Genomic DNA, 250,263 nt, shown 5'->3' on the forward strand with positions numbered 1-250,263 from the left:
TAGAACAAAATCTGTATAATGTTATAATAGTGCTTCTTATCTACATTATTTAAAACTGTTGAATGTGTTTATTTGTTACGATCAAATGTCTAAATTTAACTAGGTATCTAGAACAAAATCTGTATAATGTTATAATAGTGCTTCTTATCTACATTATTTAAAACTGTTGAATGTGTTTATTTGTTACGATCAAATGTCTAAATTTAACTAGGTATCTAGAACAAAATCTGTATAATGTTATAATAGTGCTTCTTATCTACATTATTTAAAACTGTTGAATGTGTTTATTTGTTACGATCAAATGTCTAAATTTAACTAGGTATCTAGAACAAAATCTGTATAATGTTATAATAGTGCTTCTTATCTACATTATTTAAAACTGTTGAATGTGTTTATTTGTTACGATCAAATGTCTAAATTTAACTAGGTATCTAGAACAAAATCTGTATAATGTTATAATAGTGCTTCTTATCTACATTATTTAAAACTGTTGAATGTGTTTATTTGTTACGATCAAATGTCTAAATTTAACTAGGTATCTAGAACAAAATCTGTATAATGTTATAATAGTGCTTCTTATCTACATTATTTAAAACTGTTGAATGTGTTTATTTGTTACGATCAAATGTCTAAATTTAACTAGGTATCTAGAACAAAATCTGTATAATGTTATAATAGTGCTTCTTATCTACATTATTTAAAACTGTTGAATGTGTTTATTTGTTACGATCAAATGTCTAAATTTAACTAGGTATCTAGAACAAAATCTGTATAATGTTATAATAGTGCTTCTTATCTACATTATTTAAAACTGTTGAATGTGTTTATTTGTTACGATCAAATGTCTAAATTTAACTAGGTATCTAGAACAAAATCTGTATAATGTTATAATAGTGCTTCTTATCTACATTATTTAAAACTGTTGAATGTGTTTATTTGTTACGATCAAATGTCTAAATTTAACTAGGTATCTAGAACAAAATCTGTATAATGTTATAATAGTGCTTCTTATCTACATTATTTAAAACTGTTGAATGTGTTTATTTGTTACGATCAAATGTCTAAATTTAACTAGGTATCTAGAACAAAATCTGTATAATGTTATAATAGTGCTTCTTATCTACATTATTTAAAACTGTTGAATGTGTTTATTTGTTACGATCAAATGTCTAAATTTAACTAGGTATCTAGAACAAAATCTTTAATGTTATAATAGTGCTTCTTATCTACATTAATTTAAAACTGTTGAATGTGTTTATTTGTTACGATCAAATGTCTAATTAACTAGGTATAGATACACTAGATCGCGTGTTAATGTTATAATAGTGCTTCTTATCTACATTATTTAAAACTGTTGAATGTGTTTATTTGTTACGATCAAATGTCTAAATTTAACTAGGTATCTAGAACAAAATCTGTATAATGTTATAATAGTGCTTCTTATCTACATTATTTAAAACTGTTGAATGTGTTTATTTGTTACGATCAAATGTCTAAATTTAACTAGGTATCTAGAACAAAATCTGTATAATGTTATAATAGTGCTTCTTATCTACATTATTTAAAACTGTTGAATGTGTTTATTTGTTACGATCAAATGTCTAAATTTAACTAGGTATCTAGAACAAAATCTGTATAATGTTATAATAGTGCTTCTTATCTACATTATTTAAAACTGTTGAATGTGTTTATTTGTTACGATCAAATGTCTAAATTTAACTAGGTATCTAGAACAAAATCTGTATAATGTTATAATAGTGCTTCTTATCTACATTATTTAAAACTGTTGAATGTGTTTATTTGTTACGATCAAATGTCTAAATTTAACTAGGTATCTAGAACAAAATCTGTATAATGTTATAATAGTGCTTCTTATCTACATTATTTAAAACTGTTGAATGTGTTTATTTGTTACGATCAAATGTCTAAATTTAACTAGGTATCTAGAACAAAATCTGTATAATGTTATAATAGTGCTTCTTATCTACATTATTTAAAACTGTTGAATGTGTTTATTTGTTACGATCAAATGTCTAAATTTAACTAGGTATCTAGAACAAAATCTGTATAATGTTATAATAGTGCTTCTTATCTACATTATTTAAAACTGTTGAATGTGTTTATTTGTTACGATCAAATGTCTAAATTTAACTAGGTATCTAGAACAAAATCTGTATAATGTTATAATAGTGCTTCTTATCTACATTATTTAAAACTGTTGAATGTGTTTATTTGTTACGATCAAATGTCTAAATTTAACTAGGTATCTAGAACAAAATCTGTATAATGTTATAATAGTGCTTCTTATCTACATTATTTAAAACTGTTGAATGTGTTTATTTGTTACGATCAAATGTCTAAATTTAACTAGGTATCTAGAACAAAATCTGTATAATGTTATAATAGTGCTTCTTATCTACATTATTTAAAACTGTTGAATGTGTTTATTTGTTACGATCAAATGTCTAAATTTAACTAGGTATCTAGAACAAAATCTGTATAATGTTATAATAGTGCTTCTTATCTACATTATTTAAAACTGTTGAATGTGTTTATTTGTTACGATCAAATGTCTAAATTTAACTAGGTATCTAGAACAAAATCTGTATAATGTTATAATAGTGCTTCTTATCTACATTATTTAAAACTGTTGAATGTGTTTATTTGTTACGATCAAATGTCTAAATTTAACTAGGTATCTAGAACAAAATCTGTATAATGTTATAATAGTGCTTCTTATCTACATTATTTAAAACTGTTGAATGTGTTTATTTGTTACGATCAAATGTCTAAATTTAACTAGGTATCTAGAACAAAATCTGTATAATGTTATAATAGTGCTTCTTATCTACATTATTTAAAACTGTTGAATGTGTTTATTTGTTACGATCAAATGTCTAAATTTAACTAGGTATCTAGAACAAAATCTGTATAATGTTATAATAGTGCTTCTTATCTACATTATTTAAAACTGTTGAATGTGTTTATTTGTTACGATCAAATGTCTAAATTTAACTAGGTATCTAGAACAAAATCTGTATAATGTTATAATAGTGCTTCTTATCTACATTATTTAAAACTGTTGAATGTGTTTATTTGTTACGATCAAATGTCTAAATTTAACTAGGTATCTAGAACAAAATCTGTATAATGTTATAATAGTGCTTCTTATCTACATTATTTAAAACTGTTGAATGTGTTTATTTGTTACGATCAAATGTCTAAATTTAACTAGGTATCTAGAACAAAATCTGTATAATGTTATAATAGTGCTTCTTATCTACATTATTTAAAACTGTTGAATGTGTTTATTTGTTACGATCAAATGTCTAAATTTAACTAGGTATCTAGAACAAAATCTGTATAATGTTATAATAGTGCTTCTTATCTACATTATTTAAAACTGTTGAATGTGTTTATTTGTTACGATCAAATGTCTAAATTTAACTAGGTATCTAGAACAAAATCTGTATAATGTTATAATAGTGCTTCTTATCTACATTATTTAAAACTGTTGAATGTGTTTATTTGTTACGATCAAATGTCTAAATTTAACTAGGTATCTAGAACAAAATCTGTATAATGTTATAATAGTGCTTCTTATCTACATTATTTAAAACTGTTGAATGTGTTTATTTGTTACGATCAAATGTCTAAATTTAACTAGGTATCTAGAACAAAATCTGTATAATGTTATAATAGTGCTTCTTATCTACATTATTTAAAACTGTTGAATGTGTTTATTTGTTACGATCAAATGTCTAAATTTAACTAGGTATCTAGAACAAAATCTGTATAATGTTATAATAGTGCTTCTTATCTACATTATTTAAAACTGTTGAATGTGTTTATTTGTTACGATCAAATGTCTAAATTTAACTAGGTATCTAGAACAAAATCTGTATAATGTTATAATAGTGCTTCTTATCTACATTATTTAAAACTGTTGAATGTGTTTATTTGTTACGATCAAATGTCTAAATTTAACTAGGTATCTAGAACAAAATCTGTATAATGTTATAATAGTGCTTCTTATCTACATTATTTAAAAAAACAAATATTTCACATCAAACGTAATATGTTCATCTAAAATCTAAATCGGAGTAAAATAATTGTAATCAGAAATTTTGAGCGGGAAATAAGCGTCTTATAATAAAAAACAAAGAGGAACAAGCATCATCCTTTACTACCTACACGATGATATGTGCGTCTACCATCTCCCAAGACGCGAGCAGCCGTGAGCCAAATGTTTTACAATAATTACCAAACAGGCAGACAACAATGGATGGTGAAGACTTACAATACATACCCTTCGGTTATTGACCATTGCTAACCATAATGTGTGAAGGAATGTCATTAATTTAGTTTTTTACAGTTTTATTTTTGTGCTGTTGTATCATGTACACTTGTACTTTTTTTTTCAAACCTTTTAAAATATTTTTTAAGTTGCTAGAATTCCACTCGCCCATGTGCTTCCTAGCTGCAAGACTTTTGGTGATATCAACTCGCATTCATATTATGTAAATTAAATGAACATCGTCATTATCATCATTCCATGTCCGCTCCCTAGTTGGACCATATGGTGTCCACGAAGATCCTCCAGGCATCTCTGTCGGCTGCAAGCTCCTGTGCATCCTCTCAAGTCAGGTTCGCGTCTCGTAGTTCTGACATGAACTGCCGACGAACAGTCGGCAGTGGACGTCCAGGACGTCAAGAACCAGATGCCTTGTAAAGTAGGCAAGCGTGTTTAAGGTCCTCAGGAGGCATCCGGAGTACATGGCCAAGCCAACTGTATCGCCTCCGCTTGATGACAGTTGTCACCGGAGTTTGCTGCGTCTGTTCTCTTATTACTTCATTCTGCACAAAGTCAAACCACCGCACACTTAAGATTCTTCTCAGACACTTGTTCTTAAAACTCAGAATTCTGCTGTTTTGAGCCCTAGTGAGGGGCCACGATTCGCATCCATAGAGGAGAATAGGTGTTATGCATTAAATGAACATAAACTTATTTCTAACATAAACTTCAACTGCAAACAGCATCTAGTTTTTGAACCGCCCACAAGTCTTTTTTTGTACGGTGTTAATGGGGGCTAGATTTTTAAACGTCCGTGCACTCAGTAGCTGCAAGACGTGTTGTAATCTAGCTCCTATAAAATTATAAAAAATTCAAACAATTGAAAATGAGGAACTAGGATCCCAACCACCTATGCACTCTGTAGCTGCAAGACGTGTTGGGGTGTTTGTAGTACAGCGCCCTTGAGGTAGATTTTCACAAAAATGGCGCCATATAAATTATCCTGAACTACTACTACTACTACTACCATCACGCCATTTCTCCGTAGGGGTAGGCAGAGAGAATGGACCGCCACACGCGTCTATCCTGGCATACAATCCTAGCCTCTTCCACATTCATACATCTTGTCATACATGCCCTTCGGTTCTGTCTGCTTTTGACATGACCAGACTTAAGATTTTGGTTTATCTGATCATGCCACGTCTTCCTTGGTCGTCCTCGTCTAACGTTGCCGTTCATTTTTGCCATATATACTTGTTTTACCATTCTCTCGTCGTCCATTCGTCCTACGTGACCAAACCATCTCAGAGACCCTTTCTTAATCTTATCAATTATACTTGTCTCAGATTTATCCTGAATACTTATATTATTTTTTTAATATCTTATTGATTTTTCGCAGTAAAAAAATCGGCATCGCCGCTTCGGATTCGAGTTGTGAAGTATACTCCCATAATGGATCAAGTTTAACGAAAATGAATAAATTCAGTGTTGAAAACAGAACCTTCAGTGATGTGAAATTTTCACCTGTAAATGATAATCTGTTATATGCATCCTCCACAGACGGTACCATCACACTCTGGGACCAGAGAGCCGGTGATAAACCTACAGTTGTATTTGAAGGTAGGGTCTGTCAAAAATAACAAACAAAAGAAAAATAATAAAAATCACAACTATGATTGATTTAATTTATGAGTGAATAATTCAAAAGCATTAAAAAATTTGAATTTAAGTCTCTACTCATAATTACTGTCTCTTATTATCAAGATTAAATAAATTAATATATTATTAAGTAAAATGGAATATGGATAAACCATTAGGAATCCGCATTATAATAAATATATATCATTATTGAATCTGTATAAAAAAATCTTAAGGCTGTTATACAAATGTCATTAGAATTAGTTCTTGAGACTAACTACTTACGAAAAAGACTTCAGCACTTTCATTTCAAAACATTGGAGACTAGAAGAAAATGAAAAGACCTTTTATATTTCTATAAGATTATTAACTGTATTGTGCAATGCCCATAATTTTAGGAACCCAAAAACGTTTCACATAGTTTGTAAATGATTATTAAAAAAAAAAAACTAAAATCTATAGTCAATATTGAAAACTATGTGATTTCTTACCATCCATTTGCTTTGTAGCTGCCAAACGTGCTGTAATTCAGCTCCTACCCGTTATTAAAATCTTCCTTAATTGGAAATGAGGAACTAGAATCCCAACCGTCTTTTCACTCTGTAACTGCAAGACGTTATGGGATATTTATTGTCGGTGCCCTTGAGACTTTCACAAAAAATGGCATTATACAAATTATCAATACCTAATACTACACCCGTTGATGGAAAGACCTATGCCTTTCCGTTTCTGAAACTGTACAGCAGTGCTTGAAATAAATTTAAGGGGTCGCATAATAAACTGTTATTTGTTAAAATTTAATATTTTTAAAATATGTTATAGAGAAGCCAGAAGATAAATTATTCACAAAGCCGCTACTGTCATTTGACGTGTCTTGTAATGACCGAGTATTATGCGGTGGAAGTGAATCTATCCAGGGAGACGCCTTTATGTTATTCTGGGATGTGAGAAACATCAATTTACTCGGAGCTTATTGGAACTCGCACCTGGATGACATTATTCAGGTTTGCCTTGCATATTTATTTTACTGATACCTAAATATAACTGACCTAAATAATATCTAAACATCATTTAATTCTGCAGTATTTTATAAGTCTGTTGTATATTGTATTTAAAAATATAAAAAAACCGCTTATGTTTAAGCACTTAATAGCAAACTGTTTAATTAGAATTTTAATAATATTAATATTATTTAAATAATTACTTTACCGTAATTTGAAACTATTGTTGAAGTGTGGGCTCTATGTTTTGAACTGCTAGAATAAAAACGCGGCCTTTCTGTTTGGAAATCTCAATATTTATTGCATGACTTGTAACTTTATAACTCTTTTTTTATTTATAACTTGGTATAAATATAACACATGGCGGCTAAATTTCGCTGGAGCCAATATTAAAATTAAGGATATTTAGTCTGAATAAATTGTCGAGAAAGAGACCTATGTATAATGCCATCTGCGTTGGCTTTTATAACCTATCAATATGCTCTGAACATAGGAGCGTATTCGGAGCTACCAAAACAAGAAAACCAAATTTAATAATAACTCAAGTTCACAATACAAGAAAACTAATATAATAATAAATCGGTTCTTAATTAAACTTTAAAAAAATCCAACCAACTTTTATAAGTTATTATTCATACTATTAAGGGAAAATTGGGTCTAGATTTTCAACCGCCCGTGTGCTTTGTAGCTGCAGGTCATGTTATCTAGATCCCCAGAAATTAAAAACACTTCTCGGACATTTTTTTTGTAATGTGTGAATAAAGGCTAGATTTCTAACAGTCCGTGTGCTCTGTAGCTGCAAGACGTGTTGGGTTGTTTAGTGCACAGCCCCCATGAGATGAATTTCATAAAAATGGAACTATATAAACTATCTATAATAAATAAATAAATATTATTAGAGTTATAAAATTTTTATCTCAAGAGTATTTTCTTTGTTTTAGGTCCAATTTGACAAGTCTAAATCAGACCAACTAGTGACGGCGAGTGTAGACGGATTAATCAACATATTTGACATAACAGAACTCAGCGAGGATGACGCATTACAATACTCTCTCAACACAGAATGTCCAGTGGACAAAATAAGTATTATATCAGAGAACACAGTGGCTTGTGTGACAGACAATGTGGAGGTTCAACTGTGGAATTTTGAAACTGCCGATCAAATATGCAAATTCACCAGAGAAGAAATATCTAAAGCAATAAAGGTAATAATTAATCAAATTATGATCGTCAAATATTTATTCATTTTGTTTATTTCAGAATGTACCGATTATTTTTTTTATTTGGATATTACTATCATCTAAAATTCGGGGGCTTAGGGTCATAAGGGCGAAACTACAAAAAATGCTGTTTTGTGTTAAGTACTAATCTGATATCCAAACAAAATATCCTGTTAGTGACAAAAAGATGAAACTCATCCGATAAGTAGTTACCTAGATAAATTTGTGTGAAACTACAAATGAAGCGTTTTGTTTAAAGTCAGAAGAATAAAACGCCTTTTACATCATTTTGTTAATTTACTAATGTAAGCGCAAGTTAGGGTCATATAGACGAAAGCGTAGTTTCATATTTTTGTCTCTAAAACATTTTATGATCTATTAACTGTATTTTTTATTTTCTTTATTTGTTACCCTTAAAAGACAGTATTATTTTTTGAAAACTGTTTTATCATTTATCTCAAAACTGTGTTTTTGTAGTTTCGCCCTTATGACCCTCAACCCCCGAATTGTAGATAGGTTTTACCGTATAAATCTCAGAATTTTTTTAATGGCGATGTATTGTAAATATTTTGTATTTGTTTTTTTCACTAATACTAAATTAAAATTCTGTTAATCAGACTTTTTTGGAACAGCCCGCTTAGCCCGATATTAGAGGCTTGTCGGCAGATGGGAAAGAGAGGATATGGAAGGAAGTTTAAAAAATACACTACAACACTTAGACCAATCGAGGAAAAAACTTTTCTTGCAACTGGCGAAAAACCGAACCCGGGACGCCAGTTTCACAGCTGGCCATCGAACAAACTACACTACGATGCGTGTCTCTGCTATGTTTTGTTAAGCTCACATGCACATTCCGCAGTGTCAGATCCATATCTTCTTGAAACTATCTTAGAATTATAATTTGATGGAATGTATAAAGATATTCTAGTTTTATACATTCCATCAAATTGAATGTTAAGATTTTTTTTTATAAATCATAATATGGTATAATCTGTCTCTTTTGATACTCTGGCTTGCAAAGGGAAAAAGACAAGTAGGAAAATAGGTGTAATGTAATTAGTTCAGATTTAATAATTAAGAAGAGCAATCTATTTAATATATCACAAGGTAATGAATACAACTAGGTAAATTCAAAATCAGCATTTGAGAGTAACCAACTAAAAACATTTTTTTTATCCTCCATGAATGCCACAGACAGACCAGTTGTAGTGACCCACGATATCCAAAGTAAATGGCAAATTGTGTAAAATTTAAAAACAACATAAAAAGTTTTATTAGTTTTAGGCGCCGTGACGCAGTTGGTTAGACGACCAACTGTGAAACTAGCTTTGCGGGTTCGATTCCCGCCAGTTGCAAGAAAGAAAAATCCAAGAAAGATTTTTTTCTCAATCGGTCTGGGTGTTGTGGTGTATTTTTCATGATCTCCTTCCATATCCCCTCTATCCCACCTGCTGACAAGCCCCAAAATATAGGCTTAGCAGGTTATTCCTATTTAAAATATATATATGTACATGATGTATATGTCTTCTAAATTTCAGGAAGACAATATCGAAGATTGTTACATAATAGATGTCCATAAATCTTCCAATGGTAATCCAATAGTTGTTGCTGGCTCATTTTCAGATCAAGGGTAATAACAATTAAACTAATTACTATTTTTAAATAAATAAAATAAAGTAACATGCAGTGCGTTTGAATGTTTAATAACCCTATGTTAATGTGTTAGTGCCTGTCGGTGAACCAAGTAAACATAACAATTTTGTTTGTGTTAGTAGGCACACTAGAATGTTATATATGAAAACTAAAGTTGAGGTTATTAAAGAGTTGAATGGGACTGTACATAACTTTAAGCAATATTTTAAACTTTTTATTAATTTTAATTCAAATCTAATTTTAAGTTTAACGTGTTGAAAACCATTTAATTTCATAAAAGTGTTTTTTTTTAGAAAATGTTTGAGAACTCTACAAATCAATAAGAACAAACTTAACCCACTTTCAAATTACAACGGGAATAAACAAATAGTTAGATGCAGTTGGTTTGATTACGAGGTCTGTATATGCTTCCACAACTATTTTTAAGTATCTCATACTGTTAACGAAAAGGCGGACTGTAAATGAAAAACGAATTTCATTCAGTTTTGTGATAGGGAAATATTTTAAGAAAGGATAGGTACATGGAATGGAAACCTACCTTTAATATGATCAGAATTTTCTTCAATTTCGGGCAATGGATGACAAAATGAACTATAAAATGTAACAATGTTTTCAACGGCGCGCGACGAATCCAACCACTTTTATGCTATTTTATGTGAAGTGAGAAATGTTGTTTAGTTTTTGTTCTAAATCTGAATCTTCTAATTTTGAATTTGGGTCAAGGGAAGGATGGTAAAGGAAGGTAATCGGCCAGGAGTAGTATCGATAAATGCTGTTATTTACTTAACACATACTTTTGTCTTAACCCTTAAGTTCATATAAGTGGGCCCCTGATTGCAAAGGGAAGGAAAAAGATGTAACGATATTTGTCGCTGTAGTCAACACGAATTTTCTATCTCAAAATTTTAATACTTGTATAAAAAAATATTTTTCGGCCTTAGTAACATAGTACCAATCATGTTAAAGCTATATCAGAAAACTGATCACATTTTGGCTCAGTAAAAATTGTATTGTATAATGCACAAATTAGTCGCAGCTCGTTAACTTCACAAACATCAACAGAAGGATTGAAGCAATACAGATGTTCAAATATAGGCAGAATGGTGTATGTTACACAGTGTGTAAAGTGGCCACTTAAACCAGCCAATGACTGATCATAAGCCTTGTAGATGCCTGGACTTCTATATCCCTCTCTAAAAGGTTCTTCATCTTGTTGTAGTATGTGAATATACATAAGCCTTGCTGGACAGTATTCAAATTTCATGAAATAGCTCTAAGATATACATACATATATGTAATTAGGGAAAATACATGTTAAAGAAAATCTACTCCTTAGGTCAGCATTTGATTCAGGCAGAGGAAAACTTGTCAAACTCCAAATCACTAGGTTCGAAGATTGTACTTTTGCCGTAGCTGCCCCTCTGGCTGGAACCGATTGCCTTCACACTTGCAAACCATCGACAGTACCGTCGTCAGTCAGTCCAGATCTCAAATAAAATCCTACCTCTTTTGTTTATCATACCCTCAATTTTCAAATCAAAATTATTGAAATGTAGAGTTAGCTTAGAATGCAAGTTTAGATTTTAAAAATGTAGAGCACCCTTGAAGGGATTTTTCACAAAAAGTGGCCCTGAAGCCAAATATTATTATTAAAACTTTGTGTAATTTTTCAGAACGATCTTTTGTTTACTGGAGGAGAGTCAGGATTATTAACTCTATGGAAAAGTGAACCTAGTAAACATAATGAACTTTCACACGGAAAAAATAAACTACTAACCGGAATGAATAAAATGAAAATTCATAAAGAAAAACCATATTAATATATTTTACAGCATGTCTTTATAATAAATATTTGAAATTTTTATTTGTGTAGTGTTTATTTCTGACGTAGTTGTGAGAGCAATGCTTATTAGTTATCCATATTTTTTTCAAATAAATTACATATTGGTGTAATTCATAGGCAGGTCATAAGTCCCATAAATGCCTAGACTTCTATATTCTCTTCTCAAAAATGTTTTCCATCTCTGTTGCACCAAAATGTCGAGAAAAGAAAATAATTACAAGTAGAAAAAAAACAAATAATAATCCTCATACTTTCTCTATCCGTACCCAGGGTGCATGGGGCACTCCATTGGTACTTCAATTGCAGCGCATCTGGATTATTTTAGTAATATGGAAGGTAACCTCGTGGTGTAGTGGTCAGCGCATTTGCCTACCATGCGAGAGGACTTGGGTATGATTCCGGACATGGTTGACATGAAATATTTATTTAAAAAGGTGTTTTTATTTCATAGTCTCTGGATTGGCACCTGAAACGTAAGACTGATCATCTTGCCTTCATATAACAAAAATGATCAAGATTCGCTGCGATTTGTATACCAATGCAGTGTCCTATGCACCATTAGGTGTGGAAAGGGAATAATGATGAAGTTGCCAGTTGCCAGTCAAAGAACAATGAAATATTGCAGTGCAAACCAGAAGAAGGAAACAGAAATTATATGAAAATAAATATCGAGGCCATACTGACAGAATGCAGTCAAGTCTTTATATATTTCAAATATTTTTTTAATATAGATGCAAGATGTTTATTTCAAATTTTATGCTATGTCAAGAATAAAGACTATTCTTCCAAAGCTTTAAAAAAAACTTTAACATGTTCACTGCGTTCAATATATCACGAACAATGATGTAATACTGACAGCAATTTTCAAAACGCGAAAACTATATTAAAAATATGAAATTTCTTTTTGTAGATAGAAGTACAGGTTTTTCAGAAAAACAGCAATTGTAGACATGCTGTAGAATATTTAGTTGGGAACCCAGAAAGCACCAACATGACACGGCTCCAGTGACCAACGCGGGGGTACAATTTTGCAGACACGGGAGTCGTGTCCGATGAGAAGCTACAATCTTTGCATGGACACGGGAGTCATGTCCAACGCACCGAACGTGTGAAATGCTGTTATCTCGGAACTCCTTTTAATGACTTAATGCATTCTGTCAGTAAAGCCTCAATATATAATTAATGAAACAAAGTGTTTTACTAATTATATATTTAATCATGTTAATCATATTACACAAAGTTAATGCCGATTTAATCAATAATATAACTTGAGGCACTTGAACTAAGCATAAATTAATAAATCGGAGGTCATAAGCCTATATATCAACCTATATATTTTTTTTCATATCTCTGTCTGTTGGAATATCTGTAAATCTAGGAAAAGGATCGAAATAAAAGATTGATTCGGGGTGAGCTTTTATTGAACTTTGTAAATAAAATTCATGGCACTTGCAAGTGTTGCGTTCAAGGCGTATAATAATTTCATGAAAATGTTCACTTTTCACCATAGAAATAAAACACATACATATTTCAATTAGTCTTAAACAAATCACAATGCAACCAAAATAGATTGAGCTCAAAAATAGACAAAGTGCAACCATCACACAGTCACATTTGAAAATACATTGTTTTTGACTTAACCTTAAATTTACAATTATAGTATAAAAATAAGTATCTTTAATTTCGTAAATATAAATTTAAAACCGCCGTACATTAAAAGAATTCATTTAAAAATAAAATTGACTAAAGGTAACGTGTTTAATATAACCTAAAATATATCATTTTTAAATTTTACATGTAAAATAGATTCGTACATTAATACATAATTATTATGTAGATTTTTTTTATTAGCTGTCAAATTGATAGAAGCATGTCATTAGCAGAAATTTGAATATGGGACCAAGTGCAAATTGTACAAAAAAACGGAAAGAAAGTTGAAAATAAATCACGTTTCTTGTTTTTGTTAATAAATATTACAACACATATTGTACAATAAAAATTGTATTTATACATAGGCAAAAACTAGAAATACCGCACCTGAGCAATAATAGTGGCGCAAGTCCAAAATCGTCATTTTTAAGCTAAGTTCAGAGCCGGGCTAAAAATGGAACAAGACTTCGCTGATAATAACACCAGAGAGGCATATAAGGAAGTAAATTTCTTTAAGAAGGGTTTCAAACCGAACAATTGTATCTGATAAGGAACAGATTAAGTCAGTGTAGAAAAACTACTCCCGCAGACTTCTTAACCCTAATAGTGATCTGAGAAGCCATCCTACTAACATTTCCATAGAATTAAATGATGAAGAACCGGCGAACCTGCCAACAATGTCCTTATATAGTTTTCCATCCATAGTTTTGTCCATCATATAGTTTTGCTGATATAGCAGACGTGTGTTTAACTGCTCTCATGTAAAATTGAGTTTTTTTGAGTTATGCCACTATTATTCCCGGGGCGCAATATGTTTTTTCCACCCTCTTAAAACAATTTACACTTTGTCCCTCGCTGAATCTCAAATTTCCACCGAAAATATACATCATTTTAAAATGTTTAATAATCACACAAAATATTTTTTTAAATATGTATAAATTAAGCACAATGTGATAAACATTCTCAAATGTTAATTGTCTTTTATTCGTTTTCATTTTTAAAAACAACTGTATGAGTTCCAAATTCTTTCTTTATTTCACTTATTATATAGTAAAAATAAATATCAGTCGGTAATGAAAATACAATAACATGATACTTCATGTAGAGTTATAATGAACATAGAAATTTGATCAAAATCAGCAATAAGTTATTATAATGTAAGAATTAATGAGATAATGTGAGTGAGAATTATTAAGTGTGATCACCATTAAGTGTGAGCGACTCGGACTACACAAATCAAAATTTCCATTCCTTCAGAAGTTTTCTTTAATAACAAAAAAAAGATACTCTGAACTGGAGAGCTTCTAACCACATGTTACTGGTTTGTGTTCTATTTTAAAACGATCATCTGAAGTTGGTATAAAAACCTATACTGACGCAACCGTACCAGCGGCAAAATCACTATGAGTTTTTGTTTATATGATTTTTGTATAAACCGTTTTAGTTAAACATGGGCCGGATTTGAGGTTACTACTTCAATTTGGGACTTGGTTGTATTATAAAAATATTGAGAGAAAAGAAAAAAATATAATGTTTATCTGGAGTACCCAGAGCCGGTATCATAGGGTCAGTTGGCGCAAAGATCCACACACTTGCTTGCTTGGGAGGGGAGAATTTACAAATGTGTATATTCCCAAATCCTTTCAGTAAGTGAAGAGGCGCTAGATCCCGTTAGATCCGGCGCTGAGAATTCCTCAGGAACCATTCTGGGTCCAAAACTATAATAATTTATGCAACATTCATTTTGTTTCAAGAAGGTCAAAAATGTATATTTGCTGACGATGCAATTTAAAAGCTAGTAGAATTTAAATTAAATAAACAATGTAATGATGTTTTTAGAAAGAGATCTCCCAAACAAAATGGCTTAAAGATCTTGTAAATAATATCTCTGTAATTTTTTGTGTATGTTGTAATTTAAATATGTTAATTTTCCAGAAAAATTGGAAAGTAAAATTTCTATTTGAAGCACTTTGCGGTTATTCATTATAAAAAATAAATAAAAACAACTTTGTTTTTAATCACTTATTTTTTTCTAGCGACCGGTTTCAAATCTATACAAGCTCCTTTATCAAGGTATACTTAACTGATGAATTCTATCCTATTTTATTTTATGATAGGAAAAATTGATAGAAAAATATAAGTGGTTAAAAACTTTTTTATTTTTTATTTATTTGATTTCTATGGAAAGTGTTTGGTTAATAGCTTATTTTTAATCATTTAAAATTATCCAAACGAAGACCACTTTATTAATATGTAAATATTTTCGCTCCTTTCTTTATAATTGTGGTTATCGGATTAGCAAATTCTTATTATGAATTATATTATGTTCTGTATCTCTCGATTTACTCTCAATATTTTCTAATAATGACGCTTGCAATTTTGAGTTCGAATAAGTTTTGACAATAAGGAGAACTGAAAGAAACCGAAAACAGAAACCGGTTGACGTAAACCACGAAACCAAAATGTTTTAGAAATATGTCGCTCTGTGATGTTTATAAAAAATATTTAAAAATAAAATGTTAATACAAAACCCTAATATTATTATAAAAAGGTGTCTTCTAGATTTAAAGATTTGTTTCATTAAAACCTTTATGGAATAAACTTAAACTGAATTGATTGGTTTGGAAATGGTTAACATGGGAATATATAATATGGAGCTTACCGAAGGTGTAATTTTATCACTTTTACTGCATTTGTAAATTTATTTTGAGATCAGGAACATTATCAACCTGGAAAAGAAATTAATTTTGTTAACTTCATTGATTTGCTAGATTCAGCACTTGAAAAGATATCTATATATTTTTTAATGAACCTATATAAATCAACAAATCGAGACAGTTGGACAGACAAAGTAAAAATAAAAATATTCTGAGAAATGCGTCATCTTTTAAAATAAAATAGAACAATATTTTGAGCATGTTCGGGCGTTTGTAGACGTACCGGATTTTACCCCCTAGGGAGTTTTTATGATAAGTTAATAAGTTAAGCTCAATAATCTTATTTAACTATCTATCTCTTTCAATAATTTTTGTTTGATAGAACACATCGCACTGCGAGAATTTAAAGGCCGCATCTATAAAAAATGACTTATAAATGCAGTCGTGTAGAGGAAAAAAAAACCTTTTTAATGCTATATAGTACTAATTGCTACTTGGAACTAATAGTCTCCTATAGAGTTGTGTCCATGTGGTAATTTCATATCTGAAAAAAAAATTAGAACAACATGGCATTATCTGTCATTTTGTCTGTAAAACAAAATTTTCTGTGCTAGACTGCCGCATTTGCAATTGTGGCTATGTGGTTTCAAATTTGGCATCATTTTACACACACATACAGTGTTTTTCAGTTGCGATTGCGTTGTTAGTTACTTTTATTGAGGAATTTTATTAAGTTTTTTTGCAATGTATGAATTCTTTATATTCAAAATGCTAATAATGCTTCACAAAAATCACACTTTTCCCTCTTTTCAATTGTTCCAAGAAGCAAACTTTTGGAAATAAAACAAATATATTGTTTTCAATGTTTAAAATATGTATTTAAGAACCAAAATGTATTAGCAAGTAATTCAAATAGATCAAGTCAAAAAAGGAATCGTGTGCTAGAAATACCACATTGTAAAACGAGGCTAGCACAGAGACATGCATATTTTATAGGTCTAAAATTTTTTGATTCTTTTTTAATGATAATATTTCATTGACCCAAAACTTTCATTCTTTTACAAAACACGGACTATCCTGGATTCAAACTAAAGATATTAACTCTTTTTTTTTATGATATATTTTGTTGCCCTTTAATAACAATAAGGGATATTTTTATGTTTTTTTATTTTTTATTTCCTTTTTTACTGGTACATTCTAATAATTTACGGAATATATTTTTTTCTCTTTCCTATATTACACAAAAATATTATACCTGTCTATTTATTATAGGAGCAAACAATTCATGAACATTTCTTGTATACCCACGAACAGGCCATGCCCTTGTGGGATTTTTTGTTTACTATTTTTGTTGTTAATATGTATTTCATTGCTATGTAATTATCCTTTATTTTTTGAATACTCTGTTTTACCTTTTAAGTATATTGTAAGAAAAAACGAAAAAATTATAACAATAAAAAAAGAAATAAAAATACATCAAATAATTTCTGGAATTATTTACAATATTTAAGGAGAATTCTGATTACCAAAATACATACTTTGAATATTCCTAAAAATTATACCACCATCTAATTTTTTTTTGTTATTCAATAAAAATAAAATATTTCTATGTAATACCATACTTTCAATTTAAAAAAAGTATGATCGAAAGGTGCATTTTCATTTACTTTTATTAAAACTATGATGAGATTTATCAATTAGTTTAAAAAATATAAGAGAAAGGCCTCATTGGTGCGTTGCGTTCTGTCGTCGCAGCGTTGACGCTGTTGTTGTCGTTTTACATATATTTTTTAGTGACAGGCCACATTATGCGTTGCGTCGTCGCAGGCGACGTTTCAACGGATCGACGGATAAGAGACGAAGCGGGGGAGGGGTGATGCGCTGCGCTCCATAAAAAACTGACCATTAATAGTGAACGCAGGTGTGGCATACAGTGCGTTGATCCGTTGCGATGACGCAACGCAAAGCACTGATGGGGCTTTTCTCTGCACTACAAGGACACAACTGTAAAAACACATGTTTCTGGATAAAAGAGAATATATTTACTATGGTTAGGCAAAGAACTCTTAAATTATCCTAGAAATATACAAATACATCAATTTCAAATATCTACAGCAAATATTTTGATTGCGGTGAATTGTCAAATATTCAACCTCTAAAAATAATATTATTTCCAGTTACGGGGCCCTGTAGTTCTAGCAGTGCGATATGTATTATACATGTAAATTTATGAAATTTTATTCATTATAGTTTCCCTATTCACATGATGGTGCATAGGGCACTGCATCGGTACAACAAATGAAGCCTATATGGATCATTTTGTTGATCAAAGCAGGTTGTGGTGCCGTGGTAGGTATTGTGGACTCAGGTTCAAATCGCACTCTACCACAACTCGATTCCCATTTTTCCAGCACAAGTTATTTATGACTTTTAGGAAATGGTCTGAAAATTTAAATATTTTAGTAAATAATAAGAACTCCAGTACTTCTCTTTTTACTAAGAAAAGAAAGAAGATAATGTTTTCATTTTACCAATTTCTTTTTAAACAAGGACTGGATTTCACCCACCAACTTGGGAGTTATTAAGTTTAATATTTTATAACAGATGGAGAACATTTTAGAAAAGGAAATATGGAGGTCTAGACATTGACAGAGCTAATGACCTGTCATTGTGGCCACTCAAACCAACCAATCACAGGTTATAAGCCCTGTAAATGCCTAGACTTCCATATTCACTCTAAAATATTCTTCGTTTCAGTTGTAATGTGTTGATCATCTGCTACATGAAAGTAATGTGATCAGGCTCAGGACTCGGGTGCTAGTCCAAGGACAATGAAATATAACATTGAAAAAAAACACTTTTTAACCAATATTTCACATCCTTGCCCGGAATCCTTCCCAGGACCTCAAGGCGGACTCTTTTTCAGAATTTTTACCTGAGAGTAGCCAAAAAGCTGAAAATGCTCATCCAGGATTCTGGTTTCATTTCACACACAGAACTGAATTCTTTACCCACCTGGACATGTAATAATATAGAACAAAAGATACCTGAAATTAATAGTTTTGTTAGCGAGGAGACGGTTACACTCGCTCGTGTCGGGAAGGGGAAGGATCGTCGGCGTCGACTCGGAGTCTCGCTCGTTGAACTCGAACTGGTAAATGCGCGGGGAGGCACGCATGTCGCCAAATGGGCCGCGAAGGATGACGTAGTGGAGGGGGAGAGGGCACTGTGGCTTGCTTTTGAGAATTATCTGCAAATTTAAACATTTCATATCATTAAAGTTTGTTAGTGAAGTCTTTGACATTGAAATCACCACGTTTAAATTGTCGAAAGCATGTCTCACATATTCTAATCTATAGAGCGTGTTTACCATATGTTTCTACCAGCAAACGATGACTTTGCACGGCCTTTTTTTTTATTAAATATGAAAAGCAATGCGTGCCGCAAATATTATTTTTCAGGCACAAACGTCGACATGATCACTGAACGATACAACACAGACGCTATTGTTTGGTGGACTCAACTTGTGTGTGTTTATAGGTTAATGTCAGACGAACTGACGTAGTGTTAGATTCATACGCTGCATACAGTTTGGTGGCGCCATCTCTTATAGTACTTACTTATCGGGTCCGGACTTCAGACCTTGCGACAGCGACAAATATCGCCTTGTCAGTGGCCATCCTCAAATTATTCTCATCACAAGTTACTGCATTTGTGGACACCGCAGCAGATGAGGATCATCCTGCACCTTTTCACAGTCGCAGTTCATGTCATCTCCCTCTAGAAAACCCTACCTCCATTGATTGTATTTGCACCTAGACACCCCTACCCTTAGTCTATTGAGAACTTTCCACATAGGGAAGTCCAAACTGTGAGCTGTGTTTGTGCTTTCAGATGGCATTATCCAGAGCCTATCGCCGAGTTTCAAAACCAGACAGTCACCCACAAAATCCGAAAAAAAAGCCCTCTTCAGGGCTATTCACGACGATCTCAATCAATATTGAGGGACTAAGCCAGGATCTCTTAGTGAAACCGGTATGGACTTATGCATACACCCGGTACACCTCCATACAGTCAGTTCCTAGTTTATGACTGTTCGGACTTACAACTATACGGACCTACAACAAATTATAAATGAGAAAAAAGCACTTCTTCCTAACCATGTACCAAGAAGTAGGTGCCGGGAAAAATTCACATGTTTTTAGTACACATCATACAAATACTGTATACTGCCTGCCAGATAGGAATGTCTACACTCACATGGTGAACGCAGTGTAAGAGATATGTTTACGTAGGCATTCTTATCTGGCAACGACTCTACAACAAAGAAAAACATGAGGGAAATTGCTGAAAAATTTACATGCTTATAGAATAGATGCTGGGACTCTGGTCGCTACAGCTTGCTCGCCACATACCGCACACCGCATCAGCGGACTTAAGTCCCAATGGCGGTTCTAAAGAAAAATTGCTTGTGATGAATAAGAAAATTTATTTATTTTAATAATTAGTGTATGTTTTAATAATAATTAGATATAAGTTAATATTAGGACATTCATTTATTATGTTTGTATTTAAGGTAAAATAAAAAATATTTTTTTTTAAAAAAAGCTGCCCGAAGGAGCTCTCTGTAATCCGTTGGCCTTGACTTCCTTGCGTAGAGAAAAGGTAATCCAGAAGTACATAGCACATACATTAGTCAAATAATAGCCTTTCCACCATTGGCCAATATGTACTTTATTGGATTGAGGAAAGGAATAAGTAAATTCTTAACTGATTGGGATTAAATTGATTGGAAATTATCAATTCGCCGAAATGAAAACAAAATGTTTTTAAAGTCTTGAAATTTCTTCTGGAAGTCACCAGATCTGTATATCCGACAGCACCTATAAAAGGGCCACGGATAGAAGCGAGAAGCTCCATTCGGTATTCATAGAGAGGGGGAAAGGGAAAAGACCATGGGATATGTTCAGAAGATTGAATGGAATATCTGCAGCAGCACCGAGGGGAATCAACAATACTAAAAACATAAATTTACCATTAGGTGGCAACAGTAGAAACACCTGGAATGTGTAGTGATGCAGTTGGTTGAATGTCTTTGTGGACTACAGGTTAAAGTACATTGATATACACTTTGTCCTTTACAGCATTTAAAAATGTTTAAATCTGCACAATTGACTAGTTAATGACAGGCAGTTCAAGTTGTCTGTCATGGCTGTGTAATACAAATGTACTTAAAAGAGCAAAGAAGAGAAATTATTCATACCTGATATGCAATATCCCGTTCGGAGCTTTGTGTCGGATCACGTTGGCTCTTGTTAATATTAGCTTTCACTACCCACTGGTTGTTAAAGGCAGAGAAGCGAGACGTTTCGTAAAACAGTCGATTCACATACTCCTCTGTTCTGTATGGCTTGAACTGCAGATCTGAAAACACATTACACACCAATGACAACACAAACATGGATTTGAGGGCATTTCAATTCGTGAGTGAGCCTTTTTTGTCTTCGTTCTGTAATGGCCTTTCATCGTGATCAATAAATTGAAAAAATATGAAATGGAGGCTTTTAAATATTTTTATATTATTTAAAGATAAAAAAATTGAAAAGCCTTTATCAAACAGTCTGACGATGTCGATCATGACAAAACCCGGTCATTGGAAAAAAATTATAAATAAAAGTGGAAAAAAACTATATACGTATTTTTATTATTATAATTAAAATGCACTTCCACCAAGAAGTGTCAGTAGAAAAACCCAAACTATCAAACTAATTTTATTTTGTTATATTTATATAAGAGGAAATAATACAATTTTGCGATTTTAAAACGCTGTTCTTTCAAAACCGCGCCATTAAAAAAATAAAGTAAATAAACATTCCATGAAAACAATCATTTTGTCAAATATAAATCAGTGTTAGATTGATCCCCATTTAATATTTTTTAATTGCAGTTCCTTAGAATTAGATAGGATATGATTATTGAATGACACATTTGTATTATTAAATGTATCTGATTAGGATAACTTACGTAAGATATATTTTCACTGAATTTGCAAATGGCAAGTATTTTACAATCAAATGGCAAGTATTTTATAGATTAAACATCACACGCATGGAAAAGTGAATGATCTCTCTTGCATTCTTCTTTTATAATATTTTTACAGCGTCCTCTGTTTTCAGCCTTGCATGCATGGCACAATTTGGAACAAGGTATTTCTGATAAAAAAAATAAACTCAAAAGTTTTATACAACTTAAATATAACATCCTTTAGCAACAACACCGCATAATTTTAAGGTTAATTTTTTTTTATAAATCATGTATAATTTTTAGGTTTAATTTTTTTCTATAAATTTTGGGTAAAAGGAAATTTATATTTTTAAAAAAGTATATATATTAAGCCAAATATGTTAGTATTATAAATTTTTGTAAAAGGCAGATTTGCCGTTTATGTTAATAAAATAAAATAAAATAAGTAATTTTTTTTATATTTACAGGGCGAAAAAAAAAACCCTTATTTTATTGAAAGCTCAACTTAATTACGCCTCATTAAAATGATAAATTTATCAATGAAATGTTGCCTATTACAGACTCTAAGTCTAATTCCTCTTCAATTCAATAAAATAAGCAGTTTTTTCGCTGTCCAGTAAAAAAAGTAAAATGACATTCACGGTGTTGGGACAAAGTTGTTTTGTGAACCGACGATATTTACCTAGAATTTAAGAAAAGAAAAAACAAATCGGTTTGTATGTGTATACAAAGGTACTTCTCTTATACCACAAGAACATCTCTCTTAGTTGGAGGCAGTTGGCCTACTCACCATTGAAGGTGATCTTCTCGAAAGACAGCAGCTGGAACAGGGTGTCCAGCATCTGCTTGTCCTGCAGGTGAGTGCGGTCGGTAGCCTGAAGGGCGAGCATGACCTCGGCCCCCGACTTCCGCGGGTGGAGGCAACTGGCCTCGTGCGCCGCTCGCTCATGCTGAGGACCACGCCAGGGACACCCGATGCAGGAGTATTCGCATGTCATCAGCCTGAGGAGAAATGGTGAACCAAATTAATTCATTGTTATAACTGTTGATTTTCGGAAGTAATGTGTTAAACTGTCAGCATAAATAAACTAATTTTATTGAAAGAATTGTTAACAAACTGTGATATTTGATCTATATATATTTTTTAAAAACGTTCGACTAGTTATGTTCATCCAAACACTAGCAAAATATTGTGTACCCATAAGGACCACCAGACTCCAACACATGCTCCAGTGTGAATACAATAGGACAAACTTCACCCACCATTCTCCCCTCCCCCAGTGAGCATCCACAGAACTGCTAATAATTATGCTGAGCTGTTAGACTTGCTCCACACCACTCCTGCTGCAGTCAAATCACCTATCCTATCCATCGAATGGCCATCCCCTCAATTTTCCTCTTTTCAATGTGTTTCTCCACTCATCTTCAAATTATTTCCTATTTTTTTCTTATCTTTTTTTAGAATTAATTACATGTTTAGTGTAATAGTTATGATTTAACTTTATATTATTTTCTATAATGCTTTATGTACTTTTAAGTGTATATTGGAAGAGCCATCTGGGCGTTTTTTAAATAAATAAATAAAATGGGTTTTATGTCCTTGTACAATCTTCTCTTTTTTATGGAATAATTGGATGGGGGAGCCATGTTAAGCCTTTAGAAACCGCAAGAATCTAATTATTATTACTTTTCCCTTCAATGGATGCTTCCAGGATCTAACTAAATAATGAATTGTGTACTAGAAATTCCATACTGTAAATCAAGACTCGCGAAAAGATGCTCATTTTTCATAGCTCCAAAAATGTTCGATGGATTCTTTAAGGATAATAATAAATATGACAGATATGAATTTGTTTAGATGAATTATTTTTTTAGAATAATGAATTTTAGAATAATTAACTAATTAGAAAAGACCTTTAATAACGTTTAAGGTGCTCTCCATTGGAGCTAATGTATATATCTATTCCATTGCTGGAAACCTTTTTTTTTTATTTGTCTTCTGTGATGCTTGACATCCGCAGTTTTTTGCAAAGTCGGCAAAATGAAATATTTTCACGTCTTTTTTCATTCGGTGGCATAAAAAGAAGTCGCAGGGGGCTAGATCGGGTGAATGGGGTGGAACACAGCAGTCATAGCATTTTTGGTCAAAAATTGGCACACAGAGAGGGCTGTGTTAAAGCAAATTTGGCAGTCGCCCTTCTCATCCCCAAATCTTCACTTAAAATTATCTGCATTCAGCTCCGAGTCACCTCAGATAGCTCCACAACTTCTTTGATGGTCTGTCGTTAGTTTTCCAGGAGGATTTGGCAACAACCAAACCGATCACAAGTTGACAGTATTGCAGTAAGGGGTACAATGAAAGCTTTTAAAGTTTCTATGTTTTGTTATTTTTGCGATTTGATTGTAAAGAAATATTACATTTAAAAGACACTAATAGTTAATATACAAATCTGAAGAACATTAGTTCAAGTAGTAGTATAATAAACAATGTATTTATTCATATCTGAACTCTTTTTTTGTGTGATATATTTTGTTGCCATTTAATAATAAGGAATATTTTTGTGTTTTTTTTTATATTTTTTATTACCTTTATTGATTACTATTTTAAAAAAAAAACATATATTCTTTTACAGAATATTTTATTTTTCTTTCTTATGTTACACAAAAATATTATTAACTGTCCATTATTTATTATAGGAGCAAAAATTCATTAACATTTTCTTGTATACCCACGAACAGGCCATGCCTTTGTGGGATTTTTTTATTTACTATTTTTACTATTAATATGTCTTTCATTGCTATGTAATTATGCTTTATTTTTTTAATACTCTGTTTTACCTCTTATTGTAAAAAAACAAAAAAATTTAAATAAAAAAAAAAAAAAAAATTTTAAAAAGTCAAATTAAGTTACATTTTTACATAATATTAACATATTGCAACAGAGATTAAGAGCTTTTTAGAGAAGATAATATAGAAGTCTAGGCATCCACGGGGCTTATGACCTGTCATTGGCTAGTTTAAGTGACCTCTTTACACACTGTGTAACATTCACCATTCTGCCTATATTTGAACATCTACATTCCTTCGATTTTTCCATCTGTTGACGTTTGTGAAGTTAAAGAGCTGAAACCTTTATTGTTGCGGGTGAGATTCATATGATTGAATTATTTCACCTACTATGAAAATAATAAATATTTTTATACTTCTTCTTGGACCAGGTGGATTTATCAAAAATGTTTTGAGTTTGTACTAATTTTTGGAGACAAGGACTGGATTCAACCCCCTAGGGAGCTGTTAATATTAACATATTACAACAGAGATTACAGCCAAGATTAGCCAATGACAGGTCATAAGCCCTGTGGATGCCTAGATTTCTATATTACCTTTTCTAAAAAGTTCATAATCTCTGTTGTAATATGTTAATATTAACAGCTCCCTAGGGGGTTAAATCCAGTCCTTGTCTGCAAAAATTTGGACTAACTCAAAACATTTTTGATAAATCCACCTGGTCCAAGAAGAAGTATAAAAATTTAAAAATATTTATTATTACCATAGTAGGTGAAATAATTCAATGCAAATAATTTTTAAAAATTAACAATAGTTGATTATTTTTATTTTTAGTTGACGAAGCTAATTATTTTATGCGTAAAAGTACAATTTAAACAAAACTAGTTACAAAAAAATCCTTCCAGATATTAAAAAAAATAAATTAAAAACCGATTCGGTTGAAAATTTTCAAAAACTCGTAAAAATATCGTAACTCGAAAACTACGCAAAATCACGGAACAAACATGGGGTGATTCGGATACCCCTCAATATGAGGCACCTACATTTTACCTTTGGACGTCACTTTGTATTTTTAATTAATTATAAAATTCATTCATAAAAAAAATGTGTTTTTTTCCATTTTATAATTTTGAAATTATTACTGAAACGGTTAAACCAAAAAATAATGCAAATGCTTTCACCAAATTCCAATCTCGAAATTGTTCTGCTGAAATATCTATCATCATCATTCCCCTTTCCACACCCAGTGGTTCGTAGGGCACTGCATTTCAATAATCTGTTACAAGAAGGGGCGGGGCGATCAGTCTTACGTTTCAGGTACCAATCCATAAACAATTAAATATTGCAGTTTGAACCACTTAAAAATGAATATTTGTGCACCAAAGGAACAAGGGAATGAATCGATAATTTTTTTTGATAAATTATCCAGGGTTGTGTTTTAGGTACATAACAAGCAAGGGAAAATGAGCTCAAAAAATAACTGTGAATATTTTTTGAAAAAGGACAAATGACATGATCCATTATTTATGTTCCTTTGGTCCACGGATATTTCACGTCCACCCTGCTAGGAATTGAACCCAGGACCTCGAGAATGGTAGATGAACGCGCCAACCACTACACAACTATGCGGACATATCTGCATTCGATTTTTTTCTCCGGGATTCTTACCCGAAAGCGACCATCAAGTCGCAAACATTCATCCAGGGTTCGGTTCTATTACACACAAAGAACTGCGTTCTTCTTCCGCCTGGACAGAGAGAATCTGTGGGATATATTTACAGCAAGAAGCAGGCTCAATAGTTGAAAGTTACGGAAAAAAATGTTAGTAAGTTCCCCTCCATACAGACGTAATAGACAAAAGGAGAAGAAAGCGTATTTGGATTATGTAATAAATATAAAAACACTTTGTTTCTAACCACTTTTACTTATTTTATTACCGGTTTCGAAGCTACACAAGCTTCCTTATCAAGGTTTAATTTAGCAATTAATATTATCCTGTTATAATTTTTTTAATGTCTACTAAATACTTAATCTGATATGTCATTCATTAATGCGCTTTGTAGCTGCAAGACGTTGGTTAAACTAGCTTCCGATGTCATAAATTTATCAAATTATTTCAAACTTAAAATTCATAAATATAGTCAAGAATACCAACCCTCTATGCGCTCTGTAGCTGCAGGACATGGTGTAATCCAGTTCTTATTTGTAAACGATTTTGAAAAAAATAATCAGGAACACCATAATTCATTTTTTAAATAATTAAATAGGGGCTAGGTTTCATATTGTCCATGCGCTCTGTAGCTGCAAGGCGTGCTGTAATTTAGCTCCTATATGTTGTTTGTTGCTAAATTATATTACAATTGGAAACGAGGAACTAAAATCCCAACCGTCCATGCGCTATGAAGCTGCAAGACATGTTGGGATATTTATTGTACAGCCCGTTGTGGGCCCTGGCCTCCTCCAGAATCTGTCTCCATTCCTCTCTGCACCCTGCGGCTCTTCTCCAGTTCTTCAGGCCAATTGCTCTAATGTCACTTTCCACATTATCCAGCCATCTTAATTTTGGTCTGCCTCTGCATCATCTGCCTTCCGGAGTTGTATAAAGAATCTTTTTTTGGGGTACGGTTATCATTCATTCTGTGCACATGGCCCGACCATTGTAATCTTCTTATTTTAATTGATTCTACAATGTTGGGTTCGCCATACAGTGCCTCTAATTCGTGATTAAACCGTCTTCTCCACAATCCGTTTTGGTTGACAGCACCAAATATCTTCTTTAATATTTTTCTTTCAAATACTAATACCATGTTTTCATCTTTTTGGTCATAGCCCAGCATTCGGCACCATATGCAATGACCGGTCTGAGAAGAGTTTTTTTAATAGTGGTCTTAGTTTTTCTAGTGAGCAATATGGATCCCAGATTTTTTCACAAAAATGGCAATATATAAATTATCCACAATAATAATTATAATAATATGTATTAGGTATTTGATGGACACTTAAAATTATAAAATAGGACAATATTCATTGCTAAATTAAACCTTGATAAGGAAGCTTGTGTAGCTTCGAAACCGGTTGGTAATAAAATAATCATTAAGTGGTTAGAAACGAAGTGTTATTATTTTTATTTGAATTATATAACGAATAACCACAAAGTTAGTGCTTCAGATATACATTTTATTTTATAGTTGCATTATTTTTTGTTACTTTTGCAGAACAAGAACAGCTTTACTCAAGGGAACTATTGAGCCCACCTGACGGGTGCCGCGGCGCTCCCCAAAATGGAAGACAGGGACTTTGGCTTCCGCAGCATGTTAACAAACATTACGCAAAACATGGCTGCCCTACGCACGAATCCAGAGATGGACACGTCGTGACGATTCTCACAACTCACTGTGATCTGGTTAAACCTATCAACAGATAACACCATGAGCCCCTTTCACCAAATAAACTAAACAGTTATAAAAGGGTCCAATTAATATCAGTATTTATTTATTTTAATAAGTACATTATTATATAGTGAAAAAGACAATGATACAAAGTAACATAAAACTAGTAATGAAATAATAATTTAAAAAAAGCAAAGACAATTAAATATAAAGGGATCTGTGGGAATCATTAGCGCCTTTTTGGCAAACATCCAAAAAGTACCTGGTCAGCATCATGCGAAGGAACTAATAAAAGGGTACTCGCAAAGGTTTATCTTCGACCTAATAAAGTTCAGCCGAGATCAAGTGAAGGTTATTACTAGAGCCCGCCCAGGGCACTGCAGATTAAACAAACACCTTGCTAGAGAATAAACCTTTGCGAAAATTCTAGATGTAGGTTCTGCAGTGCAGATGAGGAAACACCTATACATATTCTATGTGAATGTGATGCTTTACATCATAAAAGGAGCCTCATCCTCAGGGGACCACTAGTTAAACCTGAGGATATTAAAGAGCTTGCCCCTTACCCAATAGCTTGATACTTTACGGATCTGGGCTTGGAGGGGAAGATTTTGCAAAATGTTAACTCTCGGCTTCCAAACAGTAGCCAGCCTCTTTATAGACCTGGGCTTGGAGGGCGAGAACTATTCACGGGGACCCGTCAAAATAGATCTTCACAGGTCGCAGTGACGTCAGAAGCTTGAATAGCACTGACCCCTACTTCTAAGAATACGAATAAGAATTGGCAAACAACCGGACCGCATCGACGCCCCAGCCACCGTATCCACCGGACTTGACCCTCTGTGACTTTTTTCTGTTCTTTTTTCTGTTCACAACCATAGAGGAGATAAAGACAGAATCTGTTGATGCTGATGGAATTGAAGGCAATAGTAAAAAGTGAGCTCCAGAAATCAGATGGTGATTACTTTGAAGGGGGCTTTATTAATTTGGAGAAATATAAAAAGATTTTTTACAATGTACACAAATTCCGGGTAATTTTTTTATCGAAGCCCGCATTTGAAATATTTATCAATAAATCTATTCTTTGCCCAAAAAAATGGTAAAATGTATTCCTCGGCATGAGATTTTCAAATGAGGAATGCATATATCGTCTATGTAAGTTTAATACCGCGGATTCATTATTTGTAAAAAATTTCAGGAAGGAAAAAAACCTTGTGATTTCGTAAAAAAAAAGATAAAAATAAATTTAAATGCTGTTTATTTTATGTTGTTGAATTTTATAAGAAAATATATTCTTACTTTAGTATGCGTTTATACAAAGTTAATTGTGGCAGTTACGTATGGCGTATCCGCAGTGTTGCCTTTATTTTTATTAATCGAGTATGTCTCATTCACAGTATTGGATTTGGGGATATACGCGGTATTGCTTTGCTTCAGTAGGGAGGTTTTACTGGCGGTACTGAATTTAATTGAATGCAAGCAGTCTATTGGTCAATTTCGAAATTCAAATATACCAATCAATGCCGCTTATCCAATTCAATTGAAAACGCCAAAAAAACATATTTTGATTTTTTTGGGTCATACGCGGTTTTGAACTTACATAGAGGATATATTAGTTAAACAATGAAATGACTTAATGAATAAAAAACATAATTTTGTATGTAGGTACAAACGACGCAATGTGTTATTTTACATACAAAGTAAAGATTATTATTATAAATAACTGAAGGTAAAAACATAAAACTGCACGTCGCATTTGTACAGAAAATTTCTTCATGGAGTTGATTATTTGGGATAGTTGCAGAATACATCTTGAGTGGTTTGTGCTATGTATATTGTATATGTGCCACATGTAATGTATATGTTAGTGTATGTTTTTTATGTGCGTTTATGTGTGTGTGCGTGGATGGCTCGGGGTGTGCATTCGGTATTTTTATTTATTACCAATGATAACCTCCATGGAAAACGCAAATGTTAACTATCATTCTTTTCTCACTTGAGTTTCTTATTTATTTATTTTTTTGTCCCATTTATTGTTCAAATTTAGTGCATAATTTATGAAAACTTAATTGGTCTTTTTATGTACGAAAATTGTTGTTTTTAATACTTTTTGTGTATGACTGTATGTTTTCTGAATAAAATAAAATAAATAAAAAAAAAAATATTAAAGATGTTTAAACATGGGCAGAATGTGTAAAAGTTTCACGGTGTGTAAAGTGGCCACTTAAAGCAGCCAATACAGCCAACAGGTCATAAGCCCTGTAAATGGCTAGGCTTCCATATACCCTACTCAAAAATGTTTTCCCTCTCTGTTGCAACAAATTTAGAAGAATACAATATCATTGCGCCGGCAATATCTGTTTAGTAACAATTCAAAATTTTTCAGGGGTGGTATTCCAAACGCTCTCGCGGTCCTATTCTCTCTTGTACAGGTAAACGTCGTATTACGCTGGGGATTCGTTCCGAGAGGTACCGGCGTAAAGTGAACACAAATATAATGAAAGATATAAAGTGAGGTTCAGTGTCGAAATGCTAAGAATAATCTAGCATGTTTATTTAATACATATGCTATATTCATATATTCAAAATAAATTATAAATATATTTAATAAATAAGTTTACTAGTATGTTTACTAGGGACGGAAAGGCCGATAAAGATATTGAAAGGAGGGTGAGTGCCGGGAACAGGGTGAACGGTGCACTAAAATCTACTTTGGCAAACAAATGTTTATCACAGGAGGCTAAACTAGCAGTTCACAACGGAGTTCTAGTTCCAACTCTAATGTATGGGAGCGAAGTATGGAATTGGAAAAATAATTATGAAAGTAGGTTGAGTGCTGTCGAAATGCGATCCCTCGGGCGAATGTGTGGTAAAACGATGTATGATAGGTGCACAAATGTCGAGATCCGTGAAGTGTGTAAGGCTGAGACATGCATTATTGACAGAATCAAGAAAGGGGTGCTGCGTTGGTTTGGACATGTAGAGCGAATGAACAGCGGAAGAACGGCTAAAAGGATCTACGATGCAAATGTTGATGGATGCAGAAAACGAGGAAGACCGAGAAAGACATGGCACGATCAAGTCCATCAAATACTTGAAGATGGACATGTCAAAAGTAGGATAATAATCGGCGTGCGTGCATGAGAAGATGTATGAATGTAGAGGAAGCGAGGTCTGTATGCCAAGATAGAGTGTTATGGCCTTCTATCCTCTCTGCCTACCCCTACGGCGAAACGGCGTGATGGTTTGTTGTTGTTGTTGTAATAAATACAGTTTAAGTTTGTTTACAAAATAAATAACAATCTTTTGATATAAATAATTATTTTTTATAATAAATACTAATTCTCCAGTTCATCGGAACTAAATTAAATTCCCACACTTTTAAAAAAAAGCATCCAATATCATTTGTTTTGATTGTTGCTTCCTTTCTTGCAGAATCATTGCATAAACAACAAATATTTGAATATTCTTTTAATTTAAATAATAATAAAATAAAAAATATAATCATATCTTTTTGTTTTTCTTAAAAACAAAATGAAAAGTAACTCGGAAACAATTTCACACACACAATAGGCTGCTCGCGTACACGGTAATAGAATAAAACAATGTGTTTAAAGTATGTCTGCTATTAGAATCGCGGCACCTACCGTCGCTTGGTGTCGGCCGAACCAGGGAATCTCACACCGGCACCAACCAGCGTAATTGTAAATCAGCGTAAATCAAACCTGCATTTACATACAAAATACACGAGAAAAACTGTTTCCCCATGCCGCGAGAGCGGTTCAGAATAGCACCCCAGGTGATTAATAAAACAATGCTTTTGAAGTTGGATTGAAGTAGGAAAATAATGTTATTCTATTTTGAAAAAATATTCAAGCATATTTTGTTGAAAAACAATATCTTCAATCAATCTTAATGAGAAATCAAAAAAATATTTTAAAAATGAAAGTTTACTCTACAGATATTGCTGGAGCAACGACGGTATGATCATTCATATGACATTACGAAAGAGATGTAACAGAATTTGACTAGGTGGAAATGGAAGAGGCGGGGGTCAAAGCGTTAAGCGTAATTTGTCCGTACCTCTCGTCGCACAGGGTGTCCTGGTGGCGTTCCAGAATGTTCCTGGAGAACTCCTTGGAGCAGAACTTGCACTCGGAGGGCAGCTCGGAGATGGCGTTCTCCACGGCGAGGTTGCGCGACGCCGAGTCCTTGGAGATCTCCACGCGGCAGTTGGGGCACGTGGCGGTCTCGTCGCGCAGCCGCGAGTCCGCCAGCAGGTGAGTGAAGCATCCCGCGCACATCAGGTGCCCGTTCGCGCACTGAAAACCATGCACATTAGCCAGCTGACCCCGTAAAAAGGTTGAATCTTAAAGACTGTGTTAAAAAATCTCTCAAGAGACGGTACTGTAACGTCATGTTACATTAAGCAAAATAAGACATAGTTTGAAAAGCAAAATTTGAACACATTTATATTCTCAAGTTTATTGCAACAGAGAGGGAAAACATTTACGAGAAGGGAATATGGAATATCTGGCATTTCCAGTGCTTATGACTGTCATTGGCTAGTCTAAGTAGCCACATTACACACTGTGTAACACCATTCTGCCTATGTAGCATCCACAAGATGAATCTCACCCACATCAATAAAGATTTCCCCTCTTTATTTTCCCAAAAGTTAACATTTGGAAGAGTTGAGGAAATGTGGATGTTTAAACATAAGCAGAATGTTACACAGTGTGTAAAGTGGCCACCAGCTAATGACAAGTCGTAAGCTCTGTAAATGCCTAGACTTCCATATTCCCTTCTCAAAAATGTTTTCCTTCTCTGTTGCAATGAATTTAGATCTTAATAACTTCCTAGGGAGTGAAATCCAGCCTGCCTACAAACAATTGTACATACTCAAAACATTGCATATTTTTACTTTTTAATAATTTATTTACCCCAATTTGTAAATAATGTAATTTAATAAGAGAGATATTATATCAAGTCTTGTAATCTATGAAGAATCATGTAGCGTCAGAGGCCACACAAGGGTTAAATAGAAAATAGTCTTACAGGAGGAGGCTTCATATTAATATTAAAATGCTCTAGTTTTATATAGTTTTTAGAAAGAGTTACACTAGATACAAAATTTAAAATCTTTAAATAAGATATTTGCAAAAAACTTCAAACACGCAAACTGTCACATCATTTCCCTATAGGGGTAAGTACAGACAATAGAACGCCACATCACTATGTCTTTTCAAACAGATTTCACTTCATCCACATTAATACATCTCATGCATGTGCTCGATTATTCGGCCAGCGACTCAAAGAGTCGCCCAACAAGTGCGTGATGTGGTGCCCGTTCCCGTTAACGCACTGCAAAGTCTACATTGGCTAGCAGATCCCGTAAAAAGGTTGAATCTCCATCTTAGAACGGGCTGAGCTTGTTAGATAGAGAATAACCTCACTAGAGGACACAAGTAGTTGTTCGGTGCTTATAATTTAACGCACTCCGTAAAGTTGGGATTATAAATTAACTCGAGAAGTTTAAAAGCCACCATGAGCGAAGCAATGTTCCTTCCGCAATGGATAGACAGGTTATAAAGAAACCTTTTCTGTATTTTCTCCATCATGAGTCAGTAAGTGGCTTCTTCAGACCCCACACCTCGAGAATGCTACGCACTAAAGTAATAAGCAAAATATTGATGGTATTCAATTCAGAAAAGTGCCCTTAAATATGTATAATAAATCCCAACATCTTGGAGGCAGAACGACATAGACAATGTGACTATAAAATGTTAACGAGGTAACTATTAATGATATACGTCAAGAAAGATGGATACGTTTTGATTGAAAAGGGAATGTGGAAGTCAAGGCATTAACAAGTCTTGTATCTGCAATCTTTTTGATTAATCCAGTTTACAAAGATTCATTCAATTTTCCACGAGTTAATTTCCCCCATTTAAAGATTTCTAAACATACTATTGATGTAAATTAATGTAATGTATATGAATATCAATTTTAAAGCTTAATGTTGCGTAGGGTGTATTAAAAATAATTCAAGTTTCCGGAAAGCTTCCGTTTCAAGAAATGAGATAATTCTAGAATGTTTTTTTACAGATATCAAACAAATTTAAATAAAGTTCAAATATTCGTAAATGATTTGAAACATCTCCATAAAATCATACAAAACCGAAAAAAAAAACAGGACCGAAAAAAAATATTTGAAAATTATGAAACAGATTTTTTTTAAATTTTGTCCGAAGGATGGTTTTCTCAACCGAAATTGGTGGACATAAAAAAAATTGAATTGTGATTTATTTTTTTTATGAATGGAAATTAATAGTATTTTCAATATGATACTGAGATTACTTAATATTTATAAATAAATAATGGCTCAAAACTTACCTCTTTTACAAATGACCTGCAACTTAAATTAACATGATATTACTAAAATATTCTACAAGATACACAGCATTTTATGATAGACAATAATAATAAAATGTTTTTTATTAAGTATTCATATTACAAAAATCTAAATAATAAAAAAACATAACATGTTATTCTTCAAAGCCTTTGTTTAGGTTCGCCTCAGTAAAACCTTGAAGCAATTCATATCACATTACATACCTACATAGACACAAAAGAATTGCCAAACCCCATGTATTCGTTGTCTCGATTAAGTCAATGTTGGGCAAAAAAATCCACACTAAGGATTATTTTTTGGCATTTAAAATAATATGTATTCAAGCCTCATTAAAACGTTCGCCATCGATTTAATATGTAAAGTAAAAATACCACATTTAATCGATTTACGCGAATAGGTAAATAAACCTAAATATAAACAATGAAATGATCATTTTGTTATGTCAAAATCAGCTGTCTTATAAATACCTGGTAAACCGCGGCTCTTGGCAGGTCCAAGCAAACTGCGCAACAGAGAATGCCCCCCAACCGATTTTCTAATTTATCACTCGAATTTCTTTCATTTTTACTTAATTTTCTTCGTTTGGCTTCGGGCTCCGCGAGTTCGTCTTTTGACACTTCTTCGACAACTTCGTTACTCGACGAAGCCTCCATTTCAACTTCTACTTCGGACATTTTTTAATGAAATAAAGACACGCGAACCTTCAGAACCTTATAGCCTTTCTTTTGTATTCCTAATATAAACAAAGCGTTTTACACCCCGTGCCAATAGAGCGACCATCAAAAATCGACGCAGTAAACAAAAATACGCGTAAAATAAAGTTAGAGCAAGAAAGAGATAGAGATGAACTGAGGAATAAAGAAAGCAGAAAACAAATGCCAACCCAACATTGCCAACTGCCCACCAAGTGCCTCTCTTTCACATGCGACGCTCTTAAGTTGGTATTGGTACTAAACACGTCAACGTCAGAGAAAAGTCTGTGATATTGTCTACCGTGATTGCTTATGTCATTTATTTATTTATTCATTCAAATTTTTTTAGGCTGTGCCCGTGTCAAGCCATAATAATTGACAATAAAAAATACATAGTAAAATGAATTAGATTAAATAATAATGACATGTGATGCAATAGAATAACAATAAAAAAAAACAAGGTATAAGCAGTACAAGTATAAATAAAAAAATTCCAAAGAATACTATGTAAAAAAGCAGAAAATCAGACATAAATATTAAAATATAAATTATACAAATTTAGATTCATACATAACCAAATGTACAATATAATAGTATCATTAAAATCAATAGAAAAGAATACATATATTTTAACATAATTGAAATGATAATTGAGATGTGGTTTCTAGAAACTTACTCTATACTATAGTAAGAAATAGGAGTACCGTAAAACGCTGCAACTTTGCCGCAATTTTGACTTTTTTTGTAGATATCTCTGAACCTATTTATTATTATGGCTGTTAATGCGTTTTAGATGGAAGACGGACCTAATGCCTAGCCGTATAAGTTCCAAATCCTTTTAAATCTTGCAAGTTTTCCTAATTACATGCATTCAAAGTCGTAGGCAAAGTTGTGTGCAAAAGGCGCAACTTTGCCTCGAAGAATACCTCAGTAAATATAATGTTTCTCTTTATAGTATTTTTTTTCCATATGCAAGAGTCGCTGTGCTTGACCCCGGCAGTCAAATTATTGCCATTAAGGAAATAGATTTTTATTCACAGCTAATGGGGAAAGTTGTAGCAGGTACCACAAACTTCCCATACAAACATGTCGGTAAGTGTAGGGTTGTGCCAAAAAAAGATTTTTTTTTTCCACTTTTATTTCTATTTTTTCCTAAGTTAAACAAATAATCAGAAGTAAATCTAAATAAAGTTGGTAACAGTAGGTATTAATATCAGTCTATTATATCTATAATAATAGGTAGTCTTCTCTCTCAAACCTAAAGTTACTTTTTAGGCAGGTAATTAAAATTTCAGCAACACAAAGTAGGAACAATATTAAAAGCTATGACACTAAACAAACATACGTAAAAAATAAAACGAAAAACAAAAATAGCTAACTGTTTAACCAACATCGTTACTTTTTACTTTTAGAAACCACTAAGAATATATTAAAAAAAACTAGATATGCTTAAAACCAAACAAGCTAATAATAGTCTTATTTTGCTGAAAATACCGTTAAGTATAAAATTAGCATGTTATAACAAAATATCCTATTTGTGAATAGGAACATTATTATATTACTAACTTTAGGTACGGAAACTATAAAATCAAATATTTTGGTACATCTTTAGGTACCCAAAAGAAAAGAAATATTTTCAAAAAATCTCAAACAAAATACAAAATTATTAAAATAATTACTCAAAATACGATAAGGGAAATATTTCGACAGATTGACCAAGACGATTGTGAAAATATTCGTCTGATTTATTAGTTAGGTAAGTAATACCATTTTTACTTATTGGATGTTATACTTATTAAGATTTAAATGAAATATGAAATGTCCTCGTCGGGAAATTTGGGGATCAGGTAATACTGCAATAACATATTTTAAATCTTGTACAGCACATACATCTTCAATACTAGGGTAGATGAAGACTGATCCCTTATCACGCTTAGAATTTTTGACTTTTCGTGTAAATTTCACTGTGGGAATTTTTTCATTTATTGATAAAACCTTCCCTACAAAGTGCTTAGTGCTCTTTTTCGCAGCGAATTTAGCTATTATCCAGCTGTTTTCTTGAAATTCATGACAATCTTTCACGTCAACATTAATGTCACTCAGTTCGAAAGGGGATATTATGCTTTCTTGTTCAAAGTCTTCTTGTTCTTGTAAATATGACGCAATATAAGTATCAAAATTTTCGTAGTCGGAGTCGTCTGCAGCATGAAAAGAAGTTTCCGACACCGGGCTTGAGTCGCTGTTGTACACATGTTTCTTTTGTTTTCTTATTTTGGATGATTGGCCTTGAGAAGTTCTTTTTCGTTTAGTCATTTGTGTATTTATATCTCGTAAAACGTTTTTTTTGGGGGAAGCTTCTTTTAAAACTATATTAGACGTAATTGTTATCTTCGGTTTTTTATTCTTGTTCGGGGAGTCATTTTTAGGTACATTAACTATTTTCAAATCCAGGCATTCTGGTGTGTCAACCCAAAACGGAGTATTCATTTCTGAATTCTTTGTTAAATTCCTCAGCCAATGTACGAATTTATTTGAAACTGTCGCCAAAGGCTGCATGTAAACGTTTATGGCACTTATGGAAAGCTTGCAAAGACTGTCAGGACTTTTAGTTTCAGGACACTTTATTTCCTTCTTCTTGACATATGTTATTTTCAACGGTCCTGGTAAACTTGAGTCTTTTTTCTCTTTTTGTGTATTTATTTTCGTAACCTTCTTTATTTTTTTAGCTTTAGCTAGCTCTTCTGCTTGTTCAGTTGAAATAGATTTACCAGGTATGACTGGAAGCTTGCTGTTTTTGCCTGTTTTTATTGGTTGTGATTGTCTATTTTGCTGTAAAAACTCCAAAAGGCTAGCATCAAATTGACGAAAATTTTCTTCTTGTAGTGTTGGCATTTTTAATGTCACTCTTAAGGGATTGAAAGGAAATATTCCGGATCCTTCAAATCCTTTACATATGTTGATCTCTTTTGTAATGTTTATTTTTGACATTAGCTCCTGCAGTAGCTGCGGGAAATGACATTTGTTGATTGTGCTTGTAGTGATGTGTGCAGCTTTATAATTTGTTAAAATTTCACGCCAATGTCGTTTCATTGGTCCAAAAAATGCCACGTCTAGTGGTTGAGTAAGGTGTGTAGCATTTTTTGGAAGAAAAGTAAATCTAATGTTTTGACTTTGACATATTTGAATTGTCTCGACACTTAGGTGAGATGCCAAGTTATCGCCGATAATAAGTTTTACGCCGTCACGAGAGTCTGCCCATGGCATAACTATAGTCTTGAACCAATCATCAAAACAAATCATATCGAACCATCCAGATTTGGTGCGATTATACCTAGCATCTTTTGGACCATTTTCACACCACTTGGACCACAAATGATCTGCTTTGTAAACCACATAAGGTGGTAGGCAAATTCCGTCAGCAGTTCCGCTGAACATGATTGATACTGAGCTTTTGCTTGCATTAATTACCCTTTCTGGGTGTTTTGTGCCTCTTTTGAAAATACATTTTTTAGATCCGGGGTCGTCACTTAAATTTGTCTCATCAAAATTGAGAATATTACTGGTGGGAACATCTTTAAGAGAAATTTTCGAATTTCTGTAGTATTCGTCCATTTCCTCTACTGTTTTTGCAGCACGGCTTCGTTTTATATTTTGTGTTGCCCTTTGTGAAAAATTGTGTCGTTTTAAGAAAAAACGGGCCCAGCGTTCACCAGGCATTTTTCCTTTAAAAAGAGCAGATTTTCCACTTTTTAAAAGGTAGTTGTAAACTACAATACGCAAATCTAAAAGAGAAAGAGGACAACCAAATTCTGCTGAAATATTCACCACGTCCGCTATGTGAGCTTCTTCCTCAGTTGAAAACTCTGTAGGTCGACCAAATGGTTTATTATGTACGCTTTTGACTTTGTTGCTAATTGTCCGACGTGGGATCCCAAACTGCTTTTCTGCTTCGTATGATGAAATAATTTTTCTTCGAACGAGATCTACAGCAACTTCCAGCATTTCCTTCGAGTAATCAGAATAACTACGAGCTCCTACTCTACGCCTTCTTCGCTGTTGATTGTTTGCCATTTTTCACATAACTGCAATAGAATTAAGATTTCCATAATTTTTAGTATTCAATTTGTCCTCGAAATATCGTTTTATCAATAGATTTGAGATATTTTGTAAACTTATTATAACGATCATCGATAGAGATAAACTTTGAATTAAGTTATGTTTCGAACACTTATATAAGTAGTGTGTCATATTTAAATCATAATTAAAAGTTTATTTGTATTACTAGAAATAAACGAAAAAAACTTTATCCGGGTAAATTATATAAAGTCAAATAAATTCAAATTTCGTTTAATAAAAAAATTAAATTAAATGAAAAAATCAAATTTAAGATAAAGCACGTTGACTACTAGTGATAACCCTAGAACCAGGCAAAAAGTACAAATCGTGTTTTCAAAACACTGCACAACATTGCCTAGCAAGTTTTTTTGATGAAATCGTGTACTTTTGATAAAAGTATCAAACAATACGAAAAATATACAGTATTTTCTTACCCCGGGACGGTTTTACTTTTCAAAAACACTTTTGGTTTTTCTTGAACTTTAAAAGTTTTAGGAGACCAAAATTTCACGACTCCTCCTGCCGACATTCATCGCTCAACTGAGAGCGCAACAATGGAGTTGGCGTTATGAAAAATAAAAAAGGTGTTGCCAGGACAATGAAAAATTACTACCAAATGGTAAAAAGTGAGAAAAAGCCAATCAAATGCGAAATATCGTAATCGTAACGAAACAGGAAAAGTTGTGGCCGGTAGGAAAAGTTGCAGCGTTTTACGGTAATAAATAATATGCCAAATAAGAGTAAGTACTAAATTAAATGATACATAATTAAAAAAACATAAAAATATCAAGACCATAAGACTTAAAAAAAGCAAGTAAAAGTATGATAAGAAAGCAGATTTGTCAAATTATGCTAATTATTATAATCTCGAACTTTTAAAAAATTGACAATACGAAACTAATTATTCATAGATGACACTTTTAAATTTTTTTTTATTAAAAATTTCAATTTTTACCTTTATTTTCAATTGAAATTTTACAAAACTTGGTTTGCGGAAACTTACTGATTGTAACAAATGAGGTCCTTTTCACAAAATGGTGTACAAAACAAAAAATAACTTATCTTTTTTTTTGTTTTGTATGACTATTTTCGACATTTTTTTCCTTAATTTCGCTTTAATTACCTAAAATTATATTTTAGTGGTTAAATAATTACTTTTTCTATTACAATCGACTTTGTTTTTTGTCGGCCTCGTGGGGTCAGCGCGTTTGCCTACTATGAAAGAGGTCTCGTGTTCGATTTTCGACATGGTTGATAAGAAATATTTATACAAAGGTGTTTTTACACTACAATATTTCATAGTCCCTGGAATGGTACCTGAAGCGTAAGACTGATCATCTTAGCTTCATGTAACAAAAATGATCAAGATACGCTGCAATTGGTGTACCAATGCAGTGCCCTATGCACCATTGGGTATGGAAAGGGAATGATGATGATGATGAAAATAAAGTATCGAACACTTTTATCCCGTGTATTTAGTATGTAAACACGCGAGATAAAAGCTTTTTCTACGGTCGCGAGAGCGTTTAGAATAGCAGCCCTGGGTCACAATTTACAATAGGAAGTTAACATTTATCTTCAATTTTATCTACAAAGTAAAATTAAGTTTTCTGTATGAAAAGCAGAATATGCATATATTTTTTTCCATTTAAACATGTTCAATCATAGGTTACCGGTGAAGATACTTTAACTTTTTATGCAAATATACTCATTTTCGTACACTAATATCGATTTTTCTTTATAGACAGCCGAAGATAACTCTGATAACTTCCCATTGTAATCGGGGGCCTGGGCCACTCTGTATGTGTCAATAATATACCGCCCTAGCCCGAATATAAAGCGATATTTCTGTGTTCATTAGGTAAACTTTAAAATAGCATTCATGTTATATTCGGCGTTATATTTGGCGAACGGCTATCTTCATCGGTATATACTGAGACGGTATAAACTAATATCGATATTTATGTACAAAAGTGTGTATATTTGTATGAAAATTCAAAGTATCTTCGCCGGTAACCGGTAATTGAACATGTTTAGAAAAAAAAAGTAAAAATATGTTTTTTTTCATACAAAATCTTAATTTTACTTTGTAGATAAAATTGACGATACATTTTACCTTACCATCAGAATACACAATTATGAACACTATCTTCATTTGTTCATATATCGAGACGGTATACTTAACTTTCTGTACTATCTGTATTATCTTCTTCGGTATGTTCTACCTACTTGCCATATCGACATCATATGATCGAAACGAACCAATGAATGACTTCAAAAATTAGTCCGCGTTCCTTATTACTTCATTAGCATTAAAAATGGTTCTCATTTATATTATAAATAGGCTTCTGTAATAGAAAGTTCCCACTTCAAAGCGATTATAAACTCTAATAAATCCCAATTCAAGCAAAAAATGTTCGCTTGAACATGATTTTTAAAAGCTTTTGACACTTGCCAAAACTATATGCTTTATATCGTCTGTATTTATATACCGAGTGACTACAACTTAAATTTTATCTACAAAGTAAAATTAAATTTTCTGCATGAAAAGCAGAATGTGCATGGATTTTTTTCTTAATTTTAATTTGTACATACAGTTGAAGATAAATGTTAATTTTCCATTGTTTTCGGGGCCCAGGGCCCAGGCACTGTCCTACTTTTTATCAAATTGATCCTCGCAATAAGGCAAAGTGAAAAATAAAAACAATGATCAACTTAATATTAGTAATAGTTCGTCTTCGAATCATATTTGTGCAATTGGGCCTTATTAATAGATTGGTTATACTTAGTCCATAACCGATTCGGTAAAAAAAAAAAAACAATATAAACAGACAAATAAAAACGATCCTTCAACAAACATCAATAAATTGTCAGTTTTTATAGAAAATCCTCGACTAGATTTTTCCAAAACAACGTTTGTTGTTGAATCAATTTGATAAAAACAGTAAGCAGATAGGTAAATAAAAACGAACCTTTAAAAAACATCAATAAAGTTCAGTCAATCAGTTTTTCTAGAAAATTCTCAACTAGAAATATTGTAGAATCGATTGGATAAAAAACGATAAATATTAAAACGAACCTTCGAAAAACATTAATAAACGGTCAGTTTTTCTAGAAAGTTCTAGACTAAATTTTCCCAGCACCGAGATTATTCCAGAACATTTTATGTACGGTAAGAAATTAAAGGTTCACGAGTGACGAGTAGTTCTTTTATTGTGAAAAAATATCCAACAGGTGTTTGGAATATGATAGAAATTTTAAAATTATCAGAAAATTCGAGACTATTCTGTAAGAACAACGAAAATGATAAATTATGGTATTATTTGAAAATATTATGTGAAAATATTCAATAGGTACCTCCGTTCGTTGTGTTTTCTATGTGCGCAACAACATTTAAACCGCTAAATCTACATCGTTGTTTCATATTATAATTTCAGTGTAAATTCACGAAATTTCCAGAAAATTCCTCCGCAAGCCATATTTTCGAAGGAACAAGCCCATTCTAGAATACGTTTTGACAGAAATGGACTATTTTTATTTAAATGGGTGTGTTTATTAAGATTAGAGGTATGTAATAGGACATTATCTGTAATCAATATATTCCTAAAAAATAGTACGAACTTACTTGCAATACAGAACATTCTAGCACCTGGGTACCTAACCCTACTAGAAATATCTGGAAATATGGAGCGCCCCTATAAATACGAGCGTTTTTCCGCCGTACGCCATTAGAGAATTTGCTCTCGCGCATATCGGACTACCGTCAGATCGTGCACTACTGCAAACCGCAAATTGTCTTGAATCAAGGGGTCCTGTGAGAAATATAATCTACGATGTCTCTTCTTCCTCTCTGGTTTGACTACGACGTCCGCCCATCCAGGCTGCTGGACCAGCACTTCGGATTGGGAATAATGCCGGAAGACCTATTGGCCACGGCGTTTTCGAGCAGCATTTATCCTCGCAGCACGCTTCGCTCCAGGGACTACTATCGCCCGTGGAGCGCTCTGAGCCGCGCCGCCGCCCATCAGGATAGCGGCTCCAACATCACCGTGGACAAGGAAAAGTTCCAAGTGTGCCTGGACGTGCAGCAATTCTCCCCGGACGAGATCTCGGTCAAGACCGTCAGCGACCAGATCGTCGTGGAAGGCAAGCACGAGGAGAAGCAGGACGAGCACGGGTATATCTCGAGGCACTTCGTGAGGAAGTACATGCTGCCCAAGGGTCACGATCACGAAGACGTGGTGTCTGCGCTGTCCTCTGACGGCGTGCTGACCATCACGGCTCCCAGGAAGCAGCCCCTAGCCGTGGAAAGCGAGCGCGTGGTGCAAATCCAATCCACCGGCCCTGCCCATCAGTCCATTCAAAAAGAATCTAAGAAACAGGAAAGCCAGAAGATGCAGGAATAAAATCCTGAAATCATCCTAATACCTACCTACTTTATTTTTTCAACCTTTAGACTGAACATTTTTAAGTTCCAAGCTTTTTTTTTCAATTTAAGATTTATTGAAGCTCATGTAATTCCATTTTACGTATTTAATTTCTTTCTCGCACAGAATTTGCGCTTGAGAATTGAATAAATACCTAAACTTAGAATTATTGCGTTTCATTTAATATCTATAACTTGAAACTAAATAATCATTATCATTCCCTTTCCGCACCCAATGGTGCATATGGCACTGCATTGGTACACCAATCGCAGCATATCTTGATTATTTTTGTTACATGAAGGTAAGATGATCAGTCTTACTCTTCAGGTACCAGTCCAGGGACTATGAAATATTCTAGTGTGAAAACACCCTTTTAAATAATTGGATCATAATATTTTTGTCGGCCTCGTGGTGTAATGGTCAGCCCGTTAGCCTACCATGCAAGAGGTCTCGGGTTCGATTCCCGACATTTATATATTTGATATGAAATATTTATTTTTAAAAAAGGTTTTCACACTAAGATATTTCATAGTCCCTAGACTGGTACCTGAAGCGTGACTAATCATCTTACCTTCATGTAAAAAAAAATTCAAGATACGCTGCGATTTGTGTACCAATGCAGTGCCCTATGCACAATTAGGTGCGTAAAAGGAATGACAATGACGACAACGACGAATATTGTTTATACTATCCACAGTAAAAACTGAATATGTCGGTTAGATTGTTGAATGTTTATATTGTGTTAGTGGTAGGTACTCGTAAGTAGGGTCAAATGGGAAACAGTGAAACAAAAAAGTTTAATTTTAGAAAAATCTGTATTAATGAACACCTTTCTCATGGTAAATTAGTAATTTATCCGTTAGCTTAACTTTACTGAAAGGGAACAATAGAAAACATACGTGTAAATTATAAGTGATTTTCTGAAGTCGATTGTTACACTGTACAGTTCTGGGGTACAGTTTAGCAAATGGCACAATGAAAAACATTAAACAAAACGGATTTTTTAAAAACATATTTTGAGAATGAATATAGGTCGGCTTGCCTCTTTATTTTACCTTGAGTATTTAAATGCTGTTATGTCATTTGTTCAAACTGACACGAGCGCCAGATCGGACTGAAATGAATAATAAAAACGGTTTTGTATTTTTGCACGCTTTTTTTAAAGGTATTTGATTAAATTTCTCACCGTTTTGACGAGGAAGTCTAAAAACAATGGAGTAAATCGAATTGGCCCAGTGAAAGAGTGTTACACTGTGCCTCGTTACATTCTGCCTATTATTATAATAATTATTAGGGTATTATAATAATTTGCTTTCAATTTCAAAAAGATAGATTCGAATAACCGGCAAGCTTGTTTGATTTATCAAACAAACAAAAAATAAATAGGAAACACACTTGAAGATCTCGTTCTAAAAAAACATAAAATTTAAAAAAAAAAACAAATTAACATTGAAATACAATCGTTATGTAACGTACGCGTTACCACGTTTTGCGCTGGTTCATCACCCGCGTATGCCACAGTCAGACTTCCCGACGTAAGCCACCCCCCTAAGCAGAGTCAAAAGGTTAAGTCGGAAGGTAGGGGCACGACTGCATCGACTACAAGTCAACCTCAAAAGCTCTGAAAAGGACTTTCCACCTAGTCCAATTGGTCAAGCGAAGCGAAAGTAGTAGGCTGGCAGAGCGGAGAGCGGAAGCACACACAGGGCCATAAGACGAGTAAAATGCGCGTTCAATTTTTAGAGAGTGGATCTGTTGGATGAGTAGATTTATTCCTACAAGTTACACACATTATAAAGCGTCGCGCATCGAGCTCGGCGGAGCTAGCAGCAACGCTGGGCAACTGAGTGGAGGGGGTCGCACTACCCCCACCAATCGAGTTACCCTGCTGGCCGCAGGCCTCGGAAATAGCGGCGCGCTACACCACAACCCCCTCTACTCGAGGTGGTTTTGGCTACACCCGCATGGTACTATTTGACCAAAAGCTACGACGTGCGCAACAGATACAATACACAGTTATATAACATATTTTTAGGACTTTACACATGAGTGAAACATTTGAATAATCTTCTAAACGCTATAGTTGTCCCGGTATCGCTGAGGCTAGGCCCGAAAGCGAACCTTTGTATTTTTTGAGGGCACTTGGCTAACAAATACTAGGTATCTAGCTAATATCTTATATTTCTCTTTATTTGTTTATACGAAATTCTCTTTATTAAAAACAATTAATGAACAGTTATATTTTCACTTGACAATTTAATTGCGCGTCCGGAATATGTTATTTCCAAATATTTCTAAAAATATCGTAGGTACGTCAAATTCGCTTTTAAAAATATGGTGCTTTTATGAAAACAGCAATTGTTTGCAACAATTTGTTTGAAAACAGCAATAATTGTCCAAATCGATTTGATTGAATTAACAGAAAATGTCTCTCAATCAACATTTTTATGTATAGTCGCGCTACATATCATTGATCTGAATAGTTCTGAATAGTCTGATATATATTTTTAGCAATTTTAGTTAATATTTTAACAAATCTAAATATGAAGAGTTCACTACTATACAAGTTTCTGATAAAACATTATTTTTATTTCAAGCATTCATACCATGTTTTTCATAGTTTGCACTAAACATCTCAAAGGTCCAAATATTGAATCAAAAACAGCAAATGTCACACGGATATTTTATTTTATATTTAAATATAAATACAATTTTTACAAAATTTTCTAGTTCTGTACAGTGCACTAAAAGCATATCTAATTTAAATATTTTTTAAAAACCGTGGCATCCAGTTTGTTTAAAGGCTATTTCAGAATAGCAACAAAATGTTTTTTTTAATCATGACTCCTACTACTACCACCATCACGCCATTTTTCCATAGGAGTTGGTAGAGAGGATGGACCGCCTATCCTGGATACATACGTTTATCCTAGCATACATTCCTAGTTTCTTCCACGTTCATACATCTTGTCATACATGCCTTTTCGTTCTGCCTGCAATTGACATGAAAATCGCTACTTTACTCCAACCTTCAATCCTTCCGATGCATGTTTTGTGGGCTCCACACTACTGATTTGGTGCAATGAAGAAAAATATTTGAAAACATATTGACAAGTGAAGCAATAAAAAAAATAAAGGAAATGTTATTACTGTTATAGTGTACCCCGTGTTACACTGTTCCCCATCTGACCCTATACAAGTCGATGTCAGTATAATGTAAGTTCAGCGCTACACACAAAGGCCCATTTCACATGTGCAGCGCGTATCCATGCGACATCGCATAGTCAGTAGAATTGTATTTGTATGTGTGAGAAGGGGATGGGGACTGCGGAACTATTTCATTCCTAAAGTATCGATTCGAATATTCGAATATCGATTCGAAGTTACGGGATCATGTATATATATAAATATACATACAAATTTCATTTGTATTTTCCAAATTATATACCTAACTTCTTTAAAATTTCATAACCTTGATTCATTGACACACAGAAAAGATATCTTCAATCAGATCCTGCTTTACAAAACTGTAAATAATAAATTTGATTCCCCAGAACTAATTAATCTACTTGCATACCATGTCCCCTCTAGACGCACTAGACGGATATTTTCTATCTTCCTAACATTAATTCTGAAGATGTTTTTAAATTAACTTAAACTCACTGTCTTTTTTTTTTTATGTTGCTTTTCATCGGTTTTTTGAATCCCTTGAAATATGTAGGTACGTAAATATATTTTACCTTTAAAAAAAATGGTTTGTGCACTTGATCATGTTTTTTTATTCTTTTTTATTTTAACTCTTACTTTTTAATTACTTTAAGTAAGTTTTTTTATTAATGTTAATATTATTTCCATTTATGTAAATACTAACTAGAAACTTTTAACATAACTTTTTTACTTCGATTTTAATTATTGAATTACTTTCATTTATGTTTTTTTTCCCTTACAATATTGTACTTAAAAAATTCAAATAGTTAATTGATAAACTTAGCATGTAATATAATATGTAAACTTCACCGGTCCATTAGAGTTAACTCTAAATTTATGTACTATAAAACCACATTATTAACACATTATAGAATTTATACAATGGTTTCAATATGTCGGTACAAATATATACATTTATATATAATGTGTACAATTACATTATGAGGATAACTTTTACTGTACAATAATAATATTTATGCTAAGTACCTACTTGTTACAATGTATCAGTATTATTGTACATGTTAGGGAGGGGGACTAAATATATTGTGTGAGGGTGTGTATTTACTAAATATATTGTGTATTTATGTATGGGTGTGCATATATGTGACAATGTGTAGTGAATATAAGTTGACTTATTGAACAATGATTTTCAAAAAATAATTGTTTTTTTCAAACCTTTATGAGGAAAGCGATAGCTTGTTGATAAACCACCTTATCAATCGATTTAAAATTGTTAAGAATGCTCTGGCCTAAAATCCAAGTTCAAAAATATGTAAAAATTTCAACAAAGTAATAAAAAACAAAAATAAAAATATATATGTAAGTACTCATATACACACATACGATTACATCATTAAATTATTATTGAGAATAATATTCCGGCACCCTCCAACATACCCGTCAAAACAGCTGTTCCAATACATGAAGGTGCTGGATATGAGACAACTGTACCTAAAAGAAGCACTTACACGCTTTTGGTCGAACAATGAGGAGAGGTCTCAGCAAAATGTCCGTACGAGGTTTTCCCAAAGCATGAATTATGACATACCCAAAACCCGTACGACTTTTGCTCTTTCTTTTGCTTTTGGAGGATCTTTGTGAACACCATATGCTCCAACTAGGTAGCGGACATAGAATGATGATGATGATGATGACTTTTGATAGGTTGACTATCAAACAATTAGTAAAAAGTTAGTGCAAATACCGCTTTTTCGCTATTTCGATCAACTCTATTTGATGTTCAAACGTGTATCTTGAAAAGAATTGGTCCAAAGAAAAAAAATATATGAACATTTTTAATAAATTTTATTTTCTTAGGCTTTCATATTTTTTATATTAAATCTATAGGGACGTAATTAAGAGCAAAAAAACATATTTTTTTTTAAATTGCGGCATGAGCGGTGGTCGTTCAAGGTCACACACGGTTTTACTAACCTTTGGGAGCCTGAGGGTGAAAAAATTCCGCGAGCGCCTGAGGGGGTACTACGAATACCCCAGCTAAAATGCTATAAATACGTCTTAAAAAAATATTTAAAAAATGTTTTTATAATTGTCATGGTATTGTTTATAAAATTTCCAGTTTTCTGCGAAATTCATACATTTTTTCATAAAATACTGCTGCGATAATATTTTATATGGCAGCGCGCTCCTCCCGCTGCCACGTTTTGGATACCACTGATTGAAATTACGCCACTAGCTAGAGGGGCGGTACGGCGGGCGGTCGGGAGAGGGATGAGCGAGTTCGTAAACCATATACAGCGTGTTTGTTAATTTATTTGAATTAATTTTAAAAACTAATAATATTTTACAAAATAATATAGAAAAAAAATCACACAGCTCAATCTTAATGTGTTTAAAATTGTTGGTATGTTTCCCAAATAAAATACAATAAAGTATAACACGGCACGAATTCCTTTTATCGGATACATAGGTAGATATATTATACAATTTTACAGAATACGACGACTAAAAATAATACAAAATAGTAATTTCTATTACTCCACAGTAACTCCATGGCAAAAAAACTTTGAAAAATCACTAAATCGATTTTAAAAAAATTAAGTACAATAAAAAAAAACTCGAGACCTTAAAAAATCTAAAATATGAAATTAAAAAACTTGAAAATCAAATAATCAAGAAATAAAAACTCAAAAATCGAACAACGCCGTGTAAAAATTTATATAATATGCAAAATTAAAATAAAATCAGTATTATTAATATTTAAAGCATTAACTTTGCTGTGAAACATTTTACTAAATGTTCTTAAATATTTGTATATAACCACTTACCGACTTTTCTGTGTCTACCGTTTTCAAGACGTACCCGTCTCTTCGTCAGGACACCAATTAAACCAACATGCAAAACCCACTATACACCTTCACCATAGTTGTTGCACAAAAAAGAAAAGACGGGTACGTCTTGAAACCGGTGGACGTAGAAAAGTCGGTAAGTGGTTAAATACAAATATGTTATAACATTTAGTAAATTCAGTATTTTTGAAAAGTTAAAAAAAAAACCGTAAAATTTCACATTTTATGAACAGTTTGGACAGAAGTACTTTGTTTCTTCTCGTTTGTGTTTTATACAAATGAATTGTTTACAAATAATACACGTTATTTTCGTTTTTCTGTCAGATATACGAGGACAGAAACTTCATCGACCCCGTTGCTTAGATGGGTTTGCTGCTGAAAAAGTGGATGGTTGGTCTACAAAATATTTTTCTCCCGTTTCCTCTTCAAAGAGCCGAAACGCGCTTTGTTGAAGCTTATGATGAGTGGTTGAAGCAGCTCGTTTTCGCACATTATTTTTAACTAATTCCATTGCCAAACTTTGAATAATTTTTTTTCTTCTACTTCGATCATTTTTTTCCATTCCGGATATTTCTTTGACCAAAGTAAATAAGAATTTAATGCGGCCATGTCGAGTATGTCAAAAAATATCCTGAGAGGCCATCTCCTTGTAACCCTTGAGCATGAATATTCTCTTGTCATTTTGTCACCTAAATCAACCCCACCTTTAGTTTTGTTATAATGCAAAATGATTAAAGGTTTCTTTTTATTTCCACTGTCAACACTTTGGTCATAAAACTCAGTCGTTAAAAGATTTACAGCAGTTTTCATCTTGGGAACATATGATACCAGGGTCATGTTTTTTGAGAATCCAAAAAGTGAAGAATACATTTCCCTCGTGGGAGATTTTTGGAATTCTCTAGGTATTTCCCTTTTGTTGCTACGCATTGTGCCTGTTATTGAAAGTTTCTCCACCATCAATGATTGTGCCAAAGCCACAGACGTGAAAAAATTGTCGACTGTGATTCCCCGTCCACTACCGAAATACGGTGCTGCCATTTCCATCACAACCCTTTGGCCCTGATTTACCTCACGGGCATTATTAATTTTTCCTGTATAAATTTGGGCATTACAAATATATCCATTATCGGCATCTGCTGCTACCCATATTTTAATACCATACTTCCCAGGCTTACTTTTGATGTATACTTTAAAAGAACATCTTCCCCTAAATACAGCTAAGCGTTCGTCTATTGTCAAGTGAGAACCGGGGGAAAAATTTTTCATACAATTTTGTATAAATTGTTCGAACACAGATTTTATTGCTTCATCTTTTCGACCTGATTGTACAATTCTTTCCTCTCTCGTGGCTTTGTCATCAAATCTAATTTTGGTAAAAATAAATTTGAATCTATCACGTGACATCGCACCTGCATAAAAGAATTGTTTAAATAATTTATTCGATGTCCAAATTTCACTCAAATGCTGCTTCCTTCCTCGGTTTTTCCCAGCTGCCAATAAAATACCAATGAAAGCGTGCATTTCGTCTTCGGTTATTTCTTTAGCCGTAATGTCCCTTTCTTCATAATATTTTATAGTAAAACGTATTATTTCACTTATCATTTGAGGAGTAACAAATAAGAAAAATATTTCTTTCATGGTCCCCGCAGTTTCAGATGCTCCAGTTAATTTGGACGTAGGACTAATTATGTTATGGGAACGTGTTGTTGAAGTAGAAGGTAGAATATTGCTCCATTGGTAACCCGATTTAGAAGCGAAGACGTTTTCTCCGTCATTTTGGCTGTTTTCTTCTAAATTAACACTATCCTGGTCGAAATAATCAGATTCATCGTAATCTTCGATTACAAAGTCATCTGTTTCAGAAACATCATCTGAAGATTCTAACTCTAAATCACTGTCATCACTGGAAGACACTTCAATATCCGTATCGTTTAGAAGCTGCTCAATAACATCATCCGTCAATTTTTTTCTACTCATTTTGAGATTGGTAAAGTAAAAAAAGGTTTTATAAATTTTAAAAAATTCACTTATTATTCAAAAAACACCTTTGTATTCAAAATCCAATGCGCAATATCCAGATAGCTAAGTATAAAAATTATGTTTATTTGAAATTATTAGTCATAATAATACTTTTTTCTAAACACCCTTAGCATGCAAAATCTTACTTGCGTAAACTGGAAATTGACCGAAGTATCAAAGATCCCTAAACTGTGGAGCAAATAGCAAATGAATTGTGATGCATGGTGTTTGCGCGGGGGGGAAACAATGACAAATGTGAATTATTATTAAAAGAGTTCCGCGGAAAAATATTTTAATATCTTCGATACATTTGTAACATAATGGAGTAGAGTTATGCATAAAATGAAATCAATATGATGATTAACAAAAAAGGTATTGAACAAATATGCTACTTGGGGGACCCCAGATACCCCCCTTAGGCACGGGAGGGCTAAGGGCATTATGTCCACCGATCCTGTTAAGTTTCAAAATATGATAACTTTTTTTGTCAAAAAAATTAAAAAAGTACACACCGAATGACCTTGAACGTCCCATACTTATAATAAATCTTGAAAACCACCCGATGGATCTAAACCTGGTTTTCACTGTCATGTAACGTGTCCTAAAACAAAGCTACTTGTATTTGTTGCATCTTCGAAAAATAAAAATTAGTACGTCATATTCATTTCTTACCGAAAATTACCGTAAAATACCGCGGAGATTTTACCGCCTTGCATCTCGAATTTATTGCGATACAAGCAAATATCGTTTTTGCTACCATTTATGCTTGCAATATACACATGTATGTTCATAAGGATGAATGACAATATCCGACTAAGACCCTCCATATAATCTTTCAAACTCACAGTGAAAGGGGCAGTGAACGTAATAAAGTTAAATTGAATTGAAATAATATACGAAATTAGAAATTTCAAAAGATCTACTCATTTATTGACCAAAATATTGTTTTTTTGAATGAGTAAAACCGATAGGAAGACCCACAGTCTTTAAAACGGTTTCGGGTATGTGGAGGAATGTACTCCTGCTCCGGGGAATTACGCTTTCGGGAATTTTCCCGCGGTACATCATTACTTGCACCTCCAGTACCTTATGCACCATTGGGTGCGAATAAGTGTTTGATGGTGATGAACATAATGTCATTGTATTATTTTAGATGTTTGTAAATCTAATATTGTGGATCATCGTAATATATAATTTTTAATTGAGAATAAAAAATACTGTTTTGTAATCCACTGTATTTGCTTACACAACCGAATATATAATATATGTATTATGTATGTTTACTTGTTAAATAACCCTAAAGAGGGAAACATTTTGTAGCCAAAACTAGACAGTCAAATTGTACAAAAAAAAAATCTTTTTTTTTTTTATAATTTGATTGTTTTGGTAATTTTGTTGATAGTTAATTTTCTGCTTACTAAAGTTGAAGGTGTAAACAAGGACTTATACACTCGCATACGTTAATGTTTATAGTATGCAATTATTACTTTATTATGTCTATATAATGATTTAAATCATATATACATTCAAATTAACAATGCACTGGCCTATGCACCATTAGGTTCTGATAAGGGTTTGGTGATAATGTATTTCAATATAAATTTTACCGATGTGTATATAAACTTACTTTAATATAAATAAATATTCGTTTTTATAAACGATAAATCGATATTATTATCGAAACTTATTTAAACGAATAATGGCGGTACATTACTTTTTCACTAACACATTCGTAAAAACTCTTTGCGATGTTCTTATGAATATTTTTAAACCTGTTATTATAATCGAATATTTTATATCAGTTTAAAAAAAAAAAGGTATTTATTTAAGAGCAATATTTTCCGAATAATAAATAATTTACATGAAAACTAAAAACTGCACTAATAAGTGTATATTATTTATTTTTACCCTTTCTAATTTATATTATAAATAAGTGGGTTATATTGTTCATTTTGTTTATATATGTATTTTAAGTTTAAGTAAAATATTATTAAAAGTGTTTGCACGTAATTGATGAAAAATAAGTAGTGCATTTTTTTATTTTAATGTTTCTGTATATTATTTTTCATTGTTTGTAAAGCAAATAAATACATTAATGTCAGGCGGGATGGGATCTCTATGAAGACGACAGATATTATTTAATAATACGCTAATTAGCAGCGTGGTTTATTTACATTTCTGTGCGTTTGACTTAACGGTTCCTAATTTATCATTTTATTTGTGAATAAAAACTAGCAGATTTAAGATATATACGAATTAAAACATATAAACAAAATTTAAATAATAATACGTTGTGTATAAAAATACTTATTTAGTCATGTTTCTTACAATAAAAGGAACATTATGCAAATTCATCAAAAATATTTAATACGTTCGGTATTTTTTTACTTGTCTAAATCACTCTATAGCTAACAATATATTGAATACTTAAAAATAATACAGTTTTTTTCTATTAAGCTAACGAAATAGTAAAAAAAATCAATGCCAACCTAGCCAAATAAAAAATATCTATCTTTGCTCTTTTGCCTAAATTTTGGGTTTCTGCCTGATCAATTTCAATATATGAAATTCAATTTTAAAAAACATGTTAGGTTTTTAACACAGAAAAAATAATTTTAGTTTAGTTAAATTAATTTATCAATTTTCGAGACCAAATCTCAACTCCATAGAACCAAATTCCTGTGTATTGAAAGCAAAATACAAAACAATTGTGTTTATAAACAAAATGAACAAAAAATCTTTTGAACATAGGGAACAAGATTTTTTTCTAATCAGTGTGAACTCGGATATGAAACTAGAAATAAAAATGAAGTAAGTCTGCCATTTAGTAAGAAAACAAAGACACAGAACTCGTTGGTTCACCGAGGTGGACTATCAGAAATAAGAGTTTAAGGAAAGACCATTAGAAATAAGAGAACAAAAAAAAATCATTTCATTTGAATGTTAGTTGATAAAACATGTGTGTAGCAGATAAGTTAGCTCTTAAAAAGTGATTGCATTCGAGTTGGTCTTAAAGAATTTTTTTAATTAGTGAAATGTTAATAATTATTATATATTTTAATAACAATTCGTCGTCGTCATTCCCTTTCCGTACCTAATGGTGCTTAGATTACTGCAGTGGTACACAAATCGCAGCGTATCTTGATCATTTTTTGTTACATGAAGGTAAGATGATCAGTCTTACGCTTCAGGTACCAGTCCAGGCACTATGAAATATTCTGGTGGGAAAACACCTTTTAAAATAAATATTTCTTATCAACCATGTCGGGAATCGAACCCGAGACCTCTTGCATGGGAGACAAATGCGCTTATCATTACACCACGAGGCCGACTAATAATTATATATAGGTTAATATATTAGCACATTCATGTATTGTGTTTGTACTATTTAAGGACAAAACAAAAATAAAAAAAAAACAAAAAAATATTAAAACCCATAACTTTATCAGACAAGAAAAGCACGAATATAAAAATGTAAAGTTTTGTAGCATAATGTATTTCTTTATATTAAATCAGAGCTACAGACAGTATTACATATATGAAATAATTACAGTTTTGAAAAAAATGCCTCAAAAGTATCGAATATTTCAATATATATATACATTTATATTTGTTTTTATTTTATTTATGAAATATAAAATACATATCTAAGATATTATACTCCCAGGAATTTAAAAAAACCTCATTTGGGACCGTAAATAAAAATGAGACATTTTTGTGACAATACATAATATCATACATAGTAAATACATCCGAAATTGTAAGAAAACAAAAAGAAACATAAAGCATAGTACTTTACACCATCTATATAAATAACTATCACTATCAAAAAGATTTAAGTAATATTTTTTAATTACGACACTTTTGAATTGGCTATTCGATTTTTCGTGTTTTAATATTTTTTTAAAATTCGGAATGGTCAATACTTTCCAGAAACCTTTTTCCGAACTTCGTTGAGCAAAACTTAGGTACATGAAAATTCCCTGATTTACGCGTTATTATTATTATATTTATTAAATTATTTTATAGAAATACACCATTCTTTCTCAATAGTCCCCTTGATAAAACCTGTGTGAAGGAATATTTCTTTTATTAAAAAAAAGGTAATAATAATAACAAAAAATAGAAAAAATACCTAATTAAAAAACACCTTTTTCTAAACAGAAATGACCGAAAAATATTTTTTTACAATAATAATAATATTACGAGTACAATACATAAGTTTTTATGTATTTTTTTAGTTAGTGTATACAATAAAGCATTATAAGAGTAGGCATATTTATTTTATATATTTTTAATTAATATTTTTTCTTTCATTCTTCATACTTCATAAGTATTTTGAAAAAACAACGCATTATCCATAAATAAAAAGTCGATTACGGGAATAATCTAATTCGGTTATTCGAACTATTAATATTGATAATAATCGTTTGCGATTAAGCACACCCCAACAGATTTATGTCTGACAGACCGGGTCGTATTCATTTTACAACGCGTGTGAAAAGGTAACAGATTTTGTATGCGTTTGCAGGATAAGCGCGGTAAAATATCGGGTAGTATGGCCGTTTTCACACCTACCACGCAAATCCATACTACCCGATATTTTACCGCGCTTATCCTGCAAACGCATACAAAATCTGTTACCTTTTCACACGCGTTGTAAAATGAATACGACCCGGTCTGTCAGACATAAATCTGTTGGGGTGTGCTTAATCGCAAACGATTATTATCAATATTAATAGTTCGAATAACCGAATTAGATTATTCCCGTAATCGACTTTTTATTTATGGATAATGCGTTGTTTTTTCAAAATACTTATGAAGTATGAAGAATGAAAGAAAAAATATTAATTAAAAATATATAAAATAAATATGCCTACTCTTATAATGCTTTATTGTATACACTAACTAAAAAAATACATAAAAACTTATGTATTGTACTCGTAATATTATTATTATTGTAAAAAAATATTTTTCGGTCATTTCTGTTTAGAAAAAGGTGTTTTTTAATTAGGTATTTTTTCTATTTTTTGTTATTATTATTACCTTTTTTTTAATAAAAGAAATATTCCTTCACACAGGTTTTATCAAGGGGACCATTGAGAAAGAATGGTGTATTTCTATAAAATAATTCAATAAATATAATAATAATAACGCGTAAATCAGGGAATTTTCATGTACCTAAGTTTTGCTCAACGAAGTTCGGAAAAAGGTTTCTGGAAAGTATTGACCATTCCGAATTTTAAATAAATATTAAAACACGAAAAATCGAATAGCCAATTCAAAAGTGTCGTAATTAAAAAATATTACTTAAATCTTTTTGATAGTGATAGTTATTAATGTTATTTATATAGATGGTGTAAAGTACTATGCTTTATGTTTCTTTTTGTTTTCTTACAATTTCGGATGTATTCACTATGTATGATATTATGTATTGTCACAAAAATGTCTCATTTTTATTTACGGTCCCAAATGAGGTTTTTTTAAATTCCTAGGAGTATAATATCTTAGATATGTATTATATATTTCATAAATAAAATAAAAACAAATATAAATGTATATATATATTGAAATATTCGATACTTTTGAGGCATTTTTTTCAAAACTGTAATAATTTCATATATGTAATACTGTCTGTAGCTCTGATTTAATATAAAGAAATACATTATGCTACATTGCCTCTGTCACTTCAAAACTTTACATTTTTATATTCGTGCTTTTCTTGTCTGATAAAGTTATAGGTTTTAATATTTTTTTGTTTTTTTTTTATTTTTGTTTTGTCCTTAAATAGTACAAACACAATACATGAATGTGCTAATATATTAACCTATATATAATTATTAGTCGGCCTCGTGGTGTAATGATAAGCGCATTTGTCTCCCATGCAAGAGGTCTCGGGTTCGATTCCCGACATGGTTGATGAGAAATATTTATTTAAAAAGGTGTTTTCCCACCAGAATATTTCATAGTGCCTGGACTGGTACCTGAAGCGTAAGACTGATCATCTTACCTTCATGTAACAAAAAATGATCAAGATACGCTGCGATTTGTGTACCACTGCAGTAATCTAAGCACCATTAGGTACGGAAGGGGAATGACGACGACGAATAGTTATTAAAATATATAATAATTATTAACATTTCACTAATTAAAAAAATTCTTTAAGACCAACTCGAATGCAATAACTTTTTAAGAGCTAACTTATCTGCTACACACATGTTTTATCAACTAACATTCAAATGAAATGATTTTTTTTTGTTCTCTTATTTCTAATGGTCTTTCCTTAAACTCTTATTTCTGATGGTCCACCTCGGTGAACCAACGAGTTCTGTGTCTTTGTTTTCTTACTAAATGGCAGACTTACTTCATTTTTATTTCTAGTTTCATATCCGAGTTCACACTGATTAGAAAAAATCTTGTTCCCTATGTTCAAAAGATTTTTTGTTCATTTTGTTTATAAACACAATTGTTTGGTATTTTGCTTTCAATACACAGGAATTTGGCTCTATGGAGTTGAGATTTGGTCTCAAAAATTGATAAATTAATTTAACTAAACTAAAATTATTTTTCTGTGTTGAAAACCTAACATGTTTTTTAAAATTGAATTTCATATATTGAAATTGATAAGGCAGAAACCCAAAATTTAGGCAAAAGAGCAAAGATAGATATTTTTTATTTGGCTAGGTTGGCATTGATTTTTTTTACTATTTCGTTAGCTTAATAGAAAAAAAACTGTATTATTTTTAAGTATTCAATATATTGTTAGCTATAGAGTGATTTAGACAAGTAAAAAAATACCGAACGTATTAAATATTTTTGATGAATTTTCATAATGTTCCTTTTATTGTAAGAAACATGACTAAATAAGTATTTTTATACACAACGTATTATTATTTAAATTTTGTTTATATGTTTTAATTCGTATATATCTTAAATCTGCTAGTTTTTATTCACAAATGAAATGATAAATTAGGAACCGTTAAGTCAAACGCACAGAAATGTAAATAAACCACGCTGCTAATTAGCGTATTATTAAATATTATCTGTCGTCTTCATAGAGATCCCATCCCGCCTGACATTAATGTATTTATTTGCTTTACAAACAATGAAAAATAATATACAGAAACATTAAAATAAAAAAATGCACTACTTATTTTTCATCAATTACGTGCAAACACTTTTAATAATATTTTACTTAAACTTAAAATACATATATAAACAAAATGAACAATATAACCCACTTATTTATAATATAAATTAGAAAGGGTATAAATAAATAATATGCACTTATTAGTGCAGTTTTTAGTTTTCATGTAAGTTATTTATTATTCGGAAAATATTGCTCTTAAATAAATACCTTTTTTTTTAAAACTGATATAAAATATTCGATTATAATAACAGGTTTAAAAATATTCATAAGAACATCGCAAAGAGTTTTTACGAATGTGTTAGTGAAAAAGTAATGTACCGCCATTATTCGTTTAAATAAGTTTCGATAATAATATCGATTTATCGTTTATAAAAACGAATACTTCTTTATATTAAAGTAAAAATATATATATACATCGTTAAAATTTATATTGAAATACATTATCACCGAACCCTTATCAGAACCTAATGGTGCATAGGCCAGTGCATTGTTAATTTGAATGTATATATGATTTAAATCATTATATAGACATAATAAAGTAATAATTGCATACAATAAACATTAACGTATGCGAGTGTATAAGTTCTTGTTTACACCTTCAACTTTAGTAAGCAGAAAATTAACTATCAACGAAATTACCAAAACAATCAAATTATACAAAAAAAAAAAGATTTTTTTTTTGTACAATTTGACTGTCTAGTTTCGGCTACAAAATGTTTCCCTCTTTAGGGTTATTTAACAAGTAAACATACATAATACATATATTATATATTCGGTTGTGTAAGCAAATACAGTGGATTACAAAACAGTATTTTTTATTCTCAAATAAAAATTATATATTACGATGATCCACAATATTAGATTTACAAACATCTAAAATAATACAATGACATTATGTTCATCACCATCAAACTCTTATTCGCACCCAATGGTGCATAAGGTACTGGAGGTGCAAGTAATGATGTACCGCGGGAAAATTCCCGAAAGCGTAATTCCCCGGAGCAGGAGTACATTCCTCCACATACCCGAAACCGTTTTAAAGACTGTGGGTCTTCCTATCGGTTTTACTCATTCAAAAAAAAACAATATTTTGGTCAATAAATGAGTAGATCTTTTGAAATTTCTAATTTCGTATATTATTTCAATTCAATTTAACTTTATTACGTTCACTGCCCCTTTCACTGTGAGTTTGAAAGATTATATGGAGGGTCTTAGTCGGATATTGTCATTCATCCTTATGAACATACATGTGTATATTGCAAGCATAAATGGTAGCAAAAACGATATTTACTTGTATCGCAATAAATTCGAGATGCAAGGCGGTAAAATCTCCGCGGTATTTTACGGTAATTTTCGGTAAGAAATGAATATGACGTACTAATTTTTATTTTTCGAAGATGCAACAAATACAAGTAGCTTTGTTTTAGGACACGTTACATGACAGTGAAAACCAGGTTTAGATCCATCGGGTGGTTTTCAAGATTTATTATAAGTATGGGACGTTCAAGGTCATTCGGTGTGTACTTTTTTAATTTTTTCGACAAAAAAAGTTATCATATTTTGAAACTTAACAGGATCGGTGGACATAATGCCCTTAGCCCTCCCGTGCCTAAGGGGGGTATCTGGGGTCCCCCAGGTAGCATATTTGTTCAATACCTTTTTTGTTAATCATCATATTGATTTCATTTTATGCATAACTCTACTCCATTATGTTACAAATGTATCGAAGATATTAAAATATTTTTCCGCGGAACTCTTTTAATAATAATTCACATTTGTCTTTTTTTCCCCCCCGCGCAAACAGCATGCATCACAATGGGCTATTATCATGGATTTTTTTTATTAGCTTTTAAATTAATCTAAAAAATCACACGCCGATCGGTATTATTCTTTTTGAAATCTGTTAAGAAATAAGGGAGATATAAAGGATTAAATTCTAGTAATTTGAATGGTGCCAAAAACAAACAGCTCGTGACGTCATCAAGTATGACGTCTTCGAATGTTTTGTGACGTCGTCGGATTTCTTTTTCATCAATGTCTATGGATTTTATAGAGTATTGTAGATAGCTTCTTTTTTCTATGCGTCGTATGTTTACATTTGCGGCGTCTTGTCAATTATTAGACGCTACGAGTTTTGATTTATCATTTTTAAGATGTATTATCGATGCGTTGTGCCTAAATGCAGAAATACATCAGAAGATATGCCGAAAAAACTATTTTTTCGCTTACCCAAGAACCCAGTAATGGCAGAGAAGTGGTGTCGGGCGATTAAAAGCATCAAAATATATTCAGCCAAAACCAATGTTTATTTCTGTGAGGACCATTTTAATGTAAGTATTATAACACGAATTCATCGAGTATACCGTTTTATATGTACAATGAATAGAAATATTAGACTTTCAGTAACAATTTTATAGAAACTATGCGTTCAGAGCATATTAATAATATACAAATTAATGTCAAAACCTGAAATTCAAATTTCACATTTTAATTTTCTCAGTGTGAGGATTAATTTCCAATTTCGTGGCTCACAAATCATGGTACACTATGTGTATGACTTAGATCCATGGGCAATGAATTTTTTTATAAAATATTACATTTATTTTATAGATAAAAGAAGATATACAAAACTATCTTAAATTTACTTTAATGGGAGGCCGTCCATTTTTGAAGAATCACGCGATTCCACATATTTTTAGTGGCGAAAATGAAGAGCCACTTTCATCATTTGTGGGATGTGCACAAGGGTCCGTTGACGCCTCCACACGTGATACCTATTCAACGCAATGGCAGCCACACCCCAGTACTCCTGAGCCTCTTCCTTCCACGTCCTACTCTGTGCCTCGAGTGTTCTCCATGTCGCCCCCGCATCGCACTTTTACTCCCGAGACTTTGCCCTGTACGAGTTCATCGTATTCTGTACAGCACGTATTAGTGTCACCGTTACCGTGTACCGAGGTGCCTCGCGTGTTCTCTGTGTCCCCACCAGCTCGCACCGTTACACCTGCGCCTTTACCCTGTGCGAGTACATCATATTCTATGTCAGTGTCACCACGTACCAATATATCTGTGCCTTTAAGCCAGCATAATAAAGGAATTCAAGTTGGTTTGCAAAAAATGCCTACAGTTAGAAGCAAATCGACTTCAACTCGTCTAGAGTACAAGACAATTGCTTGCTCACCTATAAAAAAAATTACTAAAATTAAATTTTGTAAAGAAGATTCTACATCAGTCTCTGCTGTGTCTGATGAAGAAAATGAGTCTGACAAAGAAAACATTTCAGATATGTCCATGAAATCTAGTTTAGGTTCTGAAGATCAAATTAACTTGACTTCATGTAACATGAGAGAGGGAAATGTTTTAATTTTAAAACAAAATCCTAAATTATGTTTAGGATTACCTAAAAATATGTATCACCTCATAGAATATATAACTTCTAAAGTAAATTGTGACGCTTAAGCTATTATGATTACTCTAAAAAAAATTAAACTTGGCGAGTCTTATGCTATTCTTGCTCTTCAATTTGGGATGTCCATAAGTACAATACGTCGGATATTCACAACAACTGTGAAAATTCTAGCTCCTTGCTTAAAAGAAATGATTTGTTGGCCATCTGCTGAGAAAATTAGGTACAAATTACCTATTTCATTTATATCAAGATATTCGAAAGTGCAATCAATTATTGATTGCTTTGAAATACAAATTCATAAGCCGTCAGATCCTACAAATCAAGCTTTAACTTGGTCCGAGTATAAACATACAAATACTCTTAAATACCTTTTATCTTGCACTCTTGACGGATTAATAAATTTTTTGTCTTGCGGATATGGTGGACGTGCAACGGACACTGACATAGTTGAAAATAGTGGATATATTAGTCATTTGCAACCAGGTACTCACATAATGGGTGACAGAGGATTTAAAAACATATCCAAACTTCTGGAAAGCAAGCAGTGCCAGCTCGTGCGGCCGCCCAGCGTATCTGCAGGAGTTCAGTGTACACCCCAGGAAGTGCAGCGAGCCAAGCAAATAGCTGCATTACGGATCCACGTTGAGCGTGTTATAAGTAGAATCAGAGAATTCGCAATGACACAAATGTACGCAGGTGTCCATTATAATCACATTTTTTTAATGGATGAAATTGTAATAATTGTGTGTGGACTAGTGAATTTGCAAGGAGTTTTAATAAATGAATAAATCTGCAAACATTGTATGTAAACGTAATATTACCTATTTGAAAAATAATACATAAATATAAATATACGTAATTGTATTTTTTTACATTTGAAGCAGTACATTTGTTTTTATTCAAATAGGTGCGAAGGTTTTTACGGTCACTGTTATCAATATGTTTCTTTTAGGGTGATACCGTGTGTGTTGGATTTGTTCCGACGTTTCGGCTACCATTGCAGGAGCCATCTTTAGGGTAAACTGAGTTTCAGGGAAACTGAGCTACAGTTTACCCTGAAGATGGTTCCTGCAATGGTAGCCGAAACGTCGCAACAAATCCAACACACACAGTATCACCCAAAAATGAAACATATTTTTTTTATTCATTCTTATAATTTGTTTCTAACCACTAATATTTATTTTACTACGAACTGGTTTCAAAGCTACACAAGCTTTCTTATCAAGGTTTACTAAATTAAACCCTTATAAGGAGGCTTGTGTGGCTTTGAAACTGATCAGTAATAAAATAAATATTAAGCGGTTATAAACAAAGTGCTTTTATTTTCATTTTCAATATTGTATTTATGAAAAAATATGGGATTTATGCTCTCATGGCTAAATGTTTTTTTATTTGATTAATTTTTTACTGTAACTATAATGTAACTCATAAAATAAAACCTGCGTACTAAATATATGCACATTTTATTTATATTCATACCTTAATGTTGCCTGTCTTATGTACTTTCATCATGACTTACAAGTGGGAAATTTAAAATTGAAGAAGTATAAATTTCAAGGAAATGAATCTGTTGATATGTGATTACTTGTATAATGGATGAAGCAGTAAATAAAAAAAACAAAGAAAGGTTGATTTTAACAAATTAAAAAAAAAAAGGAAATGCTTACAACGAAAAATGTTCCTTCATACAATAATAAAGTAGAAACTTTCGTTATCCATTGTACACCATATTATGTTAGTCACTTGTTAAAATAATATAATTTTACTTAAGGAGAAATGTTTAAGTTGTATTCATAAAAAAAGTTTTTATTCATAAATAAGTTTATAATAATAATTTTTTAAATATAGCTAAACACCAAAACTTTTGAGCTCTATCTATAAAACTTTTGCAGAGTGTTTCATTATAATCTACATACAATTTTGTTATGTTTTTTGTCAATTCGAAATCATGCGCAGCCACACAGAAAAGTGCTTTTTTTTTATTTGCCAAATGCATTTGCAGTTGCATCTGCATCATACATCTTGCATTGGGTTCCTTCCCATGAACAAAATATCGTTTTGCAGATAACTCTGTTGAAGGGCATTTAACTTCCACTACAAAATGATCAGCTATCGCATCCGGAGAGGCTCCAAATATGGGAAGTTCCTTGGAAAGCAGGAGGCCACATTTATTAAATTTTATTTTCAAGTCCTTTTGTAAAATTTCTAAAACTTCCGCTTCGAGAAGTTGACCACGCTTCATTGCTGCAGTTTCAATTATTCTACCACCAAGAATAGTTTCGATAAGTGTCCCATCTACTGTACCGCAATTTGCAACCTCATAGAGTTTGGATGCAGTTATCCTGCCAAATCGTAGGCTATACCATAAAGCACAGTCGGCTTGGTGCAGGGTGGCATTGGCTGCCATTTTACATGATTTTTCATTCATATTTAACCGGCAGTAGTTTATAAAATCATCTGCAGACCAAATATCTCTTGTTTTAATAAATTCATACACAAGGTAATTAATACAATGTTTTTCAATTTCAGTGGCTGGGCTGTAGTATTTAGTTAACTGGCTGTTAAATACTCCCAGCCGAATTGTTTTATTTATAAATTCGGCAAAGAAATTGTTATCTAACGCATGGATAGCAAAATTGGGATGCGGGCCCTTTCCTATTTCTTTGGCTTTAATGAACTTTTTTGAGGTTCCAATCGCAGCCATCTTGGATTTTCTCCAATAACACTCAGTTGACGTCCTCGAGGGTTCCTCAGAACGCCTGTTGAGCCACGCTACAAATGCTAAAGCATGTTTGCATCCTCCTGTAAATTAAAAATAAACAAAATTAACACAACGAACTTTAAACAATATAACTACATTATTTAACATGAAAAATCACAAACTTTATGTTTCAAATATAAATTTTACAATGATTTTTAGTTAATAAAAATAATAATTTAGATACTGGGTTGAAAAACTGGTGTCGAGTACAATTATTAAAATCCATGTTCAAATCCAATGAATCGGGTTGTGGTCCCGTGGCTAGTGTTGCAGACTCACGGATCAGAGGTCCGAGGTTCGAGCCCCACTCTACTCCAACTTGGTTTCCATTTTCTAATAGTGAGTTATTTACAACTCGTTGAAAATGGCCATCAAAATTTAAGTATTTGGGTAAATTATAAAAACGCCAATATTTCTTTTTTATTAATAAAAAATGTTGAGAATAAATTTTACAACAGAAAATAATGAAAAATATTATCTGTGTGCATTCTTCTCTTCATGGACTTTCCTAAATATAATATGAATTACCCGCGACCTGTGTCAATAAATAGGAAATTAACCTTTTTTTGGCCTTGACTAATACAATATGTGTTGGCAAATATATACGTCGAGTCTTAGTTTGACAGTCAAGATATAGGAGTGTTTCATTTTGTAATATAATACCTTGAGAAGCTGGACAATCATGACACTGGCATGATTCAATTGTTTCTTGCACTTCATTACATATTAATGTGACTGCATAGGCTTTGGCTCGTACTTTGTGTTCCGGAGTTACACGAGCCTTTACGGTACAAATGTCGCCAGTATGTTTTACTTGGACATATCCTATCGAATTGTCACCGTAGTTTTCTCTTGTCGATCTAAAATTTTAACAAACATGTTACTACTAACTGTAAATTTAAGTAATCAATTTTAGTATTTTTAAAAGAACCCAGAGATTATAAAATATTTTTTGACATCCATATCGCGTTCACCTCGAGTAGAGAAAAACGACTTCCGGCTACCCTTCCAGGGAAATTTTTATACAAAAGTAGGTCAGTTTACTTCGTAAAACCGAAAAGAATCTTAAAAATCATTAAAAAATTCCAAACAGTTCTACAAAACAAAAAAAAAACAGATTGTTGGATGACCAAAATAACAATATTCACACATTGAGGTTATGTATTCAGTCGACAAAGCTGAATTCGAAAGAATGTTTATAAAGTAATATATAAGAGCAATTTTTAACAACAAACCATACTATACAACACTATATATATAATTATATGATAAATTATAGTATTAATTTCTTACCTGAAAGCTTTAACACCTCGAATTTCGGCGCTTATAAAACTCGCGTTACTTGTAAAGTAATTAGTCATCATAAACACATCAATATGCGGTAAATTGTCAGATTGTCCTTGTACAAAGCCACTGTCCGTCATGATAAATTTAATTAATTTAGAAAAGATTGAAAAACATAAAATAATCAAATTAATTCGATATGAAATCCGTTTTCACTTTCATCTGTCAACGTCTGGAACTGGAGAGTGGAGTGGGTAAGGGGGGGGGCTTAAGATAATATGCATAGACAACTCTCCTTATTTTTCTATCTGAGGCCTGTGGCATTACCAACATTAAAATGAATGCATTACTCGTGAAGTTCTGTGACGAAATTTATAACCAACTTACGAAAGAATCGTTTTCGATGGACCTTATTTTCCAAACGAAAATAATGAATGAAAATATTCATTTTAAGAGCTTATATAAACACTAGGAGAATCTTTAAAAAATCTTTTATTTGTAGAGTAGGTTAAATCCGATATTCCTCCCGAGTGATAATACCCTATTCATTTGCTATTTGCTCCACAGTTTAGTGATCTTTGATACTTCGGTCAATTTGCACGTCTCATCTGTTTCCGGAATAACCAGAAAAATCCAGTTTACGCGAGTAAGATTTTGCATGCTAAGGGTGTTTAGAAAAAAGTATTATTATGACTAATAATTTCAAATAAACAAAATTTTTATATTTAGCTATCTGGATATTGCGCATTGGATTTTGCATACAAAGGTGTTTTTTGAATAATAAGTGAATTTTTTAAAATTTCTAAAACCTTTTTTTACTTCACCAATCTCAAAATGAGTAGAAAAAAATTGACGGATGATGTTATTGAGCAGCTTCTAAACGATACGGATATTGAAGTGTCTTCCAGTGATGACAGTGATTTAGAGTTAGAATCTTCAGATGATGTTTCTGAAACAGATGACTTTGTAATCGAAGATTACGATGAATCTGATTATTTCGACCAGGATAGTGTTAATTTAGAAGAAAACAGCCAAAATGACGGAGAAAACGTCTTCGCTTCTAAATCGGGTTACCAATGGAGCAATATTCTACCTTCTACTTCAACAACACGTTCCCTTAACATAATTAGTCCTACGTCCAAATTAACTTTTTTTATTTTAATTTTGCATATTATATAAATTTTTACACGGCGTTGTTCGATTTTTGAGTTTTTATTTCTTGGTTATTTGATTTTCAAGTTTTTTAATTTCGTATTTTAGATTTTCTAAGGTCTCGAGTTTTTTTTTATTGTACTTATTTTTTTAAAAATCGATTTAGTGATTTTTCAAAGTTTTTTTGCCATGGAGTTACTGTGGAGTAATAGAAATTACTATTTTGTATTATTTTTAGTCGTCGTATTCTGTAAAATTGTATAATATATCTACCTATGTAACCGATAAAAGGAATTCGTGCCGTGTTATACTTTATTGTATTTTATTTGGGAAACATACCAACAATTTTAAACACATTAAGATTGAGCTGTGTGATTTTTTTTCTATATTATTTTGTAAAATATTATTAGTTTTTAAAATTAATTCAAATAAATTAACAAACACGCTGTATATGGTTTACGAACTCGCTCATCCCTCTCCCGACCGCCCGCCGTACCGCCCCGCTAGCTAGTGGCGTAATTTCAATCAGTGGTATCCAAAACGTGGCAGCGGGAGGAGCGCGCTAAGAAAATAAAATTTATTAAAAATGTTCATATATTTTTTTTTCTTTGGACCAATTCTTTTCAAGATACACGTTTGGACATCAAATAGAGTTGATCGAAATAGCGAAAAAGCGGTATTTGCACTAACTTTTTACTAATTGTTTGATAGTCAACCTATCAAAAGTCATCATCATCATCATCATTCTATGTCCGCTACCTAGTTGGAGCATATGGTGTTCACAAAGATCCTCCAAAAGCAAAAGAAAGAGCAAAAGTCGTACGGGTTTTGGGTATGTCATAATTCATGCTTTGGGAAAACCTCGTACGGACATTTTGCTGAGACCTCTCCTCATTGTTCGACCAAAAGCGTGTAAGTGCTTCTTTTAGGTACAGTTGTCTCATATCCAGCACCTTCATGTATTGGAACAGCTGTTTTGACGGGTATGTTGGAGGGTGCCGGAATATTATTCTCAATAATAATTTAATGATGTAATCGTATGTGTGTATATGAGTACTTACATATATATTTATATTTTTGTTTTTTATTACTTTGTTGAAACTTTTACATATTTTTGAATTTGGATTTTAGGCCAGAGCATTCTTAACAATTTTAAATCGATTGATAAGGTGGTTGATAGCTTTCCTCATAAAGGTTTGAAAAAAACAATTATTTTTTGAAAATCATTGTTCAATAAGTCAACTTATATTCACTACACATTGTCACATATATGCACACCCATACATGAATACACAATATATTTAGTAAATACACACCCTCACACAATATATTTAGTCCCCCTCCCTAACATGTACAATAATACTGATACATTGTAACAAGTAGGTACTTAGCATAAATATTATTATTGTACAGTAAAAGTTAATTGTACACATTATATATAAATGTATATATTTGTACCGACATATTGAAACCATTGTATAAATTCTATAATGTGTTAATAATGTGGTTTTATAGTACATAAATTTAGAGTTAACTCTAATGGACCGGTGAAGTTTACATATTATATTACATGCTAAGTTTATCAATAAACTATTTGAATTTTTTAAGAACAATATTGTAAGGGAAAAAAAACATAAATGAAAGTAATTAAATAATTAAAATCGAATTAAAAAAGTTATGTTAAAAGTTTCTAGTTAGTATTTACATAAATGGAAATAATATTAACATTAATAAAAAAACTTACTTAAAGTAATTAAAAAGTAAGAGTTAAAATAAAAAAAGAATAAAAAAACATGATCAAGTGCACAAACCATTTTTTTTAAAGGTAAAATATATTTACGTACCTACATATTTCAAGGGATTCAAAAAACCAATGAAAAGCAACTTAAAAAAAAAGACAGTAAGTTTAAGTTAATTTAAAAAACATCTTCAGAATTAATGTTAGGAAGATAGAAAATATCAGTCTAGTGCGTCTAGAGGGGACATGGTATGCAAGTAGATTAATTAGTTCTGGGGAATCAAATTTATTATTTACAGTTTTGTAAAGCAGGATCTGATTGAAGATATCTTTTCTGTGTTTCAATGAATCAAGGTTATGAAATTTTAAAGAAGTTAGGTATATAATTTGGAAAATACAAATGAAATTTGTATGTATATTTATATATATACACATACAAATGAAATTTGTATGTATATTTATATATATACATGATCCCGTAACTTCGAATCGATATTCGAATATTCGAATCGATACTTTAGGAATGAAATAGTTCCGCAGTCCCCATCCCCTTCTCACACACACAAATACAATTCTACTGACTATGCGATGTCGCATGGATACGCGCTGCACATGTGAAATGGGCCTATGGATTTGCGTGGTAGGTGTGAAAACGGCCAAAGGTAAAAATAAATAAGGGAAATGTCATTTTCCTCATATCAATATATTTACTGATTTTACACAAAGTAAATACTAAGTTATATATTATTATTATTTGAAAGTTGAATGCTGTGGCGCACATTGGTATATATGTAATGCGCAATATTTTTCCTCTAAATAAAAACATTACAAACACGCCCTCCGCACAGCGATAAAATAACTTTGGGTGAAAGAGAAATACGAGTACAGAGTACAATCGTTTTATTTTGTCAAACGGTATCACGCAACGCGATATTTAAGCCCACTTTCATGGCAAAAAAAAATATTTATCTATTATGATCGACGTCCTAAACGTCATCAATTTAAAGACGGCTCTACACGTTCGCCAATACGTTTGCCAGTACGCTGGCAAATACGTATTGGCAAACGCCTAGAGGGGGGTATCTGTGATGGGCATATATTCGGATACGCGCCAGCGTAGCCGAATATTTACGGTTTTTTATTTACGGCGCTGAACAAAAGTCTGATTGGAATATGAGCTGGCCAAATATATGGTTTTGACCTATCATATATTTTATTTTCATATTAAAAAATTGATTAAGTAATTGTTAAATACCTATTCTGCATACTTTAAAAAAATGCAGTCCTATCAGATTTGCGAACGTTCTGAACTCAAGTGTTTTGTTTTACAATGCGCCATTTGTGATTTTGAGTGATTAGTGTTTCGTTAATGAATACACGTATTTTTCTCTCGCCAATAATTTTGAAATAAATTTACAATTACACTTATTCATAAGATTAACACTTTCATATATTTATTTTTTTGTAGTTTCAAATACGTTGATCAATGGTTTTATTATAGGGCAATATTGTTTTTTGGAAAAAAAAACTTTATCAGGCTCGGAAAAAAGTTGAGCAGTGTGTGGTCATAAAACTTTTTACTCATACTGCTAAACTATTTTATAAAATGAAAATGGAAATTTATCTACGTTTCGGTTGCACCCTCTGATATTTTTTTTTCTTCAGATTTCTCTGGAGCAGGGGTCTCCAAACTACTGCCTGCGGGCCAAATCCGACCCGTCAGTGTCATCGATCCGGCCCGCGACACCCAATGTCCAGTGTCATCAATCAGGCTCGCGACAGCTTATAGTTTATTTGGATAAATAACATAGAATGATTGTAACTCGGTTTTATTTATTTGCAAGGTAAAGCATAATGACAACTATAATGCGCAGAAAATTTAACTTAAGCATCGTAACTAACAAACAATTTAAAGGAATCCAACTAACATTATAAAGATACATAACAACATTATAATTTATTAACACATAAACATATTTATTTATTTATTAATATACACGGCACGTAGTACCTTTTACTTTACAAAAAAATATATAATGTCCAGATATAAACGCTTCAATACAGTAGATAAAAGAGGAGAAAAAAAAGCATAAAAAGTTTATATGTACATATTATATCACAATGGTTTCATTTAATGAACTCGATAACATATTGTGTAAAAATATAAAAAGTCATCATAAGGAATTTTTTTTTTAACATTAAAAGGAATATAAATATTAAAAAGTACAAAAAATGTTTTATAATTTATTTTTCAAAATTTATTTAAAAAAGAAAAAAGACAGGTAGGTATATCTTAATTCATAATTACATTTGACAAAAAAATACAAAATTACAAAATCTAAGTTAAGGAGAAAAAATGTTTTTTTTTTAAAGTTAAAAATAAGAATCCAATAAACAAATAATATGTGTTTACTAAAATATACAAAAACTAGAAAAAAAGTAAAGAGAAAGCAATTCAAATTAAAAATATATAATATTGGTACATAACTATAGCATATAAACATTATAACATTTAAAATACTAATAAGATTTATGTGATTGTGATTTTCCACTGACAATCGTTTTTAGTTGTGGACCAATTTTACTTGTGTCAATTATTAAAAGAGATTTAAGATGCTCATCGGCTACCGTCAAACATGACAGTTTCGCCCAGCCATGACAATTTTACCTACTGCCGAAATCCTTAACAAAATCAAGTTTTAAAGTAAGAAAAGTTACTGGTATCATAACAATTATATTTGGTAAGTATATTTTAATAGTTCCAAGACAAAACTTAATATTTAGTTTACCGCCAGCTTCAGTTGATCACTTGAAATTTGAAATTAAACTTGAAGGTCTGTTTGTGTATGTCTACAAAAATTGACAAAACTTTTGTTGTTGCGGAGTTTGTGTTGAAAGGAGGCAAGTAAGTTTTATATATTTCATTGCATACATAATAAAGACGCTATAGAACGTATTTCTGTATATCTATTTGAACAAACACAATAGATATTTAAGTGGGCAAAATTGTCTTAGATTTCTTAGCTAGTGTTTTGACAATTTTGCCCACGTCTAGGGTTGTTGATACATACTACATTGAAAAAACATCATCCAAGAAAGTAGAAAAAAACTAAGTAGAAAATATAAAAGAAAATGAAGTAAATGGCAAAAACATGATTTTAAACGAGGTAACGGGATGTTTTGTTCAAACTGGCCCATAAATCAGATTTTTTGCCAAAGATTTTACATATATTATTATGTCATTTGTAAGACGCAAACATAATGGAGCTTTGTGTGATCTCAAGTTGAGGATATTGCTGATGTATTTAATTGGAACATAGTGAAATCTTTACCTGAACCTGTAATCTTGCATCAAGGTTTTCATAAATTCAATGTTAATCTTAAAAACTGCAAGATTGAGACGTTTTCTGTGAGTAAATTAAAAATTGTTATACAAAAACCAATTTTAATTTTTACCATTCAAAATAATTTAAGAATATCCGACCACATTTTAGAAAGTTTTATTTATTCAATTTGCCAGCTTTTTGTGAAATCATGAAGATTTATTTTTTATTTGAAATGTTTTTTGTATAAATATTTTTCACAGTCTAAAGAAGAAAATAAAACATACAAAATATTATGAATTCTGTGCATAAATACAATTTCAAAGTATAGGTAATCTAGCAAATAATTGCACTGCTGTACAAAAAAAATAAAGATCGTTTTTTTTCTACATACACATTTAAAGAAAAATCGTTTTGGGGGCAAGCTCCCTTAATTACGAAAATCGCATCAGAACTGAAATGGTTTGTAAAAAAAAAATGGCTTATGCATAGTCAAACACGAACAAATAAAAAGGATTAGAGATAAACTCCTTTGGTTTTGTTAAAAATCCAATTATGTGCCAACCCTGGCCCACAAATTCACATTGTATGGAAAAATTGAAGAAATAGTTGACAATTTTGCCCACCGGTTTTTTTCATTGTTTTTATAATGGTGGTGCCTCGATGATGCTATTGTTTAAACACAAACAGTTTTTTTCGCCCAAAAAGTAGTAATAAACCGTATGATAAGGATGATAACACCAAAAATAATAGTTAATTACCAAGTGGGCAAAATTGTCAACAAGTGGAGATAATTTTGCCCAGCATGTTTTGTCTTCTAAAATTGCATAAATAAAAGAAAAGCAAACGTTTTGTACTTGTAAAAATGCTCAGAATAATAAGTATCACTATTCAACAAAATGGATAAGAGCAGTCCTATACAAAAAATGATATTGTAAAAGTTTGTTAAAACTGGGAAAAATTGCCACGTTTGACGGTACCTTAGATCTAAAAACATTATTTGTGTACTTTATTTTGGAGAATGTTTTCTCGCACAATTAAGTAGTGGGTACCAAAAACAGAAAACAGCTCACAAGAAAATTTAAGCAACTTATCAAATTGTGCCAGCGGAAGATTCTTATGAAATTCCAATAAAGATGAGTTTTGATATATATATATATATATATTTAAAAAAATATATTTGGACCCATGTATTTACTGGAGTAATCAGTATGGCCCTAAGGCGGGAAAGTTTGGAACCCCTGCTCTAGAGCAAGTTTTAAGATGAATACTCTTTATAATTTTGAATAACAACTGAAAAAATACATAATGAGTACTTAAGACATCTTGTCTTCAAAAACATATTTAAGATTTATTCTGTTTTTTTATTCGACATTTAGTGCTCAAAAGTTGTTTGATTCAACATCAAATACGTTGCCAAAAAAGTGGTAGACTGTTATTCAGATTTCATTTGTGTAATGAAAAATGGTTCAATATAGATTTAGGTTTTGATGCTATCGAAGAGGTTCTTAAAAACAATCAATCTGTGATACTTAAACCTCATAGTCGTCCAAAAATTGTTTCTAGAGTCTTTACAAAAAGTAAAAAAATATTCTTAGTGCTGTGCTTAGCTTCTTCGAGCAAAGAAAAACCATGTCAGACAGCTTAATCGATCTAGTTTGTAAAACAGGGAAACAGCTGGCCAAAGCTAAGGTTTCCTAGGACAGCGGTGCCCGTATCTTTACGGCCGTAGTGAACGGTGATGCGGTGAACAGCCGTCGAAGAGGTGGCTAGACATTGGTTTTATTTTTTAACGGTGTTATCAACACCGTTTTCCTAGGAAACAACTCTCTAGTCACCGTTACGACGGCTGCCCACCGCATCACCGTTCACTACGGCCGTTAAGATACGGGCATCGCTGTCCTAGGAAACCCTAGCTTTAGAAAGATATGTCAACTCCCGCATTGAGCATCAAGGGGAAAAGAGCATTTCGGGAATCACTTACCAAAAAAATAAATTAAAACTTTACAATGGTGGACGGAAAAATTTGTCATACTGCCACAAACTTCTTTGCAACGAGAAAGTTCAGTTGAAAAAAAAAATTAATAGACTATTAAACTAAACCAATGGTTTTTTCTTTTTTTTTATATATTGTATTATCAGCGCTATGATTTTAAGTTTTGTGTCTCTGAAATAACTCCGCGGATGACGTTAGAAGTTCTTCTCTGTCAGTTCTCCCGATTGGTTCGTTTACGGTAAGCAAACCAGTAGCTCAATCTCAATTAACTGTTGACGTGCTAATAAGTGACGTGATAATAATTTCTCACCATGGTTGCTTATCGTATTCGCGATCACAATGGAACATCCGTGAACACCTAATATTAAATGTCAAAATATTTACGTTTCGTGACGTATAATCCTGCTGCGCAATCACATATTTGAATTGCACCGGTGTATTTACACATGGAAAATATCCAAAACAACTATTTTTATTTAGTTATTTATTATGCTAAAGAAAAGCAGTCGCCATGGTAATTGTAATTGAATTTTTACTTTTTTGTATTCTTCTTCTTCTTCGTTTTCTCATGGTCTTTTCACCTTTTAACTCGGGTGTTCTGGCCAGTGACAATTTTTTTATTTTTTTTTACAATTTTACATGTGTTTGATTGTAATATAATAGATTATTCAAGTTAGTAAGTTAGTATTTAATATAATATAGATACTCCTTACTATTTTGTAAATGCAATATATTGAATTATTTTTTATAGTAAACGCCGATTTTTCGTCAGTGAACATTGTTTATTTACTAGGAAAACAAAAAACAAACTGACACGAGCGTTGACTTAGTGATTACGCACGCGTTGAGTTATGACTGCGATAACTTCAGCATGTTCATTTCATTATGATCGCTCAAATGCTTAGCATGTTTTTAAGCACGTCGATAGATATTTTTGATTGAGCTACAGATATCCTTCACAGCTCTTGTACCATTGGTTGGTTCATATGAACCAGCGACGTCGTTCAAAGTAGTGCATTTTTGTTAAAATATATTTTATTTATTTTTTGTACATTTTCAAAAAACTTTGCAGCACAATTTAATGCTCTATTTTTTTACCGCGCCCAAGAAAACATTATTTTTATCCGATTTCCCGTAGAGATAAAGTTCCTCACATATGTAAAGCGTCTCCGAAGGATATAAACAATTTACAAGAAGCAACAAAGAAAATAACAGATTTATTATTATTATTTATTTTTAAAAAAAAGAAATATTTGCGTTCTTCTGATTTACCCAAATATTTAATTTTGAGGGCCATTTTCAACGAGTTGTAAATAACTCACTATTAGAAAATGGAATCAAGTTGGGGTAAAGTGGGATTCGAACCACAGACCTTTGGTCCGTGAGTCCGAGACACTAGCCACAGGACCACAACCCAATCGATTTATATGTAGTTGTATTATAAATATTTTTTTGTCTTCTAACGATGATTTTATTAACTAAACGTCTAGAAGTAAATATTTTTGGCCAGCTAATATTCCAATTCCGACTTATGAACCCGTCCACACGTTGGACCAGCTTTTAGTACTACTGAACCACTGGAGAGTTCGCACGTGATTTTTGTGCGCTTTTGACGTCCGCACATTGGATCGCAACTCGCACGGACAGATACTGAACGACTCGCCAACGTGTGGGCAGTTAAGCGATTTCGCTGCCAATACGCGCGCCAGCGTACTGGCTGATGTATTGGCCAGCGTGTAAATCCGCCTGCATAACCAATGTTTTGCTTCTGCGTAGAGTGCGCTTGCGTCGCTGATATAGTTTATTGTTTGTGGTTTATTTTTGTTTGTGATTTTTTATTATTTGTGATAATCTGTGATTATAGTCCTTAAAATATAGCTTGATTAGAATGACAGTTGTCAGCAAAAGTGACGACAAAACTTTGTAGTAACAATATTTTGAGTTTGTCCAAATTTTTGTAGACAAGGACTGGATTCAACTCCGTGGGGAGCTGTTCATATTAACATATTACAACAGAGATGAAGAACATTTAAGAAAAGGTAATATAGAAGTCTAGGCATCTACAGGGCTTATGACCTGTCAATGGCTGGTTTAAGTATAAGTTTAAGCTGGTTTGTAGTAACGTCTAAAAAGTCATTTATGTTGACACATGATAAATCATTCGTATCTGATGTGATAATTTATTTTTTTAATACAGTGCTTGGCACATAAATCAGCTTTAAAACAAATATAAACCTAATTATTAACGACGTTCTTGCAAGGTTACATCATTTTGCAAAAAAGTTAGAGATAGCAAATTGATCGAATAAAAAAATAATTCATTTGATGTTCATGAAAAAAGTATAAATGTCTTATTTTTTGGTGAATAATTGTCTTAAACACACTATAATAGGCTTATTTTTGCGTTTTTATATCAATTTTCAGAAACAGAGTTTCATGTTTGCATGAAAAAACTGATAAAATCGATTTGATCGGTACATGATCAGTGAACAGTAAGTTCCCATAACTATTGACATTAGTTTGGCAGCTGTTATTTTAATCAAGCTATTTTTTGAGTACTATAGTTCAATAGTTGTCAACTGTCATATCAGTCAAACACGCTAAACCAATTTTATTTATAATTCAAAATAATAATCTTTACAAATGGATATTAATCCTTACTTCAAATCTCATCCTTACGATGTAATGGCACCATGGGTACCCGCATCCATGTATCATAATCAAAGATATCCTTCATTAACCCATTCTATAGTTCCTCGAGTAGATTCGAAAGAATCCACCATAACTCTCGAAAAGGATAAGTTTCAAATTTGCTTGGATGTCCACCAGTTCGCTCCTCAAGAAATCTCCGTGAAGACTGCAGACCGGCATGTCGTCGTGGAGGGAAAGCACGAAGAGAAAGAGGATGAACATGGATCGGTTTCGAGACATTTTGTGAGGAAGTATCTGCTGCCAGAGGGACATAAATCTGAGGATGTGGTCTCCAGTTTGTCATCTGATGGAGTGTTGACCATCACGGCTCCAAAGAATAAACCGTCACTAGTTAAAGGTGAACGGGTTGTGCATATATCAGTTACGGGACCAGTACGTGGTATTATCAAACTTTCATCTCCAGATCCAAAATGATTCGACAGCATCACAAGCTTCATTCCACAATAATCGTTTCACCTTATTTAAACGTACTTGAACTTGGAGTTAAAAGTTATATAAGACTGATTTTAATATTTTCTATGAATAATTCAATTATATTTTCAAACACACAATAAAATTTTATATTTTTAACCATTTTTTTATTATGTTCATAGTAAAATGATGTTTGTGAATTTGTTTTATTATTGGGTACAAACAAATAACACAATTGAAGAAATATCGATTTTCCAAGATACGCAGAGTGGTAAATGTTACACAAGGGGTCAAGTGGTCTCTTAAGTCAGCTGATGACAGGACATAGGCTCTGTAAATGACTAGGCTCATTATGATCTCAAAAAGTGTTCCCATCTCTGTTGAGATTTGAAATATCTGATAATGTTTTATTGTTGTAATTTTTTATGTACTACCTCCAAAATTTATTTCCACGGAATATAATTTTGGACAAAAACAATTTTGTTCTTTTAAAACAAAGTTTATCTGTTTCAGCCCATCTTCGGTGGGACAACCAAACTCCAGATGTGAATTGAAATTGCATCATTGCATTAATAATGTAAATTGTAAATGTGCAAAATATTGGAAAATGTAAAAAGTGGAAAAATGTGGAAAGAGTAAAATATTTGGGTTTAAAAATAGGTAAGTTCATGAGATGGAACCTACAAACTGAAGGAATTTCTAATAAAATAAAACCTTTGATTCATTTTTTATACCTTTAAGAAATAAACTAAGGATAAAAGAATTAACTCGCTCAATCAATATTTCTTTTACATTCGCACTTATATTATCCCATATGTATACAACTGCTCTGGTATTTTGATTAATTCAGTAATATTCTCTGTAGCCTAAAATTTGTTTAGATATATAGTTTTTATGTAATCTACATTCTGAGAAGATAATGATTTTGAAAATAACATTTCCTTTTATTTGCTGGAAGAAAATTTAAAAGTCATCTAAATTTTCCATCGTATTCGGTTTTACGTTTCAGTTCGATAATCCTATTTTTGTTTCCCTTGTTATTGTTCCGGATGCTCTGGAGACTATCAGGAAATCCTTCAATCAGCTGTATACTACTTTTTATCTTATCCACCTACGGCTTAAATTTTTAAATATTGTTAACAGACTTGAGTTGATTGATCTCATTTTGCAAACCAGTGGACAATGTTTTTCTTCAGTACACATAAAATATCATTTTTAAATTCAGCAAATTGTTGATCAATGATTTCATTGAAAGAGGCATCTTTTTCACACTCAGTGCACTTTAAAGTGTTGTACCGCTCCTAGTCCAGCATTTTGTAAGAAATAGAAAACACCTAAAAAAATGAAAAAAACTATTTTTGTTTCTAATCGAATTTTGTGATCCTCTAACAAAATTTCAATCATAAATATCAGTTCGGTTCAGTTGAGTGCTGAAAATCGGCGTTTATTATAGAAAGGGCCCTATAATTATAAACTTGGCATAAAGTTAAGGATGGGAATACCATCCTTATTCTACCACTATGCCTGTGCGTAACTTTATACCAGGTTTATAAAAGTAAGGCCTTAAATAATATAATATGTTACTTTTTTAAAACCAATCTTTTGCATGAATTTTTTATTTGTTTCCAGCTAAACACAATGTCCAATATTTATAAATATAAAAGAATATATATAATAATATATAAGTGAATATGGAATTGTATTTTGATAATAAGTGTGAATAAATAAATAAATAAATAAATAAATAAATAAATAAAAGCTCTCATTTATTAATGGAATTAGGGGATGAGTTTTAAAAATCACTGTTATTAAAAATACATGTAGAATAAATAAAAAAAAGCTTAATATACATAATAGGTAGGCATAATAATATTGTGGAAAAAAATATTTGAACTATTGTATAAGTATTTGCACTATTATTTCCGCTTTTAAATTGAGTATTGCCATAAGAAAAAAATGAAACACATAAAACGTGTGACGATTCAAATAAAAAATCACACGACCTTCAATTTTTAATCGAGCGCATTGAAAAGTATTTACAAGATTTTGCATTCTATTTCAAACATTTAGATAAAATAATACATATAATTTTCTCTAATATCAAAGTAATTTGTCATTAGTTATAGTATTGTCAATTGTTTATGTCTCTATTAGAATATTGAATATATTGAGTGTCCGCAAAAAATCATTAGAGGTCTTGCGCTGTTATTCTGTATGTTAACGCGCGAGATAAAAGCATTTTCTTCGGCCGCGAGAGCGTTTAGAATAGCAGCCCTGGGCTCCATAGTTTGTAAACCGCAATACTTCATATTTCAAACTTCATTGACCATAAAATGACTAAAGCATACGAGTGATTATCTTAACTTCATGTAACGATTATAATTGAGTTACTCAGTATTTAAAATGCTAATGCCCTTGCATTGCCGCATGGACAATTATGTGCGAATAAGGGAATTATGAATACAAATGCATGTATATACATTTTCTTGTTAAATTTACGTAAATTCCTAAATACAGAATTTTTAAATGATTTGTTTTTTATATTTCTTTGGTAGGTACCAAATGCGTATTTTAATGTTGGAGAAATTACATATTTTATACACTGGTATTAATTTTATTTTTTTGTATATTGCAACATGCGGCCGCGTTTTTAGTCTTATTATTGCCGTTTTCGGTTTTCTCGTCGTTAACCGTTGTTATTTTATGTCAAAATAATTTTTAAATACGTAAATGATTAGATGCCGATTTGTGTTGTGATATTCTTACCAGAATGTGGGAAAACGTGTTGAACCTTCTTTTCGACTTGATTGACTTGTGTTTATGTTATACCAAACAAAACCGTGAACATATTTTGAATAAATTCTTTTGCTAATGTTCGAGCTTTTATTTAACAATAATAAGTGAAAAGCTGCAAGCGCGTTTGTGGAGAGTTGAGTTAATACTTCGATGATCAAAATAAGACAGCCGGATACATTTGAAAGTGAAATTAACCATGTATTCTCATTCCCTTCAGGGAATATTTCCTGTTCCCAGTAAGTTTCGCATATATTCCATTGTCCTAATCCTCAATGTTTTGGCGCTTTGTTTCTTCTTAGTTTTTTGGCCTTTTTACCCCTAACTGGGGTGTTCTTGCCAGTGTCGAGTTTCAGATTTGACTTATTTGAATAATTACACATGTGTTAGTATTATATACAAGTTAGTGTGTTAGTCTTTAATATTACATACACTTTACAAAATATATAACTTATTTACAACAATACCATTTATAACTACATATTTACATTAAAAATATATATATTGGGTGGGTACAAGAAAGTTAGAATATGAGTAGAGAATGGGACGTTGATATCGAAGAGGTCGGATAGGATAAAGATCATTTATGGGGCATCCAAAAAAAACATAATTCAGATCTTCCTCCTTGTACGAGACGCGTTTTTGCCTCGGATAAAGAATGAGGAAGTTCATTGTCTTTTTTTATTTTTTTTCATATGTTAATAGAATATTAAACTATAGTCCTCAAAATATAGCTTGATTAAAATGACAGCTGCCAAACTAATGTCAATGGTGATGGAAATTACTGATCACTGATCATGTATCGATCAAATCGATTTTATCAGTTTTTTCATGCAAACATGAAACTCTGTTTCCGAAAATTGATATAAAAACGCAAAAACAAGCCTATTATAGTGTGTTTAAGACAATTATTCGCCAAAAAATAAGGCATTTATACTTTTTTCATGAACAAAATCAAATTAATTATTTTTTTATTCGATCAATTTACATTGATCAATTTGTCCCATCTCTAAAGTTTTAACAAAATGATGTAACCTTGTAAGAACGTTGTTAATAATTAGGTTTATTTTAGTTTTAAGGCTGATTTTAAATAATAATATTGATTTATATGTCAAGCATTGTATTAAAAAATAAATAAACATGCCAGATACTAATGATTTTTCGTGTGTCAATATAAATCACTCCTTAGGCGTTACTACAAAGTTATGTCGTCACTTTTGCTGGAAACTGTCATTCTAATCAAGCTATATTTTAGGGACTATAGGCCAAAATTGTTTTATTTTTATGTATCGTATTATCAGCGCTATGATTTTTGAAAGTTTTGTATTTCTGAAATAACTCAGCATGTGACATCAGAGGTTGTTCTCTGATAGTTCTTCACGGTGTTTGTTTACGGTGACCAAATTGGATATCCTTCAGGGCTCTCATATCATTGGATGGTTCATATGAACCAGTGATGTCATTGAAAGTAGTGCGTTGTTATTAAAATATTAAGTGTTACTTTTTTTTGTACATTTTTAAGAAATTTTGCTCTACAATTTAATGCTCTAATTATTACCGCGCGCAAGAAAACATTTTTTGTATACAATTTCCTGTAGGGCTGAAGTTCCTCCATTCTCTTGCACGCACCTAATGCAGCGTATCGCGATGATTTATTACATTAATGTAAGATGAATCTTACACTTCAGGTGCCAGTCCAGGGACTATGAAAGATTCTGGTGGAAACTCCTTTTAAATAAATATTTCACCTAAACTTGCCAGGATTTGGACCCGGTTCCTTAGGCATGACAGGCAAAGGCTCCGACCACTTACGGATTTTACCTGAGAATAGCCGTTGAATCGAAAACACCTGTCCTAGTTTTACTTCTTACACAGACATGTATTCTTAACTCTCCCCGAACATGAGATTTTTTTTGTATGTTTTGATGATATTTGTTTCAGAGAAAGAATCGAAGAAGAACTTTATAAAAGAAAATGTCAGACTTTTGCGTCAAATGCAAACAAATAGAGAAAAAAATGGCGGTCCAATTAATATTAAGCCTAAATTGGTAGTTTCATCTGTATCAAATGAAAATATGTTTAAAACTCAAAATTCAAATCAACATGTTGCCAAATCCCAAAATACCAGAAATCATTGCTCAAAATTGGTACCGAAACCATCCAACACATTAGTTTCTAAGCCTGAAATGAATGATTTCCATAGAAAAAACAAACCAAAGGATCCAAAAATAATTCCACAGGGACAGGAATACTTTAAAAAATCCACAGACAAACTTATCAGTTGTAGAGACGTGGGTTGCCAGTATGTTGATCCAGAATTATCAATTTTTTTCAAGGACGGTTCTAACCCACGCGTTATTTACCCCTCACAGAGAATACTGGATTCTATTTCGCCAAAAGAAGATTTACTAGAGGAAAGAGATGTTGAAGATCCTAGACTTATTATTAACAGTAAAGAAATGGAGAGTAGGTATTTATCTCATGAGGATTTAGAAAGAATTACAGAGAACGTCCTTCCTAGTGAAGTGGATTTTTTGTCTCCTGTGAAACTGGATTCGAATATAACCACTGCGAATGAAGGAAAACACAACCCATTCTTGCCACCCCCGAGTAAGATATCATATAATTATTTATATTTATTTGTGGTTTTATCAATTTATTAATCAACAAGAAAAATATATTTTTGGTACAACTTGATTCCCTATTATACTACTAAGTAGTAAAATATAGATTCCATATTTTACTACTGTTTGAAAATGGCTTCAAAATTAAAATATTTTATTAAATCATCTTCTTTTTAAAAAATTTTCTACCACTACATTTTTAACTGATTTCAAACAAACGACCCTAAGTTGTTTAACTGCCTCCAGGTTATCAAAAGGGAGTAGTTCCGAAGTATATAAAAGAAATAAAACAGAGAAATGATCAGAAACGGGAACAGGAGGCGTTGCAGAAAGTAGATCATCAATGTCCACCGGGACACGTTGCACTGCCAGAAACAGAAAGACTTGAAACTCTTCAAATTCTTAGAGGAAGTGAGTATAAAAAAACATGCCTAAAAAAAAAACCATTAAAACCATTAAAAAACATCAGTTTTTATGATTCAAATGGACTCGAGTCAATTTGAATAAAAGTAATTATAGTAGTGCATTGAATGTTAATCGATATTAATGTGTTAGTGTCTGTCGGTGAACCAAGTGAACATACAATTTTTATTTTTGGTACGTGTAAACTTTCTCTTACGGACACCTAAACAAAGGCTGTTAAATATTTTGAACGGACTGTACGTAATAAGTATGTTAAAATTCTCAAATAAATACGCAGATATACTTACTACTTACTATTTTTACTTATTATATTTTTAAAAGTAAAACTACATAAAAATCATTTTTTAATTTATTGGGTGGTCGGTAGAAATTGCCATTTGGCAATAAACCCGCCAATGTGCATATATATTTACGCACATATGTGTATTTTGTACAAATAAAGGTATATAAAGTTTATTTACACCATGTAACATTCTCCATTCTATCCCTATCATTATCGTTCTATTCAATGAATTAAATCGTTTTTATTAAAGACCCGACACAAAACTATAAGGAAAATAAATAAAAGCAGTCAAGAAAACTGGAATAGAGTTACACGATCAACAGCCGGGATAGCAAAATGTCATAACATTACATGCAAACCATAAACACTATAATGAATGAGTGTGTGGTTGGTGCTACATATTGAACATGAATAATATAATTACTTACATAATAAGAGCCAAAAAACATTATATGTGGCGTGTTAGGTTTTACCACATAAAATATCGAACATAATAAAAATTTCACCCTTTCATCCAACACATTGTGTACACAAGCTTCTATACAGCGATAAAATAGAGAAGTAATCTGAAACACTTTCTTTGACTTTTCTGCCTACATTAAAACATCCATGGTTCTATTATTCTTCCATCTATTGATTTTTCTCCGTTGAAATGATCAATTTTGGTAATCTCCCGGGGGGTAAAATCCAGTACTTTTCTACAAACATTTGGAAATAGTCAGAATATTGTCAATAAAACTATTTGTTTTATCGAATTTCAGAGTTTTCGGAATTTGTAAGGGAACTGAACAGAATGCCAGTTCGTTCAGATACACTGAGGATGAGAAATCGCAAAATGCAGCTGGACAAGGAACTTCAAAAACTGGAAGATGGAATTAAAGTATTCTCCCGACCAAAAGTCTATGTCAACATTCAAGTATAAAAAACACAATAAGTTAGATTGTACATATCTGTGCCTTAGTAGTAAGTATTTATTTGATAAAATTAATATTTGAAGCACTAACTTTGTTATTTTCCATGATTTATAATTTAACTGCGTAAAATCACTAAATTGAAATGAATAAGCTGACAAAATACTGTCCTTTTTGCTATAATTATTTCTGTAGTGGTTCAGTATAATACACAATAACTCCAAAATTGACAATGTTTTGTTATGTCCACTTTTATGATGGATTTTAAAAAATATTTTCATTTTATCCATACTTAATGGTATCTCCAGCACTATTACAAGTCACAGTTATAATTTGCTCCTAAAGTGATATGTCTATAGCGATGGCTTAAAACTAAAATATTGTATCTCCACAATTTTGAAATCATTGACATTGAAAGTTTGCAAACCTTGGAAAATTAGATTTTCTTTTTTAAATTTTCTTAGTAAATCGAAAGAGTTTTTTCCCGAATTGCATCTTCTTTATCTACTTTCTCAGCCTGTTTCTGCCCACTCCTGGACAAAGGCCTCCTCCATTTGCCTCCGTGTCGCCCGGTCCTGTGCAGACTGCAGACTCCATTAGTCGTGGTCTCCTAGTCAACAGGCTTTTTGTCCATTTCTCGTTCAAGCTTCTGGGTGCGCGGCCTGCCCATTGCCATTTTAGGGTTTCGCATGTGCATTTTGCCCAAATTGCATAGTGTACAGTAATTAAAAAAAAAAATTGGTCATGGAGTTAAAATATTTTTGCATAGAAATAAATACTAATTGGCAGATACAACTTTTTGATTTGTATTTTTTTTTATATATCTTTGGACCCCTGTATTTAGTAGCCTTACGTGTCATGTTCAAGAACAGTGGCGCGTGATAACTACTTTTTAACTACAGTGTGGATATCTGTTAAGGATATTCCATCTTTCCTGCAGTCTGGTTCAAGATTATGGCGTTGTAAACTGAAAAATGGGCACTGAAATAACAGATGTTCGTTACTCTGTGAAGAAATATCATCGCATGGACATTAGTCATCATTCCTTAATTTAAACCTATATAGATAACTTCTCATAGCTCCGTGTCCGGTAAAAATTTGGGTTGTTTAGAAAGTACTTTGGTGATGATGGCGGAAGTTTGCTGCATCAGCCAGCATTGGGAAAAACATTTTAGTGATTTTACCTGTAGAAGAAGCGCGGTAATGATCCTCCCAACCCTGCTGCGTATTTTGTTTTATACAGCGTTTAGCAAATCTAAGGGGAAATTCTGAGAAGACAGGTGCCGTTCTTTTACAAGTTGCGGCTCTTGCTCGTTCATCCGCTCTCTCATTTCCTATGATACCAGCATATCCTCTTATCCAGCAAATTTAAATGATCTTCCCTCTTATTTTTAGATGCTTACTTTTACTCTACAATATCTACAATTAGTGGATTTACCGACCGAGTATCAGTTATAGCTTGAACGCCCGAACGACAATCTGATAATATTTTTGCAATATTTGAGTTCTTCCATTCGAGAGCTTCTCGTATTGCGAGTAGTTCAGCCTGAAAAACTGAACAGAAATTATTTAATTTAAATGTTCTGCCTAGTAATTCTTTATCACTCTCAAAAGGAACGAATGCCGCTCCCACTTTGCTCGAGCTGGCTACCATCCGTAAATATTCTTATTTCATTGGGAGCATGAGGAGGTATATCTTTGTCAAGTAAAAGTATACGTTCGGGAATTCTTTCGCACGGGTGAGGTAAATCGAAATAGTTTGCAGTTCCTTGATACTTGCGATCATCTGGAATGGAATACAGCTTACCAAATTTCTTGACATTATAAATGTCCTTCCTTTCTTGAATTTTAAGGTCTAACGGTGTAAACCCTGTTAGGGCTTGAGCTGAGATGAGTGAGTTCTGTATCCTCTACAAGATCTTATGGCAAATTGTCTTTGTAAGCTGTCAAGTTTTTCTCATTGCATTTCTTTTTTACTGCTTCACCCCATAAGCTGACCGTATATGTAACAAGAGGGTCAATAGCACCATAATATATTTGCTGCATTACCGCAGGAGAGCACCCCCATGTTGGTTTTGCTGCTCTCAAGCATTCCAGAAAGATTGGCAGCCTTCTTGCAGACGTTATCTACATGAAAGTGACCAGTTGAGATTCTTGTCTACAGTTACACCTATTACCTAGAGACGGGAAAATTTCGCGAATGCGATAAAATGAAAAATAATGCGAAATTTTGCATTTTTACGCAAATAATGCAAAATTTAGTGTTTTTTGAAAATAATGTGAAATTCGGTGTTTTTGTAAATAACAAGCTTAGCAAGCTTTGAACAGCCATAAAATATTTCGAAGAATATTTAAGTTGCTAACTTCACACTCGTTTATCTGCGTCATTCTATGGAATCTTGGCTTGATTCGAATTGGAGGCCATATTTGTTTTCATAACTGTCAAATTTGTTTTGTATGTGGCGTATGTGCCGGTTCTGCTGAATATGACGATATCTTGGGAATGAAAGGATTCTTGTGAAAAACATATTCATGGTGTGAAACATAGGAAAAATGACAAGAAGAATTCAGCTTGCACTTCAAAGCAATCTTATAAATAAAAGATGTAACCAGAAGACAGGACGCTGTTACGGAATTGGCTAAAGACACGACTGAAACCTTTATCAAAGCCAATATACCTTCGGAAAAACTCGATGATCCGCATGTCAGAGCCTGAATTGACTATTGATATGCTAGGTATTTGATTTATTAATTATTTACTTTATTCTGAGCAAACTATATATATAGCAAAAAATTGGGTTTTATAACTTGAGGCTCGATAAAAAGTCTGCTTTTTGGCTTAGCATTGGTTGCTGCAATGTGAGCATAGCTTATGGCCGAGGATGTGATAGCAGGAGATAATGAAGAGCTTTGGGGCATAGTAACCTGTGCTTTAAATGAGGTCAAGGCTTCACTATGCTTAATTTCTTGTACTAGAGCCTGCTCAGTATACAAACATTGGGCTTTAAGAGACTCTGCGTCAAAGTAAATTTTCGTCGCCGAAGCTTCAGCGGCAATAGCAGTATTTGCAAAAAGGATAACTTCGAGGCAGTCGCGAATTTCTGTTTTGATAGACCTTTTAATGTTTCCGCTATTTGTCAGGAGGATCTTTTCGAGTTTTCCGTGGAGGGGTTCTAAGAACCATTCTACAAACCCAAAATTAAAAAGAAAAAAAGGGGGTTTAAGTTAAGCGGGTATGCACAATCCGGCCGACCGACAGTAAGAAAGAAAAAAAGAAAATAAGCAAAAATTTACTGACAGTACCTACTTAAAAAACAAGAAGCTAAATTATTGGTTATTTATTTACTGAATTTAAAATGGACTAAAAATAAAACAGAATAAAAGAAAATGAATTAAGTATTAAGTATTAAAGATAAAGAAATTTACTGCGGTGAATAAAAATAACACGAGTCTCTTATCCTGGCCCTTTTCTCACCTCTCTTCTTTTCTGCAGGTAATTTGTCCTGGCCGTCAAATTTGCTTGGGACAACATTTTTCTTTATCTGCATACGACCTCTCGTCATTTTGAAAAACATGTAATTTTACGTATCCTCTTGCAGCTGTGAAAAACATAACACATTATTTTCATTATAAGTGCTTAATACACAATGGCACTAATTTTGACAGACATTATGTTTTAATATGACAGGAATGTTAGGCAGCTATAACTTGTTAAAAATGATGATTACCACTTTCATGTAGCTACGAGTATTATCAATATAATAATCACCCCATTCTATGGTAGCTATGCGCTCAAAATTAACAAATAGTTTCCTTGTTTCTTACTGTATTTTTTGGAGAAAATAAAATTTTTCGCATATTCTAATCTGACATTATGATTCATGTCTTAGGATATTGAGGCATATTCTGATCTGACATTATGATTCGTGTCTTAGGGTACTGGGATACTCTTTCAATTAGTTGTTTATCATCCCAATGTATTTTTTTGGTATCACCATTTGATTCACACATATTTAGTCAATCAATCGTACATAAAATTATATTGGAATCTGCATATTCAGAATTATTGGCAAAATTTTGTTTATGATATATACTGTATCCACCACATCGATTTCGTATCACAGTCCTTTGAAATGTTCTGTAGTATTAGATCAGCCTGTACTTGTACTAGATATTGTGTAGTATGTACAAGAAAATCCAGCAGTGTTACCACAGCCTTGTTTTCAGTTATCTTAATATTAGCAGGATAACATTTCTTCTTTGCTTCTGCTATCGCATAATATGAGGGATAAAATACTAACCCCTCTTTCTTTGGCTCCAGGTCTAAATATTGCAACCCTTCCAAACTAGTTGATATTTGTCATGTTTACATGTTTCATTCTGTGGTGCAAATACTGTTTCTAGTTAATTATGTTTTTTGCTTGAACAATTTGAAATTTGAAAATAGCTTGACCACAGTAACGTCGCGTGTTTTCCTATAGGTTATCTATTATATTCAATGTTTGGTAAACTCATAACTGGTATTTCATAAAGTGCCTTCCCATTGTGCCTTTCTGAATGGTATTATTAATATTCATTATGTATAAATCAACTAGCGTAGAGATATTCAATAGAATGTGTAATGTATGATATAAGAAAGCAAATGATGAATTGTAGAGAATAACACCAAATTGTACAAAATAAATAAAGACATGTATTAAAAGACTTTTTATTAATTTTTACATAGCTTTTATGTAGATACACAAAATTTAACACTGCAACAGTCCATTAAAAATGTATAATCATTGACCATTGCAAGTAACAGGAGGTTTGTACATGAAATACCCATATCACATCCAATGCTTACGCACCCACTCAAAAGGCAATTAAATTAATTTAATTCAGTCAAACTAGAGTAGCCTCTATAGAGAACACTCCAGTCTCACATCAAAGCATTGAATTTTGCAATAAATCCCTTCTCATCGAATGTTTTACTTTTTAAAAAATTACTTAACATTCAACACATGTAATTATCCTTTTAAATTTTCTAAAAAAACATGTTTTTTTTTTTACAAATATTTAGGATAGCATTGTTTAAAAACAACTGCGGTTGCGAGGGGTACAAAACCTGTTGAAAAAGATCAGTTTGAAGATACGAAACATTTTTCTACCCTTATAAATGTATTTTATTTTTACATGATACATGAACAAAACTGAAATAAACAGTAGCTATTATTATAAATACATTTATATAAACTTACAAAAAATATGTTTTTTTTTTTTTTTAAATGACCGGTGAACTCAGCTGCCACGGATGACAGAACTTTTGATGACGCGAAAATGGCAGATTGTTTATGGTATAAAATTTGCTCGCAGTAAACCCAACAAACCAAAAAAAATTTGTGTTGCCAAAAAAGATTCACTAAATCCATTCTAAAAAAGCTACAAGTAAGTAAGTCAGTATTTACTTTGCAAATAGTTTTCAAAGTTTGTGTTGTTTGAAAACAACTCTGGTTGAAAAGGGGTTTCATTAGTGCATTTTTGTTTATTTTTTACAAAACACGGTCAGGTTTCATTAATTATGATATTACCTATATATACACCTGGGCCCCGATTACAATGGGAAGTTGAAATTTATCTTCAATTTTATCTACAAAGTAAAATTAAGTTTTCTGTATGAAAAATAGAATATGTTTAGATTTTTTTTTTCTAAACATGTTCAGTTACCGACGAAGATTTTGAATTTTTGTACAAATTTACACACTTTCGTACATAAATTTCGATATTAGTTTATACCATCTGAGTATATACCGATGAAAATAATCGCGGCCCTGAGCACATGCTATATTTTGGAAAAAAAATTGATTAAAATAAATGTGATTAACACTTCAAATGTGGTTGCATTTTTCTCTTTCTTTAAGAATTTATTTTATACCTTTTAGAGTTTCTGTGTTTTTTAAGAACACAGTAAAATTCCAATTGAAGACCGTTTTAACAAAGCGAAATATCTACAAAATGTAAATTTTTCGGGAAATGATTTTTTCATGTTAAAAATAAAACTATTACGATTTTAAATAAAATAACAATTACATTTTATAGATATATAAAATCCTTACACATGCACTAAAAATCAACAATGTAGAATCAGTAAAATTATTTATAAAAATGTTCTAAATTCACGAATTTTCACAAAAAATAAATATCTACATATTTTTGTGATAGGAATGTATGGAAAATTGATTTATGTTGGGAATTAAATAAGTTTACTTTTGCATGAAATCATTTTAAACTGATTTTTTGTAAAATTATATGTCTACTGACATATCTAAGTACCTATGTAAATATACACATTTAGGTATTTACCTCCTATATGTTTTTTACATACATATTAGCACAAATAAAGTGATAACAAAATACATTTTAAATAATATTATTTTATTATTATTATACTTCTTTTTTCTTGGCCGAAATCATGTTTTGTTTGTGATTTTTTTCGATTTTAAAAAACTTAACACCCCAAAAAAATATGTAGATATTTTGCTTCGTGAAAACTCTATGTAGTGTAGTTATTTCGTTTTGTTAAAATTCATAATATTTGAACCGCTACAACTTCGCATACATATCGTTTTGTTAAAGTTTTATTTCACCAATCTATAAAGCTCACATAGAAGAACCCATTTCAATAAAAAAACGCGTTTGGTTTTTTTTATAGAAATTTCACTTTGTGAAAACGGTCCTCAATTGTCCGGATTAATGAGTGCCAGATTTTATTGCTTTTGAAATAATACGGCGAATTTGAATTACATAAAAAACTTTAAACATATCCCGCAAAGTTAATTGCACAATTAAAGTAAAATGAATAACATCTTTATTCTTCATCTGATAATGATTTGGATATTTGTCTATCCGGATGACTGGAGTTCGGATAAACGGAGTTCTACTGTAGAATATTCAAATGCAAAGCATTCTGAATTCTGATGCCCAAGTTTGTATGTCTTTTAACTAAGTGTAGTTTTAAATTTTGCTATCTTTAATACCTCCAGTGTTTATGTATACAGGTTTGTGAAATTATAGTTTAATATTAATTTACAATTTAAAAGCTCTATAATCTATAATCAGTTCGTATAAAAAATACTTTTTATATAAGAGGCTGGAAGAATGCATGTCAGGATAGACACATGTGGCATTTCATCCTCTCAGCCTACTCTTACTAGGAAATGGTGTGATGTTTGAAGTAATAGTGTTCTAAAAGGAAATCCTACTTTTGTTGTATGCATTACAAAATTGTCCAAAATCTAGATTCACAAGTTTGGAAAATATCAAATAAATACTCGTGGAAGTCAGTTAGATAGCTTTGTTGGCTAATTTTTTATCAACTCTGATTGCTTCTTTTTCTCTGCGATTATTTCTCTGCTGACAAAAGAGGTTCTGTAAATTACTAAATGGTAGTTCTATCAGTAGACTTAAGATGAATGCCACGAGGTATGAAACTATAATGGATAGTACTGGAAATATTCCCTGGAAATAAATATTAATAATTAGTAAATACGAAGTCAAAAGGCTCTGCAAATATTTGTGAAACAACATAGATCATTGTAAATTTTTAAGTGTTGAAACTTTTGTAGACAATAATTTCTGGATTTAACCCGAGGGATTATATCACAACAAACGGAGGAGGGGAAATGGAAGACTACGCATTTACAGGGCGTATCACTGATTGGTTTATTCGCCGTGAAACCTACACTATTTTGACCATGATTCACTTCTTAAAAAAAACAATAGATGGCGATAGTAATTCTGTCAAACTCGCAAGCAAAAGTTCATTGCCAATGTTTATTATACAGAAGTTCCACGGATATGTAATTACTCTCATAGCTCTACATTATCTCTGATTACTCTTTGTAAAAGTGATTTGAAAGTCAAAATTCTATGGAATTCGATTAAGAAATAAGTCGTTCATATTCGACATTGATACAGTAGCGTTCAGGTGCAAATGAATGAAAAGTTTTAGTATCAGAATGATTTTGCATATAAATATGTAATCAATATGTGATGGAATTATCCTGCTCCAGTGTAAAAAGTTGTACATACCGCTGAAAGATAGGTAAGTTCTGCAGATATATTTAACAATCTGATTAATGATCACACTTGAGGAAGTGTATAATGAAATCGTTTCGCACAAATGAGTCAATAAACACAGTTTAGAGATATGAGCATTCGAAGTTAGAAACTGCATTATCCAATTGATTTTAATATTTTTGTTTTATAAAATTTGGCATAACCTAGGAGTTTGGGTAATCTCTATCTAATACGCCATTCTCATTCTTTAAGGTGAGGGTCAGTGCTATACAAGCTCCTGACATCACTGCGACTTGTGAAGATCTGTTGTGACGGGTCCCCGTGAATAGTTCTCGCCCTTCAAGTCCAGGTCTTTGAAGAGCCTGGCTACTGCGTGGAAAGCGAGAGTTATCATTTTGCTAAGCCCAGAACCGTAAAGTATCGGGCTATTATGTAGGGGTTTAGCTCTTTAACATCCTCGGGATGAACCAGTGGTCCCCAGAAGATGTGGCTTCTTTTATGAAGTAAAGCATCACATTCACATAGAATGTGTATAGGTGTTTCCTCATCTGCACTGCAGAACCTACATCTAGAAGTTTCGGAAAGGTTCATTCTAGCAAGGTGTTTGTTCAATCTGCATTACCTTGTAAGGGCTCTAATGATAACCCTCACTTGATCTCGGCTGAACTTTATTAGGTCGAAAGCAAACCTTCGCAAGTTCACTTTTATCAGTTCCTTCATCCATTCATTTTTATTTTTATAAATTGTATTTAATTTCAATGTAAATGTTTTTTTTTTCCTTAAAAAATGCCCCGAGCTCGTGGTATTTACAAAAATAAACCTTTCAAGTGCAAAGAGTTAAGATTGCATTAAATTGAGTACTTACCGTTGTTGTTAATGTAGATGTAATTGGTGATTCTAATATTGATATGAGGAACACGATAACAGCAAAGTGACTGATGTGGACAGTGTACAGAAGTCTTCCGAGAACATCGAATATGGGGGCTTCCAAATACTTGAATATTCCTACTGCAAAGTCAAATAAAATCACAAAATCATTCAAACTGTTTTATCTTTTCATACAAAAATAATATATAAACCACGTCATGTTAGCCAGAAAAATAGGTAAAATGGTAGTTACAATCATATTTGCTATAGTTGCAAATGAGTAAAATTCCAAACAGGGCGGCAATTATTGGCTTATGAAGAGCGGCATACAGGGCGGATATAATCAGGCTGTTAGGTTCATTCAGGGACAAGTATGCCCCCAGAAGGTTTACAATCAGTACTCCTGGCAGAACTCCCAACAGAACAGTCGAGAGCCACTGAAAACAGTTCATATTTTCAACTTAAGGTCATTATGTCATTGCAATATTATTTCAACCGTCCGCAAGAAAAGTATTGTCAGTGTTAATTAGTTATTTTCGCCAATGAATTTTCTAACATTTTGCGACTCATAATTAATTTGAAATACTATAGAGATTTTCTTTTTATTGTTGGAACAATAACAAGTTTGTTACACGGAAGGTGAGGTGATCAGTCTCACGCTTCAGGTGCCAGTAAAACCACCTATGAAACCAATATTTCACATCCATTCTACCAGAAATCAAACCTAGGACCTCAATCATGGTAGGTGAATGAGCCAATAATTCCACTACAAGGTGGACTTCTTTTTTCAGGGTTTTTACCTGACAGTAGTCGAGTGGAAAACTCTTGTCCAGGGTTTTGTATTCTATTTCACGCACAAAACTGTATTCTCGGGTATTGATTATAATGACTAGTGCTAAACAGATGACAGCAGAAATTAAATCATTGTGACTGATTTGTGGTTACAACATTTTTCTTAGGGACCATCGATGATAAGTAGCACTAAGCAGTATTGCAGTATCACCGACGATATACTGACCTTCCTGTGGGCGAGTTTGATATTGTTTTCCGCAATAAATACTTGCAAATATCCAACAAGCAGACCGACCGCAAAACTCCCAGTGTTTCCTAAAAATGCTATATGGATTCTTTGAAATGCGCTTGCTGTTACCATCATTGTTCTTACAGCCCTGAAATGTTATTTTAATTAAATGTTAGGTACAAAATTGTTCACTTTCAAAATGAATGTGGCGTATTCATGTAATATATAAGATACCTACTTATAAATGTCGTACATACAAAAACTTCTTAACACTAAATGCCAAGAAATGCAATATAATACATTTCGAAACACAAAAGAAGAACCATAACATGAACATAAAAATAAACAACGAAACTCTTAAAGAACTAGAACATGTGACTTACCTAGGACTCACAATGGAAAGACAATTAAAATGGACAAAACACATAGACGGACTCACTAAAGTAATGGCATCACTACATAGCCTCTTCTACAAAATTAAAGATTTTATACCGAGAAAGGAAAAAATTATGATGTACGAAGCCTATATCAAAAGTAAATTGAGTTACATGATCGCCTTCTGGGGAACTGGTAACAAGACAGACATAACAAGAATACAAAGACAACAAAATAAAATTCTTAAACTTACATACAACCTACCCTACCTGACCTCTACGACTAAACTGTACAAAAAAACACACCAGTTTGACATAAACTACTTGACTAAAATTGAGACCTTAAAAATTGTGCACAAAATAACACTGGGAAACATACAAGACGACGACATAATATTAGTCAAAAATGCTGACATACACAAATATAACACCAGACAACAACAACACTATCATATTGAAAAAGCAAAGACAAACACAGGACAGTCAAAAATACTACATAATGGACTTAAACACTACAACGAACTACCTTACTACTTGAAAACTTTTACTGGAGACAAATTTAAAATCAATCTGAAAAAGCACATGATGACTGAACTAACTAGACTAGACGAGACATAAAATGACCCGACAATATAAAATTTTAATGTAACCCTAACGGGTTTTTTTAAATTGTAATAAATTTAAAAAAAAAATTGCAATAAGATGGGAGAGTAATTTTTCAGCAATTTTGCGGCAAACTGTTAGACTTGTTTGATAACGAATATTAATAAAAAAACATTACCACATATTGCCGGGTTTCTCGCACAAGTTGACTAACATTTCACTAGTTGTGAGATATTGCACCTTTAAAGTTAAAAGCTCATTTCAAATTACAATTAAAATAAAACCACAAGTAGAATATTATAAAAAAATATTTCTATTGATTTATTTATCATGGAAATCGTATGGTCTTTTTAATAAACACAATATAATAAAGTAAAATTATAAATTTCACTTTCGTATTTATTATGAATACAGAAGGAGAGGAGTCATGGTGGTTTTCTTGGCAAAATAGAAAACCACCATGACGATGTTCTATAAAAATTTAAATAGTTACTAAGTTAAAAATTAACATGAATCGTGACATATTAGGGACGTGGCCAATGCAATGACCGTTTTCTCGGGAATTCAAAGGGTCTGGCCGAGTTGAAGGTAGGAGAAGCCGGGGTAGAATCCCATATAGATGGACTGACCAAATAAAGGTGGCTACGGGGCTAAAATTTGATGAGTCAGTTCGTCGGGCTGAGGACAGACTGGAGTGGAACAGACTAATCAGAAGTATTCGTGGTGATCACGATCCTCAGCATTGAGGGACCGACTTGGAAGAAGAAGAACATCGTCACGAATCTTGACAGCACAATTATCAATGCCAAACATGTTGCGTTTTTCTAGGGAGATGTTTATTTTATAATTTCTTTTTTAATTCATCTATGAAAACATTTCTCCTCAACATCCATATTGATTTTATAAAATACAATTAACTTTCCTAAATCCATTTCATGTATTTTCATCGGTATTTACAGTATGTGATATTTCCCTATTCCCGATGCAATTTTTTTTCCCACTTTTATGAATTGGTACAATATTTCCTTCCTTCCACTTGCTTGGAAATAATCCGAAGATAGTGATTTCGTAAAAACATCATACATCCTCATAGCTAGCATTTCTCCCATCAGTTTTTATTTGCACAGAGAGGTATCCAAAGAGTTCTTCTTGCATGTGCAATACAAAATACATGAGGAATACAAAAAATGGAAAATTTGCAATTCGCTTAGCAAACATTCATTAAGTGAGTTTGGAATTTGAACTTACTCCGGATTGACAGTGTATAAGGGTGGTAATCCATACACGTACGTAACTATCCCTGGTGCCAGTAATGCAGCTATAAATGTTCCTCCAAGAATAAACTTGGCAAACTGAGGAAACTTCCATGTCAGCAAAATAATAAACACCCCAGCTCCGTAAAGTTGCGTCTCCACAGACAGGTACCTGTGGATGAAAATATAAGTTGTCTCAAAAAGAACTTCAATTTTGATTCTCCAATTTTTCGCTATCAATGGCAGTAGGCATACCAAGGTCTGAAATGCTTTTGTTGAGAGTACGTATTCTGATGGGAAGTAGAAATTTATCTTCAATTTTATCTACAAAGTAAAATTAAATTTTCTGAATGAAAAATAGAATATGTTCACAATTTTTTTTCTAAACATGTTCAAATTACCTGTTACTAACGAAGACACTTTGAATTTTCATATAAATAAACACACTTTCGTACATAAATATCGATGTTAGTTTATCCGTCTCAGTATATACCGATGAAGATAGCCGTTCATAATCGCGGCCCTGGGCCCCGATTACAGTGAACAGAGTTATCTTCGACTGTCTATAAAGAAAAATTGATATTTGTGTACAAAAATGAGTATAGAAAATTTAAGGTATCTTCATCGGTAACCTATAATTGAACACGTTTAAATGAAAAAAATGTATGCATATTCTGTGTTTCATACAGAAAACTTAATTTTATATGTAATTAAAATTGAAGATAAATGTTAACTTCCCTGGTGTGTTTGCTGTCTCAAGCTGTCTCAAGCAGTCTCAAGAATAAACTCCTGTGAAGTGATAACCGTGTTGACTAAGCTTAGGACTCGGATATTATATATAAATAAGACTAGGATTGTATATTGTCAGAAAAAAGACGACAGAAATGCTGAAAAAAAAATGTTTCTATATTTTTAATTAAAAAAAAACTAAAAAATTAAAAATACATTTACTTTCCATGGCAGCAATCAGACCATTTGAATTTATGAATATTAAATTTATGTTCAATAGGCTAATATCATACTGTCACAATTTTATTATATCTTTAGGATAAGGATGTTGTATGGTATATTTTGTAGTCCTGCTTAGTACTTATAATATGATTCAGGCATTATTTATTATTTATACGATATGACATATTTTTTTTATACAAAATTAATTTAACTTGCTCTGCATAATTTCTGATTGGTTTAAGAGTGCTTCTCGCTCGGGAAACCTGTGCTGGGGAGGATTGTAATTCATTCAATTGTTCAAAATTTTATTTACATATTTCACAGGTCATCAGTTACCTTAATTTTATGTCATTAGTTGTTGTCTTAAAGAAATTAAAGACAATTAAAGGTGTATCCATAAAAGAGTGTCTATTATTTAAAAAGTCTTACCTTTTTAAAAAATTAAACATACATTATCGATTAATCAATGTAAGAATGCTAAATCAAATGAAATTATGGTTATGGGCAAAGGAATAGGGCCAAATATCTAAAATATTCTTACCATGTTTGTGGTAGACAGTTTACTGTGTCAAAAGTAAAAAAGTTTAAAATGAAAAGAAGATTAGTCCACCAATATTGTGAGCACGAAGAGATTTCTTCCCTTCCAACGGAAGATACGGGACCGTGTAAAGATGACTCGTGCCAAAATATCATGTATCCAATTACAACGGCATTAGTTGGAACCAGCCTTAAAAAAAAGATATTTTATTTGCTGCATTCTAAAATGTGATTTGTAAGTTAAAATTCTTAGTTGAAGCTTGTTATTTATTATAGAAATAAAAAAATGTCTTATACTTTTATCAAGAAATTAGAAGTCATTAATCCAGTATTTTTTTAAATTTCCATAAAAAACATTGTTTTATTTTTGTATTGTAACATTTTTCTCAATCAATTTCTTAAATCTTTCAATCTCTGTATTGTGCCCTGGTTCGATCGCAACTGGAATATGCTTCGTCAGTCTGGAGCCCTCCGTACAACTGCAACTCTTTTAACTTAGAACGAGTTCAGCGGAAGTTTTTACGCTGCATACAGTTCAAAAAGGGGAAACCTATAAATGAAATTTGCTACCAAACTTTGATGTCTGAGTTGAGGTTACCATTGCTCTCCACCAGAAGGACAATTGCTGACCTCACTCTAATGCACAAAGTGATAATGCACCATAATAGATTGCCCAAAATTACTGTCCCTGATAAACTTTCGTGTACCCACAAGGACCACCAGACTCTGACGCATGTTCCAGTGTGACAATAGGACAAACTTCACCCACCATTCTCTCCTGGCACGTATCCACATAACAGATAATAATTATGCTGAGCTGTTGGACTTGCTCCACACCACTCCTGCTGCTATTAAATTAGTTATCCTTTTCATTGAATGGCCATCCCCTCAATTCTCCTCTTTTTGATTTCTTTTCATCTTTACTTATTTCCTTTTTTGATTTTTATAATTACTAACATATTAGTGAAATAATTATGATTCTATTTTATGTAAATTGCTATAATACTTTAATTGCTAATATTTTATGTTTATTCATTTGAATGATGTCTTCATTGAATGAAATTTTACGATGGAGGAATAGATAGACAGAAATTCACATGCCGTAATATGGTTGTAGTGTTAGTATTCCCATACAGTACGTAAAATAAAATTGGAATCCTGAATGAGTTTTTTACACATGATAGCTACTCTCAGGGAACGAGTTCGCCTATGATATATTGGTTTAAAAGGTGATTTTACACAGCAGTATTTCGCTGTCCTTGAAATGGCACTTCTAGCGCAAAGCTGATCACTTTTCCTTCATGTAGCTGTTTGAGGAATCCCACAAATACAATAATATTTATACTTACATTGATATTTATAATTTTGAACAAAAATAAATAAAACCTCACCGGAACCAGCGATGCGCTATATAAGACCATGTTGTGTTCAGAATTGGAAGATTTGGTTTCTTTTTGCAATACTGCATAACATTATATGTTAATACATAACCTGTGGCACAGAAGAATGTCTGTACCACAGCAGCACCAGGGATCCCTAGAAATGTCAGTTTCTGTGAATAAATCTGTAAAAAAAAACCAGTTTTATTAAAATTCAGAAAGATCATGTAGGTACTATTTTATTAAATTAATTTATTTAGTTAGTTTACATTACATGGTAGTATACAAACTAATATTTAAACTATCCATGTGTACTGACTGTAAAAAGGTTAAATTACTGATGTGCCGTAAAGTGAATTTTGTGGGAGAGCCAATTAAAGATTTAAAAAATATATATGAGCATTGCTTTTATATTATTGATTGAATTGGCATTAACTTTGTGGAATAACTATTTAATTAATAAAACGTTTATTAATAAACAGTTTATAATAACACCTATAAATGGAAAGGATCTGTGCCTTCCAAAATTAGTAGTACTTTAAAATAGACTCAAGTGGTCTAAGTTAAGTATTGCTTTTATTTATTTTGAATCAATTGTAAAACAATATACCTAGGTCAGACTATTAGGGCAATGTAATAAAAATGGGGGTTCGACTGTCAGTATGGTCGCAGTGAGTCACATCTTGCTAGATAAAATTCTGTGAACATCCAGTTGCATTCCACCGGCAACACTACTGGCTAGTCCAACTCGTTAGCGACCACGTCGCGAACCCTGGACAGTGTGATCACATTCATAAAAGTGTAATCACAGCGGATAAAGAAAGGATGAAAGGTGAGTTTCTGGCGCTACCAAACCAGACCCGACCAGCTAAGGGAAGGCAACCCCGACAGAAAAACCCACCAGAGAAGGCAACGGGAAACCACTCTGGTCATCTTTTCCCAGGAATCAGTACGGCGAATACATCAATAAACAGTCTGCATAATACTGTTTTCACTGCAGTAATCGCTAACGTTGGGGGGACCCAGCAAGGCATCGGAAGAAGATGAATAATAAGTAAATAAATTGAAGAAAAAAAAAACATATTATATCTGTTGTGTTGCGGAAAAGGGGTTTAATAACTTTTAACCTAACGGTTTTTTGCCATTTTGATTTTACTGCCATTTGAAATTCAATTCAAAGACACATAAGAAAAATTGGCAGAAGTTGATGTATTCCTCATTTTAACAATAAAAACGTGAGTTGCATTTGGACCTAAGTCGATATTTGTAATAATATATATTCTCTCTTTTAAGAATAATAATATTACATAGATAGTGAAATAAAAGTTAGATTTGAAAATTGCCCTAAGAAAAACAATGCAAGAAAAAATTAAACAATTCTAGTGAATATGGTTTTGTTTTTATGTATAACTATAGAAAAACAATGTAATAAATTACTGAATAAAATAATTAAATGTAATAATTAATTATAAAATAAAATAAGATAATAGATTACTCACTTCTTCAATGAAATTTGTATCCTCTATGTACGCATTCTGAAGAATCAAGAAATAGTGAGATGGAATCATACACACGGTCATTATAAAGGTACGCACCCCCTGCGAGACTGGAACCCAAAATTTCCCAGGCTTTGTTTGAACAAGAACTAATCTTTTCCAGTTAGCTGGAACATTGAATGCCCAGAGAACATTATACCAAGCTCCTGGAAATATAAATACGTTCTAAATTTACGAAAATAAGCAGAATGGTCAAACATATAATAAATATGGTTATCCTCGATACACCAATTGCAGCATATCTGGATTACTGTTGTTGTTGGTAAGGTGATCAGTATTACACCTCAGGTGCCAGTCTACGAACAATGGAATTGCAGTGTAGGATCACCTTTGAAACCAATATTACACGTTCGCCCTGCCTGGAATCGAACCTGGATCCTGGTACCTCGAGTATAGTAGGTAAATGTGCCAACCGCTTTTCTACGAGGCGGAAGTCCGCCGATAAGATAAGTATCTCCACTCGATTTTCTTTTTTGGGATTTTTACCCGGGAGTAGCCATCGAGTCGAATACACTCATCCAGGGTTCCTATTTTATTTCACTTACAGAACTGTATTATTTATCTGCCCGGAATAAATTGAGCATAAACACCAATTTCAAAAAAATAAAATGGAATGGCTTTTATGTAATAATGCAATGTTTGAAATATTTTTTATTTTACTTCCTGTTTCATTTATATCCATTTGCTGTCTTAATTTTTCTTGATATGCAATTTTATATAATTTTTTAATGATGAAATATATTTAGAAATCTATGTAACTAAAACGCTTCCTCTGAGAAAAAAGAAAAACTTACTGCTTGACGCCTGTCTCGCGGTTTAGCGAGTTATTCTTTTTATTGATTTTGTATGTTTATATTTTTCATATTTGTGACGAAAAAAAAATTCCCATAAAATACATTATATCACGTCGCTCTTCTCAGTAGAGAACACTTTTTACTACTCGAAATACCACATCATTCTTCAGAAATTCCCTTTCTGTTCAAGGTGCTGGATTTTGGTAAAAAATTAACCTTCTTTGGCCACTTTAAGAAATGCCTTAAACATGATTAAAACCCTTACCTTCCATCTTTTTTTTCTTTGGCCACTTTAAGAAATGCCTGAAACATGATTAAAACCCTTACCTTCCATCTTTTTTTTCTGTTATTATTACTTTTTTATTTCTTTTTCATAGTCTCCTTCCAAACTGATCCCTGATCAAACCTGATCCCACTTTCCTCATCGTACAGATAATGTGTATTACATAATCTATGCCATAATTTCTTGTTTAATTTTATTGTTATTTCTTTATTTTCTGTTGATTTTATGTATCTATATTTTCTTCACTCGTGTACAGGTGTTTTGTATTTTGTTTCATTACAATTGTTTTATACTTTGTTAAAGGCGTAAGCCGTCGAATAAATAAATAAATATGTATTTTTATTTATAAGTTTAAATGTGCAAGCTCTATTCTGCCCACTAAAAAACAGCTGTAATTTGAGAGTAATTATGTGTTTTTATATTATATTTGATATATTTTTTTATGAACAAATTTTCCTTTGAACCAGTCTGTTTTTTGTTTGATTGGAAGATATTGCTTTTAGCAATAAACCCACCAAAGTGATTTTATTCTTGTACTTGAAGATTTGAATAAATAAAATTTACCTTTTTTGCCGTCGTTACTTTTTATTACGACACTGGAAATGATATTTAGTAGAATCAATGCACCTATAAAGATCGCATACAGTTTCCGAGGTCTGGTTGAGATCAATGTATCTCGTTTACTTTTGCAATTTACATTTATGATCTTTCCACCAAAACCATATCGTTCCTTCATCTCTCTATCAGCCCACTCAGTCAGTACTGCTTGCCGTTCTAGGCTATCCGCATGCAATACTGTGGGGGAGATACCTGACATGTTGCATCTCTCGAAGACACAGACTCCCCGGTGTAATATGTCATGGCGAAAATACAGACTGGTTTGTGAACTAATGTTCTGTAAAAATGAATAATAATTAATATTAATTAACAATTTCAAATGGCTGCCTTGAAACCGGTAACTCTGACAAATAATAAAATATTATTAGCTTTGGACTGTATAAAGAAAAGCATGACTTCTATGTAAAGATTTATTCTAAGAAGTTAAAAGCAAGAGGGCTCTGATTCTACAAGGATCAGCAAATGGAGACTGCTGATCATGACTATTCTTTTCGGGAGTTAGGCAAGCAAAAAGAAAGAAAATACTTATTTTGGAGACTTATATACCCTCTGGGTTAGCTGCATATATAAACCAAAATTTGCATCAAATGCACTGGAAACTACTAGCATAGGAACACTAAATCTAAACAACAATTTATTATAGAAATACAAGGCGTGTCATACTTAAATCCACAAATTTGGAATAACTTCTGACCAGTTTCATCACTTTTGTGACATTTACGAGACTGGTATCTTTATTATAAAATTAAAAGTATTTGTGCAAAAGCAGTAAGGATTTAAATAATTCCAAACTGAATAAGTGTAATTGTATTTAATTATTCTTATCTGAAGAACCTTTTCACAAAACTATTTACTAAACTCTTGTATTTTTACCCCATAACACTTTTTAGTACTTTTTAGCTAGCCACTTTAAAAGTTCATTTACAATTAGTTGTGTCTTGATCATGTGTTCGCCTTCATTATTTTACAACAAATTACTAAATAATTCACAGCATTTTCACCTTTGGTTTAAATATGTGATCTCTTATACATTAAAATAACAATATTTTGCATTTATTAAAAAGCGCAATAAATCAGTTGCAATTTAAATACCTTAATTCTATACCACAACTCCCCGGGATCTTCTGTAATCAACTCGATGTCCACTAAACAGAACAGTGCATCAGGGTCATTAGACATGCATTCATCGTAGTCGTCGTGGGTGAAGAGAGGAGGGAACCCCAGAGTGCCTTAACAATGACAATGGACTAAATAAGATGAATCCTTCAGAGCACTATCACACAATAATATGCTTTCCATGTTTTGTCGAAAATATAATAAGGTGGATGAAATAATTTTAAAATTAAGAGATTCCAGTAAAATAACATATTATACATAATTTAATCGCAACATCACCAAATGTCTATTTAAAACCAATAATCAATTTTAAAATACCAAAATATTTTTACAAATTTTATTTGATCTGTGAAATGCAAGAATCTTTCTTAAAAATCAATACGTATTTAATTTAGTGACGTTTCAATGAACCTTTTACAGTATATTACAAACAAAATTTTAATCACGGAAGTATCTAACATATTGTTTGAATATTGTCATGATTGTAGAACAACGGCGCATATGATTTTCTTCAACTTTACATGAGAGCGGACAAATTTTGTTTTTGACACTTTGTGTCAACTTGATAAGTAAAAAAGTATATAATTTGATACTTGGGTTAGTTATAGATATTTAATTATTTTCGAACCTGGAACCTTTTTATAAATTTTCAAAATCAAATGCCAGAAAAAATCCAAGAAAGATTTTTTCTCAATTGGTCTGGGTGTTGTGATGTATTTTTTATTACCTCCTTCCATATCCCCTCTATCCCCCCCGCTGACAAGCCTCAAAATAGAGGCTTAGCTTAAAAATAAAAAAGAAAGTCAATTGTTCTACGATCACATGATTAACTTACAAATAAAAGTTATCTTTTCAAAATTGGAAAGAAAACATTTTTATTGTTTTTTTAAACTTATAGGTAGGTGGGTATGTTCTCAGTCCGTGCTCTCAGTTACTTCTGGCAAAGAGACGACTCGAAAAAAATTATGATACAAGGACGAGACTAGTTTTAGTGGCTACTTTACTCACTGTGTAACATTTACAATTTTCCCTATGTTTGAACATCCGTATTTATTCAATTCTTCTGTGTATTGATTTTTGTGAAGTTAAAGAGCTCAAACAGTGTGTAAAGTGGCCACTAAAATCAGTCAATGACAGGTCATCGTCATTCCATGTCCGCTCCCTAGTTGGAGCATATGGTGTCCACAATGAGCCTCCAGGCATCTTTGTCGGCTGCCAGCTCCTGTGCATCCTCCCAAATCAGGTTTGTATCCCGTAGCTCTGACATATACTGCCGATGAACAGTCAGCAGGGTCATCCAGGATGTTGAGAAACTGATGCCTTGTAATATAAGCAAGCGCAGCTAAGACTCTCGGGAGGCATCCGCAGTATATGGCCCGTCAACCGTGTCACCTTCACTTGGTGACAGTTGTCACTAGAGTTCGCTGCATCCGTTTTCTTACTACTTTATTCCTTACAAAATCAAACCATCGCACATGCAAGATTGTTCTGAGACATCTATTCTCAAAACTCAGTATTATGCTGTTTTGGGCCCTAGGGAAGTGCCACGATTCGCACCCGTAGAGGAGAATAGGTGTTATGCAGGCGTTATATAGGAGGCATTTGATTTTCACTGAGTAAATATCCGATCTCCAGACAGCCTTTATACTAACAAATGTGCTCATTTCCTCTAATATGCAATCGACTCATAATTGAAAATATTTGTTGGTTAGAAGCTTTACTAGCCACACTAAACAGCGATTGCTGTCGAGTACTTCTTGTGGGAATTAGTAAATAAATAAGTCTCAGTAAATTTCAGTATATATTAAATAATAATATTGTTCAATATTTTAAATAATAATAATTAGTCAAATTTTAATATTGTTCTCCTGCCTTCCAATTAGTAATTTCATCTCCCTTTGTAAAATTAAATACCTATTATAGTTTGAATTTTTTCTTTCATGGTAGAAATCTCAACTTGTTTTCAGAACTCGAAATAGCATTTACATTGATACAAAACATGATAATTACTCACCATTTTCTTGGAGTTTTGTGTGTGGTTTATTATACACTAATAACACAAGTGATATTAAAATTGTAATTAAAATAGTAAACAAAGATTTGTCTAACCCAAACATGTTTTAAAAAATACCGATTACAAAGTAGTAATTGAACGATGACTCAATGAATCATTAATTCATTAATGAAAATTACAAAAAAACATTTAATTAACCCTTTATCTCAACTTAACACAAATATTTTAGTTCGAAGAATTTTTATTCTCATTTTGATTTCTGCAAATTTGAGATTGACACAACAAAATGTTCAGTCTTTTTTGCAAAAACGGTATTCTATTGATATGATGGACATAGAAAAAAAAATGTATTCACTTTATTGTAATTTGGATAAAGGCAGTGCAATATTTTAAACAAACAGTATAACTTATGAAGACCACAGGAAAACAGTTGAGATAACTCATTTTGCAACATAATGTTTATGACATCACAATTTTTTACTTAAGTACTTTAGACTGCATGTTTTCTATAAATAAATTCAGACCAAAAAATACAAATATTTCAGTATGTAAATTAAAAATAAAAAAGTCGAATTATTCAGGGAAAAAAGAGTGTATGGCAAATACAGGGAAATATTGGTGTACTTATGTCATTAGTTACAGATTATGTTAAAGATTTTTCAACATAATCTTCGATAAATCCAAAAGATCTTCATATTTTTCTTTGGGAACTCTTAGTATCCTCATATATTTGGTTAGGCAAGATGAATTCTCCAGCACCAACGTCAACATCTTTAGTATACGCCTTTTTTATTCTTCATCACAACTCTTGTTTTCCATGAACTATTATAATGACTTCGATGAGATATCCATTTAGGATCATTTTTTCGTCGGCTTAGAAAATGTTATTTTTTCTTATAAAACTATGATAAAAAAGTTGTCCTCAATCTGTAAGTAAATATCAGCCTCAATTATATGAAAAGGAGACGGTCTGACTCTTGAGCTTTTTTAAAACTATAATGAGTTTGCATTAAAAAATATTTAGTATTTTCTAAGCTAACTTACACCTTTTTTCCCCCTGTAAGCCATATTTTAAGAGTGATATTTTTATTCTGTTTGTTTTTCCATTTAATAGTATAAAATATGAATGCAGAGGAAGCGAGGTCTGTATGCAAATACATAGTGATATGGCATTCTATCCTCTCTGCCTACCCCTATGGAGAAACGGCGTGATGGTTTGTTTATGAAATATTGTTAAAATCAAACAGTGATTAACATTATTCTTTCCCTGTAGCCTTAATATGTATACGCACTGGATAATTTACATACATTATATCTAATGGTATGCATATTTTTATCTTTTTTAAATGAATTTTGAAACTGACAAGTCATTTTTAATTTGAGGTAAAAAACATATTATTCTTTATTGTAATAAAGCATTTTTACTACGTCATCGACACATTCATATACGTTATGGACTTTATAAAAAAATATTCAGTGATTTCAGTTTTAAATACCTTTTCCTTGCAATGGCGAAAAATCACTGTCATTACCTTGTCCGCATGTATCACTGCATTCATAGATCAATGCAGCGAACATCAATAATTATTTGAAACAAGATGATCAGACTAACCTACAGATGGCAGTCCAGGGCTATGTAATATTTCCATGACAGCACCTATTGAAATAAATTTTTGGTGGTTTACCTTTCCAGAATGGAATCCACAACTTCGCGCACTAGCCACTGTATACACCACGAGGCAGTCGGTAGAAATATAAAATCAGAAATGCCATTTTAAGGTTAGTGGGCAAAGCTAAACGATCAATTGTTTCAACAATATTTAGAATTTGTCCAAATTTTTGTAGGAAAAACTATTCTCCTGGGAAGTGTCAAAGGGACGAGGTCGCGTGGACGTCAACCGACAAGATGGAGTGGCATAGTCACTGAATTATCAGAATCATCACTGACGAATGCCAGAGAAGAGCACAAGACCGTTCCAGATGGAGGGAGACTGTCCACAGACGAGTTATGCCTGGAGTCAGGCGTATTCAGCACCCTCAGACATGAAGCACGGATTGAAGATAGAAATTAATTATAAACTTTGAACTCGAGAAATAATTCGAGCGGCTAAGAGCAATGAGTATGCGCTTGATTTAAGTTTATTTGTATGTTAAATATTTTCTCACCAGAAAACAGAATTTTGTAATACAAATTGTTTGCGTATTGGTAAATCAATTGTTTAACTCTGGTCTTCCTAATGTCCCTTATAGATGGAGTAAGCAAATGATTAGTGTTTCTTCAGTAAGCCCCGTCGTAAGGTCTGATTTGATGATTCGGGACTTACTTCAAGTTGATGTAGTCGTCTGCCTAGACAACATTTTTTGTTTGCTGAATGGATTTCCATGAATTCTGCTTCTGACAGTCTTGATATTTTCCAAAGTCTGCGCAGTTTGTGGATGACCACCTCTTTATCGATCGTCGATACTTTGAATATTCTTGAACCGATCGATATTTTAAAAACAAACTAGCGACCAATACCTAAAAGTTTTAGAGTATTTAAAATGTCACCTGGCATCTTCCCAACTTTACGCATTATCACCCCGCTCCGTGTTTACTTCGCAACATTTAATGACTGATTAATTTATAAAATTATCACAAACCGCTATGGTTTACATTTAATTAATATTTGAATTCGCGTAACAGGATTTCGGCTAGACTAGTTATCAGTCTGGAGTCGTAGTTTGTTGTGTCGTGTCCTGCTGGGGTAAAGTGAAATAAAGGCCGGATGTAAAATTACGTGTTTATTTATTTTGTATCAAACATGTAGCCAGTTTTGGAATAAAACTAATACAAATAATAACTATTCCACAATACATGGTAGTACAAAACACAACACTTTAAAGATAAAAACATTTTTCTCTTATATTTGTATGATTATAATTAAACATATTAAAGAATACATATTTATATAATATTCTCTATATTAATATGGTAAAACAATTAGAATATTATTTCTTCTCTGTTCGCAACAGTGCCAGAGCGGCTTCACACTACATTTAGCCGATTCTCAAGATGAAAACAACACCTACACATACTTAATTCGCTACATTAGCTCTATCCGAAAGGATCCTCAATTTAATTGATTGAATGTCTTAATAACAAATATATTCACCACACAAACTCCACTCGGATATAATTTTTCCACGATCCTACAGAAAATAACCCATATTCCAACCTTACAGCTAACATGCGAGGGCGATACATCTGCCAATCGACAATATTATAGCGCGCAACGTTGCGAGCCGATCGTTATAGTGTCCCGTTCATGGCCGGCTTCCCGACATTCCCAGTTAAATATTACACGGAGAGTATGTACACGGTGAGCTTGGGGAAACTAATATTGGAATCGTCGCGATCGGCCGAGCGGAAGTGGAATAGATCACCCCTAGCCTAATATCCGCGCACTCTGGAGACCTCCCTCATCGAGTGCATGTTCCGCATTACGACATTTCAGGCACCGGTTGGTCTGTACATTGCCATGGATAAAGCTCTCGTTTAATACAACTAAGCCACTCTCAATAATTAGCGGAGCAATTATTGAGAAATCCACTGATTATATTAAGTTACGAGACAAAGCCCTGTTATTATGACAAGGAAACAAACGTTATTAATTCATCTAAACTATAATATTTTCAATTCTTAGTCTATGATTTTTAGTTTTATTAAAAAATGTTCCACAGTAAAGTATCGAACGAATTTAAGATATATTGTTAAATGTATCCTATTATCTCGACGACATTCCAAGTTCTAATCGATAATTGTTTGTTAGTACATTGGAAATAAGTGTAACTAATTGAAGATAAATATTACATACTTTGGTGTTGTTAAAATAAAATATTACAAGTGAGAATGAGTTTGACCAGAGCGATAGTTCTGCGAAGTGTTCCACAGTGAGATCGGAAACCCTGACAGTCCTCTTATTGTCGGAGTATCACTCCTCGGGACAGGAGTTACTAAGTAGTTAGTGAGTAATTATTAGTAACCTCGTCTAGATGGACTGAAGGAGGAAGTTGTACACTTGTCGCAGTTATATTTACCCAAGTGTATTCCAATTAGTCACAGTAAATAATCATATGCAACTAATTCAATTTTAATTAACTAAAACAGAAATTAATATAAGCCACTTTATTTAAAACATATTTATATAAAATCAGTTACAAATAAAGATTATCTAAAACAACAATAAAGTGTTGCAACAGAAGAGAAATTATGTAAACTGTAATGCGGATAGTGTTCATATTTAATAAACTCTCGTTATTTATCAGAGTTCTGGTGACACAGCACAAATTACGCAAAGTCGTTACGTTAACAAGTACAAAAATAAGTATTTATTTCATTGTTCCTTACGCTACGGTGAAATGTGTTGAGAATACTTCTTCACAAAGATTACTAAAGACCATTTTTACATCGAACAATATAACAGTAAAACTGCTAATTTATATCTCACGCGATCTGAACAACCCGCGAGTTACACAAATGTTTCCTTGAAAATGACATAGGATAAGGTAATTTTGGTTGTAACAGAAATGACAGTTTCTGTAACTAAACACAATCCAAGCACCTGTAATAATATTTAATTAAGATCGCTCCGAAACACATCGGTAAATGAGATTTGACAAATTGATCAGAGCATTAGGATGTTTCGTCGTTATACAATTTACATTATGATTCCAGTTCTAGATACAATTTTAAAAACTAAATTCTGTATTCACAAATAAGAACTTTAGATTTATTCAGTCAGAGAGTAACGTATTTACGATAAACGAGTTTCAAAAAAATCTACCTACTTACGATATCGAAGATTGCGTTGGGTTCTACCTGTAGAAGCTTTCGCCAAACGACTTTCATTCTACTTCACATACACAATGTCCGGTGTGACCATTGTGTTACATACAATAAGGCAAATTTTAATACATTTATATTCTAAGCAAATGAGAAGCGATTATACACATCGATTTAATCTTACAATGCAGATACTTATTGCATTACTGTATTGAAACTCGATTCATTATTACTTAATTACTACAACATCGGTTATTACGTTTTTCTGCAGTTAAACATATTAGGCGAGACAATTTATTCCTTGTATGACCATTTAATCTAACGCCAAATATGTTAGGTTAGCGGGCTTTATGCACCATACAGATTGTGGATCATATTTCCATCGACTTGTATTGTAAATGAGAAAATCATATCAAATACAATAATGTCAGCTCATAATTTAATAATTAAGTATACAATAATGGGTACTTCACAGGCCTATTTCTAATTCCTCTGATTTCGATACTAGAGATACATTGAAGTCTAACGATGTAATATAATTAGAGGCATACTTTGCTGATAATTTGGCAACATAATAAAATATGTTTCCCTCGTGATAGAAACATAGCATTTTGCCACCGAGAATGTTTAGAAATAGGCCGATGAGCCGGATTGGTATTATTCGCAAGCAGAATCTAGCAATTGCAGATAAAATTAAACCACAGTTAATATCTGAAATGTATTGACCAGAATAAAAACTAAACATTAAAACTAAACAAGTAATATTTTTTTTAATGAATTTTTTTGGAAGTGAATTCCATTCCTATACAACCCTGTTCTACAAGAATTTGTATTTTTAAGAAATGTAACTCTGCCATTTGTAAAGTTGTTTTTACATAATATAGAAAACACCCATATATTTTCAAATCTGTATTTACCCATTATTACCCGATAGTTTAGAAATTATTATTTGAGAAACTAAAATAATAATGTTTGGTATTCATTGTACATAAAACTGTCTCAAACAGTTTGCATTTTTAAAGAACTAAAGCCATTCAAGCTGGACCCCACCGAGTAAAACATTGTCATATAAAAATGATCACAAAACAAAATAAAATAGCGGTGATATGAAAATTGATGTGAATGTTTATTTGACCTCTTTTTTGGCACAAAGCAAAACCAAATTGGAAGCTATGTTAATTGAAAAATTATTAATTTGTAAAATTAAGTACTTTTTTTAAACAATGAACTGCAAAATAATAGAAACATCAATTTATTTTCCAATATATGTATGTTTTTTATCAACACTTCGTTTCTTCTTAATTTTAAATATGGACATCAAATAAAACAACATGAAACCTTTCCTTAAATAATTCATATCGATTCTAGCGCTGGCTTTTTATATTTATTTACATATTTAAAAAAAAAGAACATAGAAAAGATTGAAATAGAAGAGTGAATAATTTTCAGTAATAATCCCACAATTCTGTCAACTAGGGAATATCGATGGTAGTGTATTTGATTGATTTACAAGCAATCCGTTGATGAGTTTTGATACTTATGATAGGATACGCCATTGTTTATAATTACAAATACAATGTCAAAATAATAATCTATACATTTTTATATCGTAATTTGAAAACATCCAACTAGAGATTTAAAAGCAAATATTTTAATCTGTGAATAGTGATTAAAGATGGCCAATTTAAACATTCCAATGTCAAAGCAGTGCCTTTTTAAATAGAGTTGAGCATTTAAATTTTTGACAATGGCTAAATTTTTTCCATATTTTCCTAGATTTATTATTTTGGTGATAAACCATTAAGTTTAGAAACAAAAATTTTAACCTGTTATCATAAACAAAAATAGAATGATAATGACATCGACCTATTAATATATATAGATACACCCTGAGCCTCCAAAAATGATGACAATTAACTCATGCCCAATGCGATTTAGTCATTCTTTAAACGTCACAACGTGAGCTTGACGTTCAGAATAGAAGCATAAATAATCGTTAATATAAAAACTGTTCAGATAAAAATTCTCAAAAGGATGGTGTAACGTAATTTCATTGGGAAATATAAATTTATAAGTGATATATGATGACATTAACACATCTTAAAAATCAAAGCGGCGTAAGAGCGAAGATCGCTCACTAACAAGGCCGCACTGGTAGGAATACGTATTTTAAAATATTATAAAATGTGAGTTAATATTATTTTATAATTTTTATATTTGAAGCACTAACTTTGTGGTTATTCATTATAATGAAATAAATAAAAACGACTTTGTTTTAAACCACTTATTTTTTCTACCAAACGGTTTCAAAGTTATACAAGCTTCTTTAATATTATTTAATATATACTTCTTTAATATTATTTTGGGATCCCTTTAAGATCCATTAAAAATAAATAAATGAGTAAATATTATAAGGAATTTGAGGAAAAAACTTTTTTGATTTCCATCAAATTTAAATGTCATTTGTTGAAATATTTGTATTAGTAATATTAAACATTAACGCTTCTTATGTAAACAATGTAATAAGAAAGTATAAAAAAATTATTTTCAGTAAATTTTTATTTTTAAAATAGCTTAAAATATAATTTTACTAGCGGACCCGACAGACGTCCTGCCCGAACGTTAGGTTGCCTGCTATTAACTGGTTCAGCTTACACAAAATCTCGAAAAATTCAAATTTTCGATAAACTATATACTAAGTGACATTTGACAATGACAAATTACATTTGAAAAATGCCTGATTGGATCTAAAAAGAGTGAAAAAATGAAAGCGTCCGAATTAAAGGAAAAATACTTTTCATTGTTAAGTAGTTACCTAGGTACTTTGTTTATGATTAAATTCCAAAACTAAAAATTATGAATACTCAAATATTGAATTTTAGCAGGTACCTAGGTACTTGTTTATGGTTGAATTCCAAAACATAAAATAATTCATTTTCAAATATAAAATTCTTTTTGCAAATGTCTAACTCTGGTCTTCTCACCTAAAGGGATGCACTTTATTCATTAATGCGATTTTCAAAAATGTATTGAATGTCAGTTAATATTATTTTAGTATCACCAAAAATCGAGTAAAAAGAAATAAATGGGAAGAAATTATAAGGAATTTAAGGAAAGAATCTGATTGGGATCCATAAAAACTAATGTTGTTTGTAAACATTGAAAAACAACCTTTTTTTAAACACAAAAAAATAACATCCTTCCATATTTTTTGTACATGCATTCTTGTCGAATGCAACCCTGATAGGTCGATGAAAAAAATATTTATACCCCTAACTTTTTTTTTACAGATTAGATTGAAAATTTTAATATCTACGAACACGCGAAGCGCAAAGATCTAGATTTTGCTTAAAACCGCATGTAAATCGGTTGAGCAGTTTAGGAGAAGTTCAGTGACATCATGTGTATAGAAGAATTATATATAAAGAAGATTACATTACTTTTGAAAAACGTTTACTTTTAAATAAACAGTATTTTTTTGTTAAGTGAGGCCTTTTACTAGCCGGCGCTAGCAGTCTGATATGTTGACCCAAGGTGAAAATAAACAAACTTATGGCTATGGGTTTATTTTTGTGGAACAACTTTTTCAATATTTTATAGGCGCCTGTGTATATTAATAGGTAGATGTATAATGACCATAGACAAATGACCTAGACATATAAGTTTGATCAATTTCTATGAATTCAAAATGGCATTCAAGTTCTTACTTTTGAGATATTTATTCTCTATTGGGTGGAGATGTTTTTTTATTTTATTATCAGTACATAATGATTAGTATGATCTTTCAAAGCCTTTCCATGATTTTACATTTCTGAATTATATAACATATTTCATCACTATTCAAAAATACAATAACTAAATAATTTGGTAACACATAATCGTGAATTCTCAAAGAAACGACTTGAAAATAAAATAAAGTGGAACAATAATTGTAAGCCTTGTGTTGAAGCTACTTTTTTAAAACACTTTTCACATTGTTAAAGTTGATGTCATTGACACTTCAGCGATTGTCATTTTAATTCGTAAAACCACATATATTTAGAAGCACTATACATTTTAAAGAAAGTGCTATATTGGGGAGTCGCAGATATAACTAACGAATGACAAATAGTAGTTGAGAAGTGATTTTTTAGGGCAGTCGAATGAGGAAGTTTACTGCTGAGTGAAATCGGATTTAAAAACAATTCTTGGGCATGACGATGACAATACAAACATTGTCTTGAAATGAACAGCAAAATTTATTTTGAATATTTTTGATAAATACACATTTCTATTCTATGATTTTTACGATCACTATTTTTCATTTCCCGTAGATTAGTTCGCTAATCACAATCGCCCAATCGACACAGTTGACATTTGAAATTCAAAATATTTTTTAATGGAATAGAAATAGTCGCACAAAGATGTCTTTGATTATTCGTCAATTAAGCAACTTTTGCTTAAGGGTCAGATGGGGAACAGTGCAACAAATTTTTTATTTAATTTAAGAAAAATCTATATTTCTATATTCGCATGACCTTACGAAGATCGTATTTAACGAACGTGCTCAGCAGGAATGAATGATGACATCACAAGTACGAAAAAGGATTTTAAAATGAAGATTGAAATATTACAGCCAGTAATCTTCCTCAGTGAGCGAGTGCAGTAGTGGGGTGTGGTTGGGGGTTGGGCAGTTAGCAGGGCGGCGCGGGGGGTCAGTGACGCAGCAGATCTTGAAGGTCGGCAAAGGCACAGGCGCCCAGGCCGCGCGCCGCCATAAGGGAGAGGAGGCCGGACGCGTGCGCAGCGCAGCCCTCCAGGGGCGCACGCCACGGCAGCTTCTGCGATTCTGCAACCAAATTGAATACATATAGCAAAGTTTTATTATCAATTTATACAAAAAGCATAAATCGCTTACAATCATCATCATTCCCTTTTCCACACCTAGTGGTGCATAGGGCACTGTATTGGTAAACCAAATGCAGAATATTTCCACCATCTTTTATAGGAAGGTAAGGTGATCAGTCTCATGCTCGTGACCCCAGTCCAGGGACATGAAATATTGCTGTTCAAACCACCTTTAAAATCTATATTTCATATCCACCCTGCTAGGGATCGAACCCAGGACCTCAAGAGTGGTAGACGAACAAGTCAACCACTACACAATGAGACTGACTTATCTCCACTCGATTCCCTTGTTCAGGATTTTTATCTGAGAGCAGCGATCAAGTCGAAAACACTCGTTCAAGGTTCTGGTTCTATTTCACACGCAGTACTGTATTCTTCATCCGCCCAGAAAGAGAGAGAGTACACATAATACAATGAACATTCAAAGTGAAAAAATATAATGAATATAAATAAATTCCAGACCTATAACAATAGCAAGCAGGTAAACGCAAATAAGTGATTAAAAATAATTTAAAAAAAAAATGAAGTCCAGAACCAAATATATCAGCCGTGAAAGCCGTTTACACACGGACAATACGATACTGTTTTGTCCCAGGGCATGACCATTGTCCGCACGTAAACAGCAATATGTAGGACAAATAATTGTCCCGAGACATCGCCGCCGAGATAGATGGACAGGCTATCTCTGCGGAATAATGATTACCCCCACAACCGTGTGCAGCCTTTTAGGGATTTGCTCGACATGAATGCATCACTTCCACACAGTTTTTTTGCCGAAAATGAAGGCAGAAAAAAAACACTTTTATTATTTAGTTCATTTTTTAACAATTCCTATACATCTTGGTAAAAAATAAATAACATTCTTGCTCGTAATAAGCGCCGTCCCGTATTCATTTTCGCAGCCCTCACTTGTGAACTGCGTCTGAGTTTTTGCATTGTCCCAGCATTCTCTCGTGCGCTTTTGAAGCTGTTCACGGAGCTGGGACAGTATTGTCAAATCCATTTATTGTCCAAGCGTAAACAACCCTTTATCCTCATACTCATTACCATATCTGCGGAGTCTGGGGATAGGCGGGTGCATGTGATGGTTCTAGAACTTGCGATATAAAAATTTGGTGTATACATGGATACACACCAACTCGAGTAAATCTGGACAGCCAATAAATAAGTTGATTACTTTATAAAGGAATAAAAGGTCTGTTAGGATTTGTCAATCAGAATTTTGACAAAAAGATTTGACAAGAATAAGATAAATTCTCCTGAATGATAAGGAAGATACAATTGATTGTTACAATATATTGAATCGATACATTTCGCGAAGAGGGTAATCATAATAACTATTTAGGATTTTGTAAGTTTCTTTTCCATAATTCTCCTATTGAAGTTAGACCCGAAGCAATTTAAAAATAATCTAAGTAAAATTAAGATTTTTTAGTTAATGTAAAACAACCATACCTAGTATAGCAGAATTCAGGGCGGAACAAACTGGCTCCCGACGCGATGGGTCCAGCTGCCAGCCGACAGGACTAGCCCAAGGATTACTATACGCCAGTAAACTGAATGCATCCTATAAATAAACATAATTGTTATTGGCATATATCTATATCAGAACAGATATAGTAGAGCACACTTAGAAAAGGAGAATAGAGAAAAGTCTAATGAATACAATATGTATATGATTTAACATTTTAAATAACTGAATTTGGTACACGCGCTACATTTTCTAAGAGAATTTTTATTTTAATTCATTTGGGAAACCAACAGTTATACATGTTCATTTTTAACATTCAGATATTATATTGCATGGACTCAAAGAAGGCTTCCACAATTTGTACTAATTAGTAAATAAAAATATAAAACATATACATTTTATATTACATACATTATATATTACAGAATTAATAGGTTTGATTCATGCTCTTCATTTATAATTCATTAAATCAAATGCAATTTTCCACTCTTACTTTCCTTCAATCATCCTTTACCACTCCTTATCAATTTCCTTCTTTTCCTTTCCACTATCTCCTTGTTTTGTCCATATTTATCTTATAGTATATTTATTATTTATATAGTTTAAACTTTAAGCCGTCGTCGCTTTATTACCTTGGCGGCCTCCGTGGTGTAGTGGTCAAGACGCTTGATTCACGCACGGAAGGTTCCGGGTTCGATTCCCGGTGAGAACACAAAAATTAAAATGTGATTTTTCTCAAGCCTGGGTGCTCTGTGATGTAATTCACCACTGTAATTAGGCCTCCTGGCCTGTTGTGGTGCAAAAAAAAATGTAAATGTAAAATGTAAATTACAGTATTATTTAATGAATACATATAATTGGATGGCAGGCCCTACTATGTATACATTTTATATAGTTTTAAAAAAAAAATATTAATTTAACCTGTACATCTGTTTGTATTCAAAATAAAAAATAAAATATATATACATGTATAATGATAGCACAAAAAAAGAATGAAAGGAAAAAATAAACAGAAATATACTTGTAGTAAATGGGGCCAGATTAGGATTTCTTATTACATTTTTTTGTGATTATTAAAAGGAAAAATAAGTTATTTATTCTGAAAAAATATTTGAGTGTCTTTTATTGAAACAAAATACTGTAATCCTATATGAGAAGTCACTAAAAGCTGAAGTAAAAAAGCACTAAAAAGATATTACCGGTGCAATGGCGAAGTTGAGTGCAGCGGAAATTTGATATTTAAAATGTTTTCTTGCCCGCGGTAAAAATCAGAGCATTTAATTGTATGGCAATTTTTCTTGAAAGTGCATGAAAAACGATTTCGATAAAAACAAACTTCTTTGAACGACATCACTAGTTCTCTGAAATCAACCAATGAAAGTGTTGTGGTACATTTCTAATTACCGGAAAGCCAACCCACCAATCAGGATAACTCACCGTAGAGAACTTGAGACATCACAGGGGGAGTAAACAAAAATTATAGCACTGATAATACGATACATTTGGCTTACTTTGATAGAAAATTACTGAAATTTTTTATTTTAAAAACACAACTTCCTCATTGTTAACAAAAGAAGGAAAGGAAGTAAAAAAGAATTGAAACGAAAAGAAAAACACATTAAAAAGAGTTAGAGAATTGAGGCGATGGCCATTCAGCGGACAGGATAGCTGATTTGATAGCAGCAGGAGTAGTGTGGAGTAAGTCTGACAGCTCTGCATAATTATTTGCCAGGGGAGAATGGTGAGTTATAACCGTTGACGTGTAAGTTCTGATTGAAGAGTTTCTACCTCGAGCATCTTTCTATTGGCGCTGTGTGCGTGAGGGTTGTCCTGCGGCAGGCGCTGGCTCATAGTGTACAGCTCCTTGCCGAACTCCAGCATCCGCTCCACGGAGGCTCGGCTTCCCCCGCACACCTGGCGGCCGCCGCTCCCCGACAGCTCCACTTCTGCAAATGTAATCGAGACAATGAGGCGGCGAACGACGGACGAAAGGTTCGCAGCTACGCGGAAAAATACTCACAAAGACAGAAAAAAATTGCAACAAATGGACAGTTCGTAAATAAAAATTAATTTTATAGTTGGCAGAGATTCGAAATGCTGGAAGGGAAAAGTATTTATTTAGATCTAATTTTTTGCAAAAGAGAGGGAAAACATTTTCGAAAAGGGAATATGAAAATTTAGGCAATTACAGGGCTAATGACCTGTCATTGGCAAGTAGCCACTTTACTCTCTGTTGCATCAAATTTAGATCTAAATAACTCCCTAGGGAGGAAATCCAGCCTGTCTACAAACATTTGGACAAATCAAAACAAAGTATTTATTGTTCAAAAGAATGGAAAGGAAGTTAAAAATAATATAATAATAATAATTATTATGATTAAATGCATTATGATCTGTTATCTTCAGCACCGCTGCCGTATTTAACACCGACATGTGTTTTGACACCTTATTTCACAGGGTTCTATTAGGCAAAGATTAAACAAATAGTATTAGGTATAGAAATAACAAAACAAAACACCTAACGTCATTGACCTGTGGTGTTCATAGTCCATGATCGATGACACACACACTTGCAAAATCATTTCACCTGAAATATAGAGCGAAGCGAGTTATCATTTTATAGTGAAAATTAGAGTAATGTCCTGCAGAACGTTAACATCGTTTCTACCAGGGAGACACGGAGAACAAAGGAACGTGGTCTATAAAGAGACCAAAGAGAACAGTCAGTCCAACAAGTCAGCTCGATGCAGTCACTCACTTCCAGCATGTAGTTCAAGTGCAGCCAGTTCAACTTCTCATCGCCGTAAAACTCAAGGGCGAGACAATTCATTATTTATTCGCCATGTAATAAATACACATTAAACAGCGACCTCGTGTCCTCCGTCAATCTCTAACAGGGGTAGGAGCTCCGACCCTCGACAGCCTTAATCCCTACAGACCTAACAGCAATCTTACATATTTTCATACTTTACATTTCGGAATTTGGAATATTGCTTAGAAAAGTCATCGGAATTACGACTATAATTAAAATTTTGATCAAAATATTTACCGGTGACTGTCAGTTAAAAAATGGTTAGTAAAACGCACAACCGCCAGTTATCATCGTGAACGGTTAATGGTTTGAGGCACTATAAAACCGGCCGTATGTAAATGAAAATGTATGATCAAGATTTGTCTTTACCCATACCCATGTCATCGTCTTCTAAAATAGCAGCTTCGGCTGCGGCGTCCATGTTGGAGTTGATTCCTGGCATTCCCTTCTGTACGTGGGGGGTGGAACTGCTGATCCTGTGTGCTTGGTAACCATTACTGCTCACTGAACCGTTTGTTCCTGAAACATAATAAACATACATGGTACGTCCGAAAAGTTTTGATTCAATTAAAAAACATTTATTGATCCAATCGGCACAACATATTAAAAGATTTAAAAATAGGCTTCTTTTTGTGATACATCGCTTTCAGCAATATTTCCAGGCATCAAAAGCGTCACGGTGGGCCTTTCCTTGAATGTTCTTTAGAGCCTGAGTACAAGCCTCTTTGACTAAGACAACTGTCCCGAAATTATGTCCTTTTATTGGAGTTTTCAAGCGCAGGAACGAGAAGAGGTCTGGGGGAGCCACGCCAGGACTGTAAGCCAGCAAGAGAACCGTTGGCATCTTTGATTCGGCCAGGAAGAGGGTCACGAAAGGCAGTGTGGCCGGTGCGTTGTCATGGTGAAGATTCCAATGGTCACAAGCTTGAGAACGGTACTTTTGGGAATGTTTAACGTCTGTACCATTAAATGAAAACTCAAACGACGGTCTGAGTTCGAGAGTTCAGTCAGACGCGTCACGTTTTCGCCGGCGCTGGTCGTTGATGGCCTTCCAGCGCAGGCTTGACTCCCGATAAACAATCATCACCAAAGGCCGTCTTCATCATGGGAAAAGTTTCCACTGCGGACTTGCCGAGATTCACCCAAAACTTGATGGGAATCGTTTGCTCCATCGAGCACTGCATCACGGCTTGCACGGAAATCTAAAATGAATTTCTCAAAAATGCCTGTCCTTACTCTCCGGATGGTCGGAGACGACTTGGCAACCTGCGTGCATAAGCAGATTCCCCCTGCATCGATCTTAACCAGTCCAAGTGCGTATTTGCTTCACAGCAAAATGACTGACATTCATTTTCGGGCAAACCATGCATATACAGGTAACCCGGTAAAAGCAGAAACAAAAATCCTTTCCATTGCAAAATGAAAAATCCACAAAACCTGTGTTTTTTAGGTTTGTAGAACCACCTTTGATATTTCATTTCACCTTCCCAGGAATCGAACCCGAGACCTCAAGCAAGGTAGGCGAATGCGCCAACCACTACACTATGAGGTGGACTTATCTCCGCTCGATTTCCTTTCCTTCAGGATTTCCCTTATCACGTTGAACGCATTCGTCCAGGATTCTGGTTACATTCCCACATAACTATATTCTTCATTCCCCTGGATACAGAGAAAACAAAATAACAGCTATAGAAAAGGATATAAAAAATTAAGTATTACAAAAATGTTCCCATAACTATTGAACATTTGAGAAGTTCAATAAATAATGTTCTTCATGGTCACCCAAATATCAAAGGAACGTTTTAAGAAACATAGAACACGGAATCGACCTATTAATACACGTAGAGGCACCCTGAGCCCTAAAAAATTATGACACTTAACTCAAGCCCAACCAACGCTTATTTAGTCGTTCTTCAACCGCCAGCCAGATGTGGCGTGAGCTTGATGTTTAGAATCAAAACCAAAATGTTTGCTTGTATCGTGAAAGTGTGTAAAAACCTTTCTGATAAAAATTGTAAAAAGGATTGTGTAACTTTTAATTGGTAATTTTCATCTGTTTATGAGTGATTGACAAAGAATAGCATGATTAATATTCAAATAAAAATATTATTTATTTGATTTGATTTATTTTTGCACCACAACAGGCCAGGAGGCCCAATTGCAGTGGTGAATTACATCACAAAACAACCAGGCTTGAGAAAAATCACATTTTAATTTTTGTGTTCTTTCTGGGACCTTCCACTACACAACGGAGGCCACCAATGTAAATGTTAAATTACGCCTACCAGCAAAATAGAAAATATCTTCTTTACTAACAGGGATGCACTGATAGAAATACGTTTTAAAAGATAATAAATGTGAGTTAATACTATTTTAGCATTCCCCAAAATCCAGTAAAAATAAATAAATAGGCAGAAATTATAAGGAATTTGAGGAAATAATCTGATTGGAATCCACCAAAAATGAATGCTGGTTGTTAACATTTAAATAAAAATATTTTTTATATAAAAAAAATGGGTATCCTCCCATTTTCGGTAGTATATTTATGTATTGTCCCCGAATGCAATCCTGGTATAAATAAACAAACTCTGTAAGTATGGGTATGTTTTCACATCACTACTTTTTTTAATATTTTGATATGCATCTATGTGCATTAATAGGTCAACGGAACGGTATATATCGACGGTCCCTTCATATACTACCAAATCTGAATTTTGCAAGGTTTACGGGAGAGCAAAAACAGATATTAATATTTTTAAGACGCTATCAGATACCGTTCTTATTTCAATAGACACATGTTTGGCAATGTGACTCCTGATTTTTATAATCCGAATCATTTCTATCAAACTTATATGTTATTCTTATTTTTATATTATGTAGGTGCATATAATATGCATTTGTGTGTTCATTTTGAATCAACGTTCGCGTATTGTCAAACCTTATTTTATTGTTGTGATTATTTCGTATTTACTGCATTTTGTGGTTACCTACCTTATTGTATAGGACTCGTCGCACATTATTCATTCGATGTGATCAGTTAAATTTCAAAATAAAATGCTTTTTTTTTTTTCAGAATACGGTTTTGAAATTTAACATACTTTAAAAAAAAATACAATTTATATCATTTCTTGATTTGAATTTTAACAAAAAGGTTTCTGACTTTTTACTAAGCTCTTTATTGTACCATTTTTAATACAATTACAAGTTTTAAACAATTATTTTTCTATACAGGTTTCAACCACATACACGCACCCTCTCCCTCATTCATTCCCACACGCACATGTATCCTCTCCCTCATTCATTCACGCATACACACATTCACATACACATGAATACAAACGTCACACAAATACAATTACTAAACTTCTTTATATATTTTATGTGTCATTATATTTACAGTGGATTTTTTTATTGGCTTTAGCATTGTTAAGATTTTTCTACTTATTTTGTTTATGTAATGGCTGTAAAAATCTCAAATAAAAAAAATAAAAAAAAACCACAGTATTTGATAGATTTATTAAAATATCAAGGTTTTTTTGCTCTTTTGTAAACCTCGCAAAATCCGGATTCAACATTACACGTAGGGACGGTCAATAATATTTTTCTGCATTGTTCGTTCTTCAAAACAGTCATGGGCGAGAAAAGGGTACAAGGGAAAAGAAAATTGAGATTTTCATGTCTCTATGGTGAGGAAGGAGTGGTGATCTTCGGTTATCAGTACAGACATGCATTGAGAAATGGAATATGTTTGTGGCGTACCATTGCTGGCGGTGGACGTTAGCCCGTTGGTAGAGTTAGAAGAGGATTCCATGTCAATGTCACTGCTATTGTCCTCTATGGTGTTAAGGGGAGAGTGGTGACCTTTGACTACGTCACTCTCTGTGCCGTTCATAGAGAGGTTAGGGTGGTTGTTAGCTTCCTCTTTAGTACCTAAGCACAACACGCCGGGGGAAACATAAAACTTGCTAAATAAATGTAGGCAAATGAAAACAAACTGTTTACGGGTGAAATCAATTTGGGATGTTACTACGTATGCAATTATTAAGTGAGCCCATCGCAGGCGGAGTGAACTAATAAAATGGTCAAACTTCAAGTATTCAAAGTTTTAACTCGTACTAGGTTTTGGCCTATTTTTTTTTAACTCGACTGTTTTGATTTTTTTAATCAACATGGATGTTTTGTACATAAAGAACCATGAAAAAAAGGTTTTTGGATTGTACTAATTACATAAATGTAATATTAGCAAAGAGTTTATATCACAGGTGCGAAGGTTTTCACGGTCACTGTTATCAATATGTTTCTCTTTTGGGTGATACCGTGTGGGTTGGATTTGTTCCAACGTTTCGGCTACCATTGCAGGAGCCATCTTCAGAGTAAACTAGTTACAATGCATGTAAGGTCACTAATTACAATGCATGAATAATAAAATAGGCAATTGAAATACACAGACACCCAAATAACATAAACAAAGACGACGGGCTTAAATTAAACTCAACATGGTTCCCAGCACTACACACTACAAACATGAATAGAAATGTGCCTACTGCCGACTGCGACACGGTACAAATTACTAGTACTCAAACACACACTTTTTTTCTACAAAACACTTGATTTACCCTGAAGATGGCTCCTGCAATGGTAGCCGAAACGTCGGAACAAATCCAACACACACGGTATCACCCAAAAAAGAAACATATTGAGTTTATATCACCCTTAAAATGTCAGTCAATTCACTTCACCTGAAATGGGCTCAAATTTTAGTACCAATGTTGTAAAGCGCGTTATGCAGGGGACAGAATTTATAAACCAAATGCAGCGTATTTCGATCACCTGTTATATAAAAGTAAGGTGATCAGTTCTAAGTTTCAGGAACAATGAAATATTGCAGTTTAAACAACCTTTAAAATCAATATTTCACGTCCACCCTGCCAGGAATCGAACCCAGGACCTCACGAATGGTAGGCGAATGCGCCTGCCACTACACAACGAGGTGGACTTATCTCCACAGGATTTTCCTATTCAGGATTATTACCTGGGAATGCCCATCGAGTCAAAAACACTCGTCCAGGTTTCTGGTTCTATTTCACGCACATAACTGTATTCTTAATCTGCCTGGACACAGAAACTCATCGAAACGAGTGTTAAACTAGATATAGTTATATTTCAAATGTAAATTTTACACATTACATTATTTTTACATAAAAAAATATCCTAAACACATGTTTTTAAAAAATAGTAACATCCCTAATTCAATTTCTTATTCAAAGACTTTTTCAAAAAATACATACAATTTGGAAAAATACTATAGTTCATTGAAATCTGCTCATTTTTTCAGACTCCTGGTTCTGCTATTTGTAAAAAATAACCTCGATAAAACAAAAACAAATGGATGAGATCCATTCGCCTTGGAATAATTTCTTAAAAAGTCTTTGAATGTAATATGATTGTGTTAAAAAGAAGCTAATTTGAAAACATTTAAAGATGGAGACTACATTTTATTTTGGCGTTTATTTCTGGATTTCTTAATTCTAGCCATGGATGACTTGAAACAATTGAAGGAGGTTATTAGCTTTGCAAGATATTAACCACTTCCCGCTACGATAGTTTAAATATTTTTAAGCCTTCTTTATTAATTTATAGATTTCTGAAAAAAACTCGAAGCTTTAGTTTAATAAAACATAATATCTATGTGCTATCAAATATTTCCAAAAAAATTTTCATGTTTATTTTTTCACTGGATGCATTAAATTCATCATCATCATTCCCTTTCCGCACCTAATGGTGCATGGGGCACCGCATTGGTATTGATCTTTTTTTTGTTACATGAAGATAAAATGATCAGTCTTACGCTTCAGGTACCGATTCAGGGCCCCAATCACAATACGAAGTTCACGGTAATCTTAAATTTTATCCACAAAGTAAAATTAAGTTTTCGGTGGGAAAAATAGAATGCGCAAATATTTATTTTTCCTAAACATGTTCAATTACATGTTACCGATGAAGATATTAAAAAACTTTGTACAAATATACACAATTTTGTACATTAATTTTGATTATACTTTATAGACAGTCGAAGATAACTCTGTTAACTTCCCCTTGTAATCAGGGCCCAGGGACTATGAAATATTCCGGTGTGAAAACACCCTTTTAAATAAATATTTCATATCAACCATGTCGAGAATCGAACCCGAGACCTCGTGCTCGGTAGGCAAATGTGATGACCATTACACTACAAGGCCGACATGCATTAAATTACACATGGATATTATTGATTTATTTCACTGTTTTTACAATGTAAAGAGGTTCTTTGCTGCAGGTCCCAACTAGCTAGGAATTTCCCGTGTTTAGACAGGACCCCTTTTGTTACATGTGTTTTTTCATTGGATAGTGATAAAACAATTCAAATAAATACTAATAAAAATAAAAATTGAAACAACATGTAAAGTAAACTATGCATATCGACAGTAAAAAGGATAAATGACAGATGCCCCGACAGGACAGGAATTTTGAATCAATGAGGAAGTTCAGTGGTTTTTCAATTAATGTTATTTTTATTTGTAAGTAGACTACCAAGCCAAAATTTAAAAAAAAATCTGTATCGTATTATCATTGATAGTTTTGTAAATAGTTAATAGTTTTTGAAATTACTCCGCCAGTGATGTCATAAGTTTTAGTCGGTGAGTTCTGCTGATTGGTGAGTTGGCTTCCCGGAAACCGGAAATCTATCACAACACTCTATCATTGGTTGATTTAGAAGAACTTTTGACGTAATTCAAAGTAGTACATTTATATGAATTTTTTCATACAGTTTTAAGACACTTATCACCGTTTTTGCGGGAATTCAAAACTACAAATTCAAAAATACTTTTTTGCTACTTAGCTAACTTACTTAAACAAAAAAAATAATTTACTAGACAGTATTTCATAGACCTTTATTACTTTCAAAATGTTAAAAAAAAAGTGATATTTCCCTATTAAATGCCCTCATTTTTACCGCGCATAATAAAATATTTCATATACCCAATTTTCCATAGCACTGAACTTCCTCATTTCAAAACAATGTGGGTAAGACAGGTGTCATATAAAACAATTGGAGCTAAGAAAAATAAATACAAAAATACCAAGTCCAATTTTGTGATATAAATTCGTTGATTTTATGAATATCGTACAGGAGGGTTTTAGATGTAAACGCCAAAATTTATCTTCGATATTCACGGGTGTCGGCTCATACAAAGCAGCTTAAAATTCTGAGAAAAGTGTTATATGTAATTTAATTTTGACCATAGTGACACATGAGCTTAGTAGCCTTTTTACCGCTGATATGATAAATACTTATCTAAGACTTTGTAAATCTTAACTGTAGAGAAAACATATAAAAACAGAATATGGAAGTGTTGTGAGAAGCTTTATGTTAATAAAATCTAGAATGTTGCAGTTTATTGTCAAAACATGAGAAAAATCAAATTAAAGAGGGCATTCTGTCTATCCTGTATATGAAGAAAACTGCACAATGGTACACAATACCCTCGATTACATGGAGGGCTTAGCATTCTAAGTGTTAAAAACAAATCATCACATTAACATTTTTGCAATGAAAAGTCAAATAAAGATGTTCTTGCCAATACAGTGGAATCCGCTTATTAAGATCACTGTTAGACCTGTAACTTTGGATAGCAATAATCGGTTGATTTTGATCGGCAAATTCCTCCACGGACCGGCGGCGGACTTCTTTGAAGCTGGATTCCAAAAGTGGATTAGTCGTCAACAAAAATGCGTTGAAAAATCTGGTGATTATGTTGAAAAATAGTTAAGAAATTAAGCTTTCCAATGATGTATTTTTCGGTTCAAATAAAAAATGCCCTAAACCTGAAAAAAATTTGAGAACCTTATTTTTTACACAACCCTCGTATGTGACGAAAGTGAACTTAGGTGTTTTATTCACTTATACAACAGTTTATTGCGATAATTTCTGCATTTTTAAGTTCATAATGGCAAAAATTGGATTCTCGTATTTTATCCTCTAAGGTACAGATATAATTTATCAAGTGATTTTTTGGCATTAGGCGAAGTTTGATCACAATCTGCGAACTATGTTTACATACCTAGATGGTTTTGGGACTGACTGAGTATGATTTATGAGTACATTATCCAGGATTCTAATGTCCGGATTCCACTGTATATTGCAACATCAAATAAGTGGTTGCTGTGAAAATGGCGCACAATACTAAGTCAGTAATTAAAACATGATATCAAAGTGCGCACGTTAGGTTGACACGAAAGCGGGTGTGTGCGTGTCGGAAGGCTGTGTTTACTTACCGTTGGTATAATTGTGGTGATTGGATGTGTGTGTGGGACTTGAACTAGTGTTGGTGTGTAGAATCACAGACGTTTGACCGCCGGCTCCTACGCTCATGCGAGCCACGCACATCTGTAACGTTAAAAATACAAGATGGAATCAAATTGCAATGAAAAAAAATTTACAAAATTTCAGTCATTATTTTAAATAAAATTACAAATACGGTTTCTAATTCATTGCACTTTTCATATTCAATTGTGCAATAAATGGGCCTCCGTGGTGTAGTGGTCAAGACGCTTGACTCACACACGAAAGGTTCCGAGTTCGATTCCCGGTGAGAACACAAAAATTAAAATGTGTATTTTCTCAAGCCTGGGTGTTCTGTGATGTAATTCACCACTGTAATTGGGCCTCCTGGCCTGTTGTGGTGCAAAAATAAATAAAACAAAAAAAAATAAAAAATTTAAACACATTTCGTAAATGTAATCATTTGGAATTAGAGAAAAACTAGTATACACATGTCATAATGTTAAGGTTTTGTTGAAAAATTTGTTTGAAAAAAAATGTCTCGTCATATTTTTAATATCAAAAATATTTTTCAATTTTTGGATATGAGATTTTACACTTCTAATTTGTTAACAATTTTTTATATTTGGTATACATCGATTGGTTTCGAGGTTACTACCTCATCGTCAGGACTCATCATAAGTCGATGGGTCGATGTATAATAAAAAATTAGGGTGGTTTATGAAAATTTATAAGCAAATGGGTAAAATATCTTTAGCACAGAGACAATACTCTTACATAGGACAAAAATATTGATCGCTTCCCTTAGTGAAATTGATCACGGAGAGTCTGAGAGGTTGAAAATGGTTGAAATATGTGTCAAACAACTTATAAATTAAATATATGAACATTATTATTATTAGAGCACACATAAGAATATGTTTATGTATGTGTGCCCTATTTCAAGATTAAAAAATTATAAATATTATGTTCTTTACATGTTCTTGTTTGAATAGTTATTTATTTTTTATTAGGTTTTCAGGTATTTATTATTTTTATCATGTAACCACTTTATTCTAAAAATATATATTTTTATTGTTTTTACATATATATTGTATATTGTGTTTTTGGCTAAAGTCTGTTCTTTATTACAAGAATTTCCAAATGAACAAACCAGTCGCGTGATACTGTCGGAGAAAAGCCTATTTCACACATATCATCTTAATCTAAAAGGCACGGTAAAATTAAAGTGGATTGACATTTAGTATATTCGTTAGTACCTATTTAAATTTGATAATTTTTACATTTTTGTTTTTTTTTTTAAAAATAAAGCTCCATTATTAATAACTTAAATGAAAATATCAATAAAAACGCCTTGGTTAATATATTATTTAAAAAAAAAAGAAATATTAGAGTTCTTATAATTTACCCAAATATTTCAATTTTGGTGAAGGTTTTGAACAAGTTGTAAATAACTCACTACTAGAAAATAAAAATCAAGTTGGGGTAGAGTGGGGTTCGAACCTCAGACATCTGACCTCTGATCCTGAGTCCTCAAAACTAGCCACGGGACCAAAACCCGATTCAAATTATGTAGTAAAACTTAACAAAAGAGATTTTAATGATAATTTTATCAAAATCATTATTTAAATTTAGCGAACTCAGGTAAAAATTCTGCAAAATGAAATCGACTGGAGATTAGTCTGTCTCGTGGTGTACTGGTTATTGCGTTTGCCAGGCATAAAATAAATAAATAATTGTAAAACAATAAATATCGATTGATTGTATTTTATCATGCCGTGGTGTGAAATGGGCCAATTATGCGCCATCACGCAGTGGACTTGTGGTTTGCACGAGCACAGCGGTCCAATCTCCGTGAAATTACAGTAGTGAAATATTGTATTTTTTTAGAACGGAGTTCTTAACCCCAGTTAAGACAAAGTAAATTTATGTTAATGTAATAATTTTACATTTGCATAAGATAAATTAATAAGTGTAATTTTTTTTTTTTTTAACAAACTTTGCGTAGAGTGCATTTTACAGTAAAGTTCAGTAAAAACAAACAGTTAATTTTTTAAAGGTTTTTTTATCATAATTTTGTATGTGTTTCACTTTTCGGCAATCATTTAAAAAAAACATTTGCTTTCTTATGATTTACACAAATATTTAAATTTTGGGGGCCATTTTGAACTAGTTGTAAATAACTCACTATTAACTTATATTCACTACACACTCTTGCATACATACAATACTCACACACCCATACACATATACACACACCCTAAATATATATACTCACCCTCACTAACATGCACAATAATAAAACGGATACACTAAATTTTTTGTGACTAAAACTAGTACTTAAGAGTAAATATTATGATATAATAAAAGTCATACTCATAATGTAATTGAGACACATTAAACGTTTTTATTTCTACCGACATATTGTAAACATTGTATAAATTCCATAATGTGTTTTGTTTTTATGAGAAAAATAAAATAAAATAAAATTAGAAAATGGTTCCCAAGTTGTAGTAGGTAGAGAGGGGTGCGAACCTCAGACCTCTGATCCGTGAATCCGCGATACTAGCTACATGACCACAACCTGATTCTTAACCTGATCTTTAATCATTAAAAAAAATAACAATAATAATGCCACCATTTATAATATTGTGGTATTACTTTAGGTATAAAAAGTATTAAATTACCTCTGAATCGGATCCATTCACCATTTCAACAAACTGTCTGCATTTGAGCATAAATAATAAATTGTGATTTTGTTCTAGTAGGTTGGGATATAATCTTCTAGTGCTTTCTATTGCCTCGCCCATGCGACCTGCTAAAACTAACTTCAAAATTCCTGAAAAACAAAGAAAACCATTTTAGAATTACGTAATTTCTAATTAGTTCTGCCAACAAGATGGATTCCAAAGAGTGATGACAGTTCTTACTTTGTCTATTTTTAATAGATGTAATTTCCTCATCGAACACCTGTCCTGTAGCTCGAGCGAATGCTTCCGCTGTTCCACAATAACCGTGGTGGACTAAGTAAGTAGACACCATTCTGGAAAAACAAAGAAAAATATTAATAAAATTAAATATTTGACTTTTTTGTAACATTTACGAGAAGGGAATATGAAAGTCAAGGCATTTGAATATTAAACTTTATACTCGTAAACCTTTCTGAGCCTGAACATGAAAAAAATCCGCGAGTTCCTGAAGAGGGTACCAGGAATACCCCAGCTAAAATGCTATAAATACGACATAAAATACTTTTCAAAGATGTCATTATAATCGTCATGGTAGTGTTTATAAAACTGTTTCAAAATATTTCGAGTTTTTTGCAAAATTCATACATTTTGTCATAAAATACTGTTGCCAGAGGATGCCATCATATGACATCGCGCTGCTCCCAGTGTAACATGTTGAACAGCACTAATCTAAATTCTCGTTACGCATAAGGAAGGCAGTACATCAGGGAGTTGGGAGGGGGAATGCATGTAAAATGTAAAGCACGAAATTCGGATTTTTGCAGTTATGGCTGGAAAAGTCACCAAACGGCAATTATTATACATGCCCTTACTTTTGCATAATAGCTTGCCACTCCCCTTGAGCATCGGGCAGTGGGAACTCATTAATGGTCAGGCGTGTTCGCGCCCGCAGTTCCCTGATCATGTCCTCTATGTCGAACACGAACGGCTGCTGACCAAAGTTGGCATCCACCACCTCCCCCGGTGTTTGGAGACCCACGGTGGGATACAAATTAGGCTGAAACAGAACGGTCACCCATATTGTAGCATTAAAAAACAATAAGATTATGATTATATTTCTATGTAAATAATATGGGTATGGAAAAATAAACAAATATATTTTTTTTCAAATATTGCAGTTTAAAACACCTTAAAAATAAATATTTCACGTCGACTGCCAGGAATCGAACTCAGGACCTCAAGAATCCCTTTTACAAACATATCTTTGTTGATAAATTAATCACCAATTCAAAATAAGTAAAAATTGAATTATCAAACCAAATAAACCTTAGACTAACAATTACGACTGGAAAATAATATGCAAGCAAAAATGAATGAAATCTCAAATATGTATTATTAAAATGTATCCCAGAAAGACAATGAAGCAATTTTTATATTATAATTATGTAAATGAAAAACTGTAAAAAAAACATGGTCATAGAAGCGAAAGTATCAAACAAAGGCAGAAGATATTTAGACTGCTAAAAACAGTAATGTAAAAATATCCAATACTATATAGACATCCATAATCAAAATACATTACAACTCCGTTTATCCGAATTCCAGTTATTCAGATTGCCCAATACCCAGATCGTTATCAAGAAATAAAAAAATATTTAATTGTGCGATTAACGTTGCAGGACACATTTTACGTAAGTTTTTAATGTGATTCCGATTCGCTGAATTATTTCAAAAGCAATAAAATCTGGCGCTCATCAATCCGGATAACTGGAGTTTTACTGTGTAAATATTTACAATTTCGAGGGTTGATCTTACCGATAACACTGCGTTCCTGCTGCTTTTGGGTTCACTTTGCGGACTTAAGCTTAAAACCATGTACTAACATTGACAGAACCAAAGAATATATTTATATTCGAAGGGAAATTGAACAATTTTTGTTGTTTAATTAAAATAATACATTCTTTGGATCTGTAACACAATTGTGACTTTTGTTGGGAAAATATTGTGTTTGAGAAAACATGTGTTAAACTGGTGTCATATGTAGGTGTATTGTTTTTCAGCGTGCGTAAGTTTTATTTATTTAATTTTCAATTTTTGAAGTGTGGTTTGATTAGCAATCTCTTAAATTTCCATCGGTGGCATGAACTAATCATTCATAACAATAACTGATGGTTGTGTTTTATAAACCATTTTTTTTAACTACTGGTCTCTCGAAAGTAGTTTGATTGAAATTCAAATTTAAATAGTAATTTTCACCGACGTACAATAAATAGACACGTCATTCCTATACTAGCTACATCTTAAGAATAACGGACATTGCGATGCCCTCAACAATAAAAATAAAAGATAGAACATCGCGATGCACGCAATCATTAGTGTAAGAAAGAAACATACATATTTCCAGAGTTCATATTTTATTATTATTATTATGGATAACTTATATAGCGCCATTTTCGTAATATAATACCTCAAGGGCGCTGTACAAAGTGATTTTATAAAGAAATAAATTTAATTTAATTTTTTTCAATTTGTAATTTAAGAAAACCAATGTACTTTGTCATCACATGCTAAGGATCTATTCAAATGATTTTGATTTATATTTATACATTGAAAACAAGCAAGAGATTAGCTCAGTAAGAGGCATTAAGTAGTAACAGAAAAACATAAAGTATTTATCGCATAAATTGTATTTTGTTTGATGATTTTACTAGTTTAAAAAAAAATGTAAATAAGTGTTTTTTTATCGTAATTTAATGTATTTATTTAGATAGTAAAAAAAACTTGAACAACTAGTTATAACTTACATTAAAATCAATATAAACAAAAATGATTTCAACAGTGTTTTGAGTATGTCCAAATGCTTGCAGACTGGCTGGATTTTCTCCCTAAAGAGTTGTTCATATTTAAATTTGCAAGCATTTGAACATACTCAAAACATTGTTGAATTAACTATCAGGTAATAGAAGAAGTATACAAAATTGAAAAATTGTTTTCAGGCATTGCCTAGTAGGTGAATTGGTTCAGCCGGATGAATCTCACCCGCATGATAAAGGTTTCAGTTCTTTTACTTCATGGATGGAAGAGTTGAGGAAATGTGGATGTTCAAACATAGGCAGAATGGTGAATGTTACACAGTGCGTAAAGTGGCCACTTAAACCAGCCAATGACAGGTCGTAAGGCCTGTAAATGCCTAGACTCCCATATTCCCTTCTCAAAAACGTTTTCCCTCTCAGTTGCAACAAATTTAAAAAGGATTTCAGTTACTATATTACAAGATATTAGATTCAGATGCATTGTGTTTCCTAATTATATTTTTTTTAGTATTTTCCATTCTTTATTTAATTTAATTCTTTGAGTGGCTTTGTATGTCATCTCCCTGTTTTTGGAGTTTACGTAAGGATTGTTATATACCATTATTGGTTAATTTTAATAAATATATATTTGTTTATAATAGAATAATCGATCAATAATAATTAAAAATGTAACAATATATTGAGTCTTCATAATGTGTTAAATGACCAATGAACAAATAAACAAAATTGGCAAACTGTTTCTCAAGTTTTCTTTGATTACAAAAAAAAATGTGCTTAGATTTCAACCTCTATGTAACACAGAGGTGAAACAAATAAAAATAAACCAAATTACATACTGTCATTCTTGAAATTAGTAAAATATAAAAAGTAACTGCATTTTCATTCAAGAATATTTTAAGTCCTGTCAACGAGGCATTTAATTTTATTTAAAATATTACAAAAACAGTTTTAAAAATACATTTGAATAAAGCCTATCTTATTTTTATAATAAACAAAAGTGGATAATTTCTGATCACTGCAGAACACTTAAAAACTATTTTGATACAGTAGAGAAACAATTAGAAAATAATCATTGCAAGAAAATAAAATATAGAATTTAGTTTTGAGTACTTCATCACAAAAGATCACAAAAGGCAAACATTCAAGAAGCAAGCGGTGTAATCACTCCTGGCTTAAAAATGGCGCACATGTTTGCCTAGATCATGCCATGACCATACCTATTGTACTTTGAAATAGTTTCTATGATTGTTTAGGTTAAGTTCAATGTATTATATATCATTAAGGCCAATGCATTAGGGTTTTCGCAAGCCTGTTGATTGGCTTAAAAAAATAGTGCTGAGTTTTCAAAATATTTATTTCACACCTCTGCTTGCGGAAGTTTTTTGACGTAAGGTTCTCTCGCTCTATTAAAACATATTTTTGTTTATTTTAATAACAATAACAATGTAGAGTTAAATATTTTAATTACTCTTTCTTTTTTATCATTATTTGATCACATAATGTAATTATTATTAAGCTGCAGAAAATTTGTAAATACTTATAATATTATGTAATACAATTACGCCTAGATTTGGCCAAATCTATCACTGCTTCATACAGTCTATTTCTAATGAGATTATTGAATACTAAAGTAATAAATACTAGAATAACAGGTAAAACAAAAAGAGGAAAAAATTAAAGAGAATTAATTCAGTATGAAAATACTTTGCAATTTTTACTACAAATTTTGCAGCAACCAACAATTTTTTACGGGTCAAGTATTGGCCTAGGTGTGCAAAATTTATTTCCTAACTTAAATGTCAGCTGAAATCGAAACTGCGGACAAACCCGACTCAGTTTTGGAAAGTTGCCCAATCTACAAATATTAGGGTATTCAGCAAACATCGCATTGTGTTGATAGATATATTATGTACTTTAATTTAGACTTAACAAGGGTTTTTCTTAAGACAAACGCAACTTCAGTTTATTAATAAATTAGGTAAATGAGAATTTGCTGCCATTAACGATTCTGTCCCAATAACATTACCTACTGAGACATTTTTGCAAAATTGCCTAAAATGAGAAAAAAGTTAGAAATCTCAAAGAACTAATTAAAAAATATAGATACATATATATGTATTTGCACTATTATCACTTTTGTAATCGCATAAACATTGAAAAAGTCACAAAAAAAAAATCTAAATTCTAGCAAGCCGGGACGTGAATGTACGAAAAATATATATGTTTATTTCTGAAATATCCCAATCCGCACCCAGTGGTGCATAGGGCACTGCATTAGTACTCCAATGGCAGCAAATTTGGACGATTTTTGTTACGTCTTCGCTTCATGTACCAGTCCAGGGGCAGTGAAATATTGCAGTGTTAAATCACCATTATAACCAACATTTCACATTGACCCTGCCAGGAATCGAACCAAGGACCTCAAGCATGGTAGGCAAACGTGGCAACAGCTACATCACGAAAATTTGTTCACTAACTGTCATTAAAAGTATAAAGCTTTAAAATATCTATTTTTTTCTAAAAATTTCATAAAAAATACCTATATTATTTCATCATCATTCCCTTTCCGAACCTAATGGTGGATAGGGTATTGCATTAGTACACCAATCGCAGAGTATCTTGATCATTTTTGTTACATGAAGGTAAGGTGATCAGTCTTACGCTTCAGTATCCAGTCTAGGGACTATGAAATATTCTGGTGTAAAAACACCCTTTTAAATAATATTTCATATCAACCATGCCGGGAATCGAACCCGAGACCTCTTTCACTGTAGACAAACGTGCTGACCATTACACCACGAGGCCGACATTATATTATATAAGCATTTTAATTATTGCAAATTACCAAAGTGCTGGATCTGATTGATCTGATTTGATCTGATTTGATCTGATTCCATTACTCGGTCTAAAGTAACTTTGATATGCCATATAAAAAAAAAGCTTGATCTGATAAAAACGGATCAAACACAACTGCTTTTCCCCTCAACGATCTTTTGTTACCAGGGCCACTTTGAAAAATCACTCTTTGAACGCTACATACTTTAAAAAAAATGTTTTTAGTTTTTAGCAAATATTTCGGTAACTTATTTAATGGAGATTTGTTATTCTGCTATCCTCAATTCTAGGTTCTTGAATTAACTGATTGATGAAATTACCATACACTGTCACGGTGAACACCTGTAGATCTTCAATTTCAACTTAATAACAAGCCGACGGAGATGGTTAGCATAATGTAACTGGAAGCAGTGGACATGATTGTGAATGATGTATGATGAGATTCCCGTTGAAAAGCCACGATGTGTGTTCTAGCCAAGGATGCTTAAATCAAAGGGATGTAGTTTTAAAGCAAATATCACTACCAGGACCAAGTAGCAGAAGACACAATGTTTGCTTTTACGTCATACATCGCCTTTTGTTCATGTTTAATTAAGGGATAAAGCTGCCAAAGCTACTAGCTATATTAGAAGAAAAAGTTGTTCAATGAATTTATTTATTGTTTTTATAACTTTAAAACATTTTTTTACCAAAACACCCTAACAGTTGAAATTTTTTTTATTTTTATTATTTGATTTGTTGATAAGGGGTCCTACACATTAACTTTTTCCCAATTATAATGATTTGATTTGTTGTGGTAGTATTTTACACACCATCTTTTCTGAATATTATTTTTTTTTTAAAAATAAAAACCTTTATTAGCAAACGATAACAATACATACAATAAAAAAAATGGAACACTTAAGGTTGAACTTGCCAAAAAAGAGTCTTGCCAAAAATAGTTCAATTAGTTGGGAAAAGTGGTATACATGACATCTTTTCTGAATACAATGATTTGATTGGTTGGGGGAGGAGTCTAAACGCCATATTATTTAACTGTTACTTTAAATCTTTACACCACATCCCTTTGATTTAAGCACGGTTGGTCTCTGTTCGCGAGCCGAGCGTCTTACCTTGCGCGCGTCACGTTTGGAACTGCGTTTGACACTTACGGGCAAATCCCGGAAGGCGACTCCGAGGTGGTGGCCGTTCTTGGTGTAGAAGCACGTGTTGTCCATGAGGTTCACGCCGCAGCCGATCACGTCGCCCGTGGTGAAGGTCGGGCCATACGTCTGCCCCGTGCCCGAGGAGCAGAAGGAGTTGCCGTCGTCGCCGTGATAGCCGTACGAATGCTTGTCCCAGCCTGGAAACGAGGCGCCTGATTTTAATATTCGTAAACTGATCCGAGGAATACTTTATTTCGGCTTTAAAAATAAAATGAAAACATCATATTTAAGAAATAGAGAAAAAAACCATCAATTCTTAATTCATGCATCTCTATCTGTACACAAATATTTTTTCTATTAAACATACTGAAGGCTCTTACAAAAACAACAGTTATATAAGATATTAATAATTCTTTGAATTACATTAAATAATTATAAACAAAAGAAGGGAAGGAAGTAAAGAAGAATTGATAAAACACATTAAAAAGATTAACAAATTACAACAGGGATGGAAAATACCTTAAAGAAGGGAATATGGAAGTCCAGGCATTTACAGGGCTTATGACCTGTCAATGTCTGTTGTGTGTATTAATTACACGGTGAATATAATACGGGACAGCAAGAACTGAATCGAACTGGATGATGTGAATAGGTGAACGCTGAACACCCTGTGGTCCATTTATAGGTTGTGTTCTTTCCTTCCAGAAGTTTCTACGGTGGGGATGAAGTTGATATACCGCTGAACATTGCACAGGATTTATCATCCAATTTCGTTATTAAGAATTAAGACAGGGAAGGCAAAGTAGCTTTCTGCAGTCGATGCTATAGATTTCTGAAAAAATAATTTTGAGCGTGTGTGTGCCATCGATCTATGGACGCTGTACCCATATATGAATTATACCTACCGATGATCTGTAAATATGAAATTCAGTAGGACTTATAAATCACTTTTCATTTATAATAAATCTTTTAAGTTATTTATTTAATAGAAAAATCGTTGTGTTTCCGGCACAAGTTGGTCACCACAAATTTTCAAAAAATGAGATGTCTTCATAAATGGCATAAAAAAATCATTGTTTAAAAAGTAAATAAAAATATGCATTTCATATTTTATAAATACAAAAAATAATATTTTATAAACATGCAGTTTTATTTGAATTGTTGATTTGGGATAAACTTTTGACTTTAAAAGTGCAATACAACTTTAGTCATTAAGATATAGCTTGATTAAAATGACAGCTGCCAAACTAATGTGACTAGTGGTGGGAAAGTACTGATCACTAACCATGTACGGATCAAATCGATTTTATCAGTTTTTTCATGTAAACATGAAACTCTGTTTCCGAAAATTGATATGAAAACACAAAAACCAGCCTATTATAGTATGTTTAAGACATTTTATACTTTTTTTCATGAATGAATTCTTTATTTATTCAATCGATTTACATTGGTCAATTTGTGCAATCTTTCACATTTTTTTAAAATGATGTAACCTAGTAAGAACGTCATTGATAATTAGGTTTATTTGAGTTTTTTTTGTTTGTTTTAAAGCTGATTTTATATAATTATGTTGATTTATATGTCAAGCATTGTATTAAAAAAATAAATTAACTAATAGTCCTTAAAATATAGTAAAATTTAGTTACGAACTTCAGCCAGAAACCTGACAAAATATAATAATTATTTATTAATTTTGTAAACAAAAATTTTTTTTGGTTTATTTATAAAGAAAAAATAAGTTTTTGCGGTGGCCAGGTTTGCCTCAGGTCTCAAGATGACAAATTAACATTCAAGTGACTTATGCATGAGCTATGAAAATGGCTTTATTTGTTCATTTTGAATATTTCTGTTTCTATCCTATTTTCTTTTACCGTGTATTAATTACACCATTTATCTTCTTGTTTATTTCTGTAAAAATATTATAAAAGCGGTTAGTGTGGTGTTGCGCGCACACGTAAGCGCCTCGTCGGGCAGAATGAGATCGGAAGTGAGTGTCTTACCGGGCAGCCTGTTCATGTTGACCCCCTGAGCGCTGAGTCCGATGCCCATGTAGCCATCGCGGCCCTTGGACACGATCCGCACCTCGAAGTAGTAGAGCCCGCAGGCCGGGGGTATCGGGTGTGTCGCGCGCACGCTCGCAGCATCTTTATGTGTTTTACCATGACCTGGAAAGAGCGAGAAAGAAATGTTATAAAAGGCCGAAACAAAAACCAAACATTTTTAATTGTTACTTAAGGATGGGTTTCCCAAATAGAAAACTTACTAATGTTAATTAATCATTTCAGAAAGTTTAATTGAAAACTTACAATTTTCTTTCTGTTTATCTTTTTAGTCAATTAAATTTACATAATTAAAATTATTGTTATTAAAATATTTGGGTAAATGATAAAAACTCTCTTTTTCTGAAAAGAAAAATCCTTTTAAACCTATTTTTTTCTTCTTTCAAAACTGTTATTTTGTTTAATTTAACTTTTTTTAAAACACATGTAAATATTTACATTTATTGGAGATGATAGATATATTTTCTATTAATACGTTTACTAATACATAATACTTGTTCAAATTTTTATTTTAAAAAAATATTATGTTATTTTTTCACTATTTTATTATAATTTTATAAAAGGTTTATTGAACCATCAAATAAATAAATAAGTATCACCTTCCACATACTGCCTGGCATAAGTATCGATATCATGAACACTTTTCTGTAAATATCTCTACATTATTGGTTTGACTTATTAAGCAACTGTCTGTAGGATCCTTACATAATATTATAATCAGTCTGATCTAAACTACCAATCAGATAATGTATCAATTAGCACACAATATGAACCTCCGCACGGTGCTGGCAGGACGGAGGTAGTTCGGTGAGTCTATTATTGTAAAGGAAATGAATATTGCATTGTTAATGGTACTCGGTGCATTCAAGGCTATGACGATACATAATAAGCTCGGATACATCTGTACTTGGGAAGTATACAGAAAGAGGAAGTTCAGTGGTTAGAAAAATATATATATTTGTAAATAGACTATCAAACTGAATCAACTTTTTTTAAATGTATTGTTTTATCAGCGCTATGATTTTTTAATGTTTTGTATTTGTGAAATTACTGCACGTGTGACATCTCAAGTTCTCTTCTGCTTCTTTTGGTCAAAACTTTTGGTAAACTTCTACAACTCTCTTATCATTGGTTGATTTATGTGACCTAGTGACGTCTTTCAAAGTAGTTAGTATTTTTTTTAAATATTTATTTTTATTTTATTCGCACACATTCAAGAAACTTTGCAGTACAATTTAATGCTCTAATTTTTACCGCGCGTAAGAAAACATTTTATGTATCCAATTTCCCATAGTTCTGAATTTATGAATAATAATTGAGTTTCTAGTATTTTCATTTGTTTTTTAAATTATTTTTTTTCATTTTAAATTGTATTTTTTCATTTGTAAATTGGTTATGACCTCTGTATATGTAAAAGCCCATTGGGCGATAATAAAAAATATATACATATGGAATAAGAGGATTTTTATACAACATGACAATAACATAAATACATTAATTATACACTGATTAGCGACCGACCGAAGCTTCAGTTTCGACCAGTTTCGGCCGTGGTTTCTGTTTCAGCCTAAAATTGGTCGAAACGTGGGCTCAGACAAAACCTGCGGTCAGGATGTGTCGGATTACGTTCGGCTGTACTCAAGTGCATCTTATGGAGACACCCAAGTTCTCGTCAATTCTTACATATTTAGTGAGTTAAAGTTCCCGTAGCAGACATTGAAGAACTGTTACATCGATGGCTCAGTTCCATAGAGAGATAACTAAAGACTTTGAAGTTTTGAGTTATACTATTCACTTTATCAACAAACAAAAAACTTATTTTCAATTCTACAAAGGCATTACTGATAAAAACTATTGTTTGTATTGATTTATTTACTTTATTATGTTAGTATTCATGTAAGAATGCAAAATATTCAGATTTAAAAACAATTCATGTTTTTCTTCGTTTATATAATAAAAATAGTCTGACTGCCAGTTATTGGTCCTATTTGTGCCAGTTATTGAAGGAAGATGGATTTGGGTATGCCAGCTACTGGTAGTTTTGACTATATTTTTTGTTTAATAAAAATAAAATATTAATGTGATGATTTGTAATATTTTTTTATTTCCCCAGCCATCAGAAATGTATTGTTCATGTGTTGGACGAAATTCATATTAATTTTAATATTTTTCCTTGAGCTGCCGGGTATTGGGTCTGTCACCTTATATGAATTTTAAAAATGGTCACCCTATACTAGTAAATTCATACCCCCTCATTTTTTTTTCATAAGATTAAACATTTTTTTGCTATAATCAGTGCACGTTTGTGTCAGCTTTTAATAGTATGTGTCCCATCAGCAAGTTGGTTTTATATTTTTGTGCAACTACTGTGGTGAAGGTGTACAGTGGGATTCGCATGCTAACGTAATCAATTTTCTGAAGCTAGCGTAGTTAATTTCTTGAAAGTCTCGAAACCGGTAGATATAAAAAAAAATGGGTAAGTGGTTGGATACAAATATTTATTCTCTGTACCGCTTAATGTTTGTGATTTCCACAATTTTCGGAGGCTGTTAAAGTACGCGTGTTAAGGTAAGCGTGTTATCACTTTATTTGAATTTTCTTCATGGGTGACATCTGTCGATTTTTTGGTAAAGATTAGATTTCCACGTTCCCAATAATTCCTTCATCTCGGTTGAGTTAAATTTGACTTGTTGGCTATTCTTTCTTACAAAACACAGACGATTTAAAAAATGTTAATGCTACGTTAAGAATATTTTCGTGACGCCATATTTGAACAACATTGGCCAAGTATTTCAGTATCAAGGCCCTTAACCCAGCTGAACTAAAATAAACATCGATAGTAAATTTAATTTACAGATAAAATAATATTAACATTTCATACGTCCGTAAAAATCCGCACGGCATGAGGGTGGATTTATTTTTATTGTATTATAATTATTTATTTGATGGTAATAAATGCACTTATCGGTACGCCATAACACCGACAAACCTCTACTGGATTCTCCTTTGCAGGAGTAGCTACTGAATAAATAAAAATTATAAAATAAATATGGATCCACCCTAATTTCACCGTATAGTATTGACAGGCCGAACGTATAAAATTGGCCGAAATAATGTTTTACTCTGTAATAAAATGTATGTTTATATTTTTTATCAAGAGATTATTTTTTTATAACTAATAATAGCGATGCCTCTAATCGAACAACCTGTTATTTTCATTACCGAATAATCAAACAAGTTATTTCGGCAATCGAAAAAAATTATAGCGATTTAAAATACGCATATTTTGAATTTCTACGAGACGTTTCGCGCCTCCATGGGAAAAAACGACACTTATTACGCTACCGCGCCATACATGTACGCAATGCTTGTTAGAAGCGCTCTTGGCGGGCATGACGTCAAAGTGACGTGACGCCAACTGCGAGTCGTGTCATGGAAGAAGGGACCATCTGTAATTCTCAAAAATATTCAGGAGAGCTGAAATAAGACTTTAATTCAATCTACACTCTAAAATATTTTAGTGTCTCGTCTAGATTTTAAAAAAATAAAAAAAACCCTTTTAAATTGTATTTATTTACCCTTCATGTATTTAAATTTCGCTCAATGAAGTTGGGCTAAGAGTCTTTGGAAAATATTGGCCATTCCCAATTTCAAAAACTGCCGATAAAAACAAAAAGTCGAATAGCAAATCTAAAATTGTTGGAATTAAATCTCCTCGATAGTTATATTTATTAATACTAACTTTAACTTAACTTAATTTATTTTAACTTTTAATTTCAACTCTTAATTTTTACTTATTCATATGTACATCTACTACCTGCATCTAATTAACTATTGTTGGTTGTGAATTTTTACTAAGCAATATAAATGTTCATGGAAGCAGAGAGAGAGGGGAGGAAAGTAGAGTTAGAGCTATACAATGTCTTCTCTCTTTTATGTACCTTTCTTTTAATTTATATATATATATATATTTAGAATATAATTATTTTTTTCCCTCTCCTCCTGCATTTATAATAAATTAATGTGAAATCTGTAATTGGTCTTACTTTTTAAAATTGTTCTTTTGTACCTTGTATTTATATAAATACTGATTTCCTTAATAAATAAATACAATTTCTGTAAATATGTAGTGTATAATACCGTGCTTTATGTTTATAATGATATGTTTTCATTTTACGTTATATTTTTTATGTCTCGATGATTTACAACAGACTGCTTAGCGCGGCGCTAGGCGGAGGTGAAATGTCTCCCTCCACCCCAGCCCGCGCCTTACTCGACCGGATTACCGCGACCGCCCGATAAGCGGGGTCCGGATTACCGAGGCCCTACTGTAAAAAAAAATTAAGTAAAAAATGACCAGTCTGGTTTTTAGGTTGGCTGGAAGAAATTTATTTTAGTAAAAAGTTCGCCAAAATATTCATATTTTGTACATAAGATTTCAAATAAATTAGTATTAAAAAATAAATTAAAAAAAAAAGAGAAATTCTAGAGTTCTTATTATTTACTCAAATATTTAAATTTTCAAACCATTTCCTAAAAGTCGTAATAAATAACATGGGCTGGAAAAATGGAAATCAAGTTGTGGTAGGGGGAGTGGGATTTGAATCTCGGATGAGTCAAATAAGCAGTATATTTTCAACGTTATTCCAGATTTGTGAAAATACTCGATTGATGTTGGCCTTTCATTGTAATCGGGGCGCCCTGTAAAGCTTAGAGTGATAGAAGCATATAGCGGTTATGCGTTCTATCCTGTACGCGTACGGCGTGATGGTTTATTTGCTTGTTTTTGTTCTATTGACGGATGATTCTAGACTTCGGGTCTAAGTGTCCGGTCCGGAATAACGCGTGTATCCCGAATCTCTAAAGGCATATACTGTCTACTGAAGTGAATGCATCCATGGAGGGCGATTACAATCTGAAGATACGGAAGCCATATACTTACTATGACGGTATAGTTGAAGATAAGTTCTCCCGAGTGATTACGAAAATACACAATCCACCCTGGTATCTACAAGTTTTGAGCTAAGTAAACCACTCTCATACACACGGTTGTCTAGTGTTAAAAATAAATAAAATTGAGCGGAAATTTTGCGTATCCATAATAAAACGAAATAATACCGACTAAAATAAATACAAAGTCATTGGAACAGTAAGTATCCTCCCCTCGGCAACTACGTACACATGGGCCATCTTCTAAGAATTTAGCGAACAACCGTGTTTGCCACATGTGCGACTGTGACTACCCAAGAAACCTGCCCTTCGCATATTTTTATCTGTTTTGTTATCCATAGTGTTGAAACGGTGCTTTATCTGTTAATTTATTGATAATTTCAAGTTGCTAGAATTTCACTCATCCATGCACTTTGTAGCTGCAAGATGATTAGTAATCTAGCTTAATTAGGTAAATGTTATCAACTATCAAATATCTAAATTTAGTAAATAGGGTCTAGAATTTCGACCGTCCATGCGTTCAGTAGCTGCAAGACTTGTTGTTATCTTACTTCTATTATTATAAATTTGGTTTTTATTGAGTATTTAAAATATCACTCAAACTCTAAGCTTCACTGTTAAATTTAAAAAAAAAATGTAGATAGGGGCTAGATTTCTTACTGTCCATGCGCTCTGTAGCTGCAAGACGTGCTGTAATCTAGCTCCTGTATATCACAATTGTAATATATCATAATTAAAGACGACGAACTAGAATCCCAACCGTCCATGCGCTCTGTAGCTGCAATACGTGCAGGGATATTGATTTATTGTACAGCGACCTTAAAGTGATTTTCACAAAAATGGCGCTATTTAAATGATCCAAATAAAAATATAAGTACATCGATAGCTATCGAGGGAACCCGTACCCCACGGTACACATATCTACCCACAAAAATCACGCTGAAGCGCGCACTTTTTGCATTAGTTGTGATTTATTTAAATTTTAAATCTTTTTGAGGTGACTACTTTTTATCACAGCCATTTACTTTTTAAATTACGAAAGAGAAATAAGTACATTTTAATTTGACATCGAGCGCGGAGTAAAGTTTGACAGTTACGACATTAGCGACAGAGCACCATCTAGTGGTTAAATTTTAAATTCGAGGTTATTAAAGCTAGAGAAGATTCATTCTAATGAAAGTAATGAATAAATAAATGAAGGGATGCGTGAAAAGGAATGAATCTTGAAAAAATATATTTAGCATTCTGGTGTAGGATATGAGCACTACCCCTTTCCCACCACAAATTTCCGAATTTTAAATATTTTGATTTTTATTTAGAATTTTGCGCCCCCCCCCTTCCCCCTTAGTAAATTAATTCGATTGTTTTCATCTCTAGTTACAGCGCATGCGTCAAACCAATTGAAATGACATAATGCACACGCGCTATAAGGTGCAACGGAATAAATGTTGGGACTATGAAAAATAAATATTGCCATTTTCTTTAAATGAAATGTTAAGTATTACAAAGGGAAGTTAACAGAGTTATCTTCGATTAATTATAAACAAAAATCGATATTTGTGTACGAAAATGAGTTTATTTGCATAAACATTTAAAGTATCTTCATCTGTAGTTTATAATTGAACACATTTAAAAGAAAAAAAAGTATGCATACTCTGCTTTTTATAACGAAAACTTAATTTTACTTAGTGGATAAAATTGAAGATAAATGTTAGCTTTCCATTGTAATCGGGGCCCTGGAAGATTGCCAAATAACAGACGCACATGGTACCTCTACCGAAGATCTCACTCGTGGAGTAATTATTATTTCCAAAATTATCACACGCACACATATAGAGCTTAAAACGTAATACTAAGCTATATCTGTGTATTTCAAATCAAATAAAAACAAAAAGTAAAAAATAGTATAAAATTGAAAAGTGTCTTCAGAAATTTCTCTGGTAGCGGGGTAGGTTAAACAATGCGATAGAATCTCGCACACATCAATGTCTCGTCACAAAAATCAACAGATGGAAGAATTGACGAAAATGTTTAAATGCAGGTAGAATAGTGAATGCACGGTGTGTAAAGTGGCAGGTCAAAAGCCTATTAAATGCCTAAACTTCCATATTATTTCCTCATAGAGGTTATTCATGGCTGGTGAAAGCGTAAACAAAGTAAATCTGGTATATTTTTTTGAATTACAATTTATTTTGGCAAACATATTATTTAGACTTTGTAGTAGGAGTAATTTTTGTACATCGACTAATTTCGATTATTAATCGCAATAAAAAAGCAAGTATATTTCAATTGAATCTATTACACTAATTGTTGAATAAACACTTAGATGTTTTTTTAACAATTTTATTAAGGATAGCGGAGCATTTAACAAAATGAAAAATCTTCTTTGTGACCATAGAATTAAGAATATTCCAGAAACCGCATACACGCATCAAACAGAAGACGAATAAACTACTCTTAAAGGAGTAGTTTTACGTCTTGACCCATTAGTTTCTGACCCATTAGTTTCTTTGTAGACGTCGCTCAGTACGTAATTCCCGATTTGAATTCAACTATGCCGTGTTGTATCGTTTTATAGTGTAGAAATACTGCTGGGATCTTAAAGTAATAGGATAGAATCACATTTCACGTGTAAGTAGCGAATGCATTACTTAAAAATTGAATTATTTTTCCATTTGTCAGATTGTCAAAGAAAACAAAATGGAAATTTTGTTAGTGTTGCCAGGGTAGCTAAATTTTTTAAAGCTACTTTCCTCATCTAATGAGAGAACTAATGAAAATATAATATCTTGAAGATTGTGGTAGACATTTGACCGACACTATCTTTAAAACATCAAATATGATTTAACATGACAAAAAAATATCCGTTTTATGTAAAATAAAATTTGTTTTATTTTTTAAAGTTCTAAGTTCATAAATTCAATTACTCTTATTAAATGACCCTTTACTTATCTATTATGTTGTGTCAATCAATGTTTCCGCTAATACAATAAAATTTCAGAGAAATAAACAATTTTTTTTTTTTTTAATATACTTATCTTACATTTGTGTTATGATTATATTTTTCGCGATCTGGCAAGATTACGCGGCGACTTCACGCATGCCCGCGGTGAAAGTGGGGCAAAGTAGGGGGTTTTTTAAACACAGTCCGATATATACAAATATGATTATACACTCCTTCTGGACTATTCTCAATTTTATGTTTGTGACGATAATATAAATAATATAATGTAGTGGTCAAGATGCTTGACTCACACACGGAAGGTTCCGGGTTCGATTCCCGGAGAGAACACAAAAATATTTATGTGATTTTTCTCAAGCCTGGGTGTTCTGTGATGTAATTCACCGCTGTAATTGGGCCTCCTGGCCAGAGGCGTGGACTTTCGCAGTTAATTATATAAACCACCTTGAAGCATTTGAAATGTGGATCCACCGAAGTATGTTAAGAATATCTTGGACATATGTGATAACCAACAATGAAGGATTACGTAGAGCCAATACGAATAGACAACAACCTTACTATTCACCACCGTTAAGCTCCATACTTCATACTTCAGATGGGGAAGATCGAGGGACGTAGAGGGGTCGGAAGAAAACAGCTTTCCTGGCTTCGGAACATCCCCAGGATTAGAATTGTGGGGGAGCTGTTTCGCACTGCTCAGGATAGGGAAGCTTTCTCCCGAGAGGTCGTCAGCGTCAGGGGGACCCGACATGACACGCGAAGAGGAAGAATTAAGGAATGCTGTTTGATAATTGATACAATAAAATATTATAAGAAATATGTTGCAACATCGTTCAGTTTTATTAATTCTAGAAACCGTGTCCCAGTTCTTCGCGAAACAATGTCTTTATTTTTGATAATGTCTTATCTTCGATAAGAACAAAGAATATTAAGACATAAAAAGCAATAAAGACATATCGATAGTTTTCAACGGCGAAAATTTGTCATATGACTAAAATGACTGAGAAAAAAATACGCATATAAAGCGGGTTGATGTCGCCCGTCAATTAATAAATGCGTTTGTATTTGTAGTGTCTAGAGTCGATTATTGTAATGGTATCTATGCAGGTCTATCAATGAACAAAATGACTTGTCTACATTCTGTATTAAATGCTGCAGCGAGACTTATTTTTGAAATCTCTAAGTTCAGCCATATTACTCAACTACTTTTTTTAAATCATTTTTATTTTTAAAAAAATATTTGCGTTCTTACGATTTACTCAAATATTTAATTTTGAGGGCCATTTTCAAAGAGTTGTAAATAACTCACTATTAGAAAATGGAATAGAGTTGTGGTAGAGAGAGATTTGCATCATGGACTTTTAGTCCGTGAGTCCGAGACACTAGCCACAGGACCACAACCCGACTAGAAATTTAAACTTTAGAAATTACACTGGCTACGTTTTCCACAGAGGATGGAATATAAGCTCTGTTGGCTTATGTATAAATCACTGCAAAACCCTGCTCTGGAATATCTAAGGGAACTATGCATTCCAGGTGAACTAGCTGACCGGCGTCTTACGCTTAGATCAGCTACGTCTACGGCGAGAGAAAGGGTTATTATACCTCTACGCAAACAGCGGACTAAGTTCGGTGAACGCGCATTTGCGTTCGCAGGCCCTATGGCATAGAACGCTCTCCCAGCAGAGGTGCGAGGCTGTGAGAGTGAAGTGATGTTTCGGAAAAAAACTTAAAACCCACTTGTTGTCTAAAGCATTAGAATAAATCCGTAGTATGTGATAACAAAATAAATTGGTTTAATTATATAACAAATTGAAGAGCATCAACTTAATTTATTTATCACTATATAATCATTTTTTAAAGCGCCTTTGAGGTATTATATTACAAAATGGCAATATGTAAGTTATTTATAATAATAATAATGTAATATTTAGAAAAAAGTAGGGTACTGATAGCAAATTTCGGAGAAATAACTCCACTGGTGATCTTCCTGCGCAAAGACTACGAATTGTTAAAAAGCAATAAATTACTCGCTTTCAAACGAAATAATCAAGACCACCTTTTTAAAAAAATCTACTCTACCAAGAGAAAAATCAACGAAATTGGATACAGTTTTTACAGTTATTTATTTAATGTTTTAATCGTATTCATTAATACGATTAGAATGAATTTTCTCCAAAATTAAATAAACTCATCCTGGATCAATAAAAAGGCATTTGCGGGACACATAAAACAAATATCAGAATTGACATTTACAAAAAAAATTTAAACTATTTAAAAATAAAAATATTTAAGAACACACTGAACTGTGTTAGGCTGAGACATGCATTATCGACAGCCTCAAGGGGTGCTGCGTCGGTTTGCACATGTAGAGCGAATGGACAGCGAAAGAGCGGCTAAAAGGAGCTGCGATGCGAATGTTGATGGATGCAGAAAACGAGGAAGACCGAGAAAGACATGGCACTATCAAGTCCATCAAATACTTGAAGATGGACATGTCAAGAGTAGGAATAATCGGGGTGCGTGCGTGGATGAGAAGATGTATGAATGTGGAAGCGAGATAGTATGCAAAAGACAGATTGATATGGCGTTCTATCCTATCTGCCTACCAGTGGCGAATGGTGATTTTATTTACAGGTAAGCCATAAAAAAAATATCATATATTTGTACCTACATAGGAGGTACATAATATATACTATAAATTGATATTTTTCTATGGTTATTTGTGATACAACAACTCTCATCCATGAAATCAACTCAAACGATGTAACTTCGTGATATATTATATTATATAGATATATTATCCATTACTTTAATATTTAATTCATTAAAAAATAAATAAAAAATACAACTATGAATTCAGTCGATATTAGGTATTCAATTAAAATGTCAACTAACCGAATTGTTCTAGTAATTAATAGTGGTAAAAACGGCCGCGCGGAGCGCTATATGTCCCGCAATATGACGCATGAAAGTAATTATGGTCTTATGTCAAAAGTACCATCTCAAAGAAAAATAGTCCTTAAGAAATAATGTTTGAAATATAGTTTTCCAAATCAAGAATCTTCAAATAATTGGTGTAATCTGCAAGTTTAATCTAGGAGAAAAAACCCGCACTGGGGTTAATACTTTCAAAATATAGTACACTTATTTGAATGAAAAAATAAGGTGGAATAATCGGCTAGTTTCTTGGCTCACCGCAGGCACTGGGCGGGCTTTATTAATATAAATATTGGGATAAAAATACGAATGGTGGAAATGATTTAACATAAATGGTAATTATTTATTTGTTTTTCTGTAAATAAAGTTACAATAAAACATTATTATGGTTAGTCAAATATAACAGTAAGCTGCGCATAATCGCTTCTATCAACTTCTTCTACAACTTGTCTCAAGCAATCAAAATGGTTAGATATATTTTTAAAAAATATCTACGCAGTTATTTCCACGAAACGAGATAAATAGTCAAACTAATTCTCGATTCATTTCGACAGTCTGAGTAGGTAGGCTGGGCACTAAGAGTTATAATTTGTTGACGTCATTTACGCGTCACTCGTGCGCGATTCCCTTTGAGCGATCGGCGACGGAATCTAGCATGACGTTATGCTTGCAAGCTGCATAAATAAACGTGAATAGAAACAAAGTATAGTCAGGGCCTAAGCTCAAGGCGCACGAAAGCAATGCAGTAATGGGTTTTGATGAAAACTGGCGCCTAGATTTTCAAAAATATAATATATTGTAAGGTTCAAACTGTTAGTAGGATCACAGTGAGTCACATCTTGCTGGAGGGTGTGGTTCTATAAAATGCTGCCCAGTTGCATTCCACCGGCAACACTACTGATTAGTCCTAGTCGTTAGCGTCCACGTCGCGAACCCCGGGCAATGGGATCACACTCATAACGGTGTGATCACAGCAGATAACGAGAGGGTGAAAGGCTAGTTTCTGGCGCCTCCAAACCAGAACCAACCAGCTAAGGGAAGGTAACCCCGACAGAAAAATCCACCAGAGAAGGCAACGGGAAACAACTATGGTCATCTTTTCCCAGGAATCACTATGGCGAGTACATCCAATAAGCAGTTGTCCTGGCTGCGGAGTAGCGCAGGACCGAGATGCTTTCGCTGTAGTGATCGCCAACGTCGGGGGGACCTGACAAGCCACCTCAAGACTTACGTCGTATAATAATTGAGGTTAATTAACCCATTTTGACAAAACGTATAAATTATTTGACTTTTTTCTATGAATTGGCGCGTTGTTTTCAATATAAAATTTGTCAGTAAAATATTAAACTATAAAGTAGATACTAACCTCCTCAATAAAATACAACGTGGTGTAATGGTTAGCACGTTCGCTTCCCAACATGGTTGATATGAAATATTTATTTAAAAGGGTGTTTTTACACTAGAATATTTTCATAGTCCCTGGACTGGTATCTGTAGCGTAAGGCTGATCATCTTACCTTCATGTACTAAAAAAAATAAAATGATCAATACACGCCGCGAATGGTGTACCAATGCACTGCCCTATGCACCATTAGATGCCGAAAGGGAATGACGATGATGAAAAAAAAACATTGCTCTAGTGCCATAATCTAGGGAGAAAATACGGGATTACGTTTGCATCAAGAAAGGTCAGCCTGCGTATCCTCTTAAGCATACCGTCATTTCCAGCCATCGCTCGAACGGGGGTGGATGGATCCACCCTGCAGTGGCTTGGAGAAGTGCGTTGTTGGAGCTTATATATATATTATAACTTATACAGGGTGTTCTTTAAACCCTGTAATATCCGAAACCACAATGATCAGTATGGGCAAGAAGACATATTAGCATATTTAAAAAATATTTAGAACAAAGAAAATAAAAAAAAACAAAAAAGTGCGTATCAGAAATACAAAATAGAGCTATAAGAAACGTACACGGTATACCAATGGAAACGCATGTCAAAGACATTTACAAACTTACTGACATTCTCCCATTTTTGGTCATACCGTATTATGAGATTGCAAAAACTTTGCTTCGAGGTGTAAATAAAGAGTCTCTCACTAATATTGGCTATACCTTTAATCGTGACGTCCATCAGTATAATACGCGACAGAGTCAAAATATTCACGTACCTGGATCACGCACGACAAGGTATGGTCTAAGGTCTCTGCTGTACCTTGCTTGTAGTGAGTACAACAGGCTATCGGAGTCTTATAGAACGCCAAAAAATGACTGTATTCATTTAAAAAATTACTACTTGAGGAGGTACGTGGAAGGTGAAATTTAGTTTTAAGTTCTTCTTTTTCCTCGGATATTTCTTTCTTACAAGATGTAAATATTTAATTTTAATTTTTATTATGGATTGTTTAAATTTCTTTGTATTATATATTTGCTTGCTATCTTACTTCAGTTTTATGTACATTTTATTACTTGTTACTATATCATTACTTGTTACTATATCATTACTTGTTACTATATTATTATTATTACCATACCTTTATGTAAATATTATTCTGTCCCAAAATGAGTTTATTGTAAGAGTGGGAGTACAAAAAAATTGTGTGATTTAATAAAAAAAATTGTTGCTTACTTCTGCAGAAGGGAAGTGAGGGGAGCGCGGCGCAGTATCAGACTCTCCACTCCCCCCTCCTCGTTTCTCCCCTGCAGAAGTAAGCAACCATTTGCTTTTTTTATATATTTTTTTTTAAATGTTATTAGTTCTAAAAAAATATTTTAATGTGCCAATATGTCTTCTTGCTCATACTGATCATCGCTGTTTCGGATTTGACAGGGTTTAATGAACACCCTGTATATTCCTTTATGAAAAATCTCCGTCATTGTTGGGTTACTTTTTTAAAGGAGGGTCCCGTTGGTCGCATTGTACATAATATAAAAACTATTACGCATCACCAGCGCCACCGACGCACATGTTCACGTTTCATTGTCAAGAGAATATAAAATTAGCATATTATTATTTATTGATAATATTTGTTTTTCAAGGCAAGGCCCTTAATCGGTACTGGGAGCCACTCATCCGCGATCACAATGGAGACGAATCGTGTTTATAACAATAATATTTTATGATAATCGAGCAGGGAAAACTGTTAAGTGGGTACTGCTTTTTATTTTTTAAGGTTATTCAACAAAGTTCAATGTACTTCATAGTCCTAATGCTCCTATATACCTGCGTGAAAAATTTCAACGATTATCAGTTCATGGTTTACCTCTTCGTTATAATTCTCAAAGCACTCTCCTAATACCCACCCAAAATAATTCCTCTTCTTTCTCTAACTGATATAGTGTTTAGTGTTCATGCCGCTCGACTGTGGAATCATCTCCCATCTACCATCAAAGATGTTACTACAGTATTTCTGTTTGTATCACGTCTGAAGAAACATCTCCTTTCTCTTCCCAAATCTCTCCTCCTTTCCCCTTTCGTATTTTTTACATTTTCCCATTGAGTGTTGATTTAAGGTAATTTATACACAAATACATTCATTTCTATTTTTATACATCTTTAGCTTTTTTTAAGCTTTATTTTCTATTGAATATGAATTATAAAAATAAAACTTTTATTTTATTGGTTGGAAGAAATTGCCATTTGGCAATAAGCCCGCCAATATACAAATAATATTATGTAAAAAAAAAAACAAAGACACACACTTAAAAAAACGCATTTAATTCGTGGATATTTATTAATTTATTATTCACTAGTTTTTCCCTGTGGCTTGGCTCACGTTGTATTAGGAAGAAATTATTAAGGTTATTGATTAATTAGAATTTTTGTTTATCAATATTTTCCCCGTGGAATGATATATTTTATCGAGATTTAAAGTAACTTGATCTTCCAACTTTCACCATGAAAGAAATACGATGACCAGTTGGTCTATGGTGACGTAGCAACGTTATTCTGATCACAAATCAAAAAGCCTACTACAAAACTATAACGAAATGCAAACCAAACTAACCATAGAGAAAGCAAGTCTATTATAAAAATTTAAATGATTCATTTCAAATAAAAAAAATTGACAATCCCACCTTACCGTCTACTCAAATTCGTTATTTTTTTTAGTGTATTATTTTAATTTTCGGTATAAACAGTATCCTAATTTCTTCTCATCTCTCCGGCTGTCCGTATACAAAAAATATGTCAATCGGTTGCTCCGTTGAGACGTAAAGAAAAAACAAACACATACTCACATTTATAATAAGTATGGATACGACCAAAGCCAATGACACCAGCTTAGAGCATAGACTTTCGGACCATTTTTAATATCGGTTTTATTTATATTAAAATATCAAATATCGGAAACCCGGTATTTCGATATTTTTGCTAAATATTTATCAAATACTTTTAAAGATCATAATCTTTTCTGCTTCACCGTATTCTGTTTCCAAGATATAAATCCTGGAAATAAACGTGTTTCAAAGTAAAATCAAAAATAATTATTAAAAATCACAGTTTATTTTTGAGGTCTTCAACTTCAATTTATGCTTGTGTAGGTGCATGTAATTTAATCGCGACAGTTACATTTTTAACCTAACAAATACAATTCTTAAAACATGCAATGCTATGTTTTTTAGCGAGTTCAACAAAACAATAAATAACAAACAATACAAAAATTAGGAACTCTTTAGCAAGTCTGGAAGCATGAAATAGAATCTAAATTAAGAAAATATTCAGCGAGTTGTTGGCGGGCGCATGGCTTGTAGTAGTATGGTAGTACTGTCAACTAAACGACTAGGAAGCTACTGTCGCTACTGACGATTGTGACAGAGTTTGGTTAATGGAAATCAGGATCTGATTTCTGATTGCTTGAATGAGCGAATGGCGTATGGCGTGACAAAGAATCACGTTTAAAGTTTGAAACGTTAAAACCAAACAAAATAAAACAAATGTCATCTAATATCGAAATCTCGGCAATATAGAAGTCAACATCGGTGTAAAAATTTGTTCGAAAGTCGGCTTCGTGGTGTAATGGTCAGTGCGTTTGATACCATGCAAGAGGTCTCGGGCTCGATTCCCGGCAAAGTTGATTTGAACTATTTATTTAAAAGGGTGTTTTTACACTAGAATATTTCATAGTCCTTGGACTGGCACCTAAAACATAAAACTGATCATCTTACCGTCACGAAACAAAAATGATCAAGATACATTGCAGTTGGTGTACCAATGCAGTGCCCTATGCACCATTGGGTGCGGAAAGGGAATGTTGATGATAATTTATTCTTAAGAGATAATTCGCTAATAGTTAGGGGAAAGGGTCATGAAATCTTGCTATTTCGGCAGTAAAATTTTTATAACCAAATCGATCATTCGACGGCATCTAAAGTTTGCTTATGACATGCTATAGAATTTACAGCCAAAATATTTTTCCCAAAAAAAAGACAAAAAACATAATTCTATGAAAAAGGCTTTAAACTAAACTATTGAAATTTTTTTAACGATTTTTGAAGGTATTATTTAATCTGGAATTTATGAAACATACCACAATACTTGTGCGATTTATTAAGTAAGCGGTAAGCAAAATTAATAACACCACTTTTAAAAATCTAGTCTATAATTGGATAACTAATAGGACTAGAAAGAAAGCTGAGGAATATGTCTCATATATAATATCAGTATAATTCATATTTATTGCCAAAGTCTTTTATATGTTTTTCTCTTTTCATTTCATATACGTATTTTAAAAATGAATTTTCTGATCTCCTATATATTTTTTATATTAAACTATAACTTTAGTTGATGTGGACCTACTCTCATGAATAAATCAAATAATACGCTGACATTCCAGAACGGTCCTACGGGCCGGGCCAGTGGAGTGGCTACATCCACAAACAAAAAAACAATTTAAAATGTATTACATATGTAAACCTTGTCAATATTCATATTTATTTTGTTGGATAGTTGAAATAAATAAATATAATATTTACGAGAGATTTTAGCTTTGACCATGATTTAAATTGCTTGTTTTTTAAAAGAATACATTATTTCTCTCAATAACTTTATATTTTATCTGTTATCATTGAATAATTGGAACAAATTTGATTCAAATACTTAGTCTTTATACGAGTACCGATGTGCTTAAGTTTGGCCTAAATTTCAAGACGCTGCCGAACGAAAAGTAATAATATTTCAGTTACTTACATGAATTTAAAAAAATATTTTTTTAAGAGAAAAAATAATATTAGAAAAATGTTTCCATCGTTTTTTTAAGCATTTTTTTAACGGTGTTTTAAAATGGGGAGTTCGTATGATTTCCTTACTGTTTATCAAACTACAGCCTTAACCGAGAAATTTGATTGGTATTATAAACCAAAATAATAATTGATTAAATAATTATCATTGTTACACGTTTGTTCTTGTTATCGAACGGCACTTTGTCAAAGGTAACATATTTATGAATTTGCGTCGGATAAAAGGAGAAGAATCGAAGTGACCGATGTTGCAAAGTGGTATTTTTAAGCACAGCCACGGCCACTGCCACAGCCAATAACCATACATATACTTCGCATTGTAGTAAGGCCCATTTTATACGTATCGTCAAAATGCACACGACAATTTATGTGACGGTATTTCTATGTGACTCGATGGCATAGGTTACGACGCTGGCTGTCAATGTTTTTATTTTTGTACTTTAAAATTGTGAAAATATACATAAAAATATAACTTATCAACTACCTTTTATAAATAATATTGTATTTACGAATGAAACGATTGAAATTATACAGGGTGTTCTTTAAACCCTGTCACATCCGAAACCACGATGATCTGTATGGGCAAGAAGACATATTAGCATATTAAAAAAAATATTTAGAACAAAGAAAAGTTTTGAAAATAAAATATTAAAAAAACAAATGGTTGCTTACTTCTGCAGGGGAGAAGTGAGGGGAGCGCGGCGCAGTATCAGACTACCCCCTTCTCGTTTCACCCCTGCAGAAGTAAGCAACCATTGGCTTTTAAGATATATTTAAAAAAAATATATTTGTTCTAAAAAAATATTTTAATGTGCCAATATGTCTTCTTGCTCATAGTAATCATCGTGGTTTCAGATGTGACGGGGTTTAAAGAATACCCTGTATAGCATGCGTATTATGTAGCTACTGTTCCAACTGTTGATTTTTGAGGAATTAAGAAGTGAATGAAAGAAATGCGGATGTTTAACAATTGTTGTACAATTTTTATCGTATCGATTTAAGTAAAGTATTTTGTGATTTAAAAAAAAAAATGACAGGTCATAGGCCCTGTAAATGCATAAACTTCCATATAACTACCTTTAAAATGTACTCTTTTTTTGTTGTAATACGTTAATCCGAATAACACTATAGGGGATTAAGTCTAGTCTTTGTCTAGAAAATTTTGGACCTACTCCGAATATTTTTAGACTATCCTTCTCTGTTGATACAAGTATTTATATCATAACATCACATTTTTATTTTCACAGAAACTTAAAATTAAATAAACCTATTACATTAGTACACATGATGATAAAATTAACATAAAACAAATTAACAATGTTCTGAGAATGTTCAAATGTTTGCAGACATGCTGGAATTCCTCCCTAGGGAATTATTTAGAACAAATTTAGTTCTAAAACAAATTACATTCAAAATTATACATTACGTAAATCAAATACAATTGGAGAGCAAAATTAAAATGAAAAAAAAAAAAAAAAGATAAGGTACAAAATACACTTGTATATGAGGAGAAAACTAAATGTACCTAATTAGTGTTAATTTAAAGTAAATAGTGAGATTGTAGACATTTTTGATTTGGGAGCTACTCGTGTTAAAAATATCAACAATATTCACAAATTTGTGAGCAATAATTGCTAACCTATTAATGACGTTATTGTAATTGACATTAGTTCGGCAGTTTTTTTCCAGAAATAACATTTGCTGCCGTGTACGTTGTGGTATATGAAACCTTATTAATTGTACAATTTCTGGGCAATCAAATAGAGAGTTGACTATTTTAAACAGGAACATTTAATTAAACATTTCTCTTCTGTCATACAATGAAGGTAGTTTTAGTTCTGATTGTAATTCTTTATAGTTAGGGCCTATTTCAACACCTCCGAGTAAGGTCTTGATTAGAACTACTCGTCGAGTAAAACCAAAAATCTATTTCACCACCGCCACCGAAAAGTAGTGCTATTCGGCGAGTAAGTGCTGAGTAAGTGGCTGAGTAAACTACTCAGAGCTCTTACTGTGATTTACTGCTAATCATAACCTGGCGAAATAGCGAAATGGCGGCAAAACAATTTGACAGCCAGCGAAGATGGTTTGTGTTTCGATTTGTCAATTTTGAAAGTGTTTATTTTTATACATTGTCTTATGAGACCGAAAGCGGTTGGAATTTGAGCTCGCGTTCAACTCCGCTTTTATAGACTTCCACGCTTAAGTTTTTTCCTTCCACAAAACATTGTCACTTTTTTATTTTATATTACTTCTTTATGGCGCGAAACTAGATTTATCAATACTTCGCACCCAGTCGTACTGAAATTGATACTCCTTTCGCGCTTACTCTTCATTATATTACAATTTAAAACCGCGTGCGGCTTGTAAAGTAATGAACGAATACAACTTTTTAAAATAAAATTGCTCAGAAAGTAAAATAATTCATTTCAAAAGTTCTTATGAAAATTATGGGTGTATCATAAAATCTTCTTATTTTAAAAAAAAAATCTTTAAATTAATATCTATGTCTAAATAATAATCATACAAATAACCCCCCTAAAATAATGATTAAAACTTAAAATTTTCTTCTGAAAGGTAAATAAACAATAACAGCGAACAGCGTCTGTTGACAGACGTGAGCCTAGACCGTTTAAATGCGACGTTGCCGTACGAAGTTTCTGTTTAGCAAATCGGAGGATACTCATATGTCGTGAAAGCGCTGCCCGGTAATCGGGACTTTAATCATCAGATTAATGTTATGTGATGATTAGTTAATGACAACATCATTTGGTCAAAGGAGTCAAATATACCTTGGACCAAGAATATATAACAATTTACCATTTGCCACAAAAGCAGATAAAAATCTTAAGCAATTTAAACTATTTTTTAATTTTTTTTTTATTTATTTCTTAAGTTAGCTTATATTAAAACTAATATAAACTATTATGTACATTTACATCATCTATATTTCCTTACAGTAACTTATACATTTATTTTTTAATTCTTTCAGACACTTTTCATTCTTCATACATTCAGGCATCTCATCATACATTTTTAAACCCTTATACATCAAACAATTTTGCGACTCAGCTCTTTTCAATAATGGTAGTCTTATTTTATCCTTTTGTCTAGTAGCATATTCATGACAATTTTTGTTTAAGATAACTTTATCCTTAAAATATTTTGGTAATTTATCGTGAAAAAATTTATGTATAAATATCAACATATTAAATTTAAGTCTCCTTCTTACAGATAACCATTTTAGTTCATCTCTCATTTTTTTTACATTGCTATATTTATTTTTCTTAAGAACTATTCTCATCGCTTTATTTTGTAAAATTTCTAGTTTATTTAAATTTCCTTCGTTTGCTAAAAATAATATTGTTGAGCAGTAATCTATATGTGGAAGAATGATTGTTTTGTAAATTAGTTCTGCAGTATCTTTATTTAATTTATTTCTCAATCTACTAAAGAAAAATATATTTTTTGATATTTTTTTATTAACGTGTTCAAAATTTGCATTTAATGTCAATTTTGAATCAAGTATTATCCCCAAATATTTCATTTCATTAACCTTTTCTATGGTTTCATTATCAATAAGTACATTCATCCTTGGGTTTGGCTTTTTCCTTCCTAACTCCATGTATTTTGTTTTTCCAACATTAAGTTTATTAATTTTGAAAAAAAAAAAATGGCTACTTGATTTGGGTCCCGAGAACTGTCTTGAGATGGTCACCCCACCAAAGTAGTAAACTTGTTAATATATGATTATTTTTGCATTTAGTGTTTTGTATTTGTATCTACACAGTGTCTCTATGAATATATTATGTCATATGCTCGTATATTTGGCATTTGTGCGGATGTTGGGCCACCGGGAGCTGACAGTAGCTTGTTACTTGACCTAATGTCTGCACAGTGCTTAAATGTGTGAGCTGTACTAATAATATAATTTTGTTTTCTTTTAAAAAAAATTTTCTCTCTTACCTGTGTGGATTTAAATGTAAATATGTAATATTTTATATGTATTTTATATATATTTTTTAGACACTATAAGTATAATATATTAAATCATGTAAATGAATGCCTCGACACGGGTTGTGCCCAGTGAGGTATTCTTATTTTAAAAAAAAAGTTTTTTGTAAAACGTGAAATAATAAATAAATTCAATTTAGGTGGTGAAAATAGGCCCTCAATCTTGCCAATTGGAATATTGAGCTTCTAGTAAATGTGTCTTTAAAATCTCATCTGTATCGATTCAAGAAGTTTAATGAGTACTTTATACTACGGAGACCATATTTTAGTACAGTACTCCACGTGAACAAATGCAGTGTAGAGTTTGTATACTATCGAAGTCTTTAGACATTCCCAGTACGAAACCTAGCATTCTAATTTATCTCTGACATCTGAAATATGTTTAATATGTATGTAACATCGCATCAATAGATTATTCACCGTGTAAAAATATGGATATTAGAAAATATGTTCATTGTCTAAAATACGCCTGGGAATTAATTTTTGGAATGAGGATTTTATTAGATATGCAGATGTGACTCAACAGGTATTGGTAGTGCATTGGCCTATTCGGATTTTAACTCTGCTATCTCAACGAGTCTAGACTCTACTTCACCCCTCGCCCCCACGGCAGGTCACTACCCCTACGGCGGGGATGAAAGAAAGCAGCTTTATCCATTCACCCACCGTCCTCGAACGCCGAAAGTCAACGACTTCTTTATATTAGTAAGCACACTGCAAATAATATAGACGTGTGAAGTAACTGCAAAATGCCTACTATTATTGGTAAATGATAAAACTCATCCAGTTTGACAAAGGACGGTTAAAGTATAATAAAAGTTTTATCTTTATATATATATATATAATTCCTCTGTACGTGTGATGTCACCGAACTTCTCCTAAACGGCTTAATCGATTTACGTGCGGTTTTCAGCGAAATGTAGATCTTTGCGCTGTGCGTGTTCGTAGATATTAAAATTTTCAATCTGATCTGTAAAAAAGAAGTAAGGAGCATACCTGTTTAATTAATCGATTTACCAGGGTTGGATTTGAGGAGAATGCATTTACAAAAAAAATAGAATGATGCTTCTTAAGTTGAAATAAAAATCTGAAGTCCACTTTGTTTTTATGTAAAAAACATCAGTAGTCCCAGACACGCTATTTTAATATGTACTTTGATTATAAAAAAAACATTTTTTACATTGAAAGGTCTTTTTAGGTTTGGTTAAATAGTTATGAGGTTTTGGAAATCGCAGTCATAAAATTTTGTTTCCTGAACATTTCGTTCAATGCGACTCTCGTGGTATATCCTTTAAGGTACATCTTTATATATATTCAATTCTTCTGTACGTGTGATGTCACTGAACTTCTCCTAAACGGCTTATCCAATTTGCGTGCGGTTTTCAGCGAAATCTAGATCTTTGCTCTGTGTGTGTTCGTAGATATAAACATTTTCAATAGAATCTGTGAAAAAAAAAGTTAGAAGCATAAATCTTTTTTCGTCGACCTACCAGGGTTGCATTCGACGAGAATGCATAATTTACAAAAAATGGAAGAATGTTGTTTTTTTTGTGTTTAAAAAAAGTTTGTTTTTGAATGAACAAACACCATTCGCTTTTTATGGATCCCAATCAGATTATTTCCTTACATTTCCCATAATATCTTCCCATTTATTTATTTTTTAAATAAATACATTTTTTAAAATCGCATTCGTGAATAAAGTGCTCCACTGTCGGTGAGAAGAGCCGAGTTTGACATTTGCAAAAAGAATGCTATATTTGAAAAGGAATTATTTAACGTTTTGGAATTCAGCCATAAACAAGTACTTAGGTACCTTCTTATCAATGAAAAGTCTTTTTCCTGGCAATAGTATAATAGCAGGCAAGCCAACTCTCAGGCAGGACAACGTTTGTTGGGTCCGCTAGTTTTATTATAAAACATTTAAGTTTGTAAGTGAAAATTCTTGATGGAATTAAATTTACTATAGGAAATAAAAGACGAGTGATACTTTAATCCACAAATTTGAAATAACCAGTGACCGGTTTCATCACTTTCACGACATCTTCGAGACTGATATCTTTATTAAGAAATTCAATGTATTTATAAAAAACAGACGTAAGGATAGAGAATTCAAAATTATTTTAATTATTTATTTATTTTTATTTAAGAAAAAAAACATCATTTTTTAAATATATAGTATACAGAAAATAATAATATATATAAACGAAAATTGTGAAAACCTAAAGAGAAGCCCTATCACTATGTTTCATAGAACGCAAGCGATGTTGGTTAGCAACAAATTGGCGACCATTTTGTTTTGTTTGACAAAATACGCGTAACGGTTCTGTAGGATGCTTTTGTAGCTGTGATTGGCTTTTTTTGTAAAAAACTTGGATATTTACGTTATAATAAATAAAAATCGACAATGGTGAATTACAGTATGTTTGGTAACAACAGTAGGAGCGTCAAAGGTGTTAAAGGAGTCAGTTTTCACAGGTAATTGATTTCGAATATTTTCCTATGATTTAATTGATTTTTGGCATGTATTGTCCTGACACGTGTATTATGTTGCTTAAAAACTTTCCTTATATCAACATATTTACTTCAGATACTATTTTTTTTCAATTAAGGGGATAAATTTGTGAATTAAAGTATGTTTACTGTTGATAATGACAGTTGATTACGGGCAATATGTCGGAACCGCACTAGGCATCCATATAAAGTTTGATTCTTTATCGAGTAAAGGTCGATTAAAATTTTACTCGAAAATAGCAATGTTAACCTTGAAATCGCATCTAAAATTACGTGTCCAAATTTCAGGTCGCTACGACTCGCCGTTTCGGAGATGTGACGGACAAACAAACAAACTCAACACAAGACTTTGGTTCAATGGAGTTGGGATTTATGTCTCAATAAATGTTACATACGTATATTGTGAATAAAATGAATAAACAAATAAACATACACATGTATTTTCAGTTTTACAAAATAAATACACAGGTACATATTTAAAAGTATTTACAATACAAATTAATATCCATTTGGCAATTCTCGACCTGAGAACGGCCCATTGTTTTGATGCGAACTGTATGGTTGTCCTACGTTTGGGCTCCGCTATAACTTGGCGCATTATTACTCTGAGACGTAGTTCATATTTTGAAATAGGAAATTGAAAATCGTTATACAATTCATTGAAGTTCGGTGCATACGCACACGTACCTGGTTTAGTGCGTAATGAAAAATAACTTAATTAAGCGAGAATTAGGAAATCATTATAACGGACAAATACTATTTTCTAAACGACACAGTCGCAGGGCTGCCAAAAGTGCATTATGAATGCAAATACAAATAATTTTACGATATTATTCAGAGATTGGGATTTTCAATATTTTGATACATAATACATCAAAGTACCTAATGTACAATATATCAAAGTACCCACACGTGTGCGCAGTGAGTAATCTATATCTTCTGTGCAATGATTATTCTATTCAACGCAAACCCTGTTTTATTATCAAAAGGTTCATGTTTTGCGTTATTTCTTTTAGTTTAAGCTTTCATTTACTTACGTCGTGGTTTATTACTGGTTCGGAATTTGCGGATCAGATCCGATCAGATCAGTAGCTCAATCACAAATAACTATCGTCGTGCTAATAAGCGACGTGATAACAATTTATCACAATGGAACATCCGTGAGCACCTAATATTAAAATGACAAAATATTTACGTTTCGCGGCGTATAATCCTGCTGCGCAATCACATATTTGAATTTCACCGGTGTAAATATGGAAAATAGTACAAAACTGCTATTTTTATTTATGTATTTATTATTTATCATGCTATTCATTGCATTTAGCCGGCGTTTGGCAAGCCAAGTGTCAAGAAAAGCAGTCGCCATAGTAATTGTAATTTAATTTTCACTTTTTTGTACTGGATACTATTTACTTTTTTGCAAATGCAATATATTGTATTATTTTTTATAATAAACGCCGATTTTTCGCCAATGAACTGTTTTTATTTACGAGGAAAACAAAAAACAAACTGACACGAGCGTTGACTTAGAGATTAGACACGCGTTGACTTATGACTGCGATAACTTAAGTATGTTCATTGTGATCGCTCAAATGCTTAGCGTGTTTTTAAGCACGTCGATAGTTATTTGTGATTAAGCTACTGGGATAGTTATATAAAACTACGAATTCAAAAAGTTAAACGAGATGTGTTGACTTTTTTTTACTGATTAGTCATTTTATTGTTTTATATACCTGTCTGGGATGTGGGCTGTCTATAATTAGATTAATTATCTCTTAGGCCTGACAAAAAAACATGTTTACCGAACGAATAAGGCCGTGGACAATACAATATTATTTTGTCCCAGGACGCGAACATTGTCCACGTGTAGACAGCAACTTGTGCTCAGCCACCGTACGGGCTGGGCGTGAAATATAGTTCCTCCCCAACCGTAGCTTATAATCTTATAATAAATCTGAAAATAAGTTGTTATATGTTAGAAAACAATGAGTTTATGTTTATAAATCATTAGTGTGTAGTAGTGTAGTCATGTTTCAACAAACAGTGGAAAAAAGAAGACTATTTATTTAATAGCATTGTTTTATACTTTATTCTTAACAAAATATGTGACAAATAGTGAACAATGGAAACTTACAAAAATAGTGCGTCTGTAACCTTAAAATCATAAAATTTTATATGAATCCTTTAAAACCGTTTAAGAATGCATCAGTTTTTGACGCGAAAGTACCTAAATTTTGCTATTTAGAACACTACACCCATAATTAAAAAATTACAACAGTGCTACTAAAAGTGAACTGACATTTATTGATAAATACATAATATTTCAAATATCTGCCTTCTAATAATATACAAAATTATAAATCAAACCGCTTATACACGCGTTTGTGTAATATTCATGTAAAGAAGTGAATTTGAACAGGAATGTTGCGTCTCATAAAACGAAATAATACGGACCAAAATGGACACCAAGTCGTTGGAACAATAGGCGTAATCCTGGGGTCTACACACGTGCGTTTCCAGAAATTCTCCAGCAGCCTAGTGGACCACATGGTGACGATATCTACCTACTGTCTACAAAAGATTCTCTTCGGACATCTATCTCCCTTTGTTAACCATGGAGTTGATACAGTGCTTTATTTATTTAGTTTTTTATTGCTTACTTCTTGGTATGAACACTTGACCAATTTACTACTATACTCTATTTTTTATAGATTTATTGACATTGTTTTAACTTTGCTGGAATTCCTCTCATCCATGCGCTTTGTAGCTGCACGATGATTGGTTATCTAGCTTTCATATTTCAACTTTAAAATACCTTAATTTTGTAAACGGGGTCTAGAATTCCAATCGTCTATGCGCTTAGTAGCAGCAAGGCGTGTTGTAATCTTACTCCTTTTTACTATTCATATTATTATTATTTTGTAATACACTAAATTTATTTGTCAATTTTTAAAATGTGTAAATGGGGGCTAAATTTCTAACTGTCTATGCGCTCTGTAGCTGCAAGACGTCCTGTAATCTAGCTCCTATCTATTATAATTTTTGATTGATCTTAATTGAAAACGAGGAACTAGAATCCCAACCGTCCATGCGCTCTGTAGCTGCAAGACGTACTGGGATATTTATTAATTGTACAGCGCCCTTGAGGTGATTTTCACAAAAATGGCGCTTTATAAATTATCCAACTATATATATATATATATAAAACATTGTTCCGAGACGTTGCAATGATAGCCCCAATACCGCGCGCAGTTGCATTGCCGCGTGTAAACGTAAAGGACCTTACGACAATATCGATTTGTTTGACGCGTGCGTCGCTTCCGAGTATTTTGTTCTGCCGAAAATGCAAGCAGAAAAAATCATTTTTACTATTTAGATCGTTCTTTAACAATTACAATACATCTTGGTATTAGATTAACAATGTTAGTTTTTGGACTATTAAAATGAGCCAAAAAAAATATTTTTTTTTTACATATTGTATTATCACGCTATGATTTTTTAAAGTTTTGTATTTCTGAAATTACTCCGCATGTGACGTCAGAGGTTCTCTTCCGTTTACTCTCTGTCAGTTCTGCCGATTGGTCCGTTTACGACAAGTAAACCGGATATCTTTCACAGCTCTCTTATACAAAAACAAACCATCACGCCGTTTCCCCGTAGGAGTAAGCAGAGAGGATAGAACGCCCTCGCTTCCTCTACATTCATACATCTTCTCATGCACGCACGCCGATTATTCCTACTCTTGACATGTCCATCTTCAAGTATTTGATGGCTCTCTTATCATTGGTTGAATCATATGAACTAGTGACGTCGTTCAAAGTAGTTCATTTTCATTAAAATATTTTTAATGATTTTTTTTCGTACATTTTCAAGAAACTTTGCCGTACAATTTTATGTTCCTCATAAGCTCGTAACAAACGCCGTCGTGTATTTATTTTCGCAGCGCTCACGCGTTAGCTGCGGCCGAATTTTCGTACTGTTCCAGTATTCTGTCCTGCGCGGTCGAGGCTGTTCAAGGAGCTGGGACAAGACAATACTATCGTACATATTGTATTAAAACATGTAAGTTAGTAAGTGTAAATTCTTGATGGAAGTTCATTGTAATTTATTATGTAAATAAAATACGAGTGATACTTTAATCTACACATTTGTAATATCCAGTGACCGGTTTCATCGCTTTCGGTTTCATCACGAAGGATAGGACGCTAAAAATAAAATACTTAAACTCATTAAAATAGCATTATATCAACTCATTAGTTAACCCTAAAAAAAAATTGATAATGATCCTTAAGATAAAAATAACTTTATTTAATTTACTTTCATATCATTTTGAATTCTCTATCCTTACTTCTGTTTTGTATAAATACATTGAACTCTCTTTTAAAAATCGGGTTGTGGTCCCGTGGCTAGTGTTGCGTACTCACAGATCAGAGGTCCGAGGTTCGAACCCCAACTTGATTTCCATTTTCTAAAAGTAAGTATTACAACTCGTTGAAAATGGCCCTAAAATCGAAATATTTGGGTAAATAATAAAAACGCAAATATTTCCTTTTTTTAAAAAAAAAAAAAAAAGATGTCGCGAAAGCGATGAAACCGGTCACTGGATATTCCAAATTTGTGGATTAAAGTATCACTCGTCTTTTATTTATATAATAAAAAATATTGTTTTGTCCGCGTGTAAACAAACGGCCTGAACTGAAACGATGATCGAACGTCAAATCAAAATTCGTAACATGTTATTTGGATTGTTAGTCATCGTCGCTGTGGTCAGCAAGCGGGGCAGAGGCGAGGGCCAATGGTCCGGGTCCACCCAGCACCTGGAGCCGGCCGATCGGAGAGAAGCAGGTGCTTCTAACGTCAATCGAGCGTTTGCTTCGCTAACCCTGGCGTGAAAGTAGGCCGCGAGTGAGCGAGCAGTATTTGGTAAGCCAATACTACGCGATACGCCAATAGCAATCTGGGTCACGGTCCGCAAAGGGCCGGGAAGCTGGATACTGATCACCTGATCACCTACTGATACGACCGAGTACCCGGGCGATAGGTTAGATTGCAAGACTGGCCAATTAATCAATAGGAAACGTGTATCGCCCAACTTTAACAGATTTTAGGATCACTCGGATTTTGATGCAGATCTGATTTCTCAATATTGGCGAAAAAGTTCTTAGATACATATTTTTTATATTGTTTTATTAACAAGAATACAGGCCCAGGTGAATCTACAAACTTCCCTAAAATCCAAACTCTCCAAATTCGCAGAAACATGGCTGACGCCATTTTTATGGATAAAACTTTAAATAACACAGCGCAAACTATGGCTTGCATGCACCAATATCCCAAATGTGACGTTTTGTGAGCTCGAGACAAGATCTGGACTTTTTTGGTGCAAGTCTTTATAGTTTTAAAAATTCACTAAGATAGACCAGATCTTGTCTTGAGGTAGTAATTTATATTTTTTTTGTCCTAGCTTAATTTTATTTAGATGTATTTTATTTTATTAGTTCCTGTATCAATTTTAAGAAATTGTATTTGCCATTGTTAGAATGCAATGCATAAGTCCGTCAAATAAATAAATAAATAATAAATAACATGATACGAGTAGATTGCCCTAAGATTCTATCACTTATTAATTTTAGAGTCCCAGTAACGCAGACCAGAAACCAATTTCTATTTAAAATTTCTAAATGTTCCGCTAAATCTTTTCAAAATTCATTTGTAAATAGAACCTGCAAAATGTGTAATCAGAAATTAAATTGTATTGATATTAATAATATATCTTTAACTTCCTTTAAAAATTAAATTTCTAAAAATAATTCAAGTTATAATGTTGCGCCTTGAAATCGCAGCCTATTTTATGCAGGTTATGTGCAGTTCTGTATGTAGGCACATAATAAATATCTAGTTGTATTATATATTATAATGTGCAACTGTGTGACCAATATTCAAATAGATATATTTTTAATAATATGTATTACATTTACATTTTTAGTAAGATTATAAGTTGTGTATGATTAGTTATTTTATGTTGTGTATAATTTTTATATGACAACATTTAAAATAACAATATTATGTGGAAGCCTCTAATTGGACATTATGATATGTATTTATAATATAATTGCATCTTATACATTTATAAATGTCTGTTGACTTTCCAATGAAATAAAATAAAAATAAAATAATAATAAAAATAAAAGTACAATTTTCAGTTAAAAAGTAGATAGTTATTTCATTAATGTTTTTAATTAAAAAAACATGTCTCACTGGGTGTCCCCGTGCAGAGAGAAACATTTTACATAATTTTAAAACATGCCCTAAATACATATCGACGCTGGAAAGGAAAAAGTTACCAAGCGTCATGGAGCGACTTTACAGAAGAACCAATTAGAGTTTTTTACATTAACATTTTTTTATTTATTCATACAAAAACGTATATCTTAAAAAAACATTTATATTTCTTCAATTCTTCCATCTGTTGATTTTAGTAACGGTGACGGTTATAATTCTCCCGATCGGACTTTTTTCTTCCGGTTTATTAACAAGCTAATAAACTAACATACCCTGTCGCCGTCAGAATTTGGAAAATTAGATCAAGGGTGACAGACAAATTGACTGTATTTTCTTAGGTTGCTCTGACGGCGATGGGGGCATTTAAAGAAGTAAATGTAAATAAATAAAAAACATTTTTTTTGCAATGTGCGGATATGAAAAGAGGCCACAAGACCTTTGAAATAGATCCGGGTAAGAGAGTGGGGCTTTCCATGTTGACTTTTGTGAAGTTAAAGAGCTGAAACCTTTATTGTTGTGAAGAGATTCATCTGATCGAATTATTTCACATACTAGGCAACGCCTGAAAACAATTTTCCGATTTTTAAACATATTCTTGGACCAGTTAGTTTTATTACAATATTTTGCGTTTGTCCTTAATAAAGAATCTCGTGTTAAATTCTTATTCAAATTATGTAGGAATCGCAAAAATAATACGCACGTATAAGATTTTTTAATTAGTTGCTACATACAGCTTGGTAAATTTATCATTTCCAGCGACAATAAAAAACCAAATTTTACTTTTAACATTTATCCTATAAAAGCTTACAAATAAGAACATCTTTTTGTTTACATGTTTGGCCAGATCCACTCATCGAATCGTGCGCAACCCACCTCCATTATCCACTTCTTCATACCAATTTTACAGTTGAGAATATTTACTAATTGTCCTTATGGACTACGGAAGTGGGTTGTACACTTCGATAAGAAGTAGACGCATCCTCTTTGACCAAAGGTCGTGGTCCACTTTTTTCTTGGCAATCTATCGTATAGGATACTTAGGAAGTGTAATAGAATAAATAAAAAAAAAACACTTAAAAATCACCGAAAGTTCTATTGCCGGCGAAACGACGATATGCACTATTTTAAGATTAAATAAATAACTTCAAGGTTTAACTTTTTTTGTATAAAGATAACGTCGAGCTGAAGGCAGACTTTAAGCCTTATCTAAGGGTTGTGAAGACACAATATGGTGCAGATAAGCAGCCTTACTATTTAAATTTACATTCGGCTTAAAGCAGTGTAGAAAATAGGGGTCAATGGATTTAGAACAACAGATTCACACGCATAGGCCCATTTCACAAGTATCGTTTAAATCCACGCAACACGGTAAAATAAGGGTTAAAATTAATTATATTACTTTGAATGTATTTTTGTTTAATTAGCGGATGTGTTAACACAAAAATCCTGCAAAAGGAAATCAAGTGACGGTATGCCTGCCATTAAATAATTAAAAAATATATTCATTTGAAACTTCAAGTACAAAAAAATATTTGCACTTAGGCGGGTTTATTGCTAAAAGTAATATCTTTCAGCCAAACAATAAACAGACAGGTCAAAAGGAAAAAAATGGTCAAAATTTGTGCTTATATTTTTTTATATGCATATTTATTTTCAAATTACAGCTGTCAGCGGGCAAACAGAGCTTGTACACATATAAACTTATTAATAAAAATAATTATACTATGCCTACACATTATATGTAAAAAAAATGTGGGATCCGGTAATGAGTTTGGAAGGAAGAGGACCCAAGAAAGAAGAGGAAAAAAAAATACGTGTAAAAGAATTTAGAAGTTTACGGTTCTAAGGAATACAATATTTAAAAAAATTTCAAATAATCATTTGGATTCTTATGATTTACGCATATATTTCAAATTTAGTGACCATTTTCAATGAGTCACAAATAACTCACTATTAGAAAATGGTAATTAAGTTGTGGTAGAGCGGGCTGCGAACCTTGAACCTTCGATCCGTGAGTCCGTGACCTAGCCACAGGACCACAAGCCGGTTCTGTTTCTGTTCCGATAATGTTTCATACATTTCTTTAAAATGGCCAGGGAATATACAATAATTTATTGTATTACAAATCCACCCTCTTTATCGCTCAGAGTAATAATTCATTAGATAAGCCATTTAGCTCTATTGCATAGAACAAAAGCGAACCAATTTTGGGTTTGGTTTTAGGTTCACAACAAACGTGCAACGGATGGTTTCAGTTTGCGCTAGCAATTCTCGACCCGAATACTGACGGTCCGTTGTATTGCTGTTATCTGTAGCTAACCTAGTAATTAATAATCATAGACTGGGTTTTCTCCGTATGGGTGACTCTATTCGCCAGTGGCGTGTTATTACTCTAAGATTTATCGTGCTGTGTGGATTTTTGCTGTCGTATGGAATGGGCCATAAAATTAATTTTCAATTAAAGGTAATGTAAAGGTAATGATAATGATGAATGAACGCAGCAGGTGGCAATTTCTAAATACATAGTACCAAGCGCGGTTAAATTATTAGACTATGGGCCTTACTTATAAACTGGTATAAAGTTACGCCTGGGCATAGTGGTAGAATAAGGATGGAAATATCATCCTTATTCTACCAGTTTTATTTTTTACATTTATTTAAGTATCTCGTTGTAATGTTATATTTTTGTATTTGATTTTATTTAAAAAGCCTATCTTCCATCGTTCTTTTTTAATATTCTTTTTACACAGTACTGCGTGGAACGTATCCCCGTGTAAAAAGATGCGCTGGCGTATATATTTTTTTCGTGTGCGTTAAAAGTTTGCACCTTTTGACTGCAGTCGTGAAATTGCTGGCGATTTTCGGTTCAGAAGGCGGTGAAAAACTATTTTTATACGTACACACAATTGCATTTGGCAGAGTACGCGGCAATGACCTCGCTTCATACATATTCCACATATAAACATAAATGCACGCGAACTGCACTTATAAAAGTAATGTTATTAAAAAATAAATGTTGCGATCGATGCCAGGCATGTTTTAATCTTAGATAAAACTATGCATAATAGTCATAGATAGTACGGAGAAATGGAAACAATAAGGTGGACAACCGCTTAGGTTTTTTAATTAAAAAAAAAACATATTGCGTTTTTACGATTTACCGAAATATCTTAATGTCAGGACTGTCTTTTTTTTTGTTGTAAATAACCGTAAAGCGGGGTTCGAACCTCGGATCTCTTGATCCGCAACCCGCCTCAAAAAAACATTGAAAACTCAACATGGGACCCGTCGCAATAGATCTACTCGGATCGTAGTTACATTGGGAGCTAATTTAGTACTAACCGGAAATCGGACCTGCGACCCCAAGCACTGTGGGCGAATGCGCCAACCACATTACTACGAGGCGGATTTTTCTACACTAGATTTCCTTTTTCAGGATTTTTTACCCGAGAGCAGCCATTGAGTCTAAAATATTCGTCCAGGATTCTTGATTATATTACACACATACATAACTGTATTCTTAATCCGCACGGACACATACCATTACATGTTTTTTTTTCAGAAAGAAGCAGTTCAGCGCTACGGGAAATTGGATGTGATAAATGTTTTCTTACACGCGGTAAAAATTGGAGCATTTAATTGTATGGCGAAGTTCCTCGAAAATGTGTGAAAAAATAATTTGATTTGAATAAAAATGAAATACTTTGAACCAAAATACGTCATAAGTTCTAACAAATCAACCAATGATAGTGTTGTGCTTGATTTTCGGTTTACGGGAAACCATCTCGCCAATCAGCAGAACACAACAAAACAACTTGTGAGGTCACAGGCGGAGTAATTTCTAAATTATAAAACTTTAAAAAATCATAGCGCTGATAATACAATAAATTCATATTTTATAAAATTTAGATTAATTTGATAACAAATAAATTAAATAAAAAAAACCGCTACACTTCCTCATTGCTAATTTATTTCGATTTCCATAGTATTTTTAGAAACCTTTCAGAAGAATTGTTTTTAATAGTTTTTCAGATCTTTCAGAATCGTCTTGGAAATTGCTTCCCAATTCTTTCAGGATCATTGAAATCAATTTTAGTTTCTTTCATCTTTGAGAATATTCTTAAAATGTTCAGAAATTTTCTATGGCAACTTTTACGTTAATGTTTTTTTTTGCAATGCTAAATTGCAATATTGAATTATATGCCCGAACGTTGGGTTCCCTGCTATTAGCTTGGAAAAAGAATTTTCATTGATAAGTAGGTACCTAACTACTTGTTTGTGATTACATTACAAAACTTAAAATTGATAATATTAAAATATTTCATTTAAGTAGGTACCTAGGTACTTGTTTATGGTTGAATTCCAAAACATAAAATAAATATTTTTTCAAATATGGCATTCTTTTTGCAAACGTCAAACTCCGGTCGTCTCACCAGCAAAGGGGTGTACTAATGTAGGAATACGATTTTAAATAATGTATTGAATTGAATATTATTTTAGCGTTACAAAAAATCCAATAAAAAGAAACAAATGGGTAGAAATTTTAAGAAATTTAAGAAAAGAGTCTGATTGAAAAAAAATGCTGTTTATAAACATTTAAAAACAAACCTTTTTTATACACAAAAAAACAACATCTTTCCATTTTTTAGCAAATGCATTCTCCTCGAATGCAACCCTGGTAGATCGATGAATTAAACATTTATGCTCCTTACTTCTTTTTTACATATTCGATTGAAGATTTTAATATCTACCAACACGCACAGCGCAAAGATCTATGTTTTGCTGAAAACCGCACGTAAATAGGTTAAGCCGTTAAGAAGGAGTACGGTGACATCACACGTACAGAGGAATTATATATATATAAATATAAAAATCACATTGCTAATGCTAATCGTGAATGCACGGCATAAAGCATATTAAGTTTAAAATATGCAAAAGAGTTCTTTTCAGTGGGCTATAAACAATCTCGAGTAATTTATCAACAACTGAAGCGATCTTTTACGCATTATCTTTCAGAGAATAAGATCTCTATTGCCAGTAAGTATATGAAATTGCAACTGAGAACTGTTACAGTGGGAACAGTCATATAATTAGAAACAGTTAGGAAAATAATACCTTGTGTGTATATGAAAGATGTTAGCAGAACCAGACAGGTTATTACGCACTTGTTCATAATACATATAATTATCTTTCTTTGAATTCGGATGTGGTAGGTCCATTTTATACCATGGCAAAAATCCACACGGCACAGTAAAATAACATAGAGGAATTCATATTTCTTCCTTGCGCGGGAAAAAGGGCTGAAGTCAAAAAAGTCGATTTTTAAGGAGAGCCAATCAAAGTTTTGAGTGTGTCTTAAAATCAAGAAAACAGATGCCAAATCATAAGAATTCAACTGTTTTGAGTATTTTTTGTTTTACATACTTGGAAAATTATCCTGAACATTTTGGGTTTCTTTAAATTTTGCGTTTAATTTTATTTTCACCACCTTAGCCCGAAAGATTTGCTTTATTGTATTTAATATATATATATATATATATTTATTTAATGTCAGGCAAACGCAATAAACAGTAAACCATGAGGCCGAATTATCTCCACTCGATTATCATTTATAGGATTTTCACCTAAGAGTAGCCGCTAAATGTGTACATTTACATTTGAAATAAAACTACATTTGACACTATTAATTATAAATGTCAAGACTTGCCAGATATCCATGTTACGTCGGGACTATCATTCAAGTACTGCAGATATTTATTTTATTAACTTATATCTTTGCATGCTTTGTTTATACACTAACTGTTTTTTTATTACATTTATGAGAACACACAAATTACATATGTGTTTAATGTTTTTCTTATGTTTAATATATATTCAAGTCAATTGCTATTCTTTAATTTTAATTGTATCATTATACTCTATTTTCTTACTTTCAAAAAAATAAGTATATATTTCTTTAAACTATTATTTATGTATTATGTCTGTACTCCTTTTAATTGATTATTAATTAAAACTAATGTCTGAGCACCCGATGACAAACTATTATTGAATAGTTTATCGATACAAAATATATTCTAATACTTTGTTTTCTTTATAATGTATTATTGAAATAATGTGTATATTTTATGGAATAAAGACTCTAAAAATAATAAATAGTATTTACGTTTTTTTTCTTTTACTGTCATAATTTTTTTATTATATTTTCTCTATTTTTTCTAAATTTGTACATTTCTAACTTTTCTAATTTATTTCACATATTTTTTTATGTATATTTTGTGTTTTACGTAAGCATGTATTTTATGCCTTAGCATTATTAAATGTGATGATTCTTTCAGATTCTTTACTCTGATTTCTAGTTGGAGAGCAGGTTTTCAAGTCCCTTTCAGAATTGAACGTAGTTATGCAAAAAAACAGCCAGCCACAGAAAAGTGAAACTGAGATAATAGCACTTTTGTGAAAATTATGAGCGAATAATCGAATCTACAGTTAAAGTGTTTTTACCTTTGATAAATAATAAATAATGCGTACATATTTTTTTTTATAATATTAAAAGAATTTAATTGTGTATTTGACCAGCTTTAATGTTTATTAAAAGTCTGATGACCACACAACCTAAGATGTGCATTTTGCAGAAAACAGCCAGCCCAAGTAAAACTCTGATGTACGTTGTGTCATTGTGTATTGAACATATTATTTTATTTATATTGGGGTACTAGAGTAGGGTATTGTGTTATTTCTATGAGAGTACAATTTTTTATTAAAAAATAAATTATTTACGTTCTTATGATTTACTTAAATATATAATTTTGAGGTCCATTTTTAACGAGATTTAAAAGACTCACTCTTAGAAAATTACCAAGTTGGGGTAGAGTGGGATTCGATACACGGACCTTTGAGCCGCGAGTACGAGGCACTGGCCACGGGACCACCACCCGATACTTGATTGGAAAGAGTACCTTAATTAATTTGCTTTAATATATATTTTTTTAAAACAATTAAGTGTTAAAGAAATTTTGGTGATTTTTTAAGTTTGGCTGACCGCACTACCTCGTGCTGTGGGTGTTTTCTGCAAATTGAGAAATGCCGTTATTGTGATCAACACTATTTTCAGAAGGTGATTATTATAGATTTTTGTATGAAAGCGGCCTGGCTGTTCTTAGCAGAACATAGAATTGACCTTAAAGCACCCAATAACACCAATATATAATTTTTCCAAAATTGTGGACTCTCTGCTTTATGCATAACTACAGTAGGGCCAATTTAACAGGTCACATTTGACACTTCACACATCAAAATTCAACAACATAACATTGTAGGTGCGGGTATAATATATTATTTATTTTTTCGAATTTAGAACTGCACAATTGCTTAACTTTTTTCAATTACGATTGCATATTTATTGTAATAATGACAAAAGACGGTAATTTTACGATTTGCTTTCACTAATAAACCATTATAAATATAATAAACTTTTTCTGTTCTAAACGTCGTTACAATGTTGCGTCAGTGAACCTTTTTTCTTTTTAAACACTAGGGATGTTACCCAGAAAAATCGAATGTTGATAATTTTCTTAAATTATGTTCTTATTTTATTTTGTTCCTATCTGTTGACAGGGATTTGACTAATGATTTTAAAAATAAAATTACAGTACCTATAGGTACTTTTTCATAGGAACTGAATTCAATTCACGTATATTATGTTTGAAGTCCGAATCGATTCATTCTCATTTTAAGCAGGTCACCTCACTATGAAGCTAAAACCGACAAATGTCAAATGTGACCTATTAAATTGGCCCTACTATACGTTCAATTTTACTTGGCATTTTTTTCATTAGGAGTAATTTTTTTTTGTGATTTCAATAATCATCGTTGGTCATTATCATAATACATAATATTAAACTGAATAAAGAAATTCAGTAAAGAAAAAATGAATCAATAAATAAAGGCATGTTCTATCCTTGTAATGCGTTTGTTGTGTTTGTTTTAAATTATACTTACACTTAAAAACAAAACAGAATACCACTTGTGTAAATAAAAGAATATTATTGTTTTTCGTTTATGCGTCACATAGAAATTCGTCAACAAATTCGCGTAATATACAACAGTTTAGCAATGAAGGAAATGTAGAGTTATAAAACAGTGGATATTATTGTTTTGATGTTCGGTTTAAAAGATTTTCTGTCAGTAACAGTATAATAGTCTCTGTCTGTAGTACCTAAGTAAAATGTTCAATGTGTATGTCTCGTAAGAAAAAATATGTAGTAAAGTAATGTGCATTATGAAGTGTATCCTCGGCACAGGGTTACCGCGGGTGTGTTCTGTGGGCAGATTATTGTCTTATTTTTTAATTACACGAAATGCCCTTTGCAATATATTGTGCAGTGTATAAATATTTTATGAAAAAGACGACGAGAAAAAATAACTCTTAAGGATAAACCACGGGAGTCACATTGAAAAAAATGTTCAGGAAACATGATTTAGTGATTGTGCATTTTCCAAAACATGATAACTTTTGAACCAAATGAGATAATTTCAATGCATAAAGACTTTTCAATATAAAATAATGATTGTTTTAATAAAAACTATTATCTCTCATCAACTTCAGGGTGCCTGGAAGAATGACTAGACGGGTGCCACCGTTTTGTAGCAACAATTCACGGACAGTGTATACTTGTAATGCCGTATTAAATAGACTTCACGAACTCGGCAATAGTTATTCCCACGTATCTGATATATTTAGTGTAGGGTATTGTTCCTGCAGAACAAACCTTTTGAACTTTTTCAAAGATGGTGAATGGTAATTATATTTATTTATTCATGCATTTCATAATATATATATATAAATATATACAGTTTTTTGTTCACTTTGCCTAGCTGTGTTGTATTTACTGTACAATGTTTTATTATTTAAACTTTCTACTGAATATGCTGTATAATTTTTAGGTTAATTTTTTAAATATAAATCTAGTATAAATTTTGATTTAATTTTTTTTATAAATCTTGGGTATAAAGAAATTCATGTTTTAAAAAAAATAAAATATTAAGCAAAATATGTTAATATTATAAATGTTTGTAAAAGGCAGATTTGCCGTTTATGTTAATAAAATAAAATAAAATAAAAAACAAGTACATATTAAAATAGTGTTTCTGGGACTGCTGATGTTATCGCATAGAAACAAAGTGGACTTCAGATTTTAATTTAACTTAAAGAATCATTTTTACAGCGAAAATCCTAAAATAATAGAATAGCACCTGGTCAGCTGTTCTGAACGCTTTTAGCGTGTATTGAGTGCGTAAATACGCGATATGCCGCGCTATAAAAGCGTTCAGAATACCAACCCAGGGCCCGAATTACAATGGGAAGTTAACTCTTTATTTTATTTTTTTATTAGTAAACCTTTATTTAAGATAAAAACAATAAATAAAGAAATAAAAAATAGAACACTCCAAGTTGAATTTGACAAAAAAGAGTCAGGCTCTTGCGTTTGGCAAGCGTTAAAAATAATATAAAATAGAAACAAAAAAGCATAACAAATATATAAATAAATAAACGATTAAAAATGTAAAAAATATAACACTTAAAATAACTCAACTAATTAATATCCACAGGCACATATACATGTCAAAATATGCATTTAAACCTGCTTATACAATACATAAGTAACATATTATGTATTTGATATCGTGATTTAATCTGACATTTATCTTCAATTGTATCTGAAAGCTATGTTTTCAATATGAGAAATATATTAGAAATAATTTTTTTTCTAAACATGTTCTTATTTATTTTATTTTATTTATATATTTATTATTTACATACAATATTACATTTTAGTTATTTTAAAACATTTTTAATTTTTTTTTTTTTTTTTACAGGACTCACCAAGCCAATGAACACGGCTTGTCGGTAAAGATCCTTTACAATTAATCATATGATAGTCCTACATGGTTTTATAATAATAATGACTACTAACTTAAATATAGGGAGCGAAAAAGTTCAATTGCAAGTTACCGACGACACTTTAATTTTTAATACAAATATACACATTTTCGCACATAAATATTGATTTGACTTTATACTAGACAAATTTAAAAGAATCACTATGTAAAGCGCCCTTGAGGTATTTTGTTAGGAAAATGGCGCTATATAAGTTATCCATAATAATAATAATAATAATTATGTACGCTTGTTATCGCGGGATAAGGGTTTGATGATAATTAAGACGGGGGAAAGATATATCAGATGTAATTGTTAATTTAATTTACCTGATTTGTTGTTTATGTGATTGATAAAAGTGTAAATATTTAAATAAGTAATAAATATCACAATTTCGTCTAAATTATATCCATAAACTGGATTATTTATCCATAGTGAAATAATTATGTCGCTAGAGAGAGATGATGTATTATTTCTGTTGCACGCCAACATGCAATGTATTGATTTTGTAAACTTACAATCAATGTCGACTTGTGTTGCTCAGCTAGTCGCTACTAAATAATTGAATTTAGTCAGTATTCTACGAAAACCGATCATGTATGATACGAGTACATATGTCGATCGTTGAAATTTAACGATGAATATAATAATAATAAAAAAATTAACTCTAAAATACTGTGCTATAAAATCCCTCTGGAGACGGTGCTGTAATGTCGTGTTACATTAAGGCTGTATGCAGTCTGATAAAAAGTAAGGATTTTATACGATTTGGCAGGTTTTCCCAAAATTGCGCAATTAAAACCTTTTGCCAGAATCGTGGAAAGACGGGAGTGTTGTCAAGTTACGGAAGGTGTTGACCTCGCTCTTTCATGACATTGGTCGTAGGGAGTCAGAAAAGTTGATGCATGCCACGGATTGGAGAACCTTACTGGATGTCAAAAATAAAATATAAAAAATAAGGAATAATTAAAAAAAATAAATATTTATAGATGACAACCATGAAGTGAACCATGTTTTTATGAATGTATGTATGTGTATGCGCATGGGTGTATGTACATGTGTGTGTATGTACGTGTGTGTGTATGTACATGTGTATATATGTGAATATAGAATCAAAATGTGTATCCGAATAAGTTTATATTTTGTTTGTCTGAGCTCTATATTAATTTGTTAACTATTATAATATATTAAAATGTAATTGCCTAGCTTGGAACGGGGTATGTACCCTTGTTAGCTGGGCAAAGTGAACATGGAATTGTATTTTGATAAAGAGTGTGAATAAATAAATAAAAGAAAAAAGGTAAACGTGCATTGCAAAACAATTTTTTTAAAGGTATTTCTGTTAAAAATATACTCAAAAGTTTAAGATAGCTAAAATATAGTTACTCTTCCTCCGGCAGATTACACCTCTTAAAATTTAGACCAAACCTTGGTACATTGATTTTCATGTAAAGATAGTATTAACCCTAGAGTCATAAACTATATTTAGAGTTAAATTAACACATTACAATAGAGATGAAGAACATTTTAAAGAAGATAATATAGAAGTCTAGGCATTTACATTCTATACTACCTTCTCTAACCTCTCTACCTTCTCGTAATATGTTAATATAAACAGCTCATCAGAAAGTTGCATCCAGTTCTTGTCTACAAAAATTTGGACAAACTCAAAATATTGTATTTTTACTGTTAATATGTATTTCGTTGCTATGTAATTATCCTTTGTTTTTTTAATACTCTGTTTTACCTCTTTTGTTTATTGTAAAAAAAAAAAAAAGATTTTTTTAGTGAGATTAATAACATGCATAAACCAAAGAATTAAGAACAGTCTAGAAACCGCATACGCTCATCAAACAGAAGGCAACTAAACTACTCATAAATGAGTAGGTTTACGTTTTGACCCATTAATTTCTTTGTAGACGTCGATCAGTAAGCAACTACTAATTTGAATTCAACTATGCCGTGTTGTGTCCTTTTTAAGTGTAGAAATACTGCTAGGATCTTAAAGAAACAGGATTGTATCACATTTTATGTAGCAAACAAATGTTTAAGTTGCAAATGAATTACTTAAAAATTTAATTATTTTTGTCAGATTGTCGAAGAAACAAAATGGAAATTTCACTAGTGTTGCCAGGGCAGTAATTTTTTTACCCTATTTTCTTCATATAATAAAAGAACTAATGAAAATTAGACCTCGGATTAAATAACGCCGTGGGGGACATTTGAAAGACATTATCTTTAAAACATCAAACATTATTTAACATGATATCAAAATATCAGTTTTATGTAAAATAAAATTTGTTTTATATTTTAAGTTCAAAGTTCATTAATTCAATTACTCTTATTAAATATGACCCTTTACTTATCTACTCTGTTGTGTAAATCAATATTTCCGCGTGCACAATACAATTTTAGAGAAATTAACAAATTGCTTTTTTTTTTACCTTACATTTGTGTAATGATTTTTTTTCCCATCAAGCAACATTATGCGGCGACATCACGAATGCGCGCGGCTAAAGTAGGGCATAGTGGGGAATTATTGGACACAGTCCGTTGTATTCAAATATGATTCTACGCTCCTTCTGGGCTATTCTTAATTCTATGGTGTTTTATCTCTTTTCTGTGAACAATTTCTTTGTTCAAAAATGACAATCATAATCTCAAAAAAAAAACTTACGTTGTATTCAAATTAAGGCGACGATATTAGAATAGCCAAAGGCCATCTGTTTGCATGGTAAACTTTAACCGACAGATCGTATTATGAAAATATCGCAAATTGAACTCAATATTGCGCTGAACGGACGGTTCAACTATCAGGGCTCTAAATAATGCTAAAGGTTATTTCCTGGGTACCTAACCGCGTATTATATATAATGATATTATGTAAATGTACAAAGTATCTACGTATATACAGCAAGCGCGAGTAACAGCAAGGTTAGCGAGTAACACGTGGGTGATTGTAACAAACATGTAAAAACAAACGATAAACTACTGCTACTCAAGCCAGTTTCTACATTTTTACATTGCTTTTGATGTTTTTAAGTTACTCTTTTACTTTAATTTTGTTTTATTGTGATCATATCCATTATTATTATTCTATTAAAAATAAAAAATAAATTGATAACTGTAAAAATATTACATCGCACTCGAGCATATTTATTTATTTATTTATTTATTTAAATACGGCATTTCTGCCATTTACATATATGTGGTATAAAGAGTGCTTGAAAATAAAAATATAAAAAATCGAATATGAAATGAAATTTATTAATATACTCGTACTGTACACATTATAAATTACTTGAAATACATATATATTTTAAAGAAATTATACAATAACAAAATACATTAATCAATCAAATTATTAACATTTTACAACAGAGATGAAGAACATTTAAGAGAAGGTAATATAGAAGTCTAGGCATCTACAGGGCTTATGACCTGTCAATGGCTGGTTTAAGAGGCCACTTTCCACACTGTGTAACATTCACCATTCTGCCTATATTTGAACATCTATATTCCTTCAATTCTTTCATCTGTTGATGTTTGTGAAGTTAAAGAGCTGAAACCTTTATTTATGCGGGTGAGATTCATCTAATTGAATTATTTCACCTTCATACTAGGCAACGCCTGAAAATATTATTTTTTCAATTTCTATACTTCTTCATGGACCGGGTAATTTATCAACATGTTGATTCCAGTTGAATCCAGTCCTTGTTTACAAAAATTTTGCCAAACTCAAAATATTGTCAATCAAATTATAACTATTCCAACCCAATCTTCTGAAGTTGATTAGCTCTTTTTGATAAAAATATATGTTGGTCACTTTATTTTTTAAGTTAGGCAGAGATAAACTAAATAAATCAAAATATGATGCATATTCATTCCCGGTATTCTGTAATCTAACAATAGGTGAGTTATATTGAACCGTTCGAGAATTTTGACAATTATTAAATATTGTAGATGTTCTGCTTAACCTAGGTGGTACATAGAATGAAATCAATTTCAGTAGATCAGGGGTATCAAACATTAGTTTTATTATTTTATATAAAGTCGTAAGATCGGTCGATGTTCTTCGTTCTTGCAATTTAGTTAATTTAAGAGAGTCTAAAATTTTGTTATAATTTGATTGATTACTAGAAAAACCCATCTTAAAATAAATACATCTAAGAAACTTATTCTCAATTCTCTCAATAGAAATTGAGAAAGTGATTTGATAAGGTGACCATATTGGAGAATTATAATCTAGTTGACTTCTAACTAGAGATGTGTAAAGATATTTTAATGAATTATTATGAAAATGAAACTTTGTTATCAGTGTTACACAATTTTATTCTTTTACAAGAACACAACTATAGTTTCGGGAGAGCACTGCTCCCATCGACGGGTGATATAAAACTAATATAATAAATACAGAATATTGTTCAGATTGTCATAGAATCTAAACAAAAAATAAACAAATTAATCAGTGAAACTTAGAGCAGGGGTTTTTTTTCCCCTTATTTAAAGTGTTAGCATATGAATGGATGGTTATCTAAAGTAAAGATATGAAAACATGATCAATAAGGGGCAGGACATTTAGTCGAATTTATTTCTTAAAATTTAGCACATAAGTGGAAGTTGCAATAAAGTTGTTCTTGTAAAATAATAAAATTGTGTAACACTGATATCAAAGTTTAATTTTCATAATAATTTATAATGAAGTGTTACGAACTGAATGCCGATTCAATTAAAAATATTTTAATGTGTTAATATTATTTAAATCTTTTCCGGTTCTAAGTACAAATCCTAATCATTTTACAGCTTTGTTAGATATTTTAATAATGTGCTCTTCAGATAATAATTTCGAATCGAACCAAAACACCCAGATCGCTCACGGTAGAAACATCAGTAATTTTACTTTGATTTAACATATAATTAAATAGAATGGGATTTTTTATTTTATAGGATCTCATAGCTTGACATTTGCTTATATTGAGTTGCAATTTATTTATATACGAGTATATTGCACGTCGCACCTGAGCCGTCTTGAGCCCCGAGGTTATCAGTTATCTTCAACCGTCAATAAAATAAAATCGAACTTTCCGCAAGAACATGTGTGTCTTGGTCAGTAACCCGTAATTGAAAACGTTTAGGAAAAGTTATCATATGAATATTTATTTTTTCATACAGAAGATTAGCTTTTACTGTATAGACAATAATTGAACGTAGTTATGCAGAACGCAGCCAGCCATGGAAAAGTGAAACTGAGATAATGGCACGTTTGTGAAAAGAGTGAATAATCAAATCTACACAACAGTTGGAATGTTTTTGACTTTGACAAATGATAAACAATTAATGCATTGGTTCATTTGTATTTCAAACAAGTATCTAATTACGTATTTGACCAGTTTTATTAGAAGTACCGTAAGATTTTTCTAGAGCTGTTGGCGTTTTACGCAAAATTGAGAAATAGCGTTTTTGAGATCAACGCTATTTTCAGAAGGTGATTATTACAGATTCTTGTATAAAGGCCTGGCTGTTTTTAGCAGAAAATAGAATTGACCTTAATGCACTCGATAACACCAAAAGCTCATTTTTTCTAAATTTTGGACTGGCTCCTTTCTGCATAACTACGTTCAATTGAAGATAACTCAGTTCGCTTCCAGAAAAAAATCCAGAAAAAAAAAAATTCGTATAAAATAATTTTTGAAGCATCAAAATACAGATTGTCGACGAAAATACTTCTAAGTTAACTACAAATTTACACATGCAGTAAATTCGATTTAACTGTTTAAGCAACTGAATATAACTTTGTTACTTCCCAATGTAATCTCCCCCTTGAGAAATAATAATGGCACAAGTCCTAAATTGTCATTTTTTATAAAAGTATGCAGAAATATAATGTTTCTTAACATATTTATAAAAATGAACAGGATAATTCTCGAAAATATGTAAGTGGCCTATAAATAAATTTGAACAGTCTGAAGATGCCCAATAGAGGGTGAAAGCGCTAATTCGTCAAATAAATAAGTGGAAGTGTACAAAGTAATTAAAATTAGTTGCAACACAGGGGGAAAACATTTTTGAGAAGGGAATATGGGAGTCTAGGCATTTACAGGGCTTATGACCTGTCATTGGCTGGTTTAAGTAGCCACTTTTACACACTGTGTAACATTCACTATTCTGCCTATGTTTGAACATCCACATTTCCTCAACTCTTTCATCTGTTGACTTTTGTGTACAAAGTATTTTTACATCATTACAATGGAATTCCATCAAGAATTGTCAATAAATAATTGAAATAAAATAAGTTTAAGGATATTTTTTAGATCAAATTCAAGAAACAATAGTGGCACAATGGACATTGTTATTTCTGAAAACGTTTCAAACGAGATGGCCGAAGTGAGAGAACTTTTAAGATGTGTTTTTGTTTTGTAAGGGCAAATGTGTGCGTAACTGCTCTCCGGTTAAAGTGAACTTTTTCGTTTTTTGAGTTGTGCCACTGTTATTCCACGGGGTGTAATACTGTAATACATAGAACCTTAATTTGACCATAGTAATTAAGACACAGGTTTCTATATTTTTTTGTTCATTACTCATTTGATTATTACACATTTCCTGAATAAAATAAATAAATTTACCATAGGGAATCTTCCCAGGTTTGTAGAAAATAGAAACCTCATGCTTCGTCATCTCTAGTTCGTCGTTCTAACCTCTGGCAGCGAGATGTTAAGGCCCGCGCCCACGCGTGCCTGTTCGTCCGCTACGTAATAAGCGAGCGATGTGTTGACACCCTACGTCACAATAACGACGCGTGGACTCCGCATTTACTGATTGAATGACCAATGACAGTATTAATAGGCGAGCTGCCTCTTCGGTGGATCGGCTAATTATATCGCAAATTAGCCCTATACGAAATATAGACCATTTTGTTGGACAAATTGTTATACTCGCTCACAACTACTAAGATTATTCAAAGATCATGCCTAATAAATAGATGTTTACTTTATTAAGCTATATTAAGTAAAATATCCGAGTAAAGTCTGTAATAATTCTTGCATTTGATTTTCCTCAACGGGGGATATTTAAGTAGGAAACTCTTTAAAGATTTTTCGATTTTTTTTTCATGTAGATAAAATGTTATGTATTTGTTTTTTTTTATATTGATGTGACATGTGTTATTTTTTTATAATATGTTTCTTCTTCAATATATAAATATTAGTTGGGCTATGTTGTTTTAGTTAATTATTCATCTTTGAAGGACTTTGGTCCCATGGAGACGGGACACAAAAAACGAAGTACTGTGAATAAATCAATTCATAAAAATACATAAGTGCTACTACCATTACGCCATTTCTCCGTAGGGGCAGAGAGGATAACTTATTTGTATTTGTTGAATTATATATTTATTTATGAGAAACACAGAGTTAAAAATTTATATATGACGGTATGTTAACATATCTATATATTTTAAAATAATTTCTTTACAGAACCAGTGAAGTTCCTGACTGATTTGTATGGTATGTGTTTTTATGTGTGAATATAGAGGTAAGTCGGTTATTGTGTATACGTGTCAGAAGCATTGCATCTTTAAGGAATATAACTTTTCCATTCAAAGTACGATATTACTGTCATTTTTTTACATTTTCGCAAGTTGACATATGTTAATTGCACATAATCTACTTTTTCGGTCATTTTATTATTACTGTTTGTAATTAGTTATTTATATATTCGCGTTCCATTATATATTAATATGCAAATTGATTAAATCGGCGATGCATAGTGAATCGTCGAAAATGGAGTTGTAAAAGCGTAGATCATTGAGGTTATCAGCGAGGTTGATAACAATAGATACATTATGAAAATTGCTAGAAGAACTGTTTTTACTAAAAATATATTTAGTAAAAAATACAGGCTTTAAAAAAATTATGGAACCTTTAACATTATTCATTTTGCGGAGATTTTCGTAAAAGAAAGTGACGCTATATCAATAAACACACATAATATCTGTACCTTAAGACGATAAAACACGGGAGTCCACTTTTTGTCATTTTGAAGTTAAAAATGCAGAAATTATCACATTAGGCTATTTTATGCGTGAATAAAACACCAAAGTCCACTTTCGTCGTAAAAATGCTTCTTAAGTTGAAATAAAAATCTGAAGTCCACTTTGTTTTAATGTAAAAAACATCAGTAGTCCCAGACATGCTATTTAGTATGTACTTTGCTTATTAAAACAATCATTTTTGTTTGGTTTAAAAGTTACGAGGTTTTGGAAATCGCAGTCATAAAATCTTGTTTCCTGAACATTTCGTTCAATGCGACTCCCGTGGTTTATCCTTTAAGGTAAATCTTTATATATACAGGGTGTTCTTTAAACCTTATCACTACCGAAACCACGATGATCAGTATGAGCAAGAACACATATTGGAACATAAAAATATTTTTTTAGAACGAATAAAATTTCAAAAAAAGCAAATGGTTGCTTACTTCTGCAGGGGTAAAACGAAGAGGGGGAAGGAAGGGAGTCTGATGAATCAATAAGCATAGTTTTTTCAGGCGATGCCAATGAGGAACTTAAGCCCTACGGGAAATTAGATACAAAAAATGTTTTCTTATGCGCGGTAAAAAATAAAAAAGTTTCTTGAAAATGTACGCAAAAAATATTCCAATAAAAACGAACTACTTTGAACACCGTCAATAGTTCACAAGAATCAACCGATAAGAGTTGTGGAAGATTTGCGGTTTACTTACCGCCAACGGACCAATCGGCAGAACTGACCGAGAAGAAGCGGAAGAGAACTTGAGACGCCACACGCGGAGTGATTTCAGAAATACAAAACTTTAAAAAATCATAGAGCTAATAATACGTGTCGGCCTCGTGGTGTAGTGGTCGGCGCGCTGGCCTACTATGCAAGAGGTCTCGGGTTCGATTCCCGGCGTGGTTGACGTGAAAATTTTATTTGAATAGGTGTTTTTACGCTAGAATATTTCATAGTCCCTGGAGTGGTACCTGAAGCGTAAGACTGATCATCTTATCTTCACGTAACAAAAAATATAAAGATACACTGCGATTGGTGTGCCAATGCAGAGCCCTATGCATCATAAGGTTCGGAAGGGGAAATTATGGATAATACGATAAAGAAATAAAAGACTTAGTTTAATGTCCATTAACAAATAAAAACATATTTAAATACCACTGAACTTCCTCATCAGGCTGTCTACAACAGGTTGGATTTCATCACGAAAGGTTTAAGCTATTTTGCATAACAAAAGATATCAGATGAAAAGTCGGGGAAATATGGATGTTTAAACATAGGCCGACAAACAAACACATTGTTTGTTTGTCACAAGAGGCAAAATTAGCAGTTCACAGCGGAGTCCTGGTCCCAAACCTGATGTATGGGAGCGAAGTATGGACTTGGAAAAACAGGGATGAAAGTAGGCTGAATACTGTCGAAATGCGATCTCTCAGGCGAATGTGTGGTAAAATTTGTACAATAGATGCACAAATGTTGATATCCGTATATTTGGTAGGGCTGAGACAAGCACTATCGACAAAATGAAGAAAGGAGCTCTGCGCTGGTTTGGACATGTAGAACGAATGGACAGCGAAAAAACGGCTAAGAATATTTACAATGCGAATGTTGATGGATGCAGAAATAGAGGAAGACCGAGAAAGACATGGCTTGACCAAATCCAACAAATACTTGAAGATGGACATGTCAAATGCACGAATAATCAGCGGGCGTGCATGAAAGGATGTATGAATGTAGGGGAAACGAGATATGTATGCAAAGATAGAGTGATGTGGCGTTCAATCCTCTCTGCCTACCCTTACGGAGAAACGGCGTGATGGTTTGATGTTATTGAACAATGGCGAATGTGCCATGACAGGTCATAAGAACTGTAAATGCCTAGACTTCCATATTCCCCTCTCAAAAACGTTTCCACCAAAATGGATAAAAATTGTTTTATAATAAAAACATTTAAAAGTAATCGCTTCTAGACGGGAATATGTAGCGTAGAGAGCTATCCCTTTCTGTTGAGAAGTCCCAGGACAAAGAAGCTTCAGGGCGATAGATAAAGTTGGGGTGACCTAGCAAGACACGGGGAATAATAAGAATTTACAATTTAATTAATTGGATTTTTTTTTTGAAAAGGTGTCTTTAGATGTTATTTGAAACCTTAGAAGCCTTTGGATCTGTTTATGTATTTAATACCGTAAGAAACACTCCTGACAAAAAAACTTTAAATCTAGTATACTACAAAATGTGCCAAACCATTATAGATTACGAAATAATTGCATGGGGTGGAGCCAGCAAAAGCGCTATGCATACCTTGGAAATAGCACATAAGTATGTACTCAAGGCTCTGCTCGGGGTCCCTATCAGAACACCCACAACGGAGGTGTTTGAACGAGTAGGTGTTCTGGACGTCAGGCAACTGTACGCTAGGGCACTTCTCGTCCACACACATAAAAATGGTGGGAGTAAATATAATACAATTAATGAAACGAGATCAAAAAAGAGACAACTATTTGTGCCACCTAAAATGACAACATCGTTTAGTCAGAGGAGTCACATGTACCTTGCTCCCGAAATTTACAACACTCTACCTCTTGATTTAAAATTGAATACACATAAACAGAAATTCAAATTATTTGTTAAAAAATGGCATTTGGATTTGGGTCCCGAAAACTGCCCTGAGATGGTCACCCCACCAAAACAGCATGTCTGCTTTTTATGTTTTATGTTTATATCAATACAGGGTTATCTATTATATTTATTTATTATGTACTATAACATAATATAAAAATTATGTAAATGAATGCCTCTACACGGGTTATGCCCAGTGAGGTGTTCATATAGAAAAGAAAAATATAATGTTTTGTGTAATAAATAATGTTGAAACAAAATACGTTTCTAACCACTAGTAAAAACATTGATTTATCAAGTGCCTTGTTCATGGTAGTACTACATTATCGCATTTTCCAACGACGGGTGATGACGTCACAAATAACACGAAATTTCCCGAAGTGACTCACCTATAAGAGCCGAATGATTCCATTATTTCAATTGGCAGAGGGGATGCATTATAGTATATTTTTTATAACGCTGTAAATAGGTTGTCGGCCTCGTGGTGTAGCGGTCAGCGCGTTTGCCTTCCATGCAAGAGGTTTCGGGTTCGATTCCCGACATGGTTACCATGAAATATTATATTATATTGAACGGGCACCTGAAACGTGAAACTGATCATCTTACCTTCATGTAACAAAAAAAACAAGATACAGCTGCGATTGGTGTACCAATGCAGTACCCTATGCACCATTAGGTGCCGAAAGGTAATAATGATGATGAAATATGTTCTACCAATTGTATTTTATTGGTAAATTTGTGATAAATACCTTCATACCTACAGCACGTGAATATAACACCAGCATAACACCTATTCTCACACAACACAAAACATTGAGTTTTTCTACTGACATTTCTTGGTGGAACTGCATTTTAATTATAATAATAAAAATACTTTATAGTTTTAATCCACTTTTATTTATAATTATTTTATAATTTTTTTTTACCAGTGACCGGGTTTCGTCGTGACCGACATCGTCAGACTGGTCAGGACAGACAAAAAATCTATAAAATAATTATAAATAAAAGTGGAATAAAACTATAAAGTATTTTTATTATTATAAACAAAACATTGAGTTTTAAGAATAAGCGTTAAAGAAGAATCTTAGGTGGGCGGTGGTTTGACTTAGTGAGGAACAAAAAAACGAAAGAACGGACGCAGCAAACTCTAGTGACAACTGTCATCAAGCGGAGGAGAAACGGTTGGCTGGGCCATATCCTGCAGATGCCTCACGAGAGCCTTAACCACGTTAGCCTACTTTACCAAGCATCAGGTTTTCGACGTCCTGGACCTCTGCTGATGACTATTAGTCAGCAAGTCTGAACTGCGGAACGCGAACCTGGCTTGGGATGAGGCGCACGAGCACATGGCAGCAGACAGATATGGGAGGAGGCTCTTTTTGGAAAACATAGGGAGGGCTCCAACGTAAGAGCGGAGATGGAATGATGGTGATGACATCACGCGAGATAAAATAGAAACCATAATATGGACTGGCACATGACTTTAGGCTTTTAATTTTTCCGAACAAACTTTGGCAATCATTGACGTGATCTTTTAGGGAATCAAAGGGATACGTGTGAAGGGAATTATTGGCATAGTGAAAATTATAACATTTCTATATGACATTGCAATCATTGGTTTATATTAAAATACTGTTATTCACCAATATTGCAGGGTTTCTTTTTCAAATTCGGGACGATTTTTCAAATTTTACGATAAATTTTTATTTCTCGTAAGAATTTTTTTCAGATTTATTCATTTTAAGACTTTTCATAACAAATATATGAATATAAATAAAAGAGGCATTGAAAATTAATGCAATATAATAAAACGCAGTTAATTTAAAATCTATGAAGTATTAAAATTCTCAATTACATTTTGCAGACTACTATAGAATTTCTTTCATTTTCCTGTGATTGAAAAAATATATATAACGACGAATTTGCATTTCTAGATTTTTTTTAAATGGTAAATAACAGAATATCGGAAAGAAGTGAAATGGATAAATGGAGTAAATTTTAAAAATCTCAAGTCAACAAAAACGTAGAAAGAACATTAAGTCCATATTTATGTTTAATTAACTGAATGGCTTAATTGATGTACCATCGTTACTGAAAAAGTGGCATTCAATGTTCCAATCCGCTGGTTGCGAAATAATAATGTGCAGTTCCTCGATCAACACAGCACAAACTATGGCTTGCATGCACCAATGTCCCGATTGTGTCGTATTGTAAACTCGAGACAAGATCTGGACTTTTTTGGTGTAAGTCTTTATAGATTTAAAAAATCACTAAGATACCGGATCTTGTCTTGAGGTAGGAATTTTTATTTTTTTGTCCTAGCTTTAATTTTATTTCGTTGTATTTTATTTTATTAGTGTCTGCATTTATTATAAGAAATTGTATTTACCATCCTTAGAATGGACTGCATAAGTCGGTTGAATAAATAAATAAATAGAGTGGGGTACGAGCAGGACCCAACTCTGTTAACAATGTTATTGAAATTGAAAGCAATTGCCATGAAAGAAATTGCATTATTATACATCAACAATGCACGCATTTATTTGAGACAAGCTTAAAAATCACAGGCAAGTTCTTACAAAGCAATCGGATAATATATTCACATTCAAGATTATGCACGTATTTTTAGAGACAAGCACACGAAAAGACGACATCATATTAGTATTAAGGGGGAAACATTCGGATTGAGTAATTTGGAAAGACGTACGATACATCCAGAGACGGTACTGGAGGTAGGGTAGATGGCAACCTCGACCGAGGGACTGGATACCTTGGGAGTAATAGAAAAACAACCATAAGTGATTGCGCGTCACATGGAAACAAATCCACACAAAACCATGATGGGACTGAGCGATGGCAAGTCAATACTTGTACAGCCACAAGAACTTGACATATTGCCTCTTGATTATTTTTTTAATTTCCATCATTAGATAAGAACAGGTATTTATGAAACTCGTTAAGTTGTTGGGAATATTTCTTTGCAATTTTACATTGTTAAGAACAACTGTATACTGTTTGCACTTCCAATACTGCCAATAAACCAAGAAACTGAACGCGTTTTAAACTGTTCTTGTGGCTTTGATAAGTCCTGTCGGATATACAGATTTGGTATCTTCCAAAAATAATTTCAACGGTTGTGTAATTGTTTCGGCTAATTGATCATGTCCAATCAATTAATTTTCAGTCAGTGAATGGTTCACTCCCCCGATTTTCGTCAATCCTTATTCTTAGTGGTGGGGGTAAGTGCTATGCAAGCTCCTGACGTCATTGCAACCTGTGGAGATCTACTGTGACGGGTCCCCGTTAATAGTTTTCGCCCTCCAAGCCCAGGTCTATAAAGAGCCTGTGTGGAAGGCGAGAGTTTACATTTTGCTAAATCTCCCCCTCCAAGCTCAGAACCGTGAAGTATCGGGCTATTAGGTAGGGGGCGAGCTCTTTCACATCCTCAGATTTAACCAGTGGTCCCCCCGAGGATAAAGCTCTTTTTATGATGTAAAGCATCACGTTCACATATAATGTGTATAGGTGTTTCCTCATCTGCACTGCAGAACCTACATCTAGAAGTTTCAGAAAGGTTCATTATAGCAAGGTGTTTATTTAATCTGCAGCGCCCTGTAAGGGCTCTACCCAGTGAAATACATAATATAATGTACTCATGGTTTACCTCCTTCGATAGTGATCTTTCGGGCAGCTTTTCTCGTTTGGCATCGAGGAATATTTCCTTGTCTCTGGGCACAGAGACTTCAGTCTTAAGATGTGGTGTGGGGTATGTGGTGGGAAATGTGTTCTTCAAAGACTTCAACAATAAACTAGAGACTTAGATTTTAATCTAGATGCTCCCTGACAATTCATTAGCCTTTGTGGACATGTGAATTCTTACGGACTTTCTAATACAAATCATTAATGTTTTCCGTTTTTTTATGCTGTGTTGCTCGTTGAGAATATGGCTCAATACATACAAATTATAAAGGTTACTACCATTTTCCATGTTCAATTCAGACGTCTTTTTAATAAAGTTATCGAATTCTAAAGTAATCTTACATTGGCATTGTCCTTCATGCATGATCAAAAATTTGTTTACACTTATTATGTTACAGTCAAAGTTTAACTCAAATCCAAGGTTGTAACTTAAATAGCTCAAAAATGGTTACTTAGACCAGAAATTCAACATAAAGCTATGTTTATAAAACCACAAATTCGATTATTTATTCATTTAATTTAACGGCATTTTGACATATTGCAAAACAATAAAAAGGAAAAAGTAACGATGCCCTATATCATTTATAACTAATTAATAACTACGTATCAACGAATATGAATATTAATTCATGGTAATGAACTCGTAACACATAACTCAAACAAAATAATAAAAAGTTTCGTACATTTTGAACATCAAACTGCTACTGGAAAACAAATAAAGCTTAATTATATCGACAATCCACGCCCTGTTTAAAAGCAGACAATTATTTAGGTTTAAAAGGTAAAAACATATACTTTAACGGTCCATTAACTTAAGTCTCTCCCTTGGATTCGCAGGATACAATTCCAAAGACGCATCTGACAATCGATCCCGCAGTTCTTGTTTTTCGGCTGTAGCTTTGCCACATTTCTGTTCGAGAACACCGTAATCCAATGATAATTTTTCGAACGATTTCACGACTTCAGTAAGTTTTAATGATTTAGCGGTCAAAGCGCGCCGGTTCTTGTCGGCATGCAAGGCCAATCTTTTGTGATTCGACAGTACTTCCAAAACCTTCGCTAGAGAATCACCTAAGCCTTTTGCAATCGCCAGTGCGTCTTTTGTGTCTTTTTCCATTCCTTCCTTAGATTGCTGGAAATGTTCATTTTTTTCGTTTAAAGCATTGAGCAGACCTAAGTTATTTAAGGTGATATCGTTGTAGTTATTTTTTAATTCTTCGAAAGCCTTTTCGTGTGTGTGTACAATCTCTTGAAAATGTTTACTATTTCTTTCTACGAGTTCAGCTAAGTCTGCACGCCGCGCAGTTTCAGCTTTCCCGAGCGCAATTTGTAACCTTAATTTACAGTTTTCTTCTAGTTTTAGGATTTTTTGATCGAAGTCAGCATTGGATTTAAGGAGATCTTCAGCGGCTTGTGAGTTCGCTTTTCTTAGGTTTATTTGCGCATCAATTTCTAGTTCTCGGAGTTTGATACGAAGGTCTCTTTTATTTTTTGAAAGTTGTGATTCTTTGGCTGCGTGTACTACTTGCTCATAGCATAGAGCTGCTTTAATTTCCGCTTTAAGGGTTTTTATCTCATCGACTTGTTCATATTGCAGATATCTAACTTGTTGTAAGTATATCTTTTCTTCTTCTAGCGTTCTTTCACTTTCCTCGACCCTTTCGTTCGCATAGAATAACAGCTGTCTTCGCAAGTCACGCGCCTGTTTTCTGGTTATCTCCCAAAATGAGGATATTTTATCACGTTCAAGTTGAAAATAGCTTCTTTGTTCACGTTCTCTATCCAATTCTTCTCTAAGCTTCAGCGTTAGAGCTTCTAAATTCTCCCGCGTCAAGTCCGAAGTTTTCACTCCATCGATGATAATTTCGTGTTTCTTTTTCCTCATTTTAAATTAAATTGATAAATAAATTGATAAACAAATCAAAATACAAATCAAATCAGAAGCAACATATAAAGAGATTATATATGTAAAAGTCAAAAACATAAACAAAAACTGAATTATGTTTCTGACGTTTAAGAATAAGAATTTGAATGTGGTCACCAACTGCCTAATAGTACCTAACTACCTCCATCTAATCCGATCTAATCATCAATACAAAAACTAAAATAACTGTTTAGGAAAACATTTGAAGGAATGTAAAATTATAAAAAAATCGCTTCAAATCCCATTGAAGAAAAGTAATCATATTAATAACACTACCGTTCGCAATTTCGTCCATAGAATGATACTTCTTATTTAAGAATATATCTTTTGGGGTCAATGATACGAAGAAAAAAGGTTCCGTTAGCAAGCTGAAAAGGGTGTAACTCTATACTTCAGTTCCAGGTGGAGGCTATTATGGAGAGTGTAAAACAATGCGGATTCAACGCTTAGCTGCCCGCGTCCGCCTCCCGACTCCCGAGACAGAGACACGCTGTGCTGTCGTCATGTACATATTCAGTGACGGTAGTTTTTACTTTTTGTAATTAATTAAAACTAGCGAAACTTCACATTATTTTCATTAGTAGGCAGAGAGTAAATTATAAGGTGTAACGCGGATGGTTAAAAAATTTGAGGACATGACATGTGTCGACTAAAGTACTCATTAATAAAAGTATTTTTATTTTGTGATAATGATTTAAAAATGTGAACTTTTTAATTTCTGGAATTATTTTGTCATATTGAAACATCAATATCCCAATTTCTTAAGACTCTTGTATTGAGCTTTTTTTAAATAAACAATTTTCATTATGAATCACTGCTGAATATTTAATTAAATAACAATTTTATTATTTTATATTTATTACTTAAACTCGAGAGGAGTTTTACATTTGAAAATAGTTAATAACACACAAACAAGAGTAATTACCAATTAGAATATAAAATTGACATGTTGTAAATAGTCGAATCAAATTATATCTTATGAGTAAATTAATCGATGTAAATTATGTTTATTCCTAATCACATCTAAACTAATTTAAAGAGACAATCTTTTTGCCACACATTTTCGATAAAGTCCCCTTTAAAGCTGCGCGCTGTTGCAACTGAAGAGCTGTCATTGTTAGTCGTTTATTCAGTTCTTCCTTATCAGTAATAACTTTGTCATATTTCTGTTTCAGGATTTCAAAATCCCATTTTAATTTATCGTATGATTTTTCCATTTTATTAAGTTCTAATGATTTAGTAACCAAAGCAGATCGGTCCTTGTCTGGATTCATGGTCCTTCTTTTACATTCTAACAGTTCTTCCTCAGCCTTTTCGAGAGTACTCGCAAGTTTATTTTGAGTCAATAATGCGTCATTCAGACCCCTTTCTGCACATTCTTTAGCTTGACGCAAACCTTCCATCCGTTTCTTTAAAACGTTTATCAAACCCAAATTTTTCAGAGTTATGTCGTTATAGTAGTTTCTGAGGTCGTTGAAAGCTTTTTCGTGCGAACATATAATCTCCAGCAGGTGATCTTTTTTCACGTCTTCAATTTCTGCTGACTCCGCACACCGCGTAGTTTCTAGTTTCGCTAGCGCGGTTTGCAAACTGAATTCACCGCTCTCTGTAATTTCTCGGATCTTTTGTTCGAAGACAGCTCTGGAGTTATGCAGAACTTCGGCGGAGTATCGTTTCGCTTTTCTTAGTTCTTCTTCCGCAACGATTTCGTGCTCTCGCAGTTTGTTTTGAAGATCTCGTATATCTTGAAGACGTTGCGATTCTCGAGCCGCGTTCACAGCTTGCTCGTTAAGCAGAACTGCCTGCGACTCTCTTTTTACAGTATTTAAATCTGAAATTTGTTCACATCGAAAGTGTTTTAGTTTTTGTGTTTGTAACTTCTCTGTATCCCGTGATTTTTCTTTTTCCTCTTCCTTCTCCCTTTTACAGTTTAACACTTGTTTCTGTAATTCGATCACTTTGTTTCTCGATATCTCCCAAAATAAAGATAACTTATCGCGTTCTATTTGAAAGAAAGTCCTCTGTTCACGTTCTCTGTCTACTTCTACTTTGATGCTCAATAGAAACGCTTCTAATTTTGCACGAGGTAAATATGTTGTGTCGACTTCATCAATTGCGATTTCCCTTTTCTTCTTGACTTTTTTAGCTTTTTTCTTACCCATTTCAATTGATTAATAAAACAAATCAAGATGAAAAAAACATCCAATGCAAAACAAAAACAATCCAACGTTTTTCAATAAAATGACATATCGAAATTCAAATCGAGTATTTAAAAATATTATTCAGCGAGTTCCTACCTAAAAGTAATTTTTTTAATTTCATCACCATAAAATGAAAAATATATACATTGCAGTATTATAAATTCGTATAATTGATTGATTCCGATACAAAAATGTTGAATTATTTATAAAATAAGAATTATAAAAATATTTTCTTAAAGGAATAACCCACTAATCCTCTATTTTGAGGCTTGTCAGCAGGTGGGATATGGAAGGAGGTAGTGAAAAATACACCACAACACCCTGACCAATTGAGAAAAAAAACATTTCTTGTTTTTTTTTTGTTCTTGCAATTGGCGGGAATAGAACCCGCGACGCCAGTATCACAGTCGGCTGTCTAACTAACTGCGCCACGGTGCCTGTCGAAACATTACAACGGTATTCTTAATTATTACGTAATTACTTTTAAAACACACATTATATTAAATATATTACATTAAGACTATAACATTTTAAACTAACAGAAAATTCCAAAAAGAAAATACAAAATATAGATCTAACAAATAAGGCTAAGTACGTATATCTCCAGAAAAACACGGATTTTGACCGTGTTTAATGTTTTTGTGAAATTAATCACTTCATACAGATTATTAATTTTAGACGTAGGTAACCTATTACACAAAATCACATTCAATCTAAAGTATGAAAAATAATAAATAAATTGTATGTGTATATATTTATTTAAACGTTCTTAAAGCTTTTTAATTCGCGATAATAAGTCATAAAATAAAAACAAATAAAAAATACACGGTATAAAATAAATTATACAAAGCCATACAACAGTGACGGTACCCATCGTAAAAACATGTACTAACAATAAGTTATCTTAGACATTTCATAATCTTTCTTTAACATAGCATCTCAAAAAGGAAAACGACAATCTATTTTATTATTTAAAATTAAGAAATCATTGCAAAAGCTAGAGATTCACAGTGCCGTGTCGGGTATCACTTTCGCTTGAAGTAAATAAACCATAATCATGGTGCATGATCAAATTTCATGAAACGATATCCTCGCTGCACATTTTTGCGATAGTCCCCCTTAAAACAGCGCGTTGTTGTAGCTCCAGAGCTGCCTTAGTAAATCGATTTTTAAGTTCTTCTTCGTCAATCGCGACTTTGTCATACCTCTGTTTTAAAATTTCAAAATCCCACTTTAATTTAAAGAGCGCCTGCTCCATTTTAGTCAGCTCGAATGACTTGGCAGCTAAAGCGACTCGGTCCTTGTCTGCATTCGTGGTTTTCTTTTTTAATCCAGCCAGTGTCTTTTTAGCTTTCTCATAAGGATCCGCTAATTTTCTCTGATCCGCAATCGCGTCCTTCAAGCCCATTTCTGCCCTCTCCTTAGCTTGCTGCAAGTCTCCCATCTGTTTCTTTAACCCGTTTATAATACCCATGTTATTCAGGGCGATATCGCTGTAGTAGCTTTTCAGATCCGCGAAAGCTTTAGCGTGCGAATGTATAAGTTCTTGCAATTGACCGTTTTTCCTTTCAACAACGTCTGTCAAATCCGCGCGTCGCCTATTTCCCAATCTAGTTAGTTCAGTTTGTAAATTTAGTTCACCGCTCTCTATTATTTCTCGAACCTTTTGTTCGAATTCAGATCTGGGTTTGTGCAGAACTTCGGCGGCGTGTAGTTTTACTTTTCGTAGTTCATCCTCCGAAGCGATTTCTTGCTCTCGAAGTTTGGTTTGTAGATCACCGTTGTCTTTGACGAGTTGAGCCTCTCGGACTGCGTGTATCGCTTTGGCATTTAAAAGAGCCGCTTGAGATTCTTTTTTAAAGGCATTTATATCAGATGTTAGTTCATGTTTTAGATATTTGATTTTTTGTATTTGTAACTTTTCTATCTCTTGTGATCTTTCGATCTCTTCTTCCTTCTCCCTTTCATGATTGAATACTTGTTTCTGTAGCTCATCAACTCGGTTTCTGGATATCTCCCAAAAGGACGATAATTTATTGCGTTCTAGTTGGAAATAATGCGTCTCATCACGTTCTTTGTCTAAGGCTTCTTTTAAATTAAGTATATAAGATTCTAGTTTTTCCCGCGACAATACCGATGTATCGACCCCATCGATGATTATTTCCGGTTTCTTTTTGTTTGAATCCTGTTTACTCATATTAAACAAATATATAACTTATCAAAATAAAAACAGTAAAAACTTTATGCGGATCTTTATCTGAATATTATGAAAATCTGACAAATCCATAGAAAACAATATAACATAGCCATACAATAGAGAATACTTAATAAATTTTCGTTTTAAATTTTGAAAATAGAAAAAAAAAACTACAATTTAATTAAATACGGTACCTACTTTAAATTCATGCGATCATTTTAAACTCTATTATTGAATGATATAATAACTTGTATATTTAAATATAAGTTACCAATTACTTATTACAAATACTTGGTACACTTCCACTTATTTATTTGACCAATAAGCGCTTTCACCCTATAATGGGCAGCTTCAGACGGGTACATATTATACAGTGTAAGGATAATTTATATAAAACTCAATATTATCTTTAAGATACATTTAAAAATAAGTCGAAGGAGATACAATACATAATATTTCAATGAAACAGAGTGGGACAAAAGTATTGAAGACATGTGTACTGTCCTGAGATAATATTTAGATTTATATAAATTATCCTAACACTATAATCTTTACCAGTCTAAAGATGACCATTAGAGAGCGAAAGCGCTAATTGGTCAAATAAATAAGTAAAAGTGAACCAAGTATTTTTAATTGGTAACTTATAATTAAATATAAGTTATTATATCATTAAAATGGAATCCCATCATGAATTGTCAACAAAAAACGTAAATATTTTTTTAATATTGTTGACTGTATGTGTAAATTATACACATTTTTATTTTTTACTTTGTAAATGCACATATGCAATTTATATGATGAATGCACATTCATCGAATACATTATTATAAATAGGAACAGATAAGACATTAGGCATCTAATACGCTCTGTGCTGATCGGGGCATATTTAAATCTGTAGCTGAATCACAAATAACTATCGACGTGCTAATAAGCGACGTGACAATTATTTCTCACGGTGGTTGTTTATCGTATTCGCGATCACAATGGAACATCCGTGAACACCTAATATTAAATGTCAAAATATTTACATTTTGCGACGTATAATCCTGCTGCGCAATCACATATTTGATTTTCATCGGTGTAAATATGGAAAATATTCCAAAACTGCTATTTTTATTTATTTATTATTTACCATGCTATTTATTGCATTTAACCGGCGGTTGGCAAGCCAAATGATAAGAAAAGCAGTCGCCATAGTAATTGTAATTTAATTTTAATTTTTTTGTATTAGATAATCCTCACTATTTTGCAAATGCAATATATTGTGTTATTTTTTATAGTAGGTACACGCCGATTTTCGCCAGTGAACTGTATTTATTTACGAGGAAAACAAAAAACAAACCGACACGAGCGTTGACTTAGAGATTACACACGCATTGACTTATGACTGCGATAACTTAAGCATGTTCATTATTGTTCATTGTGATCGCTCAAATGCTTAGCATGTTTTTAAGCACGTCGATAGTTATTTGTGATTGAGCTACTGGTGTATGCGATAAATATGAAAAATACACGTAATTCTTAAATTGAAACAATATTGTATTATTGTATAAATCTATGACCGTTGTAATAATGTGCCTATCACTCACACGTTAACTGTGCTCTTTAGATGAATATAATATGAAAGTAAAATCACATTTTGTGGTAATATTATTACGGATGTAACGAGTGCGCCCATTCGTGAAAGTATTCTTCACTCACTTAATAGAAAGTTACAGTAATCGCTAATAATGTTTGATGATTCCGAATAAATAATGATCCCGGGCCTTTAGTTCCAAGACAGACGTTGTCCTGCCCGAACGTTAGCCTGCCCGCTATTAGCTGGTTGAACAAACATTTTTTTTTGTAATTAATTACACACGTTATTTATTTGACGGACTTATGCAGTCCATTTTAAACTTTTGTTTATTTTAGACTTATTTAAGCTATTTATATATGCGTAATAAGGGTTTGTTTTTTGTTTGATTGGCTTAGAGGCCTCATCGTGTTTAAATCAAAATCGTGCAAAAATCACTACTCTAGTACCAATAATCCATGGAGAAAATACAGCAATATGTGTTAATTAAGAAAATTCAGAGCGCGATTTACCCTGAGCCCTCTAAAATTATGGCACTCAACTAGGGCCCAGCGCGAATTTAGTCATTCTTTAATCGCCAGCCGTGTTTTGATGTGAGCTTGACATTTAATTCGAAACCAAAAGAAAGAATTAAGATAGGCCAGCTCATGTCTTGAGGTAGTATTTTTTTTTCCCCAGCTTTAATATTATTTCGTTGTATTTTATTTCATTTGTACCTGTATTTAGTATAAGAAAATGTGCTTACCATTGTTGGAATGGATTGTATAGTCGTTCACATAGATTAAATAACGACTTATCAAACTATGCATCACATTTAAATGAATTTAAACATACTTTTGATAAAGCAAAAAACATAAAAATTTTACATGTAGAACATAAAGGTCAAAAGTTAGATAGATTGAAAATTTTAGAAATAAATAGGATAAAAAATAAAGGCGATAGAATTTTAATAAATCAGCCGATAGAATTTAAAAACTCACCCTTATTAGCCCCATTAGTTAGACATCGTACATTGTAATATAACAATAAATATTTTTCAAATAATAGAATATCCTCTTAAAGTACACCGCCAACACATGTTTCAATCATTTGTCTCACTCTGTTCCATTGCAATATTGCGTATTGTATCTTTTTCAACTTATTTTTAAATGTACCTACACTTAAGATAATATTTAGTTTTGTATAAATTATCCATACACTGTATAATATTCACCAGTCTGAAGATGCCCATTAGACGGTGAAACCGCTAATTGGTCAAAATAAATAAGTGGAAGTGTACCTAATAATTAATGTAAAAAATTAAAGTATAAGTGTATAGTATTTTTTAAATTAATAACTTATATGTAAATATAAGTTATTACATTACAAAAATAAATATATATAAACAAAATTAACACTATACTATGAAGAGAGGAGAGGGGATGGGAAGGAAAGAAGAAGGATAAAGGAACAATTAAAATATTTAGATAGTGACATTTCAATCTTGACTTAAATGTAAATAAAGAAGGGGCGTCATTAGTGGGTAGATTATTCCACAATCGAGCGGCTACTACTGTGAAAGAGGAGGCAAGAAAATTAGACGTACCCAGGTAACCGAAAATACGTTAGGCATTTATATGATAATGTGCTCATAGAGCATTATTTTGGTTCATTCGTTTGAACAAAATTATTGTGCTAAACACAAAACAACTAAAATTGCATTTGCTAATCGTTTTCAATTCATACACAAAAAAACGTTTGTTTAGTGAAACGCAAACAAGCATTTACCTACACAATAGTACCTAATGAACGAGGAATAATTGCTAGAAGTTGACCTTCTTGACTAAATAAAGTATGTCAGTATTACACTCTTACTTTTAAAGCGATTCTCGCGTCCAGTGATACTGTACAACACAATAGGAGAAAGTGGACGGAATACTGATGAATAAATAGACCGCTTCGTGAGCCTAGATTAGGACAGACGAGAGAAACTGTTAGGAGGACAGTCCATATATTATTCTAACTCATATAGTGTCCATGCGGCTCGACTGTGGAATCATCTCCCATCCACCATCAAAGATGTTACTACATTATCTCTGTTTAAATCACGTCTGAAGAAATATCTCCTTTCTCTTCCTTAATCTCTCCTCCTTTCCTTTTTCCTCTTTCCTCTTTTTTCCTTTTTCCCATTGAGTAATAGTTTCGATTTAAGGTAATTTATAAACAAATACGTTTATTTCTATTTTTATATATCTTTAAATTTTTAATCTTTTTTTTCTATTGAATATGTTCTGTAACTTGAATTATAAAAATAAAACTTTTATTTTATTGGTTGGTTGGAAGAAATTGCCATTTGGCAATAAGCCCGCCAATGTACAAATAATCATTATGTACAAAAAGTTAAATAAATAAATAAAAAAAAAAAAAATATTGATAAATAATCCAATAAAAATGACAATATACTGGTATTCTTTTTTCTCACTAGGGCCCAAAACAGGAAACTATCCAGCTTTGAGAATGTGCGGTAGTTCGAGATTGTAAGGAATGCTGAAATAAGATAATGTACGCATCCAAAAGTGTAGCAATAAAAAAAAAAATACTTAAATCTTTTTGGTAGTGATAGTTTTTCATGCAATTTATATAGATGGTGTACAGTACTGTGTTTTATGTTTCTTACTATTTCGGATGTATTCACTATGTATTGTCACAAAAATATTTTCTTTTTATCCTAAATGAATTTATTTTAATAACTCCCGGGAGTATAATATGTTCTATATGTTTTGTTAATAAAAAAAAGAAAAGAAAAAACCTCCGGTGACAACTGTTATCGAACAAAGGCGATGCTGGATGAGGTCATTGAAAAGGCCATTAAAAAACGAAGAAGAAGAAGGATAGGGTCATACTCAGCCGTCATGAGCAAAACAGCAGTTATTTGCAAAAGTCATATTTTTAGATAATATTACACTTTACGCAAATTTAAAAAACTGTATTTAAGTATAAAAAGATTGTTTTTGATCTACACTGAGTTTTTGCTTATGGATCTCTAGATATTGTTTTATTGCTTAAATAACTTTAAAAACCTTGTATCGTTTTTCGTACAGACATATTTTTTTCCCTGCTCATTGCTTTATATCAAATGGTTCGAAATTTCTTGTAGAACATTACCACCTATTATTTAACACATTTTGCGACTTTTGTCCAAAAACTGCCTTCTCGCTAAACGCCTCCCTAGAGCCTCAACCACGGTTGCCTATTTAACGAGGCATCGGGTTCTCGTGATCCCGGACGACAGTTCGTCCGCAGTTCACGTCTGAACTGCGGGATGCGTACCTGACTCGGAAGTGCACACTGCAGCTGGCCGTAGACAGAGAGGCTGGGAGAAATTTAGACACAGATTAACTAAGAACTGAAGTATTTTAATTAGCATGCTAAGTTAATATTGGTTTAGCAGGCGAAATTTTATTGCTAAATTTCACAGTAATATGATATCCGTCGACAAAATAATATTGAACCTTTTGCCTGTAGATTTTTTAAAGTTTGGAGTAATTAAACGGCATATAATAATCATATTGACTCCGTAGAAATCGTTCAAAAACTAATTATTCAAATTATACTCGGCAAAAAAGTAACTTTTCCATATAACCAATTATTCCAGGAAGCTGAACTTTTGAAGCTAAGAGAAATTTAGTGCCTACAGTTTATAAAATACATATTTTTTTATTAATAAATTTTATAAAAGGTACATATTTAAAAAAAAATTGTATACATATCTACTTTTATACATCTAGTAAATGTTATCACTGTAACTCTCAAAAAAAAAGAGACTAACTCTTGTGCTTGGAGAGTGACTTACACTGGTGTAGTTGTTTATTTATATGATTTTGAATATACGAGTACATGAGAAAAAAAAACATAGGATATATAAAAAAAAGCATAAAATAATAAAACATTCATACTAATTAAAATTTAATGCAGTTTTTACATGTGTTCAAAAAAATGATTTGGATTTACTTTCAATTTATTTATTGATATATTATTTTTAATAGTATTTAGTTCATTGGGGAGATTACTATATTTTTTTACACCTTTGAAGACAATGCTATTTTGACCATGACTTGTGTGGAATTTAGGAATTTTAATGTTATTTTGGTATCAGAGTGACTTATTTAAATCAATTTCTTTTATTTTTTCTTCTTTATAAGTTTATATAATGGAATTTATTTTATAAAGAGTGTCTACTCTATGAACCTTAAATATTTTATATAGACTTTCCGTATTGAATGTTGAGGGTTTCTTTAAAATAACTATATAAATAATTGATCTTTGTACTATTTTAAGGGGGTTTAATATATTGGCATATACACCACCCCATCCTACATTACCATAAGATTGTACAATTGAGTAATAAATTATTTATTTTTAAAATATCCCTTATCTAATAAATATTCATATACATTTTCTAATACGTTTAACTAGTTCACTCGTTCAGTCTTTACATTTTAAGTTTTGGTCATAGACCAGGTATACACCAATATATTTATGTGTAAAATAATTTTTGATACCTATCGTATGGAAAAAGGATGTATGAACGTGAAGTCATGTTTTTGTGTGTATGTAACGTGTGTTTTGTGTATGCAAGTAACATTTATTGTAAAAAGCAAAAAATACATAATGTTGATTTTTCGTCAAAATTGACAAAATGGAAAACATAAAAAAACATTTATCCCATTTTGAAAAAAGGAAACAATAATTGAACTTTAAACTTTTTTAACACAACTTGTGTTGCAACTGACTTTAAATTTCTTTACTTTTGTTAAGTTACGTAAGACTTTTAAAAATATGTAACAAAGCTTGAAATCATTATTAACTGTTTTGAAAACAAAAAAAAATCCTCGCAGGGCCGGGTGTTAATTCCAAGATATATTTAAAATTAACATATTACAACAGAGATGAAGAACATTTGAGAGAAGGTAATATAGAAGTCTAGGCATGTACAGGGCTAATGAACTGTCATTGGCTGGTTTAAGTGGCCACTTATCTCACTAGGCTCACCGTTGAAATATGTTAATGTTAACAGCTTCCCAGGGAGTGGAATCCAGTCCTTGTCTACAAAAATTTAAATGACAAATTATAGCTACAAATTCAATTCAGAAAACCATATTTTTAAAACAGGAAGATTGAGTTCAAACAAAGAGAATCGCAGGAATAGGGGTGTGTTGCTACTCGCATCTCTACCCCAAGTAAGAAAGTACCGAGGAATATCCTTGACCGACATTTTAATACTTCCAGTTTCGCGCTAAACATTCTAACCTTGCGCGACCTGCATAATACATATTATGTTTATAAAAATAAATATTATGTATTGCATGAAAAATGCATCGGATAAAAGCATTGTTGTTACTGTTCTACTCAGATTTCATAATAATAGGGATATAGTATACTGTTTATTAATTTATTTATATATACGTCTAGTGGGTGATCCCAAGGATGATATACAGTACATGATAGAGAAAAAAGACAATAATATCGAGCCATAATTGGCAGAACAACGTAAGCGACATTTTTGGCGCATTGCGTTTTTTTTTTTTAAAGGAAAGGTGTTCCTTATTGCCCCCTCCACAAGTGTTAAAAACATCGTAGCTCTATAAAATGCACCTGCCACATTTAAGGAAATTTATTTTAATTTATAAAAACAAAACAACAGCCATTATAACAAAAAAAAAACAATATTTACAAATAACCCAAAATTATAGGCCAATTATAGTTTTCTATGTATTACTCCGCATCATTCCAAATTTTAAAAAAATTGATGACATTTTTTTTATTTATTTAACACTTTATATACATATGCATGCTATGCTTGTATACATATAAGGGCGGGCATATTGCCTTAAGGCAATTTCTTCCTACGTGCCCAAACCGTTCAGTTTGAGAAATTTATAAATACATGGACATATTGAATCTTACAATTTTATACAAAAATTAAAAGCAAAGATTAACAAAAATAAATATACATGAAAAAAATTAACACTATACTATGAAGATAGGAGAGGGGATGGGAAGGAAATAAGAAGGATAAAAGAACAATTCAAATATTTAGATAGTGACATTTCAATCTTGACTTAAATGTAAATAAAGAAGGGGCGTCTCTAACATTAGTGGGTAGATTATTCCACAATCGAGCGGCTACTACTGTAAAAGAGGAGGCAAGAAAATTAGAGCGATGACAGGGTATTAAAAGGGTTCTCTCGTTACTAGAACGAAGAGATAGTCCGTGTTGTGAAAGAGGTTGGATGAGCTCTCTCAGATAAACAGGCGAAGTGGGATTATTTAAAATATTGTGAAGAGGTGATAGAACGTGAATGTTTCTTCTATGCCTGATACTGAGCCAGTGTAGTTGCGTGCGATACTCATTATTTTTAAGATAAGCAAAATAACGTAACCAACGACAATGTAGCTTAATGTAGGCGGTTACGCTAGCTCGCACCACTGTCAGTTACAGGCAAAACAGCGTTACCGCCAATATCTTAAAAGCGGGAGGTACTTAAACAATTTGGCCGTCATTTCAGTACTGGCAGTAACCAACCATTATAAATCCCATTTACCGAATTATTAAAAAACGTCTCCCGCACAATTCACTATTTGTCGCTTACGTTGTTCTGCCGATTATGGCTCGATATACAATAAAAATTTATACAAAAATATGGACAAAATCATTGTTATAACATTAACTCTTCAAGGCAGTGCTAAAAATCCCCCTGGAGACGGTGCTGTACCGTCGTGTTACATTCAGTAAGATTTTGACTGACGAAACGAGATTTTTAGCCGAATCTGAATTTTATTTAAATAAATTAGGCGTTTTTATTGTTAATTATTACGAGCTCATTAAATAAGTGCAAAATAAAATACACAATGAAATAAAATACATAAATTGGGAGTGTTCGCTGTTATGTTATACATATTATAACTTTAACAGTTCTTCAATGTACCGCTATACGGACTACACACCTAAACCAACTAGAAACCTCAGACAAAACTTACTCTTTCATACCGATAACCGATAACCATAGAACTAACTATGGTTTTCATTCCCAACCGCCTTTGGTAAAAAGCAATATAATGTTATTGCTCCAAAAATATTTAATGATTTATTGCCAAATATAAAAGACTCTAAATGTAAAACAAATTTTAAATAACAATAACTGCACATATAAAAAGTGTAGCGAGAGATTTAAAAAAAAAATATATGTAAATCAAAGTTAGAACTGAAATTGAACATGTTAAATACTTAGGACTAACAGACAGACAATTGACATGGACAATTCATTTCAACAATTTAATTAGCAAAGTGGCAACTTTATCGAGTCTATTTTTTAAAATCAAAAACATTGTTCCAATAAAGGAAAAAAAAATAATGTATGAAGCATATGTAAAAACTAAAATATGTTATATGCAACTACTATGGGGGACAGGATATCAAAATGACATAAACAGACTACAAAGACAACAAAATAAAATATTAAAGTTAGTATATGACCTTCCCTATCTAACAGCAACTAAAGAACTTTTTGAACAAACTAAACAATTAAACGTAACTGAACTCTTTAAACTAGAATCTTTAAAATTTATTCATAAATTAGCCACTGATGTAATTGTAGACGAAGAATTAAAACTTGAAAAAAAATGTAGTAAACATGAACACAATACGAGAATATCAGAAAAATATCATATTCAATCTTTTAAAACGAGAAAAGGACAATCGAGACTTATAAACCATGGACTGAAATTATACAATAAACTACCAGACAAAACTAAACAAAAGACTCAGACAAACTTTACAAAAGATGTTAAAAATATTATTATTAACAGTAGAATGTGAATTTTAAAAGTGAAAACATTTTGTTAAATGTATGTAACCCGTAAGGGTTTATCAATAAAATTAAAATAAAAAAAAATTTAAAAAAATATATAATTGGTACACATATTATTTATATTTTTATGTATTTCATTGCATTATATTGATTTTTATTATATATTATACTATTTTATTTATGTTTAAGAAACATGTATTCTTGGCACATATGTATACTTTATATTTGTATAATAACGATTTATAATTTCTTTTTTATGTTATTGTTTTATTAGTATAGTACTACTTATGCTCTAAAGATAAAAACTCTCTATCTTAGAACAGGCTGAGCCATGTAAGATGGAGACTATCATAAACAGAGAACACTCCGTTTTCATTTTACATTAATTAGTTTTATATAGATTCCCTGATATTAGGTATGTATACTAATTTTATGAAAAATTTTTTTTAAATAAAAATATTAAAATACTGAGTTAAATACAGGAGTGAGACGTATGCTCAAATTATGGTTAATAGAAAAAAGTTTTTTGTATAGGATAGTTTTTAATTTTTAATAATGTAATAACATACTATATGATATATAATATGTAATGTTTTTCAAGTAAAATTATTATTCAACATCATCATTCCCTTTCCACACCTTATGGTGCATAGGGCACTGGATTGGCACACCAATCGCAGCGTATCTAAATAATTTTTGTTACATGAAGGTAAGATGATCAGTCTCACGCTTCAGGTACCAGTCCAGGGACTATGAAATATATTTAGTGTAAAACCACCCTTTTAAATAAATATTTTATATCAACCATGTCGGGAATCGAACCCGAGACCTCTTGCATGGTAGGCAAACGCGCTGACCATTACACCACGAGGCCGACACAATTATTATTAATGTAGGTTAAGTATGAATAGTCGAAGCCATTTATAAGAACCTGCTGACGAGTTGCATGTATACAAGACTTTAATTTTAAGACTATTATGTAAATATAAAAAAAAAAAAATATCAACAATATTTTAAGTTTGTCCAAATTTTTGTAGATAAGGACTGATGAATGCAACCCCCTGGCGAGTTGTTTATATTAAAATAATACAACAGAGATGAAGAGCATTTAAGAGAAGGTAATATAGAAGTCTAGGCATCTACAGGGCTTATGACCTGTCATTGGCTGGTCAAACTCAAAATATTGTTGATAAATTCACCTGGTCCACGAAGAAATATAGAAAATGAAAAAAATAAGATTTTCAGGCGTTGCCTAGTATGTAGGTGAAATAATTCAAGTAGATGAAACTCACCCGCATAATAAAGGTTTCAGCTCTTTAACTTCACAAACAAGGCGGCCTCCGTGGGGTGTGGTCAAGATGCTTGACTCACACACGGAAGGTTCCGGGTTCGATTCCCGGATAGAACACAAAAAATAAATGTGATTTTTCTCAAGCCCGGGTATTCTGTGATGTAATTCACCACTGTAAATGGGCCTCCTGGCCTGTTGTGGTGCAAAAAAAGAAAAAAAAAAACACCAACAGATGAAAGAATTGAAGGAATACAGATTTTCAAATATGGGCAGAATGGTGAATATTACAGTGTGTAAAGTGGCCACTTAAACCAGCCAATGACAGGTCAAAAGCCCTGTAGATGCCTAGACTTCTATATTACCTTCTGTTACACGTTCTTCATCTCTGTTGTAATATGTTAATAATTACTATGTTTCTGATCCTATACAGGGTGTTCTTTAAACCCTGTCACATCCGAAACCACTATGATCAGTATGGGCAAGAATTAGCATATTAAAAAAAAAAATTAGATCAAAGGAAATTTTTGGAAATAAAATATTAAAAAAACAAATGGTTGCTTACTTCTGCAGGGGAGAAGTGAGGAGAGCGCGGCGCAGTATCAGACTCCCCCCCTTCCCCCACCTCGTTTCACCAATGCAGAAGTAAGCAACCATTTGCTTTTTCGATATTTTATTTGTTCTAAAAAAATATTTTAATGTGCCAATATGTCTTCTTGCTCATACTGATCATAGTGGTTTCGGATGTGACAGGGTTTAAAGAACACCCTGTATAATATTTGTGGTGATATACTCGTGTGTCTGTGTTAACTAATTACTCGTCTTAACTCAACGCAGGACTTTACGTCCCATAGAGTTGGGACTTACGTCTCAAAAAATGTGTAATGAACTGTTTATAAGTAAATACTAAAAATATATATATATAAAATATTAATTAGTTCTATTACTATCGGCTTTATAAATGCACACTACACTCGACGAATTTACACTCGGGAGTCCTTTGTTACATTACATCGCCATACTGTCAGTTCCGCTAGCGTCGGTGTACACAGCTCCGGCAACGGGTAGCCCGATATTCAAATATTTGATGTGCATTTCCGTGTCCCGGTGACCTAGTTGTTCCGTCAGGGTGACCCGCTTCCTCGGCCCCTCCCCGCGGGGGTAGCACCTCCCCGCCCACCGTCGCCTTTGTGCTACCGGGGTGGAACCTTCCCGATCAACTCCGCTCCGGGATCGAAAATAGGAACCGGGAACCATCACGCGTATTGCGCGATTTATCCTGGTATTTGGCGAACTTTGGCAATTGCAATGTTGTGGTTTGATTCGTACAAGAGACGTGAACGGACCTGACCCCCGATTGCGATGGAAATTTTAAAATCTGTTAATCGTACTATGTAACTGAGGGAGGCAATTATATCTAAATGGACAAACATGGGTAATTTCTTTTTTTTATTTTTAAATTTTATTGATAAACCCTTACGGTTTACATACATTTAACAAAATGTTTTCACTTTTAAAATTCACATTCTACTGTTAATAATAATATTTTTAACATCTTTTATAAAGGTTGCCTGAGTCTTTTGTTTAGTTTTGTCTGGTAGTTTATTGTATAATTTCAGTCCATGGTTTATAAGTCTCGATTGTCCTTTTCTCGTTTTAAAAGATTGTATATGATATTTTTCTGATATTCTCGTCTTGTGTTCATGTTTACTCCAATTTTTTTCAAGTTTTAATTCTTCGTCTACAATTACATCAGTGGCTAATTTATGAATAAATTTTAAAGATTCTAGTTTAAAGAGTTCAGTTACGTTTAATTGTTTAGTTTGTTCAAAAAGTTCTTTAGTTGCTGTTAAAAGACTGAGCTAAAAAAATCCTCAGCAAACGGTGTTGTGACGTCGTGTTACATTAATCAAAAGGCGATACATTTTGAAATATGCGTACAGTAAAACTTAAATTATCCGGATTAACGAGTGCCCGATTCGATTGCTTTTGAAATAATACAGGGAATTGGAATCACATACAAAACTTACTTAAAAGACTTAAGACAAACTTTTCAAAAGATGTAAACAATATTATAAACAACAGAGTATGAATAATAAATTATATATTATTTTTGTAAAATGAATGTAATAGTCCATAAGGGTTAATTAATAAATAAAATTTTAAAAATTAAAAAAAAATATGTCCAGCAAAGTTAATAACACGATTTGATTAAAGTGAAAAATTTCGCCTTTATTTTTTATTTCCTGATAACGATCTGGATATTTGGCAATCCGGGTGACTGGAGTTCAGATAAACGGAGTTCTACTGTATTTAAAAATATGAGCTTATAATAGGCTTATTTTAGCTAAATACAAAATTAAAATTAATTTATTAAAAAAATCCGAAGGGCGCTTTACAAAGATGACAATACATTATATCAAAATAAGACGATATTTTAATTATTTACTAAACAAATCAATTCCGAAGGTATCCCATTAGGATATTAATTCGTAAAATTCATATAAATCGTCATTTATATTATTATTAAATTTCGTAATTTAATGTGTTTTTCAAAAAATGGAATCGAAAATTAATTCAAAATTTTCTCATTTGTAAATAAAAAAAATGGTAGGTAATTATTAGAATTGATTTTGGGCAAAGAGCACTTTATTAATGTAATCGTAGCATAATTGATAAAATTCGGCGTAATACGCTTGGGGTGAAGTCGGAGGACGTGAAAAAATGCTACATTTCAGCTTATTTTCCACTGAAATGTCCCGCACAAAAGTTCAAAAGGGGAGGTAATAGAACAGGCTTTATCGCCGCCCGAGCAGTGCCGGGTTGGGCACCGAATGTACCGATTCTGACCTAGTTCTCTCGCCGTGCAAGCAAAACAACAGCGGGATGTCCTAACTGTGTGTGGGCGGGCGGGCGGGCAGTAGAGTCTATAATCGTGAGCCAAGGGTCGGGCAGGAATTAAAGGGCTAAATTAACTGGCCCCGCGCCGTGTGTCCCGCATCATTGAACGGACTATAGTATTTTAAAAATGAATTTATTTTATTTTATATTATTTTATTAAGAAAACGTAGTCAAACATAAAAAGACCAATTAAGTTTTCATAAATTATGCAAAAGATATAAACATTAAATGAGACAAAAAATGAATAAAAAAAAATTTCAATAGAATAATTGTTAACATTTGCGTTTTCCATGGAGGTAATAAATTAAAAAATCAAATGTACACTCTGAGCCATCCACGCACACACATGAACGCACATATAAAACATACACAAACATATACATTACATGCGGCACATATACGTGGCGTAATTTGGCGGCCCCCGTGGTGTAGTGGTCAAGACGCTTGACTCACGCACGGAAGGTTCTGGGTTCGATTCCCGGTGAGAATACAAAAAAAAAAAAGATTTTTCTCAAGACTGGGTGTTCTGTGATGTAATTCACCACTGTAATTGGGCCTCCTGGCTTGTTGTGGTGCAAAAATAATAAAATAAACCACTCAAGAATATTCAAATATAAAAAGCATACCCTCCTGTGTTTTTAAAATGTGTTTTTTTCAAAAGAAATAATATTTTTACACATATAATTTTCATATTACAACAGAAATGAAGAACATTTAAGAGAAGGTACATATACGTGGCATAATTTGGCGGCCTCCGTGGTGTAGTGGTCAAGACGCTTGACTCACGCACGGAAGGTTCTGGGTTCGATTTCCGGTGAGAATACAAAAAACAAAATAGATTTTTCTGAAGCCTGGGTGTTCTGTGATGTAATTCACCACTGTAATTGGGCTTCCTGGCTTGTTGTGGTGCAAAAATAATAAAATAAACCACTCAAGAATATTCAAATATAAAAAGCATACCCTCCTGTGTTTTTAAAATGTGTTTTTTTCAAAAGAAATAATATTTTTACACATATAATTTTCATATTACAACAGAAATGAAGAACATTTAAGAGAAGGTAATGTAGAAGTCTACGCATCTACAGGGCTTATGACATGTCAATGGCTGGTTTAAGTGACCACTTTACACACTGTGTAACATTCACCATTCTGCCTATATTTGAACATTTATATTCCTTCAATTCTTTCACCTTTTGATGCTTGTGAAGTTAAAGAGCTGAAACTTTTATTTATGCGGGTGAGATTCATCTAATTGAATTATTTCACCTACATACTAGGTGGTGGAATGGTGAATCTTACAGTGTGTAAAGTGGCCACTTAAACCAGCCATTGACAGGTCATAAGCCCTGTAGATGCCTAGACTTCTATATTACCTTCTCTTAAATTTTCTTCATCCCTGTTGTAATATGTTAATATAAATAGCTTCCCAGGGAGTTGAATCCAGTTCTTGTCTACAAATTTTGGACAAACTCAAAAAATTGTTCGTATAATTTTCGACCAGAATTGTCATTTAATCGTCTTAAAAAGGCATATTATATAATATAGTCCCGTTTCACAGTATTTCCGGGTCAACCGAATCAACGAAATAATTTTTGTATTACCATATTCTATACTGCTTTCATGCAGTAAATGCCGCGAAAAAAAATAAAAGAAAAGTGCAAAACCATTAATAAGCAACTAGGATGTGTGAAGACCTCATGGTATACTTTGAGAAACAAGTGTACATAAGACAAACATGGCGCACAACAAAGAAAACGATTGACGAAAACAAAAGAGCGTGTAAACTTGGGCACCCTGACAAATCCGCAATAGCGGAACACTTTGTAGACACCGGACATTTCTTCGCCTTCGAAACAATTTTTTATATAAATCCGATAATTGTAGTGCACGAATAATAAAAGAGGCAATTGAAATACCCAGACACCCAAATAACATAAAGACGACGGGCTTAAATTAAACTTATCATGGTTCCCAGCACTACATACTACAAAAACGAATAGAAATGTGCCCGCTGCCGACTGCGACACGGTACAAATTACTAGTAGATAAACACATACTGTTTTCTACAAACAAACAGTTTCCCCGAAGATGGCTCCTGCAATGGTAGCCGAAACGTCGGAACAAATCAAACACAAACGGTATTACCCAAAAAGAAACATATTGATAACAGTGAAAACCTTCGCACCTATGTTTTTATAAATTTCATATTTTTTTCATTCTATGCCGCATATTTTTGCTACGGACATATTTTCTGGTTTAATCTAATTTTCGATTTATCAAATTCAGTTAAACGGGACTTTAGTGTTTACATATTTTAATGTGTTTTTTCGGGTGCATATTTCAAAAATATGATAGATGTTATAGTATAGTGTCGGCCTTATTATATTTATGATTAATACGGCCTAAGCCAATTACAACAGTTATATGAAGAAAAATATCCAAGAAGCTGAACAAAAAGAATATAAAACTATGTAGCAACGACAAACAAGGGCAATACAATAATGGTATAAAATATATTCAAGAACACGATCAACATATAAGACTTAGTGCTAAGCCATCCCACACAGTAAATAGCGAAGAGATCTACGAAAGGTCGGAAGATCTATCCCAAAGAATTCAAAGTTCTGTGACGGATTGAATAATCATTTTGGACATTGGAGCATAAAAACAAAGTCCGCTCTTAGAAGATTTGATAAATAGCAGGTTTTAACTTCTGGGGACACGGTTGGGAACATGAAATGAAATGGCTTGTTTTTAAAATGTTTAATTAATTCGGGTTGTGGTCCCGTGGCTAGTTTCGCGGAGTAACGGATAAAGAGGTCCAAGATTCAAAGTACACGTTATTTACATTTTGTACTAAAATAGCAAATTATTTACAGCTCGTCGAAAATGGCCCCCAAAATTGAAATATTTGGCTTAATCAAAGAAAGCAAATATTTAAAAAATATATATTATTCTAAGTTTGCGTTTAATCAATGGATATTTATTTTACATGACTTTTTTTAACGGTGTTTAATTAACATACACATGTTTGTTTATGCAAAAGCCGAACTTTTTAGGCACACGTGGTTCGTATCCCTAGGAACGTAAGAACAAATCACTTAACATTGTTTCGTTACGTATTTAGTGCTGGTATTTAGTACGTAAAACCACGCTATAAATGTGTTCGGAATACCAGCCTAGGGCTGGTATTCTGAAGGGAATTGCGCGCAAAGAGATCGCTCTGTTAGCGTGTATTTAGTACGTAAATACGCGTTAAAAATGCGTTTTCTACGCGCGCTTTTGCGTTCGGAATACCACCCCAGGTAGAAGTCACAAATAGTGAAAAGATTTGTACATGGCGTTTTATCACAACGTTTTTGTACTGAACACTATACCACACTTTTTCTACCCGTTTCGGACGCTGGTTTTTAAGAAAAAATAACGCTTAAAAATGATACATTTGAACAATACCTTGAATAACTCGACCCCACAAAGGGCCTTTGTAAAATTTGTTTTGTTATTTCACACAAATGCCTAAAAACGTGTTTGGCGAGTTGTTTAAATTACATACAGGCATACTTAAAATTAGCAAATATTTTAACAGAATACATGATTTTAAGCGTATTTTTAGTACTATAAAGCTGATTTGTAATTTTTACACATATTATTTTTAGAATTACTACAGACAAAACTCTGTTTTCATTTTGTTTTGGTGGTTATAGAGTGAACTGTTTCATTATTTCTGGACTGGCATCTGAAGCGTAAGACGATTTGACAATCCAGTGCCCTATAACGTCGGGTGCGGACAAGGGTTTGATGATGATGATGATGAAAAAACAAAAAAATAAAATAGCTACTTGCGTATAGTTTGAAAAATAGTTTAAACAATATGAGATTCGTCACAAAACACAAGCTTTCTGATTTAAAACAAAATCATTCACCTACAGTCTGTATTGAATGCCGCAGCGAGATTTATTTTTGGAATCTCTAAGTTCAGTCATATCACTCCACTACTTCGGGAATTGCACTGGCTACGTTTTCCACAGAGGGTGGAATACAAACCCTGTTGGCTTATGTATAAGTCACTGCACAACCCTGCTCCGGAATATTTAAGGGAACTCTGCATTCCAGATGAACTAGCTGACAGACGTCTTACGCTTAGATCAGCTACATCTACGTCGAAAGGAAAAGTTATTATACCTCTACGCAAATAGCGCACTAAATTCGGCGAACGTGCATTTGCGGTCGCAGGCCCTACGGCATGGAATGCTCTCCCAGCAGTCCGAAACTGTGAGAGTGAAGTGATGTTTCGGAAGAAAAAAATCTTTGATTATTGAGTACATGAAAATAACATTTTTATATGTATAAATTGTATGTATTTATTTGATATGTAATATATATTTTCTTTACTAACTTTGTATACTATGTGGAAATCTGTTATTAGTTCTGAGTTTATACACTATATCTGTTTGTTTACTAAAAATATGTATGTAGAACTGTTGATTTCCCTAATAAAATAAAATAATAAAATAAAATAAAATAAAATAAACTTAAAACCCACTTGTTCTCTAAATCATTTGAATAAATTCTTAGCATGTGGTGACAAAGTACATTCTTTTTCTTAAATTAAAAAGTTAAAATTAAATTAAATCTTTATATAATCACTTTGTAAAGCGCCCTTGAGGTATTATATTACGAAAATGGCGCTATATAAGTTATCCATAATTATTATTGTTATTTATATTCCACGCGTTCTTATTCTTGTGAGTGGGGGTCAGAGTCAAACAAGCTCCAGACGTCATTGGGACCCGTGTACATCTATTGTGACGGGTCCCGAAAATTTATTATCGCCCTAAAAGCCAAGGTCTTTGAAGAGCCGTGTTACTGAATCGAGGGCGGGTGATTTTATAACTATGGCTAAAGTGCTGTTTACATGTGAAATACAATATTGTTTTGTCCGTGAACAGCCCCGACCGCGCAGGACATAACACGCCGGGACAATAAAAAAATTCGGCCGCAGTTCACACGCGAGCGCTGCGAAAATGAATAAACGACGGCGTTTGTTACGAGCAAATTCACGAAAAATAATAATTTTATAAGAAGATGTATTGGAATTGTTAAAGGATGAAGTAAAAAAAGATTGCCGCCAGAAGATTTTTTTTGGGAGCGACACGTTCACGTCAAGCAAATCGTTATTGTCACAAGGTCGTGTCCCTACGTGTTCACACGAGGACAATGTGCGCTGTGACGCGCGCGGTGGTGGGGGTAATCATTGTTCCGCGGAGATAGCCTGCCCGTCTATCTCAGTGGGGAGATTTTTGACCTACAAATTGCTGTTTACGCGTGGACAATGGTTTGGTCAATATTATATTGTCTACGTGTAAACGGCCTTTTAATTTCCTCCCCCAGGTTCGAGTCCTTTAAGTATCGGGCTATTGGGTAGAGGGCGAGAGCTCTCACATCCTCACAGGGCGCTGATGACGATAGAAAGTTAACAGAGTTATCTTCAACTGTCCATAAAGTAAAATCGAATTTTCTGAATGAAAAATTATATATTTATACAACTTTTTTTGAGAACGAAAATACTGACGAAAATACTTTAAAAAATTAAACAAACATACACATTTTCGTACAGTACTTTCGATTTTATTTTACAGACAGTTAAATATAACTCTCCTTCTAGTTTACTTCGTAATCGGGGCCCAGGGTCCGTATTCTAAAGGGAAGTTAAAATTTATCTTAAATTTTATCTACAAGGTAAAATTAGGATTTCTGTATGAAAAATATAATATGTGTATTTTTTTTTCCAAGCATGTTTAATTACAGGTTACCGACGAAGATACTTTGAATTTTCATACAAATATACACATTTTCGTACGTAAATATCGATGTGAGTCTATACCATCTCGATATGTACCGATAAGGATAGCGTTTGTAATCGCGGCCCTGGTTTGACCAATGGTCCACCGAAGATGAAGCTTCTTTTGTGCTATAAAGTATCACATTTACATAACATGTGTAAAGGTGTTTCATCATATGCACTGAAAACCTATATCTAGAAGTTTCAGAGAGATTTTAGAAGACTGTATAAGCTTTTTGCCATTTTTTTTATTTATTATTAAGTTGTTTTGAAATTTTTACTTAACATTGATGTTTTGTACATAAGGAAACAGGAAAAAAGGCTTTTGGATTATACTGCTTACATAGATGTAATGTAAGCAATGAGTTTATTTCACCTTTAATAATATGTCAATTCAGTTCATTATTTTATTAGAGAACGCTTTTTTGTGAAGGGAATATGGAAAATCTAGGCATTTATTACGGGGTTGTGACCTTTCATTGGCTGGTTTCCTACATTCACATTTCCTTAACTCTTCCATCTGTTCACTTATTTATTTATATATACGCCCAATGGGCATTTTAAAGGATGAAATATGTTTAGATAGAAAATTATTATAAAAGAAAGTAGAAAGACACACAATGGAATATAGTAGACTTGGTGGAAGTGGAAGCGGGAGAGAGGTGTTTATAGTTGAATTTTATTCAGTGATCGTTTGAAAGAAGACAACTTGTTATCAAAGAAATCAAGACTGATATGTTTGTTGGCAGACCTTAGAATTCTGGGCATAGGGGAATGAAAACCATAGTTGGTTCTATGGTTATTGGTATGAAAAAGTAAGTTTTGTCTGAGGTTTCTAGTTGGGATATTTAATTTTATTGAGCTCAGTAGTTCAGGCGCATCAAAGAGTGAGTTGAGACTTTTAAATAGGACTAGAAGGTCGGATTTATTTCGACGGTCATAAAGAGAAAACAAGACTTATGTGAAGTAAAAGAGCTGAAACTTTTATCATTTAGGTGAGATTCTTATCTGGCTGAACCAATTCACCTTCAATTCACCAATTCACCTTGAAAACTTTTTTCAAATTTTATACTTGTATAGCAGTTAGTTAATTTAACAATGTTTTGAGTATGTCTGCAAACATTTTGACATTTTTGATATTTAACATACGTATAATTTTTTATTTTTTTTAGGAAAAATTAATATTTGCCTTTCATTCTGAGGGCCCTTTTCAACGAGTTGTAAATAACTCACTATTAGAAAATAAGAATCAATTTGGGTTAGAGTGGGATTCGAACCACGAACCTTCGAGCCGTGAGTCTGAGACACTAGGCCACGGGACCACAGCTCCAATTATTATAGATGCATTGTATCAAACACAATGCGTTTTACCTAGAAATATCAAGAAAGAACATCCCATAAGAATTCACGAAACTGTGTTAAGATTAATATGAAACATAATGCCTCTTTCTAGATCACTCTTCCTCTCGCGCTTACTCTCCAATCAAACTAGGCCGGAACGAAAGAGACAGCAGAACCTGATAACTCGCAGTTACTAAACAATAAACACAGTTTTGCACAAGAATTTTACGCTCGGGCCGAATACAGCAGGTACAAGGAATAACAGACCTTGGGTAGCATGAGCAAAGATGTCGTTTTTCGGATTCAGCAACGCGAGCACGCAGTGAACACGCAGCGACGAAGACCAAAATGTTTTTCCATCGATAAAAATACAGTGTTATACGGACGGAGTTGTGCAAAAGCAATTCAACTGATTTTTTAAATTTAGAATATTATTTATGTTCAAAGAAGCATTAACTTTGCGGTCAAACATTTAAATAAATGTTAATCAATATGCGTGTATTACTAGAGATGGAAATATGGACAAGGATATTGAAAGGAGGGTTAGTGCCGGTAACAGAGTTAATGGTGCCTTAAAGTCTGTCGTAGCAAATAAGTGTCTATCGCAAGAGGCTAAATTAGCAGTTCATAATGGAGTTCTGGTACCAACCCTAATGTATGGAAGCGAAGCATGGAGTTGGAAAAAAAGGGACGAAAGTAGACTGAATGCTGTTGAAATGCGATCCCTCAGGCGAATGTGCGGAAAAACAATGTATGATAGGTGCCCTAATGTCGAAATTAGAGCAGAATGCAAGGCTGAGTTAAGCATTATCGACAAAATTAAGAAAGGTCTTTTGCGATGGTTCGGTCCTGTGGAGCGAATGAATGATGAAAGAACGGCTAAAAAGATTTATGATGCGAATGTGTCTGGTTGTAGAAGTCGAGGAAGGCCGAGAAAGACATGGCATGATCAAGTACAACAAATTCTTGAAAGTGGTCATGTGAAAAGTCGGAATAATCGACGTGCGTGCATGAGAAGATGTATGAATGTGAAGGAAGCAAAGGAAGTGTGCCAGGACAGAGTGGTGTGGCGTTCTATCCTCTCTGCCTACCCCTCCGCGGAAATGGCGTGATGGTTAGTTAGTTAGTTAGTTATATTACCACACACCTTCTTTTTATGTCTACCGGGTTCGAGACGTACCCGTCTCTTCGTCGGGACTAAAGTTGTAAAAATACCGTAGTCTACCAAATCATTCAGTAGTATACCGGTGTCTACCGTAGTTTTGGTAGTTTATTTTTTATGTAAAAAATATTAAATATTTTGATAAAATGAATACTTTTTTACTATAATTTTATTGGATTACGGGCCCAGGGCCCCGATTACAATGGGAAGTTAACATTTATCTTAAATTTTATCTACAAAGTAAAATTAAGTTTTATATATGAAAAGCATAATATGCACACAACCTTTTCTTATAACATGTTCAATTATAGGTACCCGACGAAGATACTTTAAATGTTCATGCAAATATTCTTATGTTCGTATACAAATTCCGGTTTTTCTTTATAGACAATCGAATATATCTCTGTTAACTTCCCATTGTAATCGAGGCCCTGGGCCGCAATTACAAATAAACACTATCTTCTTCGGTACATATTTAAACGGTATAAAATAAATATAAAACAAGTGTTTTAGTGACAAAAACACTTGACTCATATGCATCAATAATGTAATACTTGGTAATCACGGTAAAAATAAAATAGGATAGAATTCGTAAGGCAAGTAAACACCTTGATAAAGAAGCGTGTGTAGCTTTATAACCGGTCGGTAGGAAAAATAAAAAAAGAAGTGGTTAAAAACAACGTTGTTTTATATTTATTTTATTAATCGTTTTCAATCATGATATAAAATATAAATTTATACGTGGGGAGGGTTTTAAATTTGTACGCATCTCGATTATTCTTTCAGCACATAATATCGAGACTATACTTACAGAATGCATTGAGTCAACAGTCTTTATATATTTAAAATATAGGTGCAAGATATTGATTTAGAATTTAGTGCTATGCCAAGAATAAAGATAACTCTTTCAAAGCTTTAAATGCGATTATCTCCGAACTTGTTTTAATGACTTATTGCATTCTGTCAGTAAAGCCTCCATATATTGCTGGTAGGTGGCACTAGAGGTGTGTGGTTCACGAACGAACCGGTCATACTGACAAGGTCGGAAACATTGAACTAGAGATACGTTTTTTACATTTCGGTCAGTTAATTCACAAAGAACGAAAAGAGCGTCGAACTAAACGTATCTTCGTGTCATTCGTTCATTCATTGACCGAGATTGTGTCCTTATCTCTGTGGTTACCAGGTAGATTAGTTATCTACATATACGCTCTGTATCTATAGTAGGTACCTAAATGCCTATGCTGCATTCCTTTTCTTTATCGCCCACGCACCGTGTCGATGCCGGCAGGTGAAGGAATGGCACTTGAAATTTAATTGACACTGATTACAAAATATGCACGATAAAAATGCTATTTTGTTTTTTAGGTTGAGATGTAAGTTTTAGGTATTCATATTTCATAATTGCCAAGAGTTTATTAGATACGAGCTGAATTAAGTGAGTTAAGTCATAATAATTAACATAAAAAATATAAAGTAACTAGTGATTAAAATATTGCAATTAAAGAATAACAATCCAAACAGAAGAAGATACATTTACACAAACGAAACAATATCAAAAATAACAATCTAATCGTGGAATAACTTATTAGGTCAGTTATCAATCGGCCTATAGCCGATTATTATTTATAATTTTTATTTATATATATATTTATTTTTTACTTGCATTTGTTTATTTAATAATATATTGTAAACCTTCACATGTAATAATTATAAAAACTTACTTTAAAAAAAGTAAACACGCTAAGGGGGTTTAAAATATTTATATTTTATAAATAAACGAAACATAAATTGTAAAAGTAAATAAAAAAAAAAACCTTGTATAAAATATAATTTCTGTGTTAATTTGTTCTGTAAAAAATGCCTTATAGTATTGAATGTTATTTTTGTAAATAAAATAATAAGTATCTGTTTTCTACAGGTATGCAATATTATTGTAATGGTATCTACGCAAGTCTACCGATGAATAAAATGACTCGCCTACAGGCTGTATTGAATGCCGCAGCGAGACTTATTTTCGGAATCTCTAAATTCGGTCATATCACTCCACTACTTCGGGAATTGCACTGGCTGCGATTTCCACAGAGGGTGGAATACAAACTCTGTTGGCTTATGTATAAGTCACTGCACAACTCTGCTCCGGAATATCTAAGGGAACTCTGCATTCCAGATGAACTAGCTGACAGACGTCTAACGCTTAGATCAGCTACATCTACGTCGAAAGGAAGTTATTATACCTCTACGCAAACAGCGCACTAAATTCGGCAAACGTGCATTTGCGGTCGCAGCCCCTACGGCATGGAATGCTCTCCCAGCAGAAATCCGAAACTGTGAGAGTGAAGTGATGTTTCGGAAGAAACTTAAAACCCACTTGTTCTCTAAATCATTTGAATAAATTCTTAGCATGTGGTGGAAAAGTAGTATAAAAAAGTACATTATTTTTCTTAAATTAAAAAGTTAAAGTTAAAATTTAATTTATATAATCACTTTGTAAAGCGCCCTTGAGGTATTATATTACGAAAATGGCGCTATATAAGTTATCCATAATAATAATAATTATTATTATAATAATAATTATTATAATATATACATATATATATATATATTGCACCACAACAGGCCAGGAGGCCCAATTACAGCGGTGAATTACATCACAGAACACCCAGGCTTAAGAAAAATCTTTTTTTTAAATTTTCGTGTTCTCACCAGGAACCTTCCGTGCGTGAGACAATCGTCTTGACCACTACACAACGGAGGCCGCCAATATCTAAAGAACAATATTAAATATAAATCTTGTAAAAATTTTACGTTTAATTTTTATTTATAAATCTTGGGTATAAGGAAATTTATGTTAAAAAAAAAATATATATATATTAAGCCGAATATGTTAGTATTATAAATTTTTGTAAAAGGCAGATTTGCCGTTTATGTTAATAAAATAAAATCTGTAAAGAAAATCATGTTGTCAAACTAGCCAAAAATAAAGAATATTTGTTTCATTCACTGCTCGTACACATACGGCTCAAGAAAACAAAAGAACTAAACGAACAAGAGACACGAAAGATGTAAAGATAAGAATGATACGAAGATGCAAAAGATGCGGAGATACGATGTCCTAGATGAGCCAAGGATACATTCGCCCAATTGAACTACTCAAAAGATTCGGTCACTTTGGTGATCAGCAGATCGAGCGATACGGGTCCTCTCGGCGACGGGGTCTTACGTCTTATCCACGTCTACAGTATTTCCAAGCGTTTATTTAACTTTTGACACATGGGCGCCTATAAAGTTCCATAATTATTGACAGGCAACCATAGACCGAAAAATGCAATACTTCATGTTTTTTTCATTACGATAGTGAAGCGACATGTTCTTTTGCTCCGATATTTATCGATATCGATGTTTATTGAGCCTACTTATGCAACGAGGATTATACAAGTTGATTTTTTTCATGAAAAAATGTAAAATGTGAATTAAATTAAAACCGGAAATAAAAAAAAAAAAATTCTATCGAAAGCCACAGTATTTTTATTCACTTAATAATGAATACGACTAATTTACATGAAATATAAATGTCTAACTGATTCAATATTGTGAAAATATCAAATATTTATTAAAAACTACTTATCGATTGTCTATGGCCAAAACTAATTTGACAGTTCGTCAGAATATATTGAATTTCAATGGCGCCGTGGTCGCTGTCATTTATTATTGTCGCCGACAAACTGACAGTGTCGCGACACAAAATTTCTCAATTTACATTACGACAATAAAATAGTCCTATGCATATTTGGGTTTTCTGTAGCTCCTGCACCCAAATGACAAACTCCAATTAAGGAATTTATCGAGACTGTATTTAAAGTTTTTTTTGTAAAGAAATGATGTATTTTTTGCAATATTTTTTATTGAATGAAGACTTTAAAAAAAAAAGTTTACTACAGCGATTTCGTAATATAAACTCTGCTTTAAACGTCTGGGTATGTTTATAAACTACAAAATGTTGAGATTAAAACTTTTTCATAAATAAAGTCGATTTTTATGAGAAATCGATTCGGTAACGCATTAAGACATCCTTAATCGATACATAATCGAGCTGTCAAAAGTTAAATAAATGGTTGGATAGAGTATAGTTGGCACCACGCGCGACGACCGAGTACTTGGCTGACTATTGCACAACACCGTCCATTTATTAATTTATAGATCGTAGCTTGAATTATGATATTGAATAATGAAACGCTGACCTTGTGTGATAATGAGACTGTACCTAATATGTATATCTTACTAGATCCATAGAGAACTAATTTACTTATTCGAATTTTTTTTTGAAGGAATACATTTTTCTAACGAGGATACAAAGTAAGCGCCCGCCCTTTCTAGCAACTGTATAAACTCCAAACTCTCGTTTAGACTCTTGGCATCATAGAGTTTAGGGATACAATATTATTTTTATGTAGCACGTATCTTTATATGAATAAATAAAAATAAATAAATAAAATAAAGAGACACGTCTATTTCTCCAGTTTCGCTCATTCACTACCAATTGCATATATTACGGAAGCCTAGGAATTAAGTGGTCATTTGACACACTGTACACAATTATATCGGAAACAAGTTTAAAATCAACATTGAAAAATTATATCATAATGACTATACTAAACATTTTTTACAAGTGGAATTATACGGAGTGGATTTTCATGGGTACGCTTTTTTCCTTATTTTTTGCATTGTATTTACTTTTGTATAGAAAACTATAATTTGCCTTTAATTTTGGTTTATTTGTAAATACATATTGTTTTTTCGTTGTTGTTTTCTTTTGATAAATAAAGTTTTAAAAAATGACAGTTTCATGGCGTAATGGTCAGCGCGTTTGCATACCATGCAAGAAGTTTTGGAATCGATTCCCGGCATGGTTGATATGAAATATTTATTTAAAAGGGTGTTTTCACACTACAATGTTTCATAGTCGTCGGACTGGCACCTGAAGCGTAAGACTGATCATCTTACGTTCATGTAACAACAATGATCAAGATAAGTTGCGATTGGTGTACCAATGCAGTGCCCTTTGTACCATTAGATGCGGAAAGGGAATGATGATGATGACTATACTAACTACTTAACATAATTTGACTTTAAGTATTGTTTGCATGTAGACAATACAACAGATATTACAATATTGTCTTGTCCCAGCTCCGGGAACATCCTCGACCGCGCAGGACAGAACGGTGGGACAATACGAAAATTTCCGCCATCATCGGCAGAAAACATGTGCGGGAGCGACATGTTTACGTTGAGCGAATCGCTATTGTCACAAGGTCCTGTGCACGTTCACACGAGGACAATGCGGCCGCGCGCAGTGGTAGCGGTAATCACTGTTCCGCGGAGATAGCCTGCCCATCTATCTCCGTGGCAATGTCTCGGAACAATGTTTTTTCCTACAAATTGCTGTTCACGCGTAACAATGGTGGAATCCTGGGACAAAACAATATAAATGAGTTTTTTAAAATTATGAATTACTGCTAAATTGAATCAAGACTGGCAGTGCACAGCGGGGTTTTAGTCCCAACACTCATGTATGGAAGTGAAACATGGAACTGGCAGAGGAAGGACGAAAGCAGATTGAATGGAGTCAAAATGCGGTCGCTTAGACGAATGTGTGGAAAATCAATGTGTGACAAGGTTGCGAATGGTGGAATCAGGCGAGAGCGTAAATCTGAGGTAGGTGTAATTGATAAGATTAAAAAAGGGCCACTAAGATGGTCGGACAATCAGAACGAAAGGATGGTAAAACAGATCAATAAAAACGATAAAAAATGTATACATAAAAATAGTAAGGCCTGCCATCCAATAACATAAATTCACTTAATTACACTCAAATAATGCGACGACGGTTTAAACCATATAAAAAACTAATATAGTATAAATTAAAATAAAAGAATATAATAAAAGAAACATGGACAAAACAAGGAGATAGTGCGAAGGAAAATGAAATTACTGAGAATTGGTGGAGGATAATGAAGAAAAGTAGGATATATGGCTAGAATGAATGGTAACGTAGGACGTGGGTGACCAAGAAAAATTTGGCATGATCGGATAAATCAAAATCTCAAGTCTGGTCACGTCAAAAGCAGACACAAAGGAAAGGCATGTATGACAAGCTGTGTGAATGTGAAAGAAGCTAGGAACATATGTCAGAGTAGACATGTGTGGCGGTCCATTTTCTCTGCCTACCCCTATGGGGCAGTGGCGTGATGGTGGTACTAAGGGTAGTTTTTTTGTTGTTTTATTTAATTTTGAAAGAAATTAATGAGGAGTGGTGGAGGATGAATGAAGGAAAGTAAGATAAATGGCTAGTATGAATGGTCGAGTAATAGTATTAATTTGAGGTAATTTCAATACAAATACACTTATTTCTATTTATTGATATCTCTAGCTTTTTTAAATTTTTATTTTGTATTGAATATGTTTTGTAACTGAAATTATAAAAAACTTTTATTTTATTGGTTGGCTGGAAGAAATTGCCATTTGGCAATAAGCCCGCCAATGTTAAATTTACATTATGTACAAAAAGTTAAATTATTAAATAACGTAGGACGTAGACGACCAAGAAAGAAGCGACATGACCGGATAAATCAAAATCTCAAATCTGGTCACGTCAAAGGCAGACACAAACGAAAGGCATGTATCCTGACGGATAGACGTGTGTGGCGGTCCATCTTCTCTGCCTACCCCTACGGGGAACGGCGTGATGGTGATAGTTTAAATTAAAAATAAATAAATATTTAAAAAACGCGTCCTTTGTTATTGAAGCACAGATTATGACATAAATAAGAATATATTTTGGAATAAAATATGTACATGATTTTTTATTAATCTTTTTTAAAGCTTTTACACAAACACAGTTAATATCACGTGCCCGTTATGATATTTTGGTTTTAGAAACACGAAACCATAACATTATAATAACAAAGAGAAAAGCTATGTTTTCATTTTGAAATTCAATATTGAAACAAGAGTGTATTTGTTTTCTTTACATACACAGGATCGTACAATACTGTACCGTTAATATTTGAGTGGGTTGGTTATATACTCATCATTATTATATTAGATTATCTTTTCGTACCAAACTGTGCATAGGGCACTGAACTGGTACGCCAACAGCAGGGCAGCGTGATCATTTTTGTTACGTTTATTTATTTTATACTTCGCAAGAATACATTATATCTGTAACCCAGAGACAGACGGATGCAAATATAGAATTTGATGTAATGACAATTCGATTTTCGTGTCCAGTTTATGATAATGTTCATTGATTTTGAAGATATGTAAGTCTTATAATGAAATAAGACTCTTTGCAGACGATGCCTCAATATATATATCGGGAGAAAATTATAAAACAATTATGGACAGACTAAATCATGATCTTAATAGTGTATCACTGTGGCTAAAAATTAATAATTAAAATTAAATGTTAACAAAACAAAATATATGAATATAGGAAACAAAAAAATAGAAATTACACCATTAATTGTAATAGAAAATGAAAAACTTAATGAAGTCACTGAAATTAAATATTTAGGTGTAATGTTGGATTCAAAACTTACATTTCACCAAAACGCTAAGATGGTAATAAATAAGATTGCAAAAAAAAAAATATATCAATTTTGGGAAGGATCAGAAGATTTATTGATAAGGACTCTTGCAAAACTATTTACAAAGCAATTATTTAACCACACGTTAACTCTGTAGTAGCATTTTATTTTTATCAAACAAAGAAAACATAGATAAACTAACTGTATTACAAAATAAAGCCTTTAGAATCATTTTGAAAAAAAACAGATATACGAGGGTAAAGTCGATGGTAAATGAAATGAAATTATTAACATCTAAACAAAGAATATTTTACAATACAATGATATTTGTTCATAAAATTATAAACTCTAATAAAAAAAAAAAATTTGGAAAAAAATTGATCGGAACCAGCATGAACACGATCACAATACTAGAGAAAAGAACAAAATTAGACTTCCATTTAGGAAAAAGGCAAAGTCACAAAATTCAATTTTATTTAAAGCAATTAAAAAGTATTACGAAATGGAAAAAAATATTTATGAAGAAAAAAACATATCAAAATTTAAAATAATGGTCAAGACATAAATATGTGATAAACAATTTGTAAATTAAATATATTTGCAATGTTATTATTAGAACACACATAACAATATGTATGATATGTGTGCCCTACTTTAAGATTTAAATAAATATATAAAAAAAGAACCAATGTATTAATAAACTGAAAATACAAATGAATGCTCTAAATGATTAGAAATCACTTAGAGAAAGTAGATTCTTTAGGCTTTGGTTGAACATTTGACGTTTGGATTTGCATCCGTCTGCCTCTGAGCTACAGATATATTCCTCCCTAAAGGGCCGTTTACATGTGGGCAATACGATAGATATGACAGTATTGTCGTGTCTCAGCTCCGTGAACAGAACGCTGTTCACACGTGAGCGCTGCGAAAATGAAACACGACGGCGTTCATTACGAGCGAATTCACGAAAAATATTATTCATTTTACCTCGAGATGTATAGAAATTTTTAAGGACGAACTAAATAATAAAATGGTTGTTTTCTGTCGCCATCTTTGGCAGAATTATTTTTGGGAGCGACACGTTGGCCTAGCGCGACGGTGGAGGTAGTCATTGTTCCGCGGAAAAGGCCCACACGTCTATCTCGGTGGCGATGTCTCGGGACAATGGTTTGTCGTGCAAATTGCTGTTTACACGTGGACACTGGTCGAGTCCAGAAACGAAACCATATTGTATTGTCTACGTGTAAACGGTCATTTACTATGCATCATAATTTGTATTAGTGATTTCGTTATTCATATGCTTGTAGATATTTTACTTCTTCAATTTGTTGCTGTTTTATTTCAGACAAATGTTACAGTTGTCTTTGCTTTAGTTTCAATGAACGTATTGTTGTACCTGCCTTATTAATCTATTGTGAAGTTTTTTAAAACATATTTTTGTAAATATTAATCATATTAGTAAGACAATTAGTAAGTTCTCACAATATAAAATTGCTATAAGGAATGAGTAGTGGAGGTGGGTTGCGCACGGATCGATGAGTGGATCAAGCCAAATAGGTAAAATGTGTGCACTGTTTATGAATATTTTAGTTTTTTATTGTTTATTATGTTAATTATAATTAGGTTAATTAGATTAATTACGTTTTTTTTAAATGTTATTATTATATTAACTTTGTTAAATAGCTAATCTTAGGCATGTTTCACATTTTGTAAAATGTTTCCCTCGGCACGGGACACCCCAGTGAGGGAACATTATTCTGTATAAAAAAAAAGAATACAAACAATGTCAAAGTATAAATAAATAAAGAAATATAAATATATACAGTGTAATTTGCAGATGTGCTGTATTCTACAATAAATAAAATAAATATAATTGAATGAAAATCCGCGACCATAGTTCTCAGGTTAAAAGCATTTTCATCTATTAACATAGATGATCAGTCTTACGCTTCAGGTGCTAGTCCAGGACCATGAAATATTCTAGTGTAAAAACACATCTTTAAGTAAATATTTCACGGCAATCATGCCGGGAATCAAGCCCAAGACCTCTTGTATGGTAAACAATCACTGATGATAGGTGATCTTGCCAGCCGCTACACTACATGGCGGACTTTTTTTATCTGAGAGTAGCCATCGAGTCGAAAAGACTGTTAGTGTTCGGGTTCTATTTCGCACTCAGAACTGTATTCTTGATCCGCCCGGACACAGAAAATTATAATATTATTCCGATAAATGTAGATAATAAAATCTTGGATAAAATAAAATGAAATTAAACCTATTTATGATTTAATTGTGTTTTTTTATACCAGGAAATAAAATAAATATAATAACTACCTTTCAGCACCTAATGGTGCATAGGGCACTGCATTAGTACACCAATCGCAGCATATTTTGATCATTTTTGTTACATGAACGTAAGATGATCAGTCTCACGCTTCAGGTACCAGTCCAGGGACTATGAAATATTCTAATGTTAAAACATCATTTTGAATAAATATTTCGTCTCAACCATGTCGGGAATCGAACCCGAGACCAATATAAAAAAAGTGTTTTAAATTTCTAACGTCAGCACCAAAAAGTGTCGAATTAAATTTTAAAAATCAATAAGGGGCCAAAGAATTATTTAAGTTCGAAGGATATTAAAGTATTATAATAGAGATTAAGATCAATTAAGAGAAGGAGATATGGAATTCTAGGCATTTAAGGGCTTATGACCTGTCATTGGCTGGTTTAAGTGGCCACTTTACACACTGTGTAACATTCACCATTCTGCCTATGTTTGAACATCCGCATTTCTTCAATTCTCCGGTCTGTTAATTTTTGTGAAGTTAAAGAGAACTTAATATTTCAGTTGCCTAGACCAACGATAGGTCATAAGCGCTGTAAATTTCTTAATTGTTCTCCATCTCTGTTGTAATATTTTAATAAGGGGGAGATATCCAGTATTTGTCTACAGACATTTGGACAAACTCAAAATACTGTTTTCGAAGGATGCTCTTGTTATGTCATTAAGTAAATACTGAAAAACAAAACAATTAGAATTAACAAAAATAATTAGACCACTGAGGTATAATTAAATAAAGATGATGCTTCATAGAACGATAGTTTGAAATTATGTTTGCGTGAAAGAGTAAAAAAGACTAACTGTTTACTGTGAATTCAAAGCAAAACTTTGAAGTCGCGAATTTTTACACTGCTTCACATTTACTGACTACAAGTCAAGTTCCGGAACTTAAGTTGAATGGAACACAAGACGGGTGGTTATTGCTGCATCTAGTGTATACAATCATATCGTCGCTTCAGTTCGTTTTTGTCCAACAGACCTAAACACAAATCTGCAGAAATAGATCTTTAAAGTTTTTTTTTACGAAATAGGCAATAGGAAATCTTAAGACAAAATTCGTTAAAAAATTCATTAAACATTTTTGAAAATATATATTTTTCTATATTATTAATATTTAAAGCATTAACTTTATGTATCAAATATTTTACTAAATGAATGTTATCAAATACTATGGAAATATTTTTTACATTAGGAAAGCTTTAAAAAATAACGTTCCTTTGATCAATAATCAACAACAACCTTTCAATATAGTCCTTTATACGATGTTCCACTGTAATGGTCATCCTAAAACTTTTAAGCTTACCCCCTCCCACCATCCCCTCTATTTATCGAACAACATTGAATATTTTCATAATTTAGTCAGTGCATGTTTGTCCTAATCGGTGCATGTGCTTATTAAAATGCATTTCGTGTTGGTTTTATATTTTTGTGCAACTATGGTGAAGGAGTATAGTGGGTTATGCATGTTGGTTTAATTTGTGTCCTGACGAAGAGACGGGTACGTCTCGAAACCGGCAGACATAGAAAAGTCCGAAAGTGGTTATCTACAAATATTTGATAATATTTTGTGTATATTTTTCATTTGAATTTTATAAATAAAGGCTTTCTCAGAACTTCTGCGCGCTCAATTAGATTTCGTTCAAAATGAACTAAAGCGAAGATACATCAATTTTTCAATCTTGGAAAATTATATTTTCCGTATTTATGTTCAAAAATATAAAAAAATACTTTGTAGAATTTAGTCGGATATTCCAGAATGATAAAAGACAAAATACATTTTTTCTAATGAAAAAACAATGCAACCTCCTAGTAGAAGTCTATGATAAATTAAGTTTAATTATGCACGCGAAAAAAACCGCCAAAAATGCATCAACCATTATGAATAATTATGATATTTAAATATCCCTCCAAAGTTTATTTACATTTTCTACGAACGCTTTTTCAATTTGAACATAGTTACAGTTCTAGTTTTCGCCACTAGGGTGTAAAAAATAAAAACAAAAATGGCGGCCGCACTGATCCCAGCTGATACAGGCAACCAACATGACAAATAGACAGATGTATCGGTACGCAATGTTTTGTGTTTTGTTTAGAAACGCTATTTTAGAACTCGTCTAATTTTAACAACGATCGCAAAATGCTAGCGAAACGACAGCGTATCCGTAACCAAATTTGATACAAAAATAATTGAAATACCATCTTGTCAAAACGCCTAATTTTGTAGTTTGTAGTCAGAATATACTCCCATTTCCTGTGTAAAAAAATAGGATTAATATTATTATAAAACACGTACGTACTGATGGAGGATATATTTTACCATTCATGTGTAAATGGACAACGAATTTATCAAATAGGTTAGCATTGCGTTACAACATCGAAGTATGAACACGAAATTGGACAAATAAAAAAAATTGAAATTAAGAAATTGAAAAATGTTTTAAATACTAAGTACTTGCACAAAGGATTATTTGGTATTGTCAAATTAACGCAGGAACAATAATTATTCACACATATAAGTCACGATATTTTTTTCAAAGGTCAAAGAACCTGTTCATATTGTTCTAAAGGTAATTGATATATTAGTGCACCTTCATATTAGCCTAATCTTTATCAATTTTATTAAATGGTTACACGAAAGGCCACGCTCACGATTATATAATGATAATAATATTGATAAAAGAATCCCATGTGCAAATTAAAAACATGGACTGCAAACTACGTATACAGATTACGAACATAGGTAGGTATAAGAACTTCGATACACACAACGTATAGAAATTGATACTGGGAATCATTTAACATTTGAAAGTTAGCAAATTCCTATTAAATGCAAACGATATTGTGAACTATGCATAATATCATGAACGTAATGTATGCATACGAAACAAAGAATTTTACGCATTGTTTCTTAAGGACGTGATAATGTCGCAAGTCGCAAAATACACTTAATTTATTATCGTATTTGTAGCATGTTTGGTTGAAGTCAGCGCATAATAGTTTCCTCGCGAGCCTCTGTAAATAACACGTATGTATGAACTGACAGATAGTGTTAACATACTGATATTTACTTTACATCGTATTTATTGCACAAGGCTGCTTTAAAACGTTCATTAAAAGCTTAACGATGAACAAGATTTAGTTGTTTTCCGTCATGTCAGAACGGAGCGATCAGCTGATTTCTTTGTTTGCGTTTTGCAGACATCTCGCATCGTTGTTCGACTGACACGGTCGATGACATGACTGCTATAATTTTCCACAACCGAACGATGATTCACGCATATTAACATACTAATAACGCAACGAAGTTCTAAAGACATCTAATAATTAAATTAAAAGTAGAGAGCCACTCTCCCGTTCTTTGAAATCCATAAACAAAACCTTGAAAGTTCTTACCTTTGTAGTGAACACGGAGATTATTTTGAGACAGTCCAATATAGTTGTATTTGTCCTTTGTACTCCAGGATCGCGGTAAAGGAGATTCTTCTTCGTTCACATAAGGATATAACATTTTTAAACGATCAACAGATTCACTTTGCAATTCATTTTGGGAATCCATAGCTTCCCGTCCACTACTCACAGCAGCCATTTCTAATCTAGCAACCCCCTCCACTTCTTGACGTCACAAAACTGAATCATATTTTTTCCGATAGATGTCATTAGATATTTAGTTAGATGGCAACATTTGAATGCAGTTACCAGTTTAAAAATAGGTTCTTGATTGTGCAATAATAGTTGAAAAAATAGATAGGATTCAAAATAGAAATATTAGATTCCATATGATTTTATGCTCGTCAATAAATATAAATATATCTGGTGAGATTTTGTAATGTTTGAGTAGTTCATAATTCAAAAATGCAGACGAAGAGAACTACAATATTTTTCGAAAATTTGAAAAGTCGATGAACTCATTAAATTTATTATTGTAATTTAAATAAATATCTACTCCACATCATCATTCCCTTTCCGCACCTAATGGCGCATAGGGCACTGCATTGGCATACCAATCGCAGCGTTTCTTGATCATTTTTGTTATAGACAAACGCGCTGACCATTACACCACAAAGCCGACAAAATGGCGTCCTACTCCACATAGGACGCCATTTTATTTAACTTTGTAAAATTGTATAAATATTACCTTTCTGCACATTTTTTAAACATCAATTCTTCCATCTATTGATTTTCTTCTCTAATGGTTCTCCAACTTTATTGAGATATCTATCAATTTGATAAAATCCTTCAAAAACTAATTTCTAGTATCTGCATACCCGAATACAAAAAACCTAAATATCAGAAAAAAACCTGTTTTCATAATATAATTTACTATTGTATTCTATAATTTTCTCATAAAAAATGAAATTTTATAAAATAATCAATATTTATCTGCCATACTTCTGAAAGCACCACATAATATACATATATGGAAACAAGGTTCAATTACTTACCTGATATCAAAAAATTTACTGATAATTACCATGGAACTAAGTACCCTTATATTTTATCATACTAAATACATACATAATATCTACTTTTTATGTAGATTGCACTTGATACAAAATTCATGCCAATCCAACTTTAGTTTACAGACTGAACAATATCAAATCAAATTTTATGAAACCAACAACTATAAAAATGCGCAATGTACTGTTAAAAGGGAAAACATCTTCATTTGTCAAGGTTTTTATCATTGTTAATTTCTTAATTGTTTTATATTTTGCAGGTGAAAAATGCATCGTACAAAAATACTCCAAAATTTGTTGCCGACATTGAGAGACATATCAACCTCAATCTTCCATCTGCTAATAAGGGCACAAAAGAATTATTTAGAAAGCGCCAAGATTACATAGATCAGATTCTACAGGTATTATAATATTATATTGTGCATTTATGGTTCTACACTGCAATATTTCACTTTCCATGGCCTGGCACTTGAGGCATGAAACCTATCACCTCAGCTTCATGTAACAGATGATTAAAAAGCAGTGCATTTGGTTTATCGATGCACCATAATGTGCGGTATGGTAGGAAGGGTATGATAGGGCCGCAGCCCAGACAGAAATCTGTTGTAAACCATCTTTTCTGATGATGCTTCATTACCAAAAGTTACACAAAACGGTATTAGGCATTGGTACTAAGTAAAACGTATTCCAAAATCGTAAAAATCATACATTGAAAACCTTCATGTGAAATTTAAATTTCTTCAGAAAATGGTTCTTCTTAAATGTTTTTGATTACATGTATTCATTGTTATTTTATTCACAGCTTTTGTGACAACAATTGACGCAAAGTACATTATTGAATATTGTTTTGTTTTTAGGTATACAGAGAAGCTTTTACAAATTTATTAAATGATATATCCACATTTAAACCGTTGTTGATCAAAATAAAAGAAGCATATGAAGATGGCCTTTCAATTAGAGACAGACAGATTGAATTGAATGATACTTTGCTTGTAAGTCAAAAGTTATTCATATTTTTAAAAAATATATAGAAATATATTTAGTGCACTACACACAAATTAATCACTTTAAGCCTTTACTCTCCCTTCCGTGTAATGTGTAGCAAGTACACATGAATTATTATTGTTTATTTTTTACTTTTAACTATCAGAGTTAAGATTTTATGTGCTCCTTTGTTATGCATTTATGTTTTGGTAAAAATAATGAATTATTGAATAATAAGTACTTATTGGCCACAGAAAAAGTATTTTATCAAAATTGCAGATAAATCACCGATACCATTAAAAGCTTACCAATGTGTCTCATTGTCGCAGCAATGAAGTAAATGAGTACCAAATATACTATTGTCTCAAACATCCTTTACGTTCCACCCAATAAATATTTTCACGAGCGAGAAGAAACATTTTCAGACCAACCTGTACCACTGCTACCGTACACCAGTTGCTAAGGGAGCTCTGCTGTTTGGTCGCGCTGTGAGCGTTAGCAAATGATTTTTTGATTTGATTTTTTTAAACAAATAGATTTTAAATATTATTTATAACCTTTGAATTCAAATATAGTTAGTTAAAGCAATTGCTTAAGAATGCTCCATTTTAAATTCCTCATTTTTGTATGTGTACTGTACAGCACGGAACAGGTGGATTTTTTTAGTACAGTAGGGAAAGGGTTAAATCTATGTATGCTCAAATTTAAAATAGTAAGTAGAATGTGTAAAAGATAGAATGCTGGTCAGAGTTAATGTAATAGTATGTGTAAAACAGTATGCTCTAAAACTCAATTTCTATTGCTAAAGAAATAAAAAAAAAGCATATTGGCATATTCTAACAGCTATGTTATATTTCCAAATGATCAACTATTTTCAAGCTCAATGTAATAATATCATAACCTAATAATATGATTGTACCAGGGCGAAACTCTGGTACGTATTACGATTTCTATATTTTGACCCGTTTCTGTTGAAGAACTAAGCTACAATATTATAGTTTTAAGACAAAAATGTTAAGTTGACTAGTTGACAAAAAATACATTTTTCTTAGTATCTACTGACAAACCGTTAGGAAATATTAGTTACCAGATATGCTATGAATTTCAACAGAAAACATTATAAAAAGTGGAGTGAAGTTATGACACTCACTGCTTAAGAGATGTCGCTGCGGTGCCAGTCATGACGTAAAAGTGGGCAGAGCCATGTGGAACGTTTTGATCGGCAGAAGGTTGAAAGTAATCATTAGTAAGGCCCTCAATTTCAGCGCTGCTAGAGAACGTATTTCTTTATTTTAAACTCTATCTGTACAATTTATAACTTCAATTTTTGCGATTCTTTAAGAAATATTTTTAAAGAAATAAAAATTTTGACTGTTTACAGTCAGTATATTTATGATAATATTATGTATGTGCGTAAAAATATATCTCTCTTTCAAAAAAAAGCGACAATCATAATCATAATACTAGAAATAAAGGCAAATTGGTAATCCTGAAATTGAAGCTAAGTAAGTTTGTGGGGCACTGCGTACGCTTCTTCAATAGAATACCCGCCAATGTCTTAATTAAGACTGACAATAAATTCAAAATTTTCATTAAAAGCGTACTTCAAAAAAAGGCCTATTGTGGACTTAACACAGAAGATAGCAGTACACCGCAAGACAAAAAAAATTACGAGTTTACCTGCTACCGCGCCCCTTGACTTTACTGAACCCTTTTTCTAAGAAATCCTTTATCGATACCTCTTTCTTTTGTTTAATAAATTAAGGACACTATGTGTCACCTTTCTACAATATTTACATTTTAAAATGTCTCAACAGTCTTGTTTTACCCGCGTTTGAGTGAACATAACACAACAATCATGGAAAGTGCAAAGCAAATGTCGATTGCGATAAAATCCAAAATAATCACATTGTCGCAAGAAAACATATCTAATTGTGAAATATCTCGTCGAGTTGGGTATTCAGAAGGTGCAGTGAGGTTTTTATTAAAAAAAATCCAAGAAACTGGATCCATAGAACGGAAAAAAGGAAGCGGACGGGGGCGCGTGACATCTGCCCGAGATGATCGCTTAATAAAAAAAATTGTTATGCGCGATCGATTTTTAACGGCACCTGAAATACACGCAGAGGTGCAGTCTACCAGCACATCAACATTTTCAGTAAAAACAGTGTCCAGGCGGCTGTTGGAGCATGGTTTCCAAGCACGGAGTCCCGCAAAGAAACCATTACTCACGGACAAAATGAAGAAGGCTAGACTGGATTGGGCGAAAGAGCACCAGAATTGGACCTTGGAGGATTGGCAAAATGTTGTTTTCTCTGATGAATCAAAATTCAACCTTTTTGGTCCAGACGGCAGAAAGATAGTTCGACGAAAACGTGGGGAAAGATATCATCCGTCGTGCGTCACTCGAACCGTTAAACATTCACCCTACGTGATGATTTGGGGGTGCATGACAGCATACGGTTTAGGACCTCTAAATTTTGTACAGGGTACGATGAATGCCATTCAGTACAAAAAAGTGTTAAAAAAACATATTATTCCAACAATCGAGGACATTACGCATTATACCGCGGACCCAATTTTTCAGGACGATTCTGCGCCGTGCCATAGAGCCCGCACTGTGAGTACAAATATATATATTTTTAAATGCATTTTGTGACCACATGATAAATAATTTATTGTTTTTTTATAGATCAATGAATTCAAGGAGAAAATTGGCTTAAAATCGTTGACGTGGCCCGGGAATAGCCCTGATTTGAACCCGATAGAAAATTTATGGGCGATTATGAAAAAAAAAGTCGGGAAAAAAAAATCAAAAAACATTGAGGAATTAAAAAAAAACTTAATTCAAGTTTGAGAACAAGAAATAACATCAGAAATTTTAGATTCGCTTTACGCTTCTCTAAATAATAGAATTTTACATGTTATAAAAAATAAAGGTGAATTCACTAAGTACTAAATATTTTTAAATGTTATAAATATGTTTAAATGTAAAATACTTTAATTTAAAATAAAGCGATAAGAACCTACTTCTTAAATATGAATTAAAAAATAACATGTCTTTTATTATTCCATCACAAACACTCGACCATAAATGAACCGTTATGGGTCTCTAAGGTTCGGGTAATCTGATACCTGATATATAATGGCAATTTCTAAGTACAATTCATGAGTAAGATTTTTTATTTTAACCTTGAAATAACGAGTAGTCATCACATATGTCAAACAATATAAAAAAAACTAATTAAATATCAAGAATAATTCATTATATGTCAATTTTAGTTTTTTTTGAGAACTCGTAAATTTATTTGTCTTGCGGTGTATATGGAACAAATAGTATTATTTTATTTGTGTTAGTTTTTTGATTATTTTTGGAATGTGTAATTATTTATTGAAAACTGACTATCTCCTTGTGTTGTTTTGTTTATTTATTTATATATTGACTCTCTACAAGCGTATAAATTTTACCTATATTGAAGAAAAAATTAAAACTTAAAACTAAAACCATATTTTCTTCGGCTACCATCAAGTTATTACAATTGGCGACAAGGATAAAAATTTATTATAACAACAAAAATATATTAAAATTTGTTACAAAATAGATATTAGGTATTTTTCTTTTCATACGATCTGGCTCAACTGTAACTGCAGATGCATATTGTCAAGAATTGCACACAATAATGGAGAAGCTCATAATAAAACAACCGAAGCTGGTCAATCGCTTATCGCCACTGCTGCTTCACGACAACACCTGGCAGCACATTTCACGGCAGATAGCTAAGCTGCAAGTGCTGAAATTGTAGACTCTCCCTCACCCAGCATACTCGCCGGACCTTGCTCCAACTGATTAACATCAAGATAATGTTATTTAAAATGTCTAGAAATTTGAGCATGTGATCTCTTCTACGCCTTTAAAGCACTTGATTACTTAAGCCTAGTTGCCTCTTCTTCACATCTGCGGGCTTCTGTCATCCTGGGAAACTATCAGTAACAATATTTTGGCCGTATTCAGTGAAACTTAAGGTGCCTATAAGTATACACCCTTAGGAACACTGTATTGACATGTGAAGAGTTAAGAGTACTAGCTTGCAGGGGAGAAATCTGGTAATGTCCACATGCTTGAATAAGCAAACATGAAAAAATTAACACTTCTTCCTTTCTTTTCTTTTTTTCCTTATTGACTCTCTTTTTTCCATACCATTATTAGATGTTGAAAATGCTTAATTTATTGTCATTACAATACAAGCGCTGACTTACAGAATGTCTTCTGGGCGTCTAATGAAGAAAAAGAAAACAAAGAGAAAATCGATAGACTTACGAATGAAAATGAGGCGATTAAAAGACAACTGAAAGAATCTGACGAAGAAATAAATCAAACAAGAATGAAAATAGAACAGGTAAAATCGGTGAAAATAAATTATATCTATCCGATTATCCATATATGTATGTAAGTTAGGGCTAGTTTTACCTAAAAAAGTTTAAAGTTTTTTATTTGTTTATTATTTTTAAAAACCCCTAGGATTATATTTGTATTATTATGTGCTTTTCCAGGTACATTTTAAATTTGTCTCCAGTGTAATTTTTCAAGTTGTAAGGTAAGTCATTGTAGAGTTAAAGTCCATTGTATAGTATTTTTGACTGTCCTACGTTTGTCTTAGACTTTTTAATGTGGTAGTATTGTTGCTGTATTTATTTATTTCTTTTATTTGTTTAGATGGTAAATTTACAGAATAACTTAAACTTACTTACTAGTATATCAAATATGATCAAATATGACTTGATAAGTACAAAAGTATCCCATTTGATACTTGGGTTAGTTACATATATTAATTTTTTTCAAACCTGAAAAAAAAGCCTTTATATAACTTTTTCAATATCAATGTAACAGACGCGGCGGATCACTGCTTCGTCCGTAGCAATCGCGCCCGTCACAAGAACTGTATTTCTATAGGTGCTGGTGTCAAACGCAGAGTGGCCGGGCGTAGGCGGGCCTCGGCCGACGAACGATAAGCTCCGGGGAGGTATCGTCGCCTAGAGATCCCTTGCGGGGTCGCTAGCGAGTAGCGCTGGCGGCCGCAATCCTGAGTCAGGCAACCGGGTTGTAGGGCCGGTATCTCTCCGTCGGTGGGAACGGCGGGTGTGTTCCGGGGAAGTATCCAAGGGTCCAAATTATCCGGGGTCCAAAATCCAATCCAAAGAGTATCCGAGTTCCAAGTCCAGGGGGGTAGCGGTGTTCGAATCCAGGTGGCGATGAGGTCCGGTTTGAAGCGAGGTAGGGAGGTGAAGTGGAGAGTAGAAAGCCTTAGTAGTGTGGTGAGATGACTGACTTTATTTTTCCCCGGCGGGGCTATATATACAACATTTTGCCGTGCGGCGGTGGGCTAGGCCAATAGCGGGCGGTGCTAGGTTGACCAATCACGCGGCGAGAGAGATAGCGAGCACATTTGCCGGCTCTATCGGTCTCTCTCGCGCCACGTATAAGGTCCCCACCCTCCCGCTACCGGCCGCAGTTCCCCGCCGACCGCGCGGCGATCAACACTTATACAGAACAACATAAAAACACATTATGGGCATACAAATATTTTCATGACTTCTAATCTATATGTGGGCTTCAGTATGGCGATCACCACCCCCGAAAGTGACAAATACTAGTCTTTATTGAGGAGGTGGTAGATCGCTTACACATACTGAAGCCTCCTATGCTACATTAAAACCCCAGGAAGGGCCGCCAAGTTGGTGCATGTACTTTTACGTCGGCAACACTCCCCCCTGCCGAGGAGGCATCTCTGCGCCGACGTCGTCCTTGATTTGCAACACGGCGAGCTTGACGGCGGGTCGTGTGTAGGTTCCGGTGGCTGTCTGGACCCGGGCGCTCCTGACTTGTCCATCCTTCCCTGGTGTGACTGCTATGACGCGTCCCCGCGGCCATTCATTCCGCGGGAGGGCGGCGTCCGTTATTATGACCAGGTCATCGACCATGATCGGTGTGGCGGCCTGTTGCCACTTCCGTCGCTGTGCCAACGTCGGGAGATATTCCCTCATCCATCTTTTCCAAAATGCGTCGGCTAGTTTCTGCGCCACCCGCCATTGTTTTCTGAGGCACAGTTCGGGCGGCGCGTCTCTGTAATCGGCCAGATGCGGCTGGGCCCCGCTCGACCCGATGAGAAAGTGCATCGGAGTCAGCGGAGCGTCGTCTCGGCTATCAAGCGAGACGTGGGTTAGGGGCCGAGTGTTTACTGTGTACTCGGCCTCCGCTATCGCTGTCATTAGCGTTTCCTCTCGGGGGGCTTGTTCCTTTAGAATCACCATAAGCGCCCCCTTTATCGACCGGACGAGCCGTTCCCAGGCTCCCCCATGTGTGGCGCCGATGGCGGGTTGAACACCCATTTGATCCCTCTCCTTGTCGCCTCGTTCTGTAGTTCGGGATCGTGGGCTAGTTCCTTCATGGCGGCCGCCATCTCTTTGTCTGCGCCTCTGAAGTTCGTCCCGTTGTCCGAGTAGAGCGTTGTCGGATGTCCTCTGCGGGCCGCCATCCTTCTGAGGGCCTGCACCGTCGAGTCAGTACTCAACGACGGTGTAATTTCAATATGCACGGCCCTCGTAACCATGCACGTAAACAGGGCCCCGTATCGTTTCTCCCGGCGTCTTCCGATAGTTACGTATACGGGCCCGAACATGTCCACCCCACAGTGGGTAAAAGGCCTTACGTGATGATCGAGTCGGCCGGCAGGCAGCTGTCCCATGAGCGGAGGCTGCGGGCGGGCCTTCTGTATTCGACAGTAGCGGCACTCGTATATAATTTTCCTTATATTTGTCCGTAATCGTGTTATAAAGAACTGTTGTCTGAGTTCGCTGAGTGTCCGCTCTGTACTTGCGTGTTGCCGCGACTCGTGATAATGCCTTATCAATAGACGCGTATAGGCGTGCGCTCCGTCCAGTATGACGGGCGCCTTTAGTTGCTCGCTCACCGCGGGGGCTTCCATAATTCGCGTCCCCATTCTGAGGACGCTATCTTTATCGAGGTAGGGAGTGAGGCCCAGCAGGCGGCTGTTCCGCGGGAGGCACTCCCCCCGTCTAATTGCGGCTATCTCGGCGTGGTAACTGTCTGTCTGGCTTATGAGTATCCACGCCCTCTCTGATGCCTTGAGTTCCGGGGCGATGAGTGTCGCGCTTCCTGTATTCTTTTTCCTGCAGCGGTTTATGAAGCGCAACACCCACGCTGTAGTCCTGATCAGTCTCCGCCAGGAGGAAAATCTTCTTTCGTCCGGGAGGGTTGTCATCACGATGGCACTGTTCGCACACTTTATTTCACTGCTTGTATCCGGGGTCGCCGTTATTACCTTGAGCGGCGGCCATTGACTTTTATTTTTCTTTATGAAACTCGGCCCACTGAACCACATGCCGGCCGGGGAGATGTCTGGTATCTCGCCGTCCCGCGTCCCGAGATCAGCGGGGTTCTTCTTTCCTGGTACCCACCGCCACTCTTGAGCGTTCGTTAGCTCATCTATTTCCCCTAGGCGGTGGGCTACAAATGGCGTGAAGATGCGCGAATCACTCTGGACCCAGCACAGCACCGTAGTAGAATCTGTCCAGTAGTAGGTATCGCGTATATTACTTCCGCATTCTTTCTTGATTGTGGCCGCCAGTCGTGCGGCCATGAGCGCGGCTTGTAATTCCAGGCGTGGAATTGATAGCGCTCGTAGCGGGCTAACTCGGCACTTGCTAGCCATGAACGTCGCATTCCTTCCGGCGGCGTTCTCCTCCACGATGTAGGCTACGGCGCAGCTCGCTTGCTCCGAGGCATCGGAAAATACGTGCAGCTCTACTGGCTGGCCATTGGCGCTCGATACGCGCCGCGGTATAGCGCACTCGGTATTGCGTAATATGTCCACCCAAGTGCGCCATTTCTCTGCGTGTTCTTCATTCACTTGTTCGTCCCACTCTATGTGGGAGCGCCACACATCTTGTAGCAGTATTCGCGGGCGTATTGTCAAACACCCTACGAAACCGAGTGGATCGAAAATGCTCATAACTTCACTTAGCATCTGCCGTTTTGTAGGCCTCTCTGTTGGAACCTCCCGTGACACTTTAAATTTAAATTGAAACTCGTCTGTCACCGGGTCCCATTTGATGCCGAGGACCCTCTCTGTCACGGAGGTTCCGCTAATTATTTCGCGTGCGCTTTTCCCTCTCAGACTTGAAGGAATCGCTTCCATTACGGAGGGATCATTACTCGCCCAATTCGCGAGGATGAATCCGCCCCGCCGTAGTAGTTCGCTGACATCGTGGCGCAGTTGTATCGCCTCTGTTGCACTGTCTACGGCATCCATATAGTCGTCCATGTAGAATTTATTTCGCACAGCATCCCTGGCGGCGGCCATCTCTTGCCCGTGATCTTCTGTGACTTGATTTCTCACGTACTGTGCGCTGCTCGGTGAACACGCCGCGCCGAACGTCATCGACGTCATAATCATTTCCCGAATTTCTTCTTCGGGACTATCGCGCCAGAGGAACAGCTGCGCCCTCTGGTCTTCTTTTCTTATTTTAATTTGGAGAAACATCTCCCTTATATCTGCTGCCAGCGCGATCTTTCCCTCGCGAAATCGCATTATATTTCCCATAAGCGATGAGAGAAGGTCCGGGCCGTTGGCCAACATGTCGTTCAATGACTTCCCGTTGCAGCGGCTGGCGGCGTCAAATACTATCCGTATTTTATCCGGTTTATTCACGTTCGTCACTGCGAAATGCGGCAAAAACCAAAGCCCACTCGCAGTGTCTTGTCTTTCAGCCAGCGTCAGTTCCCGGGCATACCCCTTGTCTAGATATTCTTTAATCTTTAACTTGTAAGCCGCGGCGAATTCACTGTTTTTACTGAACTTTTTCTCTATGCTTAAAAATCGATTCAGCGCTGTACGGCGATTATCCGGTAAACATATTCGATTGTCTTTCCACAGTAGCCCTGTCTCGTACTGTCCTTGCGGTAGGAAACGTGTCGTGGCTCTCATGGTTTCTGTGGCTCGCGCCTCCTGACGCGATATCTTGGCTGTCGAACTTATACCTAACGCGTCGACGGCGTAATTTTGTTTAACTAGATTTTCTAGTCTCTGTTCTGTACTAAGCGCCATTAGTATGCTGGCGTTAGTCTGGCGTGTCCGCCCACCGTGTATCACCTTTCCTAAGGCTGTCACTGAGGCGATGTATTCCCCGCATCTCCGTGCCTCTCTCGTCACTATGAGAGAGGCGTTATCTTGGCCGATGAGTAACTGCGGGCACACTTGTCGCATCCTGCCTTCCCCTTCAATCACGGGCTGTAGCGGCAGACTCAGCTTCTGTATTGTGTTTGCGCGGAGAGTGAATAAATCTTCCGTAACTCCGCGCACTTTAATTGTGACTTTTCTTGATGCACTATCTGTTACGCACATTCCGCCGGCACCGTGGATTTTTAATCCTCGAGTCTCTCCCGGTGCGCCGATGTCGTTCGCTATTTTTGCGTCAATCAATGTCACGGTTGATCCCTCATCTAGTAACGCGTACGCGTTCACTCGTCCTCGCGGACCGCTCAACATGACGGGAATCACTTTTAGGAGGACCGGTTCCTCCCGAGCGTAGGTGCTCGTTACTATATTATTCGTCCGCGAACTGTGGCCGTAATCGTAGTTTCTTTCATTTGAACTCGCGGCGCGGGTTTCGTTCGCGGTCGGTCTGTTTCCCCCGGCGCCCGCCGCTGCAGGCGTGTCGCGGCGGGCACTATTATCTGGCGCTCGTATATCGGCGCTAGACCGAGCTTCACTGATATCGGCACTATTTCTGTCGTGTAATGTCTTGTGATGTGTTCGGCGACATCCATCGAGGCCGCACTTTTTTACATTTCTACACTTTATCGCCCGATGAGTGTTCGATAAACACGAAAAACACAAATTCTTTCGCTTCACTATGTCCCATCTTTCCGAAATACTACACTCTATGTATTCCTGGCACGTTTGTAGTAAATGTCCTCGTCCGCACAAAACACATGACGCTACACTTTTCCCGTTTCCCTCTGTTGAAATCACTGTATGCACTTGTTCTCGCTTCTGTGGCTTCTCGCGTTGTTTTCCGCTGTACACTTGCGGCTCTATTCCGCCGCCTATCATCGAAGATTCCGTTAAATCTTCCAAGAAGAGCGCGAAATCCTTCGCGGAGGGCCTCACCCGGTTTCCTCTTCTGCTGTACCACCAGAGAGACTTCATGCACAGCGGTAACTTGCTCACTAGTTCACTTAGTAGTTGTGGCGTAGACATGTAATCGCCACCGAAGCCTTCTAAGGTCGCTATCGCGTTCCGAACTGCGCTAGACAGATCTACTAATGCTTGCGTAGATCCGTCGTTCTGTATGCAGCGGAGCCTTCTCACTTTTTCCAACAAGGAAGACGCTACAATGTCCGGCTGGCCGTAGTGTAGCTCCAACGTCTTCATTATCACCCTCACTTGGCTTGGATCCACTAGTAATGACGACACAGATTCTCTTGCCCGTCCTTTCAACGCACGCTGTAGACGCAGGAGGTTTTCTGGATCCGAAAGGCAGCACATCTCCGTCGACTGAGTGTACTGCGATTTGAAAGTAGCCCATTCCTGCGGCTCTCCGGCGAAGGCGGGTAGGTCCTTGGCAGTAGATTGGCGCGCTATCATGGCGCCGACTCTGCTAACGTCCTCTGGGGCTGAAGTCGGGCTTCTTCCTTGCGAAGCCTCTAGTAGAATCGCCATTTTTGACAGCACCGTCATGATGCCGTCCATATCCGTAGCACGCGGCGCGGGCTCGGGATTCGTCTCCAAGGGCACGCGTCGGTCTTGATCGTGTAGTGAAGCACGGAGCGTTCGAACCTGCGTCCTCAGCCGCTGGACTGTATCTTCGGATGTGTCCGACTCGGCTGAGTCCTGATCTGTAGCAGGGTCTTCTCTTGGTTCCATGCCTCCTCGACCCGAGCGGAGTGAAGGGGTTCTCGAAGTCATCTCTAGGCGCTCTGCGATGAATATCCGGCTCGAAGGACCAACTTGTAACAGACGCGGCGGATCACTGCTTCGTCCGTAGCAATCGCGCCCGTCACAAGAACTGTATTTCTATAGGTGCTGGTGTCAAACGCAGAGTGGCCGGGCGTAGGCGGGCCTCGGCCGACGAACGATAAGCTCCGGGGAGGTATCGTCGCCTAGAGATCCCTTGCGGGGTCGCTAGCGAGTAGCGCTGGCGGCCGCAATCCTGAGTCAGGCAACCGGGTTGTAGGGCCGGTATCTCTCCGTCGGTGGGAACGGCGGGTGTGTTCCGGGGAAGTATCCAAGGGTCCAAATTATCCGGGGTCCAAAATCCAATCCAAAGAGTATCCGAGTTCCAAGTCCAGGGGGGTAGCGGTGTTCGAATCCAGGTGGCGATGAGGTCCGGTTTGAAGCGAGGTAGGGAGGTGAAGTGGAGAGTAGAAAGCCTTAGTAGTGTGGTGAGATGACTGACTTTATTTTTCCCCGGCGGGGCTATATATACAACATTTTGCCGTGCGGCGGTGGGCTAGGCCAATAGCGGGCGGTGCTAGGTTGACCAATCACGCGGCGAGAGAGATAGCGAGCACATTTGCCGGCTCTATCGGTCTCTCTCGCGCCACGTATAAGGTCCCCACCCTCCCGCTACCGGCCGCAGTTCCCCGCCGACCGCGCGGCGATCAACACTTATACAGAACAACATAAAAACACATTATGGGCATACAAATATTTTCATGACTTCTAATCTATATGTGGGCTTCAGTATGGCGATCACCACCCCCGAAAGTGACAAATACTAGTCTTTATTGAGGAGGTGGTAGATCGCTTAGACATACTGAAGCCTCCTATGCTACATTAAAACCCCAGGAAGGGCCGCCAAGTTGGTGCATGTACTTTTACGTCGGCAACAATCAATATAAAATCAAATATAAAAGAAAGTCAATGTCTCATTTTTTGCACATCCGTCATTGTTCTACGATCCAGACGAAATAAATTATCTCTACCCCTTATATACAAATAGCATTTCGCATTTGTGTATGTCAGCATTTTTGGCTAATGTTATGTCTTGTATATTTCCCAATGCAAGTTTGCGTACAATTTTTACCGTCTCAATTTTCGTCAAGTTTTTTATGTTAAACTGGTGTGTTTTTTCATACAGTTCAGTCGTAGGGGTCAGGTTAAATAATTTTTGCATTTTTATAAACATGAACAAAATGGATTGCATAAAAAAAGTGTGATAAAACAGCCTGTTTTGCCCATTTTTCGAAAACGCTAAAATTATGAACTTTTTGTGATGCATTATTTTTATTCTTGTAGATGAGGGTCAGTACTAAATAA

At 33.2% G+C, this 250,263-nt stretch overlaps 7 protein-coding genes, 4 long non-coding RNA genes and 3 pseudogenes across 28 annotated transcripts; 6 read left to right on the top strand and 8 right to left on the bottom strand.

Moving 5' to 3' along the window:
* Positions 1-4,765: 4,765 nt before the first annotated feature.
* On the top strand, positions 4,766-11,668 carry LOC148281919 (WD repeat-containing protein 89-like). Its single transcript, XM_088225903.1, has 6 exons — positions 4,766-5,914; positions 6,755-6,936; positions 7,875-8,138; positions 9,692-9,783; positions 10,100-10,202; positions 11,480-11,668. The coding sequence occupies exons 1-6, from the start codon at positions 5,767-5,769 to the stop codon at positions 11,624-11,626; spliced, it is 936 nt and encodes a 311-aa protein (XP_088082029.1). The 5' UTR covers positions 4,766-5,766; the 3' UTR covers positions 11,627-11,668.
* A 2,643-nt stretch (positions 11,669-14,311) lies between these two features.
* On the bottom strand, positions 14,312-35,403 carry LOC148281920 (zinc finger TRAF-type-containing protein 1 homolog). 2 transcript variants are annotated; one of them, XM_088225874.1, is made up of 8 exons: positions 35,039-35,154; positions 34,553-34,574; positions 32,240-32,478; positions 22,771-22,982; positions 21,220-21,380; positions 19,004-19,206; positions 15,962-16,028; positions 14,312-15,017 (listed from the first exon to the last, which is right to left on the bottom strand). In XM_088225874.1, exons 3-7 carry the CDS (start codon positions 32,458-32,460, stop codon positions 16,001-16,003), a joined length of 825 nt encoding a protein of 274 aa, XP_088082000.1. In that variant the 5' UTR covers positions 32,461-32,478; positions 34,553-34,574; positions 35,039-35,154; the 3' UTR covers positions 14,312-15,017; positions 15,962-16,000. The 2 variants fall into 2 exon arrangements, with proteins under 2 accessions (XP_088082000.1, XP_088081999.1); XM_088225873.1 differs by lacking the exon at positions 34,553-34,574 and having other exon boundaries at positions 35,039-35,403.
* A 2,729-nt stretch (positions 35,404-38,132) lies between these two features.
* On the bottom strand, positions 38,133-40,092 carry LOC148281921 (uncharacterized). The gene is made up of 2 exons (XR_015822221.1): positions 39,814-40,092; positions 38,133-39,345 (listed from the first exon to the last, which is right to left on the bottom strand). It is a non-coding gene; the product is annotated as an uncharacterized LOC148281921 (long non-coding RNA).
* Positions 40,093-43,112: 3,020 nt separating this feature from the next.
* On the top strand, positions 43,113-44,957 carry LOC148281922 (protein lethal(2)essential for life pseudogene; annotated as a pseudogene). Its single transcript, XR_015822222.1, has one exon. The product of XR_015822222.1 is annotated as a protein lethal(2)essential for life pseudogene (transcript).
* A 19,251-nt stretch (positions 44,958-64,208) lies between these two features.
* LOC148281923 (uncharacterized) lies at positions 64,209-66,605 on the bottom strand. Its single transcript, XM_088225904.1, has 3 exons — positions 66,456-66,605; positions 65,826-66,022; positions 64,209-65,203 (listed from the first exon to the last, which is right to left on the bottom strand). The coding sequence occupies exons 1-3, from the start codon at positions 66,584-66,586 to the stop codon at positions 64,224-64,226; spliced, it is 1,308 nt and encodes a 435-aa protein (XP_088082030.1). The 5' UTR covers positions 66,587-66,605; the 3' UTR covers positions 64,209-64,223.
* Positions 66,606-76,002: 9,397 nt separating this feature from the next.
* Positions 76,003-78,542, top strand: LOC148281924 (uncharacterized). Its single transcript, XR_015822224.1, has 2 exons — positions 76,003-76,694; positions 78,292-78,542. It is a non-coding gene; the product is annotated as an uncharacterized LOC148281924 (long non-coding RNA).
* Positions 77,218-78,386, top strand: LOC148281925 (heat shock protein 27 pseudogene; annotated as a pseudogene).
* Positions 78,543-80,390: 1,848 nt separating the features above from the next.
* LOC148281926 (enkurin domain-containing protein 1-like) lies at positions 80,391-108,493 on the top strand. 7 transcript variants are annotated; one of them, XR_015822223.1, is made up of 5 exons: positions 80,405-80,810; positions 82,513-83,181; positions 83,442-83,606; positions 84,663-87,548; positions 88,306-89,514. XR_015822223.1 is itself a non-coding variant. In XM_088225876.1 (5 exons), the coding sequence occupies exons 1-4, from the start codon at positions 80,771-80,773 to the stop codon at positions 84,821-84,823; spliced, it is 1,035 nt and encodes a 344-aa protein (XP_088082002.1). In that variant the 5' UTR covers positions 80,405-80,770; the 3' UTR covers positions 84,824-84,864; positions 88,306-89,514. The 7 variants fall into 7 exon arrangements, 6 of the variants coding, with proteins under 6 accessions (XP_088082004.1, XP_088082002.1, XP_088082001.1 ...); XM_088225876.1 differs by having other exon boundaries at positions 84,663-84,864; XM_088225877.1 differs by lacking the exon at positions 88,306-89,514 and adding an exon at positions 108,082-108,493 and having other exon boundaries at positions 80,425-80,810; positions 84,663-84,864.
* Positions 91,245-98,653, bottom strand: LOC148281927 (O-acyltransferase like protein-like). The gene is made up of 6 exons (XM_088225905.1): positions 98,481-98,653; positions 96,984-97,160; positions 94,756-94,906; positions 93,991-94,174; positions 93,736-93,878; positions 91,245-92,309 (listed from the first exon to the last, which is right to left on the bottom strand). Exons 1-6 carry the CDS (start codon positions 98,630-98,632, stop codon positions 92,136-92,138), a joined length of 981 nt encoding a protein of 326 aa, XP_088082031.1. The 5' UTR covers positions 98,633-98,653; the 3' UTR covers positions 91,245-92,135.
* LOC148281928 (uncharacterized) lies at positions 99,888-106,375 on the bottom strand. Its single transcript, XR_015822228.1, has 5 exons — positions 106,237-106,375; positions 104,199-104,335; positions 103,053-103,383; positions 101,355-101,557; positions 99,888-100,040 (listed from the first exon to the last, which is right to left on the bottom strand). It is a non-coding gene; the product is annotated as an uncharacterized LOC148281928 (long non-coding RNA).
* A 6,038-nt stretch (positions 108,494-114,531) lies between the features above and the next one.
* RanBPM (Ran-binding protein M) lies at positions 114,532-236,117 on the bottom strand. Of its 9 annotated transcripts, none has more exons than XM_088225883.1 (12): positions 235,875-236,117; positions 140,035-140,199; positions 138,002-138,231; positions 132,114-132,298; positions 131,482-131,594; positions 131,239-131,390; positions 128,545-128,656; positions 123,988-124,158; positions 120,604-120,747; positions 119,205-119,362; positions 117,401-117,512; positions 114,532-115,886 (listed from the first exon to the last, which is right to left on the bottom strand). In XM_088225883.1, exons 1-12 carry the CDS (start codon positions 236,065-236,067, stop codon positions 115,753-115,755), a joined length of 1,869 nt encoding a protein of 622 aa, XP_088082009.1. In that variant the 5' UTR covers positions 236,068-236,117; the 3' UTR covers positions 114,532-115,752. The 9 variants fall into 9 exon arrangements, with proteins under 9 accessions (XP_088082009.1, XP_088082013.1, XP_088082012.1 ...); XM_088225887.1 differs by having other exon boundaries at positions 123,988-124,149; positions 138,041-138,231; positions 235,875-236,115; XM_088225886.1 differs by having other exon boundaries at positions 138,041-138,231; positions 235,875-236,115.
* On the bottom strand, positions 192,870-196,976 carry LOC148281930 (dynein regulatory complex subunit 4-like). Its single transcript, XM_088225892.1, has one exon. The coding sequence runs from the start codon at positions 196,149-196,151 to the stop codon at positions 195,063-195,065; it is 1,089 nt and encodes a 362-aa protein (XP_088082018.1). The 5' UTR covers positions 196,152-196,976; the 3' UTR covers positions 192,870-195,062.
* Positions 197,095-198,572, bottom strand: LOC148281931 (dynein regulatory complex subunit 4 pseudogene; annotated as a pseudogene). The gene has a single exon (XR_015822225.1). The product of XR_015822225.1 is annotated as a dynein regulatory complex subunit 4 pseudogene (transcript).
* Positions 236,118-236,201: 84 nt separating the features above from the next.
* Positions 236,202-242,300, top strand: LOC148281932 (uncharacterized). Its single transcript, XR_015822226.1, has 4 exons — positions 236,202-236,294; positions 237,199-237,339; positions 237,796-237,930; positions 242,182-242,300. It is a non-coding gene; the product is annotated as an uncharacterized LOC148281932 (long non-coding RNA).
* Positions 242,301-250,263: the final 7,963 nt, after the last annotated feature.

Source organism: Micrasema longulum, unplaced genomic scaffold (genome assembly GCF_059751315.1).
Source record: "Micrasema longulum isolate JH-2025_06_02 unplaced genomic scaffold, ASM5975131v1 h1tg000394l, whole genome shotgun sequence".
Lineage (NCBI taxonomy): Eukaryota > Metazoa > Arthropoda > Insecta > Trichoptera > Brachycentridae > Micrasema > Micrasema longulum.

Excerpts from the sequence above, each read along its gene's own strand:
- LOC148281920 (XM_088225873.1), bottom strand. The coding sequence starts at position 35,245 with ATGTCCGAAGTAGAAGTTGAAATGGAGGCTTCGTCGAGTAACGAAGTT. Across the intron at positions 32,479-35,038 it reads CAAGAGCCGCGGTTTACCAG|TGCGCGAACGGGCACCTGAT; the intron begins GTATTTATAAGA and ends CATGGTTTTCAG. Across the intron at positions 22,983-32,239 it reads GACACCCTGTGCGACGAGAG|GCTGATGACATGCGAATACT; the intron begins GTACGGACAAAT and ends ATTTCTCCTCAG.
- LOC148281926 (XM_088225875.1), top strand. The coding sequence starts at position 80,771 with ATGTATTCTCATTCCCTTCAGGGAATATTTCCTGTTCCCA. Across the intron at positions 83,182-83,441 it reads CCCATTCTTGCCACCCCCGA|GTTATCAAAAGGGAGTAGTT; the intron begins GTAAGATATCAT and ends AACTGCCTCCAG. Across the intron at positions 83,607-84,662 it reads TCTTCAAATTCTTAGAGGAA|AGTTTTCGGAATTTGTAAGG; the intron begins GTGAGTATAAAA and ends ATCGAATTTCAG.
- LOC148281927 (XM_088225905.1), bottom strand. The coding sequence starts at position 98,632 with ATGATATTTTGGCACGAGTCATCTTTACACGGTCCCGTATCTTCCGTT. Across the intron at positions 93,879-93,990 it reads CAACTATAGCAAATATGATT|TAGGAATATTCAAGTATTTG; the intron begins GTAACTACCATT and ends TTGACTTTGCAG. Across the intron at positions 92,310-93,735 it reads CATCTACATTAACAACAACG|GGAATATTTCCAGTACTATC; the intron begins GTAAGTACTCAA and ends ATTTATTTCCAG.
- LOC148281923 (XM_088225904.1), bottom strand. The coding sequence starts at position 66,586 with ATGACGGACAGTGGCTTTGTACAAGGACAATCTGACAATTTACCGCAT. Across the intron at positions 66,023-66,455 it reads CGAGGTGTTAAAGCTTTCAG|ATCGACAAGAGAAAACTACG; the intron begins GTAAGAAATTAA and ends TTAAAATTTTAG. Across the intron at positions 65,204-65,825 it reads TGATTGTCCAGCTTCTCAAG|GAGGATGCAAACATGCTTTA; the intron begins GTATTATATTAC and ends TTTAATTTACAG.
- LOC148281919 (XM_088225903.1), top strand. The coding sequence starts at position 5,767 with ATGAATAAATTCAGTGTTGAAAACAGAACCTTCAGTGATGTGAAATTT. Across the intron at positions 5,915-6,754 it reads ACCTACAGTTGTATTTGAAG|AGAAGCCAGAAGATAAATTA; the intron begins GTAGGGTCTGTC and ends AATATGTTATAG. Across the intron at positions 8,139-9,691 it reads AAATATCTAAAGCAATAAAG|GAAGACAATATCGAAGATTG; the intron begins GTAATAATTAAT and ends TCTAAATTTCAG.
- RanBPM (XM_088225882.1), bottom strand. The coding sequence starts at position 236,067 with ATGGCTGCTGTGAGTAGTGGACGGGAAGCTATGGATTCCCAAAATGAA. Across the intron at positions 131,595-132,113 it reads TGGCAAGCTATTATGCAAAA|AATGGTGTCTACTTACTTAG; the intron begins GTAAGGGCATGT and ends TTGTTTTTCCAG. Across the intron at positions 128,657-131,238 it reads TGAATGGATCCGATTCAGAG|ATGTGCGTGGCTCGCATGAG; the intron begins GTAATTTAATAC and ends TTAACGTTACAG.
- LOC148281930 (XM_088225892.1), bottom strand. The coding sequence starts at position 196,151 with ATGAGGAAAAAGAAACACGAAATTATCATCGATGGAGTGAAAACTTCG.